General features: G+C 41.9%; 1 protein-coding gene across 6 annotated transcripts; it reads right to left on the bottom strand.

Annotated features, from left to right (window-relative positions):
* Nucleotides 1–72,059: 72,059 nt before the first annotated feature.
* LOC119657546 (rhophilin-2) lies at nt 72,060–241,278 on the bottom strand. Of its 6 annotated transcripts, none has more exons than XM_038064496.1 (13): nt 241,206–241,278; nt 219,758–219,972; nt 130,666–130,782; nt 119,802–119,929; nt 81,421–81,574; nt 81,214–81,355; nt 80,840–81,156; nt 80,598–80,742; nt 80,325–80,539; nt 73,220–73,352; nt 72,809–73,164; nt 72,597–72,749; nt 72,060–72,532 (listed from the first exon to the last, which is right to left on the bottom strand). In XM_038064496.1, the coding sequence occupies exons 2-13, from the start codon at nt 219,803–219,805 to the stop codon at nt 72,335–72,337; spliced, it is 2,106 nt and encodes a 701-aa protein (XP_037920424.1). In that variant the 5' UTR covers nt 219,806–219,972; nt 241,206–241,278; the 3' UTR covers nt 72,060–72,334. The 6 variants fall into 6 exon arrangements, with proteins under 6 accessions (XP_037920424.1, XP_037920421.1, XP_037920422.1 ...); XM_038064493.1 differs by lacking the exon at nt 241,206–241,278 and adding an exon at nt 241,029–241,199; XM_038064494.1 differs by lacking the exon at nt 241,206–241,278 and adding an exon at nt 240,901–241,009.
* Between the last annotated feature and the right edge of the window lie 6,637 nt (nt 241,279–247,915).

The following is a 247,915-nucleotide window of genomic DNA, read 5'->3' as shown; positions in this document are numbered from 1 at the left end:
ATTATTATCCCATCTTGAAGGACCTTGGATGGTATCCAGTGGATAGGCTCCGCTCTCAGTATCAAGATTAGAAAAGACAACAAGCGTTCATTGTTAGTTAACAAAGAAACGTAGACAGAGTCGTTAAGTTGGCGGGGGAGATACCGTCCTCCCTCATTAAAAAGCCCATCCTCCTTTGACCTGAATGGAACACGGTGCCAAATTCTATTGACACATACCCCCGAAAAATTTCGCGCACTTGCTTTAAAGTTGTTTCCTTTTAGGGAAGTTTCAACAAATTGTGACATACTTTGCATTTATCAAATCAATCGAAAAAAAAATCGAAGCCTAGTATCCCCGCATTAAGCTTTAATCATAGTTTCCATCCACTCTGGCTGGGATTCGTAGGGCCAATCTAGCATATCAAACAAAAAGTCTTAACACCAGACTTTTTCAAATACATGCTTAGATTGTACAAGAGTTTTTGGCTTTTTCTTCCGCAATTCCGAAGAAATTATCCCCACACCTTTTCAATCAGATTGCCCACTGAAAATTCAATCAGTCAAAAGTCTTCTCTGCTTGACGTAAGAGTTTGTGGGTTAGCAACCTGTAAATTTTGAAACTTTTTCGCTACCGGTACGTCAACAATGCCTCAGATAAACCCCACGGCTAAGACCTTTAGCCATCGGAAAAGAAGTATTATTGGTTTTTGGGAAATGCGTACGCTCTTCGACAACGGTATCGAGGGTCCTCTCGCTCTTGCGGCAATAGGCTTTTATATTCTAGAAAGTCGTTGCCGGGTTCTTTCTGACAGCTACCACAAGTCGTGGTTTTTAACCTGGGAGCCGGTTTGTAACAAGATTCTGACTGCAAGATTCTTGCCCAGGTTAAGGGCCAACATAATTGTACAGTACTATCTATCAACGGAGACTTCCCATATAGTTGGGAAAGATGCTTTCTACGAGAATTACACGCAATTCAGGAGAGGCTTCCTAAAGGTGACATTGTGATTGTGATAAGTGATTTGAACGTGGCTTCTGAAAACATGTGATGGGGAAGTACGGTCTTGGCTACCGCAACAATAACGGTGGGAGGTTTGTGGATCTCTACAGCTTGCACCTCTTCCTCCTTGTTCGAGGACAGAGTCTGCCATAAGGTTTGTTGAGTCTCAACTGAACTACACCACAAGAGCAGTCAGATCGACCACGTTGCAATCAGTAGTTGATTTAGAAGTTGTCTCCTGGATGTGCGTAATAAGAGTGGCGCTGACATCGGCCACGAAAAGGATCATCATCTGATGGTCAATTACGTTCGTTTCTGCCTTGCTTCTGCCACTTCTCACACGTCGCATACTTACGAGCCCCCAAGTTCAACATCGACCGCTTATTTGCTCCAGCTTTTTCTCGACAGTAGAAAAGTTTTCTAGCCCCTAAGGGGCGACAAAGATCTGCTTATCTGCGGATGCGTGGAAACGGGTCGATAAATCGAGTGGAGAGCGTGACGTGCACGAACTCCGATACCGAGTGACATTTTGATTTCAGGAGTGTATACCGGATCACGGAAGAGTTTGCATGTGCTCGCAAGTCTTTCGTTGGTCTTGTGAGGAGTTCATGCTCGGCTCCTCATCTATGAGAAGCAGTGGCTGAAAAGATGGAAGAAACACTTCACTATAGTTCTTAACCGTATCACATCCGGTGAAGTTCCGCCCCTTGGTGATAAAATGGGTAGTAACCGTAACATTCTGATTTGGATTGTTCCTCTCCTTCCACTCGTACGGAATTCTTGTGAAGACCTTTCCCAGAGAGTGGAAGAAGAGGATGATGTCAAGATTGCAAAGAAGGGCACCCGTTTTGAACGTGATAATTGGAAGTGTATCTGCGTGGTGCGTACCGTCGAAGGCTTAATCAGCAGAGAGAGAGGGCTAGCTTCCCCTACAGATTTACAATATCAACATCCTACGAATCATTTTGAAACAGAAATGAAGAAGTGCAGCCATCTCAGGAAATCATGAAGGGAGCTGAACCGCATTTCAATAGCCGCAGGTGGGATTGACGCAATATATACGACCATGGGGTGAAAGGCAACCACATATTGTCAATCGGCTTGAGGTTGTTTACGAGCCAGATTAAGGATTCTAGCCCCAAAGTGTCTTTACAAGTCTCTCTGTGCAGAAAAGAATAGTTTGTTATTCCTTATCAACGAAGAACACAAGGTGCAGTGATTGAGACTGTCTACTAATTCAATTCTACTAATGATTTTTTCACACAGAGCTAGTGGAAACCATACTGTCCCACAGAATTTCATTATACTTGAACTCGTTGATGTGTTTATTCAGCATCAGTAATTTCCCATTTCCGTGCCGCCTTATGCATCCTCAGACCATAACATACGGAGAATGTTTTACGATTGATGCCGCACTAAGCCGCTCTCCCTTTTTTGGTGAACTACCGCTGCACCATTTTTTCCAATCAAATTAAATTTGGACTCATCGAAAAAAACGACTCCTTTCCGGTCGCTTTCTTTCCAGTTTCACCTCTCTTTCGTTGCCGAGTCACTTTTTCTTCATGACTTTTTTTAGAAGTTTTTTAGAAGTACAAAGTACAAACTCATTCAGACGACGTTTCATGCATAAGTTCGATTCTTCTAGTTCCCTTTTAATTTCTAAAGCCGTTTTAAATCTACTTCATCGATTATTAGTAGAAGGGCGGAAGACGTTCGTTCAGGAAACAAAAAGCAGACTAGTTGGTTTGGAGCTATTTACGGCTATTATATCTGCTTTACAAGCAACTCGGAGCGCCAGTTGTGCTTATAAGTAACTTATTGCTAAAGCAGTTGGTCTGCTGTCGACTCAAAGAAGTAGCGATAGTAATTTAGCCTGTGGATTATCTTAATTGGAGCGAGAAGTTGTTACTACATTGGTGTCAAAGGTGTACGACTTTACAGTCATTCATACAAATGCACACAACCTCATGTATGAAAACATGTGGCTTAAAATAGCTGTTAGCCTCGTTTACGGAACTAGAAAATGACTTCGCAAATAGTGCCAAAAGAAAGAGGGCTAGTTGGCAACATGCGGCGCAAATCCTCCTGGTGCCCTTTGTAAAAGTTCCCACAAAAGCCCTTACGAAAAAAAAGTAGATGTTCTCCTTATAGGTATGATTGGGAGTATCTTAGTCCAGGCATGTTATGTTGACACATGAGCGCTAATTTCCAGTATCCAGTGCCTACATTCGACTATGAAAATACCTTGTGGAAGATACGGAGTTGTGTCATAGTACACTAGACACTCCCTCGCACTGTGGATCTAGGAAAGTAGTTATTATGGCAGGCAACCATCCTGCAATAAACTGTTTTACTGTTATTTATAGGTCACCAAGTAAACCTATTGAATAGTGTTAGACAATGTCTACCCGTTCAAAAGCCGTATCATGATGAAATCTAAGGGCATATAGTTAAAACGTGCTTCTAAAACTTCAGTGGGGTTTTGCTGTTTATTGAGGACCGCGTTTACGGTCATCTCTGAACTGATCTGTTTTCTGTAAGCTTACTTTTTGCACAGCATTAAATGTGAAAAAATAGAGGCCAAAGTAACAAAGAAAGACAAACTGAATGTCCCGTACCCCACAAAGGAGTGAACAGGAAATATGGATTCTACCTGTTTAGCTCGTTAGGACTTTCAATCTGTAAAAACTCCAATTTTAAGAATTTGGTCTCTGCAATCGGAAAGTTAGCATCGGGCTTAGGCTGAACCTCGTTAATGGCTTTTGTGTTGATTGTATTTCTGCTTTGGGGGAACAATTTTTTTAAAAAAAACTCGAGGAGAAGGCATTCAACCGTGTTTCCGGAAGGAGAGTATTTCGGAAACAAATTTAAGGTCTGCCGTCAAGAGGATGCGGACTTAAGACTCCCCGCATCCGTAACAAGAGAGGAAAACTACATGTTTTTGACACCAAAATCGTAGTTTCACCTATCCGTTGAAAAAATCAATTCGGAATGCTCATTTATTAATTATAATGGTTCTTCTCACAAGACGGAAAAGAAAACGGGGTGATTGGCTGACACTTCGTGTGACATCACGCAGCGTGCAATTTATCTTATCTACGTGAAAGCATACGGTTTAATATTTGCTACTTTTTACTTTTAACCAACCAGTTGTTAACAGAAAAGTGAGTAATTGTTACAGCGTGAAAGGACAACCCCCGAAAAGAAATCTTCGTCATATTGATACATAACTGATTTACATGTGCCAGCGGAAAAGTTATAGAGGCAATGCAGTGGGGGGGAGTACAGTTAATGCGTAAGGTCACAACTTCAACTTATGAAAAATTCACAGACCGCAAAAAATGGATTTACACTGAGCAAGATTCGGACCTTGGTCCGAATGAGCATTCTGCGGTATCTCTTCCCCTGTGACTTGATTTTAATTGGAATAATAGTGACACACAATTCTAACGCAGTCATATATATGTATTATCTATAAAGATTGGAGTTGAAGTTTAAAAAATGTTAACTCCCATTGAAATGATCTCTAAAATTTAAACCTGACTCGAACGGAATTGGATTCCGTCGGGCAAAGGCGATGCTCTTTCGGGACAGGTAAAAATGCTTCAGCGGGGTTTGCGGAATTACATAAGCAGTAAGACATGAAACCATATTTCGCCGTCCTTCTTGACAATTCACGCACGAAATAAAGTTTAACACTTTGAAGCTTTGATAAGCAACTTCCAGTTGCTGGTCTACCGGAGTTCTTGACGCGATTTGTGACGGACTTGCAATGCATTTGAAATTTGTGGAAATTTGAAATGCTGATAATATAGCTTTTATTTCAAAAACGGCCTTTTAGAGTTTTATTAGATTGCATCATAGAAATGATTTCCGTCATTAATGAAATAAGGCGTGCAGTCTATTAAGGATGTGGAAGCTAGGTATCCATAAGTGAAATTAGCAACCACTTCATTGATATAGGAATGTAACGAGAAAATGGTTTCTTCAAATCGTGTTCCTTACCATGAACATTTTAAAGCGCCTTTGAGACATCGTCGAAATTATTACCAGTCCAGCCAGGGTTTCCAAGAACTGTAGCATCCGATACCAATCCTGGAGAGAGCATCCAACGCTCAGTACATTACAAAGCGCTCTACGATCGATATACGATTTTTACGTCTCTTAAAAAAAGTGATCAGCAACAACTCTTCAAAATTCGGAATGATGACCCCATTCAGCACGTTTATGGTTAAATCTGGCGAAAACGGAGTTGCAGGGGACCAACCCTAATAAGGTCGGCACAACCACTATCATTGCCAGCGACGTGCTCAGCACTGGACGATCCTTTCCGCCATCGACGAAAATGACTAGCATATCCCCGCAACATTGATGAAATGGTCCTCCGGAGCTAATCCTATATGAGCCATGCGTCAAAGAACCCCATAAATCCAAAATATATTGCTGGGTGAATTTGTGCTAAATATGGGCATTTGTGACCGATCTATAGTTGAAGGTACCTACCGTCATATCTTCCGGGATCAACCTGCAGATCCAAGACGATGAGAAAAGATGAAAAGAGTAAGCAAAGCAACGTGACTTGACACGCAAGACGGTAGCTAAGAAGCCTTTCAACTTCACCCGAACCAAGTTTGCGAAAAAGAAGAGTGACGAACCCGATGAAGCAACCACCCTATCAAACACTTTTACTCACACCAGGCCTTCTCCGAGAAACCCAAGATCTCCTCTGCTGTTTTGTTTTAGGTATTCCTGGAGTGATCCACTCGTCGATCTCTCTTGGCTATCAGATTCCATTGCATGCCCCAACCCCCTCTCCCCCACCAATGGAGTTGTTGGCTTTTTACAAAATGTGACTTATCCACCACCATTCTTGCCCTTTAGTTCGAGTCGGACCCAGTTCTGAAATTGGCAGTGGCTGAAGAAGAGGAAGAATATTCCTCCTTTTAATTAACATATCTATCGATACCTGGTCTGTCCACCAACATAGCTTTTCGTTTGATATCGTTTAGGGACTGATTAAGTCGATGACAGGATGGGAGCATGTGCAGCAATGGCAGTCCCATATAACAGAATAGAGAAAACAATGGTTCCTAACAACCTTGACTTGATATTGAAATAACCAGCTAGATGTAAAACCTTAATGAAAAAATCTCTATCTTGAGTCTGACCCTGATTGCTTGCTTTGTCAAATGCCCAACCATTTGCCCTGTCCGAAAGCAAACAAGTGCTATCCTCATAATGACAGAATGAAACCCTGTCGGACTCTGCATTCCATTTCCAAATTCCTCCGAAAATTTCCTTCGATGCATCACGTAACATTTTACACCAGTATATGTCGCTTTGATAATAGCTATTAGTTTCTGCGGAATACCTCTCTTGCGTAAAGCATTCTTGATAAACTTCATGCCCATGCTTCCGAAAGCTTTCTCAAAATCGATGAAGAGCAGGTGAAGCCGAGATCTGCGAACCAAATACTGTTCCAAAATGATCCCAAGGTTGTTAGAGTTATAATCTTTGCGACTGCAAAAAGCACATAACTACGCTTCCAATTTTCCCACTCAAGACGGGCACTCTTTTTCGGACGCTTAACGAACATTCCTTTTTCCATTTACTTAGAATGATCCCGGATTTCCAGCGTTTACGGATAAGCTGAAATAAGAAAATGACGTTGCCCGTTGATGGCCAAAATGATCCATATCCACATATTAGGGTAACTTAGTATCTCAGATGGAACTTCACCGGGTGTTACACGGTTGAGTCTCCCTTGCTCGTAGGACACCTTCGTCTCCTCTTCATTGAAAATCTTCTTTGGTCATAACACTGTAGTATTGAAATTTTCCTCGTCCTAGTCAAAAATCTCGCAATTAATATTGTATTATGTTTGATACTCGCTCCCAGGACATAAGAGTGCTGTCAGCGGATGTGGTAAGCATTTATCCACCAGATTTGTGTTTACCTCCAGCAGGCTTTCACCTATTAATACAAATAGGAGTACTGCAATAACCAATGAAACTGAGATCCTTGGATGGAGAAATCTCCGGCAGTAAAACGTTTTTACATTGGGTAGTGTATGTTGATCTGAAATGGTAAACTACTGAATCCCGAGCGGAAAATTACTTTCTTATACTACAGATGCACACATTTATGTAAAAAGGGGACTGAATTCATTTTTTCGTGCTAGCCTGCTATCAATATAATGTAAAATCCCTGCAGTGACGTCTTGAGTGGAAAGCCTTAGAAACATCACTTCCAAAGGTCAGGATCAGGATCAGAACTTCATTCTCAGATCGGGTTTCGGTAGGAGAGTGAAGTGTTCAGTTCAGTTTCAAATTGCCAGAGAAGTGAGTACACAACTCCTGAAGGTGGTGGATCGTCAAACCTGGATTGCCCTCACGTTAAGCCTTAGATATTAGCATGTAATGTGAGAAAGGTTTTAACTCGGGAAGCGTGTAAATATGAGTATTAAGCGGAATGTTGAGCCGCGTCTTAACCGGCTCTTTTGATACAAATTTCAAAGATATATCATATATATGTCACATTTCACGATTTCCTGTGATTGTCATTTGCAAATAATCTTAAAGTTTTAGATGGAGTGCTAACAATTTGATTTATGATATGTCAAACGTGGGCAATCATTTCTAGGCTATGCACCAAACTTTAGTAAAATAAATTCATCCTTTAAGCTCTTAGGAAGGCGTTTATGTTTTTTTCTTTCATCTTATTACTATTAATAAACATTGATGGTTTCTATTTTTCTATTTTTCAATTATTGTTTTAATCTGATCTTGTATTTAGATTTACCATTTATCTTAATGTCTTTCCAAATATTATTTTTTTGTTATTTTTAGAGACTTAATTTTTTCACTTTCTTTGTTTTTTCCTTTTCTTTTTTGCACCGGATAGTCATATTTGATTTTTTGATCTTAAGTTACTGGACTTCATTAAAGTGCCAAGTGGAATTTTCTTAACTAAACTTGAAGATCCACCCAGAAATCTCACATCGGAGACAGCAAAAACATCGGTTAAGAATGTGATCATTTGTAGATTTTCCTTGATTTCGGTATTCGGATCACAAATTCTATCGGTTGCAGGTGCGGTCGAGCCTACTTTTTCATTTTCCTTCGAAATTATTTTTCTATCAAATTCTGTAATAATCGCATCGTTATATGTGAAACTTTGTACATAACGTATGAGGTTCTGAAGTGTTCAGAACAAGCCACCTCCTCCTACATCCCCGAGCGTGGCTAACACAAAGGCGAGCAAGGACCAGCACCGTCAACTTTCGGGGTTGGGCATAAGTTTTGGTTGTAATTCATCCAGCTGCTCCTTCACTATGCTTTTCAAGAACTTCCTTTTTAGGTTTTTGTGTAAAACAAAACTTTATTAAAATCGATTTAATGTCTGGCTGTCTGTCACACGAATTTTTCTCGGAGACTGTAGCACCGATTGACACCAAATTTGGTGGAAAGGTGGGAACGCATACAGTGAGTTACATCCTTTAACCTCGAATTTAAGGTGGTGTCCCCATACATGCAAAAGGGGAATGTACATTTTTTTTCACCAAATATAGTCATGTGGGGCATCAAATGAAAGATATCGGTTAGTACTTGCGAAAGCTGATCTTAGTTTTGATATTTACTGGAAAGGCGGGGAGTTCGGGGGGTCGAAAGTGATTATTTATTTAAAACTGCCCAACCGAAAAATCTGAAAAAAAATCAAGATGCTGCTTGGCTCCGAAATACCTTCCATACCGACATCCCTTCCAAATGAAGTTTGTAACAGTGTATTACTATATTTTCCAGTAATTGGCTGCAGAACCCCCTTAAGTTCATGCTGGCATCACAAAGGTTTGCGACAATGTAGGCTATAATATTGAGCGTGATCCTACCAAGTTTCGCACTATTACTAACAGAGTTATAAGACGTCAAGGTTGTTGCTTCTTTGTAGATTCAAGATTTTGAAAGTCAATATCAACCGGAAGTATATATTTTCTCGTAATATATGCGTATATTACGTGTTACGTACTAATGGGAAAAATTCACACTCAAATGTCTTTATAAAAAAAAATACACAAAACCTTTCATACCTGAAGCTTCCAGCTTCCAATTTCCCGACTTGTTTGTGTAGCAGCATTAAAGCAGAATAGGAATGAGCTTTAGTTAGTATACTCCCTCCGCAGCGTGTTAATAAAATATTCAGAGCAGTCGAAACCCTCCCCTTATTATTTTTATCGAGAGTCTTAACACCCACGATAATCAGAGATAAATTGCGATTCAGGAAATGGGGTTAATCTACGAATCGCTACAACGGTCCACCCTCTAACTATCTTCATTATGATTGAATTCGTTTTCCTCCACCAAATACCTGAACTAAAGGCATAACATCATGACTAAAAGCCGCATATCCCGAGTACAATAATTTATGCATAACATCCCTTTTATCTGCCAATCTGCATAACTTTCACTCCAAGATACATTGTGATTACCTAATTAGATAGCTCCCGGTATTTGGTGCTTGTGTATCCACATTTAAGAACCATATGGGACGATGAAGTTTCACCTTGGAGATGGCTTTGATTAATTTGATTGCATATTTACGTCTTTAGCTCTCATATGAAAGGTATGCTCGGGAACGGAATTTACCTTCATCACAGTGAATGAGGCAGAATCGACTGTAGTTCACATGCTATACATAAGGTGTTCTCCGGTTATCCGCCACATATGGAAGTTAGACATTGCTTGGATATACAGGCACATATAGTATTTTCACTTGCATGAATATCGCACTGCGAAATCTTATATGATGGACGATTTCTCATCTGGCTAAAAGCATTTCGAATAGAAAAGAATTTCTACCTTTTCTTGATTTAATCCAAACGGAACACTTTGAATAAAAGATTGAGTTTAATCTAATTTAACTGAGGTGGGAATACTTTACTTGTGCCCTGTGTTTAAGATTTTGTGTAGAACAAAAGCTTATTGAAATTGGTTTACTGCCCGTCCATTTGCCTGTCACACGCAATTTATTCACAAACCATTCCACTTAAGCACACAAAACTTGGCTGGTATCTTGTATCTGTAAATCAGTGCCGCGAATAGTATCATTTTTCACTGTACTCAAGAGAGTTCCCCACAAAAGGTTAGGATATAGATATTTTTTTCCAAATGTGACCATGTCAACTTTTCAATGGTCTTATAAAGGACGAAAGTGGGACCTTGAAAAGTGCAAACTTAAATGGAGGACCCATTCACAGAAACCAGCCAACGAAAAAATTTGAAAGAAATTATGATGAATGATGCCCATATATGATATCTAGGCTTCGGAATATCACCACGACATCTGCTCGAATAACGTTCATAATACATTATGTAGATTTATTGAAAACCCCCCTTAAGTTCCTAGAATCATAAAATGTTGGGGTAATGTGGACACTAGCATAAAACTTATTGCCAGTTTGGTAGAATTGCTAAACTACGGAATTCGGTTTCTTTGAAACTTATGCGCTACGCAAATGAGCTGTACGAAGTGGTTAGCTGTTTATAGGCTTGCTTGATCCATGTAAAGAAGTGGAATATATTGAACGAACTATTAATCAATGATCTTACCGACACTTTCTCAAAAAGATATCCGCCAAGGAATGTCGCTTCAAAGTCTTCACTTTCAATTGCTGGCGTCCTAAAAAATAGGGTGGTGACGACTACACGTTAGCCCAAATCTACACTGAAGATAATGAAGTGCAACTGCAAATGCAACTTTTTTATTATTTTATTATAATGGTGTCCTCAATTGCCCCGCCTTCATTAGAATTCAAAAAGCAACTGTGGTAGAAAAAAAGAGTATCTTTAGCGTCAATCTCATCATCAACGGCGCAACAACAGATATCCGGTCTAGGCCTACCTTAATAAGGCATCCCGGTTTTGCGCCGAGGACCAAAAATTTGATATCTCGAAAAGCTGTCTTGTGTTAAGGCCTACGCCATCGCTTCATCTGACGCAAGGTCTGCCACGTCTCCTTGCTCTGCCGTAGATATTGCTCTTATAGACTTTTCGGGCTGGGTTATCCTCACCCATACGGATTAGGTGACCCGAGCACTGTAACCTATTGAGTCGAATTTTATCCACAACCAGACAGTCGTGGTATCGCTCATAGATTTCGTCATTGTGTAGGCTACGGAATCGTCCATCCTCATGTAGGGGGCCAAAAATTCTTCGGAAGATTCTACCCTCGAACGCGCCAAGAACTCGCAATTCTTCTTGCTAAGAACCCAAGTCTCCGAGGAATACTTCAGGACTGGCAAGATCATTGTCTTGTACAGTAAGAGCTTTGACCGTATGTTGAGACGTTTCGAGCGGAACAGTTTTTGTAAACTGAAATATGCACAATTGGCTGGCAACAACCGTGCGCGGATTTCATCATCGTAGCTGTTATCGGTTGTGATTAGGATAGATAGATATTATTATTATTATCATTTTGTTAAGGGAAAGTCGCACCGCGTCCTTGAAGAACTATTGTGCCCCTTTTACTGGTTATAGTGTACCTGTTGATCATAGTATCTCAAGCAGGCCAGTAACCGTTAGGAACTTTAGTATGTTCCCCACTTCCAGAAGTTTCAGCTTTGCATCTGGTATTAAGTGTTCTCCCAGATGTATCGACCTACTTTGCACAAGTGCTGGACACTGTCCCAGGACGTGCATAGAGGTTTCGTCCTCCTCCTCACAGAACCTGCAGGCAGTGTCCGTAGATATCCCTAGCTTCCCTAGGTGGTAGTTCAGCCGACAATGACCAGTGAGAATTCCCACTATGATTCGGAGGTTCTTTTTGGTGAGGTTTAAGCAATCCTTTGTGCGCATGGGTTCGTATCCCCCAATAAGCACTCTGGACTGCTCCATCCCTGGTAGGCCCGCCCAATATAGTTCCCTCAACCGTTTTTCTTCGTTTCTTAGATTCATAGCCATGAAACCGTTTCCGATTCCACAGAAGGGTTCTGGCCCGTATAAAGGCATCCCTGCTCCCTTCTTGGCTAGTTCATCCGCTGCTTCATTGCCTTCCAGCCCAGCATGGCCTGGAACCCAAAGTATCCAGACCTTGTTGGACGAGCCGAGTGTATTCAGTTTCTCAAGGCATTCCCATACCAGTTTAGAGTTCACCTGGTTGGACCTAAGTGCCTTGATCGCTGCTTGGCTATCGGTGAGAATAGCTATGTTCTGCCCCCTGTAATTCCTTTGCAGATTAAAGGAGGCACATTTGTCTATGGCGTAAATTTCCGCCTGGAATATGCTAGTGTACCTGCCCATTGGCTCAAAGTACATTTTCCTTGGACCAATGACACCGGCACCCGCTCCCTCTGCTGTGAGGGATCCGTCAGTGTACCAAGTAATCAGTTGCTGGTTTAAGCCGTATGTCACAGCCACGCTTTCCCAGTTTGTCTTGTTACTCCAACGTGTTTCAAACTTCTTATCGAAGTGAAACCTCGTTGTCATGTTGTCCCTCGGTATCAGTAATTCGGGATACCGCCTAGAAAGGATATCAATCTTCCTTCGATTTAGGCAGCTCCCCGCCTCACTCATGCTACCGGCCATCCTGAATATTGATCTCCTTGCCTGCATCTGTATGTGCAGATGGAGAGGGGTTAATCCCAGAAGGACGTCCAGGGATGCCGTTGGGCATGTCCTCATTGCCCCACTGATACACACGCAAGCCAGCCTTTGGAGCTTATGTAATTCTCTGGCTTGTGTGCTGAGTTGGGTTCTTTCTGCCCAGATTACCGCTCCATAGGTAATCATTGGTCTTACTATTGCAGTATATATCCAAAGTAGTATCTTCGGGCTACAACCCCATTTTTTTCCTGCTATGGATCTGCAAGTCATCAGAGCCCTCGTGGCTTTCCGACAAGTGTTTCCGACATGTGTCTTCCAGAGTAATTTTTGGTCTAGCGTGATTCCCAAGTATTTGACCTCTGTTTCTCGTTTCACCTCCATATCATGTAATGTTATGGCTTTCAGGTGATCCAGCTTACGCCTCCTAGTGAATGGTACTATGGTGGTTTTGGTTGGGTTGATCCGCAGTCCCACCTTCCTGCACCAGGCACTAGTAACCCTTAATCCAGTTTGGATTCTATCACATAGGGTATCTTCATATTTGCCCCTACAGATTAGAACAATGTCGTCCGCGTAGCCCTGGACTTGTATTCCAGTATTAGTTAACACGTCCAGGAGTTCATCCACTACCATACTCCACATCAGCGGCGATAGTACTCCCCCCTGTGGACAGCCTTGAGTGGTGTTCATGATAATAGAATTTGTACCTGTTTGTACCTCTATTTGTCTGCTTTCTAGCATTTTGCCCATCCAGAGTGCCAGGGTGTTTCCCACTCCTTTGCGGCTCAGGGCATCCTGTATCTCTGTGTGCGATGTGTTGTCGAATGCTCCTTCGATATCCAAAAACGCGCACAGTGCAATTTCTTTTGTTTCAATGGCGTCCCGTAGTACCTCTGTCAGCTGATACAGAGCAGTTTCAGTTGACCTTCCTGCCCGGTAAGCGTGTTGACAGTGATGTAAGGGATTACGCTTTAGAACGTTAGTTCTAATATAGTTGTCTATGACCTTCTCCACCGTTTTGAGTACGAACGATGTTAGGCAGATTGGTCTGAAAGATTTAGGGTGAAAAGGATCCTTTTTACCCGCCTTCGGAATAAAGACCACTTTTGCCCGTCTCCATGCCCTTGGTATGTAACCCAGTGCTATGCTCCCCCTTACCACCCTCAGAAGAGACTCTAGGATAATTCCTAGGCCCCTCTGGATAAGTGCAGGGAAAATGCCATCTGCTCCGGGAGATTTCATTGGTTGAAAGGTTCCCACTGCCCATCTTAGCCTAGCTTCTGAGCATACCTCTTTTGCTAGTTTCCAGCTCTCTTTCCTTCCCCTTTTATTCGTTGTTGGGGTGTCAGGTAGATTATTGTCGCCTGCCGCCGAGGGGTAGGACCCCGGGAAATGAGTTCTGAGAAGCAGGTGTACCCTGTCCTCCTCATTCTCGGTGAATGTCCCATCTTCCTTTTTCAAGCAGACAGAGGATATTCTTCCGTCTTTGGCTACAGCCTTGTACAGCCTAGTTGCTTCTGTGATCTGTTCAATCCCTTCAAAGAATTCCCTAAAGCTGTTCCGTTTCGCTTCCCTGATGGCGTTGCTATACGCAGTCAGTGCATTTTTATACCTCCGCCAGTCCCCGGTTCGTTTTGCCCGGTTAAAGAGTTTTCGTACCTCCGTTCTCATTCTGGCTAAGTTTCTGTTCCACCATGGTACATCCCTTGATGACTTGACTGTCTTGGCCGGACAGCTGGCCTCATATGCGTCAATGACGATTGTGTTGAGGTCTTCCACCACCGTTTCTAATTCTAATTCGCTCCTGATGTCACCGCTTCCTTGAAGGTGGGCAATGTTGTTGCTCAGGTGCATTGTGTAGGATTCCCAATCCGTTCTCTTGGGATTCCTTATTATTCTTTTTATTTCGGAGTTACCCTCAATGTCGAATCTGATTATCCTGTGATCAGACATTGAGGGTTCATCCGACACCCTCCAATTCCTGACCATCCCGTTCATTAGGGTATTTCCTAGAGTTATATCTAGTACCTCTTGTCTGGTGCTGGTCACAAATGTTGGAGTGTTCCCTACGTTGTATATTTCTAACTTATTACTAAGAATAAATTCGAGAAGGTACTCACCTCTACGATTAGTGTCACTGCTTCCCCACACTACGTGGTGGGCGTTGGCATCGCAGCCGAGAAGAAGTGGTAACGCCCTCTCCTCGCAATACTCCGTCAGCTTTGCGACTTGTTCCGGTGGAGCCCGGCTCTCGTCTCCTGGGAAGTATCCCGATGCTACCACTACCTTTCGAGTGCTCCTCCCGGCTTCCAATGAGACTTGGATAGCCACAAGGTCCCCGGTTAAGAACTCTGAAAGACATATGTATTTTAGATTACGTTTGAGAATTATGCAAGCTCTTGGTTTTTCACAAGACGAGTCCCAAATTACCTGCATGTCTCCTCCTTGCAGACCGCGAATCTGCCCCCGGTACACCCAGGGCTCCTGAGCCAGCACTATTCCAATGTTCTCCTTGGAATTTGCCCTTGCAATCACTGCAGATGCAGCTCTCGCATGGTGGAGGTTTATCTGGGCTATCCTAGTGCTGGCCATTGGCTCCGTTATTGTTTGGAGCTCTTCTCCACTGTCGGAGTGTCACCCTCCTCCTCCGACATGGCGCTTTTCTGCGCGTCGCTGTCCACCCCGAGCCCTAGCAGTCCTAGGTCTAGGTCATCCAGCTTCTGCTCTTCACTGGGCAGCAGGTCTATTTCCCTGGTTAATCCCATTCTTTCCGCCTCTATGGCTTCCGCGACTTCTTCAGGGACCTCGGTAAGTTTTCCACCCGATGCCTCCTCCGAGGTTTCTTTCCTTGGCTTTTCTTTGTGCACATGCACGGGTATGTTGCCAAATCGGTAGTTAATATGACAACTCCGACGTTTAATTGCCTCTAGGGATCGGTCATCTACCCCGATCGTGAGGAGTTTACCCTTTCCCTCCACCTTGCTTCTGAAGACTCTCCATAGTCGAGTATGGAGATCTTCGTTCTGAGCAATTAGGAGTCTCATGAGGTCTTCTGTTACTATTGCCGCGGCCTTTGGGAGAAAAACTGTCACCATGTGGGCTCCTGGTATATCATCTCCAGCACATGTTGACAGTTCCACCCCTTCCCAGCCTGGCAATCCAGGAATTATGGTTCTGACCCATTCTGCGGTACCTTCCGTCGCGCAGTCCACCAGTATAAGGCCTGGTCGAAAGCGTATCCCGGTGAACACCAGTTTCGACGTCCATCCCTTGATCATCTGCTTGACGACCAGTTCTTCAATGGTTTCCTGTTCCTCCCGAGTGAGTATTTGCTCGGGAAACCTTTTTGGCAGTATGGCCAGCCGAATGCCCTTGACCGCACTAGCATAGCTAATGCCGGGCTTCCTGGATCCTGCCTTCACTCCTGACCTGCCCGGGTTTTCTCCTCCCGTGGGTTCAGGTCTGGGTTTTTTGGGGGCATTCCCTTCATGCGGGCTGATCTCTGCTGCTCCCCGCTTTCTCGGCTCCGGTAGAGATGGCTTAGGTCTGTCCTGAGCCTTCTTAAGGGCCTCTTCTGGTTTCAGGCCTTCCTTCAGATAGCGCAGGTACCATTTAACCCCGGCGCCACTGAGACCTGTCTCCTTCCTGACGTCTGTTATGTTTATCTCAGACGTGCTTTTGCTGGTCCCTGCTCTTTGAGCAGTGGTGTTCGTTGGCTGTAGTCCATGCAGTATACCAATGTTCACCTTGGATCCACTGCTTGACGTCCCAACTTCTCCCTTCTTGGGTGTAGTCACCTGGCTTTCAGTAATTCGGAGACGTGCCTCCACCTGATTAACCAGTTTTGGTGCGGTACGGGGCCCCGCTTTTTTGGTTTTTGTTTTTTTTTCCAGTTTAGTACTCATTTGATTCCCACGAGTATGGGGGTTAAGAGGTCCGCCGTGCCATAGCCCCCCGTAGCACGGTAAGATCTAACTTACTCACTGAGGCGACCAGGTATCAGTGAGGCTCCGTTCGAATACAGTCAGTTACCCCCGACTGCAAACTATCCAATGGGCACGGTTCGCATGACACCCTGGATTGGGGGAGGTGTTTTTCGACTCCCCAGTCTAGATCCGTAGCGTTTTGTTAATAGTAGGGTCACCTCGTACAGGGTGTGGCTATCACCACTCACTAACGGTCTTGGTAGACGAGAGGCTTGGCCCCTGAAAAGGCACACACCGTCCCAGAGGAGAGACAACTCATCCTTAGACAAAGATAGGTTGGCCTCAGGGAGCTATGTTCCGCATCAGTCTATCCTGCAGTACACTGCTTGACCCCGATAGATATTATAGATAGGAGAGATTATCAACTATCTCAAAGTTTTATTCTCCTATCTTTATTCTTCCCGTTGGACCAGTGCGGTTTGATGTTGTTGATTAGTTGGTTTTCGGTGCCGACGGTGCCACCATATACTTTGTCTTGCCTTCATTGATGTGCAGCCCAAGATCTCGTGCCAGTTGCCGCCTGCTCGATCTGGGTGAAGGCAGTTTGTACGTCTCGGGTCGTTCTTCCAATGACGTGGATATTGTCAGCATAGGCCAGTAGCTGGGCGGACTTAAAGACGATCGCACCTCTTGCATTTACCTCAGCATCACGAATCACCAGGGCCAGGTTGAAGAGGCCGCATGATAGGGCATCCCCTTTTCGTAAACCGTTGTTGATGTCGAATGGTCTTGAGAGTGATCCTGCTGCGTTTATCTGGCCTCGCACACTGGTCAGGGTCAGCCTAGTCAGTCTTATCAGTTTCGTCGTGATACCGAATTCTCTCATGGCAGTGTACAGTTTTACCCTGTATATACTATCATAGGCGGCTTTAAACTCGCAGATGGTGCAACTGATGCCCATATTCCAACAGTTTTTCCATCGCTTGCCGGAGAGAGAAAATCTGATCTTTTTCTGATTCCAATTATGTTCTGGGCGTATGGGGCTATCCGGCCTACTAAGATTGCGGAGAATATCTTATAGATGGTACTCAGCAACGTGATATCTCCCTTTTTATGCATGAGGCAGATAATGCCTCGTTGCCAATCGTCCTCGCCAGCACAAGTTGATGAACCACTTGGTGAAACTGGTCGCCTCCATATTTAACCAATTCGACTGTAATTCCATCGGCCCCTGGCGACTTATGGTCTTTTAGCCGATGAATTGCACGGACTGTTTCTCCTATACTTGGTGGTGGCAGTATTTGTCCGTCGTCTTCAGTTGGCGGGACCTCCTACTCGCCCACGTTCTGGTTGTTCAGTAGTTCATGAAAGTACTCAATCCATCGCTCCAATATGCCCATTCTGTCGGAAATCAGATTTCCGTCTTTGTCTCGACGGGATGAGTATCGAGGTGTATAAGGCTTCATCCTGCTGACTTGTTGGTAAAACTTCCGCGCCTAGTGCTGTTGCTCCCTGTACGTTTCTAGTTCACAGACTTGTTGGTTCTCCCAGACTTCCTTTTCCCGTCTGTGAAGTCGCTTCTCCGCTCGACGGAGTTCGTGATAAGTCTCTGCGCGTGCCCGCGTTCTTTAAGAATGCAACATTACTCGGTATGCGACATTCTTCCGTTCCGTTGCTAGCTTACATTCATCGTCAAACCAGCCGTTCGATTCCTTTTGCGGCTGGGGCAAAGTATCTTTGTAGCCGTATCCATGATAACGTTCTTCAGGTGGTTGTGAAGATCATTTGTTGATGCTTCATCTCCAAGTCCTCTGTTGACTGCGGTTATTGCGGCATCCATTTCCCTCTTATAGGTGTCGTGGGGGGCTGTGCTGTGGATGGCTTCTGTGTCACCCGATTGTCAGCTGAAATTCTGGGTGGTGTTGTTATTCGAGCTCGGAGCACCGTGCCAAAAAGATAGTGATCCGAGTCAATATTGGCCCCCTTTATGCTCTGACATTCAACAAGGCTGAGAGGGGGCGGCGCTCGATCAACATGTGGTCAATTTGGTTGAAAGTGGTCCCGTCTGGAGAGCCCCACGTATATTTGTGAACCGGTTTCCGTTCAAACCAGGTACTTCCAACAACTATTTCCTGTTACACTGCTAATTGAATGATCCGCAATCCGTTATCATTTGTATTTTGGTGTAAGCTATGGAAGCCAACGTATCGCCTGAATACGGGCTTCTTCCTTACTTGGCTGTTAAAATCCCCCAAGTATGATTTTTATATCATACTTGGGACAGGTTTCGAGGGTTCGTTCTACTGCCTCATAGAAGGTATCCTTCTCCGACTCTGCAGTCTTCTCTGTCGGAGCGTGAACGTTAATGAGGCTTATATTTCTAAACTTGCCTCGCAAGCGCAGAGTGCATAGCCGTTCGCTTATGTTTTCAAATCCGATAACAGCACGTTTATTTTTTTGGCTCACTAAGAAACCTACTCCGAACACATAGTTTACTGGATGGCCACTATAATATATGGTGTAGCGGCTCTTCTGCAGGAAACCGGTCCCTGCCCAACGCACCTCCTGCAACGCTGTTACATCAGCCTTATATTGGGATAGGGTATCGGTTAGCTGGGTTCGCCGCTATGTAATCCGTCCAGTCCGAGGCTGCTGTTGTGGCTTCGTAACAAGTTGTTTTCCGTGTAGGGTTGTCAGCCCTTCCCAACCCCCAACCTGGAGGACCAGTTGGTACAATTTGTACCGTTTTTAGGCGCGGGAGACTCGCATTCATTCTTCTCTGTCTGCATCCTTCCGTTAAGTAAGGGCTCCCAGCGGTCACCACGTGGAGATGGTGATAGGGTTTGGTAGTAGAGCTGTTGGTGTTGGTTCAGCAGACGTTTCCTAGGTATGATGCTCCATCGTGGGTACAAGTCCATGTTTCGCCCTGGGACTACCCTTGTGTAAATGGCTCTTTAAAATAGAGAGGGCAATTGATTTTTTAGCTATGTACACACGAAATTGTCATGCACTCATCGTTTCTCGTATAAGGAAACACAAAAAGCTTTTATACTTGGAGCGTCTAGCTTCTGGTTTTTCGACTTGTAATGTTTTAGAAGTGGAAGTACGGGGGAAAAGATTTTGTATAACAAACATGACTAACTTATTGATTTCTTCTATTTTATTGTTATCCTTGTGGGAGCTATGCCTAAATTGACAAAACTGTCGACTTCTTCAAAGTTGTAATCATTTAATTTTGTGGTGTGTCTCATTTGGCGTATTTCTTCCTGTTTATATCATAATTTGGGTTTTCGTTCCGTTTATTTTTAGACTTCCTTCGCTACTTCATGAAGCTTCACCAGGGTCTCTGTTGCATTCTTCTTCGATCGCCGCAAAGGCCACTATTATATTATTATATTTCGTAAAGACCCCGATTGTCGACTTACTCAAAAACGGATATGGATAGGGCAGCTGTCTTAGCTCCGGATGACATCGTATGAACAAGGACATGAGGGGACCTAAAAATAAAGTAGACCAGCGCATAGCAGAAGCTTTCAAAATCAACAGGAAATTGCATTTTTTGAGAAAATGTAGACAAATAACAAAAATATTGAGTGCTCTGGAAATATAGAAAACCACAGGACGGACAACGTTGCTGTTGATCGTTACGCTTCTTCATACAAACTGCGCTGATACTTGAATTCCATGGTGTAATTCACCTCTGGCTAGGAACATCGGGCTGAGACACTTAAGCCGCTCAGTTCTAAACAGCTTCCGATGCCTTTCATTAAAGCTTTATTCATACGCTCCAGGAGCTGCAATATCTACGTGTCAAAAACAAAAGAATTCTTCCATACATTTACTTGAGTATTCACCCTACCCAGCAGCAGGTGTTCCGTACCCAGCACGGAGCGCGACCAGCACAGCAGCGATGAACTTGTTCATACTATCCAGCAGATTGCGTGTCCAGCACTGAACATTTTTGTAAGCTGAAATAGGCTCTGTTGGCAGCCAACAACCGTGCGCGGATTTCATCATCATAGCTGTTATCAGTTGTGATTGTCGACCTTAGATAGGAGACATTTTCAACTGCCTCAAATTTGTAGTCTCCTATCTTTATTGTTTTCTTTTGACCAGTATGATTCGATGTTGTCGGTTCTTTGTTCTTTGGCGCTGACGTTGCCACCATCTGGCCTTGCACATTGGTCAGGATCAGCCTAGTCAGTCAGTATGCTATCACAGGCGGCTTTAAAGTCGATGAAAAGATGGTGCAACTGAAATCCATATTCCAACAGTTTTTCATCGCTTGCGCGGATGATGTTCTGAGCGTATGGGGCTATCCGGTCTAGCAAGTTAGCGGAGAATATCTTATAGATGGACTCAGCAACCCGATACCTCTATAATTACTGCACTGCGTGATATCCCCCTTCTTAGGGGCAGATAATGCCTCGTTGCCAGTTGCCAGGCATTGATTCGCTGTCCCACACCTTGAACATCTATTGACATCTATTGACGCTTGGTGTAATTGGTCGTCTCCATATTGAATCAATTCCTCTGGAATTCCGTCGCCTCCTGGCGACTTATGATTTTTAAACCGATAAATTGCACGGACTGTCTTTAGTTGGCGGGACCTACACCTCGTCGAAATTTTGGTTGTCAAGTAGTTCATCAAAATATTCAACTCATCACTCCAATGTGCTAATTCTGTCGAAAATCAGATTTCTCGCTTTGTCTCGGCAGGATAAGAATCGAGATGTATCATACTTGGGACATATCCTTCTCCGCCTCTGCAGTCCCTCTGTAGGGGCGTGAACATTAATGAGGACTATTTTTCTAAATTTGTCAAAGTCAATAACAACAGGTTTCATTTTTGGCTGACTAGGAAACTCACGCCGAGCACATAGTTTACTGGATGGCCGCTATAATATATAGTGTAGTGGCTCTTATCCAGGAAACCTGCCCCCGTCCAGCGCATCTTTTGCAGCGCTGTTACATCAGCCTTATATTGGGACGGGGTATCAGTTTGCTGCTGAGCAACATTCGGTTTGTCCAGGGAGCGCACGTTCCATGAGAAAATGCACAAATCGTTGCTCAGTGTTCGTTGCCAGGTTCGTCGTTGTAACATCCATTCTGTCCGAGGCTCTTTCCGTGGCTTCGTAACGTCAGTTTTCCATGTAGAATTGTCAAACATACCCCAACCCCCAACCTGTAGTATAGTATGAATAATTTCGTCTGTGCTGTGCTGGTATCGCTCCGTGCTAAAAAGGAAGACTAACAAAAAGCGCTTCCTTGATGAAGACCGACGGAAATTCGAAGTGGTTCTAATACACTAGTTGCACTTCCACCTCTACTTTTAAGATCGCGCTAGAACAATTTAACCCAAAGCGCGATTCCCACTGGTGCTATGATAAATACTGCCAAAGTATATGAGAGAGTTTGTGCGGGACTAAGTCAAATGCATTCTCTAGCGCTAAGCAGGCAATATAATGGAGGCGATGCTTATAACGGTGTTTCTCCATGAGCAAAAGCACAGCATGTGTTAGATCAGTAGCTAGTATGTTCTCGATTTGATTCACGAGAATCTAAACGATAACGGAAATACGCTTGTCAAGAATACGCTCAAAATCATCATCAGATTGATTTGGTTTCATTGTTATAATGCCAGCTCCACACGGTTGGCGCAAACTACAAACCTCTACAAACGTTTGGCTTCATTTTGGTGAGCTACCATCGCCATCCAGGCGCTTGCAAGCGCGTTAGTGTGTTCTGAGCAAGCAAGCAAATTCCCTTTGATTTTTGCCAAAAAACCGATACTCGATCGGATCGGCTGCAGGTGCTTGCAAACCTGTACAAACCAAGCCAAACACTCTATCCACACGTTTGAATTTGCGACGGCTTCTTGAGGTGTAGCAAGCGTGTGGATCCAACATTAGACAAGAGACGAAAAGAAACATCCATGACGAACTGGTATTCGAACCCGGGTAACGAGATACAAACGAGACGGTTAATCAACTCGGGCATTGCACCGTCGAATAAATTGTAAAAATAACCTCATAAAATTGTATCTAAATAATCCTTTAGCTCTCAGTAAAATGATTTGAACGCTAATTTCCCCGAAATATCCTTCAATACAGAAAGAAATTTCACGAAAAATTCATCTCCAAACTTACGAGGAAACAATCCTTTCCTACTTTGGGTAAGCGAGGGAATCAAATTGGGCAAAAACCATTAAAAGAGTCCACTTATTTAAGGACTAAGCGGTGGATCAAATAAGGGGACTTCCTAGAATTTAGCTTTTCTGTTTTTTCGGGTTTTACTTCTCTGATTTAAACTTGCCCTGTCTCACTAAGCCAAGTAAAATTGAAATTCGCAGAAACCCTGAAATTAAGAGGTTAATGGAATATTTTAAATAACTAAGGGTACTTCAGTTGTCCTTTTTTGTCCTATCAAGGAATGGAATTCCTTTGAATGCCGAGACGTATTGCTTACTTAAAGCAAATCTGCTAATATCTGCGGGCATCTGGGCACAGCGAAACGACGACAATTTTCATTTTTAATTTGAATCATTTACAAACTAATGAAAAATTCAGGAGCACATACATACATACAGCAATCGGGATTTTTCACTGGAAGCAATCAAATCCTTGACGGCAGTAATTAGGGGGACTTTTTGACTCACGGTTTTGGTGGAGCTTGGAAGATGGGTAATTCGTCAGTTTCATGAAGATGAATTTAGACGCTTAAGGCTATCTCAGGATTTATCTTTTCTGGCTGTGAATTTATATGACTTGCACGTTAATTTTCACGTCATAAGTGTGAGATAGCTTTGGGGTTTGCTTGCTAACCTCCGTAGCCATAAATATGGAAGTTGGGATAATAAATGTGGTCTTGTTTCTTTTTATGTTTGCTTAGTTGGAGGGCAAGGATCTTTCCGTTTATGTTTTTGATGATAAAGGCGAATTGCCTTTATATGTTCATACGTACCGACGAACATACGTGATGATTTAGGTAAATTTGTTACATTTAATTTAGGAACAATGTATCTGTGGTAAATGCTTTCCAGGTTTAGCAAACCCAAATAGCAATCCCTAATCCAGCTTTAAGACGATAAGGAGAGGACTTACTGTGAAGAATAGTTTTTGGACCGCAGATTAAGGATTTTGTATGGAATTATTTACATTATTTCAAAAACTGGAAACCAGTAAAGGCATATATGAGGGATTTCCAAAAAGAGACGAAACCCATAGAGTATGGATAACGATGGAGATAAGAGCACGAACATCCGGCCGTGCTTTGAACAAATCTAAAACTGAAAGTTTTTGTTGTTTGTGTTGGCTAGTTTGACTTTTATTTGACATAATGAAATATTTTGTGGGCTTATTATGTACATAGCCCAACAAAGTTGCAAAAAACCCCTTAAGTCATTTTTGTCGGATTGCAAGATATTGTAAGATTTCTTGCCCTCTCGCATACAGTTAAATATAACGTCAGGTGGAATAATGCAATAGTTCATCCCCAAGAGTGGAGTAGTTCCATCCGAGTATGGTTTGAAGTTATTTACATAATGATATTCCACTCTGCAAGTTACTGCCTAGAAAGAATCAACCTTCTTTTGATTTAGGCATTGCCCACAAACATTTTGAGGATTGTATGTAAAGATATAGAAGGCCCTCCAGAAAGACCATTGACCATATTCCAATCGCCATAATGATAAATACACAAGCCAGTCTTTTAGGTTTGTGTAACTACCTGATTATTGGATGGAGTTCAGTTCTATCTGCTTCACCGCTCCGGTTATCACTAGCCTTACTATTGCAGTGTTTATCCGACCTGGTTTTCTCGGTTTGCATCCCGATTTGTTGCTGCTATGAATCTGTAAATCGCCAAAGGCCTCTCTCTAACCTATATTTTCAATGCGCTTCTTTCAGACTAGCTTTTGCTCTAGCCTAATTCCCAAATATTGGACCTCTAACTTTAACTGAGATTGTCGATGACCTCAGGCAGGCCTTCGTTAACTTGGCGTAAAGAAGGCACCACCCAGTGTCGTTCCTCTGCTCGAAACCTTAGTTAAGTGACTAGTTTTTAACATGAATACTATCCAATGCGTAAGACACCCCCCCCCCCCCCCAATCCTATTCTAGTTTGCCTTGATGGCTTTGATACTAGACCGGTTCACACTCACTCTTTCAAAAAAAAAAAAACTGACTGACGGTTTCGTCCAGGGTAGAGGCAATATAATCCCAAGTGAAATCCGTCATAACTTCAGACCTAAACCGAAGGCCGAAGTGAATTTTTTGTTGAGGTGACCACTTGGTGACGGACCGGACCAGTTGGAAAGCCACTTACTTCCCCTTTTGTAATCCACGGACTCCTCCTTTTTGGGGGTTAAACACCCAAAACACCTAATGTGATATATAAATGGAGCGATTACCTTCAGTCGTTACTTTCGGTCATGCTGCTCCCAGGGCAGAGTTGAGGCAGCATCTGATGAGTTGCCTCTGCCTTGAACGAAACCGTCAGCCAACTTTTCCTTTTTAGGAAAATTCGGGTGTTTAACCCCAAAAAAAAAGGAGTCCATAGACTACAAAAGAGGAAGTAAGTGGTAACTGGTCCGGTCCGTCACTAAGTGGCTGGGTGGTACTGTTGCTAACGCTGAACTGCGTTAATTCCCTAATAAAGAGCGAGTTCTGTGAATTCTTCTTTGAGGTAGGGGTACTGAGACTTGGAGAAGGACGTTCTCTCCATAGTACATAGACGTCCAGGACGCGCTTTAGGATCTTCAACGCAGCTGGTTGGTCGAAGGTCCTTCGTATATTCATAGTTGCGCCTTCCTGCTTGCGGTACGAAAACCATGCGCTGAGCCATTTTTAGTGACCGAAGACGACCAAGAGAGGAAAGCTATCCCCAAGACCTAAAAAGATGGCAAAATTGACCGTGAAAATCGCCCGCAAATATCAAAGCACTATCGAAGTGCTCCATCAACACGTGGTTGAATGTGGGGGGGGGGGACAATCCTTCTCGGACATGATACCAAAATTCACGTGTCCTTTCCGATGCGTGGGTCCGTTCCGGATCCTGAAACGTAAACAAACTCACGAACCTATCGACATATCATCACGCGAGCTAAACCTGGAGAATGAAAATAAAAAAAAATAACTGGTTAACCACGCACGGGGAGCCGTAAAACTCCGAACCCGTGTGCCGCGATCGAAAGAGAAGATCCACGACAGATCACATCCTCGATCAGTGCTCCTTCTTCTTCAGATGCATGGTGAAGCATGGCATTAAAATTTCCCACCCTACTTCGGCATCGTCAGGTCACTCTAGTGCAGGATGCCCCTACATTACCGAGAACGGCTAGCACGGAGGCATACAAGCATGTGTCGATAGAGCACTTCAATTTTGCATCTCCGGGATAGCTCACCTCTCTTGGTCGTCTGCAGTTTTCAGGCCACGCTAATCTCATTTAGTCATTACAAATGGCGCCCAATGTGGGACCCAAAATTTCCTAGGTTCCAATTGCTTAAGCCAGTAGAAGTCTATTCTGAGGCACAATTTCGTCTTGATATGTCGGATAAAGACACAATAGTTTGTCAACAATGTCCCCGGCTAAACTTCACGTGCACTTGGCTTCATGGTTCAAAGTTTAAGTTTCACGCCTTTTCCCCAGAAGCAAGTGTTCTTATGCCTCATTTTCTCTTCCCACCTAGTAGGGTAGTTTCTTATTTTATCCTTGGTAGTATACCATAAGAGCTGGTAATTTCTTGTGTTTGTCTTTGATACTTGGCGTCTCGTATTTAATTGCCTTCCAGAAACCTTACGGCTATACCCTAAAAGGCACTGTCGTCTGAGCTTCTGAGGTATATCTTTTCCTACTTTTATGTGAATTCTCGGGATCTCTTTGTTGTGAGTTGGTTTATAAAAATGAGCAACTCGGTCGATGTTTCTCCGTTGATAAGCGCTGCGTTCGGGAGGTTTTCTGCGCGCAGGATGCAATTAAGCTTTGGGGTAGCATTTTGGGTTTACGAGTTTTATGGGAGAGTTTAACAGTTAGGGATTGAGAGGTTCTCAATGTTCGGTATTTTTGCTTTGATTTGATTCTGATAATTGATTTCTTTCACTTTTGCTTTTTCTCATTTTTTGGTTACTTTCACTGTTTCTTCTTTTTGGTTATTTTCTATTTATTTCGTTAGGGTAATTTCAATTTTCTTTCTTTTTTTCTCCTAATTACTATTTTCTATGTAATTTGTATGATTTTATCACTCTTTTTAGCTTTTATCAGGTTATTTTTATTCTTTCCCCTTTTCTTTTTATTCGTATATAGTTGATTGGACTTTCTCAATTTTAAATAGACAACAATATGTCTCATCATCGTAATTATTGAACGCGAGATCCAGATAGCCTTCTCCAACGTTCCCTTCAGGTTAATGGAGCTCTGCTCAGCTTGACCTACACCGCAGCGTCTGACAGTGGCACGAGGCTACAATGAGAAGTCCTGTGGGTCGGCTTGATCTTTCCACGCAGGATGCTAGGAGAACTGACGCGTATGTCCCTTCACGAGCTGAATGATTAGTTCGAGGGTAATTGTCAGCGCTTCGATCCTCGAACCAAGCACATACTTAATGCATCAGGCACCTCAACATCAGCCTGGATCAACTCGTGCAGCACATTTATCAAACAAATGTCACGATAGGCGAAACAGAAATAATTTTTACAGACGAAACGACAGACGTAAATCATATTTTTTTGGACTTCACAAATCCGGATTCGAGAAATTGTACGGACTTAACGACAAATTCGGGCCTGACTATATGTACGAGTTTGACGAGGATATCGATGACGACTTGCCTTATGGATGCCAGGTACGATCGCTTAATACTATCTCAGCAAATGGTATCTACAAAATTAAGGCATCCTGGGAGAGGGTATTTGATGGCACACTGACATCTTTGTCCATCAACCAGTTCATGTTCAGTGAAGCTTTTGACTCACTTAACCCTACAGGGGGATTTCACTCTGCTGTGTACTTATATACACATCCTTTTTAGAAATAGAGCAGCACATTAGTATTGGGACTACCACCTGTTTGTCGAACAACAGCATTTTAAAGATTCTCTGGATGACTGGAATATTCTTGAAAATATGCAACACTGCACCCAAGGTCCATGCAAGGATTTCGACAGCTACTATAAAGCTGTGCGTTCGCTAGCCAATTGGCTAGAAAATTCCTTAACGGATGATAAATTGGTCGAGTTGCTACGTCGTGTACTGAGAGCTGAGGCAACTTCTCTCTCTCCTAGCTAGCACGGTTCCCGAGCACTATATGCAAGTTAATGCAGTAGAGCGAAGTCACTCAAGCAGGCTCTCTAACCAATTAGCTATTCTGGGGGCTCCCGAACGCGCGTAAGCCCCTATCCCCAAAAAGTGGAGTTCCAGAACCCAGCTCCAGACATCAGGGCGTTCCTGTATCGGATGCACGTGACTGCGAAAACATTGCAACAAATTCTTCGAAAATAAGTCAGAAAGTAACAGTGTTAATCTGACAATATAGAAATGACATACCTACATTTGACCCCACCATTACTTCACGGAAATTGATGCTTTTAGTTCTGAAGCCGATTCATATCAGACTGAAATAACATCAAGCGGCCAGAGTACGGATTTTCACAGTAGCAGAGGGGCCAAGCAAATACCTGAGCACTCTACCCTTCGTATTAGCGACGAATAATGCCCGACCCACCACTGATATCCCCTCGTAGGCGAATATCACAGACTTGGGTGAACGCGCCTCAGAAATGATTGATACCGGAGATACTGTCAGTTGCTTAGCTTCGGATTTCACCTGGGAAATTATTGACTACGGCCGGTGCAAGTGGAAGAGACTACGCATTGATCTCAGGACAACCGACAAAGCTAGCTACCCGATAATAGGCAGTGCCGGCTGACATCACGTTTCGTGATCGGACGAAAGTGATGTTGTTTCTCCCTTTCTTTTCGTTAGCCCAAAATTTATACATTGATGCTAATTTTGTGCGCAAATTCAGACTGGCACAAGATTTATTTACACCTTAAGTTTGTTCCATAGACAGACCAGTGATCAAGGCTCGATGCTGTCATTGGCAGTTTTCCGTCTTTCGAGTCGGAGGACTTCGATAAAATCTTGGGTAGACTACGGTTCTATTTACCTAAAATGGTTTCGCAGGTCGAGGACTACATCCGTAATTGTGAAAGGTGGAAGCACATATCGACAGAGCACTTCGATGGAGCTTCAATATTTGCGGGCAGACCTTCACGATCAATTTCGCCATTTTTTTTAAGTTTTTGGGATAGCTCTCCCCTCTTGGTCATCTTCGAACACTCAGCTGTCCTTTTGATCATGGCATTATCCCATTTAATCATTACACCCTTAATTGATCACTTGAGGGTCACGCTTTCCAGAGAGCAGTACCAAGGCTCATATTTATCCATACAAATTAATATAATATCATCAGTATCACCGTGGACTTGTATTCCAATATTATCGAACTCTTTCTTCTAACCCCCTTCATCATTTATCACTATACTCAACTTTAGCGATGCTACTACTCCACCCTGTAGACAACCTTAGATTTGATTAATGAGAAATAAATTTGTTCCAATTGGTACCTCTATCTGATTGTTTTCTAGTATTTTGTCCACACAAAAGGCCAGGTATTTCTGACTCCCTCACGATTAAGGGCATTTTCCGTTTCTCTATGCCATATGTTGTCGAAATCACTTTCGAAATCCAAAAATGCGCATTAAGCTGTTCCTTTCGTGTTTGTTTGAAAAGCTGCTTCCATGCCATCAGGATGTAGCTAAGTAAAATACTTTCACTTTATTTATAATTATGGTCGAGTTCTTTATTTTTTAGTTGTCCTTGTATTCCCTGGTATGCAAGATCGATTATCCAACTGAACTTAACCAAACGTCAGTTTTAGAACCGGGCAAGTGGGATCTGGTTTCTCTTTCAGTTTTTGCGTATAGATAAGAAAGCATCAGTGGCCGCTTTGAGGAGTCCAATTAGCGCTGTGATGCTCCGTTTTGATAATTCTCTTGAGTCCATGACAGCTGTGGTAAAAGGAAAGGGAGGAGAGCCCAACCCGTTCAGAAAAATAGCAGCCTGCAACCACAGATGTCCATAAGATGCTCAAAGAATGGTTTAGCTAGTATCAGTCACCTGGCTCTTGCTAAAGCAGAGCAATCACAAAGGAAGTGTCTGAAAGTTTTTTCCCCTTTCGGCATGCAAATTGTTGGATATGCCGAGTTTAATAGCATGTCCCCTATAAAAGAGAGCCCTGTGCAGACCACCGTAATCGTGTTGGCGTTTGCATAAAAACAGACAAATTTCTTTAAAAATACTAAGATAAAATCAAGGCAAAGTATGTACACAGTGTGAGTTTTAAGGTTTTGATTGTAAATCGGTTTAATTTCTGTCTGTCAAACGTACTTTTTTCAAACACGGATATACCGATTGACACGAAATTTAGTTAGGAAATAAGAATTGCGAACGCTTACGCGTATAGTGAGTTACATTATTATACATCGAATTTAAGGGGGAGGTCCCTTATATGCAAAAGGAGGGTGTAATTTTTTTTTACCAAATGTGGGGTATCAAATGAAAGGTTTTGATTACTACTCTTTGATGCCAATCTTAATTCGACATTTATTGGAAAGCTGGGGAGGGTGGAGAATCGTAAGTGATGATTTCTTTAGCGGACCCATTCTCTCAACCGAAAAATCTGAAAAAAATAATGAAGTTGCTACTATACGGTGACCAGGATTCGAAATACTCTCTATAAAGATGTTAAGTTAATAATAGTATATTACTATACTTTTCGGACTATTGACTAGAAACCCGCCTTAATAAACTTATGCACTAATATAGATGCATGCATGAAGTATGTTATCCCCAAGCTTAATCAAAATCATACTATTACTAACAAAGTTACCGCAGCTTAAAGTTGTCTTTACAGTGTAAATTTACTATTATTATAGGTTGTAGCAAATGAAATGGCTGTTTTGGTACTAAAGTTTGAAACGACTGTAAAGATTACAAAGAGTTATTTATTTAATCAAAGTAGGTGCCAGTCGATTCAAAATACTTCTCCCAGCGAGATTCAAGAGCATGTATGCCAGTTTCGCAGAAGTCCAACTGTCGAGTGTTAATAAATTTGTGGAAGGCAATTTTGACAATCTCTTCGTTCCTAAATTGTTTTTTCGCTAAAAAAATGTTTCAGATTCTTAAAAAAGTGGTAGTCGGTTGGCGAAAGGTCCGGTGAATACGGAGGATGAGGCAGAGTCCCATACTGGAATTCGTTCAACTTTTGAACCGTTGTTCTGGATATATGAGGTCGTGCATTGTTGTGAACGAGTATGACACCATCTCTGTTGACGAGTATCACACCACTTCTGTTGCGGGTTAGTAAAGAACTGCAAATTTCCATACGAAGCGCAATGTTTTGCTCCGTAAGGGCATGCGGAACCCATTTGTCGAGCTTTTTTACCTTTCCAAGTTGTTGCAAGTGCCGGGAAACTGTCGAATAGTGTACGTCCAGTTTCTCTGCAATGTCTCTCACAGACTGACGTGTGTCGGATTGGACTAGCAAACGCAGCTCGTTGTTGTCCTGGATGTCCACGTGACTTACTTTGAAGGTTTACGTCTCCTGACCGGAATTTTTCGAACTACCGCCGTGTGGTCCCTTCGCTTACCGTATCAGCTCCAAATGCGCTGTTAATGTTCTTGGTCGCCACCGCTGCTTTATAATCGAGTTTGAATTCATATAGAAAAAGTATACGTTTTTGGCTCTTTTCCATCCTTTTTTCCTTTCTATTCACTATTATCACAACGATGGTCAAAACTGAATGAAATTAAGGAGTATTTATACTTCATTATCCGACACCAACAGCGCCAACTGGTGATGGTTGGCAAATCGGCCATTTCATGTACAACAACCTAATACTACAAAATATCAATATCATACTAAAGTGAGTAGTATGATATACTAAATGCATATACATTACGGGCTACGTACAAACAAGATAGTTCTGCACGCAAATATAATCAGGCAAAAAACAAACAAAACCTTTCATACCTGAACCGCTGAGCTTCCGGAATTTAGGACAACATCACATATAATTAAGGGAAGGATAACTTGAATGATAGGCGTATGAACATCTGCAACTCTTTCAGAGGAGGAACGTGTGTGTACTACCTTTATTTTTGGCAGCGGGATCGGTTATGGGGACGGGGGTTCCGAATTGTTAGGCAGGCTACCGGTGCTGGTGCTTGCTATGTTAATATTTTGAGAGAAAAGCGTGATCGCACGTCCACGCACGTGAGGCGCATATACAACACTAATGACTGTGGTATAACATCCCAAACCCTCTTGTTTATTGTTACAAAATCCGCGTTTTCGTTTGGTGGTTAATGAGAATATTTGCTAGCCTAGATGGAGTCTACAAACGCAATTCATAGATAGACTTATCGCACCAGTTACCGTGAAAGTGTCTCCAAGAAAAACCATGTCAGATCCATGTAAGTTCATTGGTCATCATCATATTATGTTAACGCGTGGCATAGTAGCTTTTATACGAAGATATTAAAATATACGCTCGCATATACGTACATATATCTTTACTTATTATGTATCTCAAAAGTAGATTTTCTCCTTCAGTGAACCATAAGACGACATATGTACACACATATATAGGTGGTACGTATGACTGACGTTATTTGCTCAGCATCTCCTCCAGTGGTTGTCCTGCCAGAAAGTTATTGTGTAGTAAATATACACAGGCACTAATGTGTAGACAGCATGTCATCGCTGACAGGGAATATCCAGAAAATTAACGACACACATAAATAGAGAACAACTTAAATGCATGCATGTCACACATGTCACTTGTTGACTATAATAGCGTGGAAGAAATTGAATTAGCTCTTAGTAAAATTAATTTAGTATTATCTAGTTCATGCTTGCTTCCAGTTTATCCATGAGTGGTTTGATAAATTGAAGGAACATCTGGAACCGCAATTCTTCTTTGTAACGATTCCTAATTTATCTTGTCTAGTGTATGATTGAAAGATGAAATCTAAATCCTTTGCGTGTTGTATTAAATTTACTCGAAATCGAGTAAATTTTGCTCCATACAAGTCTTGGGATAAGGAGCTGTAAACACGTAAAGAAGGATGCAGGAGCGATGAGGTGGATATAAAACCACACTCAGTCTTGTTGATAGAAGAGATTTATTTATCTATTTATTTAAAGAGAACAATATTCAGAGGGAATCCAGTTAAATATTGCCTTCTGATGGGGGAGGCAGTAAAAAACTGCCCCTGCACTTCAGAAAGATGAGAAGCGCTACTGGTGAAGGAGTTGTACGTTATAACACCGAAATGGCTTTGGAGTGAGAATAGAGTTTGAACTCCAACTGCATTACACGTGGATTTAAAAACCGTGCAGTAGATGACACCAGTAGAGGTGGAACAATCCCTCGGGTGGAAATATATGCATCGCGTTAAGTTCTGAATATCTTTTGGTAATGGAGGGAGAGTTGAAACGGATAGGTCAATCTACAAAAAGGATCAAATGTTTCGTATTCAACTTTTAAAACATGATAATCACAGTTGCAGGAAAGGGAATGGAGCAATTTTTGAAAACGTTTTTCACGAGGACGTCAAAGAATGCTGAGAGTTGTTAGACAAAATCAAATCAGAAAATGAACGAAATGTAAAGGCAGACATTCTAGAAGCACTACTGATGACATGATCGTAGTGACTGCCGAAGGGAAGCTTATCGTCAAAGTTTGCCCCCATGTTCACAGATACGATCACTCAATATAATCACCGAGAAAATGATTGATGCCTAGGAAAATAAAAAGATTTTGTGCATTTTTTTTTGTTTAAGAATATTGGAGTGAACATTGATACAATCCGCACCTAGCTCGTAATATACAATATGCATATATTATGTCAGACTATTCAATATAGTGTGACAGTGCCATTCAAAGTCTTAAATTGAAGAGATTACATTTTTGTTTGGTATTTGTAGTCTAGCCTAAAATTGATAGACAAGAGTAGCTTCCTCCAAACTACAATTTTTAGTTTTCAATGTAAATATATATTTCGGGAGCAACTTACCTCATTCATCAGTGCAAATAAAACTAATATATATTTACATTGAACACTAAAAATTGTAGTTTGGAGGAAGCTTCCCTTGTCTATTAATCTTAAGACATATTATAGCTTTCTTAATAACAGTGCGATTTCCACCAAACTTGGTAAAATCAGGCCTTATACTATAGTGTATACCACTGCAGTGATTATACGATGAACTTAAGAGAGTTTTCAGTCTATTTCTTAAAAGTAGTAGTAATAACTTATTATTAACTGTGATTCAACAGATATCGGTGTGGAAAGTATTTTGGAACCTAGACACTGTATGGTTTCAGCATTATGATTTCTCGCTTGAATAGCTTCTGAAAATAGAACATTGAAAGAAATAATCTCTTTCCATCCCCCCTTTGGAAAGTACTAATCGGGGCCTTTCATTTGATACCCCACTTGAGTTTATTCGGTTAAAAAACAATACAAACGAACAACTATGTTATTCTCTGCATGCAGGGGGTCCACAGTTGCCACCTTCTCACATAATTCCGTGTCATAAGGTGCAACCGCTTCTCCCGATAATTTTACGTGAATACCCGTCGTCTCGGCATACCTCTCCCCCTTTTGATGACCGCAATCAAACCCCCTTTGGAACAAGCCCCACGGCCCCAGTTTATACTGAGTGCAGGCCAACATTCATACTGATGGGTGCAAGACCTGCCTAAACCCTCTACCGAATTAAGGAGTACGGCACCCGAGTTGTACAGTCCCGAAGCGATCTATCCCCGGTGTAGACATAACCACCATAAAACTTTCACAAGGGAAGCAACCGCAAATAACCGGGCCGAGAACACATGCCACGAATTCTCCTGATACATATGAGCTTGGAGGGCTACCTCGATTTCCATGGTACCAGATAACTTCTGGTGACGCTTCGTGTCCGAAGCTACTCCGGATAAGTGCCTGCGCATACTTGAGTCCGAACACCTAAGGTTTTGGAGCATTCGTCTACTGTATCGAAACCATTAAATCAATGTAAATACAACATTTCTCGGTGTCAAAATTTAGAGGTTCTTCTTGGTTACTTGGTGTTGATTCGATCGACATGGTTGTTACCCTGTCCATCTCCTCAACCCAGAGTAGCGGACAGAGGGATGGACAGACAGACAGTAAAGCGATTTGAAACCTTAAAAATGCAGCCAAAAATGTTGCATCATATTATATAATGGATCAAATTTGCCACTTTTATGCAAATCTAGTGCAATCCGTGAAGATGTGCCACTACATCCAGAGTTTGGTACAGTTTATGGGCCGGTGGAACCACCAACAAAATGCACGGTTTGCCATACTACGTAAAAAACGATGAACTTTGGAAAATCATTTTAATGGGCATTTGGTTTACATCGCGCGACATTACTCCTTTGGACCATTTTACTCGGAGCTGCATGAAGCCTCTGGTTTTCAGTGATGAGCCAGTTTCAATCCACACTTTGGAAGTCAGTATTGTTTGCGTTATTCATGTAATACCAAGCGCTACGCTCGAATGCATAGCCCAAAATTGGACCATCTACATGGACCAATGAAAACGTAGTCGCGGGAGACATTTAAACAAAACAAATTTGCCATAGATTTTTCTTTCCAATCATAATAAAATTTCCGGGTTCAATTTCACCCGAGTTTTTTAAAAAATTATCTAAATCATCGTACTGTAGCACCGACTTATTTTAGGCTTACCGTGCTCTTCACCTTCTGCTCTAATGCACATCTACGCTCAGGATCAGGCTTTTAAAAACTTCAATGAAGTCTTCGACGTTTCAGAAAATATTCATAAATAGACAAGAATCACGTTAGGTAGAAGTTCACCTCTTCAAAATATCTTTCTTACATCGAGGATAAGTTGTCCCACCCCAGTTTTTTCCATTTGCTGCGATTTCTCATGTAATTTTAGAAAAATTTGGTTTTGTTGCCTGAATTGTTACAGGTTTTTCATTCGAAATCGATTAGTTCATTCAGGATAGAAGGAAGAATCATCATGTTCAAAACGATGCAAATACCTACCGTATCCACCAACATCCGTCGGAAATTGAGTTATCTCCATGGTTGCGCATAATCCAAAGCTGGATCTGTAATCAGCTTGTGGGTCGAATTTCCTTTGTAGCAAATAACTCAACATTTCTGCCAAACGCTGATTGTGAGCGTTCTTTGTTCCTGTTGTCGATCTTCGGCATTACGATCACTGCGTGCTTTCCAGTTGTATAATCTTCACATCACCTCAGCCAAAATATCAGTGGACACCATTCTCGTCAGCGTAGCTCAAGTGTTCCTTGAAGGTCAAACGATGATCCAACATAACGCCGAGGTATTTGATGATGTGTCCGGATAGCTGAGTGGTTAGAACACAAGGCTGTCGTACGGAAGGTCGCAGTTCGAATCCCTCTCTCTCTGGTGTCAGTGAGATTTTTATCGTGGTTTGATGTCGGATACCAGTCGACTTAGCTGTGAATGAGTACCCGAGTAAAATAAGTGCAATGCTGACCACATTGCCTCCTACAATGTACTGTAGTGTACCGTTTCGATCTTGAATGAAGTGCTCCAACACACTTCAAGCCCCTGATCCAATATCGGTTGTTGTGCCAACGATAATTATTATTATTTGATGAAAGGTCTGGACTCTATCACATGCTGTCCCACACGAAATTTTTGAATTTCTTTCAATTTGCAACTGCTAACCAGTAGCCAGTAGACCAGTAGCCTTAATTTTGTGCTTTGCCAACTCTAATTTATGTGATACCAACCAATCCTTGATCAGCCTAACCAATGTCTCACATACCCAGACAACATCCTCCAAGTGTTTGCTTACTACTATAATTGCGATATCGCCTGCATAGCCAATAAAGGTAGCTTGTCGTGGGAGTTTAATGCGCAGCACAGGGTCATACATCACGTTCCAGAGCCAGTACCATGAGGCACTCCACGGCCTACGTCGGTGTCATAAGAGGGGGTTTCTATCCATGAGATAATTCCTGATGATTAGCTAAATATACGTGGGCACATTCAGCCAAGCCAACTTTTATTATCTCTTATTATATGCTGCCATTACGCTGAGTTGAAAACACTCTTCAAGTCGAGGGTGATGAAAGCACAATATTTTTAGTACCACCCTATCACCTTATACCTGCAATTGCTTCCTCTGCCAGATTGATCTGTTTCGTCTGTAATTGGGGGCAGCCTGTTGCATATAATTGGTTGCAGCAGCTTTCCCATAATATCCAGCAATCAAATGGCACAATACGACGATGGCTCTCCAGATGGTTTACCAGCGTTTGCCGTTTCCAATGAGTCGGAAAGCTGCCCTCTTCCAGGCAAGTATTAAAAATGGCAATGAACCACTCCGGTCTTGCTTTTATTCATCAAAGCCACGTTCGATATTCCGTTCAGTCCGAGTGCTTTTTAGCCCCTACCGTTAGCAATAAAACTGGGCACTTGATCTGCTAGGCCCTGCTTTCTTTCAACTTAGTTATTACCGCTCTATATGCTCCTCCCCATGAGTTGATGCCCGCCTCTTCGCAGAGTTCTTTAAAGGAACTCCGTTTACTTTCTCGGATTACCTTCCGCAGCTCTCTTCAACTAGTTTTATACTTTGCCTTTCTCTGTGCAATTTCCTGCTCATCATTTGCTCGTTGGTAATTTCTTCTTGCTTGCAGGCATATGGGGCGCAGTCGTCTGATTTCGTCATTCCACCACAGCTTCCGTAATCTGTAAGCATTATTTCTGCACCTTGGCATAGAGACTATCCTTATATATCTCGCGAATATTTCCAAAGATCATTGACTTCCACTGCCTCGTCCGGCATGACTTTACATCTCTGGGATGCCCCATTCTCCTGATGATTTCTCATATTACCAAAAACAATGTCCAGCTTCCAGTAATATTAAAAAGTTTGCTTCCCCACTCGATAAACCATGCGTTGAAGTCTACCGCAATGACAATGGGAGATCGTACATTTGGGTCTAACGTCAATTTATGTAACAGTCGCTCGTTGTACTTGGTGGAACGTAGCAACTATACATAGATATGAACGTAGCAACTATACATAGATATGAACGTCGTTAATGTTAACTCTTACGAACCAATTACCAGGCGTTGCGGTTATTTCTTCGAATGGGTATCGTCCTGCCGTCCAAATTGCATACTTTTCACTTTTGTCGGTGGCCCATACTGCGTTATTTTTTCCTCTACATGGTTCGCTAATAATCAGCACGTTCACATCGAGCTCTTGAACTGACCAGCTCAAAAGATCGTATGCGGCCTCACAATGGTTGAGATTTATCTGAATAAATCGGCCATCCATCTGTCTTCACGAACCTGGGTGGAGAGCGGAGCATTCGCTTAAGCGATCCAGGTTCGTTACTTCCTCCTTAACATTTGTTGCAGTATCTGGTCCGATGGTCCTATAATTAATAAGAATGGCGTTAATATCCTCTTTGTCCTTCAATATTAACGGTATTTTGTTACTTTCATCCATATTTTTATTCGAGTATTTGCCCCAAATTTTGGTACAGGCTCGCTTTTACAATCGGCAGCTTTGCGCCTCGTGTTACCCCTGAGCTTCATAGGAGGTCCAATTCATCCAGCCGTCTTTTCCCTCTTTCTCTTCTCAAAGCATCCAACCAAAAACTCAGAAAAAAAGAAATTGCATTAAAATATGTGCTCAAATAAAGTTAATAATAGCATATTACCATATTTTAGAAATTTACGCGAACCCCCTTCTAATGTTCAAAAAAGTACAAAATAATAAGTAATAATATAGTACATAATTTTGGAAAGTTTGAAAAAAGTCCAACTATTATTAACAAAGTTATAGAAGCCCACAATTATGTATTTCACCTGAATTTGTCGCATTCTAAGACGTGTATGACATCATCATCATATAAAGTGAATTCATGTGAACGACGGAGTTGTAGTTTGGAGACAAATCAAGGAATATTTTGATTTTTTAGGTATGTACAAATGGCATAAGAAATTTCTCACACAAGATGAACACAAAACCTTCCAGCTGCCGGTATTCCGACTGCGCGTTTTTTAACTAAAAAAGAATTATTCCAGAGTTGTCCCAGTCTCGGCAGATGTCGAATTTTCCCTAACACTAGCACTGAGTGCCAGGCATTTAGGCTCGGACGATCCTAACTACTTAAATTATAAAGGGACGCTGGTGGTGGTGGCTGGTGGTAGGTTAATGGGAGAATCCGTCAAGAACTCCCCGCAACATCGAGCACGTATCCAAAATGGTATATTTCTACATGGTTTGTACCAGGCTGTGCGAGAGTCCCAGGACATCAAGGAAAGTCGCGAGGAATTTAGGTACAACACGTGCAGCTGATTATATTATGGGAACTACAACCACCCGCTCAAGATGCCAAATTTCTTTGATTTCCCAAGCTAGTGGCTCATAGTTCACCTTCTTCGCTCAATGTTGATGTTATGGGGGATAGCAGCATCAATAATATACGCGGAGCGACCCCCCTTGTCAACTAACAGTACGTCAGGCTTGTAGTGAATACAACATATATGCGGTAAGTAGAACTATCAAGTACTGCTTCCGGCTCATATTGGTAAACCGGATATGTCCCCGTGATCAACCCATGCTTTTATGCAAGGTTTTGATGGATCACCTTACATACATCATTATACCTGGAGACGGTCCAACGTCTTTAAACCCTGAACCACACATTTTGCATTGGTCGTTCTCCACCCATTCTTTCATTATGAGCAAATGGCACACATGAATCCCTCCGTCTCAGCAAAGAGCTGCCCCGCACACAACCATTTATTCGACAAATGCAAATCGACAAATGGTTGCCAAAGATAATTCACGTGTTCACCATGCATTGCCTTCGATTTCCATTCATCGATCCGCTCGTGGTCCGACTTCACCCCACTTAGAGGATTGAAAGATCGATCCTTCAAGTTAAATGGAATTAGTCCAGAGTTTGCCTTACAGACAGTCACATGCAAGGAATTCGCCTGCTCCTCGCTGTAAAAATAAGCGAACAGCGAATCGACTTGGCGATGATGTTGTGCCGACACGTTAGCCACACCTCTACCTCCGATGTCACGAAGCAGAGAACATAGTATTTTTGGACATAGTAGCCCATATCCGCCGCTCGACGTTTTCCAGATCGGTTTTCGTCCACAGCAATATTCCGAATGCATAAGCCAGTGAAGCGATAGTGAATATATTCAATGCGTTTTTTTATTCTTCCTCGAAAGATGCGATTTCAGTACACGGATAGTAGAGCATCCTTCAGATCACCACCTCGAGTATGGATTCGTTGCTGAATTTCTAGGAGTTTGTAGCTTAGATGCGGAGGTCGCCAATGCTATATCCGGCATGAAGCCGTGATGACCTTTGCGGATGACTTGCATTTGATACTTGTCTAATCAAAATCCATCCGAATATCATGGCTGAACATGTCCACTATTCGCAACAGACTTCTAAGGTGGTCGTCAGTACCAGCATTCAGCTTGATATCATTTTACTATATCAAGTGTGTCAGTTCGCACTTAACACGTAAGCCATATTTTATTGGAAAACCATGGCCTCTAGTATCATTCAGTAGCCATGAAAGGGGGTTCAGTGCGATGACAAACCAAATGGGACTCAACGAATCCCCCTAGAAGATGTCGCTCCGTATACGGGTAGGCTCTGAAATATTGGCACCCTCAGACGAACGCACTGATAAGATGGTGTGCCATCCTGCCATGACTGTCGCCAATAACTTCATTAATTTGAGATCAATGCGATACAAACGTAGGACATCGACTAGCCAGGTATGCGGAACGCTTTCGGAAGCCTTGGCATAATCGATGTAACAACTAAAGAGGTTTCTTTGGCGTTTAGCTGCTTATCCTACAACTACCGAGTCGATATTGAGTTGCTCTTTTTAACTCCTGGACCCACTCAGCAGCCCTTCTACTCCTCCGACAGAATGTTTCTAGTCTGGAGGTGTGGATTGACCCTTCCGTTAATAATTGACGTTATGAATTATGAGGGTTGGCAAGCAAGTAATCGGTCCTGTTTCTGCGGGATAAGGTAGAAAATCCCCACAGTGAGGAAGGAAGGCAATTCCTCCTGACCTGATTTATTCTATGTGCCAACCGACTGCGTTTACTAGCAGATTTCTTATACCAGAAATTCTGCACCCGATCCAGACCTGGGAACCTCCAGTACTTCAAGCGGTTTATGGCTCGTTGAACTTCCTTTTCGGTAACATCCGTAGTGGCATGGGTTAACCCCCAAAGTCAACCCAAAATATTATTTCACTTCCGTCACCGAAAACTGTACTGTTTGGATTCGTTGAGTGATCTGAAGAAACTTCGCCGGTTCCTCGCGTAAGTTGAATTTTGGACACGCCTGGAGTAACTTGCGCCATATCATGCCATCGTAACCGCCTGCATATGACAGAAAGTTTCTGCTTTAGTGTGTCCAGAATTTCAACTACAGATGTTTCACTGAAGACGGCATAGTTCCTGTAAACCCTCTCCACTTTATTTTTCACCCGTTTGCTGGCGTTGCTAGTGCTGATCTGAATCAGTCTAGCAATGTCCTGCGTTAATGAGTCCCGCCGACGTTCCTGACGAATTTTCCATGGTGGGTCTGTTCGGTCGCTCAAACCAATAACGCGAAAGCGAATCTTCTGACCGTGCAATCTGACAGCCGTACCTGCATCACAATACGCAAGCGATTGTGGTTGCAGCAGCGACATGTCAGCACACAGCCAAGATGCAATCTCATCATTGATTTGAATTATCTCATATTTATTATTATTTTATTTATAACTTATTTATTCCAGGAACGCACGTGAAGCCACTAATTAGAACCGCACATGAATTGTTCAATAACTATTACCCTAGTCCTTAGAATAACAACTTTGACCAAAAACCCAAAAGCAGGATACAACATTGTACTTATCATAATGGAATTTGTAATATACGGAAAAACACTACATATTTATATTAACAAAGTATTTTGATTTGACAATGGACAAAAATCAAAGTAATTTATAATCAAAATTGTAGGTAGTCTTAGCAATAAAATATTTAGAGTAGGCGACGTTATCAAAGGAATGGTAGAATATAATTGTGTAAATAGAAATACCATAAGAGCCCAAGGGGGAAATTGTTGATTCAGCATATCAATGATACTAACATATTCATACACACATATTTCGCTGCATTGAAATATTGAGACGGAGTAAACATGAAAACGCTAGTGTATAAGGTTATGTACTACATAATCAAAGAGCTGAATAATTCACGATGATTGACTATTATTTATACAAAGCTCACAATTATTTTTCTGAGCCGAAATATTGTAGCAATATTACAACACACCATTTTTATCTTATATCGGATAAACAAATATTATACATACATTCCCGGTATTTTCTTTAAATAAGTTTAATAACTTTTTTTTAACTTGAATGTTTTGAAAATATATGGAAAATATATAGAATATAATAACAGGAAGTTTATTTCATTCCATAACAATGGACCTATCCACCTAAAAGAAAAAATACTAACCAGTGAACCAACTCCGTTTACTTCCTTATAAATTAAACTGGCTCAACCCAGTAGATCTTGTTCTGCCTCCGTACATTTACAAAAACTGAATTTTCCTCGGGTACTGGAAGAAGTGAACCGCTCTGAGGATAAACTTGTCTTCTCACTTCTCGAGGGGAGCGCCTTTGCTGCAAACTGATTTAGTTAGCGTGCCTACAGAGGAAAATCTGTCGTGGACGGAGCATGGTAAGAAGTTTAGGGCAAACTCAGAAGAATGATTTCATGTTTTCTGTGCCAAACCAACGTATTGTGACATCCGCAATCTAGGCGACATGTTTAACGGCATCTTCGATTTTTAGCCAGTGCCTTACTAGCAGTGATACGTTTCGATACGCTAATGCATATACGCGTGCTGCCTTCCGGCAACGGAGCGAGTTCCTCGACGCTTCAACTGCAGTATGATAAACAAATGGCCAGTTTCTTGTTTTTTGTGTAATTGTTGTCTTGTGACGCAGAGCGGTAGTTTACTGGTGCAAGGTTTCCTAACGGTTCTCGGTGGCCGGTTCCAGTTAACCCATTAAAGAGCTTTGCCCCCAGGTACTCAAAGGGGCGATTAGGATCGAGTCTGCAAGGGACTCATCAGAAGTGGGTCTTGCCACGAAGCGTCACCGGAGGTTCTCTTGTACCATAAGAACCGGGATAGCCCTCTGAAAACATGCGCCCTAGCACAATTCCCGGGAGGTATATCCTCGCCCGGGTTATTTGAGATTGATTTCTTGGGGCGGTTTTGCCCGTATCACGGCCAGAGCTGTACAATCATTATTTGCAATAGAGTATTTAGGTAGGGTTTGTATCTACCTGTACACTCACACTGCTATCGTTGCGCCAGTCGCAGTGGGGCTCTGAGTCTCGAAATCAATCCGAGTCCGAAGAAGACCGTGGGATTATGCCTGAACAGCAGGTGATCTCGTTAAACCCTTAGCACCTTCTCGTCGTTTGACTTTGAATGTGGGCGAGAAGTTACCATTTCAAAGAGTGCGTTATATTTCCGAACCCGCTGTAAAAATTTTTGAATTCTTGAGTAGTTCCAAGAATATTAGTTAAAGGTGGCTCTGGCGGCTCAATCAGTGGTGACGAATTGACCTTCATTCATCATTTTAATTGAATACTGTTTTATTGGGTTCCATTTTCATTCTGGATCGAGCCTATCATGCTTGTTGAGCCCCACGGTGTGTGGCTCTTCAAAGATTTGTAATTCCTACACCATGTTATTGTGATGTTTCGGCAGCTCTTGAAGTGGAAGCTCAAAATCGTAGGTTGTCAAACCGTGCATTTCTGATGTTTCAGCAGCTTTTGAATTAGAGGCTCTGATCCGCCCATATTTTCAGCTGCGTATCTTATTATTTTCATATTTCAGCAGATATTGAAGCAGAGGCTCTGAACCGTTCTGCCTCCAGTCACGAGTCTCATTCTTCAGATATTTCAGCAGCTCTATTGGCACGCACTCCCGTGTTTATCTGGTTTTTCAACATGTTACTATCAAGTTCTATACTAACTTTTACTACTAAATAGGGATAAAGCTGAGGTTTTTTTAAAAAAATTCCAGCGGCTAACCAATATTTCGTTTGTTTTAATGTGCATGGTATTTGTCCTGGGAATAAATATAATCTTCTCAATCTTCTATTTTTTTCAAGACCTGTAGATATGAAATCATGTTCTTGTGACCGCAATTAATTCCGCGGTTTCCTGTAGAACCTCATTAATATCTTCAGACAACCGAAAGGACTACCCAGACCCATCCTAGAGGGCGCCATTGGACCATTATATTCTCACACCGGTTCACTGAAGTAAATAATGCTGGAAAATTGATGGCCAGCCCAGATTTATTTCAAAGAAGCCCAGTTCCATCGTTATCAAGAGATAAAAGTCAATATAAAACATGATAGTAAAATATTAAAAAAATTCTAAATTAGAAATGGAAAAGGCTGAATTCGAAATGAAAAGTTCTGAAATTGACTTGGAAAAGTCTGAAATTGACTTGGAAATCTGTTATTTTGGAAATTTCTGAAATGAGTTTGAGAAATTCCGAATTGGTTTGGAAAATTCTGAATTTGACTTGCATACATACTAATTGTCATGGTGATCATGTGAATGGTGTAGAAATTGATGCGTCGCAGTGTCTTCAAGTGCGAGGTACAACAACGTGAATAGGACCAACATACATATTTTCTACGGACACTGGTTTTTTATCGATTACACGATGTAGAATTTGACCCTCTACAGCGCCTTATATTATAGTAGCGAGTTACATCGATATATATAGCGTACAAACCTTCTCCATCCAAAATTACGCATGTGTAACAATTTTCATAGCGATCGGTTGAACAATTGCGGAGTCTATAAATTACCCACCGATATACGTATATACCAACTATGAAAATATATTTCATATAATATCATAGATAATAGGTTAAGATTTCATTATTCTAATGGTCAAAGGCTGCTTTCACGAAATCAAGATTCAAACCTATAAAGAATCAGGTTAAAAAAGTTAGTAACCGAGTTTAACAAACAGAGAGTTTTACACCTAGCAGCTTTAAAACGAGGGGATAGAACCCAAAGTGAGTATAAATAAAATCACGGGAGCTTCAACCGAAGGAGATTCTACGGCAAAGTCGGAAACTGAATGCTCGGCGCTTCAACTACGAAAGGTTTGTAGAATTTTTTTAACATCATACATAATTTATTGAATCTTTATAGAATAGGAACTAACAAGAAGTTTTCGAACTTAAATGTTTCGGAAAAGTAAGATGTCTGTCTACATAATGGTTTGTTTGTCTTTTATCTACATTCTAAAAAATGTTTAATCGGCTGGCACTGGGCTATTTTAGCAGCCTCCTGACTAAGGGACGCAATTTTAAAGTCTCTCGGCATATTTACATTTTTCAAACACAGATGATCATCTATAATCCGATAATAGATGTCCATGCTCAACCCCTATGAGTTGGGAGAATTGAAACATGTAAAAACGGCAAAAATTCCAGCAATGAACCCAAAGTTGATCCTAAAGAAACTAGGGAGGAACTGGCTGATCCTAACTGATAGGTAGAATAGTGGAAGTAGTGTCATTATTATCCGAAACAGAATACTGCAGTCCTTATGCACAATTGAGCTTAACACAGATTAGGCCAAGAGAGCAATAATAGGAGAACCACATAAAAGCAGTTGTCCCGTTAAGTATCTAGTGCCCAACGTTGAGAAATGCAAATTCTTTCAACCGCAGATGAGATTCCTCGCCCATCTGATAATCGCAGAAGGAATCCAACCGGACCCAGTGAAGGTACAAGCGATTAAGGATCTGAAAAGGTTCTTGGTCAAGTTGAACTTCTACCGTCGTTTCTTGCCCAAGGCCGCCTGCCAGCAATCGACTCTTAACGCCTACCTTGAAGTGTCCGCGGCTGAACGACATGGGTGGTATTTCATTTGCCATTTCCAAGGTTAAGCTAACAAAATAATGCCTTCAGTAATGAGTAACATTCCCTCTTTTTCCCATTTTTGGATTATTGGATACAGGCCGGCGATTGATCGTGGTTGGGAGGAATGTCATGCCGCATTCCTCAACACAACAGTTTTGTTGTCATTGAGCTGGCATCGATTTTTAAGTTTAAGGCCATCTTCAGGGAGTGAGGATTAACGAGTCCGACACCGGCTGAGTGCAGGTAGAGTTCATTTTGTGTCTTCTGCCGGTCATTTCAAGAGAGTTTTAAGGTGATTCTGCGAAGATTAACCTTCCGCTCACATATCATAATCGGATTTGATAAATTCTACGAAAAGTTTTCAAAGTAGTGACGAATATCTATACTCCTGTACAGTAATCGATATTTTATCCATTCATATTTAAATTATCTAGTTACGTTTAAGTTCACAATATCTTGTTAAGTTTATTTTTAAGAAACATTTAGAAGTTTAATTATTCATAAAATATTAGATTTTTAGATAACTAGAAAAAAGATTGAACCGATCTTCGAGAGCTGCCAAAGGGAAGAGGGCCTTTATTTCTTATTTCTATTTATTTTTATTTGTCAGATTTTCATTTTCTCATCTTTTTTTTAAGTTTTATTTTTATTTTCCCATTTTTTTTTTCTATTTTTATTTTTTATTTCCGTTTACTATATTTCTTCTATTTTCTTGCTTATTAAAAATTTTTATTATCTTTTTTTATGGCTTTTCTTATATTGATTATCTCCGTTTTCATCTTAATTATTATATATTCCGTAGCCTGGGTATCCGATCACTTAGGATGATCTTTAGACCATGTAATTTTGTCACTCCAAATTGTCTGGGCCAAAGATTCCCGCCTGGATCGTGGTCCCAAGAAGCTATCAATCGAGAAACAGCTGGTGACAGCTTAACTTCTGCCCTTAGTCATATTCGCCGATGACTCAGATCCCCGCTGCCCTAAATTCTCTGGTAAACGTGGAGGCGCAGATGGATTTCGCAGTTCTTCGGCTCAAAGTATAATATTTACCTGCTGGAACCTCAGTAAAGAGACCAAGTCAATATATTTCAGTCGATATCCACGAGGAAGCACATGCAACCATCCGGACAACGTATTGGCTAGTCACTGCAAAATATTTCTGGCCATTCATGAACAAAGACATAAATGCCAGAAGTGCAAAACAATGGAACATATGAGTAAAGAGGTAGGCGTGTTCTCTCGGTCCACCAAGCGCTTTCACACAATCCATCTGGACATAATCGACTTCAGGTATTATCTGACAAACAACGATGGGTTCACAGGGTGTCCTGAGACGATACCTTACATTACTGCACTACTCTTTTTTCGACTTAAACCAGTCCCTCCTCCCACATCCTAAACTGCAACTAGCACTGACTAACTCTTAATGCGATGCTGGCACGTCGACACAAGTGAATACCATTTACCGCTGGTCAAAACGCTACTCATCAAGATTAAGAGCATATTACCAAGAAAAGTCGTTCAGATGTGCGAAATTTTGTAAATGAAAGAAATCAAAAACGTTCTGGTCACCATCAAAGTCATTACAGGATCCACAGCAATATAACCATTTATCGCTCTGCTTAAGCTCCCCAATAATAAACATGTATTGGGTTGGGCAAAAAGAAATGTCGTATTTTGTCAATCGATGGCGACACTTAAACATATCTTGTGTTGCACTTATCACATCGGATACTATACGGCGATTTGAAGACGACAATCTGTGCTATAAGCACAGTAGATCTACTATAGGCAGTACCCTTACAAAAATGACCCCACTTGCAAATGTGCTTGCAGAAGCTTATCTGTACACATCAGAGACGCTAAACAAGGAAAAGGCATAATCTTCGTCAAATCGTATTGGTAAGAGAGAGATCGGTAAGCTTCTGCTATTCTGATACTACGGCGTGGTCACCCATATAGCAAAAAGTTGTTTCACGTATTCACTTATGCATAAGCAAAAACTTGCCAATCTCACCAATACATTGGCAAGTCCGGGCGATATGTCAAACACAGCTGATCGGGTTTTTGGTACATCTCGCTCATGCTCAAGAGCAAAACAATTTGAAATCGTGTGTACTCGCACTGATTTCCCCCCTTGAGGGGCAAGGGGGAGTGAGGTAGCTGTCTAGTATCTAACTGTGCTATAAGTGTCTCTTTGACGCTGTTATGATCATACGTTTCAGTCTCAAGTTATAGCGCGTCAAAGATGGAGTCCATCAAGCAATAAATTCGTCACATTTTACGTTTTTACTACCTGAGAGGTAAAAATGCAACGAAGTCAGCCAAAAAAAATCTGTGAAGTTTATGGGTCCTATACTGTAACGATTCGCACAGCACAGCGTTGGTTGGATCGATTCCGTTCTGGTGTAGTGGATGTCCAAGTTACACCCCGTACTGGTAGGCCAATCGTCATAGAAACCGATAAAATCGTCGAAATCATCCAAATAGCCTGACATGTGAGCATTCGCTCGATTGGTCAGGAACTGGGTAAGGACCATAAAACCGATTGGAACCATTTGCAGAAGATTGAATTCCAAAAAAGCTGGATGTTTGGGTGCCACACGAGTTGACGCAAAAAAATCTGTTGGACCGAATCAACGCCTGCAATGCACTGCTGAAACGGAATCAATTCGACCCATTTTTACAACGGATGGTGGCTGGTGATGAAAAGTGGATCACGTACGACAATCTCAAGCGAAAAAGATCGTGGTCGAAGTGCGGCAAGTTGGCCCAAACCATCACCAAGCCCGGACTGACGGCCAGGAAGGTTTTTCTGTGTGTTTGGTGGGATTGGAAGGGAATCATCCACTATGAACTGCTCAACTATGGCCAGACCCTCAATTCGGTCCTCTAGTGAGAGCAACTCGATCGTTTGAACCAGGCGATTAACCAGAAGTGGCCAGGATTGGTCAATAGGAATGGTGTTCTGTTCGACCAGGACAATGCTCGACTTCACACATCTTTGATGACCCGCCAGAAGCTACGGGGGCTCGGATGGGATGTCCTATCGCACCCACCGTATAGTCCGGACCTGGCACCAAGTGATGACCATCTCCTCCGATCCATGCAAACGCTCTTGGTGCTACTAAGTTCGCCTCAAAAAAGGCTTGCGAAAACTGGCTGTCGGAGTTTTTTGCAAAAAGGGGGGGGGGGGGGTATAAGAGGGGATAATGAAGTTGCCTTCTAAATGGCATCAAGTTTGCGAACTAGGCGGCGCATATTTGACTTAAATCGGATAATTATAAGTATGTTAAATAAAGCGTCAAAATTCGATCAGAAATATAATCACTACCATTTCCGAAAGAAACTAATTATAAATTATAATTCTACGAAGAATTAACTTACATTGTCAAAAACCTATACATTTAATCTAATGCAACATGAACCAGAAAGAATTATGAATGAATTTCCTGAAAAAAATGATGTGCAGCAGAACCGCATCTCGTCAAAAATAGAAGAATCATAACAATGTCCTAAACTATCAATTTTGAGCATATTTAAGTGGAAATTGGAAAATCCCTCACAAACAGGTGTTGCCCCTTTGAGAAAGCTGCACAGGACAGAATATTAAATTTCTACATAATAAATAATCAATTAAAATCCACCGGGTATCCATTCATAAATTTATGTTATTCATTAATCTTCATAATATTTTCCTGGCACAATCCGCCATTAAACTTTTCCGATGAATCCCGCTTGGCACGTGGAACCAGTTAAATGGTTTCTCCACATTCTTGACATTCTTTGAAAGATGAAATTCTTATCATTGTCCTACGAAGGCCACAACAACCCCACAACCATTTCAAATCTGTTCCGAAAGCATTGCGAAGAATTTGGTCTTTCGTATACGGCATAAATCAGATATTGTGAGGAAAGCTATGGTCATTCACCCTCAGGGGTCGTTAGCGATTTTTTAAACGGGTCGCTTACGATACGGGGTGTGACGTCCCCGAGGTGCCCGAGTAAGTAGTTTTGCCCCCTAGCTGGCAGCATACCTGCGTCCTAGGTAGTAGCCTCGAGAAAGCTTCTCGGTGAAGAGCGAACCGCGAATGACCGGTACACGTCGGGACACACTGGGAGTCTCCGGAGCCGTCGACAACTCTCTGTCGGCGTCGACGGGGTGATGTGAGCGTAGCTCTGCCAAGGTGGTAGTTGCGACGTGTATCAGGAGCCAGCCCCTTCGGGACCCTGGTCGGGAAGTGTGCATTGAACCGGTGTTAGTAGACCGCGTTGCCCCGAGCGAGCGCTGATCCGTCCGTGAATTCCGGGATCAGCTAAGCGTAGGTCAGGCCTCAGGGAACTGGGGTAGGGGCTGTGTCCCCGAGGGTATACCCGTTCTTGACTATTGCGGCCCGCTCCCTTGCACACGATGCGCTGGTAACTTTTTCATGGAGAATATTCTGAAAATTGTAAAAAAAAACGACGAAACAACAGACAAGGAGGAAGAGCTGGGTGCGTTTGGGCGGAGCACAAAGATGCGTCGTTCACCGCAGCGACCTGTGAAAGAGGCAACGAGGGCTGATATACTCGATGAGACACCGGGGCGCCCAAATAAAGAGGAAGCCTCATCAAGTGGTGCGACTGACCGTGCGGGGATGGCAACTCCACTACCTTGCAGTGCCCCTGTCCTGGAAGTAAGCTCAGTGAGAAGCGCTAGTCCTGAGCAGCTGGATTTGGGCACAAATCGAGTGGAAATGCATTCGACCGTCCTCGCTAGAGCCGAAGAGGAAAGGCTCATCCGAAAGTGCGCAGCAGTGGTGAAGCGTATGCGGTCGGCAACGTTCCTTCAGAGAAACGTCAGCAAAGGCGTCAAAAACGGGCTGATGGAACTGGAGGAGCTACTGGACCGCGTTTCCTTTTATAGACGCACGTGGAGAGCAGCGGAAGACGATTGTAGAACAGAAACAGTTGCACTCCCCGCTGAGAATGCTGCTTGCGTCAAACGGACCGCAGATAGCCCTCTGCAAAGTGAACAGGGGAAAAAGCGGAAAGAGGACGACGTACCTGAAGGAGACTTTATCGAAGTAGTCTCCAAGGCCCAAAAAAAAAAGGCGAAAAAGGATAAAAAGAAACAACGGACTCCGGCGCCAGAGACACGTCTGTCCAAAAACAAGGAGGCTGCCAACTCAAAGCCAGTAGCGGAAAGAACGAGGAAACGAAGAAGGACTAGACCGTCGGCTCTGCTCATTAAGCCGACGGAAGGCAAGACATTTGCGGAAGTCCTTAGTGAAATCCGCTACAGGATGAAACCCGAGGAGAACGGAGCAGAGGTGTCTTCGATTCGGAAAACAAGGAGTGGTGGAGTTCTCGTCGAACTGGGCCCAAAGACGACCAACAAGAGCACGTTCTGCGAAGCGGTCAAGGGGCTATTGGGGGAGAAGGCCCTTGTTTCCAGCCTAGAACCCATGTGCTCTCTGGAAATACGGGATCTTGACTGCCTCACAGAAAAGGTCGAAGTAGAGGAGGCGCTAAAGCGTGAATATCCAGAGGTAACCAATGCCCGGGTAGCTATTACCTCTGTAAATGCTCGAGGCCAAAAACTTGCCGTGGTGGATGTCCCCGAGCAATATGCGAGGAAACTCCTTAACAGCGGGAGAATCAAAATCGGATGGGTAGTATGCAGGGTACGAATGCGGATAGTCCCCACCAAGTGCTACAGGTGTCTGGACTATGGACACACGTCAGGAGCTTGCAAGGGTCCGGACAGGAGGACAGCATGCCGGAGATGCGGCCAAGCGGGTCATCAAGCGAAGACTTGCAAGGAAAGCGAGAGTTGTGTTCTCTGCAGGGAGCGTGGTGCGTCTGGCGAAAGCGTCGCACACACTGCGGGCTCGGGACGGTGTCCGATCTTCAGGGCGGAATTGGAGAGGGCTAGGGTACGAACGCCATGATCCGCATTTTGCAAATCAACATGCACCGGAGTGCAACCGCTCACCAGTTGCTAGCGCAGTTCGCTGCGGAAGTAAATGCTGATCTAGTGCTGATTAGCGAGCAATACCGAAACAAGGACCCGTCCTCATGGTATCTGGACTTATCGGGCACCGCTGCCATCTGGGTTCGGGACGACGTTCGACTTCGCGTTCTTGCCGAAGGCCGGGGGGACGGATTTGCCTGGATCCGGTGTTTAGGGATAACGTTTTTTAGCGTTTACCTGACGCCGAATGAGTCGATTCCGGACTTTCAACGCCGGCTTGATGCTCTGGAGGACGCCGTTTCGAGCACGGAGGGACGAATCCTGGTTGGCGGTGATTTTAATGCCAGGGCTCTTGAATGGGGCATGCCTCAATCAGACTCCAGAGGGAAACGGATTCTGGAAATGGCGGCGAGAACCGGGCTCGTAATTTTAAACACCGGATCCACGCCAACGTTTCGGCGCTCAGGTTGTGAAGGAAGCATTCCCGACATAACTTTTGCGTCGGAATCTCTGGCATCATCGGTGGACGGGTGGCGAGTCCTAGAAGACTTCTCGGCAAGTGATCATCAGTACATTGCGTTCGAAGTGTTTGACGTTACTTGCCGGCGAGCGCCAACACGACGTTCCCCCTGCGTGTGGAATGTCGCGAAGGTGAACATCGGAAGGTTCGTCGAAGCTCTTGGAGCAGGTAGGGCCGCACTGGGGGGCACTCCGGGGGGTGGTGGTGTCGCAGCTGACACCGTCGTAAATTCAGTGATGAATCTGATAACGACGGTGTGTGAGGCTTCCATGCCCCGGAGAGGCCCCAGGCGCGACAAGCCTTCTATGTACTGGTGGACGGCGGAAATTGCCGACCTACGGAAGGAGTGTCATAAGCTCCGCCGTTTGGCACAACGTTTCTACGCCAACGAGGAGGCATGTGCCATAAAGGCACAATATAGATCAGCAAAAAGGAGACTCCGCAGCGCTATAAATAAAAGCAAAGCTCGCGGCTGGCAAAACCTTGTTAATGAGGTGAATGATGACCCGTGGGGACTTGGCTATAAGCTTGTCACTCGGAAAATCGGGGCTCTGCGGAAGCCCTGCATACTGAGCACCGACCAGATGGACCGCATTGTGCGGGCATTGTTCCCTAGACACCCTGTACGGGTTGATGTAAACAGCGCGGAAAGCCTCGTGGATTGCCCCCTTTTCACAATGGGAGAACTCGAAGAAGCGGTTCTCACTATGAAAAACAGGAAGGCGCCAGGCCCTGATGGCATCCCGGCGGAAGTTTACAAACTGGTGTTCCGCCAACGGCCAGAATTGCTGCTCGAAGCGTTCAACGCGTGCTTGAAGGAGGGCATTTTTCCTTCTCGCTGGAAAATGGCCAGACTCGTGTTGATCCGTAAGGGTAAAGGAGATCCGGAGCTGCCGTCTGCATACCGACCGCTGTGTATGCTTGACACGGCCGGAAAAGTGCTCGAGAAGCTCATCAGGGGTAGACTCGCTGAAGCGATCCGTGCTGCCGGGGACTTATCCGCAAGGCAGTTCGGGTTTAGAACAGGGAAATCTACAGTGGATGCTGTTATGGAGGTCGTAGATGCGTTTAATCGAGCCGGGGCGCACAGCCGCCGATCTCGACGGATAGTGCTCCTCATAACGCTCGACGTCAGAAATGCCTTCAATTCCGTAAGATGGACAGATATGCTGGGCACACTAGAGAACTCCTTTCACGTGCCAAGCTATCTCTTGCGGATATTGAGGGATTATCTGAAAGACCGCTCCCTGTTCTATGAGACGCTAGAGGGCCAGAGGAGGATGGAAATCACGTCGGGAGTAGCGCAGGGATCCATCCTAGGGCCGGACCTCTGGAACGCTTCCTACGATAGTCTGCTGAGACTCGATATTCCTGAAGAGTCGCGCCTGGTCGGTTATGCAGACGACGTTGCGGCACTTGTTGCCGGACGCACTGTTGAACAGGCGCAAAGCAGACTTGGCATATTGATGCGACGGGTAAGCGGATGGATGACTGCTCACGGTTTCAACCTTGCGCTGGAGAAAACCGAAGTAGTCATCCTGACCAGAAGGAGAATCCCGACCTTGCGTCCCATATCGATCGGCGAGTTGACTATAGAGTCAAAACCAGCGGTTAAATACCTTGGTTTAATGCTCGACTCGAAGATGAGCTTCTTCGAGCAAATCAAAGCAGCCGCGGACAGGGCTGCAGCAGGAGTCGCGGCCTTGAGTCGGCTAATGGCGAATGTGGGCGGCCCTATATCAACTAGGAGACGTCTCCTCATGGGAGCAACGCAGTCCGTCCTTCTCTATGGTGCGGAGGTATGGGCTGATGCCCTTGACAAGGAGGTGCATCGTAAACGCCTAGCTCAAGTGCAGAGACGGGGAGCTTTGCGAGTGGCGTCTGCTTATCGCACTGTCTCCGAACCGGCTGTGATGGTGATTGCGGGAGTGATCCCCGTTGCCCTCCTTGCCAAGGAGCGCAAAGCTATCTATCGCCGTAAGGGCGAAAACTTAAGAGAAGTGGTTGCCCGTGAAGAACGTCAACGCACCCTTAACGAGTGGCAAGTTTCTTGGCAAAATGAGCCAAGGGGCAAGTGGACTGCGCGGCTCATCGACAAATTAGACCCGTGGTTGAACAGAAAGCACGGTGAGATTGATTACTTCCTTACCCAACTTCTAAGTGGGCATGGAGGTTTTCAGTATTACCTGCACAGGGTTGGGAAGGCGCGATCTCCTGATTGTGTGTTCTGCAATAGAGTGCCGGATGACGCTGAACACACCTTTTTCTCTTGCGAGAGGTGGGATGGCCTCCGCCAGCAGCTTTATGCAGACACAGGGGAGCTCTCTCCAGACAACATTGTCAGAGAGATGCTGAAGAGCGCTGGCAGCTGGAATCGTATTGCGCATTATGTTCGGGCTCTTCTTACTACGAAGAAGATTGAACTCGACCGGCAGAGGGATCGGACGGTAAGGGGTTCCCTGAACTAACAACTCCCTTCCTCCCCTCCCCTCCCGTTGGTGAAAGGAATTCCCTGACTTGAAGGCTCCCAAAGCCGGGAGAGCGGGAGGGCTAGCCCGAAGTAATGTGTCAAACGGTTCCAGGCTAGTTCTCTGATGACAGGGAGGTGTTTAGTTGGTAGTCCGCCAGCGTGCTGTTGCGGGAGTCCAACACTCTGTGCGTAAACGCATTCACCTACCCTACTCCAAAAAAAAAAAAAAAAAAAATGGTCATTCATAAATTATGTTATGGTGGAAGTCATTATTTTAAGAAACGCGGAAAACCATTTATTTGGGAGCTTTTGAATCCCTACAATGTTGATATCGTCAACCGCATGCCTTCCTTTTCCTGGAACTTAATGAACTCAAAGTTAATAACCACATCATGATTTTATTTTTTATTTTGTGCAACGATGAATGTGTACTGTATATTTATCCTATTTACTTTGACCAATAAGCATTCAGATACTCTAGTCTACCTCATCTGTGTCTGGTTTGTACATTTGAACTTTTTGGTTATCCTCAGTGTTTCAGTGAAACGAGAAGATTCTTTCTTTGATTAGGGATAACCCTTTTGCATTTCTTTGCAGATATGGATATTTTGGTTTGCTCTATTCCTCACTGCATACAATCCGTAAAATGTACAGCTACTACGGTCTACAAGCCTCACATTGTCTGAAGAAACCAGTTTATTCTCGACGCAAGGGGATAAAGTCCAAAGGCGGTAGCTGGTCGATTGATTGGAGCACCAAAGAGACTAACTCAAAGAGGCGGTGCTTATTAGAGTCATTCCCCTAGTAAGATATTGATGTGGCCAACGAAAGTGATGCGAACAGTTATCGGAAACGAAGGTCCGATTTAATTGTAGATCTGACCTTTGCATGTAATATGCCTTAGCAAGTTAACGACTTCACATTTCACGTACTGAAAGTTCGGGGCGGGGGGGTGAGGGGGGGGGGTTTAACGTGAGTACCTGTCGTGTAGGCATAGTCCACGGTCCTCTTCGGACACGGATTGATTTTGGGACCACAATCAGAGCCCCGCCATGACTAGCACAGCGGTACTGGTTTATACTGAGTGCAGACTCAGCATTCATACCAGCGGATGCGAGGCCTATCTAACACCTCTGCCGCAGCTAAGGGATACGGCACCCGAGGTGTACAGCGCAACTTCACGCTTGAGCTCTGAGGAGTTCTGCCCGCGATGTAGGCATCACCACAAACACCATGAAACTCCCACTAGGGGGCCGACTGCAAATAACCGGGCCGAGAAGACATCCTCCAGGAACTCTCCTGGAGCATATGCTCTCAGAAGGCCATCCCGGTACCCATGGTACCAGATAACCTCCGGTGAGGCTTCGTAGCTGAGCCACTTCAGATGAGTCCCTTGCAGACTCGGGTCTGATCGCCCTCCTCGAGTACATGGGGACGGAACTCCCAAACGAAATGGAACACTTCACGTACTGTGCCCACCAAACAATCACCTTTAAACTATGGAGAAAGACACAGGACAGGAAACCCGCGCGCCAAAAACGAAAATCGAAGCTTACGCCAGGATGGTCAGCAAAAGCAATGGATGAACAAACATTCATGGAAGTGTGGCTGAATCAGCAGCAAGGTAGACACGTCCACGGATTAAGTTCTCCAGGCCACATTCATCGCTAGAGTAAGTGACATATTGGTGCCTAGGAGATGGATTCCCCACTAGAAGACCCACTTACTGGTGGAATGGTTACTGTCCAACCTTCGTTCGACTTGCCACCGAGCCAGCGGAACGGCTCAAATAGGAATAGGTAGAATCAATCAAAGACAAAAAGAGCATGCCTATGTGGAGCAACAGAGAATGTTTTAAGGAGTTCTATTCACCGACGGGCATAAACCCGAAGATAAGAAAAACAACACTTTTTACCTAATATACTTTATTAGTAAAATTATTTCAAAATTACACGGACAACGTTACAGCTAAAAGTATCGAGAGCGGGCTGCGAGAAACCACATATCAGTCGCTAATTTATTCAAAATAAAGTGCTGACCTGTCGTCTGCATTTTCGGCATATTGTGGAATTTTTTTAAGGGTCAAATTGCAAGCTGCTTTCTCAGCTGCATGTGCAAGGTGTTGCCTTGCATTTGTTCATATTTCCTTATATCTAGACTGATATGTGACTAGCGCGATAATAAAATCCCGACGGGATTATTCAGAGGCCGTTTATCGCTGGAAATCACGTACCATACTCTCTTGTTAAAAAAATCATCCAGAGGTTATTTGCCCAGTAAAAGGGGAAACTGACACCTTCGCGCGAACTCTGCATGTGACCCGGATTCCTCCAGTCACCACAGAAGAACAATTTGAGATTTGAGATAGAATAGGTGTCAGTAAACTTCCGGGTCTCAATGGCATACTGTATAAAACACTCAAGCTTGCTTTGAAAAGTAGACCGGATATGTTCGCGGAGTTGTTCGAAGTGTGCATATCCAAGGGGAGATTTCCTGCATTATGGAAACGACAGAAGGCTGGCAAACCTTCAGGTGAACCATCCTCCTATAGACCCATATATCTTCTAGGCACTATGGGGAAAATGTTGAAGCGGGTAATTTACAGTAAGCTACTCCCGATCGTCGAGATGCAAGGAGACCTTACAGATCAACAGTATAGATTCCTTACAGCCAGATGAACTATTTGTACCGCCACGGAAGGGATTGTACCAACAAATAATGCGTGTGCATGTGAATGCATTTAATTCGGCAAATTAGAACCTTATGGGAAAGTCCGCGGCAACGATTGGTGTTCTCATCTATCTCGCAGCTATTGTCGATAGCTACTTACGAGAACGGTATGAACTGATGTGACACCGATGATGAATCCAAGGGGAAAGTTGTCTCCGCGGATGTCACACCGGGCCCTGCAATGGGTACACTGTTGTGGAACATCATATACAAAGATGTACTTAACTTTCCGCACCTGGAAGAAGCCTCGGTTGTGGGTTACGCCGATGACAAAGCACTGGGTGATCGCAAAGCATCTCGAAGATGCTAAGTTGTACTTAAGCGAAGCAATCACTTGCGGAAGAAAAACGGAGGCAGTTCTCATCACCAAGCGCTGTAATAGAACGCCCGTATTATAATTCGAAATCATAACATCACTTCCAAGCCACCCATCAGATACTTGAGAGAAAACTGAATTATAAGCAGCACATAGATTATACATGCGGACAAGCATCCACCATCGGTATGGCTCTAGCAAAAATGATGCCGAATGTTGAAGGGTCGCAGCATACTTGCAGGCTGCTCATAGCCAGGGTGGTGAGTTCTATGTTGCTGTATGCAGTCCCAGTTTGGGGCGATGTATATAACGCATTTTATCTAACACACATAGAATGAGCGCGGTTTACGGACCGGACCTCCTCAGATGATGCGGCGCTCGTAATCTGGAGAATAATGTCGATTGACATCCTGGCAGACGGGGTGATGAACATACATAACGCTAGGTCGTTCTCCCTCTATTGCAAGTGAAAAAAAAACCGAAAGGGAGAGATCGGTGAACAGATGATAACGATAGGACATTCAGAAACGAGTCTTTGGTCCTCCAGGGTGATCTCTTCTATCGAGGAGTGACTGGAGAGCAAGCTTTGGGAGATCAATTTTAATCTGGCTCATTTTCTCTTCGGCCGCGGAACATACCGTAAATACCTGCATGCAAATTGGAAACAATTCTAGGTGAAGTATTACCACCGGAAAATTTTGTCCGGATAATGGTAGCTTTGCAAGAGGATTTGGATGCAATCAACTCCATGCTCGCAGCAATCTAGGATAAACTGCAAAAAGCAGATGAATTGGGGAAGGCACGGTTACAAACGCCGCGGATAGAAGAAAGGAGACCTAGGTAGTGGGCTACCTTCACTACGTGACGCGATACTATGTGATGTAATGATGGTTCCAACAGGAGAGATGTGTCCTGACCTGAATCTTTTCGAGATTTCCGCCTCCTTAAAATAGGAGAAGATGTGGAAGATGGATATGGGAGCAAGCAAATACAAAACTATAACGGAATGCAAGCATGCCGACTAAATCGTTAAGACGTAGCATGCTTGTGCGACCTTAGAATGGGAAATCGAGTTAACCGGATTCATATCAGGCAACACTGGCAATTCTACAGATGGATTGGTTTCGATCACATCATTGATAAAATTCAGGAAGGAGACCCATAAAAAGAATAAACATGGAGCCCACCCAAATTATACGCTATGCAGAGTAATAGACTGTGTGTGACTCAGCGGCAGTTTCGGATGCCAAGAGTAGAAAGCATAAAGCCCATTCCAAGCTGAGGCTATGAATATTTACGAAGACACTTTTTCTGAGGATTCCGCGACTAATACATAATTACTAGGCCTGTTTCTTACACTATTCTTTATTTGCGCACATAGCAAATATTTCCCGACAGTCAACCCAACGACTCATACAACAGCGAAATTACCATGGGAAAAAAGCTTTCACGTGAATAGGGTTGGAGCAGAAGGGAACCCCACATGGTCCCAATTTAACCCGAATCACCCCATACGAGTAGATTTCCCACTGACACGAATGTGTACAGTCAATAGGCCCATCCTAAACTTAGGGTAGGACAACCGTAAATAGCCAAATTTAAATATTACGGTATTAACATTTGAATAAAATTCTTTATTTATTGCTTACATTAGAAAAAAGTCGGGAAACCAGAAGCCAGACGCTTCAGGTATTGTGTGAAACAAAACCTTATTAGAACGGCGTTGGAAGATTGAAAGGTTCAAAACCTACTGCTGGCTCCTGCCATGCCGTTATGTGAGACTTCTTCCCCTAAAACCACCTCCTGCTCATTCCAGCCTCCCCACGGAATTCCTATAAAGTATTGGCGGGGCTGGATGAGCTTTTAATTGCCGCTCAATATGGTTCTTGTTTTCGTCGCAGTTCTACTTGCCTAAGCTGTTAGCGAAAACCATACATTTCCCTTACAACCCGGTTCCAAGCACTTGTTGACTCCAATATGAACGCCACAATATTTTCGGGTGTTAAGCGCCTGTCTGCGACCGTTTCCATTCTTGTACGGTGCGCGGTAACCTGGGGCAATCAAATATGACATGCTCCGTATTTTTACCACATTTCGGGCAGCATCGTCATAACCAAGTCAATGTAAATATATACGATAACCTCCATGTCTACTCAGGAATTGCGTTAACTCGTAGCTTAATTCCCCGTGGCTTCATTTAAACCATCCTTGTCCCCTCTCTTTTGCCACCGTTCGATAGATTCCCACCGTGCCAGCTGCCGTCGAAATATGCTAGACTCCCCAACTTCATACTTTTTGTCGTAAAGTTGCCGGCTTTCATTCGCCAAAATGTCTACAGGGAGCATTCCTGCTAGTTCATATGCTGGTTCTCGTGATGTTGTCCGATACGCACTGCATACCTGGAGTGTACTTAGCCAATACGTCATTCACAATTTTCGCAGTTTACTGTATTATCCAGAACAGTTGCCCAAACTAGAGCTGCGTAGAGTAACACGGAGGAGTACCCTAGAAAATAGAAGACGTCGATTTTGTCTTGGCCCACCAATGTTCAATGTTTCAATTTCTCAACCAGAATTGATCTCCCATATCGCTTCATTTGCATAGATCTCGAACTCGGCTTGGTGTTTTGCAACCACTGTTATTCCGATATTATCGGTGAAGCCAATAGTTGTTACGTTGTCTGGAAAGCATAGCGTCAACACTCCATCATACACAACTAGCCACAAGGACCTAGGACCGAACCTTGTGGCACCCCTCAAATTGTCGGCAATATTTTTAGCCCATGGTCCGAGTAGCAGCAAAGTCTTCTCCCTGGTAGAAAGTCATAACAATGCGTACAATCTATTTCAGAGCCTGTAGTATTGAGCGCATTTTTTAAGTCAATAGTTATTACTGGGCAACATTTTCCTTCTTATATTGCAGCCTGAGCCAGTACCATGCTGATTGCGTCGACAGCTGATTTCGCCTTATGAAATCCGAATTGTTTGTCGAAAAAGCCTTCTTCCTTTTATGCAACAGCGACCAGTTTGTTGTATATTACTCGCTCAAATAGTTTGCTAATGGTATTGACCAGATATATCGGTCTATATGAGGAGGGGTCACTCAGTGGTTTATCTAACTTCAGAATGAGTATGAGCTTTTGTAACTTCCATTGCTCGGGGATTCTCCCTCCCTAAGGCATGCGTGAAATACCTGGCGCTGTCCTGGCTGCTACTTTCAAGGCAATATTAGGGATTCCACCCGGTCCTGCAGTCTTCTTTTCAGGCAATCTTTTCGCTGTGTCTAGAACGTCCTCATTCACCACTACCGGAATTTCAGGAAGACTTATACAGTTCACATCTACTGGGAACAGAGTGTTGATTATAGTTTGCAACAGCTTAGTGATGACGTCACCGACCTGTATGAGCCATCCCATGGGTCAGAGTCAGCTTCAGTACACATCCACTTGAAATGTTCGTGATAGCTATTTGCAATTTTTTCCTAGCATTTTTACATTGCACGGTTTCTTCTGCGCTCGGAACATCTCCTAACTTTGAGGCACTTTTTCCAGCATTCCTCAATTTCTGAATTCCACCAGAAATAGGAATTTCGTCTTCGGAAAGCGTTACGCGCTGATGAAAAACTTCCAAATTCATTGTGAATTTCTTTAAGAATAAGCCGAGACCCCCATAAACTTTCCCGTGGTAAATACAAAACTTACTCGCCGAAAGGTAAATTCCTTCCCTGGAAAGAGGTTTTTGCGGAAGGTTGGAGGCTTCGCTTAAAGCTTACTGGGACGGATGACAAGAACTCTGCTGGAAAGTTATCTCGTTAGTACGTTGTGTTAACTGACTATCACGGGTTTCATACGAAAATTTATAGCTAATTTTAGTCAGTGCAGAACTAAATTTAGTTTTCAATATTTAGGGGAATCGCATGTTCCACGGTCAGTAAATTATTTAATTGGCGCCCAACGTGGGATTGCAAACCTTCTACTTTTCATAATTTGCATAGTATTTACACGTCTTAAGCTTTCGGGTAAAACAAGTTTTTTCATAGAATATGGTCATGTTGGGTATCAAATGAAAGTGTTCAATTGCTATTATCGAAAACTGGGATAATTTTCAACCTCGTTTAAAAAATAAGGAAGTCACAACTTAAAATATCGTACAAGAAACAAGAAAAACTGCGAACTCTTAGCCGCATTCGAGAGAAGAATCCTTTGAAGAATTTTTCGGCCCCCTACAGGTGGACAGACAATTCCATAGCCTATATAACGACGAAATTTATTAACGATACCCCCACCGTTTGGTTGTGGATAAAATGCGGGGTGACACGTTGCGGTGGGCGGGTCATTTATTCTACATGGGTGAGGATGATCCACCCCGGAAAGCCCGGACAATATCTATGGTAAAAAAGGAAGACGTGACAGACCCTGCCTGAGATGGAGCAATGGCATAGGTCAGAATTCCTTATTATGACGGATACCGGTTCATCGTTGATGATGATGGTAACAAATTAATCTGCGATATACATATGCATATTTAAATTTATATGTTTATCTTTGAATTTTGCGAAACGTAAATTAGAAGTCCATCATATAAGAAAAATATTTGAGACCCGGAACGTTCGGCTTCCGGTTTACGACTTATTCAACAGATTAAAACACCTGCTGAGGTTGAGGAAATCGAATTATTCTTGAAGTTAAACTAATAACTTCTCCTGTTTACAAACAAATTATATTTTGCGGAAACGGTGGAGAGTAAGTACTTGTATCCTAAATAAAATTTATTGTATCTATAAAAAAGAGAAGCTATTTGTTTAACTTCAACAACAATGTTACAAGCAACGGAAACGATAACTAATCTCTAATCATTTATTTTCAAGGGTTCAATATCTCAGCAATTGGCATCCAATTTACGAAGCAAGAGGAGATGGCCAGATGTGAAGAGCAGCGGTTACACTTGGAATTGAATGTTTATGCGGTGGCAACTTCCTTTCCTTTGAGCGCTTTGATCCCTCACGCTTCATTACTACAAATCAACGTGTCTATTCCAATGCGTGGGTCCGTACCGGATTCCAAAATAGACATTAATAGGGACTTCGCGACGGCCTATCGAATGATAATTAGAACGCGAACTAAAATTGGAAAATAGAAAAAAAACGGCTCGACTGCGCGCGTGGAGCCGTAAGTCTCCGGACCCGAATGCCGCGATCAAAGAGGGGAAGATCCACGACGGATCACAGTCCCAATTATTGCCTCTTCTGCCTCAGATTTTGAATGAGGCGCGGCCCCTGAGGTTCCCACCCTTCCTCGACATCCTCAGGCCAGTTTATCATTTTTGAGGATGTCCCTTTTAGAAGTTCTGCGGGAGCAAGGAGGAAAAGATAGGGAGGAAGTCCTCAAATTACATCAGAATTACTCAACCATCATTATATATTACCATTCAAACAAAAAAAATAAAAACAAATTTATAAACATAAATAGTAACAAAAATAAAAATAAAAAAAATAATTAAATTGAATTCAAGAATTATAGATAAAAACTAAAGGAGTAAACAAAAAAATTAAAAAAATAGAAAAAAACTTACCCAGATCGTCACTCCGAGCTCGGGATGATTTTGGTGTACAAATTCTAAAATATTTTATAAAAACAATTATAAAAAAATTAATTCATCTGTATCTATTTATGTTATTCTAACTTGACGATTCCTTCTCGAGCAAAATATGAAACACTTGGCACCAAGCAGGCGTATTGCTTAAATTCTTACAGAAACGATTGATATATTATGCTAGAATCCACACGTTTCTTAGCTGTTCAAAATCTGTCGTTTCCTACGAACGACAACCTTTCCGGAGTTTCTCCCCAACGTTCGAAACTTCCAACAAATAACGTCTCAAAAAAACAAAGCACTCCCGTTTTTGCCTGTGCATTTATCACTTGTCACTCTACGAATGACAATTTTTCTCGCTTTTCTACCAATGTTCCACCAACAAGCGAAAATCACTCCTTTGCTTCTTCAAGCAAAAAAAAAAGAAAAACCTCCTCCTGGCCCTCGGCCTTCCGTTTTTCTTGTTCTTGAGATTCCGCTCCCGTCGCGCAGCCGCGGTCACTACACAATGCAGTAGTTTTTAATGCTTTACCTTGGATTTTCTTTATTCCAATAACGGAGCTCAATGGATTTGTTCTAATCCATGTTCCTAACAAAGTCGCCTAATTGTAATACAACAACAATGGTTTTCACAATCGCAAGATAAGCGAGGATCCCCTTGGAATTGACTAATGCCTACAAAAACTGCACATGTATCACTACTAAACGATATGGTTTCCCTTTCCTCCGTGAACTTGGCACCCGCCGAAAAGATGGTGCAGTAAACACATTCTATTCGGATATCTTGTTACATAACATCCGAAAGACAACCCCTAAATCTAAGATCATAACGTGGTCGCTACTGGTGAGTTGAAACCCACACCCCTTTTACCACAAGCAGGGAATACATTGAATGAGTTCTAAATGTACTACTTGCACGGGAAATACCGCCGCAGCAGGACATCAACCTCCTGATTTAACAGAAAATACTACAAGATTTGAGAAGATATTAGAGTTCGAAGAGGACGTTTTCAGGCCGCGTTTTGACGTGAATGTATCATAATGGTTTTTGTTTTCAATTTTTTTTTAAATAACTTTTGAGAAGGAGATTTATGAAGTACATATTTGAAGCCCTAATGTTGAGTGTTCCAACTCATATCAACAAACAAACCATTGACACTTCCCTTCCGTATGCCCTGAGGGTTGGGACTTAAGAATACATTCAGAGACTTCCCTGCTTGTTGTAAGAGGCTATTCAAAGGGATGAAAATTTGTAAGCTAGCAATATGCAGATTTCGAAGCTTTACTGCTACCGAAACATCAACAAGGCTCCGGATACAAACTCTTTTGTCTATCGAAAACCAACAATGATTGGTTTCTGGGATGTGCGTACCCCTTTCGACAACTGTATCGAGGATCCTTGCAATGATCGGTTTCTCCGACTCGAGCGGGAACTCAAATAATATAAGCTGGATATTTTGGGCCTAAGCGAAGTAAGATGGTGGGAGTCTGGAGAGAACTATTCTCTTTCTCTCCACACTAATGGCAATATGCTTTTGTACTCTGGAAATTTGAGTGGTAGTAAATGCAAATCTGCTGACGGATTGTTACTAGGGGCTCCCGCAAGGCCTCCTCTTTTAACCTCGGAACCGGTTTTTTATAGTTCTCTGGCTGCACGATTTTGATCCAAGTTAAGAAGTATCACAATTGTACAGTGATATGCACCGACGGAGACTTCCGATATAGTGCAGAAGGATGTTTTCTACCAGTAATTACAAGGAATTCAAGGGAGGCTTTCTAAAGAGGACATTATGATCGTCATGGGAGATCTGAATACTAAGGTTGGCTCTAACATCAATTGCTCGGACATGTAATGAGAAGCCCTGGGCTAAGCAACCGCAAGGATAATGGCTGGAGGTTGGTGGTGAGATGAATTTCTGCAGCTTCCATCGCTTCATCATTAGTGGCTCAATGTTTGAGCACTGTCATAAGATCAGTTAGGTTTTAACTGACCAGCACCTCACGAGCAATCAGGCCGACCAGTTTGCGATCAGCAGTAGATTTAGGAGCTGCCTCTTGGATGTGCGTAACAAGAGAGGTGGCCTTGAAAGGGTCACCTACGTTCACTTGCTTGTTGCGTCTACCACTTTTCGCGTGATGTGTGTGAAGTGTGATTTTTGCCGACGGTAATGTTGCCCGACGCTTTAACAGTTCTGTCTAAAACCTAGAAATGCTGTTATCTCAACACCCAGGTCATGCTGAGTCTGTTCCGTGCTAGTATTCTTTTTATATTACTACATATATGGGAGTAGCATCTGTTAAGAAACCCTCACTGTTACTCAAAGGCTCCAAGGCGGAAGTGGCAGTAGATAGATCACACATTAAGGAGGGGCTACAATTGCATTACTGGCTTCGTTATGCAATAGAATCCACTCTCCCAAGTTAGCCGACGATTAGGTTGTCCAAGGGCACTTAGCACAGAACAGTAAAGAAAAAGTGTGGGCATCCGGGAAGTCCAAGAGTAGCTCAAGCCCATTGCAGGTAACCTCAAATAATGGCTTCTAGGTCTAATTGACCCTCTATAATCCCACGATAATGGAAACCATATATATTTATGTATATGTAGCCATTTTGGACATTTTCCAAAAGAATTGTAATATGTCAGGCCAACAAAATCGAATGGCCATCTCCCCGTAATTCCGAGGGGTACTAACCACGGCAGTAGCTACTGAGAGATGCTAGATTTCTGCCAACGAGCGAAGGGTCGCCAACCCCTCCTAGCAGTACCCAATTGTCATGAAATCGGAAAATGCACCCTGGATCAACAGAAATGCCTTCCCCGAACAGGTTAGGTGACTTGTCTGCAATTTTTTAAAGCATGGGGAAAAGAGAGTTTAAATTGGAATTCATTGTTGGTAAGAACCTCTTGCTCTACACTTCAAACCCGTTAGTAAAGGACTGTGTGTAATAATGTAAGTACTGTCAGTCGATGCGGATAGCGAGAAATGTTAGGCTGCCGAAATTGGTAACCCTGTGCACGGAAAGTACCCAGCCATACCCCACTTCCATCAGACTTTCAGGTTCCGAAGGTTAGTAGCCGGTGAACGACAACTCGGTGAAGTTCGGTAACTACGAAAAAAGAATCGCGATTATTGCGTTGCACCAATGTGGGAAAACGCCGAAAAAGATTCATAGTTTGTTAAAAAAGCTGCCGGTAATCGAACAATTCGTTTTTAGGACATCAGCTCAATACTGCGAAACAGTTAATCTGGTTGACACGCCGCGGGAGAGCCGTACGTCGCCCGAATGTCGTGCATGCTGTGCGTGAGCAGGTTCTTCGCAATCTTCTCCGCAACTAGAAACGAATGTCGGCGGAAATGGGCATTTCAGATCGAAGTATGAGTCATATTTTAAGAGAAGATCTCGATCTTGGTGGGTATCGGCGGTGCATTAGCCATATGTTAACGCTAAAACTGAAGGAAATACGCCGAACTCGGTGTGTTGCTCTTGTGCAAGGATTTCCCAGTAAAAAATACCACAAAATTCTATTTTCTGATGAACAAATTTTTACCTTTGAGGAAAAATTCAACCGACAAAGTCGAGTATATGCTCACAATTGTTATGAAGCCAAAGAAAATGCTCCGCGAGTCCAACGTTGCCACCATCCCACTTTTGTCACGGTATGGCGAGATATCTCACATCACGGAGTAACTGATATTCATTTCTGCGAGGCCGCCGTCAAAACCAATGCGAGCATGTACGAGAAGATGTTACAGGATGTAGTCGAACCATTCAGTGAATCTCTATTCGCTGGAAAGCCGTGGTGCTTCCAGCAGGATTCGGCCTCCGCTCACAAAGCCAAGACAATTCAGCAGTGGTTAGTGGCGCATGTTCCTGACTTCATACTTCATAACCGCGGATGAATGGGCATCAGACAGCAAAGATTTGAATCCTCTGGACTACAGCCTTTGAGCTAAGTTACAGGAGACTGCCTACGATCGAACTTACACCGATTTGGAGAGTTTGAAGGCCAGCATGGTGCGTGCAACTGGAGAAATGCCGCTTCATACCGCGCACGAAGCGATCGATGCATGGCCTCACAGACTTCGGGCCTGTATAGCTTGAATAATTTTTTTTTCGTTTAAAAACTCTATGTTTCCCTTTTCTAATGGTGTACTTTTCGATTGATTTAGTTTATTACTTCGTGAGAACTAAAGATTTGTTTGACCAACTGAACTTATGGCTATACAATGTACAAAAAAAAACCTGAGCATCTTCAAATAGCCGAACTTACTACTGTATTGACCACGTGTTTATTCAGGAAAGATGAGTCTGAAGCATTCTCGATGTTCATACGTATTGAGTACCGAACTGCGTCTCTGAAAGTGAAGCGAAAGCCACCTATCAGTCTCCCATCTCTCTCTCAACATCGATAGACTCCACAACGAACCCCGGCTAGTGTATGTTCCTATTCTGGAAAACAAATTAAGATCCATACTCAAAACTTGAGAAATAAACCCGTCAATGACATACAATAAGATACGCCATTAAAACTGTCGCGGAAGTAAAATTGGGAAGCCCCCTAATTTTATGGGATAACTTAGTCCCGAAATGGAGAGTCTTCCTTGTGTTTGTCACGAGAAGTGGAAGCTTTTTACAATTGCAAATCCTTGGACCTTGTAATCGCTATATTCAAGTCCTCATTTTAGTCGTATGTAAGCCGTATGAGGAAGAGGTTGTCGCGTCCCTGCTATGCGAAAATCAGAAACCTTATATGCAGTCAATAAGTGAAAATAGATTCGTTCGTTGATAAAAAAAATCACTGCTAGTATCAAGAGTAGACTGCCCTTAAGGGGGGTTCCTTATGTGATGGTTTCCAGAAATCGAATTTTCGTTTTATATATCTATATTTTGAAAGCAAAATATGTTGCGAATATACTGCAGAAGTTATAGATCGAAATTCTACATATTTACCGAGTTACATTGATACATAGCACTGTATTATTGAGATGGTCCTTTTTTTGGACCGGGATCTCATAGTCAATATTTTGTTTCTGTTGTGGTTGTTGTTCCTCATCATCATCATCATCATCAACGGCGCAACAACCGGTATCCGGTCTAGCCCTGCCTTAATAAGGAGCTCCAGACATCCTGGTTTTGCGCCGAGGTCCACCAATTCGATATCCCTAAAAGCTGTCTGGCGTCCTGGCCTACGCCAACGCTCCATCTTAGGCAGGGTCTGCCTCGTCTTCTTTTTCTACCATAGATATTGCCCTAATAGACTTTCCGGGTGGGATCATCCTCATCCATACGGATTAAGTGACCCGCCCACCGTAACCTATTGAGCCGGATTTTATCCACAACCGGACGGTCATGGTATCGCTCATAAATTTCGTCATTGTGTAGGCTACGGAATCGTCCATCCTCATGTAGGGGGCCAAAAATTGTTTGAAGGATTCTTCTCTCGAAAGCGGCCAAGAGTTCGCAATTTTTCTTGCTAAGAACACAAGTTTCCGAGAATACATGAGGACTGGCAAGATCCTAATCTTGTACAGTAAGAGCTTTGACCCTATGGTGAGACGTTTCTAGCGGAACAGTCTTTGTAAGCGGAAATAGGCTGTTGTTGTTGTTCCTAGAACATCAAAGTGGGTCTTGCGGATGCGGTAAGAATTAATCTACTACTCGACTCACACCTATTTCTGACAGGCTCACCAGAGTACAACACCGCCATGCTGCAAAAGTAGAAGAGTACCCCCTAGAATTCCACCACCTTGCCTCGCCTAACTCCAGAATGCCCACCGTGCACCGCTAAAATTCCCAATGAAGTTACAATAACCAACCATGCTGGGAAGCCCCGATACCGTCGTCGAGGCACATAAATTCATTTGGTCGCTTTTACGACAAGCAACGAATACTTTGAATAAGTTCTAAACATATAACTCGTTCTCTCTCAAATGGGCATGGATCTTCCGTCTTCTTTGCCAATATAGCGCTTTATGTAGTGTCCTGTATTACTGGAAAATGTCTATTTCTGAATTAACTCAAGAGAGGGATTTCCAGTAAATTCTTCAAATACTATGATTAACTTTATTTGGGAAGATATCTGAATGAGATGTTTTGAAGCCAAGCCTTATTATTATTATTTTGTTAAGGGAAAGTCGCACCGCGTCCTTGAAGAACTATTGTGCCCCTTTTACTGGTTATAGTGTACCTATCCATCATAGTATCTCAAGCAGGCCAGTAACCGTTAGGAACTTTAGTATGTTCCCCACTTCCAGAAGTTTCAGCTTTGCATCTGGTATTAAGTGTTCTCCCAGATGTATCGACCTACTTTGCACAAGTGCTGGACACTGTCCTAGGACGTGCATAGAGGTTTCGTCCTCCTCCTCACAGAACCTGCAGGCAGTGTCCGTAGATATCCCTAGCTTCCCTAGGTGGTAGTTCAGCCGACAATGACCAGTGAGAATTCCCACTATGATTCGGAGGTTCTTTTTGGTGAGGTTTAAGCAATCCTTTGTGCGCATGGGTTCGTATCCCCCAATAAGCACCCTGGACTGCTCCATCCCTGCTAGGCCCGCCCAATATAGTTCCCTCAACCGTTTTTCTTCGTTTCTTAGATTCATAGCCATGAAACCGTTTCCGATTCCACAGAAGGGTTCTGGCCCGTATAAAGGCATCCCTGCTCCCTTTTTGGCTAGTTCATCCGCTGCCTCATTGCCTTCCAGCCCAGCATGGCCTGGAACCCAAAGTATCCAGACCTTGTTGGACGAGCCGAGTGTATTCAGTCTCTCAAGGCATTCCCATACCAGTTTAGAGTTCACCTGGTTGGACCTAAGTGCCTTGATCGCTGCTTGGCTATCGGTGAGAATAGCTATGTTCTGCCCCCTGTAGTTCCTTTGCAGATTAAAGGAGGCACATTTGTCTATGGCGTAAATTTCCGCCTGAAATATGCTAGTGTACCTGCCCATTGGCTCAAAGTACATTTTCCTTGGACCAATGACACCGGCACCCGCTCCCTCTGCTGTGAGGGATCCGTCAGTGTACCAAGTAATCAGTTGCTGGTTTAAGCCGTATGTCACAGCCACGCTTTCCCAGTTTGTCTTGTTACTCCAACGTGTTTCAAACTTCTTATCGAAGTGAAACCTCGTTGTCATGTTGTCCCCCGGTATCAGTAATTCGGGATACCGCCTAGAAAGGATATCAATCTTCCTTCGATTTAGGCAGCTCCCCGCCTCACTCATGCTACCGGCCATCCTGAATATTGATCTCCTTGCCTGCATCTGTATGTGCAGATGGAGAGGGGTTAATCCCAGAAGGACCTCCAGGGATGCCGTTGGGCATGTCCTCATTGCCCCACTGATACACACGCAAGCCAGCCTTTGGAGCTTATGTAATTCCCTGGCTTGTGTGCTGAGTTGGGTTCTTTCTGCCCAGATTACCGCTCCATAGGTAATCATTGGTCTTACTATTGCAGTATATATCCAAAGTAGTATCTTCGGGCTACAACCCCATTTTTTTCCTGCTATGGATCTGCAAGTCATCAGAGCCCTCGTGGCTTTCCGACAAGTGTTTCCCACATGTGTCTTCCAGAGTAATTTTTGGTCTAGCGTGATTCCCAAGTATTTGACCTCTGTTTCTCGTTTCACCTCCATATCATGTAATGTTATGGCTTTCAGGTGATCCAGCTTACGCCTCCTAGTGAATGGTACTATGGTGGTTTTGGTTGGGTTGATCCGCAGTCCACCTTCCTGCACCAGGCACTAGTAACCCTTAATCCAGTTTGGATTCTATCACATAGGGTATCTTCATATTTGCCCCTACAGATTAGAACAATGTCGTCCGCGTAGCCCTGGACTTGTATTCCAGTATTAGTTAACACGTCCAGGAGTTCATCCACTACCATACTCCACATCAGCGGCGATAGTACTCCGCCCTGTGGACAGCCTTGAGTGGTGTTCATGATAATAGAATTTGTACCTGTTTGTACCTCTATTTGTCTGCTTTCTAGCATTTTGCCCATCCAGAGTGCCAGGGTGTTTCCCACTCCTTTGCGGCTCAGGGCATCCTGTATCTCTGTGTGCGATGTGTTGTCGAATGCTCCTTCGATATCCAAAAAAAAACGCGCACAGTGCAATTGCCAATTGCCAAGCCTTTTGGTGAGTTCTGAGAAAAATACTATTGCGCTTTACATTTTAAGCCCTAATACTCCTATACTACAACGCATTTGGACAGTTAGGTCAATTTCGAAGCCTTTTTACTACTTCCATACCCTTTTGCACATTTGGAGGGCCCCTTCTTCTTTTGCGGGTTGTCCCTACCGATAGCAAGAGCAAATGTTAATCAAGGACCCGCAATGGTATCAAGCCTAGACTGGGGAGTAAATTCATAATATAGTGCTGCACACCAATGGATGCTTCTGATGTAGAAGGAAAGGGGGCTTCCTAAAAGATATTCAATGCAGTCCAGTGTAAAGTAGAGGCTTCCTAGTGATATGGCAAAAGAGTGACGAATACCGATCCACAATAGATTTAACTTTCATCTTCTAGATGTTCTTAATAACATTGGCATCGATGTTCACACAACTGCAGTTGCGTGTTGTATGGGCATCTACTGCAGTGACTAGCAATATTTGCAGTACCACGTTGCTATCAAAAGCGTTTTTCTATCTGAGATACCACTTCCACCCACACTTAAGACCTGAAAATCTGGAGAATGGAAGAAGGGGATGATCGTTAAGATTCCCAAGAAGAGTACACAACAGAGGAGTGGAACAATTGGACAATGGTGACAATATTGTTGCTTTATTGAACTCTCCGTTCAACGTAAGCAAAAGGAAAACAAACTGCTTACAATAAAAATAAATACTATATTTCAACTTTTCGCTTGATAAATTTCTGTATACGGAAGTATGCAACATGTAAGCACATATTACAAAGGATTTCATTAAATAAATAATAAAATGAAATAAAAACAACTGAAACGGAACAGCGGTAGCGAAATAACTTCAAACTATTTTCGTGAAAACGAAATCAATAAACTTAAGGAAAAGAACTTAAAAATCAACAACAATGGCCACGGATTCATTTGTGTTCGTATTTGGTATAGCTTAACGTATGTCGTATTAGAATATCTTTCCTAAACTATGCGTTCGTCGGAATGGATTCCAACCAGTTGACGATAGCGTGCCGAAACGCCCTTTACTGGATTTACTGCGGGATTTTGGCTTTGACGTGGTTCCGGTAGGACTGGATGAGCCGGACGAAACTCCTGATGAACTGGCCGCAGATAGTGTTGAAATAGAACCGTTGGATGAAAGTGGCTGTAAGAAATGTGAGTTACGAATCCAGTTTGAAAAAGAGAAGGAGACCCTGGTGAGTACGCACCTTTAAGTAATTTCGGTCCATGGGGGTAATAACCTTTAACTCTAGACTCGTTCCTGCAGATTGTATAAGTCGTACCACTTGTTGATGCGTGTACCATTTAACGTCGACTCCTGATATCTCCACAAGGAAGTCTCCCTCCTTGATTCCACCCAACTGAAGATTTGTTCAAATTATTATAATTATAGTTCGCATTAATGTTGAGTTTTACTTACATCTGCTAACGAGTTGATATCTACATGTGAAATAATTACAGGGGCATCGCCTCGAATGTGGAATCCGAAACTTTCAAAACTCTCAGAGTCGTCATTCTTGATACTGTCTGAGGACAGACATTTCGAGCATACTCGCGTTTCATTTCCCCGAATGACGGAGGATGATTTACATTCGCAATCGTAATTAATTTTCACCTCGGATCTGATAGTACCTCGTTGAAGTCGCACGCATCTCGGTGCAGTCCAATGTCTTCGGGCGGAAAAGATGGCAATTGGGCCTAATCGTTTGAAAGGATCATCCACTTTATATGAGGTAAAATCGGGTCCAGTCAAAGTGATCGTGAATTTGGAAGATGCTGTAAAAGGGAGAGTTTGTTTTCCATATTCTTCTGGGATGTCTTTTGTACTTACGTTCAACATTTACTTCTACAAGATCAAAATCTTCGTCGATATCTTTTTCAGTTTTCTCTTCAATGAATTTTTCGTATTCCTCTCGAGTTTTGTAGTAAGACTCTTTAAGCACTTGAATCAGAGCTGTTTTATTCTAAAAGAAAAAAGTATAAGTAGATTCGCAAGTTATATTAAAATCCCTAGAGTTCTTCAGATTTTCTTAAAAGAATTCAGATGGTATTTAGAGTACTAAGCTATTGAACGGAAAATTGCGATTCAAAGTTCGCTGGTGACAGACGGATTTAAATCACATGGGCAATTCAAGGTGATGAAACGGAAGGGTTTCCAGAAATTCCAAAGCATGATTCAAAAAATCCCTCACCAAACTAGCCTAGACTGCTATGCAGTGCATGAAGAACTTACACAAGATAAGAAGAAAACCGATAAGGCATTCCACACCTACATTTTTCGGATGCTGATGGTTGCTTCAGAAACGAAATTGGACAATCAATGATCAAGAATATCATCGAAGGAATTCCAGATGAGTAATTGAAGAAAACCATCCTGTGTGGAGCCAAGTCGTTCCAGGACCTGAATAGGAAACTTCGACAATACGAGGTAGGAAGCGTGTTTCAGGTTAACGTTGCATAATTGGACAAGCTCTCACACGACCAACAATATGTTTGCTTGCTGGTCTCAAAAAGCTGCCTGGAGGGGTTAGAACCGGAGTAACAGCCCGGGCGTGGTCTCACTGCACTGTAAAAGGTGCTAACAGACCCAAGCCAAGATGAAACAATATACTTCGATGACTGCGTATCTTAGCGGACACGTGGTATCTAGTATGCGGACTCTAAATACCTTAAGCATCTACAGTTTCAATTAGGACTTTTACCCTGGCGGCCGGGCTAGACGGCCGGACTCAAATTCTAAAAAATAAAAAGGACAACAGTATAAGAGAAGAGCATCACCACTACCAAGTCCACCAACGGCGAATGAACTGCTGGCATCCAACCAGCAGGCAGTAGCCGTCGAACGCAATATTGGGGGTGCTAGCCATAGTACTATCTAGAACCAACACCCAGGCCTTCCTGATGCAAGGCGTCACACTGCCTAGAGGTTTCCAACCTGAAAACCACTATCGTCGAACTGTACGTAGCGAGTACCGGCCAGCGATCCTCCATGGAATGAGGACCAACAAAAATGCTCTTGGAAGCCAGTGAAAACATGTGAGTCCATTGGAGCCTACTTAAGAGCTGGTATCAGAATAACATTGCAAATAATAAAAATCCTTAAATACTTCGTATATACCAAAATATCACGATTGTCATGGAGTTCATATATTCCTTAACAATCGCCTGGAAACTTTTACAAAACTCAGACGTCAAGCAATCGCACTACAGAACCCTTCAGTAAAGTGACCAGAAGCCATTTACGAGTGGAGCTGACGCTGAGCTACGCTAGCGGCAAACTCTCGCCTCAGGTCTTGACCAACCAACAAGAGAAGCATGGGAATGTATACCTTGCTTTGATTTCTCCCAGCACCAGTTCTCCAGAGACTTTCTCTCTGGGGAAAGGGTGAAGATCAAAATTGTCTCATACGACATGATTCCTAGGAGACCGGTTGCTGCCGAAGATTCTCATGTTTAAAGACAACCTCTCCCAATTCAGATGACGGGAAGAAACCTGAAGTGAACAGCCTCCCAACTCCGCATAAATGTATAGTTCTTAGAGGCCCTAGCAGTACTCGAGGGATGTCTTACAATGGACAGTATCAACTTTGATCTGGTAGATAGCCACTTGACCAAACCTGTGAGTAGACGACCGCCCCAAGGTAGCGTCAAAGTTTTCCGCTCTGCAAAACCAAAGACTACTTGGACCCAGCCGTCGCGGGAAGCACAGAGGAATTAAAGATCGACGGTTTGACAATCCCCTTACGCAAACAGGCTTAATTATCAAAAGTCGGAAGGCGGTCCTTGATATCACCCTACTAACTGACAATAAGGCTTTCAGAGCGGAGAACTGAAGAGTGCCCGATTAGAGATCACAGCTGAATACTTTTCAGTCTAAACCTCGCTGTATACATTTTCTAATCTTTCAAAGACCCCAGGGGGACAAAAGGAATGCTCCCAGCGGCGTGCGCAATCCACTCCTCGACTCAGACCATTTTACTGTTTTGCATCAAGGAATCATTGAAACTAGAATAACGTATGTTTGTGTATGATTACTTTGCAGTCCTACGGCATTTCAACATTCATCGAAATAATAGAGGTTTCCACCCGTGACACAATTTTTTAATAACCCTAAAGAGTAACCAGCTCAATCCACAAATTCACGGACAACTTCTGCATAGTCCCGAAGTAACAGTTTGGTGCACGATCGAAAACGTCGGCGTGATCGGACCATATGTTTTTATGGCTTCGATAAAATGAGGCTACGGCACACACCGCCAGGGCATCCATCAGGGACCCTCGCAACGTGTTTGCTAATTATCTCATTTCAAGATATGGCGCTCTTCACGAGGAACATTCTTGAGAGATCGCCACACTAAAAGCAACATACCTTGGCTGTTCCTGGATAGAAAAAGAGGAATGTGGACCCTTCCTAAAGCCAACAAAAAGGAAGCTGCTGCTATTTATCAACAAGGCAAGGGTACCCGAATTTCACCTGCGGCGACTAAATTGTTACTTTTCTACAATGTAAATCCCGTAATCCTGGATCTTAAGTTGAAGTGGAGACTACACATAGAATTGAGAGCTAAGAAGGTTATAAGTCTACAAGAGAGCATTCAGGGTCTCCAGCCGAACGCGGTTCTCTTGATGTACACATCAAGGTGCGGAGGGTCGTCTCATCCTAAGGTAAAGTTTTATTGTATGGTAGTTGGTGTTAAGCAAGAAATATAATAGAGCTAAATTTAATAGGATCCAAAAAACGCATTTGCAGATAGTACGAGGATCCCTGCAGTCAATGTACTCTTGCACATCCTCCATAATAAATACGCTGTATCGTACGAAGCCCAAAGGCCATAATAACATAACTACCAGAAGAAGTATCTCGGGAACTCTGATCATTGCCAATAGACTACGCCACACGCAAGCCGAACTTCAAGAAGCATTTTTCTGTGGGTTTTACAATCAGGACAGAGTGGAAGAGCGACGATGTGTTACGAGATTACGACACAATATTCTTTATCAACGGATCAAAGATCAATCTGAGGAGTCGGTGTGAAAGCACTCTCGAATACGTACAGTGCAGACGAGACCAATGGACTTCTCAGATTCACCAGTTTATTTGAAACGGACTACGACTGGGGTGTGATCCGAACCCCAAGAGTAACATAATCATTCTCACAAATAGCCAACCGTCAATAAGGCTTTATACTCAAAGCTAGCATTATCCAAATTGATGAGGCCGGCCAGAGACACCCTAAGCAGCCTGGTCGATACACTCGAAATAATGTTCCTCTGGGTTTCCGGTCATAGAAATATAGAGGAGAGTGAGCAGGCCGACGGATTGATAAGCCAAAGTTCCGCTCTTGACGCACGCTCGGTGAACGCAGCCGGTGTCCCAATGATATCTAAGATGTGTCAAATGCACACGGCACAGGTGATGAATTGTCGTCATCTGAAGTCAGCAGCTGTCAAATATTGCGGACAGCTATTGATTTCAGATGACCCCTCCTACACAAAAAACCTATCAGGAAAGCTTTTTGACCAGACATGTATAAACGAACTACAGCGATTTACATAGGGCACCTATAGACGATCATTTTACCAGAGTCATCATCATCATCGCCTTCTTTTCTACCATATACATTGCCCTTATAGACTTTCCGGGCTGGATCGTCCTCATCCATACGGATTAAGTGACTCGCCCACCGCAATCAGTTGAGCGGAATTTTATCCACAACGAGACGGTCGTGGTATCGCTCATAGATTTCGTTGTTATGTAGGCTACGGAATCGTCCATCCTCATGTAAGGGGCAAACAATTCTTCAGAGGATTCTTCTCTCGGCCAAGAGTTCGCAGTTTTTCTTTTTTGCTAAGAACCCAAGTCTCCGAGGAATACATAAAGACTGGCAGAATCATTGCCTTCTACAGTACCCTATGGTGAGACGTTTCAAGCGAAATAGTTTTTGTAAACTGAAATAGGTTCTGTTGGCAGCCAACAACCGTGCGCGGATTTCATCATCATAGATGTTGTCGGTTGTGATTTTCGACCCAAGATAGGAGAAATTTTCAACGGTCTCAAAGTTGTAGTCTCCTATCCTTATTGTTTTCGTTTGACTAGTTCGATTCGACATTATTCGTTCTTTCGATTTTGGCGCTGACGTTGCCACCATGTACTTCGTCTTGCCTTCATTAATGTGCAGCCCAAGATCTCACGCCGCCTGCTCGATCTAGATCAAGGTAAACTGTGCATCTCGGGTTATTCTTCCCATGAGGTCAATATCGTCAACATAGGCCAGTAATTGGGTGGACTTGAAGAGGATGGTGTCTCTCCCATTTACATCGACATTGCGAATCACTTTCTACAGGACCAGGTTGAAGAGGACGCATGATTGGGCATCCCCTTGTCATAGACCGTTGTTGATATTGAATGATCTCGAGAGTGATCGTGCTGCTTTTATCTGGCCTCGCACATTGGTCAGAGTCAGCCTAGTCACTGTTATCAATTTCGTTGGGATACCGAATTCTCTCATGGTCGTGTACAGTTTTACCTGGCTACGCTGTCATAGACGGCTTTAAAGTCGATGAAAAGATGGTGCAACTGTTGTCCATATTCCAACAGTTTTTCCATCGTTTGCCGCAGAGAGAAAATCTGATCTGTTGCTTATTTGCCTGGAATGAAGCCTTTTTGGTATGGGCCAATGATGTTTTGAGCGTATGTGGCTATCCGGGCTAGCAAGATAGAGGAGAATATCTTATATCATAGATGGTACTCAGCAACGGGATACCTCTATAATTGCTGCACTGCGTGATATCCTCCTTTTTATGTATGAGACAGATAATGCCTCGTTGCCAATCTTCAGGCATTTATTCGCTGTCTCATACTTTGAGCATCCGTTGATGAACCAGTTGGTGTAATTGGTCGCCTCCATATTTAACCAATTCCGCTGTAATCCCATCGGCTCCTGGCGACTTATGGTTTTTAAGCTGATGAATTGCACGCACTGTTACTTTCATGCTTGGTGGTGGCAGCATTTGTCCGGCGTCTTCAGTTGGCGGGACCTCCAACTCGCCAATGTTCTGGTTGTTCAGTAGTTCATCAAAGTACTCAACCCTCGCTCCAATATGCCCATTCTTTCCGAAATCAGATTTCCCCCTTTGTCTCGGCTGGATGAACATCGAGGTGTGTAAGGCTTCATCCTACTGACTTGTTGGTAAAACTTGCGTGCCTGGTGCGATTGTTCCCTGTACTTTTCTAATTCACAGACTTGTTGTTTCTCCCAGGCCTCCTGGTTGCTAGAGTGCAGTAGAAAAGAAAACCCCAAGCACCTCCTTTGTGATTGTCCAGCTCCAGCTAAATCCAGGCTGCGGACACTAGCTAAACAATTTTTTGAACGTCACTAAGAGATCTCAAGTTGTAAGGGTGGAGGCACTCCCCTTGTACAGCAGACAGATGTTTATGTTAGCGACATATTACAGCAAGAAAGGTGGAACAGCCCGCAGGGAGAACATAACTAGCCTAACCAATATGACTTTCCATGCCTTTAGTTTTATTCCAATGTACATCGATATCTTTACCACTTCCAACAGCATTTGTGCCATTTGGCCAGCATTTTACCCAAAAACAGCAATTCCTGCTCAGAAACCGTTATACTTATGTTATTATATATGTTTTCTAAGGAGAAACTTCATATTTCTGTTCTATAACCATCTTGTAGTCCTACCGTTTCCGCCTTCACTGGATAACCAGGAGTAAGAAATTTACTTTTCTTGAGACAATATTCCGTTTTCAACCTGATATATAAGAATTGTTAAGCGTTTTACATTTATTCCATATTTTCCAATATATAGATGTGTACATGATACCTAATAACGAACGGTCTCTAGTAATCACTTCATATGAGAGGTCCGCTTAGCGAACACGCTCTGACATTTCTAGTCATTGGGAGAATAATTGTTATTCTCTTGTTTTACCTGAGGTTACCTGACAATATGTCATGGATTTCATTCCTTTTTGCACATACAAATACATTTTCCATATGATTTTTTCTATTTATTGATTTCCGGAAAACTACTTTTCTCCGATGCTTGTTTAATTGACACATCATTTAGACAGTCTTTAAAACAAACAGGTCTGACAGGAGGGGGTAGGGAAAGAGGGAATTCCCTCCGGACCGGAGTTTTCTCGGAGGCCCAAAACAAAAATTTCAATTAAAAAATGTGTAATAATTTTGCATTTTGGGCCGGTTTTTTGGCATAATTTTCACTCCAGGCCCGAGTTTCCTCTGCGCGGACCTGGAAACAATGATAACAATCATTGGCATGACAATCCAATTAGGTTAGTGTATTAGAGTACTTCATTGAAGACCGTGACGGTACACAGCACCCAGAGGGAGGCGACGTTATCGACATTGCGCTCGCCCCTGATTATTACCCTGGTTTGACTCAGCTTGGTGCTCCAACCATTGACCTATCGGGACACCTGAAAGTAAGCGCTGCAAAATTCCCTAAATGTTGGTCAATATTTGTACGAGTGCATTCATAAGGAATGAACAACACTAAATAGTTACATTCGCCGCCGAAGCTAAGCTTGGCCTATTTCGTTGTTCGTGATTACCATATTAGGATCTCGTCCGCATTTGATGTTCGAGATGTCGACTCAATTAATATGTTGAGTTAATGAGGTCCTACTATATTAGTATTTCATTGTGAGCGAAAATCCAAATTACTTCGATTACCGTCAAAATAAACAGATCTAATTCCGCTTTTAACTCAGCAGAAACTGTTTCCAAACTCAGATGAAATACGAGAAAACTTAAAATAAAGATTTGCTTAGGAAACGAAAGAAATAATTGGAGGATCGCCAGCTGATGGTAACTGCAGAATGGATAACATTCCGTCAAGTAGATCCACAAGAACTCCAATTTCCACTTAAGAAAGAACCTCAAACCTTCACTTACCTTCAAATAACGACACATCCTTTGCAATCTTTGGGCCTCTTCATGACTAGCCAGCGATTCCTTCATGTGGGCTCGTTTCAACGCACACGCACTGTGACTATCTTCAATAATAAAGTCATTTACTATGAATAGGTCCACTTTCTGGGAATCTTTCACTGGTCCATTCATTTTTTCGCCAATTTCAATACACTTTGCTGCATAGTGATGTGATAAAGCTGGAAAACAAAAGGTAATGAGTAAGGAATTTATAGCAATTACAGATACTAACGATACCTTTGTAATATTCTGCTTTCAAAGGCACTAGTCCTGCCCAGCATTCAGGTAGGTAAGTATGAGTGTCGTTAGTTTGTATACTTCTGTGCATATCAAGGTATTCTTTTGTAAGTTGTGCTGCTTCCCCAGACAGCTCGCGGTAAGTCTAAAATAAGAATGTTACATGGGAAAGCCGATTAGTAATTTACAGTCAAGGAGGCAGAAATGCAGAAAAACGAGTATCAGAATCGTAGCATACTCACCATAGCCAAAGGTTTAACTTCAGGAGAATCCACTTGTAATTCTAATTTTTCGAATAAGCACTCACGGGCTTGTGCAAGCATTAGCGATACTAGGACATCGAGGACCTGCGGTTTCAAGTCCATGGAGGGAGCATTTGTGAAAGTGTCGTATATGTGTCGGAAAACTCCAGCTGCCCGTAAAAAGCTGTCTACTGCTGAGTCGAGTCCTTTTTCCGATGTACGATCATGCTTAGCACCAATTTGTGTGTAAACGGCTCCAAGATTGAAAAGAATACAGGCTTTCTCGAAGGCTATGGTTCGCTGGCAGGATGGTACACCTGAAGTGACAAAATAGTTAGGAAAGGCAATCCACCGACATATAACCCCTCCCTCACCTGTTAAGGAATCATACCACTCAAAATATATGCCAAGGTTTCTATCGGGTGGGAAGAATCTTCGTTCAACGTAGTATAGTAGGTTATAGTAGCGGAAGAGTAGTGAAACGCCTTGGAGGTCTCTAGCAGGGGTTCGTGCGGCCTAAAATGAAGACCATTATTTCAAGCTTGAATCTATTAATCTCTAAATTTGATATTTGTACGTACCTGTCGTGTGTCCGTTATATCTGCAATAGCATCTGTATATATACTTGGTTCCTCGCTGTAGTGTTCCAAAATGAAGTCGGAGAAAGGATCAATGAAGTTGATTTCTTTTGTTTCTTTCAATCCCAGCGGAATCATAGGCATTATGTTACCATGTCTGCAAAGAGCGAAAACATAGCAATTTAGAGTGGAACAAAATATACGCCTGCAAATAATTGTTCTATATTTATGAAATGCAAGGGTAAAGCTTCAAAATTCATATATTATTGTCTCTTACGTAGAGTTTAACCAATTTAACGGTTATTTTCAATTTATTTTATTTTAATTCAAATGTACAATGAACTGAGAATTAAGAAAGAGAATCCAGAAAATATTACAGTGCAGAGGCTACTTCTTGTTAGTCGTATCAAAGGATGAGGGCAAAGGACCAAACTGGAAGCAGTTGTATTCGCAGCATTTTTGGCACGGGGAGTGAAAGGCAACTTGAAGACGTTAGCAGTGCAGATAGCATATGGAAAGTCCAGGAAATTAAACTCACGAGTTGTCTATGAGGCCGTGTCATAGTACGAGAGTGGTTCCATAAATAATGCACAATATGGTTTAAGCATATTTTACATGAACACCAAAATTTATTTACAAATGCTCTATATCATCTCTCTGGCTTTTGATGGCACAACGCCAGCGTTCGGGATGTGTCGGTTCACGGCGTCGTTAAGCGCAGCAGATGAACTGACCGGATAAAAAAGGTAAACCCATTCAAAGGAATCGGCAAGTGATTCATTGCATGGCACTAAAGAAGGAGGAGGAACGATTAAGGGAAGTGTACCGGATGAACTTACCTGGGATAGAAAAGCCAGAATGCCCATGAAGGAAATATGAATAAAAGCGTTCCGAGAATTATCTAAACCTCACCAAAAAATGCCTTAGTATCATACTGGGAATACACATACGTCGACTAAACTTCCACCGAGGAAAACTGCGGATATCCGCACACATTGTTTGCATTCCGTGGGTAGAATAATGAAACCTTCGTATATAGTCTGAGATAATGTAGTGGCGCAGGTGATAAATGGTACCTGCGCTATCTGAAGGAAGGCCTGAAACCAGGGGTGAAGCAGGAATCAGGAAGTCAGCCATTAGCTATGTTAGTGCGGCCAAGGGCGTTCCACTGGCCATACTGCCAAAAATGTTTCCGAGCAAATACTCACTCGTGAGGAGCAGGAAACCATCGAAGGCCTTGTCGTCAGGCAGATGTGCAAGGGATGGACTGCCAAACTTGTATTCACCGGGATACGCTTTCGACCAAGTCATATACTGGTGGACTGCGCGACGGAAGACACCGCAGATAAAAGCAGGAAGGAGCAGAACAGTCAACTTGTGCTGGGAATGATATACCAGGAGCACACATGGTGACAGTTTTTTTCCCAAAAGCCGCGACAATAGAGACGGAAGATCTCATGGACTTCTTAACGAAAATGAGGATCTCCAATCGCGATTATGGAGAGTCTTCAGAAGCAAGATGGAGGGTAAGGGCAAACTCTTCATGGCCGGATCTGGTATGGGAATGCCTCGAGAGATTGAATACGCTCAGCTCGTCCAACAAGGTCTGGATACTCTGGATTCCAGGGCATGTTGGGCTGGAAGACAATGAGACAGCGGACTAACTAGCCAAAGGAACAGGGACGCAATTACACGGGCCAGAACTCTTCTGTGGAATCGGAAACGGTTTCATAGCTACAACATTAAAAAGTGAAGAGAAATGGTTGAGGGAACTCTACTAGACGAGCCTACCAGGAATAGAGCAGTCCAAGATACTTATTGAGGGATATGCGCACAAAGGATTGCTTAAACTCACCAAAAAGAAGCTCCGAATCATAGTAGGAATTCTCACCGCTCACTATCACCTAGGGCACGGAAACCAGCATCTAGTAAGTACCTTCCAGCCTCTAAATACACAAGTACAACCCTAACGCATGACCCAAAAGTTGACCCCTTACAGGGCATATAACTGAATAACCAGAAGAAGACGGCTAAGATTAAAACAAGTGTATTTCTTAATAAGGCTCCTAACTACAAACTCAATATAGGGAACATACTGAGAAAATGGGCAAACAAGTCGGGAAACCAGATGCTGGACGCCTCAGGTATTGTGTATTTCTTATATAAAGACATTTAAATATGCTTTTGCCTCATTAGTGCGTCGTACGTAATATATACATATATTTTGTGAGAGTATCCACTGTCGGGTGATATTGAGATTCATAGCCTTGAATTTGCAAAGAAACGACAACTTTAACCTATTATAATTTTGTTAGTAATAGTGTGATGTCCACCAAATTTGGTAGGATCATGTTCTATGTTATAGCCTACGTAACTGGTATTTCGGAGCATACTTTTTCACCATTTTTTTTGTCAGATTTTTCGGTTGGGTAGTTTCTTAGAACGGGCCCGTTAAAGAAATGATCACTTTCGACCCTCCGTACTCCCCTCCTTTCCAACAAATGTCAAAACTAAGAACGGCTTTACTAACCCCCCCACAAAACCTTAAAAAAGCATTGATATAGTGCTCAGACCAAAGTGCGTGCCTTGCCAATGGAAAGTGGCCGAAATTAGAATAATTTCTAAACCAGGCAAGGACCCCGGACAAATTCGAATCGTACCGGCCAACATTGCTTTCCCCAACTACTGCCAAGCTACTTGGAAGGCTACTTCTGAAGAGAACTAACCAAATTATTTTGGACCGGAATCTCATGCCAAATCACCAATTTAGTTTTAGAGAATATCCTTCAAAATTCCATAGGCACACAGGATTATGAACCTGACTAAAAATGTAAAAAAAACTTTTCCTTTGATATTGCCCAGGGGCTCGATTAGGTGTGGCATAAGAGTATTCTATATAAATTACATTGGAACCACTCGGAAAAAGTTTCCAAAATTCTAAAATCTTATGCATCTGAACGATCGTCTAGTGTGAAATACTCTGCAGATACTCTGAATTGGAAAAAAAATTATTCTCGGATTCATCTTTATTAGCTTCTTCTTTTTCTGTTCCGTTTGGCGCTGGGATATAAAAGCCAGAAAGAAATTTAAACTCAACCAACATTGTGGTATCAGCACTTTTGAGGATGCTTGAAGTACCTTTCGGGGTGGGCATTGTTTGGGATTCCGCTTTGATCGTAGTTTGCTGTGAAAAGTTTTTTTTACTTCTTTTATTCAAAGTTTACCCTAACATATTGAGCTGGGCTCAAAAATACACTGGGAGGATCCTCTGCTTGTCGTCAGAGGCGACTAAAAGGGTTAGACATTTATGGGCTGAGCCCTGTGACCATCGAAAACGTCTTTTGGCTGGTTTTGGGAATATGTGTACACTACAGGTCAAGAGCACCTAGAATGGTCACTTCCTGGAACTTGAGTGAGAATTAGGGCAGTATAGCCTAGATATACTGGACCCGAGCTAAGTGAAATTGTGGGACTCTGGAGAGTACTCCTCTGCCTATTGCGGTACTGGGGTTTTGTACTGCCGGACTTTTCATAACGGATGCCGCAAGGCACGCTCCCCTGATTTAGGAGCAAATTTCGGACAGGGTTATGACGACGAAATTCCAGCCCGTGTTAAGAAGCATCACAATTGCACTAACAGAAATTTCCGATATAAAGAAGGACAGTTTCTATGAACAACTACATAGAGTGCAGGAGAGGGTTTCAAAAGATGACATTGTGATCTGAATGCCAGGATGGCCCGTGACAGCACCTTATAGGAACGGCGTCTTAATGACCGCAACAATAACGAGATTTCCGGATTTCTACAGCTACCACCAGGGCACATTTTCCGGACAAAGAACCTGCCACAAAGTTAGTTGAGTTAGTTGAGTTAAATGACAACGCACATCTAACTCATCGCGACCAGTGGTATATATAGGAGCTGCCTTCTAAATGTGCCCAACATAAGGTGGGCTGGTATCAGCCTCGAAAAGGACCCCTTCCGACTGTAACTTACATTCAGGAACGGAGCGTGGCCCCCAAGTTCGTTATGGGCCAATTCCGTGATCGCGCCGTCGTCTAGCGGTGGGAAAACTTTCCATGCTAGGCAAGCCACACAAACCCTAAGAACCCGCCCGGCACCAAAGGCGCTTTTGCCTAAGGTGCGGGTCAAATGATCGGCCACATTCCAAAAGGGCACCACAAGATTAGCTTATTATTCGCAGTATTCGCATACTCTCCGCTGTCGCAAAGACAATGGATAAAATAACCCTGGAATGCATCACCTCAAAACAGCTCGTTTTGGAGCAGTATGCAGTTTAGATCTTCATTTTACGTGCTCTTTATACTGAATCAAGGTAAATTCTCTGAGGAATTCGAAGTCCAAAATGGAGTTCGCCAGAGTTAGATTTCTCCGCCGATACTTTTCTTTTCAGATAATCCTGATGGAGAACTTAGGGGACTTCAATTGACTATGCCATCTTACCTCGATTACGCTAATGATGCTTGTTCTCTCACCGCCCTGTGAGCCTTGGCCAAATAGTTCTGGATTTTGAAAAAGAGTAAAACAAAGCCGAACCTCAGTCTGATCACTGTAATCTTTCGACATTTCTCGTGGAATATTCATCGAGTGTGGGATGTATTAATGAATCCTAGAAATTTCTTTCATTAAAACAACAACAGAATTGGTTTCATCAATTTATGGAAGTTCCAGGTTGAACATACTCGTATGCACACATACATAAACTCAAGAGCCTGTCATCTGGTGGAAGATTATTTTATTAAAAAGCAAACTAAATTGAAGCAGTTGCAACAAAAAAAATAATTTATCAATTAAAAATCAAATATTGTTCTTTTCTATGTAGCATTTAGGATGAGTCCAACTGCAATCGCACAAAATTTAATGTAGGAAGCTAGACGTGCGCATCAGGTAGGGTTTCAATGACCTTTCCGTATTCGAATTGATATTCAGACAACGATCTAATCGAATTCACGGCGACTTACTTGCAGAGGTATCTCCATAATGTGCGTACATACAAATCTGGCTTAACACTGTATTTATGTAATACCTTATGTGATTCATTTGCATATGTACATAGATAGCTCGAAAAAGTATGGCAAAGTGAAGCCCAGAGGATTTAGAAAAGCAATGAGTTCTTTATACCACAGTGAGACCCTCTTAAACTACAACTTGCGTAGGCTACGCAAACTACAGTTTATCCTCATCTTATTATTATTCATAGATGCAGATAAATATTCTCCCCTATAACGCATAGTGCAAAGATACATTCAGTTTGCCAATGCCAGAACCGTAATGGTACTGAAGTAGATGCGGTTTGTTAATAGCTAGAGATTGTTGCGTGACAAACAGTGAAGTTTGATACATTCTAGAAATATTGGATGGAGATGAGGTTTCAAGTTTGGAGCTTTATATCATGTCATTAAATGTTATCATCTTAGATGATAACTGATTTTTGAAACAACTAGCTTTCTCATTCCCGTTCAGTCAACCACATTTGTGGGTTGTCCAAGTATGGAATGAAATAATAACAGGAGCTTTCATTGTTCAACCAGAAATTGCATTAAATCAGAACTAGAGAAATTGGAAAAAAGTAAGAAGAAAGTAATAGCACGAAACTTGGTAGAATCATGCTTCATGTTATAGCCTATATTGCTGCGTGATTCGAAGATAAACTTAAGGGGGTTTCGCAGTTAATTACTTAAAATTATAGTAATATACTATTATTAACTTTATTTGAACAGACATCGGTATGGAAAGTATTTCGGAGCCTAAGCATCATATAGTGGAAGCCTCCTGATTTTTTTCAGATTTTTCGATTAGGTAGTTTCTGAAAATGGTCCGTGGAACAAATGGTCACTTTCAAGCCCTCATGCTCCCCATCTTTCCAAAAAATGTCAAAACTAGTACTGGCTTCGGAAAGTACTAACCGAGACCTTTTATTTGATACCCCACATGACTATATTTGGTGAAAAAAAATGTACACCCCCTTTTGCATGTATTCCCCCCCTTCCCTTTAAATTCGCGGTAGAATGACAATTCACTGTATGCGTGAGCGTTCACAGCTCCCAGAATAGGGAAGCAGGAAAACAGACATTGTCGTGTTTAAATGTCGTACTTGCGAACTCTGGGAGAGCCAACACATACCGGAGGGGAGAACTACAATCGGTAGTAGACCTCACTTTCGTCAGTGATACCCTTAATAAAGACTTGCAGTGGCATGTCAGCGAAGAGTACACACCCAGCGATCATCATCGTCTTCCAAACCTCGCATAGGAATTATATGAAGCCACTAAAAAGAATAACGATGAGCTGAGTAACTAGCAAATTCGATGCAGAAATGTTCAAGGAGGTACTTCTTGATGACACGTTATTATCAGGAAGTGCACAAAAAAAAGTTTTACAGGTCCCGGAAAAATTGCAGCGGACATGAATGTGTACTGAGGCTGATTCTGATACATGGGGTGGCGCCTACAGGTCAATAATGTCATCACTGAAAGCCAAACGCGCCACACCGATTACCTGTTCTAAATTGCTACAAAACGTAGTGGACACTCTTTTCCCAGGGGATGGGTACTACACAAATCTGCCAAAAGTCCATGTGAACCCCGACGAAATTACTGTAGTGGTAGAAGACGAAATTCTAGATGCAGCAAGGAATTTCGATGAAAATAAGACCGCAGGGCCAGATGGAATCCCGAATATTCCCCTGAAATTGGCAGCCAGGACAGCACCAGATATGTTTGCCCAAGCTTTTGCGGGATGCCTGAGAAAAGGAGAATTCCCCGAGCAATCGAAGCTGCAAGAGTTGATGCTTATTCCGAAGCCAGGTAAACCATTGCGAGATCCCTCCTTGTATCGACCTATATGTTTGGTCAATACCATTAGTAAAGTACTTGAACAAATATTATACAACAGGCTGCTCGCAGTTGCAGAAAAGGAAGGAGGCCTATCCGAAAAGCAATTCGGGTTTCGTAAGGGGAGATGCCATCAACATGGGCGCTGCAATACAAGATGACAAATGCTGCGCAGTGGTGACACTCGATGTAAAAAATACATTCAACACTCTAACCAAACGACAGGCTCCGAAGTACATTGTACGCATCGTTGTTGCAGTTCTTCTTAGGTATGTACGATGGAGTGTTGACGCCACGCCTTCCTAATGGCGTGGCAACCATTGGCTTTGCGGACGATATCGGGGTAAGAGTAGTTGCAAAACGCTTAGACGAGATTGAAATCTACGCAAATGAAGCGATATGGGATAACAATTCCCGGCTAAAAAAGTCCGGCCTCTATGATAAAATGTATGCAATCGGGGAGTCTAGCGTACTTCGACGGCAATTAGCACCGCATCCATCGCAAAATGGCAAAAGAGATGGAACGGGGCACAAACTGGCCGCTGGACCTACCGTATCATTCCACCCATTCGAAGATGGATTGAAAGGAGCCACGGGGAACTAAGATACGAGCTAACGCAGTTTTTAAGTGGACATGGAGGTTATCGGGCTTACATCGATTTGAACATGACGAGTCACCTTGCTGCCTAACATGTGGTAACGTGGCTAAAAATGTGTTTGTATTTGAGTGCCTTAGGTTTACGGCGCACCGAACTAGGCTGGAGGCGATCGCAGACAGGCGCTTAACACCTGAAAATATAGTGGATTTTATATTGGAGTCAACGAAGGCTTGGAATCAAGTTGTAATTGAACTGAAAATAATTCAGCAGGCATAAAGTACTGCGAAGAAAACAAGAAAAGGAGAAAACAATAATGAGCCGCAGTTAAGAACTGATCCAGCCTCACTATGCAATGCTTGTAGCAGTCCCGTGGGGAGAGTGGAAGAAGAAGGAGATGGTTTTAGTGAGTAGGAGTCTCACATAACTGCATGGCAAGAGCTAGGAGTAAGTTTTGAAAAAAAAGACAGACAGACAGTAAACCCTCATATCAGATGAGATATTGGAAAACATAATTTTTGGGAGGAAGAGTATGAAAGAGAATTAATAAAGGGTGCTTATGATAGGAAATTTTTAAAAATTGACAATGTAAGACTACTCTCCCTTGGGGATCAAATAGACGATTTTGAAACTATAGTGACAAGAGGATCTGGGGAAACAGATGAGTCCGACTAAGATTATCTTCGACAATCTGAATATGCACGGTCCTGGAAATCAGAGGATAAGCATGTGACTGATATTTGACCAGGAAGTTTAGGGCGTGACATGCAAGAAAGGCGTCTATACATAGGGTTTGGAGGAAAAAGGATCTGGTTGGAGATATATTTGGAACGGTCTTCGTTTTTGAAGATGTTAGAGGAAAGCGAAGAGACTCTGCATTCTTTTGCATCGAAGTATTTCGATTGAAGAATTCAGATGAGCTTCACCACAGGAAATGTCTTTCATAGAAGTGTAGAAGATGAGGTCATCCGCGTATCGGAGGATTCGGGTGAACTCAGTTGTGGAGTGGTTTTGAATTTCGGAAGCTTAAAAGCTTGTCCGTACTCAAAAGCTCCTTTCAGGTCTAGGGGACTGGCTATGACAGATGTCCTCCGTTTGATGAAGAATATCACTCTTGCGGACAAACAGTGTAAAAATACGCAATCGTTGGTTTGAGTCCATAAGTGGTAGGAAAAATCCTTTCGTAGATTGACCAGCCAAGGGAATGAATTTTGTCGCGCAGAGGCAAAGAAGTGGTTACTAGATATTATTCACTCCCTTTACATAGATTCGCAAACGGACGTGAATGCAAATTATATTGAACGCAAGAGCCGCCTAGCAAGTTCAGACCTAAGCCGGCCGAAGCATAACTAAATATTTTTGTTTTGGAGTTGAGGAAGTCCAAGAAATTCTCTGTTTTGGACTAGCATCTTAAACGAACATACATCGTTTTTGCGAATCTATATAAAGGGAGTAAATAGCCACTTCATTCATATTGCTCCCAGAACACAGGTTATGAGTTACCCGTACGCTGGACGAACAAGCAACTCGTACTTTTTAAAAACTGGGTCTAGCCGAAAACAGACCCCTTTGGAATGATGATGACAACAACTTTTAGAAGAATTATACTATATATACAACGAAGATAAGCTCTCAGTAAAAACACTAAGAAATAGACCGGCATGACCAAATGTTCCAATAGGCAATTTCAACATCGCCCAAATGAACTATTTCCTTTACAAGGGAGTCGGTTTTCTAGGGACGGCTATGAGAAAGAAGAAATTTAGACACAAATATCCGGAGCACTCCATATTTGATAGTGGCCAAATTGGCGACCTAGATTACTTATCGTCAATCATGATCACCAAACTATCCCAAAAACGAAAAGTGGTGAGCAGGAAACCATTGTAGACATTGTTGTCAACCAGATTTGCAAGGGATGGATTACCGAGCTTGTGTTCACCGGTGTGTTATATTGATAGACAGTGGAACAGAAAACACAGCGGAGTGGCTCAGGACTATTGCCACTAAATTGCCGAGCAGAGCAGAGCAGATTTGTCAGCATATACCATGATGTAATGATACATCAGCACCGCAGCGATGGAAATGACTGATCTCTGGAGGGGTAGCTGACGGATCCCTAGAGGCAATTAAACGCCGTAACTGCTTCATCATTTACAAATTTGGTTACATTATTGCGCATATGCACAGGGAGTAACTGAAGAAAGATATTTCGGAGGACTCGTCGGAGGGAAAGCCTACCGAGATCCCCGAAGAAATCGCGGAGAGCATAGAAACCGAGAGGATAGGATCAAGCAGGGAAGTGGACTTCCTGCCCACTGAGGAAGAGAAGCTGGACGACTAGACCTGGATCTTATAAGGATCAAGAAAGACACAAAAAAATGTGATGTCAGAGGGGCAGGATGACACTCCGGTATTGGAGAAGAGCCACTAAGATAGCCAAAGTTAACCTTCACTGTACAAAAGCTGTATCTGCCGTAATTGCAATTTCCAAGGAATAGTGCTGGCTATAGAACATTGTTTATAACGGGACAGATTCGAAACGACACCAGGATCCCACTGAAAGTCGTCGTTAGACTAGTAAGGTTCTGCTTCTCCTCCGCTGCGATGCCATCGCCGATCAGAAAATCTGGGGAAACACCGATACGAATCGAAGCGTTGAGTACCTTCTTGAATTTATCCTTAATAATAGACCAGAAATATATTACAGGGAATATGATATCATTCGTAATCAGCACCAAGCATGATTTACTAGACATAACTTTAGGAGATACTTTGATAAATGGAAGTGGTCAAGAAATAAATGGTATATAAGGAGTCCTCTATATCGGAATGCAGAATAATTAGGCTCGATATTGAGGGAAACTCCAGAGAAGAAGGAATAATAAGGAATCCACAGAGAATAGATTGGGGCTACTCTGGAAGTAGTGGAGGACCTTTGGCGCATTGGAGACCTAGAAATCATTTAATGATGTCTTCTAAGAGTGATAATGGACACCATAGCCCTGAGGTATATACAAAAAGCATGGAGGTGGGCAAAAGGAACCTTCTCACCCGAAATTTTTCAATCCAATTTTCCTGACATTATTTGTACTCAAAACAGTGACGAAGTAATAGACAACAATATTAGAACCAGCGTTCTTATGCGTTATTTCCTGCATGCATTCAACACACTTACCGGACAGGGCGGTCAATCGAAACTACCCTGACAGATCTGTAACGGGATGCAATAGAAACTAAAGAAATATCACAGCGTGCATTTTGGACATCAAAGGAGTGTTCGGCGACACATCGCACACAGAGATATGAGATGCCTCAAAGAAATGAGAAATATCCTGACCTGGATGGGTGGATGATAGATAAAAGTGCCGACAAGCGTCTATTGTGACGAACAGTGCCCACTATCACCGGTAATGTGGAGTACAGTTGTTGATCTAGCAGTAATAGCAAATACTGCAATACGGGTCCAGTGTTACGCTGATTACATCGTCTTATGGTAACTTGTAAAAGCAAATATGAGGATACCTTATATGACAAAATCCGAATTGGATTAAGAATTACTAGTTCCTCTTGCAGGAGGGCTAGGCTGCGCATTAACCCAGCCAGATACTAGACTACATGGCATGGAAGTTAAAAGAGAAAAGGAGGGCAAATATTTGAGAAATATACTAAACTGGAAACTATTTTGGAAGATACATATTGGGAACGTATATCGAAGAGCTAGAAGAGCTTCGATAACTTGTAGGCCCATAGCAAATAAGTAGGGTGCTAGGTTGGATCTACATCGCAAAAGTAAGGCCAATGATTACGCTATAGACAGATGTGCCCCCTTCAAGCTTCAAAAGAACTATAGCGGGCAGAGCATTGCTATTTTTAATGGCAGCCAAGCGGCGATCAAGACACTTAAATCCAACCAGGTTAACTCCCAACTGGTGTGGGAATGCCTTGAAAGACTGAATACGTTGGGCTGGCACAATAAGGTCTGGATACTCTGGGTTCCAGGCCATGTTAGGTAGCAAAACAATAAGACAGCATATGATTTGACTAGGAAGGAAACACATGGCATTACATTGAAAAATGAAGAGGAACGGCTGAGGTAACTGAGCCTGAGCAGTCCAGGGTGCTTATAGGGGGCACGAACCCAAGCGCACAAAGTAATGTTCAAATCCCACTAGAAAGAAACTCCGAATTATAGTGGGAACACTCATTGCTAACTAAACTATCGCCTGGGGAAACTAGGAATATCTGCAGACAGTGCCTGCAGGTTCTGCACAGAGTGTGTCGCAACCTCTATACACATTCTGGGACAGTGTCCGGCACTTTTGCAAAGTAGGTTGAGTGACCTGGACGAATGCTTATACCAAATGCCAAGTTGAAATACTTGGAATTAGGGAATATATTAAAATTCCTGACGGTTAAAAGCTCGCTTGACATACTATAGCTAATAGGAACACTATAAACAGTTAAAGGGGCGCAGTACTTCCTCAGAACGCAGCGAACCTTTCCTAACTTTTAAAAGACGAGGTCTCAAAGTTTATGATATCAGATGTCCACGGAAATTGTTGCTTACAGCATGTATCTGTTGTAAGTGCTTTGTGCCCCCTTTTAAGTTATGATATCACTTGGGCACTTGTTTTCAATTAATTTAAAAGCTTCACCTTTTCGAAAGTTACCAAATGCAATCTTGTACCATCAAATCAAACATTAGATTTTTCAGTTTCGCAGTTTTTGTCGCAAGAATGTTTGAGGGCGCTTCGTACCTAATTTCCAGAAAATTCCTTCTCATGAATCAGAATCATTATCATATGCGAGAAGCGTTACCTTTTCTATGTACATTGTGGGTGGTACTTTAATAAAATTCTTACAAAGGAGAACAATATTTAGTTCAGTGCGTACGCAAGATGCATGTATCTATTTGTCTTTCGCCTGTGAAACTTGAAACAGATAAGATACGTTTACATAGTTACACACTTCTCAGGTAATTATCTTGTTGATTCCAATTATTTTACATTGCTTTTGTGAGCATATGAACGGGTTAAAAAATGTTATCTTATCTTGTCTATTTTAGAATAGGAAGATGTAATCATGCATGTACACCAAAACAATGCCAACAACGTAGTAAATGTGAATCATGATGCTTTTATGATATTATCATGCGACCTCGGATCCATTTTTGTAATCCCCTTGATGTCTCGTGTAATATTATGGGCTTAAGTATTCTGACAACCAAAAATGTTTCTATCAAAATATTTACACAATTGTTAAAATACCTGTTGAGCTGCCTCAGTACTTAAAACTTTCATTATTTAGTTTCGTATGCTTGCTAGGAGATACTTGTTAGATAATTTAACTGGGTTGATGACCCCGCCCTAAACTCATAAATTTCGTCGGAGCCTAATTAAACGCGTACAGTAAGGAGTTCTAATGTCCTGTCAAATCCAAAAGAGAGGAACTTCCTCAATGTATATTGCTAATTCTATCTTGGAGTATGAAGCACAATGGAGATACATACATCTAAAATAATGCAAAGCTGCTTACAGCTAAGAGTGAAAATAGCAAAACAAAGCCAACGGTGAAACCGCAAATTGAGAGATAATCTATCTTTTCCGAAAATCTGCATAAAGATCATAACAACAAGCAGAACTACTTTCGTCATACCGTGCTTGTTGCTCAGATTTTATTTTAAGGAAATTGAATAAATTAAATTCGGTTACATTAAGCATTCAATTTACTTTCACACTTTCCATTTCGAACAATCTAAAGACTAGAAAAAAAAACTTAGATAGTCTGAGATACAAGGCAGCAATGGGTTTATAATTAATATTTAGTTTGTCAGTTCGGAGAAATATAATACATTCTCTCAAACACGTCACTCAAAATCTCGTGGAATTCATCAGGGAAAGAATCAAAACCGATCAATATAACGGTTTTGTTGTGTTTTTCTTTTACATTACCATCTCAATGATCCCAGTTGTTTTATTATAGTGAATTAATCATTTGGAAGATATTGCATGAATAAATCCAATATAGATGTGACCGCGGCATGAATATATTACTTTTGAAATGAGCAGCATTCAGCGCTGATTGATTTCCTGAGCTACTTTTCAAATATTCATGAATTCAAAAAGTATAAAAAAATGTAAAATAAAAAAATAAACGATCCATCCAACCAGTCTTGTGAATGATAGAAAAGGTGACGAATAGAGTAAAACACAATTAGAATTCCAGGAACGCAAGCAGAGACTTCTACTGCATAAACTGCTGAATCTAGTCAGATAAAAGTGCGCTCAGAATACAAACCTGCCAAACGAAATAAGTGGGATAGCAAACGCGGTCATGTGTCCGCGAAGGACTTTCGACAAATCAACCTCGCCTCTTTCGTGACCCTAGAGAGAACGTCTTTCTCTAAGTCCCAGAATGCCTACCTCAGAGGAAAATCCATGGACACCGCCCTCCACGTAGTTATTGGCATGGTTGAGCGACCACTACAATACATATAGTCCAGTCTGGTGTGGGATGTAGCTACTTGACCAGAGCTATGAGCAAAGGGCCGCTCAAGGGTGGTACCATCTCCTCGGTCCTGTGTTGATAGCGGTGGACGAAATTTTACGCATATTGAACTGAATTGAGGTTAAAGTAGTGGCGTATGCCGACGACTTGGTGATATTGACGTCAGGGAGGTTTTCCTCCTTAGAGTGACATCATGAAAGGAGCGCTGAGAAAGGTGTGCCTGTAGGCCAAAACGAAACTGATGTTATTCACCACTAAAACAATACCACCTCCAGCGACTAATTGAACAAAGATTAGTTCTTTCCGCCAATGCAAAGCATCTTGATGTAATCCTGCATCCGAAGCTAAATTGGAGATTGAACATAATAGTGGGAGTTAACAGAGAAGCTGTATAGTGTTTTATGCCTGCAAGTGGATGTTTACAAGGAAATTGGGTCTCCGGCCGCGAATGGTTCTCTGGATGTACACAACTGTGGTACGTTCCATCTTAATGTACGATTCTATTGTGTGGCAGGCGCTGAGCAAAAGTACAGTAGAACAAGCCTTAATAGGATTCAAAGCATAGGGTGTGCAGGTGCACACCAGGGCTTTGCAGTCATGCCCGACAGATGCTCTCTTTGTACTCCTGCACGTTCTCTCTAGAGCCTTAGATTCAACACCCTGTAGCGTGCTATCAATCTATGTGAGTCCGATTGCTGCACTGCCCAGTATAGTTACACCCTATACGAAGTACCTTGGGAACTTTAGGCATTCCCCACGAACTATGCCACACAGAACCCAAACTTTACGAGAAACGTTGCTGTGGACTTTCCAACCAGAGCAGAGTGGAAGACCGGAGGCGTGCGGTAGTCTTTTGGAGACAGTATTTTTCACCGAATCAAAGATGGTCTATGGAGTCGGTGCGGCAGTATTCGCGGATACTCAGTGTATCCGAGCCCTAAAGTCATCCAGTATTCACCAGTGTATTTCAAGCGGAAGTACTGGCAAAACTGGAAGCATGTTGATGGCTGGGGCATGATCTGAGCACCAAGTTTAACACAGCCATTCTGACCCAAAGGCAGGCCTTGAAACTTATTAATCAACGAAAATTAAAACGAAGAAATTAAGTACAGCTTTTGTAGCTACCTGGACAGGATTTACAATTTTTGATCCTGCTATGATTTTGAAATGTTAATTGATGACTTCAACGATAAAGTCAGAAAGGAAGTAATACTCTGGGGTAGTGGTTACAGTCGTGAAGAGAATTAACATCCTGTGGAGTTCGATATGCTTTTCACCCCTTCGTATTGATAGAGGGATATGAGCATCACCAGATGACGAGTCCTTGAACGAAATCAAATACAGCCAAAAATGTCGCTGAACAAGGATTAAACCTTGAAGCCCGGAACAAATGAATCCATCGGTGCAGATATGAATACAAGTCTTAACGTAATCTACCGATAAGTGCACAACTACCTACTATATATAATAAAAATAAATACCATGACCTCGGTAACTATATAAGTCGAACATGCCCTTTTAGTTGCGAAATCCAAGTTCTTACTCGAGATTAATCTCACGATACATAAAATAGGCTATCTCCTAAATACAAGAAAGTTATCGACTCCGTAAAGCAATATGGACTCGCTTATAGCATAGACGCGATCCCATAAGGTTCCATCATCCATGTAACCCTATTCTCGCTCTTCATAACAATTATCGCAAATTTGCGGGCACAGTATATGACCGGTTGAATGCAACATTGTATGTAATGCACAATTAGTGCCTCCGTAATGGACTCACGGTGAACTCTAGGAAGACTGGACTGGTTATTTTCACCAGAAACGTCAAGTGGGGCAGATACACGCTACCCAACTAAGCAGGGGCCTGGAAGCACAATATTCAGGAACAATATCAGAAACTTCACAGCATACCCTGGTCCTGCAGGACTGCGATAGATAAACCCTGGAACTTTCACCAAAACGGATTCGTTGCACGCATACAACCATGCATCGTCTGGAGGCCAAGACTGAACTTTGCTAACAGTAGGAAGCTACTGACGCAGATTCAAAGGCTGGCAAAGTATTACTAGAGCAATGAGTACTACACCGACCGCGGCACTCCTAAATTTAGCCCCCCCCCCCCTCCCGCTAATAACAGCGGCAAACATCATGTCCCTCCGCCTTTGAAAAGACATACTCTGCAGTAATCAACAAAAGAGAAAAATGGTCGATAAATGGCAACGAGTCTTTTGAGATTACAGACTTTATAATCTTCACCAACAGGTCAGTCATGAAAGACGAATCAGGCGCAGGGTTGTTCGCGGGAAATCCGGGTAGCATTATCAGCACTAAACATCAAGTTAGTGTAGAATTGTCATGAGATGCTGATGAAACTTGGCCGAGTGAACAAAACGTTTCTGTAGTGAGTAGCAGGGCACTTAAACAACTCTGACAATGAAGAAGCTGACAGACTGGCTCGCAGAGGTTCTGAATCCACAATGGTCTGATCAGAACCAGCTTTTGGCATCCGGCCATTAATTGTCAAGTATACTTTGAAGGGAGAAATTACAAGAATTCACGCAGTCGAATGGAGAAATTTGAATTCCTGCTGGCAGGTAAAAAAGGAATCCGGGGCCGTTAGAGCTGCATTTTTGTTGTCCCTTATAAAATGCTACATGAAAACCCTAGTAAGGTTTTTAACGGAGCACTGTTCCCTAAATATCACACGAAATAAAATGGAGCTGCCATTCGTATGCAGGCGCCAGGCTCTTGAGATCTCAGACGGAGATCCCTTGGTGAAGTTTTGTTCAACGAAGAGTCTGCACATCCTCTGTGGAGAATGTTCTCAGATTCGTGAAAGTCTGCGAATGCCATAGGCGAGAGAGTATAGGCAACTGCCAAGGATAGTATAGTAATAAAGATCTAAGTGTTTGGAACTACAGCACCCCCCACTAAATTAAACTAACTTACCAGAAACTCGGACGTCTATACCTTTGAAAGACCAACATATTCATTCCCAAGACGAACAAAAGAACGACGAGCTTTTATGGTATTCTAGCGAAAAAAAGGAAGAAAAACTCCACCCTAAGAAAAAGGACGGAAAGGGGACGATTTACCAAAAACTCAGAAAATTAGATCAAGTGCAACCCTAATGTTCTTTGTTAACCAGGCTCAAGAATGTTGGAGGGTCCTTTTGGATACTTTACGTCATCTACGAAACTTTTTATACGTGGTGCAATTGGATCTGAGGATCTAAAATGAAAACAACAATTCGTTGAAAGTCTGAGCATTAATATACTTTGCTAGACTACAACATTGATGCACGAATTTTAGTAAGCCCAGTGCCAGTTTTTGTATGTCCATATCATACCTTCTTGAGGAAATGTGAAGGCCGACGAGTGAAAGTCTCTGAGCGCCAAGTTGCCACTATAGGGCAAGTTGGAAGTTATGTTACGTTTCATTTTAACTTCACCTTAAGTGAAGGCATGACGGGCAACGTGTGAGTCAGTATCGCCATGGAGAATACTAACGACCTTCCTGGAAATTTTTCCTCTCCGATTCTGAATTACTCACATGAGTTTTCTTAATGTTTCACAATATTTATATGTAGAGCCGTAGAGAACACATCATATGCGAAAAATCCGGGCCCAGGGTAAAACTTAAACTGGCTTTCATATTAAAGCCTCTCCTCCTGGCCTCCGCTAAAAAAACTTCAGACCCAGGGGAATAATTTTCTCCCCTTGAAAGCCCAAAATCAGACATCGTAATCAAATTACCTACATTTTGTGTTTTTTTTTTAATTTTGCAATTGTTACATGTCTAAGTTTAGAAGTCCAAAAAGTTACCCTTTTCATCTGCATTACTGCAAAAATTTGGCACGATAAATCAGCCATTTCGGTTCAAACTTGTGGAGGGTGTTTTAGCAAACCATAAAAAGCAAAAGAGAGAGGTAATACAGACTTTTCCGCCGAACCTAATACTTATTTCTTAAATCTTTGTGATCGACTCGCCAAAAATTGAATGTCCCAGGCTCTCTTTTCATCATAGGGTAGGATGACCACCAGAGTATACTTACTATGGATCTGGCTAATATTTCTGCAATCCACTTGATGGACATTTCTATCAATTGTTTACTAAAAACGCACAATGGCACGAACTCTTCCTCCCGCGATAAATACACGAAAGAACTTCTTCCCCAACACTGGACCTCCTAGCAAGGCGTTGATGTTTATTTGAAAAAGAAGATGCAGCTACGCGAGGTACTTCCTCCTTCTGCAAAGATCCGTTGGTCCTACTTTTGAGACTATTCTCATATGTATATGTGTATGAAATGACCTAATATTGGATTATAACAGGCTAATTTCTCGGTTTTGCACTACCAATCATTGGTACGACTTAAAGAAGGACGCCCCCCCCCCCCTCCTTCTTACCAATAAGCTTGCCACTGACAGGCGAATAACCTTTTTTTTGCGGGCCATAATTCTTTAACGGAGTTAAAGAAGGTAGATCTTTCTCTTCCTCTAACATACGCTACGAGTTGGCAAATCAAACTACCCCGCCCCCATTTAGAGCTCTACAGCTCTTTAAGGGGAACAACTGCAGCAATTTTTCAACAGGCTTCCAAAAAGAGGACCTCTCGCTTCTCCTTCCGTACTTCTTCTTTTTTCTTCAGCCTTTGTCCCGTTCACAAGCGGGGTCGGCTCGTCGTGATCGATTTCCCCATTTGGCTCTATCGAATGCCTGATCTGGGTGCAATCTCGAGGCTTTTAAATCCCCATCCAGCGTATCAACCCACCGTTGTTTAGGTCTGCCTTTTGGTGGTTTACCATCGGCTTCGATGCTCAGACCAATCTTGGCAAGTGAATTCTCGTTTGCACGAATTGCGTGAACATACCATCGAAGACGCCTCTCTCGCAACTTTTCCACGATCGGTGCAATCCCATATCGATCGCGGATATCCTCATTTCGGATGTGATCTAAACGTGTGACGTCACTAGTCCAACGTAGCATCTTCGTCTCCATTACCGTAAGACGCCGTTCATTGTCTTTTATGGTCGGCCAACACTCAGAACCATAGAGAGTGACTGGACGGACGACATTGCGGTAAATTTTAGATTTGATACGTTCGTTAATACGTCGATCACAAAGAACTCCAGTTGTGGAACACCACTTCATCCAGGTTGCGTTAATGCGTGAAGCAATTTCATAACGCAGTTCTCCATTGGATGATAGCGTTGACCCGAGGTATTTAAATCGCTCAGTTCTGGGCAGTTCACTGCCGCTGACAGTGATTGTGCCTGTTTCATGGGGATCGGTCGTCAAAAATTCAGTTTTGTTTAAATTCAATCTGAGACCGTGTTGCATGAGGCGATCATTCCATTTTTGAACAAGTTGCCCGAGATCATTTTTGCTATTAGATGCTAGGAAAACATCATCTGCATAAAGCAGTATGTAGGGCACTGGACGTTGGATATCCCGTGTGACGGTGTCCATAACAAGAACAAAAAGGAGTGGTGAGAGGGCGTTTCCTAGATGAACACCAACAGAAACACGAAGCGGTTTTGATACATCCGCCATACTTCGAACTTTACTTTTCGGATCATGGTAGAGCAATTGAACCCAACGCACGAGTTCTTCTGGCACGAAGTGTTGTCGTAAAGCATACTAGCCCTACTCATTTCGGGGATGGGGTTCAAAATTAAACCATACCGTATTCACACCAAAATAGGCCCACTAAAGAGGCCATAACGCTCAAAGAAGGATGGAGTTAACGACCGCAATTCTTCAACGGGGTTGCGAGGAAGATCTTTCCCATTCTCCTGCATACCCTCTCCATCCGGTGATAGTGTTAAACATTCCAATACCACCACGATGATAATCACAGCAGAGGGGTCTACGTAATATTCCCACCTTATAGGGATGGGCATTTGCTCTTAGATGTAACAATTATATAGTTTTGCTACAAATACACAACCTATTTTTACGATGATAAATCATCTAAGGAATTATTGAAACTGTAGCATTTATTTCCCATATAGAATCGATCCAGCGCAAACCATAATCGTAAATAAATAGCAAACATCTAGCATGACATGAAATCTACCTAGAAAGTCACCAGAAACACTAAACATAGCTATTAACCCCTTGAAATTTTCCCTTGCAGCTTTGCTTCGCTAATGCTATTCAAATTGTTTCTCAGATTGTTCTTTGCTCTACTGCTCATAACCGTTTTAGAACTGTCCTATGTTATATAACACGTATTGCTGGCGCTACAAAATTTTGTGTGAAACCCTGAAAGGCGTGACATTGACAGGGTTAATCAAGTATCTAGAAATGTACTCGAAATTCCAAATACTCCCACTGGCTTTGATCGGTCGGCATTTTACAAGCCATCAAAGCTATCTTTTTACTTCAATTTTAATGGCAAATGTATGTGCTTAACTTCTGGGTGGTCAATAGTGTAGTAAAACGTGTGCAAAATGGGTATTGAATCGAATTACTGTAGGTTCTGTATGCGAGACATAAAAGATGTACCCTCAGTTTTGATGCCATTATTATGATCTATTGTTTATAAGAAAATGCAAAAGATAAATTACAAATTTGAAACTATTATGCTCATTGTCAACAAAACGATTGAATATAATGGAGGATCAACAATTTGGTTAAGCGGCACTTTTAATAAAACATTCCCTTAAGAAAAGTGAAACCAATTTCAAATATTCACAGGTCAACCATCGAGAAGTAAAGGCTCCTAGTTCCTTTAAATAATATTTTTATTATCTAGTTTTTTAAGGCTTTGTTTGTAAGGCAAACCCTTATTAAAATCGATTTAATGATTGCCTGTCTGCCTGTCACGCGCACTTTTCTCAGAAACGGCTATACCGATTGGCGCAGAATTTGGTAAGAAGTTTGAAATTGGAACGCCCATACGTCCAGTAAGTTAAATCTTTCTAATTTGAATTTAAGGGGGTCCTCATACATGCAAAAAGAATGTGTACATTTTTTTACACCGAATATAGTCATGTTGGGTGTCAAATTAAGGGCCACGATTAGTGCTTTTCAAAACGACTCTTTATTTTGACATTTGTCTGAAAAGCGGGGAGTTGAGGGAGTTGACAATGATGATTTCTTTAGCGAGCCCATTCTCAGAAAGTACTCAACCGAAAAATCTAAAAAAATCGTGAAACTGTCTTTACAGAGCGTTCAGGCCTTAAAATACTCTTCATATCGACATCTATTAATGTTAAGTTAATAATACAATAGTATATTAGTATGATTGCCTAGAAGCCCCCTTAAATTTATTCCAGATTCATAAATGCAAATGTCATAAATGTCCCCAAGTTTGACCAAAATCGTTATATTATTGATAAAGCTGTAATAACTCCAAGTCATCTTTCCTGTGCAAATTTAGTGCAACCCAAAATACTAAATATCAATATATAAATATACGTATACATTACGAGCTACGTACAAATGGGATAGTTTTGCACTTACAAAAGAAACCAAAACATACGTCAAGCTTCCGGTTTCCAACTTGTTTATGTTATTATTCCAATCTTTTCTCGAGAATACATTTATAAGAGAAATATTGAAAATACTTGTTTAACAAGTTTAATCAAAATGCGCCACAGTCCTTCTATACACCGACGAATTTCTATTTATTAAGACATAGTTAACAATAGTTATATATAGAATCCAAAATAATTAACTTCGATGCTAAAACCTATATCCCCCCCCACATTGAGGAGTATATGCTAACAGTTTACCGATTTATCGCAATCAGTTGCCGATAACTTCAATTATCTCTAGCGAAAATTCGACGCGGTAAATTATACAATAGATAACATCAAGCAAGTCGTTAAGATAGAAGTTAATCAATGGGAACGAGGGTGAGGATGACCATGGTTCTAATTACTTCTCTCTTGAACTGAAATTCGTAAATAAATATGGAAGATTAATATCTGAATTGACAATAAGCAAGGCGCTGATGAATGGAAATTTGAAATACATGTACACGCATTTAGAATTTATGTACTGTTACCGCAGCTTCTCGAGAAATTGACATCGATGAACCATACCTCGTCCTTTTCAGAAACATGAACTTCAATGTAAAACATTGCTTACAATAAAATCGACGCTCTGCGTTAAGAGGTCTACCCCGTGTGGAGGCCCTTTTTAAAGTTCTGTGTAAAGCAAAACCGTATTAAAATCCATTCAATGTCTGTCTCTATGTCTATCCCAGATTTACTTGAAAACAGCTGAACCTGCTGTCACGACATTTGGTGAGAAGGTGTTGCCTGTGAATCCATTTACATATAGCAAGTGGCGACATTAGTATCAGTAATAATAATAATAATCGTTGCCGCAACAATCCATATTGGATCAGGGCCTTGAAGTGTGTTAAAGCACTTCATTCAAGACCGTAACGGTACAATACAGTACATTGTAGGAGGCAATGTGGTCAGCATTTCGCTCGCCGAGATTATTACCCTGATTTAACTCAGGTACTCATTCACAGTTGAGTCGACTGGTATCCGACGTCAAGTCACGATTCAAATCCCACTGCCACCAGCGAGATTTGAACCGCGGCCTTCCGTATGGTAACCCAGCGCTCTAACCACTGAGCTTTTCGAACACTAGTAGTAGTAGTACTTTTCGAAAATTATTTTATTTTTGATAAAATAATTTTCGAAAACAGGTCCCGTTCTCAGAACCTATCCAGCCGAAAAATCTGAAAGAAATCACAATGGTGAAGAACAAAATTTGCTATCAATAAAAGGGATAAGCTAAGCCATAATTGTGGAAAGTAATCCAACTATTATATTATTATTATTGATTACACTCTGAGACGTGTGCCATCGTCATATAAATTGAGCATATATGGACGGCGGGGTCCATGGGGACATTTTCGCTTTCCTGTATGCATTCATATTTATGGTTAAATACGTATATATGTTAGAATCAATTTAGTTGTATGTATATATATATATATATGTGTGTGTGAGTGCATCAGGATATGGTAATAGGCAGGGTTTAGGATGAGCACAATATTTATGTTTGAGTTTGGTAATATAAAAAGAAATATTTTGCATTCTTAGATATGTACGAATGAAAAAACGTTCAAAGAGAGTTCGCCACATAAAATGAACACAGAACCTTTATACTCAATCGCCAGGCTGTTTTGGACCAAGACAAGTAAACGTTGAGCATCGTTTGGTGATGGGCGGCCTTGGGCAGGAAATGACGGTAGAAGTTTAACATGCCCAAGATCCTTAGCAAATCCTTTATCGGGGTTGGCAGGGAAAAGTTTTTGATCGCTTCAACCTTGTCTGGTTCTGGTTGAATTCCGTCAGGAGCGATCATGTAGTCGAGAAATTTCACCCGCCTTTGTAGGAATATTGCATTTTTTAGAACGAGCCCCCGGTCAAGGAGACGTTGGAAAATTCACTTGAGATGGCCCAAATAATCCGATTCGGAACAATAGGCGACCAAAACGTCATTCACGTAGATGAAACAGAGGAGTGCGCGAAGGTGAAGGTCGACAACAGTGGAAAGAGTGTCGTTTACGCAGATGGAAATTTTTCCTGACGACTTCAAAGATGTTGTGGGGGGTCTATCAAAGCTCAATTTTGCAGGCCCACTAGTAGCTCATAGTGAAGAAGTTTGCGCCTAAAACGGGGATTCTAATCTCTCCCAAAACGAAACGTCAAGAAAGCGTTCAGGGCAATCCGAGACTCACGTCCACCTGTCTGTAGATGTAGGTGTGGATCGGAGAGGAATTCGCGGCAGGGGTGTTTGGACGGGGTGTAGGAATATCTTCACGCCCGTGTCAACCAGAAAGCAACATCTGCTCAAGAAGGTCGAAAATTAAAGGCGACGAGCAACGCCTCTAGTTTTTTTCATTGAAATTGCATCTGGTCGTACATTTAGTCGCTTGAGCTACGAATTTACGGCGGTATCATCAAATTTTGGGGGTCTCGGTGGGCCCCGTAGTGTGACTATCTGAACGCCCATTTCGGGAAGCAGACCTCTACCACGACTGCGATTGTACCTACCTCCTGAACGCAAAGTACTCACAGTTTGAGAACTGCATCCACTAATAAAGCCACCATATGCCTAAGGTCCTTGACTTATATCCTTAACGTATATCCCTAGACATTGCCACCACCAAGGGGCACCTACACCTCGTGGACTTTATTGACAGGGCAGAGAGTACCTCCAGCGACCCCGAGTCCGCGCCGGCCAAGATCCCGTGGTCTCTGGCAGTCGCTGCACCGGCGCCTTACTGCGACCGCTACTACAGGGGGACTGCGCCTCCCGCCGATTTGTTATCATGCGACATGCGTCTATCAAACGGAGCGGAACACGGGAGCCGCACACCGCCAAAGCAATGGAACCCCGCAGTGAGACAGAAAAGTGATATTCCTCGGGTCACGATGGCGGAGTAGTTGGCGACGATGCTGAAGCGACAACTTCCCCGGATGAGGACTCGTTCTTGGCATAAACTGCATCCACTGGTCCTTGGTTATTGCAATCAACGAAGTGCAATTGATTCTCGAATTTAAAATGACCAGCATGACTGACTCAGTGCGTTCTGCTCGACTTGCCATTTGCCCGCTGGAGTTTACGTTACTTTTCGGAGAATTTGCAGGCAGTGTGGGCGGTGTGACCATCCAACGCTTTGGTGTAGCCTTTCGAGATTTGACCCCGGTGGTTGAGCACGATGACTTAGGCGATGAAATACACTTCATAGATGTCTACTTCTGTATATGTCAAAAGTATTTTATGTACTTTAGTTTGCTTTCATTTATAACTTTACGGGATAATCTTATCTTTGTTAAGGAATCATGTATAATGGGGGTCACCACTGTTAGAGCACTCTAATTATCCAATATAGAAAATGTAATTTTTATATGGAATATATTCCTCCTATTTGAAGCACTATCGCCTTTTTTGAGTGTCTCTTTATACAAATATTCCCCGGACTATAATCAACAATAGCCGGATAGTTCAGGTTCGAACCGATAAATTCACGCTTCATTAGGGCGGTCGACATAAACCTGACATTTCTGAATGACTCGCAATATCAAAAATCACTTGGCCCAAATATTACAAATTATATCTGGATACAACTGATGGCAAAAAATCTATGCAGCTCCATTGCTGCGAAAAAAATCGAGAGATACAGTGTGGCTGGATAGCTCAGTGGTAAGAGCACTAGGCTGTCATACGGAAAGTTGCGGTTCAGGCTTCATTGTATCGTGACTTGATGGTGCTGTGAATAAGTACCTAAATTAAGTCAGGGTAATAATCACAGGCGAGCGAAATGCTGACAGTATTGCTTCTTACAGGGTACTGTAATCCTGTGGTGTAACATTAAGGTCTTGAATGAAGTGCCCTGCATTTTCTACACAGTTGCTGTTTCCAGGTATCTGAAAATCTAAGGAGTCTAGAAAGAAAGATCCTTGGTTAATGATCTTGAGTGTTCTTGCTGTCACAAAGATAATGGCTAAAATATTCACTTCGGTAGCCTGAAAGAGCAGCCCTTAAGGGGCAAAACCACTTTAGCACTTTCGGGAAATCGAACAATTTTTATCCATTGAAGCTATACTAGTTTGAAATCACGTGGCAAAGTTTCTGAGCGAAGAAGAGCAAGAATTGGGCGGTCCCTCTTATTCGTCCAATTGTCTTACTCGTGCAATTTTGGTGGTTAAAACTTCAAAGCGATTAACTGAAAACAAAAAATTTCGGTACGGGATCTCGAGTAATTTTTGTGCGATTGCTCTGAAATTTTTAATCTATATTCAGAGCAACCTGCTCCTCGACAGGAGGATTTCTCTTTTATATTGCTTGGTTCAATGTTTATTTATAAATTTTGACCACTTTTTAGCATTTTTTCCGACCTCTACAGTGGTTTACCTCCTTAATAGCATCGTTTACTGGATACAAACGAGAAGAAATTATAGGGCGGATTAATGCATCAGGAAGACACGCAACAGTCATTAATCATCAACAAACATCGTAGACGCAATGACCAGTATCCGGTCTAGGCCTGTCTTAATCAAGAACTCCAGTCATCCCGGTTTTGCGCCGTGGTCCACAAACTCGATATCTCTAGAAGGTGTCTGGCATCCTGACCTGCGTCAGTTGAAAAGATGATTAGGTTTAACTAAGTCTCCACCGCATCATGTGGCCTATGCTCTGGTGAGTGAGCACCCCATCCCCCATAAGTTTAAAAAAACACTATTGGCCCCTAGGTAGCTGATAAGGCTCAAAATATTTGCTACCTCCTCCCATAGTTTGGTCATAGACAATCCCATGACTGAAAATGGTCTATCGCTAACTTTATGAATTTCCAGCAAGCCTTTAATAACTTCAAAATCTATGAGAAGGAAAGAAGAATGGGAAACCTGCTGGTCTGGAGTGGCTCAGGGCAGGAACAGAATGGGAACAGAAATGGCTGGATAGTTAAAATCCAAAATGAAATAACCAAACTCAGGAACAGGGCTTTTGCCCTATATGGAACTAATGCAGCAATATCGGCTGTCTCCAGCTGGGCAGTAGTCTCTGGCCACCCTCGAGTCAAAGCTGGCTACAGGATGGAAACAATAACAGTCCTGTCTGCTGAATTGAATGACATAAAGATGGCGACACAAATGCAAAGGAAAGATAAAAAAGAAAATAGTAATAATCACAGACTCCCAAAAATCCTACACTCTTCTGGGGAAGCAAGACATCACACATCACATTGTCTGGGAAATAATTGACGCAATAGCGAATTCTAACTTCGAGGAGATAAAAATACTGTTGCTCCCAGCTAAAAGTGAAACTATGTTGAACAAGCAGGCGCCCTCAGCAGCAAAAGCAGCCCTAATCAGCGTAAGCACCATGGTTTCATCCATTGGAGCTTAGAATGTGCTATGGGTGGTGCAAAATAAAATTAAAACGGACTGGCAAGATTAATATCAGCCAACGCAAAGATTTCGCGACAATCTCCCCGGAACTGCCCATCAAAATACTAACCTTCATCTCAATGAATAGTGTCGCAATTGTGAAAACTTTCAATAGACTTTACTCAAACCACGTCTACAGCAAACCTTTTCTTCGGAAGATTGGCAAAATCAACAATGACAATTGTCTAAAGTGTGGCGCGCAGGAAACAATAGCCCGCCTTATTTTTGAGTGTAGGAGACAGAGTCCGGCTAGAAGCAAGTTCATTTGGAAAGAGTCTTTCAATTCCCTAAGAGGTTTCTTAAAAGAAGGACACCAACTCCAGATTGAGGAGTTTGTCAGCTTTTAAAAGAATCAAGAATCAAGCTTTAGGACTATGCAACTCTCATGTTTTATTTCATATTTCTTTCACCTTGCTGACACACATAAGCCGAAGCCCTGGCCAATTCTCGTCACCCCGTGCGATCATCATAGGGCGGACCAGAGGCCAGGCCAGCACGTCATGGGACAACTAAAACCTACAACAACAACGGCCCTCGTCATCGCTCCATCTGAGGTAGGGTCTGCCTTATCTTTTTTTTATACCTAAGATATTACCCTTATAATCTTTCCGGGCTGGATCATCCTAATCCAAACGGATTAGGTGATGCGCTCACTGCAACCTATTGGGCCGGACTGTGTCCACAACCAAACGTTGATCGTATTACTCATAGACTTCGTCGTTATATAAACTATGGAACCGTTCATCCTCTTGTAGAGGAGTTCTTCGGAGGGTTCTGCTCTCGAAGAAGTCTCTCCTCCATGATAACTGACAAGATCATTGTCTTATAAAGTAAGAGCTTTAACCCTATAGTGAAACGTTTTGAACGAAACCGTTTCCGTAAGCTGAAACAGGCTCTGCTGGCTACTACTAACCGTGCGCGAATATCATCGTCGTAGCTATTATCGGTTATGATTTTCGACCCTAGATAGAAGAAATAATCAACGATCTCAAAGTTGTAGTCTCCTATTTTTATTCCTCACATTTGACCAGTGCTGTTTGATGTTGTTGCCTCTTTGGTTTATTTTCGTCTGGTCTTCGTTGATGTGCAGCCCAATATCTCACGCCACCTGCTCCATCTGATTGAAGGCAATTTGTACATTTCTGGTTGTTCTTCCAATAATGCCGTTCAGCATAGGCCAGTAGTTGGGTGGACTTAAAGAGGATGATACCCCTCGCATTTATCTCAGCGTAACGGATGTGGGTTTAAAGACAAAGCAGTCCGAGTACGGAAGTGTTGGCATCCACGTGTAAATTACGTAAAAATGTTCGCAACCATTTATCCCAATAACAGTAAAAATTTGTTTGCAAATCCTTGTAATGCTTTAGGTTCTTGCGATATATGCAGTTTTCAAACATTGTAGAAAACCGAGAAATCCAGTTTTCGATCTTCCATACTAATTTCCAAGAAAATTAAAAAAATGTAAGACATCATTCTAAAATCTCGTTCCCAAAGACAGCAGTGGAATGTAGTGTAATGCATTTTTCCCAAAAGTTTTGTTGTACAACTGAAACCTCCGCAATGCACAACCCTTTGAGGCAATCCAACTTCCAAATACAAAAACCTTCATTACAGAAAATCTCAATTGCTAAAAAGTACATACGTGACATAACTAAGTACGCAATGCATGTATCTTTAGTCACAGGCTGTAAGCTGGAATATGCCCACGTAAAGCGATTCACATTTATTTACCTTAAGTTACCTTGCTTTCTCCTAATTGCATCATCATCTTGCATAAGATTCAGCCGATATGAACATACCGTCTGGTTCTTTACAGCATCCCAAGTCTTTTTTCATTACAGATAATCTCGATGTGACAATAACTAGTCAACATTGTTGGCGTGGAGGTTTTATGCTTGTACAGATACTAAGCACGTATAATGAATGCAGCTTTAGAAGAACGCACCTAATACGACTTACAATGTAAGAGGCCAAGTTGTACATTATTCAAACTAAGGTTCTTCGTCGCTGTCATATCCCCACAGAAAGCCGAATATATAAGAGAACAAAGAGATTACTTTTCCAAAAAGGATTTTAATATATAGATATGAATATACGGTTTAAAAGTCCCCTTAATAACTATATACCTATGTATCTGTATCTATTTCGCTTAAAGGACGACTGCACAGAGCTTTGTGTTTATGATCGCAATGCTGCAATTGCATGTTATGGAACTGCTAAATCTACAGCAACATAAGTAATTATCTACATCAACGTGAGTTCCATAAGTTTGACTTAAGCATAGAAAATCCGATAAAATGACAAGCGTAATTTGAGTCCACTTTTAAGCAGTAACTTTGTCAAGAAAATTGTTTTTATGGTGTCATGAAATATCATTTCTTCAAGATATCATGTGTTCTCATACACTCATACATTTTTCCACTAGGCTGCATATACATATATGCATATATGTGTGCTCACATGACATGTATAGCTGCGACTAAGAAAAACTAGATTCACTTAGTATTAAAAACACGAACCAAGGTGCTATTTAAATTTGAAACAAGATACGCATGGACGTTACAAGCTCTTAGTTTTACGAGAATCTTGTTTAATTAATTCAACATATCAAATATGAACTACTAGGAATGTGTAAACGACATATGTAAAACAAGTTTAGTGTTGTTATTTTGTAAGGCGAAGCACATTTCTTAAAAAAAATAAAGTATCCCACAAGGTCAGTTACAAATCGACTTCAATTACTGAGTACACGTGTGCAACCTATCTTCGATTAGGAACTTTATTCCGGCGGATATGTTACGACAATTCCATTATGTGGTGTATTATGTATTCTCCGGAAAACTCAACTCATATTACGAGTATTAGCGGTTAAAATGCATGATATAATTCCCATAATTAATATTCGCTAAATAGAAATCTTGCCTCCGGGACTGTTTTAGACCTCATCTGAAGATCTAATTAGATAATTATCTATAATACTTACGAGATATTTCTTTGAACATTGACTATTGTTTCAACTTTTATATTTATCTGCGTATGTCAGTAAATACAATATATTCTTTTGAATGCAATATTACTACACAGCCCAAAAGAGCATTGTTTTTCTTTAATTTCAATATTCTGGGTTTTTGGATAATCAGGAAACAAAAAGTAATTCATGCAACCTTTTAAGTTTTCTCCGATCCACCCTTTTTCTCCGGTTAAACATATGACTCAACAACGCTCATATAAGTAATCCCAACTTTATATGATAGAAGGAGGCTGACTAAGTGGCAACCCTAGCTAAATCACGCACAACTGGTGGGATGATTCCATGTATAATACATACATAGATATAAATTTTTTATGACCGCTTTTCAAGGCAAGAGGTTCTCAAGTAAATTTCCAAATTACCAAGATTGACTGCCTTGCGGTAATAAAGGACCCATAAAAAAAAATTTCTTTCATTTCTATATTTTCACACTATATCTATTTCCACAAAAAAATTCATCTCTGACCAGTTAACCCCATAGAGACAGGAACAAGTCGAAAACCAAAAATTGGGCCCTTGAGGTACGAAAGGTAAGGTGACGCCTCCTTTGCATGTAAGGTGACCCCCTCTCACCTTTTCTGAGGAAGTGGTTGTGACACACATACAAACAGAGGGACGGATCCCAAACGCATGTTGTGCGATTAAAAGGAGTGCCTGGATAGCTAGCATATTGTCGGAAGCAACAAGTGTTCTGAGTTCAAAGGAAAGGGAAAATAAGGTTGATTCACATCAGTCTCAATCACTGTAGGGTCGCTCAAGACATGCTCTTCCAAACCACCGACGAATCGAAGGTGCAAGTGAATATAAACACCATAACCATACGGCTTTGTGGGAATGCGGGGACCAAGTCATAAGAAATGTATGAGGCAGGCCGCAATAGATCCGTACGACCAAAAAGGGAGGCATCTGCATCTATAGCAGTTGTACTTCTCCAAGCCTGACGTTGGCTGAATTCGAGAACATGTTGGACAGAGTGGACGCAAAAGGACAGAGATAAAAAGTCATCGCGGATAACTTAAATGCATGAGCCAAAGAATGGGGAAGTTTATTGACGAAAGCAAGAAGGCATTTGCTCTTGTAGGCTTACTGAAAGTTGGCTAACGATGGTCAGGCTAATACTTCCTGGAAATGGGGTCCGGTTCGGTTGTGGATCTGACTTTTGTTAATCCTTCACCAGTTCGTGATATGTCTTGATACGTCAGAGAACACTAAACCCACGGTGATCACCAGGCAATCATCTTTGACCTGAAGAGCAAGCCCCGCCGTTGGAGACCTACTCATCCAAGTATGAGGAGAACGTCAGGTTGGCCTGTGAAAGCAATCGACGACTCATCTATGCCGAGACGTTATACCTTTCCCAGTGGAAGACCCAACTCCTGGTGGAATAGCGAACTATCTGATCTATGGTCGGCATGTTATCCAGTCAGCCGAGCGACCCAGAGAACATTCATTGTATTCGATTCCCCCGTCTAACGGAATATCACGGGTTCATTTATGTATCGCGGGATTTGCTCAGTTCTGAGGGGAAATGTTTAATTAAATCAACGGGGAATTAAGTCTCTGCCACCAGCAATTATGGGAAACTTTTTCCCAATTTTTGACAGCAGAATTAGCCAAAGCTGACACCCCGATCGGTGCGGGCATGAATGAAGTTGAACCTTCTTTTGCTAAAGCATCCTAGATTGCATTTCCCTCTACACCATATTGAATCTCGAAACAGACATCAATCGGTTTCTACATTCCTGAATGATTTTTGTGTTATTAAATGACTGCTTAACGTCCTCCACGTAGCTTGACTATGCTGCAGATTGCGGTGCACCTGCCCTTCAACCACTCGTCAATCATCCATCGCATGCACCTGAAAGACCGTTACATTTTATCCCAAGGGAAAAACCCACTTCTCGTTTTTATTCGAGAGGTAAACTCCTGCTCCAGAAACCTGTTCTATTTTTGACCCATCGGTGTACAAGACGTCAGTATATCCTAACATGCATAGTTCTGATTCTTCCCAGTTGTCTCTACGTTTCAATATCATATCATATCATATCCAAACAAATATACCGCGATCCGAGAAATAGAAGGCATTGTAAGAACTGGATTCAGTTCTTCCAGTACCTCTTCCTTTGCTCTGTGCTCCCAACGTCCGTTGTTTCCCCGTAGGTTTAATCGAATTAGTCTATGAGCTGTTCTCACTCTAGTTCTCTAAATAAATAAATCCAAAATCTGCAAATTGACTAATGCATTTAGAGTTGTGCCAGATGTCGTGCTTATGGTGCGTGTGTGTGGATGGGGGAGAAGCTTACAGCATCTGAGCACTCAGGTCGTGTCGGCCCATTGTATTCGCCACCCGCGTCCAACGAATTATTCCGGATTCGTTAACGTATCGCAGCATTTCCGTTAGTGGATGTGATGCTACCCGTCGCAATTGGAGGACATCAGAACCAAAGATCTGATACCTGATACGTCCATAGGCATACACATAGGAAACACTCCGTGGATTCCGCTTCCTCATTACAAGAGGGACACGTATCATCTTGAGTAATTCCTATTCTGAACATATGCCCAGCTAGTGAATTATGCTCGGTCAGAATGCCCAAAATACTGCTGCAAGGTTCCTGCTTTCCGACAGGATAAACTTTGCGGTACGCCTGTTCGGTTCTGGCAGGAAAAGTTTGGTGTGTCGAGCAGCATTTAGGATCTGCCACCTGTTATTGTGGGAATTTTGTTCCCAGTTTTTGAAAACAGACTTAGCCAATGCTACTGATATTCCAATTTCCAGTTCTGGTCCCGGCATAGGGGAGATTGACCCCTCTTGCGCCAAAGCATCCGATATTTTATTTCCCTCTACGCCACAGTGATCAGGTACCCAAAGTAGTTCCACCGTATTGAATCTAAAGAAAGAGTTCAAACGGTTTCTGCATTCCTGAACGATTTTCGAGGTGGTCAAAGGATTACTCAACGCCCTGAATGAAGCTTGACTACCACTGCAGATTGCGATACGCCTGCCCTTCAAACGCTCGTCAATCACCCAGTTTGCCGCCCTTAGGATCGCATAAACTTCGGCTTGAAAAACCGTTGCATACTTTCCCAAAGGAAAAGCCCACTTCTCTTTTTTTCGAGAGATAGACTCCGGCCTCCAAACCTTCTTCTGTTTTTGAGCCATCGGTGTAAAAGACTTCCGTATATCCCGCCACGCCTTCTTCTGAGACTTCCGTTGCTCATGGCAACGGTAATACCCAGGGACACAGTTATTTGCAATGTGGCCAGTTTACAGCGAACATTTTTTGTTTCACTTCCACCCACCACACAATGGATGCGTAAGCGAACATCGGCCTAATGATAGCACGTCACTACCTGAGGCCTAAGTACCCATGTAGAGGCAAAGGTGCACCTATACAGCCCATAAGCTGTGAGAGCTTGTTTAATCTTTACCTCTACATGTTTGTTCCAAAGAAGCTTCTTGTCTAGAATAACTAGCAGATATTTCACTTCTTCGGAGAGTTGAAAGGATGTATCCTTCATTTCTAGAAGGCAAAGACCATTCAGTGTCCTCCTTTTTGTCAATAATATCATTGTGATTTTATTTAGATTTACTGAAAGTCCATGCCTGAGGCACCAACTGTCAATCAGATCAACGGCGCGTTGTATATTGCGATACACTATTCCGAAATCTCAACCAGCAACAGCTACGACATCCGCATAAACTTGAACGTGTATTGGTAGATTTTGCATATCATAGTGATGATTTTTATTTAGTGGGTGCGACCTTAAGTCTTCCCCCGAATGTGATGCTGAACCAGTCTCTCCAGATATTTCAGCGAAAATGATGTTAAAGTGATTTGTCTGAAGTTCTTTGGAATTGAATTGACATTTTTCGCAGGCAATTTCCCTTACGTGTACCGTTACGGTCTTGAATGAAGTGCTCTAACACACTTCAAGGCCCCGATCCAATATGGATTGTTGCGCCAACGATTATTATTATTATTAATTTCCCTTGTAACACTTTCATATTTATTTTCTCTCTAATTCTCTCCTTTCCACTTCTGACACCTGTTCTTCCGGGTAGTGTACTTCCAAGGGAGTCTGCACAGACTCAACTCTGGAGTTCATGAAAATTTCATCCGGTTTTCTAAGATAGTCCAGCTTGGCCGACTCATCGATTTTGATGACTTTCAACAGCCTTGAAGTCTCTCTTTCTACTTTCAGTTACTCGAAGTATGTTCTAAAGGAGTCTTGCTTCGAACGTTTCACGAGCCTTTTATATTCACGCTGCAAGTTCCTGAAGTTTAACCAGTCTTTATTCTTACTGCTTTTACAAGCACGATTTAGAAGCCGTTTGGTCGTAAGTTTTTGTAGTTTTCGGTTCCGCTGTGGAACCGTTTTACAGCATTCACCTAGGTAGTAAAACGAACTTCTCAAAGCACTCTATAAATGTGCGACTCCAGTTAACCTTCTATTGCCAAAGACGTCCCTTGTCCCCTAGCGAACTCCACTTTTTTGTCAAAAAGTTCATTGAAATTTTATTCACTACATTTTCCTAGGTGCCCCGTCTTTATATTACAGTCTGTTCAAATTCAATAGCCAAACTAAATTCTAACTAACGGCGATCAGAAAATGAGTCCTCGAGTGCTAACTCACCAATCTCTAATCAACTTTAACAGCTTTGATTGCAGATTCTTATATCACTTCTTCACATACCGGTATTAGACCAATTGCGTTCACACCTCAAGGTTCCCTTTTTCCGGAAAAAAAATTCTGACAGGCAACATTTATCCTGTACTCTCCTCTCCTTTGCAGCTGAAGTTTTCTTTTGCCGAGCCTTCTTCTCCAGTTTTCTAGGGAAAATTAAGCAACAGTGCCACCAGCAGACCGTCTATAGTCAGGTGTCCAGTTCTTTTCATTATGGGAATAGCTGTACTTTCTTTTCCTGCTGACCGCTGACACTGAGTGCAGGCTTTTCACAGAAACAAAGCGTATGTCATCCACCGATTCTTCCGTTCAACATAAATCTGATGAGGCGTCCAAAATGCGTGACTTGACCGTGATTTTATTGATCAAAACCGCGGATGGATTTCAAGTCTATGATTTCTGAAGAGTTAAAATCCGTTGCTTCCAACTTCATGCGTTTTGGACTCCCTTAGTGTAGCAGTGAACTATCAGAGGCTACGTTACCATGACAAAAGGGCTTCATCCACTTGCTAGGATTAAGACTCCCAAAAGTTAAGAATTATATAGATTTATACAGATTGCAGGGGCTGCACAGAAAAATAACGCAAGACCAGCGGTTTTACTCCGTTTGAATGCATTGATGGTAAAGATACATAGTCTCGCTCTTGCTTGGAGCAATCCGTATCTGCCTATTAGTGTGACTTGCCACATCATCCACAAAACTTTACCGGATGTTATATTATTGGAAACACAGCGTATGCTACGCTACACTTCTCGTAATTTTTCACGGTAACATAGCTTCAGTGAGTCGCGTTCACCCACACTCGCAGTCATCAGCAGAAGCCCCTTTGAAGTGAAATATAGCAGTTCCATTTTGCATCCAGATGATATCAAACCATTTGCTACCAGACCAGATACAAACCGTCGGGGGGTCAAAAAACTACCTTAGAATTTGAATCCAAATTTGTCCCATATAGGGTCCGGATGTGTCCGAAAAGATGAGCCAAGATAATCGCATCCGTTGAAAGATACTTTAAATAAATCAGCTTCTGAATTTCTGATAAAATTGATTCTATCTTGCATGCTGTACACTCGTGTTTACTAACACAATTTATGCACATATTTTAGGAAACCTTGCACTTCTGATGTCTCACAAACTTAGAACTTCTGTCTATATTCTTATGTATACCGGATGCATCAATGATAGTATTCTCCCATGGACAGTTATTTTGTTGTGGATTGGTTTCGAAAACCTCTATAATTCTTCGACTTAATAAAATCAAAATCCCGTAATTATTCAATATAACAGTGACCTAGAGGAGAAAAAAACTGTCGGAATTCAGATGCAGACTTTTAATTCATTTGCATAGTTTGCTCCGAGTGAAGTCCTGAGTGAAGCGCTAAATGCAATCTGCAGACGAGTAGCATTTTTTAAAAATTCATTCAGTTTCTATCAAAACAGCAGAAGTAGATTTTTTTACAGAACTCCGTAAGCATTTAAGGGGGTCATCCCGTGTGTCGGATTTGCGGAATCGAATTTTTTTTTGGCATCAATTATATCTAGATATCATGTAAAATATTTGGCCAAAGTGATTTTTTGATATTCGGAGCCGTTCGGAAATTATAATGTTAAGCATGTGATAAGTAACATGCCAGATTTATGTCGATCGCCGTAATAAAGTTCGTATTTATCAATCCGAGTGACGTTCGAATGAGTTCGCTAAAATCATAAGAATTGAATCCAAGGCTGTACATGTGTTTGTTGAAGAAGCCTAAGGTTTATGGATTAGGTATAGCAGATTAAGGGTCAGTTAAGGTTTTATGGCTAAAAATCGCATTCTAGTTTTTAAATGCGTTTTTCTCGAAACGGCATGTTGAAAATCGGCTGCCACCATAGCCCAAAATCTATCCAACGAAATTCTTTGAAATTTTCACGACTTATTCAGAACAAATTTCTACGGTCGCAAACTAGGATAATTGCGATTCGTTCAGTAGTTTTTTTTTATTCATTGAAGCCGTGAAAAAACACCAAAATTCACAAGGAAAAGTTTAACATGGCACCAAAAATTGAACTTTTAATATTTTTTAATAATCCTAGTTTGCGAACTCTAGTTAAATCCGGTGACCGGTGACCGGATATGTTAAAATGCCATTTAGATGTGACAGCAGAAAAACACCTTTTTTCGGAGATGGGTGTATACATTGCCCTGTATTTCAATAACGAACTATTTGATCGGGCTGGAAAAATTACTATGCACGCTCAAAATATTAATCAATCTATAGTGAGAAATTCATATTTGTATCTTTCTCCAATGCTTCACAAAAAATTTCTAAAAGAAGCAAAAAAACCGACCTTCACATGAGATGACCCCCTTAAAACTGAAAATGGTTGTAACGGTCTAAACTATTAAAAAAAATTTCGATTAAAGATAATGTGAAAACCTAAACGCGAATAGATTTGATTAACCGGAAACAACAAACGGTATAGCGGTGCCAAAGAAGTTTGTATTTACCAACAAACAAAGTCACTAATCTGGGAGAAAATACATTAATTCAGTCGTTATTGTATTTCCATAAATTATCCCCCTGGAATTGGTGTGAACACGTTTCGCCTGAAACCACGAATGAGTTATAAAGTCACAAGGAAGACGCCATTTGTAACTTAAACAGAAAAAGTCAACACAACGCCCCAATTATAAACTAATTATTTAACATTAATTCACTACCCACAAGATTAACATGTTTCAAAATTGACATTGGGTTCTTGGGGGAAGCAGACATCATATTTCTGATAGAAACGTGACTTTGGCTTTCATACATATAAATGTGACAAAATGCTTATTCTTATTCAAAATAGGACATTTTTCGTAGGTTCTCGCCAGAATTGAATAAACATAAACAAAATTATGTAAATGACGAGTTATTTTGGTGTTTTGCATATTAAATCCAGACATATTGTCAGTAATGAATTCAATTCTGAGGTAGTTAGGCATTTGCATTTTCGCAGGCATCCTCGAGAATATTTACCAAGCGATACATTTGCGGGCAACCTTCCATTATAAATTATAAATTTATCTTCGGGTGGCACCGTATTCATCAATATAAAAATCAAATACGAGACTATTTGGTAAAAAGAAAAGAATATTAATTTAATCTGGAAATGGGTTAATGGATTGCCATGGGAATGACGTGGAAGATAATGGGTGATGTTTATTTTTGGAAGCCTCCATATATCACTGTGGCTTTTATTGATAATTTATTCTTTAGAATTGGGTCGGAGAAAAAACTGGAAGGGGATAATCCACACGAATCACTTCATAATCACTCACAAAGATTAACATACCAATAGATACTTCAAAGGATGAAACTCTAGAATCTGACACATCTAATTAAGTTCTAATCAAAAGTGGAGATAAATTAAGATCAAGCTTCCTTTTCGGCAAAATATTGAGACGTTGGATTTTGATTGGAATGACACAACAAGTATAGAATCTGGGAAAGAGGTAGAAACACGCCTGCTCAGAGAAATTTAAGATACATTGAATGCAACTAGAGCTTGAGATGGGCTAAAAATTACATTCATTTTTACGGTTTACGCCTACGGATAAATCAATATTGTTCAGGTCAGATTGATATGCTATAATCCCCGGAGTGATATCAAGTTAAAGGTAATAAACGAAACCTTGACAATAATTAAATAACGTCAATTATCTACCAATGGCTTAATTTCTAGCTTGTGGAAACTACTACGGGAAAACTGGGCGAACAAGTTTAATTAAAACTAACTTACCTTTCGTTTTGATATATTTCTACAGAAGAATTTAATTCGGCCAATTGTTCCTTTAGCAGCTGAAGATTTGAATTTACGAAACTCAATTCCAATGCGACTGTATCCTTTAGTTTTCTGTTGGTTGTGGCCTGCAAAAAAGAACCTTCTATAAATTCCTTGAAAAGTGGTGAAATATACATAGCTACTGAATTCAATAAATCGTAACTTTATGAAAACTTAGTATTAAACTATCTGATCAAACCCAATAACAGTAAATTGAACTACACAAGTGTATAAACCAATATTGGAACTATGATCACCGATGCTTCTAATGAATGACATAATTTTGCGTTGGATTTAAGGGGGTCATCCCGTGTGCCGGGTTGGAGAAATCGATTTTTTTTTGCATGAATTGAATCTATATATAGTGGAGAATATGTGGGCAAGGGGATTTTCCGATATTCCAAGTCGTTCAGAAATTACAGTGTTAAACAGGTAAGGAATTTGCAGCCGCGGCTAGAGTACTCGATGAGAAAGAGCATCGAATCTTTTTTTTACCTGGTAGTTTTTTACCTGAGCCTTATAAATTCGAACACAGGTATAAATATAAAAAGATGGAAAACCAAGTAATTGGCTGGGGTCAAGCAGTGTACTGCAGGATAGACTGATGCGGAACATAGCTCCCTGAGGCCAACCTATCTTTGTCTAAGGATGAGTTGTCTCTCCTCTGGGACGGTGTGTGCCTTTTCAGGGGCCAAGCCTCTCGTCTACCAAGACCGTTAGTGAGTGGTGATAGCCACACCCTGTACGAGGTGACCCTACTATTAACAAAACGCTACGGATCTAGACTGGGGAGTCGAAAAACACCTCCCCCAATCCAGGGTGTCATGCGAACCGTGCCCATTGGATAGTTTGCAGTCGGGGGTAACTGACTGTATTCGAACGGAGCCTCACTGATACCTGGTCGCCTCAGTGAGTAAGTTAGATCTTACCGTGCTACGGGGGGCTATGGCACGGCAGACCTTTTAACCCCCATACTCGTGGGAATCAAATGAGTACTAAATTGGAAAAAAAAACAAAAACCAAAAAAGCGGGGCCCCGTACCGCACCAAAACTGGTTAATCAGGTGGAGGCACGTCTCCGAATTACTGAAAGCCAGGTGACTACACCCAAGAAGGGAGAAGTTGGGACGTCAAGCAGTGGATCCAAGGTGAGCATTGGTATACTGCATGGACTACAGCCAACGAACACCACTGCTCAAAGAGCAGGAACCAGCAAAAGCACGTCTGAGATAAACTTAACAGACGTCAGGAAGGAGACAGGTCTCAGTGGCGCCGGGGTCAAATGGTACCTGCGCTATCTGAAGGAAGGCCTGAAACCAGAAGAGGCCCTTAAGAAGGCTCAGGACAGACCTAAGCCATCTCTACCGGAGCCGAGAAAGCGGGGAGCAGCAGAGATCAGCCCGCATGAAGGGAATGCCCCCAAAAAACCCAGACCTGAACCCACGGGAGGAGGAAACCCGGACAGGTCAGGAGTGAAGGCAGGACCCAGGAAGCCCGGCATTAGCTATGCTAGTGCGGTCAAGGGCATTCGGCTGGCCATACTGCCAAAAAGGTTTCCCGAGCAAATACTCACTCGGGAGGAACAGGAAACCATTGAAGAACTGGTCGTCAAGCAGATGATCAAGGGATGGACGTCGAAACTGGTGTTCACCGGGATACGCTTTCGACCAGGCCTTATACTGGTGGACTGCGCGACGGAAGGTACCGCAGAATGGGTCAGAACCATAATTCCTAGATTGCCAGGCTGGGAAGGGGTGGAACTGTCAACATGTGCTGGAGATGATATACCAGGAGCCCACATGGTGACAGTTTTTCTCCCAAAGGCCGCGGCAATAGTAACAGAAGACCTCATGAGACTCCTAATTGCTCAGAACGAAGATCTCCATACTCGACTATGGAGAGTCTTCAGAAGCAAGGTGGAAGGAAAGGGTAAACTCCTCACGATCGGGGTAGATGACCGATCACTAGAGGCAATTAAACGTCGGAGTTGTCATATCAACTACCGATTTGGCAACATACCCGTGCATGTGCACAAGGAAAAGCCAAGGAAAGAAACCTCGGAGGAGGCATCGGGTGGAAAACTTACCGAGGTCCCTGACGAAGTCGCGGAAGCCATAGAGGCGGAAAGAATGGGATTAACCAGGGAAATAGACCTGCTGCCCAGTGAAGAGCAGAAGCTGGACGACCTAGACCTAGGACTGCTAGGGCTCGGGGTGGACAGCGACGCGCAGGAAAGCGCCATGTCGGAGGAGGAGGGTGACACTCCGACAGTGGAGAAGAGCTCCAAACAATAACGGAGCCAATGGCCAGCACTAGGATAGCCCAGATAAACCTCCACCATGCGAGAGCTGCATCTGCAGTGATTGCAAGGGCAAATTCCAAGGAGAACATTGGAATAGTGCTGGCTCAGGAACCCTGGGTGTACCGGGGGCAGATTCGCGGTCTGCAAGGAGGAGACATGCAGGTAATTTGGGACTCGTCTTGTGAAAAACCAAGAGCTTGCATAATTCTCAAACGTAATCTAAAATACATATGTCTTTCAGAGTTCTTAACCGGGGACCTTGTGGCTATCCAAGTCTCATTGGAAGCCGGGAGGAGCACTCGAAAGGTAGTGGTAGCATCGGGATACTTCCCAGGAGACGAGAGCCGGGCTCCACCGGAACAAGTCGCAAAGCTGACGGAGTATTGCGAGGAGAGGGCGTTACCACTTCTTCTCGGCTGCGATGCCAACGCCCACCACGTAGTGTGGGGAAGCAGTGACACTAATCGTAGAGGTGAGTACCTTCTCGAATTTATTCTTAGTAATAAGTTAGAAATATACAACGTAGGGAACACTCCAACATTTGTGACCAGCACCAGACAAGAGGTACTAGATATAACTCTAGGAAATACCCTAATGAACGGGATGGTCAGGAATTGGAGGGTGTCGGATGAACCCTCAATGTCTGATCACAGGATAATCAGATTCGACATTGAGGGTGACTCCGAAATAAAAAGAATAATAAGGAATCCCAAGAGAACGGATTGGGAATCCTACACAATGCACCTGAGCAACAACATTGCCCACCTTCAAGGGAGCGGTGACATCAGAAGCGAATTAGAATTAGAAACGGTGGTGGAAGACCTCAACACAATCGTCATTGACGCATATGAGGCCAGCTGTCCGGCCAAGACAGTCAAGTCATCAAGGGATGTACCATGGTGGAACAGAAACTTAGCCAGAATGAGAACGGAGGTACGAAAACTCTTTAACCGGGCAAAACGAACCGGGGACTGGCGGAGGTATAAAAATGCACTGACTGCGTATAGCAACGCCATCAGGGAAGCGAAACGGAACAGCTTTAGGGAATTCTGTGAAGGGATTGAACAGATCACAGAAGCAACTAGGCTGTACAAGGCTGTAGCCAAAGACGGGAAAATATCCTCTGTCTGCTTGAAGAAGGAAGATGGGACATTCACCGAGAATGAGGAGGACAGGGTACACTTGCTTCTCAGAACTCATTTCCCGGGGTCCTACCCCTCGGCGGCAGGCGACAATAATCTGCCTGACACCCCAACAACGAATAAAAGGGGAAGGAAAGAGAGCTGGAAACTAGCAAAAGAGGTATGCTCAGAAGCTAGGCTAAGATGGGCAGTGGGAACCTTTCAACCAATGAAATCTCCCGGAGCAGATGGCATTTTCCCTGCACTTATCCAGAGGGGCCTAGGAATTATCTTAGAGTCTCTTCTGAGGGTGGTAAGGGGGAGCATAGCACTGGGTTACATACCAAGGGCATGGAGACGGGCAAAAGTGGTCTTTATTCCGAAGGCGGGTAAAAAGGATCCTTTTCACCCTAAATCTTTCAGACCAATCTGCCTAACATCGTTCGTACTCAAAACGGTGGAGAAGGTCATAGACAACTATATTAGAACTAACGTTCTAAAGCGTAATCCCTTACATCACTGTCAACACGCTTACCGGGCAGGAAGGTCAACTGAAACTGCTCTGTATCAGCTGACAGAGGTACTACGGGACGCCATTGAAACAAAAGAAATTGCACTGTGCGCGTTTTTGGATATCGAAGGAGCATTCGACAACACATCGCACACAGAGATACAGGATGCCCTGAGCCGCAAAGGAGTGGGAAACACCCTGGCACTCTGGATGGGCAAAATGCTAGAAAGCAGACAAATAGAGGTACAAACAGGTACAAATTCTATTATCATGAACACCACTCAAGGCTGTCCACAGGGCGGAGTACTATCGCCGCTGATGTGGAGTATGGTAGTGGATGAACTCCTGGACGTGTTAACTAATACTGGAATACAAGTCCAGGGCTACGCGGACGACATTGTTCTAATCTGTAGGAGCAAATATGAAGATACCCTATGTGATAGAATCCAAACTGGATTAAGGGTTACTAGTGCCTGGTGCAGGAAGGTGGGACTGCGGATCAACCCAACCAAAACCACCATAGTACCATTCACTAGGAGGCGTAAGCTGGATCACCTGAAAGCCATAACATTACATGATATGGAGGTGAAACGAGAAACAGAGGTCAAATACTTGGGAATCACGCTAGACCAAAAATTACTCTGGAAAACACATGTCGGAAACACTTGTCGGAAAGCCACGAGGGCTCTGATGACTTGCAGATCCATAGCAGGAAAAAAATGGGGTTGTAGCCCGAAGATACTACTTTGGATATATACTGCAATAGTAAGACCAATGATTACCTATGGAGCGGTAATCTGGGCAGAAAGAACCCAACTCAGCACACAAGCCAGGGAATTACATAAGCTCCAAAGGCTGGCTTGCGTGTGTATCAGTGGGGCAATGAGGACATGCCCAACGGCATCCCTGGAGGTCCTTCTGGGATTAACCCCTCTCCATCTGCACATACAGATGCAGGCAAGGAGATCAATATTCAGGATGGCCGGTAGCATGAGTGAGGCGGGGAGCTGCCTAAATCGAAGGAAGATTGATATCCTTTCTAGGCGGTATCCCGAATTACTAATACCGAGGGACAACATGACAACGAGGTTTCACTTCGATAAGAAGTTTGAAACACGTTGGAGTAACAAGACAAACTGGGAAAGCGTGGCTGTGACATACGGCTTAAACCAGCAACTGATTACTTGGTACACTGACGGATCCCTCACAGCAGAGGGAGCGGGTGCCGGTGTCATTGGTCCAAGGAAAATGTACTTTGAGCCAATGGGCAGGTACACTAGCATATTCCAGGCGGAAATTTACGCCATAGACAAATGTGCCTCCTTTATTCTGCAAAGGAACTACAGGGGGCAGAACATAGCTATTCTCACCGATAGCCAAGCAGCGATCAAGGCACTTAGGTCCAACCAGGTGAACTCTAAACTGGTATGGGAATGCCTTGAGAGACTGAATACACTCGGCTCGTCCAACAAGGTCTGGATACTTTGGGTTCCAGGCCATGCTGGGCTGGAAGGCAATGAGGCAGCGGATGAACTAGCCAAGAAGGGAGCAGGGATGCCTTTATACGGGCCAGAACCCTTCTGTGGAATCGGAAACGGTTTCATGGCTATGAATCTAAGAAACGAAGAAAAACGGTTGAGGGAACTATATTGGGCGGGCCTACCAGGGATGGAGCAGTCCAGGGTGCTTATTGGGGGATACGAACCCATGCGCACAAAGGATTGCTTAAACCTCACCAAAAAGAACCTCCGAATCATAGTGGGAATTCTCACTGGTCATTGTCGGCTGAACTACCACCTAGGGAAGCTAGGGATATCTACGGACACTGCCTGCAGGTTCTGTGAGGAGGAGGACGAAACCTCTATGCACGTCCTGGGACAGTGTCCAGCACTTGTGCAAAGTAGGTCGATACATCTGGGAGAACACTTAATACCAGATGCAAAGCTGAAACTTCTGGAAGTGGGGAACATACTAAAGTTCCTAACGGTTACTGGCCTGCTTGAGATACTATGATCAACAGGTACACTATAACCAGTAAAAGGGGCACAATAGTTCTTCAAGGACGCGGTGCGACTTTCCCTTAACAAAATAATAATAAGTAATTGGCTAAACTTATTTGCTGTTTGGAATAAAAAGGATAATCCAGTCTAGAGTGAGCACTGAAAGGCGTTCAAGCTATACTCAGTTATATTTTGTTGTAAGTATTGTGCTGTTTCTGTGTTCAGTGATTTTTTTAAATGGATCGTACGAAGGGAGATCGCTTTAATGTTCAACGTCATGCTCGCACTAAAAAACGAGTATTTCATGGGAATCGATAGTGATCAGAGAAGAAAAAGGACTTCGCATCAACATCATCAAAGAAACTTTTAGCAAGCATGAACATGGATGTTCCAATTGCGACAAGTTTTGTATATTGTATATTGGATTTTGCTGGAGTTTTCTCCGGTATTTCTACAAATAATAAAATATAGTAGTAAAGAAGAAATACGTAGGACATGTCGAGAAAAGAATAGGAACGCGGCTTAGAAATGCAAAGAAGAATCACAAAGGCATTGGTGGAAAAGGGGCTGGAAAACTTACTGCTAAGGACCTCACTACATTTCCTGGGCTAGCTATTCGTCGACACGCAAATTCGATAGAAGGAATGAAGCAAGAAATTTGGGAAACTTTCTTCCATAAATGTTCTACAGACGAAAATCCTCAGCATCAAAATTGTCCAGCAGGCGAGAACAGTTGGTGCAAATGACGCAAAGCGGAAGCTAAAGGAGAACTGGATAGTTTCCACCACGAGAAGGCACCTTTGACTGAAGAAGTTCAAACAGTCATCAAACCAATCTACGAAGATTTGTCACGAGATGATCTCTTGAACAGATGTTTAGGAGCAGAGACCCAGAATAACCAGTCGTTAAACGCATTGATCTGGACTTTCGGTCCTAAGCACCCCCATTCTGGGGCCAAGGATGTAGAAATAGTCACTTTTCTGGCTGTAATTATTTTCAATGAAGGATTCAATGGCATTCTCAAAATCCTAGTGACAATGTCAAGTTGGTCACATATGTCAGGTCTATGCCGACCGCCTAAATGAAGCGCGAATTTGGCGGTCCGAACGACGATCGACTGACCTCGCTAAAAGAGCCACAATTGACACCAGAGAGCAACAATCGGTCTTACAAGACTTTTTTGAAGAAACGGAGGGTGCTCTCTATGGAACAGGTATAGCAGATTAATGGTGAGCTAAAATTTTACTGTTGATAATCACATTTAAATTTTCAAATGCGTTTTTCTCGAAACTGCATCTTGAAAATCGGCTGCCACCATAGCTCAAAATCTATCCAACCAAATTCTTTGAAATTTTCACGAATTCTTTAATACATATTTCTACGGTCCGCAAACTAGGATAATTGCAATCGGACGGGTCGTTTTTTTTTATTCATAAAAAAAGCCGTAACAAAAACACCAAAATCCAAAAAATTATGTTTAAAAGCCCACCAAAAATTTACCTTTTAACATTTTCCAATGATCCTAGTTTGCGGACCGTGGAATATTGTCCACATTAAAATGCCGTTTAGTTTTTTTCCCTCAGATGAACACAGCGCCCTCCAGCGTGGCAGCAGAAAAACGCCTTTTTTTTTGGAGATGGGCGCATAAATTAACACCTATTCCCAAAATTAGCTACGAAATCAAGCTGAAAAATTTATCACATATACTAGGGATATCAATAAACATATGGTGCAAAAATTGCGTTTCTATCTTTATCCAGTCCTTCAAAATAATTTTTCAAAAAAAGGCAAAAAAACGGCCTTCACACGGGATGACCCCCTTAAAAGGATCTCTCCTTACTCAGCAACGGGTTTACAAAGAGGGTAGTCAGTTATGAAAAAATACACACTTAAGGTAAGACAAAACTTAATTTTAGACTCTACCCAACCCAAAGCAAGTTCACGCTTCAGGTATTAAAGATTTTGTGTATGATATTTGTCACATTTGTACTTTAGTATCATCGTGATATTCAAAGTCTGAGATTGCAGTAAATTTGCACAAAAGCGGCACGTTTGACCTTTTATGATGAGGATAAATGTAAGGGGGTTTCCCCTCAATTTAGTGTTTCCTATTCCCTCCTTGGGGGTATAGTTCATCCACATAGTCAGATTGTGCTCCAGTTTCACTGTCAACACACTTAACGCTGTGCGAGTGATAAGCACACAACAGTGAGACAAACATAAGACGAAGTCCATATTCCAACAGTTTTTCCATCGCTTGCCGCAGAAAAAAATCTAATCTGTTGCTGAGTTGCCTGGAGTGAAGCCTCTTTGGTATGGACCAATGATGCTGTGGACGTATGGGGCTATCCAGCATAGCAAGATAGCGGAGAATATCTTATAGATGGTACTCAGCAACATGATACCTCTATAATTGCTGCACTGTGATATCTCCCTTTTTATGTATGAGACAGATAATGCCTCGTTGCCAATCGTCAGGCATTGATTCGCTGTCCTATATATATATACGGCCATTGTATCGCTCATAAATTTCGTCGTTACAGAATCGTCCATCCTCAGGCGGCCAAAAGTTTGCACTTTTTCTTACTAAGAACCTAGTTTTTCGAGGAATACATGAGGACTGGCAAGATCATAGTCTTGTACATTAAGAGCTTTGACCCTATGGTGAGACGTTTCGAGCGGAACAGTTTTTATAAGCTGAAATAGGCTCTGTTGGCTGCCGCGTAATAGAGTATCGCTTTGCCTAAAACCGTTGTTTACCCTGGCTATGCTATCATCGGCAGCTTTAAAGTCACTGAAAAGATGGTGCAACTGATGTCCATATTCCAACAGTTTCTCCATCACTTGCCGCATAGAAAAAATCTGAGCTGTTGTTGATTTACCTGGAGTGAAGCCTGTTTGGTATGGGCCGTCATCGTCGAATCAACCGTTCCGACTTTTTTTGCGAGTGGAGCTAAGTATGTTTGTGGTCGTATTGTTGATAACGCTGTTCAGGTGGTTTTGAAGATCGTTTGTTAATGCTTCAGCGCCAGGACATCTGTTAGCTGCGGTTGTTGTGGAAACACTGTGTGCCAACGAGATAGTGACCCGAGCTAGATTGGCTCATCTATATGTTCTGACATTCATCAAGGCTGAGAGGTGGTGGCGGTCAATCAACACGTGGTCAAGTTGGTAGAAAGTGGTCTCATCTACATAGAGAGGCCCATGTTTGTTTGTGGACCACTTTCCGGGCAAACCAGGTACTTCCAATAACCATTTCGTGAGTAACTGCTAACTGAATACTCTACAGTCCGTTATCGTAATCTATAGGAGTCGACGTATCATCTGTATCAACTGTCTCGTAGAAGATATCATTCTCCGTCTCTGTAGTCTCCTCTGTAAGGGCATTGTGGTAATGGGGGAAGCAGAGCATTACATGTGTTCATAAGCCACTGAATGGTCTAAGCAGAAATACGTTTCTTATCCATCAAGACGACCACCCGAAGAGATGAAAGAAGCATTTCACCACGATTTTCACTACTATCTCCACCAAATACTTTACACATATAACACGCGATTTTAGGGGTCGATACAGTGACACTAATATAACATTTCACTGTCCCCTAAATTTACCAATTCAACAGACTAATATTTAAGCTATCGAACCTTTGGATCTGCGCTTGCAACTTCCTGTCTTTAGGAGAGTTCGGCCTCGCCCACCAGGCGATGCTTACATTGAAATGATATAATTTGTTCGAGGATTGAGGGTCCGCATCCAGTTTATGTAAGACCGGACTACTTGAGAAGAAAACTATCTTCCACATTTGTAGTCCACAGACCACTAGTTTCTGAGCTACCCGAATTTTTACTGGTTTCCGAACTGGATCCTCCTATGTTCATTACATCACATCGACTCCGAGAAAGCTGGAGAAACTAATAGCGACATACCTATAACGATCTAAATTCTCACGTATCATATGCTCCTTCGAAGTAAAATCTCAGAGGAATTTGAAATTAATAATGGAGCTCGCTAAGTTATATCTTGCCACCGATGCAGCCCTGGCTGGAAAACGTGAAAGAGTTCAATGGAATATACCATCTTTCCTCAAAAAATTTGACCAAATGGCTCCAGATTTGGAGAGGGGGATAAACAGATTCACAATGAATAAAAACATCAACAAATTCAAAGTTCACCACTCTCAGCTCATTACACTCTTTTCTTTAAGCTTTGGGTGAAAGAATCAGTATTGGATCAGTACACGCTGCGACTCTGACTCGGATGCTCCAAGCTTTCCAAGTTTTCATCTACTCATCTCGTCGTGTGATCGATTTACTCGAGCCTGAGGTAAACAGTTCATGGTTGTTCTCAAAAAGATCTCTAATTATAGGGTGGGTGCTATTCTTAGTAAACTTTAAGGGCTGGCTGGACCTGAACCGCCTGGATTTCACTCCTTTGCCCTTCAACACCAGTCTAATCTTTAGCCGTGGGAGTACCGTGATCGAAAGCGACAACATGTGGAAGTAGCTCCTTTTTATATAATCGCAAGCATAATGAGAGTATGACTCATATTCAACTTAACACCGCCAACAGAGTAAGCCTAAGCTAGGCCAAATAACAGCCCTTATGTTGACCAGAAGGTGCAGGTGACAGTAGGAAGACCAGGAATTTTCCTCCAATTGTTTTTCCTATTTGTGCTATATTTAAGTTACATTGGCATCTCATTGGGCACACTGAGGAAGCCCACCATAGTGGGACAAACTCAAAGGCTGACCTACGCATCTATAGCTGCAGCAAAAGATCAAATCAAGTGCAAAACGACTCGAAGCTGACAATCAACAAAACCGGCAATTACCAAAATATTTCCTTTTATTTTTTAATTTTCTTGAAACTTTGGAAGTATAAACCTTACCTTGAACAAATTCTCTGCTCCAGCCCGAAGCCTCAATTCCTTATTTATCTCCTGATTAAGCCGACATCGTCGATTTTGTAATTTGCCACGACATGTAGCTGCGCGTGGATCGGAGCCCTGAAATTAAGAAACAATCATTTAGTTATGTTACAAAAAACTTACAGCATAAACTACAGTATTAAAATACTACTTCAATCTCTTTGCTTTATGTTTCCTTCTTTCGATTCTTTTCCGACGAATTCTATCCTTAATAGTTGAATGAGTGCAGCCTTATCAGCGCTAAGAAAGGTGTAAGCAAATTTCAAGCCAACAATTACATTGTGGATCCAAAACGGTGAATTTATCTAGTGACTTCTTGATTGAAAAGCATTCGATGCAAGCTATTCTACCTATTCGGGTATAGCGGATCAACCATACATACGCGGTATCATCCGCGGTTATCTGAAATGAGCTTCAACTCTTCCAGGACGCCCCGAGACGCTCGCACCCATCCTCTACTAATATGCGTCACGTGCTCTTTAGGCAACCCACTCGTCTGCTATCTTGGGAAAGTGAGTTCCACTGCATGGCGTTGCCCCTCCTTAATGTGCGACCCATTCACTACTACTTCCTCCTTCCGGTCGCAGGCCTGGCGCCGACCAGGTCCTCCGTTTAAAATAGTACCAGGCAAGCGTACTCCGGTTATACGACTCATACAGAGATTCAGGGGAGGGGGTCAATTTCCATGTGCTGTAAGGCTGACAACCTTGTTTTCTTCTGTTTCCTTTCAGTCCAAATCTACTTGCTTCTCCTTCCAAATTCAGAGCCATAACCCAGTGAGAGAGCAAGCAAATGTCATCCGCGTAGTCGAGGTGTTTAAATTCATGGAACTCCTCCACGATTTCCGGGCAAAGCAGCATGACGGCGTCAAGGATAAGAAAAAGAAATAATATCAGCGACAAGATGTAACCCTGCGGACTCCGCTTTCGACCTTAAAATCCCCCAAGATTTTACCTCGCTGCAACACGTGACATTTTCCACCATCTAATGCCGCTCTGAAGAAAAAAACTAAAAAAATTCCTCCGGAGTGCCCCCCTCGCATAGAGCGCTCCAGATACCCTCCTCTCTTTTCACATTATCGAAAACTTTCTCGAAATCGATGAAGAGCAGGTGATGCGAATATCTGAACTCCACGGACTATTCCAAAATTATCCGCAGCCTGCTCTCTCTATCGATCGACTTTTCGAAATTTTGTTTGATGCAGGAAGCACCCCTTCAATTTACACACTTAAAATGGGTACGGTTCTTTAGAACCTTGGCCATTAAATCATTCCCTTTATCCATGCCCGCGCAAAGCTCCCGGATTACCAGTAGCAGATCTGCGGTAACTGCAGATGCAACCATAAATAACTCCGCGGAGAGACCGTCAAACGCAGCGAGATGATTTCTCTTCTGTTTAAAGAAACAGTCCATGTTACATGCATGTTACGGTGACTATCCATTTTATCCGCCGGAAGTGATGCGATTAAGAACCGTGGTGAAGTGATCCTTCCACATTTCAACTGCTCGTCGTCTGTTGACGTTCCTCTGAGGAGCATCGGAAGATCTGCGTCCACATGCAAGAATTTTCGTTATGCAATTTCATCATCATCAACAGCGCAATAACCGGAATCCGGTCTAGGCCCACCTTAACAAGAAACTCTCCATTTTGCGGCGGGCTCCAACAATTCAATATCCTGTCTGGCGTCCTGGCCTACGTCATCGCTCCATGGAGGCCGGGTCTGTCACTTTTTTTCTAGCATAGATATTTCGCTCATAGACTTTCCGGGCTGGATCATCATCACCCATACGGATTTTATCCATAACCAGATAATCGTGGTATCGATCACAAATTTCGTGGTTATATAGGCTACAAAGAAAGATTCTTCATTCGAACTCTTACTCACAACCAAAGTCTCCGAGGAGCTTAGACCCTATAGTGAGAAGTTTCGGATGGAACAGTTTTTGGAAGCTGAAATAGGCTCTGCTGGCCAAAAAAACGTACGCGGATTCCTCGTGAAGGAACATACACTTCTAAAATTATTGCGATCTGCGGCATCTTCCGCTTCCCTGACCAAGGCAATAACAAATTCGCCTTTGTCCGAAATTTTGAACGATGGAGCTCTCCAACCCTGCGGACGAAACACGGAAGCGAATGTAAGCGACGATCAGATGGTGATCCTTTTGAGATCGATGTCGACCCCTTCCTGGTTACATACATACAATCAGGATACAACTCCTAAATCCTCTTCTGATCGCAAAGTGGTCAATCCGATCGCTCATACGGTGTCGATCAGTCGAAACTCAATTGGCCTAATAGAGAACTCTGTGTTTGAAAAATGTACCACCATCAACGAGGTGGTGGAAACTGGAGAAATCCATAAACATCCCACCATTATCGCTACGGTCGTCAAGACCGTACTTCCTCCTCACATGTCCGACCAAGGTGTTGTCAGATCACCCATCACGATCACAATGCCACCTTTAAGAAGCCTCTCCTGAACTGCGTGTAATTGTTCATAGAAAACGTCCTTCTCCGCTATATCAGAAGTATCCGTCGGTACATAGCACTTCACAATTGGGAATACTTTTTAACCTGGACCCGCCAAAGATCGTAGCCGTGACGTGACGTCAGCCTACCCCTATCAGGGCCCAATATTTAGATGTGTTTTCCTTTTTAAGGTTTTGTGTAAACACAAAACCTTATTAAAATCGGTTTACCGTCTGTCTGTCTGTCTGTCTGTCCGTCACACGCATTTTTCTCGGAGACAGTTATAGCGATTGACACCAAATTTGGTAGAAAGGTGGGAACTGTGAACGCTCACGCATACAGTGAATGACATCCTTTTACGTCGAATTTAAGGGGAGGTCCCCATACATGCAAAAGGGGGGTGTAAAATTTTTTTTCATCAAATATAGTCATGTGGGGTATCAAATTAAAGGTCTCAATTAGTACTTTTCAAAGCCGATCCTAGTTTTGACATTCGTTGGAAGGGTGGGGAGCGCGGGGGGTTGAAAGTGATCACTTCTTTAAGGGGGCCATTCTCAGAAACTACCAAACCGAAAAATCTGAAAAAAATCAGGAGGCTGCCACTATATGGTGCCTGGGCTCCGAAATACTTTCTATGCCGATATCTGTTTAAATAAAGTTAATAATAGTATATTACTACAATTTTTTGTAATTGGTTAGAACCCCCAGTTAAGTTCATCCTATTATAGTACCATGAAATTTTGCAGTGATGTAGGCTATAATATAGAGCATGATCTTACCAAGTTTGGTGGAAATTGCACTATTACTAACAAAGTTATAATACCTCAAATTTGTTGCTTCTTTGAAAATTGAAGACTATGAATGTCAATATCACCCGAAAGTGGATACTCTCACATAATATATGGATATATTACGTGCTACGTACTAAGAAATACACAAAACCTTTCGTACCTGAAGCGTCCAGCTTCCGATTTCCCGACTTGTTTAGACTTGAAGCAAAATTTTTCTACAGTAAAAGGAAAGCACTTAATTTCTTAATTCAGATACGTCGAATTATGTAAGAATAATAATATTTCAGTTACATAGATACAATCGAAAACTTCTGGCATCCCGGGTACTTTTGTATCTAACACCTACTTAAATCAAAGCCCCTTTGCCCAGGTTCATGTATTTGTCTGCATGTGATGTTTCCTACCGATGAGAATATCTGAATGTCCGTATTTGATAAAATAACAAAAATTAAATGGAAAATAACAAACTATAAAACTCGCTCAAGCGAAGCTTACAAATTTGAGTCTGCGTGGGTGTGTACTCTGTATTATCGTCGAAATAATGGAGTAGAGGCCATGGAACCTTTGCGAAAAAAGAAACTTCCAATGAAGATCAATATCCGCCTGCCTGGCGATTTATTAACACTCCATTGCCTCACAGCAGGCAAAGTGTTAAAACATTTCTATCTTTCCTTAAAATCATGCATGGCCGGCATCCTAATCATGTTCTTCAATGCTTGTGGAAAAGCTACCATTACACCCAGCGCACGTGGTGTTTATTGCTTATTTTATGATATTGTCACGTTTTTAGGATTGGATTCCATGCGTGTCGTCATTTTCGTTTTATAATGAAATACTACACCACAACATTACATAGTAGAAATTCGAATTTTAATCGCATGAAACCGTGAAATGTACATAGTCAGCATGAAGGGTGCAGCCCACAGGTGGCATAGCAAACAGCGCCGAGCGAACCTGTCCTTAAGCTGCTTGGACCTCGCCAGTATCCAAATGACACAACGTGTGTCCAATGTTTCTTGAGTAGATACCAAGAGGTAACCAAGTATCCAGTCAATGGCTGAAACACTGGAGCTGGACAGCAACAAAATTGGTAACATGTTTGCTATAGAACGCGAGTCGTGTTTACTATTGAAGCCACGATCTTTGTACTATTAATATTTGGAAAAACAACGTGGAGTCACGTTGGACGCCTTTGGAATTCCTAAAGTTGAAGATTTGATTGCGTGAGCTGTAAAATCAAAGTAAATACGAAGCAAATACGTAATTTCATTCGGTACCTCCGGTTTTAAACTTGAGAATTCTTCGTGTTTTCAGCATTAGCACCGAAAATTGAACAAAACTCGTGAGTTTCTGAGAATCTAGGCTACAGAAATTTATCTGTCTGATTCGGAAATTTAATTTAAAATTCTTGATGCACCCCATACAGAATGTTGCATTCAAGCCGAAAATCAATTCTGGAAAACAGAATGTGTATCTGTAACAGGGGTATTGTCTTTGCATCCATGTTAACTGGTTAAAATGGAGCAACAATGGAAGCAAAACATGAACTTCGCTTCTGGAGTGAGAGTCACATCTTCTACTTAAAGATAATTACAATAAAATAGTTGAAATTGTTTTCAGCAGTTCCAAATACTGAATGAAATCTTCACCCAATGGAAAAAAAGGAACATTTGCTGCCGGTGTTCAGATAAGCGCAGAAATCATACCATACAACAATTTGAAAGCGCTACAGACAGTAGTCAAAATGTCATATATTCGAAAATGCTTGACCCAACTGATCACACTCTCCTAATCTTCTTTCTATTTTTCTTCAGCCTTTGTCCCGTTCACAAGTGGGGTTGGCTCGTCGTGATCAGTTTCGCCATTTCGCTCTATCGAATGCGTGATCTGGGTGCAATCTCGAAGCTTTTAAATCCGCATTCAGCGTATCAAGCCACCGTTGTTTCGGCTTGACTTTTGGCCGTTTACTATCAACTTCAATGTTCAGACCAATCTTGGCAAGTGAATTCTCGTTAGCATGAATTACGTGACCATACCATCTAAGACGCCTCTCTCGCAATTTTTCTACGATCGATGCAACACCATATCAATCACGCATATCCTCATTTCGGATGTGATCAAAACGTGTCACGCCACTCGTCCAAAGCAACATTTTCGTCCCCATTACCACAAGACGCCGTTCATTGTCTTTTATAGTTGGTCAACACTCAGAACCATGGAGAGAGTCAGGACGGCGGACATTGCGGTAAATTTTAGATTTGAAACGGTCGTTGATACATCGATCATAAAGAACACCAGTTATGGAAGACTACTTCATCCAGGTTGCGTAAATGCGTGAAGCAATTTCATAGCGCAGTTCTCCATTGGCTGATAGCATTGACCCGAAATATTAAGATCGCTCAGTTCTGGGCAGCCCACTGCCGCTGACAGTGATTGTGCCTATTTCACAATTCACAGCTGAGTCGACTGGATCCGACGTCAAAAGACGATACAAATTCCACTGCCACCAGTGAGATTTAAATCGCGACCTTCCGTACGACAGCTATCCGGAAAGAAAATACCTAAAAATAAATATAATACAAACTGTAGAAATTGTCTAAGGGTACTAAACAAAAAGAAGATCCAGCTAATTATAAACAATAGAGAATAGCAATGTAAACAAAAACCGAAAAGCCGAAAGGAGTGAATAAACGAAAACTTGAAGGCATTCTGGTAAATTTTCTCTCTTCTCTTCAGTAGAGATCTTGTCACTAATTGTCGTTGATGCGACAATCAAATTGAATGAGAGCCCCGAAGCGTGCTAAAGCACTTTATTCAAGACTTTAATGGTACACTACAGGTCTACCGTACAGTGTAGGCGGCAACGTGGTCAGTATCGCGCTTGCCCATGATTATTATCCTGAATTGACGGTACCTAAAGGTACTCATTGATAGCCGAGTCGACTGGAATCTGACATTCACTCACGATACAAATCCCTCTGCCACGAAAGAGATATCAACCGGACACAATTGTCACTTTTACCCTTAAAAATATACCGATCGCAAGTGCAATCGGTAATTACCACCATCAGCTCTTTTTTCCCAAAAAAGTAAAAGCTGTTCATAAAAAAAAAATCCGAAAACCCATTCTACTGTGGCGGAAAGCACCCGCGCCATCTTAGCCTGCGCAGCGGGGTGGCTGGAGGTGTTGTCCGCCTCAGCCGACAAGATACGTGGTCGCGGGGGTTTCCCGGAATGCAACTCGGCAGATTGAAGAGCTCAAGGCCATGGTGACGACACTGACCGACGCGATCACAAAGCTCACTTACTACTTTACATTGCGTTCGAAGTGTATATCTCGGTCGCAATTCTGGTCGAAGCATGCTTCCCGAAAAGAGCGTCCGGGTAGTCGCACGCCGGGACCTTCATGGGCCTCGACAATTTGCTGGAACCACTGTAAATAAGGAGTTCAATCGACTAATTGTACCACCGGATGCACGTTTGACGCAACAAAATCTAGGCTCGCTGGGTACCTCGGCAACGGCTACCCGAAGTGCAATACCACGTCGTCTTACAATTTTCAACCCCTGGTCGACACAAGTGCTGAGATTGTCGGTTCTCTCAATACCCCGTCCGAGCACATCAATTACACAGAATCTATAGCTGGCGGCCGGGAACTCCACTCCCATCCGCACCTATGACTATAGGCAGGTGGACGTGAGTCTCGAATCGCGCGGAACGTTTTCGTGACGATTCGACAGATATCAGCACCCCCATTTTAGGCGCAGACTTCCTGTGCCACTATGGGCTGTTGGCAGAACATGGCCTTGATAGACCCTGCAACCTCTTTACATTACACTCTTTCAATTATTTTCGAGGACGTTGCTGACAACCGCACTTGCGCACTCCTCAGAAAGTACGGCAACATTACTATTGAAAGTAGTTTCTCCCAGCCGATTAACCACGATGTGTAGCACCACATCAACACTACCGGTTTCCCAATTTTCTCAAAGGTGCGCCCACGGTCAGGCCAGAAGTTAGCTGTTGCAAAGAAAGAGTTTAATGACCTGATGAAACAGGGTATTTGCAGACCTTCTGTGTTGGTCCTCTCCACTTTATTTAGTACCCAAGCCGAATGGCGGAAATGTGGAGATTATAGGCGCTTGAATGCTCAGGCAGTTCCAAACCGATATCCCATTCAACTCATCCATGATTTTGCACACTCGCTAACGAACTGCCGTATTTTTACGGCCTTGAATCCAGCCGAAGTATATCATCAAACTCCTTCGCCCCCGAAGACATTCCGAAAACGGCGATCTGCACAAATTTCGGACTCTTCGAATTCATCAGGATGACTTTCGGCTTGTCCAACGCTGCGCAGATTTTCCAGATGGATTGGATTCTTTGCTTTGCAACGTGATGGACAATGAGGTCCTGTCCCTTTAATGCTGAAGAAGTCCACCATAATCAGTCTCACGGTTGATGGTCACACCATCACTTCAAAGCCGATTATCAAATAGTTGGATGTAATAATTGGCGCGAGGATCATATTCAGAGGAGTATCGCTAGCAAGGCTGATGCCTTACATTAAAGGCACGAGATACAGCCACCAGCGGTTATGGGAACTAGCTGCACCGTTTAAGTTGGAAGATTCCCCTTTTCCCCCAAAAGTTGTAAACAAGAGAACCCACAATATGTCTTTTTCATGCTCAGAGGCTGGAAGCATGGAAGTCTCCCAGAAAATTAGTCTAAGCCCACAGTACCCTCAGAACATCTTGTGGAAAAAGTTGAAATCGGAGGAAAACTGATGCATACTGGACCCTCTAATAAGGAGGATTCAAGCATATCTCAGCAATGCTTTGCGACAAAAAAAGGTGGTGGTATTAGTGGATGAAAATCCTGCAAAGTGCGGCAAACTTGCGCAGCAGCGTTTTTCTAAAATTTACAGATGCAGCCATAAACAAGTCGGGAAACCGGAAGCTGGATGCTTCAGGTATGAAAGGTTTTGTGTATTTCTTTTATAAAGACATTAGACATTAGTACGTAACACGTAATATGCACATATATTATGTGAGAATATCAACTTTCGAGTGATGTTGACATTCAAAATCTTGAATTTCCAAAGAAGTGATAATTTTGACCTATTATAACTTTCTTAGTATTAGTGCAGTAGGATGAAGCACTGTATTATTGCCTACATTGCTGCGAAATTGAAGGGATATCGGTATGGAAGGTATTTCGGAGCCTAGGTACCATATAGTGACAGCCTCTTAATTTTTTTCAGATTTTTCGGTTCTCAGAAACTGGCCCATTAAAGAAATGACCACTTTCGACCCCCCGAACTCCCCGCCTTTCCAACAAATGTCAAAACTAGGACCAGCTTCGGAAAGCACGAATCTTTCATTTGATACCCCACATGCCTATATTTGGTGAAAAAAAATTAGCACCCTCCTTTTGCATCCCTCCCTTAAATTCAACGTAACTGTATGCGCGAGCGTTTACAGTTCCCACTTTCCCATAAAATTTGATGTCAATCGCTGGAACAGTCTCCGAGAAAAATGCGTGTGACAGACAGACAGTAAACCGATTTTAATAAGGTTTTGTTTTGCACAATTTTAATTACTGCATCTAGCCAAGAAAAAAGTGTTCTTCCAAAACAATATAGTATACAAGTGCACCGTATAGTATCTATGGGGAAATTAAATAATTTGCGGTACTCATCCATATTATTAAGATTTAGGTTCAGTAGCGATTTTTCACTTTCGAAAAGTGGCTCGATGGGTGAAGATACTTCTCCAACAACACCAGCCAAATGCCCACTTTGAGGGCCAAAACAACCATTGTCATTTTCAAAGAGCGGTCAACAATTAGTTTTACTGCAGGAAAATGAGAGTCCAAAACACACACTTTAAGTTTTCAAAACTTAAATTTGTCTATTTAAAAAGAGAAAAAGAAGGAAAGTTTCTTCTATTTAACGCAATCTATACAGATAATGACTGCAATCTTTACACAAAAATTCTATTTTAATACAAAAAGATTAATGCTCTCAAATTTGTTATTTCTTTTTGAAAAGTGTTCTCAAATTCATTGACAGAACAATCCAGCTATTTAGAAAGTGGTCGGCCTAGCAAATAATTACAAACTGTGTATCTTATTGTAAGATGTAGACAAAACACCAAAATACATCATCAAAGCTATAGCAATGAAAGACGATGGGAAAATCACAGACAATGTGTTCATTTTTCTGAAGTGACCCCAAAAACAATACTCCACGAGAATTGTAAAAGAGAGATTGCTAACACGTCGGTGTACTTGGGATACAACGGCTGCAGACTAAGCCATACACTGCACATTCTCTGCATCTTCCAGAGTCTCCAAGATTGCATTGTTCGGTGTTACTTAAGATAGACCACAAAGGCCCCCAAATATTCACAAACGTGTACCATTGTAGTCGGGAGTGTGGCAATATGCACTTACTATTCACCGGAAGCAATCTTTGGTTTTCAGGGAAATATTTTCTCGGCAGATTTTCATTATAATTCCGCTGATAGCAAAATATGGAAAGCGTCGAGCTCTCGGCAATGTTAATAATTTCGGTAGCCTGACTTTCTGGCATGGAAAGCCGGGAAATGTTTGAATATTCATAGAAAGTGGGCATGCAAATACCTAAAATATTTTTGAAAAGTGGATACCATCAAACCATCGTAATTTATTTCTTCCGCAAGCGAATTTGCAAATATATTCACGTGACTGGAATTCAATATAATATTTGGGCAGGCTACCATATAACATGCCTCCTGTTCACTCCTTTGTGGAGCACGGGGCACCCAAACAACCTTTTCTTTCGGATTGCTATCTTTCCCATTTTATTTTTAATTAGATTCTGTTTTAGTTTCATTATCATCTCCCACAATGGTGTGCCAGCGATAAGCATACCTCCAAACTCTCACTAGCCATGTCGGAAAATATAAAAGTTTCACTGAGACTAAATGCCCCGAAAGTTGCCTGATAGCATCCTATCTTATCAGGAACATATTATTACCAGACATTGATTTGCTAAAAGCAATTCCCTAATGTACTTTCGTAACATGGATTGATTGGCAAATAGCACATCATTGCATTCTTAATTAATCTCATGTCTAAATTAGGGTTAGAGGGACGAGCAGGTAAATTACAGGCCCCGCGAAATACTTCCCAGTAACTGGCCATCGTTAATGCTCCCAAGCAGCATTTATCTTGTTTTATAGAGCTCTTCGTGAAAACTGGGTCGTAATCCCACAAGAATTTATTGCGTAACTAATTGAACGTTTGAATTCTACAAATACAATGCCCGGCAAGCGTCCATTTGCAAGCCCCCAATCAGCCAACTGTGGATGGCAGGTAAGAGGCAGTTCCAATTTCGAATCTCACCAGGTTCTACTCGGCCGCTCGACTACTTTATGGTAGCAATTTGCTGCAACTGAGTTCCACATATTATATGAGTTTTTCTGTTAATGAAGCATTTATTTATGAACGCTGGAGCTGGATGCGGACGTTCCACAATTAAGAATTTAATCAAATCAAATTTATTTCGCTACATGACGATGGAGCAGCGTGAAATGTAATTAGTTTTGTTTGCAGAAATAGCCATCGGTCTCCTCTCTTCATTTCTAAATAATTGCATTGGAAGCATCGGTTAAGGCTGAATAACTCATTAAGCGGAAGTTGCTGTTCGGTTATTATAAATTTTACTTTGACACTCGTATTATGTGTGGTGTAATCAAAGAAGGGGTCAAGCAGTGAACTGCTGGATAGACTGATATGGAATATAACTCTCTAGGAGCTAACATATTGCTCCAGGAAGTTGATATGTCGCAGTGTGCCAGAGGAACCGCGCCCATTCGCTAGTTTTCAGTAGGGGTTAACTGACTACATTCGAATGGAACCTCACTGATACCTGGTCACCTTAGTAAGCCTGACCTGACCGTGGCACTGGGTACTATGAGACTGCGGACCTCTCAACCCTCATACAAGTGAGATCATATGGGTCAGGTCAGATACTCACTGAACTGATGCAACAAGTGGAGCCTCGTTTCCGCAATACTAATGTCTGTTCATCCGCCATGCTATGCATGCTGTCCCCAAGACCAGGTAAAGGAGCAGGGTTTGAGACAATGAACTTTGTACTATTCACAGTAAAACAAAAATAAAATGCCGAGATCAGAGAAAGAGATAAATAAAATACAATTAGAGTTATTCCACTATGCTAAATCCTACCTGAGCTCTCTTGGTGACAGGTCACGTAACAGGCCGACCAGAAAAATGTATCCAATGTCGTTAGAAACAGCATGATAGGATCGAGTAACAAACCTCGAAAAAATGATAGGTCGTGCACCTCAGTCGACGCGACAGAACGGGCCCCGGTCCTGTCAAGAATTCAGCATCGGTTTTGACACATGGACTGTCAGGACGAAAGTAAGTTACTCCGAGCAAAACAGATACAGGCCAGATATTGGTATCTTAACTGGAAGGACCGAAGAACTCGCAAGAGCCCTTCGGAAAAGGCACATTTATATCTGCGATCTCTGCAAGAACCCCCCCCAAAACGGTAAAAATGGCTATAAACTTCACTATATTGGTAGCACACACACTCAATACGGTGTTGGCATTGCCATCTCAGACGCTTTCCGTGATGCCACAAAAAAAGTAGCATGATTTGATGAACGGCTGATGAAGCTCACCATTATATCAGCTGATCGCGCTATTCACTTCTTCACCGCATACGCACCACAGACAGGTCGACCTGATGCCGAGAAAGATGCCTTCTGACAACTTCTCGATGTAAAGACCTGCAGGGTGCCTGTTGATAACTATATCATCATTGCGGCGCTCTTAATGGTCGTGCGAGTGAAAAGGCAGACAGTAAAAGGTACCATGAGTAGTAGAGGTTTGGAGTACGCAATGAGGGTGGCGAGCGAATGGTACTTGGTTCATCAAACGATTGTCTCATTTTCCTACATTTTATAGTGGGAACAGTAAAACGCAAATCGACTACATTCTCATAAGACGCCGACATTTTACCACTGTCATTGATTGCAAAGTCGTTGCCAATGAGACCATCGCACCTCAACATCGGCGATTGATTGCCATCCTACGAATCAAGCCACCAATAAAACAACGTAAGGAACGCACTGGCCTGCAGCGCATTAAATGGTAGCGATTTCGTGAGAACAAAAGAAGAAATGATATCACCGAATGTTGAAAAATCGTGGAACCAAATTAAAGACACGATCCACAAAGCGGCCTCTGCCACACTCGTGGTTACCAAGCCTGGTAACCAGTACATCAACCAAGATGCTTGACTTTGGAATGATGATGTTGAAATCAAGGTCAGTGAAAAGAAACGCCTCTACCACAAGTTTCTCCACGATGAAACGGTCGCCAATTGGCAAATTTATAAGAATGTCAACCAGGAAAACGATCGCTGTTACCCGAATGATCCATTGGAAAAATCTATACAATAAACTGGACACTGGGGATAGCGAGAGAGATCTATATCGACTTGCTAAAAGCCAAAACGAACGCACACAAGATATCGAACACTTCTATTGGGTTAATGACAAGGACGATACCTTGCTTACCGACCGTCGAGATGGCGAGAATATTTCGAGCAGATTTCAACTGAAGAGTTTGTTTATCCTCCACTTCCACAATCATTGCCGACATCATTGTCAGGGCAGCTAAAGTCGAGGAAACAATAAAACGAATAAAATCAGGGAAAGCCACAGGACCTGACGACATCGCATTTGAACTCTGGAAAGCGAAGACCTGGCACCCAACACTGTGGCGGGTTATTCAGAAAGGTAGAACACCATCTGACAGGCAAGAAAGTACCAAAGTTGCAGCATGGAAAAAGGAAGGTAATCCAGCAGCATTTACTTTCCCATGTCCGATCCATTTACTTTCCCATACTTTGACGATTTTTGAACGCATTCTTGATAAGCGTATTCACGAAATCGTTGAAATATCCAATCGTCCAATAGGGAACTGCGTTATGAAATTGCTTCACGCATTAACGCAACCTGGATGGAGTGACGTTCCACAACTAGTGTTCTTTGTGATCGACGTACCAACGAACGTGTCAAATTTAAAATATACAATAATGTCATTCGTCCTATCGTCCTCTATGGTTCCGAGTATTGGTCGACTATAAAAGACAATGAACGGCGTCTTGCGGTAATGAGGACGAAGATGTTGCGTTGGACTAGTGGCGTGATACATTTCGATCACATCCGAAATGAGGATATCCGCTATCGATATGGAGTCACACAGATCGTGGAATAATTGCGAGGAAGGCGTCTCCTATGGTATGGTCACATAATTCACGCTAACAAAAATTCATTTGTCAAGATTAATCTGAACATCAAAGTCGATGGTAAGCGGCCAAAAGGCCGGCCGAAACAACGGTGGCTTCATACACTGGATGGGGATTCAAAAACCAGAACAGGCATTTGATAGAATCAAATGACGCAACCGATGACCACGAGCCAACCTCGCCTGTGAACGGGGCAAAGGCTGAAAAAAAAGAAGGAAGCGGTAACGTAACGGAGCCAACCTCAACGTCGGCCTACTGTGCAGACCGCAACCAACAAATGTTTATGATCAGAAAGCAGGGAACAGCAGAAATACGTTTAAGGTCAAGGGATATCTGTGCTATCTGGAGCCAGAGAACGATGATAATAGACCTATTTTTTTTTTTTTTAAATAATAAAAAACTTAGTTTTTCTTATTCGCTGGTGTTGATATTTTTATTTTTGCAAATACCAATATATCGGGAACCACTTGTTCCCTTCATCAGTGCAAACAAGTCCCAGACAGACTTGTTAGAACTGACAAAGGGAACAATTGGTTCCCGAAATATTGGTATTTGCAAAAATAAAAATATCAACACTAACGAATAAGGAAAAACATTTTTTTTATTATTTCACATAATTAATCACTGGAAACACCGCATAATTACACTCAGATAGACCTGAGTCTTCAAAGACAGAACTAAAGAAAACGACAATAACTGAAATCAGCGCATAGAGGGGAATGCTCATAATAAACCCGAACACAAAACGAGAGAAACCTCGGGTAGGTCAGAGGCAAACGTAGGAACCCGGGAACATGACACACAACATTATTGACCTAAAGAGTATCCAACTGGACACTCATTTCTGAAACTAATGCTCACTCATGAGGAGCAGAAAATCATCGAGAACCCTATCACTGGACAGATGTGTAAAACTTATGTCGGCAGCATACGCTTTCAGCCAGGTCTGACAGTGGTAGAATACGTTCCCAGGCTAGGGATGATATACCAGCGCCACACTTGTTAAAAGTGTACCTTTTAAAAGCTGCAATAATAGAGGTAAAGGGGTTTTAACTATAAGCATTTGCTTTTTCACACAGAGCTGTAGAGAAAAGCATAGAGTTAGGACAAACTCCTCATGATCGAGAGAATGAGAGAAGAGAAATGAGCAACAAAATGTCTCATCTAGAGGTGGTTAGCTAGGACCAAACTGGAACTTGCGATAATAATGGAGGAGTTCATTGATGAGTATGAGAACAGTTATTTAGTTCAAGGTTCAAACAGTCATTGAACTTTTTACCATACTTGCAGCAGCTGAGGAGAGACTTGCGGTAATTTGTTAGAAAATCGCTGATCAGAAAGCTCCCAGTTTAAATCCTATCCCCTGTAGGGTCCTCACACTCACTGTGAAGACCAGAGCTGACTGGCTTATAAGTGTATTCGAGGTAAGCATAGTAGAAGTAGTGCTTCCTGCTTGGCCGCCCAATTTACCTTATAGGCAAAGGAAGAAAAATTCTATCCATCTATAATACACTTCTCTTTATCATAGAATGTGGGGATGGATTACCGCAGCGACAGTTTGGTTTTCGTCAAGGTCATTCATCCTTCGACGCCATATACGAGGTTTTGAAGTTGGCTTACGACGAGGTGTCCTCCAATAAATTCCGTGACGTGATAACTTTGAACGTCGAAAATGCATCTAATTCAGCCAGCTGGGAATGGGGCAAATAAAATGGGATAAGAAGCTCATCGGCTAAAATCGGTATAGCGTACCGTGCAATATGGATGAGGGAGGCAAGCAATACACCGTCACGCCAGAAGTATCCTAGAGCTCAGAGTTGGGTCCTCTCCTGTGGAACGTGATGTATAATGGAGTCCTTGCCGTTCTTGTGCTGAAAGAGGCCACAATAATCGGTTTTACAAGTGAAACAACATGAAGATGTTGAAGTGTCAGTAATGGAACCAGAAAAATGGATCTAGGATACAGAATACCGAAGGGCGGTAAGACCGGAATTACTTGGATAGTGGCAGCAACGATGGAATGGTTCGCAGAGGGATCACTGATTCACCGTATTGAGAAGTGGGCTCAATGACAATACTTCGAGATTTACTACAACCTGACACAATTTATGAAAGAATTAGCCATACCGAATGTGCGTGGTAGCATGTTATATTGCGATTTTGCTCAGAGCGAAGAAGCCTGAAAAAAGTCAATCTAACCTTGCAAATTGTCGTCGGAGAAAAATCGGAATGAAACTGGAGTACAATGGACCCCATAATAAAAAGGATTCAGGTAAAACCTGGCAAAGCCTAGCGGGCAACGCAGTCTTCCTCGAAAAGTAATACTCTACGACGGAAGAATACGTAGTACTTCCAGGAAAGGTGGAAAGAGAAATTTGAGGTGGTCTTAGGTGGTGAGAAACCCACATACTGCAGCAACCTGGCACAAAAGTGTCTTTCTAATATTGTATTTCCAACTCAAACCATAAAAGAAGTCACTTTATCAAGCGGCGCTTCCTAGTAGGGCAAGAGGGAGAATCGAGCCGGGGCACACAGCCGCCGATCTCGACGGATAGTGCTCCTCATAACGCTTGACGTCAGAAATGCCTTCAATTCCGTAAGATGGACAGATATGCTGGGCACACTAGAGAACTCCTTTCACGTGCCAAGCTATCTCTTGCGGATATTGAAGGATTATCTGAAAGATCGCTCCCTGTTCTATGAGACGCTAGAGGGCCAGAGGAGGATGGAAATCACGTCGGGAGTAGCGCAGGGATCCATCCTAGGGCCGGACCTCTGGAACGCTTCCTACGATAGTCTGCTGAGACTCGATATGCCTGAAGAGTCGCGCCTGGTCGGTTATGCAGACGACGTTGCGGCACTTGTTGCCGGACGCACTGTTGAACAGGCGCAAAGCAGACTTGGCATATTGATGCGACGGGTAAGCGGATGGATGACTGCTCACGGTTTCAACCTTGCGCTGGAAAAAACCGAAGTAGTCATTCTGACCAGAAGGAGAATCCCGACCTTGCGTCCCATATCGATCGGCGAGTTGACTATAGAGTCAAAACCAGCGGTTAAATACCTTGGTTTAATGCTCGACTCGAAGATGAGCTTCTTCGAGCAAATCAAAGCAGCCGCGGACAGGGCTGCAACAGGAGTCGCGGCCTTGAGTCGGCTAATGGCGAATGTGGGCGGCCCTATATCAACTAGGAGACGTCTCCTCATGGGAGCAACGCAGTCCGTCCTTCTCTATGGTGCGGAGGTATGGGCTGATGCCCTTGACAAGGAGGTGCATCGTAAACGCCTAGCTCAAGTGCAGAGGCGGGGAGCTCTGCGAGTGGCGTCTGCTTATCGCACTGTCTCCGAACCGGCTGTGATGGTGATTGCGGGAGTGATCCCCGTTGCCCTCCTTGCCAAGGAGCGCAAAGCTATCTATCGCCGTAAGGGCGAAAACTTAAGAGAAGTGGTTGCCCGTGAAGAACGTCAACGCACCCTTAACGAGTGGCAACTTTCTTGGCAAAATGAGCCAAGGGGCAAGTGGACTGCGCGGCTCATCGACAAAGTAGACCCATGGTTGAACAGAAAGCACGGTGAGATTGATTACTTCCTTACCCAACTTCTAAGTGGGCATGGAGGTTTTCAGTCTTACCTGCACAGGGTTGGGAAGGCGCGATCTCCTGATTGTGTGTTCTGCAATGGAGTGCCGGATGACGCTGAGCACACCTTTTTCTCTTGCGAGAGGTGGGATGGCCTCCGCCAGCAGCTTTATGCAGACACAGGGGAGCTCTCTCCAGACAACATTGTCAGAGAGATGCTGAAGAGCGCTGGCAGCTGGAATCGTATTGCGCATTATGTTCGGGCTCTTCTTACTACGAAGAAGATTGAACTCGACCGGCAGAGGGATCGGACGGTAAGGGGTTCCCTGAACTAACAACTCCCTTCCTCCCCTCCCCTCCCGTTGGTGAAAGGAATTCCTTGACTTGAAGGCTCCCAAAGCCGGGAGAGCGGGAGGGCTAGCCCGAAGTAATGTGTCAAACGGTTCCAGGCTAGTTCTCTGATGACAGGGAGGTGTTTAGTTGGTAGTCCGCCAGCGTGCTTTTGCGGGAGTCCAACACTCTGTGCGTAAACGCATTCACCTACCCTACTCCAAAAAAAAAAAAAAAAAAAAAAAAAAAAAAAAAAAGAGGGAGAATCAGTAAACAGGTCCAAAACCGGTTCAACCGGGCGAAAGATATCTGGGACTGATGAAGGTATGAATACAACGACGCGATCAGCAAGCAAAGCAAAATAACGTCTGGAAATTATGTGTCAGGATTGAAAAAACACAGAAACAGCCAAGCCATTGCAGCCAAGAACAGAACAATTTGCTCGCTCTACCTGAAAAGGGAAAATCGGACATTTACCGAAATGAAGACGACAGGATGCCCTTACTTCTCAAACCTCTTTTACCAAATTTCTGACATCGCAATAATAGACAGAAAGATAAAAAGGAAGACTGGCCCAGGGGAGAAGTGAGACCGCGCCTGATGAGTTCCCTTTGCCCTGAAACGAAACCGCAAGCCGCTTTCGCCTCTCAATTTTTTGCTACTTGTTGCTTTCTATTTAGTCCGATCCAACATCAAGTGGATGCGGACTTAGGATCCCTCAATCCTTAAACAAAAAAGGACGTATTCTTGGAAACTAAAGCAGGGTGGACAGCAAGAGCTTTTAAACCACTGAAATCACCCTGTTGTTTGGTGTCTTCCCTGCACTACTCTAAAGCCCGCCATCGACGTTCAGTTCGATCTGCCAGTTACGCCCGAAGAGTCCGTATTTGACCGGCGGATGCATTCGGTCTGTCAGTTTGACTGTTCAGGAGGCCGATGATAACATGTTTGTTTAGGTTGTGAGCGAGGATTTCATGTTTGTTTAGCATCTAAACGACAATTTGTGCCCGCTCTATCACTGGGAAAATCGAAATCGGCTAAACAAGGTGCTATTCACCCAACATTGTTCAGACCTATTTGCATGACATCCCTCTTACTGAAAATAGTTCACTCAAGTGTTCAGTGTTCCCAAACCGTAATTGTAATCCTTTACATCCGTATGAACATGCCTACCGGAAAGGCCGATCAACCGAAACTGCTTGGATTAGTTGACCTAAGAAATAGCTTTTTATGCACTTTCCGATGTCGAAGGTGCTTCTGAGAACGGATCGCAGACGTAAATACAGAATGCCCCAATTTACAAAGGAGTCAGAAATACCCGGGCACAGTAGATAATCGTCAGTTAGAAAACAGATATGTTAAGTACAACAGGTACAAATTCCAATACCATGATTACAATTCACATAGGAGGGGGACTACTTTCACTGTTACTAGGGAGTATAGTCGTTGTTGAACTTTTAGAAGAACTAACAATTGCAGTAATAAAAGTACAACGCAAATGATATTGCGTTTGTTTCTAAGGGTAAATATGACGACACCCTACATGGCAGAGTCGAAATGGGATTGAGAATTACCAGTAATTAACACAGTTTGCGAGACTGAGCTCAGTACCATTGGTTAGGAAGCGTAAGCTTGATCAATTAAGAGCAAAAGAGACTATAGGGCATAAAAGTTAAACAGGAAGCAAAAGACATTTCTTTGGGAATTACGCTGGGCCAGAAGCTATTGTGGAAGACGCCCATTGAAAATATAGGCAGGAAATCTGCAAGTGCTTTGATGGGTTGCGGATCCTTAGTAGAAAAGAAATGAAAGAGTGATCCGAGGAGACAGAATCAAATTCGGCGTAACAGTCACATACTTTAAAGGATGGCTTGTGTGTATTCCTGAACAATAAAAGCATACCAAATGCCATTCCTGGAGATCTGTCAGCGATTAGCTCCACTTCTTCTTCACATACGGATCCAAGCGAGGAAGGCAATTTTCAGAATGTTCAGGGGTAACAGCGAGGCGGGGAGTTGCCTAAACGAAGAGAAATTTAACATCGTTTCTACTTTCCCAAACTAGTGATGCGGCGGATAGCATAGCAATGAAGTATAATTTCGACAAAAAATTTGAAAATAGATGAAGCAATAGGGCAGTCTGGAAAGGCAAAAGATTACTTAGTAGACTGGCGGGAACATCACAGCAGAACGGGCGTTAAGTCCATGGGTCCTAGAAAAAAGTACCCTAGATCCAAGGGTAATCCTGCAAATATATTTAAAGAAGGACTGCCGGCCATAGATAGGCGCGTCTACCGAATACTCTATATTCTAGAATATATTGGATTAGCAAGCAATAAGAAAATGAATGATCAATATATTGTACCAAAAAGCCAAAGAGTTCTTTTTTGACAGAGTGCAAGTTCCCTTAATACTAGCATTATTATTATCAGAGAAGCAGAGGGTCATAAATAGAGTATGAACTCATACAAACGCGTGAAGATCCATTGCGGCACATTTCATTCAAAGCCAAATAGACATAAATATATTATTCTTGTAATTTGTGGTGTGAAACGGATCTTAAACTACCTTACGTCACTCAGATATGCATTGAGTGTAATCATGAACTGCCGACCCTAGCGATGTTATTCTCAATTTTCGATTGACCAAGTCAAATCAACAGAAAAGTTCAAAAGCCTTGAAATGTGATTGTAATCCGCTGGAGACTTTCCATTAAAATCATTTCAAACAGACATGACTGATTGAAAGCCTTTAATATTCGTGACCCTAAAAATTAATTTGCTGACAGGCAGCATTCCTTTAAACGGATGTCTGAGCAGCTACAACAGACAGACCTGATCCGATGTCATCGCGATAAAGTCTAGATAATTGCATTGTGCACCATTCAAAACGGAGCCACCTTTATACCTGTATTTACTTTGAAAAAGTCCGTATTTAGAATTTCATAATGAAAATAGTCATTTATTCAGTGTTGGGTAGAAGCATACATGTTCCACACGAATATCATTTAATCATTGTGTTTTATTCTTTTTTATTGCGCGCATCGCATTACCGAATAAAAGGTGCCATGTATACAATAATAATATAAAAGTACACATGAATTAAACAGAGTTTTTAATAGTACTCATATGATATTATCAGCTTGTCAGCAAAAATTATATTACGTAAACTGCGGGTATGATTACCATTCAGGTACGAAACGCAGGCATATCACAAAGTTAATTTTATAAATAACGATTTTTTCTATACTGATGGGAATCATCGTATATTACGTTGAAATACTATGCATAGATTAGCATTACAAATGACGTAAATATTTTTTTTATAAAACTGGAAACCATGACTCCTTCTTCTGATAATCCTCGAAATTAGATACACGCCGCGAATAGAGTTTTGGGAAGATGCTGACTCGATAAGATTATTTGAACCCTTCTCTAATTGAGCGAGCATACAAAAGCAGGAAGAGACAACAAAACTCCAGCACTCATCGAAGAGATGACTCACAAAGTATGCCCTTCATACCTTCTAGCATACTCCTGTGTCATCTGGCAAATAAACCTAGCTGTTCACGTCCCCTTCCTCAAAATACTTTATAGTTTTCCTTTATCCCAAATTCCTAGCTGTTTGACTTCATGCTAGAATTCTTAATGGATTGAGTGAACATAGGTGATAATGATAAAAAAATACCTCTTTTCTAAATCCATCGATACAAAAAAAATTGTTTCTTTACATTTCATTTTCTTCATTATTTTTGTTACGCTATAGCTGCCATTATGGTCAACTGGATGGACAGTAAAACATTGAGTAGCCGATGGATAATTATTATCTTAAGTGATCAGCTGATCAGCGTTTAGGGATATCGAATTGGTGGACCTCGGCGCAAAACCGGGATGTCTGGAGTTCCTTATTAACGCAGGTCTAGATCGGACACCGGTTGTTGCGCCGTTGATGATGATAATGATGATCAGCTGATTGCCAATATATATGTACATCATCACTTGCGAGAGAATTTTGCAAAAGACGCTAAGAATATTTTGCAGAAGTCGTGATATAAATGCATGTATGCAAGATTTCAGTAATTCCCATCTAAGAAAACAATCGTGCAAATTCGCATCTCATTTTGGCGATTTTTTTTTCCCCAAATTCATAGTGCTGGGTGCAGACTGCAGAGCAAAAGGCCTTGAACGTTATTTTTCTTAAACTGGACGAGTCACGGGAATTATCAGGTCTTCTTAGCAACCCACAATATAAGGTGCAAAATATTTCCATAATATATGTTGCAATACAGGTCGACTGTAAACTTGGCTCGGCAAGACATGCGAGTCAATTGCAGTTGGGTACGGAATCGTATTAAAGTTCTAAAGAGGACAAGTTTTCCGGACGTCGGTGTCAAATCCGATGAACATGAAGAAATATAGGAAGCTCGACTAATGACTCTGTAACTTGCCTTGTAGCAAGCGAATCTCAAACCACTGTGCATTTGACACTAGTGCTTCGATATACTAATGGGCGGGGCATAGAGGAAATGCTACTGGCCGAGCAGTCTAAGTGCTTGACCTTGGATTTCTGACCTACCACAAACCTTGAAAATATTGCAAACTCGACCCAAGTTCTGTTAGAAACACTCAAAAAGTAGTTTTCTTGCATAGGAATTATCCGACGGCGCATGATAATTGAAGTGCTGTAAGTGACGGATAACAACCTTTCAGAGACAGCCAGGTCGTGGCTTCGCTAATACAAACCATGTAACCTAATCAACAATTTTATTACTTTCTAAAGTTTTGACGAGTGAAGATCATCTAATGTTTTAAAATACCTAAGTTGCAAACATATTACGCACACTGGAACTTGGTTCCCAACTTGAGACCTAGCCCAGAAATATCAAAATTGTTTAATCTTCTTACATCTGTTACCGCAGCTTTAGCGAGCAACCGCAACTTCCCCGCAGACGTGAATTCGCTGCAACTTGCAACTTGGTTGCCAATCTAATTGTTCGTCTATGCTACGTCTAACGCCAAATTATGCTGAAAACGAGAAATGTGGCACAGAACAATAACAACAGCCCCCACAGACAGTGAAGTGAATCAACGAAAAGTAATGCAGACAGGAGCCATGCTAACAAATTTGATTTACATAAAGGCGTTACTAGCATAACCTTCAACTGGATAAGCAGCTAACCCATTGCATGCGCAATTATAAACATGCCGAGAGAGGCTGGGGGAGCTTGACAACACAACTTATCTTGTTAGAAATCGGTGCCTAAGTGTCGGCTTAACAGGAAACAGTTAGGAAATCGGTACTTTGCAAAAGGATACAAGCAGAACATGTTCTAGAACGGACCTGCTACAATGAGGAGTTAACCAACCGCACCCTTTTATGGATTTCCCAATCCGACATACCCTGCACAAGACCAGCCCAGTGGGGTCTTTATAGTAATATCCCCAACGGCATCATTATCAACGGCGCAACAATTGGTACCTGACCAAGACCTACCTTAGTAAAAAATTCCAGACATCCCGAAGACCCTAAATGTTGACTGCCGCCGTGGCATTCGTCATCGCTTCACATCAGGCAGGGTTTGCGCTCATATTGCGCTTATAGACATTCACACGGAACAGTTTTTGTAAGCTGAAATAGGCTCTGCTGGCGGTCAACAACTGTGCGCGAATTTCGGCATCATAGCTGTTATCGGTCGTGATTTTTGACCCTAGGTAATAAAAATTATTAACGGATTCAAAATTGTAGTCTCTCCTTTTTATTGTCCTCATTTGGCCAGTGCTTTTTAATGTTATTTTTTCTTTAATTTTTGGCGCTGACGCTGCCACCATACATCTCAGATTCTTCTTCCCATAACATCAATATTTTCAGCGTAAGCCAGTAGTTGGGTGGACTTGAAGAGGATAGTGCCCCTCGTGTTAACATCAGCATTACGGATGACTTTTGGTCAAAGCGTGCCATCCTATTTGTCCATTCGGTCGGAAATCAGATATCCCTCTTTCTCCCGGCAAGATGAGTATCGAGGTGTATAAGACTTCAATCTTCTGACTTGTTAATAAAACTTGCACGCCTGGTGCGATTGCTCCCTGTACTTTTGGAGTTCACAAACGTATTAGTTCTCCCTGGCCAATTCCCAATTCTGTATGTGAAGTCGCTTCTCCGCTCGACGAAGTTCGTGATAAGCCTATGTGCCTATGTCCGTTCTATTGCTAGCTTACATTCATCGTCGAACCAGTCGTTCTGACTTTTCTTGCGACTGGAGTCAAGTATGTTTATGGCCATACCAATCACAACGTTCTCCAGATCAGATCATTTACTGATGCTTCATCTCCAGGGCCTCTGTTTGCTTCAGTTGTTGCCGTTACCCATTTCCTCCCTATAGGTGTTAGTGAGGACTCTGTGAAAAGGAGAGACTAGTGTAAACTATGTCTTTCTTCCGCACATTCGAGTTCTTCCATCCATGCCTTGCCTACCTAATTCAGATTCAACGGCTTGAAAAGTTCCAACCTTTCCATAACTACGGAAATGGTATTATTTATTTCCGCCTTCTCGAGGCTAGTGCAAATACTGCGCTTCCCCCTATTTCTTGCATTTTATTTATTTTCAATTTTTGTCGCATTTAAGGGGTCTGTACTCCGACGTGTATAGTTTCCAGTTCTTTCTTTTGATAGTTCACCGTAAACCTTTTTTTGTTTTCATATCTGTCACATCTCGCATGTCCATGCCCATATTTACCCCTGGCGAAGGTTTGTTAAGTTAAACTTCTGGGAATTAAGGCTGTACCTGATTGTCTCGAATATTTAGTTTTATTTTTCAGTTTTCAGTTGCTATATATCATCGACAGTTGCAAATTTGCAGTGACCTGTCGAGAGAATTTGATGACTTGATGATACATATTAAGTTAAAAACGAAAATACCAATCATGCAGCTTTCCGTAATCTCCCCACTCCCATCATTACCTAAATTTCGGTCAATTTTTAGAATCACTGCTGCTAACTAATTCAAGCTTGATCTATTTTTTCAGTGTATCTAATATACTTTATAACTTTCAAGCTTTTATGTAACCCCATTACAGAGGTGGAGGTTCGGGGACTTGCAACATGGCCTAGATACACAGAAGTTGCGTGGATATCCTACACACAGAGTCCACGTGGCATGATCTCAAGTCGCCAGCATTCTTTGGCTGGTTACGTTGGAAGAATCCGATCGGGGTCTGCCTCGTCCAAGCCTCGATATTACTCGGGGAGTCCCCCCGTGAGATCACCGCACGCCATCCGGAATAAGAACATGTAATAGAGCCAGGAGGATTGGAGTTTGTTCACCAATAGCAACCGTCCACCACTATAGATGTGTAGGCAAACCTACTTCGTCGGCCACACCAGCTGTGTCTCTTTCCAATGAAGCCGTTTTGACCTTCATTGATAGGTGAAAGGAATTAAATTAAAATTTTTCGGCTATAAGCCTTTTATTCGCACCGAATACTTGCCAACTTTGCATGGATCTCCCCTTTGACCTAGAGTCTACCGTAGTAATTTTTCCAGCCCGATAGTATAGTTCATTATTGAAATACAGAGAAACTTAACACCCAAAAACAAGTGTTTTCTGCCGCCACGCTAGATGGCACTGTGATCATCTTAAAGAAACAATGTAAACGGCATTTTAACGTGCGGACTTAACTACAGCCCGCAAACTAGGATTATTAAAAAATATTGAAAGCTTAATTTTTGGTGCCTTGTTAAACTTTTTTCTGTAAATTTTGGTGATTAAAAATATAAAAATACTCGATATTAGGCGGATGCCATCCTGAATAAACATGGAAAACATCGTTTATGTTATCTCTTCTTTGAAACGAGAACCATACATTTTTCAATCACATTAGGATATATAATGAAAAATGGATTTTCTACGGCAACTGGAGGCGTAAGTAGTTAGACCACGATCAAGATCAATCCAGAACAACCCCAAAGTCAAAATCAAAAGAGGAGGCAATGGTGACTCTTCAAAGGTCTCTGATCTGGTTCACGCAAAGAAAATCAACACAACGGAGAAGTACTACAACGAAATCAACGAAAAGTACCAAAAACTACCACAGCAGAAAATGGCCACAAAGCCAAATCATGGGAACATGAAAATTAGACGATTTCTGTAGATTATCAAACTCTTGATGGTGGATAAGTTAAATTTGGACTAAATTGTCAGCATTTAGCGATTACCCTTTTTACCAGCTACTGTCAATTCAGCTACTATTTCTTAAGAATATCACCCTTCTACTAGGGATGCAATATATTATAATATTTTGAAGGTTAACCCTTCAAACTATTTTTAGCTTCCTTATTCCTTTGAGATGGATTTTATTTACATCCAATATCAAGATGGGGACATTCCTTTATGAATCCGTTTACAACTATTTCCAAACAACCTGCAATATAATTTCTTATACAATTGCCGATTCCGTTTGAAAGGCACTTGGAATGGGCACGTCGACATTGTTATTTACGTTCAAAAGGGTGAAACTGCAACGAATGAGCAGAAATCAAATTAAATGCTGACAAATAGAGCGAAAAATATGGTAATAATTCGAAACTCTAAACAACAATAAACAATGCGCAACCCATTTCTTCTTCACATAAATTCCGCAATGAATGACTCCTATGAATTTAATGACAGTGTAGTCATCCACTGCAATGGGGCATATAAGGGTAATGGAGAAATAAGCGTATATTGCGTTATTACGAAGGCTTCACGTATGACATTTTTATGCAAATTACTGGCTTGGAAGTTATGCATTCAAATTGACAGAATTATAAATCCCGACGCCTTCATTATAATAGTGCACGGCCACAAGGCATTCTTAGAAGACAGGACTGGACGCGGGAAGCCATTCATATTTCTATCAACTTCCACCTTTCTCGATAACGATCCGCAGCGGATGAAGTTGATTAGCTAATAAAATATAATTGACTTATCAATATAATTATATGAAGCCTTCCTACTGTCGTTAGATGAACCACGGGGGCTCGAAGAATCCGCACATCTTCATCAATATTCATATGCCTGCACATATAATTTATATCCACTTTTACGCAATTCCCCAAGAACCGAGAAAAAAAACCATCTGATCTTTCCTAATCAATTAATGAATGCAGATTCATAAAAAGTCGCCCGACAACATGAGTTCCATTCTCAACGAGGAGCAGTCAAGTATAATGTATACATAAAATGGTCCAGCAACCAGCATTTCTCCTCGGCAAAATGCTCACTTCCTCTACTACTGTCAAGATAAAATATTCCTGACCCTAATTAAGGCTGATTAGAAATCACCTATATTTTAAGTCCATTCTGGATACCAGCATCCAAGAAGAGGCCTCATGCCCGTTAAGAATCGCGGAGCTCCAGAATCTACAACAGAAACCGTAAGGCAAGAAATTAAGTCTTCGTATTCACCTGGAACAGGTTTGTTCGCTTTCAGATCACTTGAAGATGCTGAGCGTATGAATTTCCACGAGTTCAAATTTACCTAAAACAGTAACATCTCAGCGTGGTTCAAAATTAAGAAAACACCTCGTTAGCTGTTAGGCGGTTCCATGCGGGCAGTGTTGTCTTTCTAAGTTTGTTCTTTTATCGCTTGGATCACTGAAAGTTGTTTAATAAATCACTCGAAAATGGTCTTTTTGAAATTGACATTTGCACTTTTTGCACTTTTGTTGTTTTGTCGATATTCTTCATTTACAAAGCAATTAACAAATTTCCAAGTTATAGCCTCAAGTTTCAGACTTTACATAACTCTTTTTTTGCTCGCTGAAACTGTCTTCTTTAGCATTCATCTCAGCGTAAGAACCGCGATAATCTGCTGTTAGAGATAAAAGCATAACCGGGCAAGGTTATAATAGATTTCGTTCTAAATAAGGACCGAAAACTGATATTACAATAGAAAACATATACTATAGTATACTACGCTATACAACATAGCATGTCTGCTGGTTACTCCTTTGCCGAGTAAAGGACATAATAAATGTTGGATATTTATTATTTATTTTATTATTATTAGTTATTTTTATTTTTTTCTATAATATTTCATTTTCGATAAGACTGTACTTCAGTTAATGGTGTGCAATTGATAAATCTACGGCAGCGGGCCAGCCCAAAGCAGCAGAGGAGTCGACTCGTCGTGATCGGTTACGCCGTTTTGCACGGTCAAACCCCTGAGATGGATGGAGTCACAAGGCTTTCAAGTCACCGTCCAGAAAATCAAGCCCGCCTTTCGGCCATTTCCCACCGGCTTTGATGTTCACACCAATCTTGACAAATGTCACAAAATATCATTTAGAGTTAAGAATATGTCCATCTTCTTTGAAAGTTAAAGTAATATGAAACAGTTCGATATTAAATCTGAATGGCAAAATTTAGAAGCGAGAAAGATTCGGACCAGCACTTTTGAACAACTAAGTCACAATAGTTGCTATAATAGCTTTCCCAAAAAGGACTAAACTTAAAATTCTATCATAAAAATGTGCATATAAGACAAGGGGATGCCTTAGCATGCATCCTCTTTAACCTGGCCCTGGCAAAAGTACTCAGTGATACTGAAGTAAATGCGGGAGGTACGATCCTCTTTAAGTCCAACCAGCCATTGGCCTATGCTGACGATATCGACATCATGGGAAGAACAAGCGATACCATGACCATTAGGTTAGGGATAAAATCCGGCTCAATAGGTAACGGTGGGCGGGCCACTTAATCCGAATGGATGAGGATGATCCCACCCGGAAAGTCTGTAAAGACAATATCTATGAGAGAAAAAGAAGACGAGCAGACCCTGCCTGAGATGGAACGATGGCGAAGGCCAAGACGCCAGACAGCTTTTAGGGATATCGAATTAGTGGACGCAAAACCGGGATGTCTTGAGTTCCTTATTAAGGCAGGTCGAATACCGGTTGTTGCGGCGTTGATGATGATAAATACTATAACGTTATCATGAAGGTAATAGATGGTAATGCCAAAACAGGGCAGCAGAAGCGGATATAGCGCTGTCCAGATCGGTGCCACCGTCGGCAGAAGCAACGCTTCCTCGACAACTGATCAACGCCTTCGATACTCTGGCCATTAATGCAGATAGGAAGAATGCGATGACGCGTCAGACTGTGAGTCTTGGTTTTGTTAGTGTTTATCGTCAGTCAAATCTGGCAGAAAGAAGAACATGACCGATAACAAGACGAAATAATATCGGAATAATCGCGGACTTCGCTTTGGGCCTCAAATTCCTCCGAGATTTTACCTCGGTGCAACACATGACATTTTGCGCTATGATCGCTGTCGATCAAGTTTTCAAGGCGTTCATTGATGCCTTCCAAGATTATTTTAACTATTATCTTTGCGAGGGCAAGGAGCACGCAAATACCCCCAACACTCACATTCAAGACGAGTGTCTTTCTTCAAAATCTTATTGCCAGCCTTTCCGCACGAGCGGCGGCAGTAAATGTGCAGAAACTGCAGGTGCAATAATGAATAATTCTGCGAAGCGAACCGCGTGAAGCTACTGGCTCCAATACCCAGTAGCGTTACTCCGTTTGAGTGTACTGATGGTCGGTAGGAGTTGACCTTTAACATCCTTCACCGGACCATCGAAGGTTTGCACACTTCTGAAGTCATTACGTTCTGCGGAATATTCCGCTATCCTGACCATTGCTTTTCCTTTTTATCACGGTACAGACTACGTTGAACGTCCCGAAACTTAATACCGTATCGGAATTCGAGCGTGTCACGCTTCCTTTCCGTTCATCGACCCGGTTCCACGATTCCGCAATCAGTCAGATCTTATGATGCCACTTCTGGACGTAGCGGACGATTTGCGTAGCACCGGAAGAAAGAACATTTTCATTGGCAACCCAATTGATATTCCCAGTATATTTGCCGTTTGATCAGCAAGATAGTTCTCCCACTGTATCATACAAACGATCAATGTTGAACTTGGGGTCGGGAACTCTCCAATCCTGCGAGAAGTGGCGGATGCAACAGGCAAGTGAATATAAGCTACCATCAAAGGGTTAGCCCTTTCGAACCCAACTGGCCTGATGGCAAGCTCTGTGCTTGAACAATATGTCACCAATGACGAGGCGGTGAACGTTGCAGTAATCCATAAAACCTTCACCATTATCGTTACAATCGCCAAGACCATGTTTATCCATCACATGTCACCGTTAGGAAACCGCTTCTGAACTACCTATAATTACTTGTATAAAGCATACTATAGATTGAACAATTGTAAACGTCCTCAATCTAACCAGGAATCGCATTCGCGTCTGATACCACTTAGATTTCCAGGGTACAAAAGCACATTGCCACACGAGCAAAAGGAGTACTCACCACGGTCGCACCATCTTAGGCCCAAATGTTCAGTTTAAATCGTTGGATTTCTCGCTCGAATTGGAGCAGTGACTATTGTGAGGACCCTTGTGAAGTTGTGAAATTAATCTCTATCCGAGGACTTGTTGATGGTTCGGTGGCAGGAAAATTTCGAAATTTACAGGTTGCGGACCCACAAATTTCACATTTAGTCGACTTTTACGGCCAACAGAGAAGACTATAAGTATATTCTTTAGTCCCACCTTACAGGGCACACCGGACGTTTCCATAAATGCAAAATTCCAAATCCAAGTCCAAAATCGATAACGATGTGTATGACTTAATAACAAACTCTGCCAGTATAAACCATGGATCAGCAGCAATTCAATCTGTTATCAACGCATCCTATGCGGCAATGTCAAGAAAGAAAGGGAGCACTCAGCCGGAAAAGCTCACTTGCTAGTGATGAAACGAGAGGGTAAAAGTACTCAGGGCACAATGCCTAAAATCCAGAAAAATCACCCAACGACAGAGAAGAAGACTGGATTTTTAATTAAGGCACGATCTGCAAAAAGTGAAAATAAAAAACCCCTGCAACGAAGCTACATAAAACCCCTGGAGTATAGCTTGTAGAGTGGCTATGTCTAGAATAAAGAAGAAGAAATCACCACAATTGGTTATACGTACCACCCAAAAACGCCTCGATGAAAGGGTATTCCTTCGAAGCAGGAACGTTTGGCTACTATCAAAAGGAAACAAAAGACCTGGACCCCTCATCATGTTGCCCAATACGCCTTCTAGATACGATGGGAAAGTTCTTAAAAGTAATAATTGCCATCTGATTGCAAGAGCCAACTGAAAGTGAAAAAGCTCTACCTGATACGCATTTCGGGTTTAGGAGATACCGCTTCACAATAAAGGTGGTGGTGAACATCGCTGCCATAAAATCCAAGATATGACACTAGGAGTCAAAAATTTTTTGAGCACTGTCAGTTTGGATGTGATGAACGCCTTCCACTCGGTTCACCTATCAACTCCGCTAGGTTATGTAAATAGCATGTTGGTCCCAAGCCTAGATAAAGGAAGAGGGTTTCGGGCAAAGTACTCTTAACTCGTAATCGGGGAAAGTAACAAAAAGTAGACGTGGACCCTCAACTTAGTTGGATAACTCCACCATACTTCATCTTACCACATCACACCCCTTTGTCAAGAGGATCTAAAGTAATTAGTCTGGTCCTCCAGGTTCGGGGTTCGGAGCCATGGGCTTACAGCCCATCACTGATAAAAAAAGCATTAATATTATATACAGGGACACAGCCTGGAATACTAAATCATTAAAAAAATCTGGTACTGTTAAAGACATATTACAATAGGCCAGGAAGCAAAGCTCAGGATGTTAACAGTTGAGGAAGCAAATTGAAATAGTTGGAAGATAGCCAACACAAGATCGCACACAATCTTCAAAAGTGGGAAGTTATCATGGAAACATGAATTTAGACTCGCTTTTATTGTGGATAGGGATTTTAAAGTTTATATTACTGACTTCAACCTATACGAAGTCAAAGCCTGGGAAGACTGAATGGATCGTATATTACCTCCGAACGATGATCGTTGATTTCGACACCAATATTGGGAACGAAGAGATACATCGAGAAACTATCATATTATATATCAAATGACATCGGTCAACACTTTGTAAGTAGCAGAAATTTTATCATAAAATCAACACGCTTCCCATACAAGCGTATTCACCAAAGGACATGGACGTTACCAGATGGTATTACCTTTAATCAAATAGTCCACGTCATCATCACCAAATGATGGTCATCCAGCATACTCACGTATGTTCATATAGACGTGCGGAATACTAAAAAATGATTTCGTAGCGGAATAGTACAAGGCAACACTGGAAGAACTATTAGGTCCCATCATCCGGAATCTTAAGAGAAAGCCTACAGATGATACCTCGTATGACCTAAAACGCACTATCAAAAGGACATCCGAATGCGAATGAATCCTAGCGTCGGAGAAATGATTGGTTTGATGATAAGTGCCAGGAAGTGCTTGACAAGAAAAACGAAGCATACAAGCAACATATAGATGCGAAATACAAGGACGAAGAAAGAAAATTAGAAATATCTCCAACAAGCAGCTAATAAAATATTAAGGCAAACAAAACGAAAACATTTTGACGAGGAATTAAAGAAAACTTACAACAACATTGTGGGCAACAACACAAGACAGTGAACAGCTTGAGGAGTAGATATCAATCCAAAACCACCAATCGTTGAGGGCGAAGGTGAAACGCGTGAGAGACGTACGTCGTATTTCAAAGAACTTCTCAACATCTCGCATACAACTTAGTTAACAAAAGAATTACAGTCGAGCATAATGGGAACATTGAACTGCCAAATGTCAAATAATGAACAAACGGCGGGCATAGATGGCTCATGAACGTTCACGCCCCTACAGAAGAAACTGCAGAGTCGGAGAAGGACTCAGGAGGCAGTAGAACGAACCCTCCAAGCATGTCCCAGATATGATATCAAAATTATACTTGGCGATTTTAACAGCCAACTAGGGTAGGAGCCAGCAGGCGATAAGTTGGCTCCCATAGCTTACACGAAAATACAAATGATAACGGACTGCGGATTATTCAATTAGCAGGGTCACACGAAATGGTTGTTGGAAGTACCTGGTTTGCGCGGAAAGCGGTCCACAAACATACACGGGCCTCTCCAGACGGGACCACTTTCAACCAAATTGAACACGTGTTGATCGAACGCCGCCACCTCTCAGCCCTGATGAATGTCAGAACATATAGGGGACCAATATAGACTCCGACACTATCTCGTTGGCATGGTGCTCCGAGCTCGAATAACAACACCTAGAATCCCCTCTGACAATCAGGTGAGAAACAACACTGAAGCCATCCACAACACAACCCTCCGCGAAACCTATAAGAGGGAAATGGATGCCACAATAACCGCAGCCAACAGAGGACCTGGAGATGAAGCATCTTGACAACTACCTGAAGAACGTTCTCATTGATACGGCCACAAAGATACTTGGCCCCAGCGGCAAAAGGAGTTGGAACGGCTGGTTTGACGATGAATGTAAGCTACCAACGGAACGAAAGAATGCCGCATACCGAGTAATGTTGCATTCTCAATGAACGAGGGCACGCGCAGAGACTTATCATGAACTCCGTCGAGCGGAGAAGCGGCTTCACAGACGGAAAAAGGAAGCCTGGGAGAACTAACAAGTCTATGACGCAAGTTTTACCAACAAGTCAGCAGGATGAAGCCTTATATACGGAAATCTGATTTCCGACAGAATGGACATATTGGAGCGATGGGTTGAGTACTTTGATGAGCTACTGAACAACCAGAACCTCGGCGAGTTGGAAGTCCCGCCAACTGAAGACGACGGACAAATACTGCCACCACCAAGTTTAGGAGAAACAGTCCGTGCAATTCATCGGCTTAAAAATCATAAGTCGCCAGGAGCCAATGGAATTACAACCGAATTGGTTAAATATGGAGGCGACCAGTTATACCAAGTGGTTCATCAACTTGTACTCAAGGTATGGGACAGCGAATCAATGCCTAACGATTGGCAACGAGGGATTATCTGTCCCATACATAAAAAGGGAGATATCACACAATGCAGCAATTATAGAGGTATCACGTTGCTGAGTACCATCTATAAGATATTCTCCGCTATCTTGCTATGCTGGATAGCCCCATACGCCCACAGCATCATTGGCCCATACCAACGAGGCTTCACTCCAGGCAAGTCAGCAACAGATTAGATTTTTTCTCTGCGGCAAGCGATGGAAAAACTGTTGGAATATGGACAACAGTTGCACCATCTATTCATCGACTTTAAAGTCGCCTATGATAGCATAGCCAGGGTAAAACTGTACATGGCCATGAGAGAATTCGGTATCCCGACGAAACTAATAAGACTGACTGGACTGACCCTGACCAATGTGCGAGGCCAGATAAAAGCAGCAGGATCACTCTCAAGACCATTCGACATCAACAACGGTCTACGACAAGGGGATGCCCTATCATGCGTCTTCTTTAACCTGGCCCTCAAAAAAGTGATCCGTGATGCTGAGGTAAATGCAAGAGGTACGATCATCTTTAAGTCCACTCAGCTACTGGCCTATGCTGACGATATCGACATCATGGGAAGAACCACTCGAGACGTACAAACTGCCTTCATCCAGATCGAGCAGGCAGTGCGAGATCTTGGGTTGCACATCAATGAAGGCAAGACAAAATATATGGTGACAACGTCAGCACCGAAGGCGAATCAACCAACAACATCAGACCGCATTGGTCAAACGGGAAGAATAAGGATAGGAGAATTCAACTTTGAGACCGTTGACAATTTCTCCTATCTAGGGTCGAAAATCACAACCGATAACAGCTACGATGATGAAATCCACGAACGGTTGTTGTCAGCCAACAGAGCCTATTTCAGCTTACAAAAACTGTTCCGCTCGAAACGTCTCACCATAGGGTCAAAGCTCTTACTGTACAAGACTATGATCTTGCCAGTCCTCATGTATTCCTCGGAAACTTGGGTTCTTAGCAAGGAAAATTGCGAACTCTTGGCCGCGTTCGAGAGAAGAATCCTCCGAAGAATTTTTGGCCCCCTACATGAGGATGGACGATTCCGTGACCAACACAATGACGAAACCTATGAGCGATACCATGACCGTCCGATTGTGGAGAAAGTCCGGCTCAATAGGTTACGGTGGGCAGTTCACTTAATCCGTATGGATGAGGGTGATCCCACCCGGAAAGTCTATAAGGGCAATATCTATGGTAGAAAAAGAAGACGAGGCAGACCCTGCCTAAGATGGAGCGATGGCGTAGGTCAGGACGCCAGACAGCTTTTAGGGATATCGAATTAGTGGACCTCGGCGCAAAGCCGGGATGTCTGGAGTTCCTTATTAAGGCAGGCCTAGACCGGATACCGGCTGTTGCGTCGTTGATGATGATGATAGATGACACTCCCACTAAAATCATCAAATCAGGCGATCCATGGACTACGAAAACTATCCATAAATCGGTTTTCTCTACCTGGAACTGTCCTAAAACGTGTGAATGCCTTGGAGAGAACTTGGTGTATTAGTGGGCGATTATTACATAGAATCTTCACAAGAATGCTCTTGCTAAGTAAAAAGATCTATAAATACGCCTTTATGTGATTCACTGGTCTACCCCAGGATTTATTTTATGGCTTATTTTGCCGCTGGGTAAGGAAATAGTAGCATGTTAAACAATAACGAAAAGATATTTCAAAGAAGGTATGTATATACAATCAGAGAAAGGCGGAAGGATAAATATCTCGGCAATTTGACTGCGATTATTGCTTATAACCTTGATTTGTAAGGAAAAGATAGGATTGACAAAGCATAATATGCATGAATCCAGTATCTCCAGGCAGATGATACTACTACTGCCATTGCACGGCTCACGATTAGTCAACAAAGTGATTCCTACCGAAATTAATCTAACTGTTCTGGAAAGAATGCCATGTATCTGTTCCTATATAATAGCTGCCACAGTACCACTAATCGAAGTCACGAATAAAGTTGGAATAACCATTTCCCTCCTCGACCTTTAACGAAAAAATCGACAACACTCTGACCAATTTAAGTCGCGTTATCGGCAAAAACAAACTTTTCTGTGTCGACGCCAAACAAACGATTTAGAAGCTAACAGTTAACAATTACCATCATCATCTCCTACCTTCCCGGACGGCATGGTCCAGCGTCGGGTTTATTACTTCCAGATGCTTTGTCATTAATTTAATCGCTTAGAGGTCTACTTTTACATTCCAATAGTACCCAGTCCATCAGTGGGCCATTCGTTCACCGCAGTACGGTTGTAAAAAAGATACGTGTCAGTGAGGCGCTGAAGAAGATTGTTTTGGTCCAGCCATAAGATAACACACTTTGGCGCAAGAAACTCATTCCATCAAGGCACCAGCCGAAATACTGGACGCGGGCTTGCAAGGGAACCTCGGTATAAACAGTCACCTTTCGAGCACATTAAGCATTTTATTGTTCTGTGCAGGCCATAATATTTTTTGTTTAAACGAAAGAGTTCAAAGTTGGCAACGCGACATAGATTCAAGCCAAGGCGGGCATGGCCGCAGTTTTACTAAATAAGCTGAATATGAAGACAATCCATAGCCACAAAGTACTACACCATATTGAAATGCCCTCCAAGAACAAACCACTCAAGAAAATCGTGCTAAGCTGGGATTGAGTACTTCTTTTGGTTATTGACCATTTATGAGTGGTAGCATTTGCGACATGCTGGCCTTAATGCCATTATCTAATGTGAACTTTTCAAATTGAGAGTTTCTGTTTCTTTTTTCGACTCCAAAGTTTACTCCGAAGATAGTACAATATTTGTGTTGTATCTTTACTTGGTAAACCAACGAAAGGTTGTGCATTTTGGTTATGACGGCATCCGAAGTGGAGAAAGTAAAACCGTAAATCGGTAGTTATTAATTTTGGATATTTTGCATTCGTGGGCTCTTACGTGAAACGGGTTAAATCACATTTAACTAATGCATCAGTTATTTTCCGATCATGGATAAGAAAAGTAGAAATTTCGCGAGGAAGCCTTTTCTTATTTTCACTTTTATTGCACATTGTAGTTTACCTGATGCCGTAAACAGATTTAAAAACGTAAAATCACCTTATCACCTTTGAGGCAACATCTTCCTTCCAGACCTGAGATTTTGATAACTGACTTTCTCGAATGGGTAAATTCTTTTTTTGTTATCATCGCAGGCAAATTTACATTCTATTGTAACTGTGCCGATCGAACAGCGAGTATCTGTGTATCTGTAGTGCCTAAACTAGAAACTAGTGAAATATGCAGTCAAAATAAATGTTTATTCGAAATGGGATAGTTGAATAATGAGGTGACTCTGAAAAAAAACACAACGCCGGCTACGCACTTTCACCAACGGAGAAGAAGCTGACATGTTTCCGTTTTTATGGCTTTTTCATTACAAAAAAGTAGACAAACGTGTGCAAATGGGTCGGGAAAGAAAACTACGATTCTGTTCTGATCATCAAGAGTTGTATTGGAAAATTCATAACACAATGAATTTAGAATAATCAAAACAAGTTGATATTCTAATTTTAAATATCTCAAATTTGTAAACCAGTCGAAAAAATCTGGTAAAACTGGAATGTAACCTTGATAAGTGGATACTATTCCAGCAATGGCAATTAATCTACCAATGAATGGTTCGTCACAAATGATAAGATAGTTGCACGCGAATCTGCAAATTTGCGATTGAGAAAAAACGCCTTCAGATTTTCAACTCTATTAGAAAAATCGAACAAAAGTGAAATAGGACTTTTGTGGTTTATTGAATAGCATGTGTTTGGAGTATTCTGGATACAACGGTGGCCCAAAAATAAACGAGACTGGCTTTCTTCAAGATTCCAGCAGGGCCCTATTCATGGGAGGTTGCTTGGCAGATGGACAATATTGTTAGTGAGGCAGGGAGTCGATACTAAATTCTTAATCACAGGACATTTGAACTCAATCGAATTTCAGCAGCGCAGTTCCAAACACAGTGTGCCAATGACTAGATTCACGATCGCCATCCAATCATGAATGCAGTCAAACCCACATCACAGCGAGCTGAAAGCAAACGCATAAATCCCTGGTAAATCGAGAGTTTCCAACAGATCATCAGGCGATTGTCTTTGTTTTTCGGGTGCTACGCTAGAGGGCGATTGGAAAATATCAAAAGGTGAATTTTTAGCAGCTTTTTTTGTAAAGTTTGTTATTTTGTAACGCTTTCTTTAGTGTACAAAAAATCAAAAAATACACATTTATCCTAGCTTCCGAACTGTGGAAATATGTCCTGAATAAGTTGTGAAAATTTCAAAGAATTTCATTGGATACATTTTGAGCTATGGTGGCACCCGATTTTCAACGTGCAGTTTCAAGTAAAACGCATTTAAACATTAAAATGTGATTATTAGTAATAAAATTTTAACTGTTTTTCTCAATCTCGAGATGCTCCTGCATAGGTACATCACCTTTGATACCCACCAGCCTGCTTTTGATCCCAATGCGCAAACCTGCTAGATTCAACTTTTGAAGTGCCAATTTCGAAGATCTGAATTCAGTACGAATTATTATCAACTGGTCTTCCATTCTCGCTCCCTTAACATGCGACCAAGCAGTTCACTCCTCCTATGCTATTCTATCCAACCTCCTTTCTTAATCCGCCCGCCTTACTCGAGGTAATTGCTCCCTTACCCACTAAAGTCGATAGAAACTCCAACTGAAACTGGCAACAAGGAAAAAATATATCTTCCGGAAACCGCGCTGACTTCGATCACTTTAAAGCTCTGTGAACTTTTTAATAGTCACAAATACCCAAGTCCGTGTGTGAACTTGAAACCCTTTTGGTCTTATAATCACAACACCCGCAACTCCACCCACCCATCTCCCATTTCCATCAAGTTTGCAGGCTCCGTGTGATTTGCGCTGTAATTAATCTCTCCCCCGTACACATGCAACCTATTTCACATCTTCTGCAATACATTTCCGTAAAAGACACCAATTTTGGGCCCTTACTGATATCTGCATAAATTTTGGCATGTGAATAAATGCCGCCATTATTTCTATGCGCATATATGGCGATGAAAGCCTCGCTGAGAATTACCATTTTATTTCGCTTCTCCCTTCCTGTTCTAAAAACCTTCAGGGATATGCTAACAGCTTATTGACTGCTTAATTATATTTAAAGAGCAATACGGCATTGTTAAATGACGTCCACTGCCTTCCTCCTATTAAGCTTGACCATTATCATCACCAAATTCTTGGCAAGAAGCGCATGTTATCTATTAATTACAATTTTCCTCCGTTCATTATAATGTTCATCTGTAACTCATTACATCCTAGTTGCTCGAGATCATTTTTGCTACTAGATGCTAGGAGAACATCATCAGCATAAAGCGGTATATAGGGTGCTGGACGTCGGATGTCCCATGTGGTTTCGATAACAAGAACAAAGAGGAGGTGTATCAAAACCGCTTCGTGTCTCTATTGGTGTTCATCAAGGAAGCGGCCTCTCACCACTCCTCTTTGTTCTTGTTAAGGACACCGTCACAGGGGACATCTAATAGTAAAAATGATCTCAACTTGTCCAAAAATGGAATGATCGCCTCATGCAACACGGTCTCAGATTAAATCTAAACAAATCTGAATTTTTGACGACCGATCCTCATGAAACAGGCACAATCACTGTCAGGGGGTGGCACGTTTTGATCACATCCGAAATGAGGATATCCACGATCGTTATGGGGTTGCACCGATCGTGAAAAAATGGGGGGAGAAGCTCCTTCCATGGCCACACAATTCGCGCTAACGAGAGTTCGTCTTCGATGAATTCACTTGTCAAGATTGCTCTGAACATCGAAGTCGATGGTAAACGACCAAAAAGCCGACCTAAACAACGGTGGCTTGATACGCTTCTTTCCTTTTTCCCTTCATCTAGTGTACCTAAACGATCCATTCTATCCCCACTATGCGTTTTTGTTCTTCATCAACGACCTTCCCTCCCTCACCTCTCTGAATTTGCCTTCCTGACTCTATCTGGAAATGACGCTAAGTTTCAATACATGCAATTCGAGGTGCTAAATTCTCTCCTCCTCCGTATTCCTATTCTCTTGAGAATCTCTTTACTCATGATTTCCATCCAAGATCTCGGTGCAGCTTCTGACGATAAGCTCCGCCTTGACAGAAACTGCCTTGATATCACCAATTATACTTCCATAATGCATAGTTTCATATCGCATTCCACTGCTGAATTTGACTCTATCCAACCCTCCCTCTTCAACTTCCTTATTAGAAATATTCTCGTATATTCTTCCGTGATCTGGCCTCCTTCCCTCAAGTTTGATTGTCTTACCCTGGAAAAGCTCAACGCAAATTTACCCCGACCCTCCCATTTTAGAAGATTTTCTCCCATGCGGATTACCCCAGCCGTCGTTCTCCTTCAATCTCCCTCACCTAAGAATAAGAAAAGAGACCAAAACTTATTATGTAAGAAGCCAGCCAGCCAAAAACCTAGAATTGCTTTGATGATTTATAAATCCATAGCAGGAAAGTGATGGGTAAAGCTGACATTACAACAAATGTACCAAATTTTGCAATAATGCCTGCATCCAATGGTTACATGTAGTACAATAATTTGGTCAGACAAAACAAACGCCAAAAAAGACCGCAAGGACTTACTTCAATTAGTGTCACTGAAGTTATGCTCAATGGCATCGTTAAAATCCTTCTTAGAGTTGACGATTCTTCATTTTCACATGCAGAGACAACCGTCAAGTTCAATCTTCAAAATATCCGAGAGTGTCAATGAGTCAGGGAGCTGCCTAAATGGAAGGAAAATCGACATTGTTTTCACACCGAACATGGCAACTTGAAAATAAAGTTTCACTCTGACAGGAAATTTGAAAGGTAAATGAATAACAAGGTAGGCTAGGGAACTATAGTGAAAACCTACTACTTATACAAATGATAACCTGGTATGCCGATGGGTCCACACAGTTTAGGATAATGGTGTATGAGTCTCTGTTCCAGGGAAAAAATACTTTGGGTAAAGCCGACTAATATATGTTAGGTGGAAATAAACTTCATAAACATCTTCACCTGAAGGGTGGATGAGGTGCTATGTTTACCAAATAAATTCACGGTACCATAAAGCGGTAACTACACTTTTCAGTCGTCGGATCAAAAGCTACAAGACATTACAAGAGCCATAGGGGGTGGGACGGTTGGGGGCTTAAGTTGGTGTTCTCATGTGACGGCCGTTTTTCGAAGCGTGTTTTAGAATTTTACTGGGAGAAAAGTATTTTTCAATGTGGCTTAAAGTACAAAAAATAGTAACAACGTAAAAAAAAAGATTCTCTATTTGGGCACCGCACCCTTGTGAAGACTGGCCTTCCAAAAAAGTATAGTCGATGATTCGCATGCAATGTCAAATACGGTAGTCCGAAACACAAGTAGAGTTTTTTTTCAATCAATACTTTTGTGATTATCATCCGACTACTCTATAAATGTTTATGATAACAATTTTGAAATTGGCGGTAATGTAAGATGGATCGGGCACAGGGGTGTTTTCCAGTAATCCGATTACAGAACTTGCCCGACCCCACGGAAAAATGACGACCATATTCCAGGCGGCACCAGAAGAATCCTTGTGACCAAAATGCCGCGGTCGCACAATTAGAATCTGTTCCAACAGTCGGACAGCGTTATCAGTACTAAGCCAGTTGGTGTGAAGTTGCCACCAGTTGCTGCTGAAACTTGGCCGTCTAAGCGAAAAATTCCTGATGCGGGTGCCAGGGCACTCAAACTTTGCTAGTAATGAGGAAGCTCACAGACTGACTCGGAATCCGCAATGGTGGAGCATCCGGCCATCCACCTAAAGGGCGAAATTGCAAGGATTCACGCAGTCAAGTGTAGAAATTCGAACTCTTACTGACAGGCGAAAATCCTCGTGAAAGTATCTGAGACCGCTAGAGCGGAATTTTTATCACCCTTAAGAAGTGGGGAATGAAAATCCTAATAGGGCTTTTAACGAGACAATGTTCTTTAAACTACCAATTGAAAAAATTAGGATAGTGGTTTGAGTTATATGCAGCCAATGGACGCAGCTGCCCGGCCTTCTCAGATATTAGACGAAAACACCTCGGTGAGCTTTTCTTCAGCGAAGAATCTGCGAACGAAGATGGCGGCTAGCCATTGAATAAGCGATTTATAGGGATAGTTCAATGGGTCTGACAAAAAATCGGAGCTGCGGCTTTCATATTCCAAGTGACAGAAAAAGAACCGAAATTCAACTTGATAACTGACTCTATTGGTTCACAGAAGAACAACTAGAGCAACGGAGTTGTTGAATTCAAGAACAAGACTGGAAGAGCTAGGTTTGGAAATTAGAAAATTTACTGATGCTATTCATCAGAAAAATTAAAGTAAGCGAAGCCCAACAAAAATTAAACCAGAGCAGGCCTATTTACAATTCGACACATACGTGAAAAACAGTTTGGTGTAAAATTTATAGACCAGTTCTTCGTCAGTATGCTGCACAATGATATGCATTCTATGCAATTTGTGCGAGGGCTGAGAACTATGTATAGGAATCTCGATTACGATGCGTAAAGAAACTTTAGAGGAATCAGAATTTCATAAAATAATGACCAGTCCAAGTGCCGAAGAGTCAGCCCCCACGTAACAATATGTACATATTGCTTCTTTTATGCGCTCATATTGCCTTCTGCGTCCTTTTAGTGATATACTAATTTGGAGGTTGGTAATCTCTTAAATCTAAACTATCCCCAATCTTAAAAGCAATGCCACCGCAATTCAGGAATTATGCGACGAACTTACATCAATCGGCAAATGTCAATCGCTGAAACCTTTGATGATCCAGCCCGGAAAGTCTATAAGCGCAATATCTAGAAAAAAGGTAGGAAAAGCAACCGTGAAAGACTCTGCCTCAGATGGAGCGATAGCGTAAGCCAGGACATAAGACAACTTTTAGCGATATCAAATCGACGGATCCCGACGGCAAACCGGGATGTCTGAAGTTCCTTACTAACCCAGGCCTAGACAGAATACTGGTTGTTGCGCTGCTGATGATCGACATCATCATATTCCCAAAATTCAATTAATCCGATCTGTTCTGCCAACGACTTATAACAATCGTTGGTGTAACAATCCATATTGGATCAGGGCCTTGAAGTGTGTTAGAGCACTTCATTCAAGACCGGTACACTACAGTACACTGAGGGAGCCAATGTAATCAGCATTGCGTTCCCCCGAGATTACTGCCCTGATTTGACTGACTTAATTCACAGCTGAGTCAACTGATATCCTACATCCTGTCACGATAACAAATCTCCCACGTCGATCAAAACTTCTTAATCCTCAAAACCGATATCTTACCCAGGGCTAACCCCATTATACTTGCTTGAAATAAGGAAAGCACCATATGACGTTCAATAACACCTTAAACTTTCTGCCGCTCCTCCACAAATTAATCTCTAGTCCCCCACATGGAGTGATCGGCAATCCTACTTGAAAGTTCCTCTCCCTATTGCAGTTCTTCGAGATCCCGAAAATATCCATCCTTTCCGAATTCCCTCTTTTCGCTCTCCCAGTGAAAACTCCTAGAAAATTGTCGAATGGACATTATCGTTGAAAACTCGACGAACTCAATCCATCAACCTCGATAAGAATCGAATCACGCAAGCCCTCCTTCCCTACACCAACGGAAATTGTCTGTTCGACGGAGGGTGTATAGTGGTCCTTTACAACGGTCGCCACTCTCATTCTCAACACCGCCTCGCATTCAAGTAACATAAGTCAGGCCATTCCTGTTCCGCTTCTCTTCCCAACTCCAAGCCCACTTCCCATATATTGAACGCACGTGTATGGCTGACAGATTTTACTTCATGGCGGAAAATCAGTGTCTCGCAAATGAATCGGAAGATTCCTGTTAATAAACTGCAGAGGAAGCAATTCACACACCGGAAAAATATGAGTTTCAACAGCACAAACATCGTCTACGGAAATTTAACATAGCGGAGGAGAACAAATATATGGAAGCGGAAAAACGATGAAGTTGCAGTGTTGGCGACAACATCACTTACTCAGCGACCTTTAAATGCAGGCAGTTGACATTCAGTGAAAACAAACTATTTCTGTTCTGCAATGAATTAACCACAAGCTCAAGTCTTGCTTACTTATATCGTTCTGCTAAGTCGAACAATTGAAGAAAAAAAAGATCCTAAGAAAGGACATTTTCCAAGGGGTACTGCTCTTGAATTGAAACTCCAATATTCCTAACAGCTTGGAAGGATTTGTTTATTGTAATCCGAAGAAGCAACTGCGACTTCTTCATCAGCAAAGAAAACGCGTTAGGTAATTACAAGGTCGACTTCCAATTTTCAGATCAATTTCCTCGGAGATTACTGCATAATCTCCACCAAGCAAACCGCTCATGCTGATATCTACAAACCCAGAGTTGAATAATGGAATCTACATTAATCGCTACGTAAGCAGAAAAAGACGCCAAATCTACCATCAAAGTTACACTTCAAAGCCACGGTATGCATGGCATACCGCACCGGGGCTATAAAATTTACAAGTAAGTACTGAATAATAATCAACTAATTGTTCAGTGTTTGCGGCTTGAAGGTCAACTGGAATCCAGTGAAAAAATGGTAAAGAAAAGTCTAACCTTTGATTGAGACAACCTTGATTACATTTTGCTCGTACGCCAATGACTGATTGGTTTTTGGTGCAAGATATTTGGTTTCCTCGGCGGTTTCTATTTGGTTTGCGGTCGACGCGTTGACTTAACGCAAAAAAGTGTTTACATCACAGAAATCCATGTCAGGTCAGCGTTCCGAATCTGATATTACCAAAAATGTTGGAAATGCAGATCTGGTGCTGTTAAAAAGCAGTTAGAAGCGCGATTGCTATTTAGATTTAAGACATGGCTTCTGCATGTTGATTTAGCGGACACCTTAGAAACCTTGCCAACGAAAGAGGGTATCAGACGAGCAGTCTATTTGGTATTCTCTTTTCAAGTTCTACTTACAAAGGCCAGAGTGATTACGCTTATCGAGCATTCTCAAACAATTGGTGGCTTGTGTTATTTTCGGTTGCCCCCTTGAAATAGATACTAAATCACTTGCACAATAGCTATTATGTATGCATTATTATTCAATGCCAGGCTCCCCGGAAATGTATGCATACATTCGAGAAAATAGAGTTCAGTGTTCCTTTATGCATAGACAGTGCATGGAAACTACACAAAGCGCATATGAAGAAGTGAAGATACTAAAAACGATCACACAATTACTCCAAAATTGAATTGTTCTCTGGAACGTCGCTTTCAAGTAACCAAAATATAATTCGATGATGTTCGAAAGCACAACAATTAACGGCCCTGAGCAATTCAAAAATGGTAGAATCAATTGAACAGGTCTCCATACTCCATTCATTAGAAATCAATCACCAATTGTTGGAAAGTAAAATTGCCCCGAAGCAAAATGTGTCGATGATACAAAGATACAACTCCAAATATGGAGCATTAAACACTTTTGATGATGATGCTATTCTTCTTGAAAATGTAACACAAGCTGTGAGAGCTGTTTTTTTAGATAAAGTAAAATTTCACTGGCCCCAATTAAATACAAAAAGTTTCTAACCAGATATTACAATACATAAGCTGGATTTAGACATAAGCCGATGTCGTGATTCAATGGCTCCAAATCACAATTTCGGATTAAAATAGGAAGTTCCTGCGAAGAACAAATCTCGTTCAACTCAGCTTATCTATTGAAGACTTCAATCTTTTGTAGGTTTGCTCAATAAAGGATATTACGAAATTAGAAAAGAGTTCTAAACCAGGCGGACATGAATCGTATCTATTAGATTGAGAAATCTAAATAAACAGAGTAATTTCATAGATGTTCATAACGGTAGACAAGTTAGCTATTTTATCTTGAGCCACTAAGAAGCTTCGGATAATATTTCTATTTCTTTACATTCTTTACCATCAAGATTGTGGCTTCTGGTTAACTTCGAAATAAAAACGCAAGGGGAAATGCATCGAAATCGGCTGCATAACACATGCAACCTTCCTCAAAACTTACGTTATCTTCCGACCTAAATTAATTAAAAGCTTTTGAACTTGCGTCTCCGTCCTAAAATTTCATTTTCAATAAAACTCAGCGTATCGATTTCCCTCATCAGTCTACCTATGAATAAGTTTAATAGCCAAGTTTCAAATCTCGCCAAGATCACACCTTTGGAACAGAAATCCTATGCGTAACAGCTTCTACTAGGTCCTGGGTGTCATCCGACCCTCTGTATCGAAAGTTCTGATTGCCAGTTTCCTTAGCTTTCCCGACATTTTATATCATATATAAACCGTTGGAAATTTTACTGTTCCTGCTGTTGTTCACTGTTCAAATTTATCAACGGTCATTCTTCGTAAGCTTTATATCTGTTATGGTTCCCACGCTCATGGCCCTTCGAGACTTCGGATGTCATTTCATTGTCCTGTTCTTGAATTGTGCTTTGCCATAATTTTTCAAGCGAATGTTCCTGTGCATTTTCGAGCGATACTTTCTGTCTTTTTACAACCTCAATATTAGGATATGGACATCTACCTTTACCTTTACCTTTTCATACTGAAAGCCCAAATTTTGACTGCTTAGTCGATTACCTCAAGAGATACCTTTAAAAAAAGCTCTTACTGTACAGGGCAATGATCTTGCCAGTCCTTGGGATCTTAGCAAGAAGAATTGCCAACTCTTGGCCGCGTTCGAGGCAAGAATCCTCTGAAGAATTTTTGGCCCCCTACATGAGGATGGACGATTCTGTAGCCTACATAACGACGAAACCTATGAGCGATACCATGACCGTCAGGTCAGGTCCGGTTCAATAGGTTACGGTGGGCGGGTCACGTAATCCGTATGGATGAGGATGATCCAGCCCGCAAAGTCTATAAGGACAATATCTATGGTAGAAAAAGAAGACGAGGCAGACCATGCCTAAGATGGAGCGATAGCGTAGGTCAGGACGCCAGACAGTTTTTAGGGATATCGAATTGGTGGACCTCGGCGCAAAACCGGGATGTCTGGAGTTTCTTATTAAGGCAGGCCTAGACCGATACCGGTTGTTGCGCCGTTGATGATGATGATACCATTATAGTACTTTCTTTTCTACATACATTTACTACTTTGGAAAAAGCATTTTGAATTGTTGTCAATCATAGTATCATTTTCAGGGTTTTTTTGAGAGAGACCTCTGAAAGATTAACCTGTTATTTGGGTTTTGGGACCTGTTGGGATTGCCCATATACATATATCATCGCCTCCTACTGGAATTGAGATGAAAGTCTTCTTTCTAATCTTTTGATTGCTATTTGCTATTCTTACCTAATTGCGGTCTAAACCCTACATTTTAGCTTCCATAGAACATCTCCCTTTTCATACTTGCCACCCATACGTACATTGACAGATTTCGCACATTCGAGATGTAGACACTATATTTTTTTCCTTCTCCTTCTTCTTCCTCCTATTTTTCGCAATTATACCTCATTGAATGTACCAAAATATATCCTTCTTTTTCGACTTCAAATTGTCCTGAGTTTCTACCTTGATGAGTAGTATGGCATGTAACACTTTGTTATTTTGGTAGCTATAAGTTTCAATTTCTCTGGAATGCGTCTCTTGGCCAGACTACTCCAGATACCCTATTTGTTCATGCTGTCGAAAGCTTTCTAGAATCCAATAAAGGGCAAGTAAAGTGGAGATCTCACCTCCGCGCACTGATCCGCAAGCTGTTGATGTGATCAGCGCAGAGCAATCACGGTTTCGAAGTTTTCTTTAAAATATTCCCAAAACAGGTGCCCCTTTTCAATATTTTAATAACTATCCCTTTCTTCCACTCATTTTAAAACATCTCAAATTCCCAGCGTTGACGGAGGAAGTAGCAACTATACAAAAACTGTAGCAGCGACAAGGAACAGGTGCTTGGGGAGACCGTCAAGTCCTGCAATGTTGGCCCGTTTGAGCGTGTTGATACGCGAGATAATTTGTCAGGAGAAACAATCCGTATCCACCCTTTGCCACTGCGTCCACAAAAGGAGGAACTTCATTAAATGTTATAGAGTTGAAAGCTGTGATGAAACGTGCCCTTCACCTCATACGCTGCTCATCATCGTAAATGAGGAGCCACTTGCGAGTTCTTCCTTGATGTAATGTGCGGTATTGTCATTTGCAGTAGCTTTTACCTCCATGACTACTGCAATAATAAATTCCTTTTTGTCACAACACAGCATTTCATTTGCTAGATCACTAAAACTCAAACGCATTTCGTTTGCCCCCACTTGCAACCGCAAAGAGAGCTTTCAGTTTACTACGCCCATCGATCCGCTTTCAAATTTACACTTTAAATTGACAACTTAACTTCTGCTCAAGAACCCAATCGATATTCTCCGGGGAGCCATTCGAGATAACTGTCGTATGGTCAAAAAGATAGTCCTCCCACTGCCGAACGAGCTTGTAGATTTAGATTGAGGCTCCTCAAACCTGAAGACGCAATACACAAACAACAATCGAGTGACGATCTGAGTCGATACTGATGTTAGGGCCTCTTTTGCAGCACATATTGCAACATTGCGACCAAAATGGTACCTTTAAGAAACCTCTCCTGTAATGCACTCAGTTGCTTATAGAAACACTCCTTCTCCTCTGCATTAGAAGTCTCCCTTAGTGCCTAACACTGCACTATTGAGATGTTCCTCATCCCGGATGAGGACATGAGAGCGTCTTTCGGATGAATAAAGCACTAATTAAACAACGGATTTGGGTTTACTTCTGGCTGCCTAGTCAGAGTATAATTAGTCAGTGAGGGGGAGAGGAGTACTCCGCAGAGACCCGCTACATCACCTCGGGCAGTCCCAGCGTGTCCGGCCTGTAACGCACCTTAAGATCACTACCAAGATAGAAAACACCGCAATCCCAAAAAAATCGCATTAGTGAATTAATTGTAGCTTAACAGATTCCACTTCTCATTCCAGCCTTGAATAACTTTAGAAGCTGGATTAACTGCTTCACGTAACACATGTCGTATCTTAGGGTATCTGTATTTGTCACACGCACTTTTCTCAGAAATGGTTACACATGTTGATACGAAATTCGATAGCAATTTTGAAAACCTTAGGGGAGTCCCCATACACGTAAAAGATATTTGCAATTTTTTTTTACCGAATAGAGCCGTTCTGGGTATAAAATCAAAGGTCTTAATTATTCCAATTTCGAATACAGCTTTCGGTTTTTATTTTGGGTGCAAAGGGGAGATGTGGTGGTCTGAAATGCATCCACTACTGCAACCCAACGTAAAAAACAGAAAAAAAATGTGGTAGTCCATGCGCATGGTATCTATGTCTCAAAATTTTCTACATTAGCTGGGAACCCCCTTTTTTTTGCGTACGTCTTTCTTCTCTAGCTCCAAACGCTATTCCAAACTATTAAGTAATATGTGGATATTTCAATATCCCAGAAGATACCCCCCGGGTGGCATGTATTTGACTACATTTGTGCAAAGCGAAGTATTCGGTGACTATCAAAAAGTATGGAAATATTACTTGTCAGGCCTGGTAAACCAGAGAAACCGCAAATAGCATATCACGTCATCTTGACGACGCAAAGTTCAAGGATACGATTAAGTAGCCCCTTTGGAAACATTTTGCTCGTTACTAAAAAGGAAAGTATTTTCCTAAGGGTTTTTAGCACTTTTGCCTCATGTACTTCCATAGCTTTTAGGGAACATTGATTTATTGGTTAAATTGGAAAAAGAGCCGGTCAGATCTCTATTTACTTAGTGATGTTTATGTTTTCTCAAAAATTGCACGAAACTTTCGGAAAGCTGAAAAATTGCAACTAGTACTGGAGAACCTCTCAGCTAGCTTTCCACATACATCTCCGCGAAGGAAATCACGCGTATCATGGGGACATTGAGCCTGCTTAGGAAAACCGAATTTATAGAACTATCCGTCAACAATATCTCTTTTATAACTCAAGGACTATTTCATTAGCGGGTAGATTCCGAGGGTAGGATTTAACATTTCGCCACTCTAAGCTAAACTTACTAAGAGGAAGTTTGCAGGCATGTTCCCCCATGCTCTTAGGCAAATTCGAAAGAATTATTTCCATGCATTGATACGGGAGATCATTTGGTAATATTCCAAAAAAGAATTCGAAAAATTCCTAAACAATGTGAACAAATAGCCCAAAACATTGGTTATATTATTTTAAGCCCATACTCTTAATTTTCTTTATAGAAAATAGAATATGTTTCCTTTCTTTGGGAAAAGATTTTCATTTATTTTCTCAATGACAATTGTTGTCTTTCGCAATGCGAGTTATCGGAAATAAGTTACTCCCTTCTGAAAAAGATCCAGCTGAAAGTTGGAGTAGAAAGGGAGCAGCTAGTCCCAGCAAGTTTTTTTCTACAAAGGATCGCACTGATGATGGGAACAAGTTGCTCTGAAAAAAAAATGACCAGCAAAGGTGGACTTAAGAAAGGCCTTCTGAAGTACGTTATTTTTCTATCAGAGACCAGACACCTATTTCAAAAAAGCTACTTCCGTAACAAAGAGGAGATCAATTGGCTCCGCAAATTGGTATTTACGAAAATAGAAAAAAACAAGTCGGATTATCGGAAGCTGGGCGCTCCAGGTATAAAGATTTTGTGTTCATCTTGTGTGAGAAACTTTCTATGCACGTACATGGCCCAAGATTCAAAATATTCCATGACATATTCCCAAACTTCAACCCTGCAGTTCATATGAGTTCACTTTATATGTTGGCCACGTCATATATGTGAGGTCTTAGAGCGCAATGAATTCACGTGTAATACATAATTTTCACCTTTTATAACTTTGTTAATAACAGTTAGATTTCCTTCAAACTTTCTGAAATTATGTCTCATATTATTACTTATAATGGTAAATATTGCACTTCTAGGGTGATCTTCGGGTTAATTTCTAAAATATGGTAATATGCTATTATTAGCTATATTTCGTCGACACCATCGTAAACTAACGAATGCGATTTTGTGTAGTTTTCTGGAGAGCAAAAAAACTGATGAATTTCAATTTTTTCTAAGAATGCAGGATATTTTTCCCAATTAACAATTAATTATACCCCACATGGGGTTCCATTCTAGTCCTGTGTTGTTGTTTTAATGTTAATTATTTACTAACAATCTAATATAATTAATTTAATATGAAAAATGGCATTTTTCACATTCGTTAGTTTAGGATGGTTTCGACGATTTGTGCAGATAACGGAGTAGGATGTTTTTAAGGTCTATATTTCATATGCGCAATTGTAATGTTTTCGGATATTTCGTTTGGAACGAGACTTGTTACACTTTTTAAGGCTAAGTATAAGAAATAAGATCTGTTTCAAAAAGTACTAATCGATCCCTTTCATTTGATACTCCACATGACTACATTTTATGCAAAAAAATACGCTTCCCTTTCACATGTATGAGGAGCCCCGCTCCCCTTAAACAAAACTCATTGTATGTAAAAGACCAGACCACACTTTCTCACCAAATTTTGTGACAATTGGTTCAGCCGTTTCTGAATAAATCGGCAGATAGACCGACAGACAAACAAACAGGCAGACGAACAGACAGATAGACATTGAATCGATTTCAATAAAGTTTTGTTTCCCAGAAAACCCTAAAAACTGCTCCCCGTCAGAAGAAGTAGACCAACCAAAGGAAAGGCTGCCCAAATTCGTTGTGCTTCTTCGGGTTCAAAAGTTCATTTCGCCATTCTGGAGCTTTTCAACATCGTACCTGATAGTTGGAGTGCGCTTACTGCTCCTATTATTTTCTATATCTACCATCGATATATAACTGTAACAAGGTAATGGCCAAAATCGCAATTTGCCCCGCGGTATGAGCTCACTTCAAGTATGCTAGATGTAGCTCGTTTTTCAATGTAGGGTAGGTAGGTAGGTATCAGTGGCCGCTCCGAGGAGCCCAATTAGCGCTTTGGTGCGCCGTTTTGATGCCACAAACTCCTAAGACCGTGACTGTTGTTATAGGAACAGGGAAGCGGAGTCCAGCTGGCTCGGATCTTCAGAGCCAGCCCGTAGCATTCACGAAGGAAAGCAGCTCTCCGACCCTGTAACTAGAAATCTCACTGAGGTCCCCAAAGAATGGTTTACCCAGTGTCCGCAGCCTGACACGAGCCAGAGCCGGGCAATCGCAGAGAAAGTGCATGAAGGTTTCCCTTCTTTCTCCGCAGCTTTTTTCAATGTAGACGTGAACAATCTGGTTGACTGTCATCCGGAGTGTGGATTCTACAGTGAGGCCAACAAATAGATTGTTTATATCATGGGGACTATAGCCTTCAGTAGTTTCCCGGTGGACCGTCGTTGATGTCATCAAGTACTCTATTTACTCAATTCCAAGGCAGTGAGTCAAATACTGACTCAAGGTGAGTGGAAAATAGATCTTTTACTGAGTCATCCTTTCCGTTGGAGCATACACGTCGATTAGCCAAACGCTGGAAAATAAATTCTTCTTTTTACGCAAGTCCCAAGATCATAGTCCTCTCTCCGTTGCCGCAGTCATCGTTTTATTTCGGAACCAATCCGAGCCACAATTTCATGTTCCAAGGGAATATTATACTGTGGACAAATTGAAGGCCTGCGCACCATACCCAACCTGAATGATCAGTCTGCACACCTCGGTTTTACTGGCCACTTCGCCGTTCAACTTCTCTCCTTCGCTGCTTTGCATTGTCCAGGGATTGAAAATGTAGAGGTAAGAGTACGATTTGGTGATAGGGTTGTAGGTGGTAAATCAATCTTCGTTACCCAGAATTTCGGTGTCGAATCCGCAAAGTCAATTAATACGCATACCTTACGCTTAGTTGTGGTGGACATATTCATATTGCAGGCAAAGCCCCTTGTAGACTCAATCCCAGAAGTTGCATTTTACAACTGAGGATTGTGCACATCAAATGGTCTGGTCCGAATACGCAGCCTGCACTCATTTGAAACCACTACCACTCTGCTACTCACTGCGAGCTCTGATTGTCATCCAAGTCCATCCGTGTCCGAATAGGATCGTCAAATTATGCCTGCACGGCAAATTTTCATATTAAACTCCCGACACCATGACCCACAGTTCCTAATCTTTCTTTCTTTCTTTCTTTCTCTCGCTCTCTCTCCCTGTGACATTAAGGTGAGAGGGTTGTTCTACATGATTAGGTAGGTATCAAAACCGGAAAAAAGTGAAAAATATTTTTCCAAGCGAATCGGTACGAAGAACATTTTGAATGCCGCGTATTATTAAAATGAACCAAACTCCATCAGGTTCGATCCTCCAAAAGACTGGGTCAAATAATCGTGCAGCTTGACATCAGTAAACTGTTTAGAAGCAAGAATCTAATGCAGGGAGGATTTGCTTCATTGTCAAAGACAAATGATACCACAAGCTCGCTTCAGAAATGTAGAAGGGTCAAAGTAATTTTAAGAGGGCCGTAACTACCCTGTTACCGCCTCTCAAGAGTTTTTGCCTTGAGAGGTTATCAGTTCAGGGAATAGGCTGCAGATAACTCATTCAAGTAAGGGGAAATGAATAAAAATAAATACACTACAAAACTACCATACACTGTAGGAGGCAAAGTGGTATGCTTTACGTCTTTTCGTGATTATTACCCTGATTTGACTCTCATTCACAGCTGAGCCGACTGGTACCATCCAGTCCCGATACTAGTCCCTTACTATCAATGAGACTTGAACTTAATCTACCGCTGCGACACCCAGCGCTATAGCTACTAAGCCAACCACTAAACAAAAAAGTTTCAGAAATTTTCATTTAGAACAGGGAAGATTTAATCTATGTTTTAATCCAGAATATTCAAGGGGCCATATAGATAATTCATGATCCATTATCTGCTACTCTCTTCTACTAGACATTAATAGCGGTTTCATTTTAAAAGGGAAGTGTGTAATACAGGAAACATACTTTAGCATGAATGAGAGAGGAAGCTTCCTTGATTGTATTACATGATAATGATGATATTAAGGGGGGTGAATCTCCCGAGACGTCTCCAAGACAAGTCCTTCTACCGTGACGGCTGAAATTCATGACTCGATCGTCTTGAGTAAAAAAACAAAGTGATTCTACTGGTGTATAAGTTTTTCGAAATAACGATGTCAAGTTTTTCTTTTTGTAATCATTTTTCGATTTTTGGTAACACTAAAAAGTCAAGAAACGTTTTCGTTTGAAAAATCGGCATATTTACTACTGTAAAATAAAATATAACATCAAACTCAAAAGAAACCGACCGTGTTAGGGTGAAAGGGTGTACCAAATTTCAAAAGGATCGGCGCAATAGATTTTAAACTACAGCCGTCACCAACTTTGCAAACGTGAAGTGTGGGAAAATCGCTTTAAAAATCAACAGATCGGGCGGAGCGACTCAGATTTTCGAAATGTTAAAATTTCATATCTCAGTTAGTTTTGCTCCAATCGCTCTAAACTCTCAATTTGACACAACATTCTTGAGATGTTATACATTCATTCAAAAATATTTAAAAAAATATTAGGAAAAAAATTTGAAGAATATAAATCCCACCCGCCCCTTTTAGAAAAGTTACATTCCTAAGGAGGAAGGAAAGTTACATTCTAAAAAAGCTAGGAGCATACCGCTTCAATGGTTATATTGTACCTATTAATTACGGTATGTCGATCGACGTTTCTTGCTTCTAAAAACTTAAATCCAGCAAGTGCGCTAACCTACTTTGCACAAGTGGCCGACATTGTCAAGATTTCATTACTCTCCTGCAGACAGTGTCCGCATTTATCCCTAACTTCCTCAGATAGCACCCTAGACTCTTGCGTTCCTAATAAGTCCGCTCAGGATAATTCTTTCAACCACCCCTCATTATTCCTTAGTATCATCGCCACTAACGCAACCCGATTTCTGGGTGTCGCTGTTCCTTTCTTGATCAACTCACCCATTGTCTCGTTGCCGTCTAACCCAATACGGAGCCCAGCAAGTACCCCTGAGTATCCAGATCTTTTGTGCGAGTCATATTTAATTTATTAAGGCGTTCCCATATCAGTTTAGAGTTCACCTGGTTGGACCTGAGTGCCTTGATAGCTGCCTAGATACCAGTTACAATCGCAATATTCTGTCGACTATAGTTGCTTTGGAGATCAAAGTAAGTGCACCTATCTATGGCGTATATTTCCGGTGTGCTTAGTTCCCAATTCAATCAAAAACAGCAGCAGAGAAGCAAAAAAATCGTACATACATCTTTGCATCTTTTAAAACTATTATACATCTTTCCGATTGGTCTACACTTGGCCAAATTCAATTACTAGAAAACATTGAAACCACAATAGTATCAGTTTGCAAAACATTAAAATTGCCAGTAGAAACCACATGCCGCCTGCACACCTTAAACCCTCTCATTCGTTGCAAAGACGATACATTTTCATACGCATATTCAGTCAATTTGTTTTACAAGGAATATGGAAGAACATACAGAAGTATCATGCAAGCAAAGCAAGAGCTTCCCCAAGGTTCCGCTATCAATGAAAATGCTGGGGATACATTCTCCGAGATGGAAGAGAAAAGTTGCATCTTTTTTATTTTATTGGAATATTTGGTGTTTTGATATGTTATACAAATCTGCTTGGCAAGCACACTCAATGGTACGTTTTAACTTCAAAACAACAAAAAATTAACTTATTAGCCTTAGGAAATTAGCTCTAACAAACGCGCTGCAAATTCTTTTAATGTTTATTGTTTCCATAATTGAATTATGGTAACTTAAGCAGCATTTTCTTACGAGATAAATCTCAGCACTTTCAAACTCTCACAAAGTGAATGTGTTACTTAATGCCGTTGAAGATGTTGAAGAACGGAAGCAATTTATTGTATAAGTGCCTTCAAATACCATCAAAGACCATTCAAAACCATGTAGATTGCCGGAAAACCGGAAGAAGCTGAATTTACATACTACCTTGAGTTCAATATCCTTAACGTAACCCATTGGCAATCGCACGATGAATCATACAGCAAAACACAACAATTCTACCACTGAATCACTCGTTACACTGCACTATGTCCAATGTACTCGTAATCCCGAAAGTCTCCAGAAAAGATCCTGGACCTTTTGCGACTTAATGAGCAATATAGCCGCCAGACAATTGCTCCAAATCACCTGCAAACTTCCGAACTTTCACACCTAGAAAATCACTACTTAATGGCGGATTAAAACGCCCAGGTTGCACTCAACTTTTCCCGATACTTTTGCACTTCTTCAGGTGCGCGAGGTTGGCGTCGATCATGGAAACGATCAGAGGAAACTGAAGTGGAGATCGTCAGCCAGAAAAGCGGTTACCGTGCATGAGCCAGCCGCCGTGGATCGCGGATCGTTCAGATCACAAGATCGCTCCTCTACCTGATTATAACTTCTTATGCCATGAGCAATGGTCCATAAGATAAATGGAAGAAATTGAAAAGAAAGAGCAGTAGAACGATAATCTCAATCTAACGGTTCTAATTCCAAGCAGAAAAAAAACATAATTTTGAAGTAATTTACTAACACAGTGAGCCGCGGCAGTTGCGGCCGCACCATGCAAGGTCTGTCAAGCTGCGCTGCCAAGCGTTACATCACAATTAATTGGGGACTTCTTGTACGCTGCTCGATGTGTTCTTATTACACCTCGCATGTTTGTTGACCCTAGGCTCACAGCAGCTCATCGCGGTACCTCCAACAAAGAACCTTCTTGGAGCAGGACCAGCGTCTCCCAGTGATGTCTGCCTCCTAGCCCCAAGCGATCCAAGCGTTCCAAGCCTCCATTGTTCATTATTCCCATGTCTTAGGCGACAACATCCGCCACAAACTTTAATTATTATCCATTCTTTCCGTTTCAGATTAGAGGCAAATGGTTGGCGGATTAGAAGCGAGGTTTCAGCAACGAAACATGCAACACCAAGACGCGTTGCTCGGGGTATAACTGGTACCGAGGGACTGGTTTATTTTTGGATCTGGCGGCAGTTATTTAAGACGTTGACGCTACACGAGCAGGAAATAGAGCAGAGAAGAAGCTCCAGTTCATTGCGTTCTATTTGAGTGTGCATCGCGAAATTACACCAAACTATTTGTTATTTCTTTTCGAATTACATTATTATCTCAATTGCGTGAATGTGTACAAAAAACCAGGCGGGCACGCTAGGAAATATATCTCATCTCTACCGTTTCACCACTTTCTTCAAAAATAATAGCTTTGCGGCTATAGATACGTGGGGTTGACCCAGAAACTAATTTTCGCGAATGATGGGAAATGGTGAAAAGGCACCTGAGGAAAAAAGTAAAATTACGAAACTGAGAACAATTATTTCCTATTAAAAGATTAATTGTAAATAAATTACCCTCCCGCTTCGATGCAGAATATCTCTTTCTCCTAAACTATTGATTTTCCATTGACTTGTAACTGAACACTTTTCAGGACAATTATCTGATCTTTTATGTAAGCTTCTGCATTCAAAACGGAATCAATAAAAACCACTGAATCAATACCCCAGTTACGGTTGCAGTTTTGAGATACAAGGGAATCTTCACTATCAGTGAAATTCCAGTTGCCGGGTCATGTCATAATCGGGAGAAGGCCAATATCAAGCTTTTTTTCTCCAATTTTCGATTAAATTTTTATTGTATGTGCCTTACTTGCAGAAATCAATGTATAGTTTATCTGAAGCCGTGACGCAGCATCAACCTGACGTAAGATGCAGTAAGATATCTTATGGAAGCAATTTCATGGATGTTTAACAACTTATTGGTTTTTGTGCAAACAGAAATGGATAATAATTTTTATCGCATTTGGTATCATCTTGTAATGAAACAATATCTATGTTGAACGATACCCATAGAGAAAACCAATGGGCAATCTTCGTCACAATAGTAAGATGGTTTCTGAACAGTATGAACAATACTCAATGACCCAATGGAGTTCTCAAATTCCAACTATTGTAAGTTGATTCAAGTCTATAAACACTTACCTAGAAGAAAGGCCCACCAAAATCTCGAAAATAACATTAACCCACGTCGGCTATTACTTTCTCATTCAAAAACTTTATTAAATATAGCTCACACCTCGTATCTCAAATAATTCAATAAATCTGCAACAATAGAGAGCAGATTCCTTCTTCGATAACGTGTCAAATATTTTAAAATTAATTTTTCTTTATTGTGATTTGGTGATGGAAATCTGAAACCTAAACCTGCCCGTTGAGGTGCAATGACTTCACCAGACAACGGAGCATATTAGTAGCTCACATCATAAATAGATAATCCGTTGGATCAGTTCATCGGTCGATATGTGCAAAAATATTCAGGAATTTGTTATTTGATTGATAGATATTTTAAAACTGTCGACGGTAGTAGAGCAAAGAAAGTCGTAACTTACGTTGGTACTTCTTTAAAAAAAAACTAATCAGATTAAGGTATTTTCGTCTTAAAAGCTTTTATTTGTGACAAGGTTTGAAGTTTTGACAATGGAATGGGTCCTCAATTCTTTTAATTTTTTTTATATAAACAGGACAATAAATAATGGGGCAATGGCTAGCGACTGCGTCTGCGTCTCATTCCTATGCTCCATATTCAAACTTTGGTTAACTTATGGATTTTTAACCTTCATTATGTATTCATCTCGCAGCATGAAGGAGGGAAACCACATTAGGAGGTTTCAGAGTCGCTTTTTGGCGTTGATCGTTATCCTAGCTATCCCAAAATGCGTTGCAGAAATTTCAAATCGAAATTTGCGATCCTTTAGAATTTATAGGGATAGAAGCAACCGATTATCAGGTACAGGCTCAAGGTTTACCGCCCAGGAGGTAGTCGCTTTATGTCCTTACAGAATCTGGTAGCGTTATACGATCGGTGAAACACCATATCGATCGCGAATATCTTCACTTCGGATGTGATCAAAACGTATCACGCTACTAGTCCAACGCAACATCGTCGTCTTCATTACCGCAAGACGCCGTCCATTATCTTTTATAGTCGGCCAACACTCAGAACCATAGAGAGCGACAGGACGGACGACTTTGTGGTAAATTTTTCATTTGAGACATTCGTTCCACTTCATCCAGGTTGGGCTAATATTCGTAATTAAGAGTGATAAGTGTCTTCATTCCCCAAAGGGAATTTTTCAAACAATATTTTTCAAACCCATTCTTCTTATAAAGACATTTTCCACATTTGCGGGAATTCTAACTCAAAAAGCATTTAATCAATCATTATGTGGTCCCTTTTCTGGCATAATTAGAGAGAAACAATCGTAAATCGGATATTTTTTTTGAAGATCTGCAAAGTTTTTGGTTTCATTTATTTTCAGTTCCAGGTTCATATTCTTCTTAAAATTAAGATCGTTTTTGCCTCAGATAAAAATTGGAGTGGCTACACGTTCCGCAGTTGGAGAACTCCAGTTATGACCTCCAGCGGAATATTGTCGCGGGACGCGCTTAAACTTTTCAAAACAAGTTGTTCGGAATATGACCAATAGATTATCCAAAATAGAGTGAATTCCGAAAAATTATTGCAAATAAAAAAATCTCAAAAAGTACGTAAGAAAAGGTTTTCTAAAGTGGTTTACCCGCTTAAATAAGCTGGGGCATTTTCTCATGGAACGTGCGCTCCCCGTACAGATCGAAGCTACCCGATACACTGTCCCCAATATAAGGATGGTGTAACAGCGATACAAGAGATCCACGCGGTTTCTTGGCGACGATCCATCCAATATAGTACACCATACATTATTGCGGCCATTCAGTAAACCATGTGCTCGGAGTAGGTTTACTAATCAAACAAAAAATTAAACCTGCTGTTATCGACTTTGACAATATAAGCGAGTCAAATTTCAAAATATGAACCTAATTAACAGGCTCGCCCCTACAATGTAGACTGCAGAGTCAGAGAAATATACCAGGCAGTAGAGCCGACCTTCAAAACCTGTTCCAATTATGATATCAAAATCGTACTTGGAGATTTCAACAGTCAAGTAGGGACGAAGCCCGTATTCAGGCGATACGTAGGGAATCATAGCTTACAAGAAAACTCCAATGATAACGAACTACGAAATATTCAGTTAGCATTATTGCGCGAAATAGTTGTTCGAAGTACCTGGTTTGTGCGGAAAACGGTCCACAAGCCTTTCTAGACGGGACAACCATCGATCAAATTGACAATTCAACCCCGCCACCTCTCACTATTATTATTGTTATTGTTATTGTTATTGATATGGCTTCAAACATACTTGGCAAACCAAATTGGAACGGCTGGTTCGACGATGAGTGTAAGCTAGCAACGGAACAGAAGAATGCTGCATACCGGGTAGTGATGCACTCTCAAAGAAAGGGAGCACGCGCAGAGGCATACCTGTATTATCAACTCCATCGAGTGGAGAAATAATTTCACAGATAGAAAAAGGAATACTGCGAGAAACAATAGGTCAGTGAACTAAAGAAGTACAGGGAGCAACCACACCAGACGCGGAAGTTTTACCAACAAATCAGCCTTATAGACCTCGATGCTTATCCTGACAAGACAAGGAGGTAAATCTCCGATCGTTTGGACATATTGGAGCAATGGGTTGAGTAGATTGATGAACTGCTCAACAACCAAAATATCGGTGAGTTGGAGGCTTTGTCAACTGAACAATCTTGCCACCACCAAACATTAAACAAACAATCACTGCAATTTATCTGCTTAAAATCCATAAGTCGCCAGGACCCGATTGAACTACCCCGAATTGGTTGAATATGAAGGTGACTTATGCTAAAGGTGTGAGACAGCGAATTAACGCCTGACGATTACTACCTCGGCATTATCCACCCCATAAACAAGTCGGAATAACGGAAACTGGACGTTTCGGGAATAAAGGTTTTGTGTTCATCTTGTGTGGAAAATTTTCTATTCACGTTTTGCCATTCACATATATCTCCAATTCGAAATATTCCTTGATATATGACATTTCCAAACTCTAACTCCGCCGTTCATATGAGTTCACTTTATATTATAATGACGTCATACACGTCTTAGTGCGATAAATTCACGTCAAATACCCAATTTTGACCTTCTACATCTCGCCTATCTTTCATCCAACATTAAAGTTTCGAAAAGTACTAATTATGCCGTTTAATTTGATACCCCTCACGATTAGATGAAAAACAAATTAACACTCTCCTTACATATGTATGGGGAGCCCAACTTAAACTCAACCAAAAAAGGCGTATGTAAAGGGATTCACAGACCACATGTTCTCACCAAATTTCATTACAATTGGTTTAGTCGTTTTCCAGTAAATCGGATGTGACAGACAAACAGGCAGATACACAGATATCGAATCGATTCCAAAAGATTTTGTTTCACACAAAACTTTAAAAAGGAAATATTACGCAGTGCAGCAATTATAGAGGTATCACGTTGCTGAGTATCATCTTCGACTCATCGACTTCACGGCTGTCTATGATGGCATAACCAGCCATGAGAGAATTCAGTATGCCTACGAAATTGATAAGACTGATTAGGCTAACCGTGACGAATGTCCAAGGCCAGCATTAGTCTCGAGATCAATCAAAATCAACAACGGACTATGACAAGAGGATGCCATAACATACATCTTCAACCAGATTGAGTAGGTGGCGCGATATCTTGAATTGTACATTAATGAAGAAGGCTTTAAATTCCACTGGTCAATTAAGAACAATAAAGGTAGGAAAATCACGACTAATAAGAGTTATGACGTTGGAACTATAAACCGTGCGCGGTTCTAGACTGAAAACAGAGCCTGTTACAGTTTACAAAACCTCTTTTTGTACAAGACAATAATCTTGCCAGTCCTTATGTATTCCTCGGAGACTCGGGTTCTTATCAAGAAAAATTAAGAACTCTTGACCACGTTCGCGAGAAGAATCTTCCACAGAATTGTTAGTTACATAACTATATAAGGATGGACGATAACCTATAACGAGGAAATTGATGGGTGACACCACGAACGTCTGGTTATGGGTAAAATCCGATTGAAATGGTTCCGGTGGGCGGGTTACTTAATCCGTATAGGTGAGTATGATCCAAACAACTAAGGCAGTCCTAGACCGGATACCGGATGCCGTTGATGATGATTAAGTATGATGATAATAAAACTGAAGCGCAGTCTCTTTCAAAACAAGGTAAGATAAAAATAGCATTAGGAAAGACTGTAGACAAGCTCTACACTTCACAAAAGTCTAAATAGGGGACATGTCACAAAGTGCAAAAAAGTACTAAATGCATATCAAAATTCTTCAATTTCCTGGAAGGAAAAAATACTGAATTCCTGACAAATTTGAAAATGCATTCTATGAACCCCCGAGAGATCGTTTGCCATCCTTAACGAACCGCTCACGATTTGGGGAGTAACAACCCTGAGGTTCACGAACAAGTAGCCCTAATCCCCTCGATAGCATTGTACCTGCATCCTAGGAATAGCCTTGAAGGAGTTTTTCGATGAAGACTGAATCCTGGGTGACCAGTACATATCAAGACCCACTGGGAGTTCCAGAGGCCATCCTCAATTCCCTGTTGACGACGACGGTGGTGATGTGAACCTGGCTCTCCCAATGTGGTAGCTGTTGCGTATATTAGAAACCAGTCTATTCGGAGCCAGGACAGTGTGAGTTGAACCACTGGGGCAATCACTAATCCATCCGTGATTGACGGAATTCCCGTAATCACCTTCTAAGCGGCTATAACAGTTTTCAGTTTTACCTGCGCAACATCGATAAGGAACGATCCCCTGATTGCGTGCTCTGCAATGTCGTGGTGGCGCCTATTATACTTTTTTTCTTTTGGAGGGTCAGATGCAATTCATAACATCCTCAGAAATATGCTGAGAAGTGCTGACAAATTGAATTGTGCTGCACATTATATTCGGGTACTACTTCTCATGGCGAAAATTGAGCTCAATCGGTGATTGGTGGAAGGGCTTTGTCGACTTTAAGGCACCCTAAACAGAAACAGCGGAGGGGCTAGCTCCAAGTAATGAGATAAACATAACGAGAAAAAAAGCAGATTTTGGTCACTAAAATTTACATGTTAAAAGCAATTTATTATTCAAGATCATCAACAATCTGGCAAGATCGTCGGGCCGTGATGTAAGTACCTAATTCAGTCATGATTGGTAGAGTCCTTAAGAGATTCCGGGGAAAGAACATCAGGGAGTTATCGTCATTGACCGACAACTACCACGAAAGGCAAAAATAGAGAAGCGGGTGGGGCTGAATTCAACGGAAAGCGCATTTAGAAAGAACTCGATGCTCTCTAATCCACATCTAGAAGTGAACTTGAGAAGATGTACTTAAAAAATCGTAGCCGACGGTTTTAATACGGAGGCTCTTGCAAGAGATGATAAATTTCAAAGACGAAACATTCGTAGAATTGGACGTGGTACCCATTAATATCCAGAACTCAAATATTTTCCGAGGGTAAGGCGCATTAACTACGGTGAGTTTCTTGACATATTAGTGAGTATTATATTCATATCGATCACCAAGAAATATGAAAGTTACGGATATTGACTCTTCAAATGGTGGAAAGTCACAAACTTGGAATCTACTCGACTTGACGCAGATTTTAACTCCAACGCATTCATATTCTTTTAGGGGGAATCCACTTCAATGGAAAACCTACACTTCGTGCGTACAGCGCAGGTAGCCAGAAAGGGTTACTACAGCCGTGTAGGAAAGTCAACAAATCAACGAGCGTGTTTTCAATTGAGCTGGACCCTCCCTTAGTAATAGTACCACGAAGCTGATATAGAAGGAATAGCCAAATATCCAATGTTACCATTCTGCCGAAGTGCCTGTGGAAAAATTGTTAGAGACTGTGCAAAAGTTTAGTAATCAAACCAGCAGGCAATCCCAACGATAAGCTTTACCCGCCAGCCTAAATTCACTATCATGAACACGAAACGAAGCAAGGTAGACTATATCAGTTGTCCAAAAGTCTGGCCTCGACGGAGCGAATTACACTCAAACGGCGGATAACTCAGAGTTTCCCGCTTGACGTAACTTGAATGCGCTTCTTCATACGTTTGCATTCCCCTATATGGTGCTCGCAGTAGTGAAGTGACTACAGGCTATATTCTATCTTTTAGAACCTACTCCTAACACTCTAATAGAAGGGGGCGGGAAAGCGTTTCACCGACCCCTTTTAAATAAGCAGATAGGAACTGCTGCACCATCAACGGTCCTAATTTTCAGGGAAGTCGATCATAAGGAGATCGATTTCTTTGGAATAGCGAGGATGAGTGAAACCTGATGGCATAAATGAGATCCAAGCTGACCGCGGCATACTTCTTACTAATCGTTTCTTTCAAATAACATACAAGACCATACTTTTGTGAAAAAATATTAAATTTGGTCAAATGAACTTGCAAGTACCTAGAACCTAGAACTTTCTCGCGTTGCGGGAATGCTCTTATATCTTTCTGGTATAATAGCCAATAGTCATTTAACAAAATATATAATATAAATAAAACTATGTAGCTTTTCCTACTACAATATATTTTGATTCCTCGTATATTCGTATTTCGGGAGCTAGTAGCTAAAGTTCTGATTATTTTTAGTCCAACTCTACTTGCCTCTCTGTCCAAATTCGGAGATTTGGCCATCGGCGTTGTCGAGGTAGTTGAGGAAAGATGTCATAGTTCAGTGAAGTCCTCCATGTTCACCGCATAAGGTAGCATAGAGAACGTCGCCGATACCAAGAAGAAATAATATCGGTGACAAAATATAACCCTATCGGACTTCGCTTTCGAAGAACTCCACTGGATGTGATACGGTTGAGAAAAATGATGAAGTGCTTCTTCCAAGTCTTCTGTTCTTAATCATCCTGGATGAGATGTCGTCCATTAACGTTCTTCACAGGACAGTCCTCCAAACTCACGAGGCGCAACACGCAAGTGAACATAAACGAGGCCGACGTCAGCGCCTCTCTTGTTACGCACATCCAGGGAACACCTCCTAAATCTACCGCTGATCGCGAAGTGGTCTATCTGACTGCTCTTACGGTGTTGACCAGTTGAAACTCAACTGACCTTATGGCAGGCTGTGTGTTTGAATAATGTGCCACAAATCAGAAAGCATTCAAAGTTGTTATTGTTAAGGTGGCCAAGACCGCATTTCCACATAACATGTCTGAGCAAGGTATTCTCAGAGCCCAAATTGGCAGTCAGATCGCCCATCACGATCACAATGTTACCTTTAGGAAGCCTCCCCTGAACTGCGTGTAGCTACTCGTAGAAAGCATCCTTCTATACTATTATATATCGGAAGTCTCCGTTGAGGCATAGCGTTGTTCAGTTGTATGGTCCTTAACCTGCACAGGAATCTTTCAGTTAGAATGCTGTCGGAAACGGGCTCCCAGGTGGCGAGAGCGCGCCTTGCGGTAGCCGTTAGAAGCAACCCGATACCTTTCCAGAGTACAAACCCTCGTTACTGTTGTCGAGAAGCATGCGTACATTCGAGAAACCAATCATACCAACTTTGATCCTCTATAACTTTGTGAATAATGGTTGGATTTCCTTCAAACTTTTCAGAATTATGTCTAATATTATTACTTATACTGATGCCAAATGTACTTCAGGAATAAACTTAAGGTAGGTTTTCGTTTATTTACTTTATTTGAGCAGATAACGTAACGTGAGGATTAGCTTTTGCATAGATTTTTTGGTTGAATTGGCTCTGTGAACGAAACCTGTTTCACTTTTCGAGGCACGTATTTTAAATCCTTACTCCCCTGCTTTCACCTAATGCCAATGAGCCCTTTCATTTTATACCCTACATGACCACATTCTGTAAAAAAAAAATTGTTCCGCCATTTGGCATATATGCGGAGCCCTCCTCCTTTTAAACCCATCAATCTTACATATCTAAATTATACTTAAGTGGTAGCCAGATCGGGGAGAGTAGAGGAACGGAGATTTTTTTAATTTAGTTGTCTATACTAGCCCAGGTGTCGCGGACTGAAGGCGGGCGTGTCTTGTGTAATATTGAAGTTTTAGAAAACCGTAGCAGAATTCCTCTTCCTATGGAACTTGGAATTTCAACAATAAACATTTCCTCTAATGCCGTCCAGTATCTATATGCCCTCATAAAGCGTAGATAGTTATAGTGAATTTTTTTAGAAAGCCAGCGAACAGGTGTCCAGCACTGTAAAATAATACTTGAATACTGGAAATTAAAAGAAGCGTTCCAGAATTCCCGTTTACTAACATCCAAACGTGCGAACTAGATCAGATAAGTGAATAAAAACTTTCGAACTATTTACGCTTCATTATCGCTCCGCTACACCGAATTTTCAGGCAAGTACTGTGTAATCCCTCCATTCATCAATTGTCTGTATCTTGTATCTACTCTGATTGGAAAATTGTAAGTAGTTAACTTCGGACGTCTTAAGATGTGAAGAAAGTACATAAATAATACCATCTTATGGAGAACCTTTCTAGTTTACGCTCGAGATTAGTCGGATGCGGGAGCCCCATTAAAGATAGTATTTCTATTCAAGTTGTATCTTATTTCATAATGTAATTGGCAAAATTGGTAAAAGTACACAACCTACACGTTTTTTATGGAACAAATAGAGGTTTTTAGCGATATTTGCTCTGCGGAGAACATTCTCACTTTTAGAAAGCGCTGCATGTTCAGAAAATGAGAATATCTTTAGTGGTTGCCTGGGGCTCTGTACTGAGATGTCCAACGCATATTGGAAGGCTATCATTTTCACGTGTCAACCTCATATCAAAATCGAGTCATAAATGACATTGAAAACGGTAAAATAATGAAAAGAATGTTTGAGTGTTGAATCACCACTGAAATCGCTTGTATCACGCAAGGCTACCAAAAAGTGCAGATACCTATTATTATCCCAGGTTCAATTGAAAAAAGTCCTGAAGACTCTTCCAATCAACTCTTCTTAATTATAGGAGTTCTTTGAACAGAAACGTTCTTCCTGGTTCATTATAAGGTTGGGGTATGACATGAGCGCGGCATGTTATTGTGTGCACAACAATAAACTTTAGGAATCCAATACGGAGTGTTTCATGCGGCTCTGCCCGGACAGGTAGTTAAGTTCAATTCTTCCACCTTACAAACGATAGCCCTCGGCGCTACTAATTTATTTTCTCATCTATCTTCTTCAAAAGGTTAATTAATAAAAAAGTCAGAAAAAATCAGTGGGTTCTTGTTCGATATTCAGGTGGAATGGCGGCCCAATGAGTAGAAGTAGAATGCTAACTTTACCGATGGGTTTTGTTGGAAGAGCCAAGTCATTTTCAATTCTGGTTTTGATTAAAACTCAATGGCCTTGCGTACTATGCTTGGGCATTTTCCGTTTTCATTCATGAATCGGCAGAATTTGGGAAGCTGTTTCATTATAACGCAGTTACCTGGCCCACAGGAATTTTCGGGAGTGCGAAAAAAGCGTTCGGAACGATTTTTCACATTCATGCTTTGAAATAGATTGTTTCTCAGATGGAGATGATACGATTTCGAATTAAGAACACCTGCAGCTCGACACCATCAAGTTGAGATACAGCTAGGATTCCAAGATCTTTTTGTGTCGGCTTGCACTCCACCAGGGGCTGATAATTTTCTTTTAGGCAACAGCAAGGTCGAAGTATGAAATATGGTTTTACAACTGATCTTGGATAACACCAAAGTTCAAAGTTCCTATCGCAGTTTTTCATATTTACTGCTTTGAAGTTACGCAAGGTAGATCACGCTGTCAAGGTCCCAAATTAACTTACAACAGATTTCCCCGAAATGTTTAAAATATTCACAAGCGACGCTAATTCGTAATTCCATCCACTCTATTCCACCTTAATTCATTTTAATTTTTTTTGTTGCGGGTGCAAACAAGCGGAAACAGATTTAAAGCAGAAGCAACTAACCGGTATCAGCAATTACGTAGTTTTGTATGTAGGAACGTACAAATATGCGCACATGTACCTGAAACAAGTGTTTCCTACAAAGTATCTTTTCCATGCAGAAGGCTTAGTCATGTGGTTAGTGGCCTTGTACAGATTCTAAGCCTTTTGTGGCCACATACGATGCGGCAATTGGTTGATAGTGGTATCACGTATCCGCCGGTTGAATGCACCCCGAGTTGAGGCAGGAAACTGCGATGGCATTACATTGTTTACTTCCGTTGTAACTGATGCGACTAATGGATGGAAGTCACGGATTGAATGTCGATAGCCTACTACATAATACCTGAACTACTATGGATATGGAGTATTGGCAGCGATGGAGCATAAAATTCAAAGCACTTATGTGCGGGTATAAATAGGGGAGGTTCACTGTTCCAAGGTATGTCGACAGAGACATATTTGAAATCGATAATTGCTTAAATACCCCGTAATCTTAACTGAATCTTTTTCCTGTTAAATATATTTGCAAGCGGCACACCGAGCAGACTTTACCATTACAGTTGTTGAGGAAGCTTTTCTTAGTTTCTCAGGATCTATGTCCGGATACTTGAAAGAACTGTCTAGCGCTTACCTATGAATAATTTTAATTGGTACAGCAAACTCTATGTGCGGATACGGCTCCGGAGATCGATGGTGACCTAAAGAATAACGTCAACCGTCAACCGTCATAACCCAACCATCCCAAACCCGTTTTTGAGATGAAGGCGGAAGAATCGTCTTAGTCTGAATGGCCATATAACAACCAGGCGTTTCAAGGTGTAGCTACCGTAAACTTCATTCAAACTAATAGCATTTACTACTAAACTTGAGGTTCCCATGTTCTCGAAGATGGCGATCAGTCCGAAGTCTGAAGCGCCAGAAGCCTCACCGGAGGTTATCTAATACCATGGAACCATGAAACCATATATATAATATATTCTAAGAGAATTCCTTGGAGATTTGTTATCGGCCTGATTATCTGCGGTGCACACCTGATTGTTGCATGATGATAATGGTTGCGTCCTCATCACGAGCAGAGTTCCTTGTGGGCTTAAGCATGGGATTTCGCTGTATATCTCGGGCGCCGTAACCCTTAGATGCGACAGAGGTGTGCCTTGCGTCCAGTGGTATTCATGCTGAGCCCCCACTCAATATAAACCGGTACCACTATGTCAGTCACAGCGGAGATTTGATTGCGTTCTGCAAATCAATCCGTGTCTGAAAACAACCGTGAAATTATGCCTGCACAGCAGATTCTCACGTTAAACTTCTGATACCTTCATATTAACCTGGAAAGATGAGCCCTCGCTGAGGAAGTAACTCTCCTACGCGTAGTTGAGATTTCACTAAAAGTATTGTTTGCTTGTAGTAAAAGGTGACTAAAAGGGATAGAGATTTGTGGAATGCAAACCTAAAAATCTCGGATCTTCAAAAACGAATGCCAAGTCTCGGAAGCGACCCGATTTTTCAACTATGAACTTTTGCTTTCGTCGACGATTTACGGTTCGATCTTGGAATGTACAAATATTCTTCGACGACAGAATCGAGGCTCCCCAGAATGTTCGCATGATCTAACTTCAATAAAGGTTTTAACTAAACAGAGTTTAAATTAGCCCTTTTTGAAACACTTTTGATGGCCAGTCCTTTAAGTGAATAAAAAGGATATTCCTTGACCTGCTCCAATTTTTTTTATTAAAACAAATAGTATTTCTTGAATCAATAGTTCGCTTGTTCAGTGTTTTATTCCTTCTGAGGATACGACTGATCATTTCTGTGTTTTAATAAAGAAAATTTTAGTCTGCGAAGAAAGACTCTTCCTTTTCTTTTCACTTTATACACCTTGATACTTTCGAATGAAGCAGGTGAGATGTTGGAATTCTCGATCGAATAAGTTTATTTCTTTGATGTTGTCATTGCAGCAGTTTTACTCCTTTTTTCACTTCCTGTCCTTCCTGGTGCTATGTTACTAACTGACCGGAACCATACTCCTTCTTTGACCCAGCAGGAGGAGGAGACTCAATCCTATACCAATATATATTTTAATTCTTTTGTCATCCAGAAGTCGACATTTTCATTTTTCCAGGATTCGGAATAATTTCTCACAGTACTAGCCAAGAATGTAGTAAAAAGGAAAGATCTAAATTTCTTAATTGATTTGTTCCTTTAATATTAGGAGTCCCTGATACTGAATCAGACCTGTGGCACTGATGAAAGGAATAAGTGGTTCCCGAAATATCGAATTTTGCAAAAATAATAAATAATACTGGGGAAAAGCAAAAGGAAGTTTTAATTATTTCAAATCTCTCTCTCTCTCTTTCACTTCTTATTTTACTCCAGCAAGCCTACTGGAAGCTGTGAGGTATGCCTTCATGTATGCCTTTGTAAGCCGACATTATTTATCAGCAAATTTCCTGTTCACGCACGATTCTGCTACACACCAACGGTGACTTCAAATATGAAAAAGAATAAAACTTTCTATGAACAATTACGGTCCTGGCGAGGCTTCCTAAGAGTGAAATTGTGATCTTTGTAGATGATCTAAATGCGAGGATGGGTTCTGATTACGCATTGCTCGCACATATGATGGGAAAATACAGTTTTGGTGGCGTAATAATAACGATGAAAGGTTTATGGATTTCTGTAGCTTCTATCTCCTCATCATTGGAAGTACACTGTTCGAGAGTCGAGCCTGCGAAATGGTCAACTCCTTTTCAACTAATTGACGGCGTACATTTGGTCCGGTCGACAAACATCACGATCAGTAGTAAATTCAGGAGTTTACTGAATGTATGAAACAAGAGAGGCGCAGACGTAGATGTCGTCCAAGAACATCACTTGATAGTTTGCTTTCTCTTGTGCATTACGTCCACATCTACTGGCACGGGTAGGATGTTTCGACCCCCCTACACAATTAGTTTTCGTGGCCCCCCCCCCCCTCTCCCTCAACAGAGGGAGAAATATTTGGCTCCGCGTCAATATTTCAAATAACTCCCCGAAGAATATTGATTAGGATTGCGCCGTCCTCAAAGGTGCTCTTACCTCTAACGCAAATCGAGTTGTCCACGGCAGCCCGCTGGAGGGCAAATCGTATAACTTCCGGCGGATTTCCATCTCTTATGTATGAAGTCTACTGTTCAGGCGATCGGTGATAGAATTGAAAATGATACGACTAATCGGCCAAACATGTCTGTTTAAGCTTTGAGCGAAGATTTCATGTTTGTTTAGGGTGTGAACGAAAATTTAGGCACCTTTATCATTGGTGAACTTTTTTAACAAATGCTCACATATAAAAACTTGACCTTATGATGTTGCAGATTGTCGGTACGTAGTTGATACCAGTTCAATTGGCAGTCCTGTTGTGAAGCACCACTCGTCAGGGCCGTCGCGATCGGTTTGTGACAATCGTGGTAAGTCCGTCTTAATTCAGGATTGATGATTTTTCGCTGACAAATCGTTTGTTCTCTAAATTTAATGGTTATTATTTCCTGTTAACTCCTTAATCCGCGTGGTCAGACGCGTAACGCTGTGCAAGTGATTAGCTCACAGCAGCAAGACCAATGCGACAATGTTGAAACAAGATGCTCCACCCCCTCAGACATACGCAATCTGAAAGGCAAATCCACCGAGACAGCAATCTAGAGCTTTCAGTAAAAATTGAGAATGCAACATCCGAAGAGAAATACGACTTTAAAAGGTGTCTACAACCTTACCCCTTGCTCGCAGCAACTTGCAACATGGGAAGGCAGCATGGAATCAACCCTATTGTTAAACAATTCTTCACATGCTGGAGTGGAAGGAAAAGTCTTCTGTTGCAAGTGATAATGGACACCTACTTTTAGCGTCTAGAGAATGAGAAAGCATTTGCAGATTATCTAGCCGTGGTACGTATCACCTCATAAGTGAAACCCCCTGTGAAATTCGCAAGTAATACCTCCCAAACGAACTTCCGGTGGACGGTATGAAAACTAGACTAGTCATTTTCACTAGAAACATTAGTAGCAGTAGCCACACGCCACCCACTTTTGCAAAGGTGGAAATCCGGCCTACGCGAATAATCAAGTATACAATATTGCATCTCGAGTCCAAATTTAAACCATTTCAACGAACAGCATCAAAAGTTCTACAAACTGATATTATGCTCACTTAATGTGCACATCCATAATAAAGCCCTCTTTCACGGAGGTGTGTATCGTCTGGTAATCGAGGCTAACCCTACCTAACTGCAGGAAGCGGCTATAACAGCTCCAAAGGTTCGAATGCAGCGATGAGAACCACAGCATCAGCTGCACTATCCTAAATCTAAGGCCTATTCACTTGAAACTCAAACATCATTGGCATGTATAAAGCCGGCCAATTAAACGATCATGCGTTCACTTGAAAATATGTTACCAAGGCAAACATCAAAGAGTTCCATAGATCCATAGAAGTTACCCATAGCTGTTGTCTAAACTCAATGGACTTAAGGAAGCTTTCCTGAAACACTCCAACATGGCCAGTGATGAAAAGACTGACAGATTGGCTTACCAAGAGTCTAGTTCAATAATGATGGCACGAAAGCCACCAAGTTTTGGCGTTAAGCTATCCGCTGTTATGCCAACTATGAGTGGTGAACATGCAGAGGTACATGCGGTCAAATGGAGAAATTTGAACTCATATCAGCAGACGAAAATATGTATCTATAATAGGACCTGAAGGAAACATGAAAGCGCTATTAAGATGGTTAAAGACTCTCTCCACCTCGGCCACCACCTTGTCGTATTGGGAGAGCCTGTAGTAGTTTACTATTACCCTGATGGTGTGCACAACATGACTACGGAAGCTTTGGATTTGAACTCTCCAAGTGGTAAGAAGTCATAGACTTCGAATCTAACTCAATGGAAAGCTTATTTATAATGTGAATATGCCAACGGCAGAGGAAGGCACTGCGGAAGAAGGTGAAGTTCGTTGGAACATGAATGTGGCTGCACCACCAAGTGCAAAATTTTCGACAGAAAATGGGGACACACGTGTGATCCCCTTGGAAACTACACTAGATGCAGCAGCAGCAGGGTAAATCCAGCCAACGTGGAGGGTTTCGAATTAGACTAAAGAAGTCTGAACATGCTCAAGGACAGTCACCACATATTTGGCTCGACTTTTTCCTGAATTAACTTAAATTTAATTATATCAGGAAATTGCGGAGCATCATCTTCATTTTGAGGGCGATGAAGAATAGTAGTCTTCGACTCATACAAAATAAACCAAATTGCAGCGGTGCGGTTCCCCAACATAGCCCTGTGGGCGGAGGATAGTGCATACAGTGGCGGAAGCCCCGTATGGACGGATTGCACTGATGAAGGGACAACATAGTAAATCATACCAGTCAATGACTTCCCCTACACCTTTACCGGAACAAGCAGAAGAAAGAGAAGCCAATGACGTTAATGGAACTGGTTTGATACCGGTTTATGGGATCGGATCTATACAAACTTGACACCTCAAACCAGAGAAGGTGTTAGGTAAAAAACAGAACAATACTCTGAGGGAAGACATAAAATCTTTTATGGATGAGGATATGAGCAGTGCTGCACCTACAAATGCGCCAATTCTCAGATAATTCAATTATTAATCAGACCCGGTCTATGCCAATAAGGTGTGAGAGAACGCTGGTTACCCACCGAACATGGTATACGCTTCTAAATATTTTCAAATACATATTAGACTGAGCTTATAGCGAAACACATAATGGTTGGTCAAATTAACCTGCAGCTTTCCAAAGCCTCCTCCTTTCTGTTTGCAGCGAGGCTGACAAAGCTGCAGGACTACCCCTATGTTTTTCGGATATAGGAGCCATGGGTTCGATTTAAAAAAAATCTGTGACATTTTGGGGACATCAGCACTCTGATTCCCAATTTGTAACTGATCAATCTGAACTCACAGCTACAAGTAACGCTAAAATTTGCGGCTTTATTCTATATTTGCTATCATGAAATACAATTAAAACATTAAACAGAAAGAACCAAATTGACATTAAGGTAACAACGACTGGAGTATTCCAAATTCTATTAAAATTGACCGGTGCGGTCGGCAGCTGGGTATAGCCTATCATGAGTCCGGTTGTTCGCCGCCATCCTGATACCGTCAAGCTACGCCCTCAAGCGGGTGAGTCCTGAGCTAAGTCGTGGTAAGTTGTGCTACGATTTGAGTGTTTAAATCGAGTGAATCTCCGCTAACCCGCTCACATACCGCCTACACAGGATTGGGTCAGTTAAAGGGGCTATGATAGGTCTTGATGTCAAAATCATTAGAAGCAACTATGCTGACCAAATTCTGTTCCCAGGATCTAGTTAAAGACATCTTATAATACCAGATTAATATTGAGAGTAAAATCATCATAGTTGCTGCTGATGCGCACAATCAACGTATTTGTTGGGAAAGCAGCAAATCTAATAGAAAAGGGAAAACCGAACGTAGGTCGCGAACCCACGTTCCCGTTCGCGTTCGTGGAGCCAAGAAGAAATGATGTAATTGACCTCAGAATCTACACTTCAAAGAAGAGTTGGTTACAGGGTGGCGAAGTCTCACTATTGCAGGCGACAAATCAGTGTTCAATGAACTTCACGGCAATAAAGTGCAGCTCCCTAGCCGACTAAGGACTCCTTTCACGATAGATAGTGCCATGAACAGGGTTTTCCTATTTCCCGAGGCAAAACCGGTAAAACGGTTCCTGTGAAAAATCCGGGAATCAACCAGACGACTTCTGAATCCTGCTTGTAAAAGAAATAAAAATGAAAACTGGTTAAACTTCCGTTACTCACAGCGTAAATACAAGAGGCTCATTAAGTTCTAAGACACTTTTAGAATATACTGTGAGGAACTGGAAAGCAGGAGTGACTACAAGGCTGTGTAGAGCCCTTAGAGAGGATGAGTCATGGATCATGTCGGACTCTCCTAGAAAACCGGATGGAACATTCATGAAGTGCAGAGCGAAATCAGTACAGATGGATGGATGGTATACCAGTATACCATTCGGGAGAGCATGTACCAAAAGTATTGAAAACTGAGAGCTGCTATACTGTTCTTTGAACACTTCAAAGAGGATATAGAGCACTGAGCAATATTTTTTTAAGAAGTCTTGCTCTGGATGAAGTGCCCCCCTCTTGGCAGAAGACTAAGGTAGCCTTCTTACCGAACCAAGGGAAAGATGATTATTCAAGTGCAAACAACTTTAGACAGTTAGCCTGACATCATCTCTGCTGAAATTTCTGGGGAGAGTGGTTAAACGTCACATTCGTGGGAAGACACTAAGATCGCACCCACTGAATGAAAATCAACCTATCTGTTAACGTGGAAAGTCGTGTCAGTCTGCCCTTCATTCTTTGGTTTTAAAAAAAAAGGATGCAAGTCTGAAAGGTGAAAACGCGATGGGAGTGTTCATGCACATTGAACGAGCGTTTGACTGTAAGCCGTTTCAAAAACGTGTCCATGAAAGTTTAATTAAGTGGACCTATGCTATGCTAACGCAGAGATTCGTGTGTGATGAAGTGGGTGTCAATCGCTACCTAACAGCAGAGGCAACGAAAGGCTGCCCCAAGAAGGTGTAGTCCACTTGCTTGTAGTATGCTGATCGACTCACTTCTATGCGAACTGCAAAATTTGTCAATACACGCTGAAGCTTATGCTGATGATGTGCTATTTATCGGGATCTCAAAACTGTGTACACGATGTGCCGATGATTTGATTGACAGTTGATGCCTCAGGCATGGACTTTCAGTTAATCCAAATAAAACCACTTATTTACAAAACGGAGAAAACGGGATGAACTTTGCGTCCCAGAGATAAGGATGCAGTTGTGGCAATGAATTCCGATTCTCGGGTCCACATACATCTATTTGGTAAAAGATATTAAGTTATCCTGAAACGCAGAGAAAACTGGGATGAACTAGAAGATGCGTGACGGGATATACCGAATACTGATATACCCTTGGGAGAATATGCAATAATCTTTCAAGCTGAAATGTATACGATCCTAAGGACGGCAACCTGACTGATTGAAAGGAAGGGCAAACGCATTACAATCTTTAACGATAGATAGGCTACAGTGAGGGTGTTCAGGTGTTCTTCCATTACTTAAAAAATCGGTCAGGAATGCACAAACCGATTGAACTCTATTTCTAGATTCAATACGGTGGATCTACTCTGAGCACCTGGTTACTGTGGTGTAGAGGGAAATTAAATGCCTTTGCAAAAAAGAATTGAATTTCCCCATGCCGGGACCGAAACCAGCAATTGGAATGTCAGTAGCATTGGCTAATTTTGCTATCAAAAGCTGGGAACAAGGTTGCCATAATGGCAGCCTTAATACTGCTAGACACACCAATTTTTTCCTGCCAGAATCAAACCAACATACTGCAAAGTTTATCCTGTCCAAAAGCAGGAAGACTTGCAAAACTTCTGTGGATATTCTGATGGGCCATAATTCGCTAGCTGGAAATATGTTCAGAATTGGAATTGTAAAAAATAATACGTGTCCCTCGTGAAATGAGGAAGCAGAAACCACGGAAAATTTTCAATGTGAACACCCTGCCTATGGACGCATTAACCAGATCTTTGGTGATGGTGTGGTTCAGTTGCTCCAGCGGTAGCACCACATCCACCAACTGAAATCCTGTAATACTTAAATGTATCTGAGATATTTCCTTAGATGAAGCAGTCTGAGTGCTCAAAGGCCCCCATCCCCACACACACAACATACATACTCGAGAATTTGAATGAGGCACAGCGTCCTAAGTTATCCCTTGTGGAAAATTACAGTGGCGGTATCGGATATATATAAGTAATATCAAGAGGAGAAGATAATGGTAACTCCGCTTCCTTAGAACTCACATAACGATACCTTGAAATAGTTATTTTCGACCAGGAATCTACCGACTGTCTGCCTTAGTAGACGTCCTGAGATTCGTGAAAGCGTGCGAACGAAGAAAACATTTGGAGAACTGAGCTTTCGATTTTTTTTATAGAATAAGAAATTAGATTGACACTCATAAGTGGTTTACTCCATTAGTAAACTGATATACATAAAATAATTACCAACGACTTTCAAATATTTTAAAGTTGACCATGATCAACTTTCTATCTTATTTACGATTTCATGATTGCATTAACCATTCCGAGAAGAAAAACTTACATTCCTTAAAAAACTGACGATTTTCTCACAGTTTTCAATGGATGTTGCGTCTCCTATGAAAATCTTTTCATTGTCGGATTAGGAATTCGCTTGTTTTCTTCTTATTTAATTACAAAATGTTTTAATTCACAACTAACGGATTTCAGTGCGTTTCATGCTGCTAACTTTGTATTGTAAATTGATATGAAAAGACCGCTCGTAACTTATTTCTCACTTCACAAGTCAAGTCAATTGTAATAGAAACAAAAGGGGATCTTTTTTTCCTCGGTTACAATCTGACTTGGAAAATTTGTACAAAGTGACCAAAAGGCAAGACTACCGACTTTGAAGTTCCCAGTATTGTGTATGACCGTTCAATCCGGCTTTCTGCTAGTGTGTTGTAAAGCTAAGTTGGGTATCTTTAATCAATTATCACCCAAAAGATGCAGATTCAGATCCCTTATGTTGTGCAGTTATAGTTTTGGGTAAACACAATATTATCCGTCTGGAAAAATTTTAAACCCTTTATGATCTGTTGGAAACGGCACTGTGGTGGTTTACTCCACACAAAAATTGAGTAATACCAACATATGAGCTCCCGCAAATAACATCATTAATTTGCCAATACGAAGGGCTAAACGCAGCTTCCAGTATTACTAAGCAATCTGCGTTCTCACACACGAAATACGTCCGTGAAAATTGCAACTCCATTGTCCCCCCTGAAGAAACCGTAGCTAAAAACAATAGCTTCGCGATACATGTTGCATTTACCCAAATAAGTGGATAATGTTATGTTGTAAACGCCGAAAACAAAAGGAAATAAAAGCAAAAACAAAGACCTTTTTAGCATTTTCGTCTCTTAATTGCCTTCCATTATGGGAATTACGGCAACAAGGTTGCAAAAACATCTCCAGTACTGATCTTAATAATATTATAATTTGTTGGAGAACTCAACTGGAAAGCGCCAGACAGGCCACATGCCCGGATAATTCCCTACAATTTGAAAATTTCACAAACAATTGAACACTATCATTTTTTATGGTGAATAGGAAAATAGCCATTGGTAACTTACCATAAACTCCACTCCAGTTGCAGAGCCATGTTTTGCTGGAATGCTGCCGCTGGCTAAGGCCATACAAACTGTAACAACATATTTCTGCAGTCCAGCTCGTAATGGAGTAAAAATGGCTCCAAGTAAATCTATACAGCAGCTAATTATCAGAGAAAACAAATCTTGTGAACGTTGGATAAAAAATTTTTAACGACAACATCAAGTGAATAAAAAAAGCAACTACTCAACAAGTTAACTTTCACTCGTCATATCTTGATGAGATGAAATCTCGTTTGGTGTTGTTAGTACCCACGGAGATACACAGAAATTGCAATACGCATTAACGGGACTGGTGCACTCACTTATATAACGCTAGAGCTACAAAAGATACGAGTCGACGCTAAGCAAGTAGAAGAAAAAACCCTGGAACGGTTACTTTTTTTTATGCACTCTGGCGTCTAAGTTCTACCGAGATCCCCAAAAATGCGGCTTCACCGGAAAGTGTGTCACTCATGTATAATACACATGGGAGTAGGTATGCAAATGATGTCTTAATAAATCTTAAATCTCTAAGCTACGGTGGCAATTTGAATGTGAATACCTGTCCGTAAAATAGACAGAACACAGTTATGACCGAGTGGATTTTTATATTACTCTAGGCGGACGTCGTATGACTGGTTAGTTTTTGGTCCATGGGAAAGATGCTGCTACTTGTAGGCCAGTTAATGATGCCTACACAACACTTACGGGAAAAAAGTTTGATGACGAAATGGTGGACTATTTAATTAGTTTCTAGTTTAGTAGTCGGTTTTTTTCTAAGGCTCAATTTGGCTTACCAAACGATGTAACGATCTACAGTTGTGTTCTTCAGAAAACGTAACAGCTACTAATTTTGATAAGGTTCTCGCCGCTTAATATACATATTAGATCCTAAACATCGTCATCATGACTTCTGGGAGATACAACCTAATGAATATTGAAAAAGATTAGAACGAATCATGGTGATCTCGCTGCAGAAGCTATACAGATTGTTGTCAAAAATGATGAAATCAAAACAGTTTGCGAGCTAGCTGAACATTGTTGGAGATATAATTGCCAAAACCCTTTGAGAATAGGATTTGGCTTTTCTTCTTTCGCCAATCAGTAGCAAGAGCGAAAGCATGGGTTTTCATAGAGCGGAAACCGCTATTAATGGCTTGCTTTACTCATTTTTAAGGTTTTGTGTAAAACAAAACCTTATTAAAATCGATTTACTGTGTGTCTACTGTGTCTACTGTTTGTCTGTCCGTCTGTCTGTCTGTCCGCCACACGCATTTTTCTCGGAGACAGTTACAGCGATTGACACCAAATTTGATAGAAAGTTGGGAACTGTGAACGCTCACGCACGCATACAGTGAATTACATCCTTTTACGTCGAACTTAAGTGGGGGTCCCCATACATACAAAAGAGGGGTGTACATTTTTTTCCATTAAATATAGTCATGTGGGGTGTCAAATTAAAGGTCTCGGTTAGTATTTTTCGAAGCCAATCTTAGTTTTGACATTTGTTAGAAAAGTGGGGAGTGCGGGGCAAATGTGAACACATATTTAAGGGGGCCGTTCTCAGAGACTACCAAACCGAAAAATCTGAAAAAAAATCAGGTGGTGCTTGTGCTCCGAAATACCTTCCATGCCGATAACTGGTCAAAAAAAGTTGATAATAGTATATTACTATAATTTTTAGTAATTGGCTGCAAAACCCCCCTTAAGTTCATCCTAGCAACATGAAATTTAGGAGTGATTTAGGCTATAATATAGAGCATGATCTTACCAAGTTACTAATATTACTAACAAAGTGATAATACGTCAAAGTTGTTGCTTCTTTGCAAATTCAAGACTTTGAATGTCATTATCACCCGGATACTCACATAATATATGCATATATTATGCGCTACGTACTAAGAAATACACAAAACCTTTCGTACCTGAAGCGTCTAGCTTCTTCTTCTTCGTCAGCCTTTACGGAGTCGGCACGACTTGATCGGTGCGCCATTTTGTTCGGTCAAGGGCCTGACCCGGATGAACTCGTGAGGCTCTCAAATTGCCATCCAGCCCATCAAGCCATCGCTGCTTCGACCGACCTTTTGATCATTTCCCATCAACTTTCATGTTCAAATTAATCTTGGCAAGTAAATTCTTGTCATCAGGGGACAAAGCAAGCGACACTGTGATAAATTATGGATTTGAAACATTTGTTTGTTTGATCACGAAGAACGTCTGTTCCCGAACACCCCTTCATCCAAGTTGCGCTAATGCATGAAGCAATTTCATAACGAAGTTCACCATTGGCTAATAGTATTAAATCGCTCAGTTCTGGACAAGTCACTACTATTGACACCGATGAAGCTTGTTTCGTAGGAGTCAGCGCTGGACATTCGAAGCCCCGTGTGACAGTGTTCATAATAGGAACAAAGAGGAGTGGCGAGATAGTGATGTACTGTGACAGAGACACACAAAGCGGTTCCGATATACTAACCACACTTCGAACTTTACTTTTCGGATCGTAGTAGAGTGGTTTAACAGACCGCACCACTTCTTTTGGTACTAGGTGTTGCCGCAGAGTGTACCAGATGAGATTGTGCAATGTAAGGAGGGCAATATTTATCATGGATCTTCTCCACGACTAACCGAGTAATGTTTATTGCGTCCGTAGTGCCGCAGTTCTTGACAAACCCGGCTTGATTCACGGTTGTTTGGACGGTGTTCCAAATACGGTTGTCAAAAGTATCAAAAATGTTCATGGTATAGGACAACAACTGAATCGGGCGGTAATTTGAAAATTCTGCTAGACTACCTTTCCTTTTTCGTAGTTGAACGGTCGTGCTTTCTTGTCAGTCAGATAGCATTCCACCCTGGTAAATAACCAGAATAAAGAACACACTAAGCCACAACGTTGAGTCCTAGCTATTCGCTTTCGAGAGCTCAGATGCGATATCGTCAAATCCTGGTACCTTCCCTGATTTCATCCATTTCCTCGGAGGAATTGTTACAACTTTTTTTTCAACGAATATAGCCATGTTTTAACAGTGGTTAAAAAAGAGAAACGCTGGGGCCTGAAAGCGGTCAATTATTTAAAGGAGCCATTTTCAGAAACTATTCAACCGAAACATCTGAACGACATTATGGTAGTCCAGGCATATAGTACCTATCACTCCACATACTCTTCGTTGAGAGAGTGTCACTAACACATCGAATTGCCTATAGGGTAAATTCTACATATATATACTTGAAGCTATGTATAAATGGAACTACATGATGATCACATCCGAAATATTCTTACATAAAAAATTAACAAAATCTTTCATACTTAGCGCCAAGCTTCCGGTTTCTGACTTGTTTAACTTTATTGCACGATCTTTCCACATTCGTGATGAAGGACAGATCACTCCGCTTTTCTCAACAAATCGTCGCCATTTGATTCTCGGTGCAATCAACGGCCGATGTTGAGGAGTTGTTCTCGTATTTGCAATCAATGACAGTGATATTTTACGAAATAAAACTCAAAAATAAGTTTCCCTGCATCAGCGCTATGCCTGAAGTCAGCAAAAAGCATAGCAGCTGCTGTGGGAATTTCTATTGTCTGCCTAAACTCTATGTCTACAGCCACACTCTTCATAACGGCTGATCATCGGCCCGCTTATGAAAGTTATTGTTATTATCAAAACCTCCTCCCCATACAAGCCCAACATTTCTTCCCCCAAAAGACTTCCAGACCTCTTCCATTTATTCTCTTTTCCTTCAATTATAAAAATATTAAAAATTCAACGGTAACTCTACCATTCAGTACCAACAATCAAACAAATGGAGCTCTAAAGATCGAAATGCTAGGACCCCAGGGAAATTTTGTCAATTAGGTTATTTAGGGGTATAAAATACCATCTGATTGACAGGAAAATACGACCGTTCAATATGGTAAATTGAAAACAGTGACACGAAATGTTCAACTCATCTAGAATGCATTGGGATAACACCTAGTGCCAGTGTCAATGGAGAAATCGCCAAAGGCGTCTGCGGCGGTATGCTCATGTAATCTGCACTGGCGGGAACTCACTAGCTAAGATTGGCCTAAACATCCTGGTCGTTGCGAAACCTCCCAAAGGTCGGCCGAAACACTGGTGGCTTAATACTCTGAATGTCGATTTGAAATACTCCCCACACAGACCAAGCCTATGGCGGAGAAAACTAGCGAACCTAGCTTAGATTAGCCGACCTCGCTACGGTACGAGGCAAGCAAAGGATAAGAAGAAGGTAGACATTTACCCATTCATAAAGTTTTATTTCAAACCTTTTTTCGCTGCAGTTATTGCTGCGGTTCAAATCTCACTGGTGGCAGTGGGATTTGTATCGTGATTTGACGTCGGATACCAGTCGACTCAGCTGTGAATGAGTACCTGAGCCAAATCAGGGTAATAATCACGGGTGAGTGCAATACTGGCCACATTGCCTCCTACAGGGTACTGTAATCCTACAGTGTACCGTTACGGTCTTGAATGAAGTTTTCTAACACACTTCAAGATCCTGATCCAATATGGGTTATTGCTCCAACGATTATTATTATTATTATCGCTGTTGATTCAGTGTCATTTGTTTACTCTCTAATATCAGTGGCGAAGGAACAGGAAGAGCAAGAAGGAAATTCGATTGACCTACCATAACCTTGTTAATAATAACATGATTTTAACCAAACTTTTCAGTCCTGTGGTCCTCCCATATTACAACAATGACGTATAAAGGGAAAACTGGAAAAGACCGCCAGCATACAGAACGTAAACTTGAAAGCCTGACCCTACCAAGAAGAATCATAAAGAACTCTATTTCTTAATGGCAAAAGAAGCAGAGCAGCTAAAGTGAATATGCTTGATACCAGCTTCATTAAAAACATGATTCACGCTCTTAATGAATCCTGTTGAAAGGTAATGAACAAAATTAAATTACTTCCATACAACTCCAGCGAGAAGCCACCAAAACAAGCACTAAGAGTGTTCACTCTAGCCAACCGAGCCCAATATTTAAATCCGACGTAATTAAAAGATACCAACAATCGGCCTATCAAGAAGTTGCAAAATCACCAGAGAAAGACACAATTTCTAATAAAAATACACTTTTTTCCGCTGACGCCCAACGAAAATTAAGGATCGATCCCCAATTTGGAGATGTAGAAACTGTCATCACGAGGACACAAAAGGGTGACTCCTCCAATTCAAAGGGACTTCAGAAACCGAGTCGGTGAGAGGCTGCAGCTATCAAATTCGATCCATTGGAACTGAGGGATTCTGCTATAAAAAAGTGTGTAGAATCAGAGGATGAAAATATTTTTCCATGATATCTACGCAAAATATTCCCATCATTAGTTTGTTTCGACTGGTCGGCCAGCAAAACGAAGAATTATCTCAGCCGTCAGTGCTGCAAGCAAAGTAAAACCAAAAGACTTGACTGCCAGGTTACTCTAATATTGTAGTGTACTATTGCGGTCTTAAATAAAGTGTTCTAACACACTTCAAGGCACTGATCTAATTTCCACTGCCAAAACTAACATTTGCTTCAGAATGTACTAATCGAGACCTTCCCTTTGATACCCAACATGGCTATATTTGAAGAAAAAAAATGTGACCCCCTTAACATTAACACAGCAGATTACGATGCTAAATATCATGCTTTCCAGCAGTGATGAAACATCTTGGAAATTCCAATTTTTCATATGTTCGTGGTAGATTGAGCCGAAGTATGATGCCTGTATTTCTGGAATGTTACCTAAGACAATTCTTTAAACACAGTTTATAATTGTTTCTTCTATGCGGAAATTTTGCTTGATTCCTCCTTCCGCCGCAGTGAATACATTCGATATATCGATGGATTTTTACTGGCAATGCTTCGTAATTTTCCTTTTTCTTCTAGAAAAGTAAAGCCTGTTTTTATCCGGCAACATTCTTCGCCATACACATTGACGTCTTTTTCTACCTTTCATTTTCAATGTTTTATTTATTTCATTTTTGATAAGTTTCATTAGATTTAGATTCGTCCTTCCGACAGAACTTTTTCATTGAAAGTGGCCTCTCATAGTTAGCCCCAAAGATACCTTCTGGCTACAAAACTCCTTGGGCGTAGCTTATTAGGATGTGTTCGTTGATTTACATTCAGCCCTTCCATAATTTAAACATTCCTTACCCTTTCGTAACTTGCCTGTCAGAACGTGGTTATAAGAAATGACGCGCAATGCACGACAAAGGATAGGCAACCCAAAAGTAGCGGTAATGAAAACCTACTTTGACTCGACAGTTCTTTTTCAACTTACTAGATAGAAATGATTGTTAGCCTCTTAAAACATCTTGCGAACTTTGCTTCTACATATTCGCTCCATACCCGTCGGTCCGATTTTTAACTGGTTTGTTTTTCCACCTAAATTCTCCAGATGTAACCCGTAAATTTGATACATGTTTTACTGAGAATATGAGGTAAGTCGGCTAGTTGCTTGATGCTGTACATTACCATGAACCTTAAACAAACTACAACTGGCCTCTGCAATGATCCTTTTGAATTTTGGCGTACTTTATTTTCCACACAAATTTATCTCTTAAAGCACATTGAGAGTTATTTAACATTTTAGGTCTTCGAATCTCATCATTACTTTATTTCGACATATGCACCTCTATTTACTTTACTCTTCCTCTCGCTCTCACCGTCCCCAGGTTCGAATCTCACTCAATAAAAATATCCTCGAAGCAGCTATTGTTCATTCAGACCGTAGTACCCAATTGCACTCGGCGCCAGATAGGGATTTGCCTATCCTCCAATCACTCATCAATCATTCAGGTTATCACCCTCATGATCACATATATTATAATACATCCCGAAAGACCGTTGAATATTAACGAAAGGAAAAAACGGAAACATCTCCTTTCTATTTGAGACTAAGCTACTACTACAAAACTTTGTTCTGTTTTTGCACTGACGGTATAGAAAAAATCAGTATATTCTGGCACCCATCCTATTCCTACTCTGTCCAAATGTTCTCAACCCTTGAAGGTAATTTTATATCTCTTAATAAAGAGATGTATGGGATCCGAGAATCAGAAAGCATTACAAAAACTGGATGCAATTGTTCTAGTATCTCTTTCAATGATCGGTGCTCCTCACATCCATAGTTTTCATATATCTTCACCTAACGAATTAGTGGATGAACTAGTATCATTTGATTGCTTTGAATATATATCCCAAGATTGCCAATTGAGTAGTCCATCTAGGCTTGCGCTGGATCCCTTACACATGATCTCGATAATAGTCAAATATACAATTCCTCGTAGTGAGGCCACAGTACAGTGAAAAGCCCTCTTATTATCACCTACGGCGCAACAACCGGTATATTGCCTTAGTAAGCATCTCCATATATATGGGTTTTACGCTGATGTCCACCCATTCGATATCGCTGAGGCAGGGTCTGCCACGTCTTTTTTTTCTACCACAAATATTGCCCTTAAAGACTTTTCGGGCTGCATCATCCTCATACGAATTAAGCGACCCGCCCAGCGCATCCTATTGAGTCGGATTTTATCAACAATCAGGCGGTCGTCGCTGATAAACTTCTTCGTTATATAGGTTATTAATTTGTCAATCAAGGTTCCAACGTTCAAATCAACAGTCGAGTCAACCATCTAATCAGCATATGCATGCATTTGCAATGGTAATTCTTGCAGTTCACACAGCAGGCAGTAGTTCACAGGAGTGGCAAAAGCACCCCTTTCAGGTAGACTTTTGTTGCTTCGATTATCGGGTAGCGATCAAAACTTGCTTCTGCTAATATTCATGTGTTAGCAAAGTGTAGATCCACTTAACTAAAATACTATTAAGACCATGCTCTCTGTCAATATTAAAAAATTCCTAGAAGAGTGCGCAGGAAACAGCCTTCCCATGCCCACAAACACCCCCAGGGTTTACTCACCTTTGAGTTGAATTGCGTTCTCTATCTTGCAAATCAAGTAATGGAGAGCTACTCATAGGAATTTTCATGCTGTTAAGTATCCTGGTTTTCATTTAACGAATATGACATTCAAGCCGTCTCTATACAAATTTTTGCGAGATTGATGTTCGGCTAATTTGTCTAATATTCTTCGGGTTTGAGTAGTTGTCGTTTGAAGGCTTTAGTATGAAAATTACCTTTACCTGGCAAGAGGTAATAACGTACCCCAGAGCCAGGCTCGCAGAAGATATTTTCTGTGTGGTGCCCCCAAGAAGATAAATGCGATCTATGCTAACTATTTAGAAACGGGCAAAGGATGGTACAGAAGCTCTTACTTTTGACAGGTAACCACAGCTCTCGCAGTGCTCTAGTTTCTCTTGAAACTTTTCCGATTTGAGGGGTTTGCAGAAACTGTTCGCTCTCCTATGCTACTGGATGAGGTACTCGCTTGACTGATACTTACCCAATTCAAATCAAACAGCTTTTCTCCGACAAGGTTGTCATTCATTTGCTACTACCCTAATTAATACTACATGTTGAATCTTCGCATCACAACCTATCAAGAGTTAAATACAACTTGATTTTTCAAGATCCCTCAGTTCTTGCGTTGGCAGAGAAGCCAAATTTGACGTTTCTTTAAGATACTATCCCCACAGCGGGAAAAATATACTCGGATAAGAGTCAACCCAACTCATACGGAACTACTACATCATTCCAACAAGTTATTAGCTGAGTCTGCTAAACTTTATCGCGGTTACCCTGTAATCCTTTAGTAAATATAGTTTAGTTTAGTTAACTGGGAAGAGCCGCAGCTCCGAGCACTCAGGCCATTGTTAGGCCCATTGTACTATCCTCGTAAGTTGCCTATTCAATGGCTTCCCACCTACGGTATTCGCAGGCTTTAGCGAATCTGAGAACATTCTCCAGAGGCAGAGAGTGTGCAGATTCTTCATTGAAGAAAACCTTGCCAAGGTGTCTTCATCTGAGATCTGAGGATGCCGGGCAGCTGCATAAAAAGTGCAGTGCTGTCTCCTCCTCCTCCTCACATTGGCTGCACATATCCGAAACCATTACCCCAATATTTTCCATATGGTAGTTTAAGGAGCAGTGCCTCGTCAAAAGCCCTACTAGGGTTTTCATGTCCCACTTCTTAAGGGACAACAAAAATGCGGTCGGATTCCTAGAGCTGGTTCTGGCCCTACCATTGTCGATCTCGACCCTCAGCGAGCCAGTCTGTCAGTCTCCTCATTACCGGCGATGTTAGACTACCCCGGCACCTACATCAGGAATGTTTCGTTCAGTCGGTCAAGTCTCAGCAGCACCTGCTGACAACTCCACACCAACTGACTTGATATGTTGTTGCCATTTAGTGCTGATAATGCCGCCGACTGTCGGAACAGATTCGAATGGTGCGACCCCTCCACTTTTGTCGCAGACATTCTCCTACTGCCAATGAAATGGCGTATATCTCCGCCTGGAATATGGTCGTCATTTTTCCTAGGGGTCGGCCAGTTCTATAATCGAATTCTCCGAGAACACCCCTGCGCCCGATCCATCCTCCATGACTGACATGTCGGTGAACATTATTAGGTCTGTAATATGAAAACGCTCATGGCCACTTGTCGACGATTCTTTTCTTTCGGCAATTACGATACTGTATGTCTTTTCAAAGACGAATCTGGAAACCATATGATCGGTCGGCATCAGGGCTACTGGATGTTTTTAAAGGAATTTCCAGATAAACGCATGACCGTTTGATTGCCGCCTTTCCACGCCTCAATGGTATCGAGCCTATATGCGTCGTTGGCCGCTTTCCGTTTCACCTCCAAGTGAATGGGGGGTAAATTTAGGATAGCTTCAAGTGCCGCAGTCGGCGTAGTACTCATTGCTCCAGTAGTACTTAAGCAACCAAGTCTCTAAATCTGCGTTAGCAGCTTCCTGCTGTTAGCAAAGTTCAGTCTTGGCCACCAGACGATGCATGCATACATCAAAATGGGTTTTATTATGGATGTATACATCCACACATACTGTCACATACTGTGCCCGCAAACTTGCCGGTAATTATTACGGCTAGGTCGCAAATGCTTGCGCAGCCCTGAGACATCCTGCTTCAATAGACTTCTTGCCGACCGATATGTGGATTTTTCTCCACTATACCATGTGAAGGAAAGATCCAGATAAGTTTACAGCAGGGGGCAAACATAAATTCGAACATGGCATCCAAGAAATTGTGCCTATAAAAGCATTTCAGAATTAATTCATCATAAAATAAATGTACGCCTTGCTTTCATTCCCAAAAAACAATTCAGGGTTTTCAACTGGGTGCAATCCGGGCCAATATGCATATATGTATTTCCAAAGTCATTGAGAATATATTCCTCAAACGGTCGGCCTTACATTCGTAATTTAGGCGCATCTGCAAAAGTTCTAGTTTCGAATGCTTCGCTGAAAGAAAAAATTAGTTGATTCCTTATTCCAGCAGCCAGTGCTCAATTTTAGGAGCGAACTAGCTTCCCTCGTTTTTTAAATTTAATGCATTCAATAGTGAAAATTTAACAGTAGTTTAATTTAACAAACCTATTCACCTTACAGAAAACCTTACTTCCTGACAGAAAGAACAACTAGAAGCTCTCGTATCTTTTCCTCTATGTGTTTTATGAGAGATTATAGATTTCGTGAGACCTCCGAACAATTAGCGTGCCAATGAACATATTTTACGTTGATGTGTATTGCCTAACCACTACTTAATCCCACTATAAAATCCTGGTTTGTTACGTTTCTCTACATACCTATCAAATCCTATTTATTTCTTAATGAAGCAGCAATTCTTCTGCAACTAAATCTTCTCAATATTCCATAGAATGAGAAATTCTGGGTATTAATCCCGTCTGCGGCAATTCAGAATTCCTGGGAAAGCTTATGGATATTAACCCCTCCATATATCATAGATTTCAATATTTAACTGATTAAACGCTAATTGAATAAACAAAAGTAATGGCTTCATCAGCATAATTCACTTGCATTGCTGCATCTTAAGTAGAAAGTTTCTTATGGAATTCCACTTAAATACATGCTTTAATTTTCACCGAATAGAGTGGCTCCCATGCCGCGGAGGAAAATTTTTATGTATGTAGATTTTATGCATGTACGGTGATTGTGCTGCAATTTAATACCTTACCAATTGGATTTATTTAATTTCGAATGTTCGTCTCCACGGAGGAATCCCGAGAATCACTTTGGATCGCTTATGGATTCATCCACGAAAGTGAGAGTGCCAAGAATCTGGTTTCGATTGACTTCACTTTCTTTCGCCAGATAAAACGTGGACGATTCCGGTCTTGAAAATTTACTTCCATCTACATATCTACTTACCCTGATGAAGTGGGATCCGTTTTCCTTGCTGTTCTTTGTGGTATCCATTATAGAACTCCAGGCTTAGATTGAACCTTGACTAAAGAGCATTTCACGAATGCGTTTCACAAACTATTTCAACGGTTTTCAATATTCGGATTTTTTTCTGTTTTGGCAGGATTTTCACTTGATTCGGAAAAACAAAACTTTCAATTATTCACTTTAGCACCTTTTCGCTGAAATGAGAAAAACAACAAACCATTATTCACTGCAAACACACATGATTAGTCGCGCATTTCGATCTGCAAACAAGCGGCAAATGTTGCGATTCAGATCGTTCAGTAATTATTCCGCATTATGCACTTTCCGGAGTGGAAAAAATAAATAATTTTCTAATTAACGTCGCTGAGGAACCCGGTCGATTTCTTACTCGCACTGATCGGCAACTACGCGGCAAAATGCACCCAGCTTTGTATATTTTTACATTATTACACACTCAATTAAGGTATTAATTTCACCTGGGAGACTTATCGCGCTGTTTACCTGTACCGTGTCGCGATCGCGCGGCGCATCTTCTTCCAACTGTATGCTGCCTTTACCTTTCTTCGAGCCGCCACTTTGGGGAAAATGGAAAATGTGCAAGAAGTTGCCAGCGGGCAGCTTCCACAAAGTGGGAGGAGACGGTCACCCGAAGCGCTTTCCTCGTACGCACCTACAAATAATAAGATCGCATCAAGTTTCACCTGTTGCACGTCAATCTGCAGATTCAATAATGACGACCCATGAGCTGCGCTTGCCAGTTATCGTAACGTCCAAGTACTTGTACAATAGATAACGACTCTTGATCGGTACTCCTTGAGCAAATTACTTGGCCGGCGGCCATCGAAATCACTTGTGACGGCCACAGTCAAAACCACTGGCAATCGATTAGTCCAGGTGAGACGCGAGATCTGAATTAATGCAAATATTGAGCCCTGCAGGTAGAAGAAAGTTTCACCTATGGTCGTAGAAATTCCAGCATTTTGGTTCCGATCTCAGTCCGAATGAGACATATATGGGATTTTGGAGATATTCTACTAATTTAAATTCACTTGAACCAGGGGCGCTCGCAGAAGAGCAACTAATGAAGGTTAACGCAGTTACAGAGATTAAAAACAACTCAAGCCAGATTAGCTCTAACAACTTTAATAATAACCATGATTTTACCTTCTACGCCGCATTATTGTAATAAAATTTTAATACAGTGAATCACATAAGTATTTTAATATATTTTTAGAAGTGGTCGCAGCGGCGAAGCAGGACTAATGAATTATGTTCTAATCCCTTTTATATTATGGCAGTTTCTAAGGTTTTGTGTAAAATAAAACCTTATTAAAATCAGTTTACAGTCTATCTATCTCGGTATACGCCACAGGATATTTGTTCGACAATGCTTACAGATATATATATACACAATTTTGTGGAGATGTAAATCCATATACATGTGCTGATTAGCATCAAGTTAAGTAGATAAAAGGGGGTGTAATATCTTGTTTCTCCGAATATAGTCAAGTAGGCACAATTCACAGTTTTTGAATTGGTTGCAAAGGACCAAGAGCATGATTTTCCGGTGGAATGGAAAAGTGCAGCCGTGAATCAAGGATTCAGCCTTGGAAACTACCCAACCGCAAAATTTAAAATCAAATAGGAAGCAACCCCTATCTAGAGCTCAAAACACCTTCCATATTCAAAAAGAAGTATTTTTTTTTAAAAAAAAGTTCGTTTGTCATTGTATTTTCTGTTCTCTCAGAAATAACAATAACATATACAATCAAATCTTACGGAATAAAGAAACATATAAATTCCTTCGTAGCAATTGCAATTTTTGATTATCATAAGGTTAGCTTAAGCAGTATCCTGAGGTCCAATATGGGGGTGTATCTAGATCATGATGCAAGCTACGATTCTTGATGAACCAAGGTGAATTTGCTATTATTCACTTTTACATTTATTTTCATTTTTAAGGTTTTGTGTAAACACAAAACCTTATTAAAATCGGTTTACCGTCTGTCTGTCTGTCTGTCTGTCTGTCTGTCTGTCCGTCTGTCTGTCTGTCTGTCTGTCTGTCTGTCCGTCACACGCATTTTTCTCGGAGACGGTTATAGCGATTGACACCAAATTTGGTAGAAAGGTGGCAACTGTGAACGCTCACGCAAACAGTGAATTACATCCTTTTACATCGAATTTAAGGGGGGGTCCCCATACATGCAAAAGGGGGGTGTAAATTTTTTTTTCATCAAATATAGTCATGTGGGGTATCAAATCAAAGGTCTCGATTAGTACTTTTCAAAGCCGATCTTAGTTTTGACATTTGTTGGAGGGGTGGGGAGCGCGGGGGGTTGAAAGTGATCACTTCTTTAAGGGGGCCATTCTCAGAAACTACCAAACCGAAAAATCTGAAAAAAATCAGGAGGCTGCCACTATATGGTGCCTGGGCTCCGAAATACCTTCCATGACGATATCTGTTTAAATAAAGTTAATAATAGTACATTACTATAATTTTTAGTAATTGACAGGAAAACCCACCTTAAGTTCATCCTAGAATCCCAAAATTTTACAAAAATATAGGCTACAGTATAGAGCATGATGCTGCCAAATTTGGTGAAAATCGCACTATTACTAACAAAGTAATACTAGGTCAAAGCTGTCGCTTCTCTGCAAATTTGAGACTATGAGTGTCAATATCACTTGAAACTGGCTATTTTCACAAAATATATGCATATTTTACGTGCTACATGCTAATGGGACAAATGCACACCCAAATCTCTTTATAAAAGAAATACACAAAACCTTTCATACCTGAAGCGTCTAGCTTCCGGTTTCCCGACTTGTTTTACTTCCGATGCATCATTTTCAAGAAATACGTCTAAACCAAGATATCTGACATTATCACCACCGACTTATACAATAGATTCCTTCTTTGTTATCCGATTATTCTACGGAAATGATAGGTATTTAAACACCAAGTTGAGACCCTTTCATTAGTTTGCAGTGGCTCAACAACATCATCTGTATTTAAGAAACCTCGCTTAACCATAAACTATTAAACTTCGAACTCCCCCAAAAATAATCCATTTTTCGCAGTGACAGGAACTTGAGCTACATCCCGTAAGCCCATTGAGAGTACATCATCTACTCCTCGCCTGGCTCTCCTTATGATTATGTAGCCTCACATGTCTTTCTCCCAACTTCGTTGTGCTCGCTTATGTACTTTTTCAATCATTTCGCCTTCTCACCTGTACGAAGAATTACTCGACAGCTTGCAAGATTTTCCCTTCCTCCTCATTCTCAACTGGTTCAATCGTGCTAGGCTTCCAAACCCTGCAAATCTTCCCTTCTACTCTCTTCTTTTTTGAATACCTGTTCTGCCCTGCAATTTAACACCATCCACACTCTCTATCTTTTCCTTTTCAACTTGGCCGAGCATTTACATTCCTAATTTCCTTTTACATCCCCATATGCCAGAATCGGACTCACCACGCCATTCATGAATTTGAAGCGGAGCTCTGTCGGTCGGATTTCAGCCCTGTGCGAACATCGACTAAGTTCAACATATGCAAAGCCAATTACAATGCTTTAAACTTATATGTAGCATCAATCGATTTTTGCAACTTCCTTTCCGATTTCCTCCAATATTATGTCCCTCCTTCCCTACAAATCTGCGCTCTTTCCAACTTGAAACACTACCAATTTTGCTGTATCCACTGCCAATTCCTCACAAGAATGTTGTGACCCCCTCTGTTATTACTTCTCTTCCTAACCATTCGTCGCTTCTCCTTTCCTTTTTCTGGAGTCCCCCGGAGCTCTATACTAATCTTTAATTCTAATTATGCAGACGATCTTAAATCATTTGCCTCTGTTTTATCTCCACTGGGCTGTCTTCTTTTGAAATTTAACCAAGATACCCTGATCCGTTTGTGCTCGATAAAGAAGCTGACAATAAATGGTAATAAATACCACTCCACACCAACGAAAAAGAAACAACAAGTTTTTATTATTTCAAACCCCTATTACTTCTGAGCTCCTTCCAAGACCTTGGTGTAACCTTCCATCACAACCTTCGTTTCAATGCCCACTTCGCCGACATCATCAACCGTCCATAATGTCTGATTTTATCGTACTTTTCACCTCCGACTTTATTTTAATCCAGCCTTCTAACACTTTTCAACTCCCTTATTAGAAACATCCTTGAATCTTGTTTCGTGATTTGGTCTCACTTTCACAAGAGTTTTTTAGTTTTTTAACCAGAACTTTTCTTGTGTAGGCCATCCCCTCCGGCTCCACACTATCAATCTTTCTTGCCTACAACAACACCTAATTTTTCTTGATATGTGTACCCTTTTCATACTCTGCATTTAATAATAGACAGCCCAGCCTACTTGCATACTATTTTCCGTATTGCACGTTACGCGAACATTTGTGAAGTTTCCTTCGGGGAGCGCGGTAGCTACTTTCAATCTCCGATAGCGAGATTCTGCCGGTCCTTCAACACTCTATAGTTAGGTTCAGCTCTGACGCCTAGATTTCTTTAGCATATGAGGTCATCATTTAGAAAGCTGAACTCCGCTTTTCACTGGCTTGGGTATAAGACATTTCGGAAGTGTGTAGCAAGCGCAGAATATTTTTCAGTGTCACTACTGGCCCAGTCAAATCAATGCTTGACAAATAGCAACAAGGCATTGATTATTATCTCGCAGTGCAGCAATTATAGACGTGTGTCGTTATTGAGTACTATTTATAAGGTATTCTCCAATATATTGCTAGGCCAGCTAGCACTATATGCCCAAAACACCATTGGCCCATACCTTCACTCCAGGCAAATCAACAAAAAAATCAAATTTTGCCTCTGCGGCAAGCGATGCAAAAACTGTTGGAAAGCGATAATTTGCATAATATTTTCATCGACTTCAAGACCGCTTATGATAACATAGACGGGGTAAAACTGTACACGGCCGTGAGAGAATTCGGCATTCCGACCAAATCCATAAAACTGGGCTGACCCTTACTAATGCGCGAGGCCAGATAAAAGCAAGAAGATCACTCTCGAGGCCATTTAATGAAATCTCCGCACGATTGCTCTCTGCCAACAGAGCCTATTTCAGGTTACAAAAACTGTTTCGTTCAAAACGTCTCACCATAGGCTCAAAGCTCTTATTGTACAAGCAAGACCATTGCCCGTCCTTATGTATTCCTCGGAGACCTCAAGAATAATATTGAACTCTTGGTTGCGTTCAAGAGAAGAATAATGTTAGGTCTCCTACATGAGGATGGACGATTCCGAAGCCTCTAGAACAACGAAATTTATGAGCGATACCACGACCGCCTGGGTATGAATATAATCCAGCAAGTTGCGGTGGGCGGGTCCCTTAATCCGTATGGGTAGGATTAGCTAGCTCGAAAGGTCTGTAAGGGCAATATATATGGTAGAAAAAAAATATGAAGCAGACCCTGCCTCAAATAAAGCCTAGGTGTCTGGAGTTCCTTACCAAAGGACCGGAAACCGGTTGTTACGACGTTGATGATGATGATAATTTTACGATCTTTTCAGATTCCTGAAAACTTGTCAAAGAAAACAGTCTATGTTAGATTTACGGCGGTCGGTAGTAAAGCATGTTGTGTGCCCAGTGAAATGTAAGCGTTTTAGATTGACCAGCCAAGAGCCTTGTATGACGACTATAAACACTCGCCAGATTTCAGCTGGTAAGTAAAGTAACGTGTTTTATAATATTATTTTGTAATATATATACGTTTTTGAATTAACACGAAACCCCCTCAATTTCATCCTACAATAGAATCTGCTGTTTCTCAACTTAAAATGCGGATGCAAACCCTCCTCCAAATTCAAGTGAAGACATTTTCGACAACAATGCACTCAAGCAGACAAAGGCAGTTCCTGTCGAATCTCTAGGTCTGCTTATCCGCAAATCGTCGGAATTTGATATCTTTCCTAGAGGCTGAAAGAAGGGGATAATCGTCAGGATTCTGAAAAAGGGCATCCGATAACTGGAGGTGTATTTACTTGCTTCATACTGTCACTAAGATAACAACGGAAACTATCCTGAAAGGTATCATGGAACACCTCGAAAACTCGATCGACAAAAAGCCCGCTGGTTTCCACCCTGGATCAATATAAGAATTGATCACATTATCAACCTGCGGAACAATTTGGAACAGAGCGCGGAAGTTCTCCGCTTCACTTGCATTGAGAGAGCTTCCGGCAACTTGAAGCAGAACAGTAAAGTGTATTCGTGCTTCATACTGCCTTGCCATGGAAGGGTTCAATGGACCATGACATCTTTCCTCAAACACCTTGATTACGTTAATAGCATCCGCTTACTCTCTCCCTGAATCATTGACCTTGATCCAATGGCAACGGATTTGGAAAAGGAAGCAGGCAGAGTCTGACTGGTCATCTAACTCTTCGTATCTGAATTAATCAGCAGAGCATTGAAGACGTCGATTAATTTAGGAATCCTGCTCAACGATTCAAACCTAGATCAGCCTAAAAATTTTAAATGCAACGGCCTCAACATCAATATATAGTTGAGGTTGTTTTTCACCAATATTCTCCCAATAGCGCTATGGAAGGGAAATCCGTGGAAAGTTTCCTTCGCTGTTACTCGAAAGCCCCAATCCGTTGTTAACGCTTGCCTCCGCCGTGTATCTGGATACTCTGCCATGACACAATTTGTTCAAAAGTGGAGCTCATAGAGCGATGTGTGCTCGAGCTGAAGTTCGGAGAGTGCAAAGTTAATATCTTGGCGGCAGGAAATGAAATGATTAGATAGTGAGGTATTGGACCTTCGAATGCATACTATCTCTAAAAGCAGAAAAAGTCTGAAACGGTAGAGCAGAACATAATTTTTCTCGTCCATAAGATTTCTCCCGCGACAGACTTCAAATCAATCAATAAAAGAATTGCTGGGCTTCTAGCGGAAACAAAATTTTTCAACATTTGGCTAATTAATATATAGTATGCTCCGACGAAAGACAAGAGCCACCCAGGAAAAGACAAATAATTGTCTTGAATCAGCATTTGATTCATTCTCCTCGAACAATGCGAAGATAGAATTCGGTGACTTACTTGAACGCAAAGATCGAAAACGTTGGTCCACCGTAGTCCATTACTTAGGATCCTTGTCTCCACGATCTAACTAGCGTAAACGGAAACAAGCTCATAGAATTCGCTAGCACCAGAAACATGACAATCTTACCGACTTGTTGCCCCCACCGCAGAATGAACAAGGGAACTTGATGCTCACCCAATTGGACGCCGCACCGTTTAACCAAATTGATCACATTCTTATCTCAAAGCTCCATGTGAACCTTGGGATAAGAGAAATAAATGGTTTGACGCAGAATGCTAACACACCATCGATGAAAACAACGCTCCATTTAAACAATATTAAGAACGAACCACTAGAGCCAAACGGGACAAGTATATCGATTAAGGGTGTACTGCTAACAGGCTCGGCAAAAAGAAGGAAGCCAAGCTCAAAAATAACGAGATCTGTAGATTGGCCGGTAATTTTATGAAACACTTCCACTTACAACTTGACGAAAAAAAATGACAGGATTCCAACGCAAAACTATTATTTGCTGGGACGCTGCGGGGATCTTATTGTGGAGGCGGACTAGATTTAAAATCGATGAGCCCAATGCTACCAGAAAGTGCTCAATCCTGCAATACAGTCTCCGTAGGAAGAACAGAGACCTTTCAGGTACCTGTGATCCAGCTGCGAAGTTACTACAAGCATCGAGCATACAGATTTTGAAGAAGCCTCATGAGGTGCTAAGCATTGTTTGATCTGACTAATATAACTACGCTGGGCTGGAAGATTAACGTAAAAATTTCAATGTAGAAATTTGACGATTAAACAAATACTTAAGAAATGGTGGAAATAAAATGTTGAATTTAAATCGGTGTATGACAGTAGTAATCATCATTCAAGAGCGATGTGGAAGGCCAACGACCACCTGAAAAATCCCGAAACAACCAGGAGGGCTTGGTGGACAACGTATGTTGCAGCTTGCTCGGTTTCCGATATTGACGACACTACAGTAATGGGTTGGCACGACAAAAATAACGGCCTTAAAACTACTTGACTCCACCCGAATTAAGTTTACAATCGAGAGAAACCACAAACTCAACCCCAACCCAGTAGAACAAACTCAACTATTGAACGGAATAGCGACAGGAGAAGCAGGTGAAGCTGCTGGAGACCAAAGGTTGATTTGAATTGTTGGACTATAACCAGTAAAGAGGAAACTTAAACAAGTCGCGAGCCAGAAGTTCGACGCCTCAGGTATTTGAGTGCTTGATGGAGTCTTTTGTACAAACTCGTAATGTATATGGTATATATTAATTAAATTAGTCTATTCACGTTCTTGTGATACTGAAATTCTATTTACACATGATGTCTTGGGGTGCAACAAATTTACGGAGAACAGGCAATTTGTCTTATTGCAATTTTGTTAATAATGGTGAGACTTCCACCAAATTTTTGAGTATCGTCCTCCATATTATGATCTACATCAGTCAAAAACTTTGTACTTCTTGCCTGAACTTAAAGGGGGTTTCAAGTCATTATTCCATTTGAGCAGATATTAAGGCATCATTGTGACTTTTTTCCAATTTTTCAGTTGTATATTGGGTGAATGCACTGAAAACCGAACTTTTACAACAGAGGGCGGCACTAACGCATGCGCTTCATGCAGTCTGCAATTTCCATCTTGCCAATGCTTGGCCACACGTTGCTATACCGGTCAAAAATTACCTGGCGAATAGCGGCTGGGCAGTTTTACTTCACCCGCCTGGGACACGCTTTACTTCTGCGCTAAATTTTTTTGATTCTTTCTTGGTCTCAAAGGATGAACGCCAAATTCATTTACTACTAAAAAGGTGGGGAAAAGTGATCGCAAACGATGGACAATATTTTCATATTTTTATTTTCATTAAAAAAATTTCGGTTTGCGATGCATACACATCGAGTGTAGTTTTTAAGAATGGTCCCTAAATTTAAGTGGCCACTTTCTGACCCACCATCCCCCAATTTCCAACTGATCTGAAAACAAAAACTTGCTTTAGAAAGTACACTTCAGAGTTTTTCATTTCATACCCCACATGGCTATATTTGGTAAGGAAACATTCCACTCCGTTTTCTTGTATAGGAATTCCCTTTAAAATCGAGGTAAAAAGATGTCAGTTACTGCATACAATTCGGATCATAGATCCAGCTTTTTCACCAAATTTCGTAGTAGTAGGAATCACTGTTTCGGATAAAAGTGCGTGTCAGGAAAAGCTACTGATCCCACAGAATCATATGAGATGTTTCTAGATGGTTTTAGTGAGTATGTATGGCAAGAGGCAGTGATAGTTTTTGCAACTTTCTAACTTCGAATTAAAAAATAAAATACAAACACACAAACGGACGAACGAACGAACTGAGGCAATGAGCTGATTTTAATAAGGTTTTATTTTCCAAACAAAAACCTTAACAAGTCTGGAAATCAGAACGCTTCAGGTAAGAAAGGTTTTGTGTATTTCTTTTATAAAGACACGTAACGTATATACATATATTATGCCAGAATATTCACTTTCCCGTGCTACTGACATTCAAAGTCTTAAAATTTGCACTGAAGGAGGGGGGGTTTTACAGTCATTTACTAAAAACTATAGTAATACACTATGATTAATTTTATTTGAGCAGATATTAGCATGAAGGGCATGGAGCCAAGGCACTGTATAATGGCAGTTTCATGATTTATCTCAGAATTATTTGGATGAGTGGGTTCTGAGAATAGGTCCATGAAAGAAGTGACCACTTTGCAGCTCCGCCCTCCCTCTTGTGCATTTATTGTCAGAACTGAGACCAGTTTTGAAAACTTCTAATCGGGACTTTTCATTTGGTACCCTGCAACACTATGCCCGGTGAAAAAACTTACACACCCCTTTTGCTTGTGGAGTATAACCGTTTTTGAGAAAAATGCGTGTGACAGACAGACAGTAAACTAGTTTTATTAAGGTTTTATTTTACACAAAAAACAAGACTGACATCTGCGGAAAATACCTAATCCTACATATAAGGCGTCGAACGAGTGATATTCGATCTTAAAAGTGAAGTGGATACAAGGTTCATATAACTTTTTCTCAGCTTCAGGCATGAAGTCCTTGGCAAGAGAGAGAGAGCGAGTTAATCTTGCTCTCAGGTCGTTCCATTCGACGCAACACTAGCAATTCATTATTGATTTTGGGGATATGTGCTTTCTACCGATATCACTCGCCATTCACCATACAATCACCATTGCAATTTCTTTCATCTTCAGTAACTGAGTTTCATATTTCTTCATTTTTGATATCGTACATAGTTTGGATGGAAAATGTTCATCCATCCATCCAATGTCTGAAACTTTTTATGAATTGCTGATCTTACTGCTTTTGCTACTCTCCAAAGATCCAGGGATCTTCCCAAACGCCCGATATCGCCATAATATATCTACCCACTGTACAAGATACAATTGCTGCAGTAAGGCCCTGGGTCTGGCATTAAAGAGATGCTGGGAGTTAAGTTGTCTGAGCAAGTTTCATTTTCAGGTCAGAAGACAAAACATAAATGAATACCTCACATGGGAGAAGCGAAAGTCTTTTCGGATTAAAAGCGTGCGTTGCTGAGTGATTAATGACCCGATTAATACCTTAGCTATGTGAACGAAAATTGAAATATTTGTCTGCGGCACGCCGCGATGTCAGTTGAGGCTTTAAACCAGATATCGTGAAAAAGCCGCAATTATTTATTATCTCTATTTGGGTTTACGCGTACATACATATGGGAGGCTACATATTTTCGGAATGACTTTAACCTGGCAGTAAAAATATCGTTAAAAGTTCCTCTGAATGTGGTAACCCAACGAGGGGCTGGATGAGTCCGTCTGTGTAATGAAGTAATCTAGCTTTATTTATAACTGCCGTAAAATATTCTCCGTCATCAGAACAAACTTCCAATTAATATTCAATGAAGTTGGATATGCCTGCAGCCTGCTTCAATGGGGCTTTAAAATCTGAATTTATTATGGTTTTTCGGCTACATAGCATGGGACATGCAACTAATAGAAATATACTATTTTATAGCTTTGGAAAAAGGTTAATTTGTAGGGAAAGGAAAAACCTGAGTCAGCAAGATTTGAAAATATGAGCATGTGGCAATGCAACCATCATCAAAGCTTGAAAGCTACCAACTGCATTCTCATGGCCGTAATTGGAATTAAATCATGAAAGCGCATTCCAGAATTACAATGTGGTAAATCCGAAGCCACTTTTTCTTTGGTTATTTTCCAGCAAAACGCGAAAGGGAATCAGTTACCGTGCAGAAGAAATATCGCTCAGCATCAGATTGCAAAACCGGGGTGCAATTCCAGTCAAGATGCAGTTTCGGTCTCCACAATTTCAACATCGCAACAAATTGAAATGCAACTAGCGATGCAAATATTTATTTTCAAATATGAATTTTCCAGATATGGGACCAAGTACGTGCCAACACTTGTACATAAAACCCCACGAACAGTAACAAATGGCTTCGGTTAGAATTACATAGTTAAATTCCGAACGTGACAAAAAGAGTTATTTATTTGCGGCAGATTCTACGAGTGGAGAAACAATGGATGTTTTCGTTTCCTCATTTTCAATAGCAATAATCTCAGCTATTCTGGAATTCAGTTGTTGTTTATAATAAACATTGCCAGCAGAGGACGTACAGAGCTTGCTACACTGCTTCAATGATATATTGACTATAACAGAATAGCTAGGCGTACCTAAGTTTGTACATTTATGGATGGCATATGTGGCAATCGCTTACTGCTCCCTGATACCAGTCAACACATGAGTCACAGTTCACCTGTAAAGCCACAGACATTAGTACCAGTGCCAGGCTATCGCTTCTGGTTATCAGGAAGGTGAAACACAGTAATTTCAAGAGGTAAGATTAGCACATAAAGTGTTTACCTTCGTAATGGCTATTCTAATCACGATTAACATAAGACAACTGCAAATGAATTTTAGATAAGATTTGCCACTTGAAACCCTGAAGATACAATGTGACTGCAGCCACAGAAAAAAATTAATTTCCCAATATGCCGTATCTAAAATTAAATGATTCACTTGGATCACCGCAGTTTCTGATTAATTCTCAAACTCATAAGATAAGCTCATAAACTTTATTAATAAGAAATTAAAAGTAAACCATATGTGTCATGAAATTTTCGGGCGTAGAGTCAAGTGTTTCTTCTATTGTCCTCATATACTAGTAGTTGATTCATGACGGCATGAAACCTTGTAATCGGTAAATTTCAAGGTTCACAGTGAATGCTACTTTACCATATTGTAGATCCCATCCTAAGGTATTCCCACCCCCTTGCTCAAAACAACCTTAAATCTATTTCTCTTGTATATAGCCTCTATTTCTCTCTAGAATAACAGAACGAGTGGACATTTGCCCCATATGTACTTAGTTCGTAATGTTTATGCACTTAGTTTGTCAGATTATCCACTTTAGTGTGATAGTATTTTTAATATACCATTATTAACTTAATTTAAACTGATATTGGCATGGAGTGTATTTTGAGGCCTACTTGCAGCATCCTGATTTTTTTCTGATTTTTCGGTTAAGTAGCTTCTGAGAACAGGTCCGTGAAGCAAACGATCACTTTACAGTCCCATCCCATACATCAAATGTTAAAAGTGAAGGTTTGAAAAATATTAATCGAGACCTTTCATTTGATATCCCACTAAACTATATTTACTCAAAAAAAATTTACAGCTTCTTTTTGCATGCATGGAAATCGTCCTTAAACTCAACGTAGAATGATATTGCTCATTGCATGCGAGCCAATTCACAGTTCCCACATTTCCACCAAATTGCATATCAATAGGAATAAGCTTTCTTCAGCCTTTTTCCTGTTCACAAGCGGGGTCAGCCCGTCGTGATCGATTGTGCCATTTGGTTCTACCAAATGCCTGATCTGGATGCAATCTCGAGGCTTTTAAATCTCCATCCAGCGTATCAAGCCACCGTTGTTTTGGTCTGCCTTTTGGTCATTTAACATCGACTTCGATGTTCAGACCAATATTGGAAAGTGAATTCTCGTTAACGCGAATTACGTGACCACACCATCGAAGACGCCTCTCTCGGAATTTTTCCACGATCGGTGCAATCCCATATCGATCGCGGATATCCTCATTTCGAGTGTGATCAAAACGTGTCACGCCACTAGTCAAACGCAACATCTTCGTCTCCATTACCGCAAGACACTGTTCATTGTCTTTTATAGTCGGCCAACATTAAGAACCATAGAGAGCGACAGGACGGACGACATTACGGTAAATTTTAGATTTGAGACGTTCGCTGATACGTCGATCACAAAGAATACCAGTTCTGGAATGCTACTTCATCCAGGTTGCGTTAATGCGTGACGCAATTTCATATCGCAGTTCTCCATTCGCTGATAGCGTTGACCCGAGGTATTTAAATCGCTCAATTCTGAAAAAAATGGATGTGGCAAATAAACAAAAAGACGACATTGAAAGTAAAATCGACGTCGCTATTGTCTGCGAACAGTACACTGACCTGCACAGTGGAATTTGGGTTGCGGATAAGAACAAAAAAATGGCAATATGGACATGCGGAAATCGAGCAATAGAAAGATGAATGAAACTCCTCAAGAGTGGCTTCACGAGAGTGAAAATAGGTTCTATATCCGTCTGTAGCTACTATGCGGCACCTAGTCTTATAGGAAATGTGTTCCAATCAATGGGGTAGAGGCTAGCGAGAAATGCGAACGACCGTAACTCTATAGGATCAGGGCTAGCGATTTTAACGCATAGGCTGAAAATGAACACAAGAGGAAGTGTATTATTTGGAGCCCTTTGTGTTCTGAATCTTGTTTTAGCAAACACTGTATGTGTCAACACTTTCCAAAAAGAGAAATAGGGTCGGTGATAGATGTCACAATTCTTAGTGCAACTTTAGCTAAAGATCTCCAATGGCAGGTTTATAAAAGTTTCATACGCAGCGACCATCAGATCATAATTTACGAAATCAAATAACTTACAAAAATAAATTGCTTCCGGAAAACAACTCTCAAATGTCCAGTCAACAGGTTCGATGAGGAAACTTCCCAAGAGGTCCTGTTGCAAAACACAATGTTTCAAGAAAACGTTGGGAAGAGCAATAGACTTGAAAAAGCAGAGACTAATTGTTATTCCCAATCCAGACAAACCTTCGGGTGAACCTTCATCCTACAGTCCGATATGCTACTAAATAATACGGTGGACTCTTTGGGAACCAGTTCGGATTTTGAAGAAAAGGTTTACAATCGATACGGTTATCCTGTTGGCTAACATAGCTAAACCAGCTCCCGAAGAGGACAAATGTTCAATTATGCGAGATAGGGTAAAAATACTACAGACCCTCATTTAATTGGGAGGATCGGTATGCATCACTGCCGACAATAGGCTTCTGCACTGCGATTAGTGGATAAGAGACTCATATAATCGTCTGGTAAGAGCTAATGGTAGCATTTGAAGCTTTCCATCTTCCAACGAAAAAAAAAAACAAAAACAAAAAGGCACATAGACAGACAGTAAACCTCTTTTACAAAACTTTAAAAAGGAAAACCGGAGATGTGGGTACAGCTAGTGTAATATCGGTATGTGAAAATGGACCCCGTGAACTTGGGAAGATTCGCAGCCAACGAAAGGCCCCGCTGAAGAGGGCAAACCCTCTTGAGAGCCACGATATTGACATTGTGATACCACCGGGTCTAGAAATATTCAGAGAACTCGGATGGAAGCATACCCACCTTGGCCAGAAGATGGGAATAAGCTAGCTACCCAATTGATACCGACCGCAGACACAGAAGACTTTTCGATTAGTGGTGGTTTTTCATTACATATAAAAGTACGATTATGTGAAAAAACATAAAGGTTATTCAAATCAAGGCATACCAATGCCTCTTCCTTTCAACTGGCTGCAAGACTGACAGATTTACGAGACTGTTCCTATATCTTTCTGGTATAATAGCCATGAAAGAGCCACAACACGGCGATTGCGTCTTGAAACAATTCTGTCCCCAGGAGCTAGCTGAGGCCATCTTACAATATTATATCAATAGTTGCCTACGTGCACCTACGAGCAAGTCGTAATGGTTTGTGTCCTCCACCGATGCAAAAATTAAGGGAAAATACTCGATTTCTCCAATGCTCGAGAATTCCAACGATATAAGCTGGGTATTCTGGACTTAAGTGCAATAAGATGTTGGGACTCTGGAAAGTCTTCTGGAGACTTCCTAATGGTGACATTGTGATCGCCATTGGTGATCTCAACCCCAAGGTGAGCTCTAAAAGCAACTTGCTCTGACATGCGATGGAGAAACATGATCTCGGCGACCGAAACGATAATGACGGAACGTTCGTGGATTTCATGCAGCTTCCACTGCCTCGTCATTGGTGGCACATTATTCGAGCGCAAAGCCTGCCATAAGGTCAGTGAAGGTTCAACCGACAGATGCCATATGAACAATCTGATGACACATTAACCACATCGCGATCAACAGTAAATCTACTGGAGTTACTTCCTGGTTCTGTGCAACAAAAGAGGCGCTCGAAAGAGATCACCATCTGATGGTCGCTTGGTTTCTTGGATGTGTTTAACAAGAGAGGTGTTGACATCAGCCCCGAAAGGGATCTGATTGTCGCTTACCTTCGCTTGCGTGTTGCGTGTCCCACTTCTCGCATGATACGAGACTTGTGATCGCTAGAATCCAAAGAATGGCACCCGTTTTGAATGTGTCAGTTGAACGGGTATATGCTTGCTCGCTGCCGTCATAAAGACAATAGCTAAAATAATGCTAGAATGCATCAAAGAACATCTGGAAAGAGTGATCCAATGAAAGTAGAAGTTTTCGCTCCGGTTCCTCCTGTATTGATCACATCAACACCCTACGGATCAGTTTTGAACAATGTGCGAAGCTTAGATCTTCGCTTAACCTGCTCTTCGTCGATTTCGAGGTAGCTTTCAACACCGTGAGGGGGTATATCTGGAATGCTCTACGCAGGAAGGGCTAATAGCTACTATCGGAGCGACATATAATAGGGCAAAATGTCACGTGCTGCGTCAAGGGTAAAATGCCAAAAGGTTGAAAGAGGAGTCCGCCAGGTTTGCATTTTGTCACTGACATTATTCTTTCTTGTTATCCGTGACAAAGCATTGATCAATTTGCATATCATGGAAGCAAGATTTCCGCCCCACACTGGCTGTTGCGCGATGCATTAACAACGCTAAATCCACTTTCGTTGCATTATCTAAAATCTGGTAATGCAGTTATCTCATCACAAAGGTCAGGTTAGGACAACTTCGTGTTAGTGTTCTTTCTGGGTTGCTATATGAAAGTGGCACTGTCACTCAAAAGCAGCAAGCCTTCGTCAACACCTGTCTGCTTCATATTATCGGAGCACGCTGGTGCGAAGAACTTGATCGGTCCTGAAGCAGGTAACGGAGGCGCGTAGGTGTGGCTGATGCTATATAATCCACCGGGGCGTGAATGGCAATCATATATGTCATATATGTACATGTTGAAAATCAAGTCGTATCGTATATATTTCAAAAAGCTATTCCATGATAAAATTTTACTCATGGTTCAAAGATTTACACTGAAAGGAGTACCATAACTAACAACTCCAAATATAAATTATTTTGCAGTCAGTGCAGTGACTTCATAGGATATTTTTTTGGAATTAAAACAGCAAAGCTTTTGATTCAAGGTGAATGTTAAATTGAACGACCAGAATCACACCCGTTGTAAAGTGGAGGTGAAGAGGGAGATTTATGCAGAGTGCGAAGTTTCCTCGGAGGCCCAGAATGGAGACTTTAACAAAATTAGGCTCATTGTGCAATTTTAGAGGTAGTATGATTCTCACCCCGGGCTCGTATTTTCTCCATACGACTGTGACCATAACCAAGTACATTTTCTTCCCCATCGCAACCACTGCTGGACTAATAGAAAACTTCACCTGCATCTAAATGAACCAGCATACAACCAGATTAAAATCTCAAACGACCATACATCTTAACACCTGAAAGAGTATAGCAGGTTTTCGCAGGACTCTATATGCTTCTAAGATAGAATTTATTAAAGCTGTGACTGCCTTCTGAGAAAGGAGCCCATGTTCGGACATATTGAAGAATGGACAAAAGTTTCCCCAGTTCAATGACCACGTGGATTATAGAATGACCAATAATATATTGTTTCATAAACGCTTCCTAACCTATATTCAACTGTGAAAGTTAAAAATTAACATTATTTCTATAAATCTGATGATCTGATCCAATAAAGCACTGACCACTTTTCAACCGAAAATGAAACTTTCGACGTAAAAAAAGTAGACGAGACGGGAAGAGGATGATCAAAATAATCATCCAAATTAGTAATTTTCAACTACATATATATATACAATTCGGGAAACTGGCAACTGGACGCTTCAGGTACGAAAGGTTTGTGTGTGTGTATTTCGTAGTATGTAGCACGTAAATATATGCATAAATTATGTGAGAGTGTCCACTTTCGGGTGTTATTGACATTCATAGTCTTGAATTTTCAAAGAAGTAACACATTTGACGTATTATAACTTTGTTAGTAATAGCACGATTTCCACCAAACTTGGTAAGATCGTGCTCTATATTATAGCCTCCACCACTGCAATTTTGTGGTACTAAGATGAACTTAAGGGGGGTTTTGCAGATAATTACTGAAAATTATGGTAATGTAGTATTATTAAGTTTATTTGAACAGATATTGGCATGGAAAGTATTTCGGAGCCCAGGCACCATATAGTGGCAGCCTCCTTATTTTTTTCAGATTTTTCTGTTGGGTGGTTTCTGAGAATGGCCCTTAAAGAATGATCACTTTCAACCCCCCGCACTCCCCACCTTTCCTACAAATGTCAAAACTAAGACCGGCTTCGAAAAGTACTAATCGAGACCTTTCATTTGATACCACACATGATTGGTGGTGGTGAAAAAAAAATTTACACCCCCCTTTTGCATGTATGGGGACCCCTCCCCCCTTAAATTCGACGTAAAAGAATTTAACTCACTGTATGCGTGAGTGTTCACAGTTCTCACCTTTCTTCCAAATTTGATATCAATCACTATAACCGTCATCGGGAAAAATGTGTGTGACGGACAGACAGACAGACAAACAGACAAACAGCCAGTCCTACGCCGATGATATAGCGCTGGTTGTGGTCGCACTTATAATCATACGAAGCGATCAGTGCTCTTAAGGGTTGGCAAGAGAGTTCTGGTCTGACACTTGCGGAGGAAAAAACGGAAGTGGTCCTCATCACCAAGCGCCGTAAAAGAAATTTTGCCCGTATTCAAATTGGGAATCAAATCATCACTTCTAAGCCTGCCATCAAATACTTGGGAGTGATGATAGACGGGAAGCTTAACTATAAGCAAAACGTGCAGTATGTTTATGACAAAGCATCCACAGCAAGTGTGGCCCTGGCAAGGATGATGCCGAACGTGGCAAGGCCACGCCATGCTTCCAGGTTGCTTATAGGTGGGGTAGTGTGTTTTATCCTGCTCTATGCAGCTCCAGTTTGGGGAAAGGCATTGCAGGTTGCATTTAACGCTAACAAACTGAGTTCAGTCTACAGAAGAAGAGCTTCCCCCTGCTCGGCATTCAGGACTGTCTAAGATGATGCAGCATTCGTCATCTCTGGAATGATGCCCATCGACATCTTGGAAGATGAGATGATGAATATATACAATGCGAAGTTTATCTCCCCTTTATCGCAGACGAAGAACACCGAAAGGGAGAGATCTCTAAATAGATGGCAAGAGCGTTGGGAACGATCGGGAAAGGGTCTGTGGACACACAGGCTCATCCCTGCCATCAAGGAGTGGTTGCAGAGACGACATGATGAGATTAATTATAATCTCACCCAGTTTCTCACGGGGCATGGAGGACATTGCCAGTACCTGTTCAGATTTAAACTAGATACCTCACCCGATTGCCCAAACTGCGATGGAGCCCCAGAGGACCCAGAGCATGTATTCTTCCACTGTCCAAGGTTTGTGGAGGAAAGGAAGATCCTAGAGGACACTCAGGGAGAGGTGCTCGTACCAGAAAATCTGGTGTGAATGAATGTGTAATACCGTACGGTGGTTTCACAGGGCTTGGAGGGAGTCGGGGGTGGTTTTAGTGGGTAAGAATCCCACACGCTGGCGTGTCAAAGCCAGTGTCTTTTGAAGATTTCCACCTCCTCGCAGACATACAGGTCCCTAGTTATTTGACTAAGCTCCTCGACAGTGACCTTTCGAAGAGGGCACTTTGGTACGACACGAATGAGAGATCCAAGCAGTACACCGTCACCGCAGGAGTACAACAGGGCTCAGTGTTGGGTCCTCTCCTGTGGAACGTCATGTACAATGGGCTCCTCGTCCTTCCCGTGCCAAAGGAGGCCACGATAATCGGTTTCACAGATGATCAAGCTGTGGTTGTCGTCGCGAAACTACCTGAAGACCTTGAAATGTACGCTAACGAAATCATTAGCGTGGGTGGAGATGGCTCAGCTTAACCTTGCGGAACGAAAGACGGAGGCGGTCTTGATTACCAATCGTAGGAAGAGGAATAGGGTTAATATTTGTGTTGGTGGACACGTCATCACTTCCAATCCGGTTATCAAATACCTAGGGATGATGATTGACGCTAAAATCAATTTCAAGGGACATCTGGACTATGCCTGTGAGAAAGCGGCAAATACGCTTAAAGTCCACCCCACGGAGTAATGCTTTGCTGCGGTTCCGCGAGGAAGGAAGAAGGAGAAAGTGGGGGTGGTTTTAGCGGGTGAGAATCCCACACGCTGCTGCAACCTGGTGCGGCATTGTCTTTATAAGATTTCCACCTCCATTCATAAAAAAAAGACAGACGGACAGACAGACAGACAGACAGTAATCCGATTTTAATAAAGTTTTGTTTTACACAAAACCTTAATAAGAACATAGCGTATTGACAACTCAACGTAATTCATGTTTGCTAGCACCTATGTATATATACCAATAACTGAATCGAAATTCCTCTTTACATTTGCTTACTCATCGCCTTGTAAACTCCTTTGGAAAGACAGGTTGAGTTTTTTCAGGTTCTCTCAGAAAGTGCAGTGTTAACATCTAGGCATATACGTACATATCTGAAATGATCAGTATATTTTGCTTGAGTAGATTCAAATTTAGAATCAAAAATCGCTGAAAGAATCTCATTTTCACTGCTCAATGTTTTTTCCTTTAAAAATATTAGAAACTTTGTCGCCTCATATTCATTTATAAGAGAACCAAAGAACAGGGAGTGGTGGAGGAAAAAACTGTTTCCATAAACATTGCAATGATTCAGAACTCCTGTTGCTAGGTGACCAAGCAAATTGCTCAACAGAGGAAGACATTATGAAATTGATCTCTTGCGAATCATACAAAATATCCGCTGAACCCAGAAAATTTGAAAGGTAAGGTAGGTCAACCTAGCGTATCTCAACTCCTATTCTGTATGGCAGAAATGAGAATTTTTTTATACTATACTGCAATATATAGAGAATAAGTATCCTCGCACCCATGAATACCATCGCCCTTTATTGCCTCTAGCGATCCCTTAGAAGAACACCATGTCTGCATTGGAATTCCGAACCTAAAAATTTATAACTAAATGACTTCGTAAAATAGAGTTCTATAGTATATTGTTTGCATTCTGAACCTGTGTTCTATTTAAATCCATTATACCTCTCCGTTGTTATATTCACGTTCAGACTCCCAAAAGGAAAAGCCACCTATCCCGGCTCCGAACAAGACAAAGTGCAATAATTGCAAAGATGCAACTGTTTGTCATAAGATAGTCCAGAAGGCGTAGAAACACGTTTGTCGAGAAACACACACAGAACAATGCTCTTTCACAGTAGTTTTGTTGCACTTGATCCCAGTGCGGCACAATAGCTCGGTATCTAAGGTAGGCACAGGTAAACACGCGTATCTCCAGATGGCATAATGATGGTGGCAGTCGATAGCAGGTCTAGAACCTACCGAGCACCAGAGGCACTAGCGCAATAAGTAATTGCCCGATAATGCACAATTTACACAGAATGCAGGAACGCGCGAATCTGTTATGTTCCGCGAAGCAAGTTAAGATACAAATCTTTATTGGAACTCACTTTGCAGGACAAAGGCCTGGACACACACACACCCGCGGTATATGGAAGGGCGAAGAATGTTTTGATATTCTACGGATTCAAGTTCGAAGCGATTATCTCATGCGCTCTGGCTAAGACGAGACCGAAACCGTTCCTCGTTCAGGTACTTCGAGTGCAAGCGACAAACTGAGTGCTTACCTGTCCGCCACACTGCTTACAGTTACAGTTACTCATACGTACAGGTGAGCGTGAGGTACTTGGTCTTGGTCGCTATCAAGCATATTGAATGCTGGCTGGTAACATGAGGTGCGAATGCAGCCTACACCCTCCCTCGTTTTATCGGAACCCTATGGGGTGCATGGGTGCGTACAGTAGCGACTTGTGAGTAAGTACAGTAGCGAGCGAAAATGTGAACCAAACTTAGGAACATTTTTACTCAAAAATTCATGAAATTTGTGCTTAGTGTTAGATATGTATAGTAGAGTCATTGCTCTGTTTTGATATTAGAGACTAGTAACATATTGTGGATCAAAAGTGGAGAGTAAATCTGGATACATTGTATTATCAATATTAAAATACCCTGATTTTCACAATACAGGTTAATAATAAACCATAGTGAAAGATATCTTAGGTGGGTAACTTAAGTAATGAGAATATGGTTGCCAGTGACCCCTGTATGGAGCATAGTACGTCAATCATAGCTACGGGCTACCGTTGCCTATTTCCAGCATTCAGATGCAGCTGCTCAAACCTCCCAAGTTTGCACTCTCAATGTTACCTTTCGTCTCGCTCTGGGAGCACACTACGACGATATGGAAATAGTGGACTCCATTATTTGGTCCCAGCTGTCACTGTTTCTGACAATCGACTGCCACTCCTACCTCCTAAGCAACACACCGTCGTAACTCGATAGAACGTCTGGCCTAAATATCCTGGTTAAATGGTATAATAAAATTTGACGAAGCTTGCAGCTTTTGAGTAACATTGGTAGCCACTATTCCGGTGCTGTTAGCATGCAACATCGTAGGGAGAACTTTAGAATCAAGTAATCTCAGCCTGATATTGGTTCTGTGCCCCCTCATGCAGATAGAAAAAGTGCGAAGCCCTTCAGTACCTTGGATTCAGTGAACTTTATCTTCAGTCCAACTCTCTTTTCCACCTTGACTTAATGTGTGAGGTGTTTGAGGAATGGTTTCGAAGTCCAATGAAATACGAATAATTCACATCTTTCGGCTTAATCAACACAAGGAACGCCGAGAATAACAGGAAGAAATAGTATCGTTGTCTAGGTTTTCTGCAGAGGCCCTTCCTGCGTAAAGCATTCCAGATACCCTCGCTGCTAGCTCTCTAGACACGCGTCTTGAAATCAATGAAAAACAGGTGAAAGGGGGATATTCACCCCGCAGAGTGTTAATTTGATCGGCTCTGGAGAATCTAGAATGGACCCTAGGCTCTTTTCAGTTCAGCTACTGCGAATGAACTTTCATGAATTCCAGAATTATTTTAGTTATTATTTTTGTAGCGGAAACAAGTACTCACAAACCTTTTTATCGCAGTCAAGCTCAGTGCAAAAAATCTGATATTCGAACAATTTTAAAGTAAGTGCAACTGCATAAGTCAGCCAACCTAGCGATTTCAACACTATTTCCGGTAGTGGTGCATAACTTGACCTGCAATGGAGGTAAAGGCACCTTTGATAGCGGCCCAGTGCTCATCAATATTTCCTGGGGCACTGTCCAACATATATGTCCTCCGATAGTAATCATATATAGTATGTGCTCCGAATAGTCTGAACGGCAACAGAATCGAGAAAGTATTTTTTGTTGGGTCCGTACGTATTGAAAATGATTTGCTTCCATTCTGTTATTCGAATAAAATCACACAAAATCAAATAATTTTCTTAAGAAACTATCTATTTTTAAATATCCTAAAATGATGTCCCTTGACGTGATTTTCAATCACTCAAGTGTGCGCATAAGGAGACCGAGTCAGACGAATATTTTTACTGGTAAAAACTTGATTTTTGATACTGCTATACAACAAAGTGCATTATCTAGATACAATACCCAGTTGTTTTTGATAGTTGGATTCATAAAACCTGAGAAACGCTTGCTGACCAAACACTAGCAGCTCTACTACCAAACCTTATCGGTGGGAGAAAGGCTGAAATTTAGGCAAGGTTGACAACCCCACGCGGAAAAGCACATGCAGCGAAGCCGCAAAGGAACCCTCGAACTGATTAGATTTTACAATGGCAGGGCGGACCCGAGAACGAAAAAAGACACATAATTTGCGTATTTTCTCATATAACCTGCGCTCGCTGATATCATAACATCACAAGGCAGGGATTGGTTTCCTGAATCATCCTCATCTATACGAATTTGGTGACCCGCCCACAGCAACCTGTTCAGCCATATTTTATCCACAACCAAATGGTCGTGGTATCGCTCGTAGATTTCATCGTTATGTAGGCTACGGAATCGTCCATCTCCTCTCGAACGTGGCCAAAAGTGGAGGAGTGGCGTGAAGCCTCTTTAATATGGGCCATTAATATTCTGGAGTATAAGGCTATCCGGCCGAGCAAGATAGCAGAGAATATCTTATATATGATACTCAGTAACGTGATACCTCTGTAATTGTTGCACTGCGTCATATCCCTTTTTTTGTAAATGGGTCAGATAATGCCTCGTTACCAGTCGTCAGGCATTGATTCACTATCCCACACTTTGAGCATTAGTTGATGAACCGCCTGGTGTAATTGGGTCGCCTCCATATTTAACCAATTCGGCTGTAATTCCATCGGCTCCTGGCGACTTACGGATGTTAAGCCGATAAACTGCACATATCTTAAAATCATATATATTAGAACGTTTATTCATAGTGAAATACGAAGGAACCTACTCTGAACTGAAAAACATGCAGATAGTGTACCACAGGACAGTGTCTTGTGTCCAACACTGTTTCTTTTGTATACCTATGATATACCTTGCTGTAAAAAAGCCAAAGTAGCGACATTTGCTGACTGCACTGCTATCCTTACCACGGGTAAAACTATGGAAGAAGCATAAATAAAGCTACAAACAGCTCTTGACAACATTGTGGAATGGACCAAGAAATGGAAAATAAAATTAAACGAAAGCTAGTCAACGTACATTAACTTCACAAAGAGAAAAAAGGATCCAGCTAAAGTCGTCATAAAAGGACAGACGTGCTACAGGTGAGGGAGGTTAGATACCTATAATATGTATGACCCTCAACGTTAAGCTCAGTTAAGTCCTTGAGGGTTTTACGTGAGTACCTATCTGGAAGACTTAATCCCACAGTCTTCTTAGGACATGGATTGATTTTCTGACCACAATCAAAGTCCCGCTGAGACAAGCAACAACGGTACCAGTCTATACCAAGGGCAAGGCTTAGCGTTCATACTGGTGGATGCATGACCTACCTAAATCTCTACCGAACTAAGGACTACGGCACCCGTGTTGAAACGCAACACCACGCCGAAGCTCGAAGGTCTCTTCTCGCTTGAGCATAACCACAACCCCCATGAAACTCCCACTAGAAGGCCTACCACAAATAACCGAGCTGTACTTACATACAACGGGAGTTCACCCGAAGTATGAGAGTTCAGGAGCTATCCCGGTTCCCGTGGTACTAGTATACCCCTGGTAAGGTTTCGTGACCAATTTTCCACTTCAGATGAGTCCCCGTGCAGACTCGGTTCTGATCGCCCTGATTAGACCTTTGGAGCATTCGCCTACTGCATCACGACCGGCAAGCCAAAGTGAGTACAGCGGCTCCCGGTACCACCACTATGGAGGTTCTCCTCGGCCACTTGGTTTTTGTTTGGCCGACAGGGTTGTCGCCCCGTCTTCCTCACCGCCACCTCTGAGCACCAACGTCAAGCTCAGCTGGAAAGGAGATATCCTAAGAAATAAGGACGAGTCAAATACCAGTTACAGATGTACTATTGGGGAGGAATTCCTAGTTGATCGCCGACAACAAGTTATTAATTCGCAGGTAGATCCTAAGCCCCATATGGACGTACATCGTCCAGTTCTAACAACTCTTGAAGGACTCACTGAGCCGGAATATTGGGTCCCAGCTTATCACTTTCCTGAGCTCAGCTGCGATGTCGGCAATCACGTTTTACTGTCTCTTCAACTTGTGTGGGGATCGAAATATTGGCTGTGCTTGCCAAAAAGTGACGAATGAGCAGATTCTTCTATCAACGAGAAACTTATGATAGAGACATTTCCGCCCAGGGCCCTTCATTTGGATATCGTTATTATGAAGCCAAGTATCGCAATGGACTTTGCAGTAAGTGCTAGTATCCCGCCACAGATTTCTCTCTGAGACTTCCCAGTTCTCTCTACGTTTCGTAATTTCATATTTTCTACCAAACATATGTGTTGGGACCCGAAAATCAAAAGGTATTGTAAAAACTGGATTCAGTTCTGCCAATAACTCTTCCTATGAACTGTACCCCCAAGTCCGTTGTTTCTCCATAGATCTAAGCGACTTAGGCTATGAGCTGCTCTCATTGGAGTGCTCTGTATAAACAAATCCAAGGGTTGCAAATTGAGTAATGTATTTAAAGCTGCATAGAATGTAGTGCTCAAGACACCGGTAGTACCCAGGCATACAGTTTTTGCAGCGTGGCTAGTTTACAGTGAAAACTTTTTTGTATCACATTAACCTACCACAATACGGACGCATAAGCGAACATCGACCTAATGATATCAACGCATATCCACATTATCACATAAGGCTTGAGTACCCATGTTGAGGCAAAGGTTCGCTCGTTTAGCATTGCTGGATTAATGGCGTATGGCAGCTGCTATAATAGTTTTCCATTGGCAACAATTGCTTTCGCAGTGTTCGGATAAATTTTGAACGCTTAGGTTTCGAAGCGGTTGCAAGAACCGCCAATTCCCCCTCCCCTTCCTTTTGACTTCTCTCACCAATTCTCCTAGATGGTGTACTAATAAAAAACTACATTTATACTAATCTAAATCTATACTATATATTATACTATTCTAATTATGGCTAAATTAGTTTTTAAAGACTTATATCTAGATTCTGTAAATGAAGAAAAATTTAATTACATTTTAAAGACTTATTTGTCTATCCTGAAAGAAGAAAAGGTTTTTTTTTAAATTTTTTTTAATTATGGTGAGTGTCAGCTATTTGCTAATGAATAAGCTTTCATAGGCGTCCAGCTGGCTAATTTTTCTTACCTGTTTTAATCAAATCATCGGCGCTTATTTTATGGCCGCATTCCACAATATGTCTAGCCACCATAGATTTTGTAGGTTTGACAACCAACTCTGCCTCCTTCGTATGCTCCCTAAATCTAGTAGTTACCAGCCTTTTCGTTTGTCGGGCAATCTGAACCAGCGATTTTATATATACCGCTCATCTCCTCTACCGTTTTTCGGTCCTTTTCCCTAGCCAGTTGGGATTTTAGCTTGTAGACAGGACGTGATCCTACCAGTTGTATCTCGAACCTTTTCAATGTCCGTTTTATATGCTTGGACGGATTTGAGAAGGTGATACTTGAGCTTTTTAGTCCGGTAGAGGTCGATTGTTGGGTGTACAGTGTAGTCGGATTACTACGTTCTAACCTTCGTGCGTGTCCCCTGATCATCGTGTCTATGGTGGGCTGGTGTACCCGTTCTTCCTTACAGTGTCCATAATGTAGAGTTCTTCGCTCTGGTAGTCTTCCTCTGTGAATGGGGCGGTGGATCATCATGCCATAAGCTGCAATTTTATGCTGGTAACTATGGAACGAAGTGACCGGGATTGTACGCTGGGTGCTGGTGGGTTTCGTGAAAAAAAAAATTGTCCGTTTTGACGTTTGATTAATATATCTAAGAAAGGCAATTGGTTGTTAACTTCAATCTCAGTAAAGGTTATTTTAAGGTGTAGCGTGTTGATGTTATCCAACATATAATATTATGAACACTTGTGTCCGGGATCACTGCCAAAATGTTATCCACCTCCCCAACCATATAATTGGCAATAATCCATTCTGCTCCATTTTCTCCCCCAGTGAAACCATAAAGATTTCACTTTAGAGTGGGGAAAGAGGATTGCCGCCCACCGCTACACCCGAGGTTGTCTTGAAATATTTTCCCCTGAATGGGAAATAATTTTCATTCATGCAAAGGGGAGCCAGCCTCGCATATTGTTTTGCCTTTCTCCTCCATTCTCGTGTCGAATCAGACCGTAGTAGCCACTCTTCATTTTGTTATTGCCTCTTTTACAGGCGTACTGGGAAATAAAGCTTTGACATCAAATGACACTAGGCGTTCATTATCCGCCAAAGCCCCATTACACTCAATCTTTCAATCAATTCTTTCGAATTTTTGACAGATTGTTTCCCGTTGATAGACCCCAATTTTTGGCATTCCTCAACCAACCACTTCGCAATGTTGTAAGTAGGAGAGTTAGAATCTGCAATAATCTCCCTCATCTCATTGCCTGATTTGTGTATTTTTGGTTGGCATCTGATTCTGGGTAAAGAGGGGTTTGGCATCTTAGCCGGGCTGGGTTATCAATCACTAGAAAGCATTCTTTTAGGACCTCCTCTTCTCGTTTTAGGGATCCTGGTAGCGGGTCATCCCTCAATTCAAAGTAGTTTCCTCCAGTCAACTTTTCCATTACTAGGTTGCCGTAATGTTGCTTCTCGATAATTACAATCGCATTACCTTTGTCCACTTTTAGGAAGTATACCGGCTTCTTCTGCAGCTCTCGTACGATATTGGTTTCCCGCTAGTGAGCAGACTTTTGAATTTTATTTTGGTTAGCGATGGCTGTTGATAGTTCGTGCAGGATTTCCTCCTTCGCTTCGTGGCCCATGAATTTTATGGCTCCTTCCACATCTACAACAATGTGTTCAACTG

This window comes from Hermetia illucens, chromosome 5, assembly GCF_905115235.1.
Source record: "Hermetia illucens chromosome 5, iHerIll2.2.curated.20191125, whole genome shotgun sequence".
Lineage (NCBI taxonomy): Eukaryota > Metazoa > Arthropoda > Insecta > Diptera > Stratiomyidae > Hermetia > Hermetia illucens.
This window is presented reverse-complemented; position numbering and strand designations above follow the sequence as displayed.

What these genes read in the sequence shown, in the direction of transcription:
- LOC119657546 (XM_038064496.1), bottom strand. Translation starts at nt 219,805, where the DNA reads ATGGATACCACAAAGAACAGCAAGGAAAACGGATCCCACTTCATCAGG. An exon ending in ATATAACGGACACACGACAG is followed by an intron (nt 81,356 to 81,420) that starts GTACGTACAAAT and finishes TCTTCATTTTAG; the next exon opens with GCCGCACGAACCCCTGCTAG. An exon ending in GTGGTATGATTCCTTAACAG is followed by an intron (nt 81,157 to 81,213) that starts GTGAGGGAGGGG and finishes TTGTCACTTCAG; the next exon opens with GTGTACCATCCTGCCAGCGA.